Source organism: Equus caballus, unplaced genomic scaffold (genome assembly GCF_041296265.1).
Source record: "Equus caballus isolate H_3958 breed thoroughbred unplaced genomic scaffold, TB-T2T haplotype2-0001077, whole genome shotgun sequence".
NCBI lineage: Eukaryota > Metazoa > Chordata > Mammalia > Perissodactyla > Equidae > Equus > Equus caballus.
This window is the reverse complement of record NW_027222073.1, coordinates 204,421-450,055: the sequence shown is the minus strand read 5'-3', so window position 1 is coordinate 450,055 and position 245,635 is coordinate 204,421. Positions and strand designations below refer to the sequence as shown.

At 42.4% G+C, this 245,635-nt stretch overlaps 2 protein-coding genes and 1 long non-coding RNA gene across 8 annotated transcripts; 1 reads left to right on the top strand and 2 right to left on the bottom strand.

The window, feature by feature from the left end:
* Positions 1-49,403: 49,403 nt before the first annotated feature.
* LOC138922533 (uncharacterized) lies at positions 49,404-51,285 on the bottom strand. Its single transcript, XR_011435618.1, has 2 exons — positions 50,206-51,285; positions 49,404-49,785 (listed from the first exon to the last, which is right to left on the bottom strand). It is a non-coding gene; the product is annotated as an uncharacterized lncRNA (long non-coding RNA).
* Positions 51,286-87,608: 36,323 nt separating this feature from the next.
* On the bottom strand, positions 87,609-147,357 carry LOC138922532 (ATP-binding cassette sub-family D member 2-like). Of its 6 annotated transcripts, XM_070259104.1 has the most exons (12): positions 147,215-147,357; positions 144,578-144,797; positions 141,160-142,695; positions 139,443-139,623; positions 130,875-130,996; positions 127,345-127,513; positions 126,514-126,608; positions 103,782-103,924; positions 102,661-102,975; positions 94,294-94,397; positions 91,043-91,156; positions 87,609-89,358 (listed from the first exon to the last, which is right to left on the bottom strand). In XM_070259104.1, exons 3-8 carry the CDS (start codon positions 142,366-142,368, stop codon positions 103,913-103,915), a joined length of 1,788 nt encoding a protein of 595 aa, XP_070115205.1. In that variant the 5' UTR covers positions 142,369-142,695; positions 144,578-144,797; positions 147,215-147,357; the 3' UTR covers positions 87,609-89,358; positions 91,043-91,156; positions 94,294-94,397; positions 102,661-102,975; positions 103,782-103,912. The 6 variants fall into 6 exon arrangements, with proteins under 6 accessions (XP_070115205.1, XP_070115203.1, XP_070115204.1 ...); XM_070259102.1 differs by lacking the exons at positions 102,661-102,975; positions 103,782-103,924 and adding an exon at positions 93,335-93,426; XM_070259103.1 differs by lacking the exons at positions 102,661-102,975; positions 103,782-103,924.
* Positions 147,358-147,416: 59 nt separating this feature from the next.
* On the top strand, positions 147,417-220,090 carry LOC111772098 (regulator of DNA class I crossover intermediates 1-like). Its single transcript, XM_070259108.1, has 13 exons — positions 147,417-147,566; positions 164,546-164,585; positions 173,407-173,545; positions 178,356-178,488; positions 178,890-178,938; positions 180,487-180,675; positions 184,316-184,431; positions 195,723-196,252; positions 196,529-196,598; positions 197,650-197,710; positions 212,607-212,670; positions 216,207-216,289; positions 219,244-220,090. The coding sequence occupies exons 1-13, from the start codon at positions 147,544-147,546 to the stop codon at positions 219,706-219,708; spliced, it is 1,962 nt and encodes a 653-aa protein (XP_070115209.1). The 5' UTR covers positions 147,417-147,543; the 3' UTR covers positions 219,709-220,090.
* Positions 220,091-245,635: the final 25,545 nt, after the last annotated feature.

Below are 245,635 nucleotides of genomic sequence, written 5' to 3'. Positions count from 1 at the left end.
CAGTCTCGAGATTGCCTGACCATGACACACTCCTCAGAACTTATCCCCACCGTTAAGCAAAGCATGACTATACTGCCTTGGATTCTCCACGGTCCCAGACCCTGCACTGTTTAGATGACTGCACACGCAGAGGGCACCTCGTCTGAGGCAGAGAGCAGCTGGAATCACAAAAGCTCTCGACAGAGAGTCAAGGAAAGGCGTGCTCTGCTTACACGACTCTCTACTTTTCCCTGGGTCTGAACCCTTTCATAGCTAATCTGCTTTTTTTAACCGAGCAGCTTTGCCAAAAAAAAAAAAAAAAAAAGGTTACCAACAAACACTAAACAAACCAATATAAAGAATACATATTAAATAAGCCTAACCCTACTATACTACTGGCTTTTATTTCCCTGGGATAATTTGGACAGCATTAGGTGGTTTTACTAAGAGCAGCCTCGTCGAGGGAGATTATTTCTAATTCCACAGTGCTGCAGATGCGGTCAGTAGCAACTGCAAGCTGCAAAGGAAACAAAACAAAGTTGGGTGTAATCCATTCAAGTTCACACGTTTCACCAGGGACAGCCTCCAAGCCTTTCATACTTAGGTATGCATTTACCCATTTCTTTAATCAACCACTACTAACGCCTACTAAAGGCCAGACACTGCTCTAAGTACTCTACGGATATGAAATATCCTCTCACCTTTACACTCACCTATGGAGTGTGTATGATAACCATCCCCGTTTTACAGATCAGGAAACTGACACACAGAATGGCACAGTAACTTGCCCAAGTTCACACAGCCCGTAGGTGGCAGAGCCAGGACCCATTTGACAGAGTCTGGCTCCAGAGGCCACGTTCTGAATCACCACGCTTAGTCTCCAAAAACCTAGAGAAAGCGCCAGCCTCAATGGAAAAGTTTTGTCTTCCCCACCCTACAGTCCCTACGCGGCGGCCCCAGTCTCCAGGGCATTCTTTCAGCTCCTCTGACAGGCCATCCTCCTCCCTTGCCCTGTCCCAACACTCTCCCGCACAAGTCCTCCTTGTCTTTTAGGCCTCTGCTCTCAGCTTCAACATCACTGCCTAAGTCACAAAGTCTAACAGTAAAATGCCGTATTTCTCAACACTCAACACGAAAGTGCCTTTACGTATCTCCTAGGTAATTGGTTGCTGCCTGTCTGTCCTTTCCAACCAGGCTGTGAGGTCCAGTACGTCAAACACCCTGTCAGTCTTGCTCACCAAGTGTCCAGGCCACCGAACACGCACCGACCAGAGGAAAGGAAGGACTTGTCCCAAAGTCAACTCTCCAGACTTTCTGTGCAAGGAGGGAACGAACGGAGCACCCTCCAGCCTCACGCTTTCTTTGCCAGACTTTCAAGTGTGGGGCACATACCTGTGCTCACAACGCTCCCCGGACAGCCCCCACTGCACCCCTAACAGGTAGACTTCTGCACAGTCAAGGGCTTTGGAAAGCACTGGCCTCTGCACACAAATATTACGTGGCCCTCGACAGGCCACTTCCCCTGAACCGGCCTGAGCTTCAGGCCCACAACAGGCTTCGTGAAAACCCCAACGGAACGTAGCCTCGAAAAGAGGGAGACCCGCACTCCTCAGAACGCCTCGAGACCAGTGTCCTTATCGACTTCGCGTCTGTCCTTCCAAGAAGCCGAGACCACGGGTGGCGCTTCAGCGCCCGACTCCCGGGCACCGCACGCCCAGGCTGGCCCCGTGCCCGGCACACACCGCCCGTTCCACGAACGCCTCAAGCGCACGAAGAGACCCCCCTCGCTCCCCGCGCCGCACAGCTGTCCCGCGACCTGACGGGCACCTCTTGGCGCACAAGCCTATTCCTCGGGGACACGCTCGCCTCCCACCAGCCCCCAGGCCCACGCCCCCCAGGTACCTCTCTCAGATGGAATCCTCTTCGCAGGCGCCCTGGTCCTCCGTGTCCGGCGAGCAGGAAGAGCGGGAGCTGAAGGACGGCCTCCTCAGGCTAGCGGCCGTGGCTGTGGAGGGCCCGGGCTGCTGTGCCCAGCGGGGACGCGGAGCGGCGTCCACGGACGCCGGGGGAACGGACGAGCCCGGCCCGGGAGAGAGCAGCACAGCGCGGCCGGACTCCGCCGGGCTCGGCTCTGGGCAGGCAGGCGCGGCTCGCCGACGCCTCCCACGCCTCCCAGGACGGCGGCCCAGCAGCCGCGCGCTCCTCTCCTCTCCTCTCCTCGCGCGCGCGCGCCGCCGCCCAGACGCTGCCCGGCCGTTGCCCCGCCCCCCCCTCCGGCGGTGGACTGCGGACAGCGACGGGGACACCCTCCTGGGAGAACTCCTGCGGCCCCGCCCACACGCTTCGGACCTTCGCGCAGCGGGAAGGTGCGCTGACAGGGACGCAGGGTCCCCGCTACGCTCGCTCTCGGGGAACTGCAGCCTCCTCCCTCGGCTTTCACTTGAATGTCAGACCCGAAACCATGCAACGTCTACAAGCAAACATAGGCAGTGTGCTCTTTGACATCAGTCTTAGCAGCCTATTTTCAAGTACCACGTCTGACTGGGCAAGGGAAACAAAATACAAAATGAACAAACGGGACTACATCAAAGTCAAAAAACATCCTCTGCACCGCAAAGGAAACCATCCACAAAACCAAAACACAACCTAACAACTGGGAGAAGATTCTTGCAAACCGTATATCGGATAAGGGGTTAATATCCAAAACACAGAAAGAACTCATACATCTCAACAGCAAAAAAAATCAACAACCCAATTGAAAAGGCGGGCAAAAGATCTGAGCAGTGATTTCTCCAAAGAAGGTATACGGATGGCCAACAGGCATATGGAAAGGGACTCAACATCCTTAGCGATCAGAGAAATGCAAATCACAACTACAAGGAGATGTCACCTTACTCTGGTCAGAATGGCTCTAATTAACAAGACAAGAGACAAGTGTCGGAGAGGATGTGCAGAGAAGGGAACTCTCCTGCACTGCTGGTGGGAGGGCAGACTGGTGCAGCCACTATGGAAAGCAGTATGGAGTATCCTCAGAAAACTAAGAACACATCTACCATATGTAGGATCCAGCTAGCCCACTGCTGGCTATTCATCCAAAGAACTTGAAAACACCAATGCAGAAAGACACATGCACCCCTGGGTTCACTGCAGCATTATTCACAACAGCCAAAACTTGGAAGCAACCTAGGTGCCCATCAAGGGAAGAATGGATAAAGAAGATGTGGTATGTATACACAATGGAATGCCACTCGGCCCTAAGAAATGATGAGATCCGCCCATTTGTGACAACTTCGATGGACCTTGAGGGTATCATGTGAAGTGAAATAAATCAGAGGGACAAAGTCAAACACCGTGTGATCTCACTCATAAGGAGAAGATAAAAACAACGACAAACGCGCACAGAGCAAAGGAGATTGCATTGGTGGTTACCATAGGGGGAGGGGGGAGGGGAGAGAGCCAAAGGGGCGATGAGGCTCACATGTGAGGTGACGGACTATCATTAGTTTTCGGGTGGTGAACACGATGTAATCTACACACAGAATTCAAAATATATTACAACGTACATCTGAAAGCTATATCATCTTAGGATCCACTGTTACTGCAATAAAATAAAATAAAATAAAATAAAATAAAAAAGTGTAGGAGCCTCAAGAGGCTAACAGGCTTTTGAAAAGTTATTCCAGGGAATTTTATGGCTTAGCTCAGGGCGGCAGACACCAGCCTGAGACACAGCTGTGACACAGCCACTAACTTCAACTCAACTATATTCCGACTGGAGGGAAATCAAAACTACTGTCATCATAATTGATTGAAGGCTGCACTTTGTGCCAGATCCTGTGCCGACTGCTTTGCACCAACTGTCTCATTTAATCCTCACATCCAAAAGGTAGGTTACCGTTATTCTCCCCATTGTCAAGGTGAGGAGGCGGAAGCAGAAAGATGGCAATCTGCCTGGAATTCACAGAAGGATTCTCTAGGTAATGACATGACTTTTGGACAAGATTTCAAGGTTTAACACATTACAGTGCAGATGCAGATCCCAGTATCACAGAACGTGAAAAACACTGAGTCCCGCCAAATGTATTAAAACACTAACTATGGAGCCTCACAATCTCTTGGCCTGTTTTCTCAGATGAGGGAAAGCCCAGCGTGAAAAACCGTTGATGAGATGTCTGCAGAGGCGGACTACGTCTGGTCTTTAAAGCCGGGAACTATCCCAGTAGATTCTGAGTCAGTGGGTCCAGAGTAGGCCTTGAGCGTCTCTGTTCTTTTCCAAAGCCCCACAGGCTACACTTCCGTGCCCTTGGAGTTGGGAAGTACAGTCATGCCCTACATCGGGACGTTTCAGTCAACAACGGGGGTCCCATCAGATTAGTCCCACATGGCCTAGGTGTGTAGGAGGCTCTGCCATCCAGCTTTAGGAACTCCGTGGTGTCGGCACAGTCTCGAGATTGCCTGACCATGACACACTCCTCAGAACTTATCCCCACCGTTAAGCAAAGCATGACTATACTGCCTTGGATTCTCCACGGTCCCAGACCCTGCACTGTTTAGATGACTGCACACGCAGAGGGCACCTCGTCTGAGGCAGAGAGCAGCTGGAATCACAAAAGCTCTCGACAGAGAGTCAAGGAAAGGCGTGCTCTGCTTACACGACTCTCTACTTTTCCCTGGGTCTGAACCCTTTCATAGCTAATCTGCTTTTTTTAACCGAGCAGCTTTGACAAAAAAAAAAAAAAAAAAAAAAAAAAAAAGGTTACCAACAAACACTAAACAAACCAATATAAAGAATACATATTAAATAAGCCTAACCCTACTATACTACTGGCTTTTATTTCCCTGGGATAATTTGGACAGCATTAGGTGGTTTTACTAAGAGCAGCCTCGTCGAGGGAGATTATTTCTAATTCCACAGTGCTGCAGATGCGGTCAGTAGCAACGGCAAGCTGCAAAGGAAACAAAACAAAGTTGGGTGTAATCCATTCAAGTTCACACGTTTCACCAGGGACAGCCTCCAAGCCTTGAATACTTAGGTATGCATTTACCCATTTCTTTAATCAACCACTACTAACGCCTACTAAAGGCCAGACACTGCTCTAAGTACTCTACGGATATGAAATATCCTCTCACCTTTACACTCACCTATGGAGTGTGTATGATAACCATCCCCGTTTTACAGATCAGGAAACTGACACACAGAATGGCACAGTAACTTGCCCAAGTTCACACAGCCCGTAGGTGGCAGAGCCAGGACCCATTTGACAGAGTCTGGCTCCAGAGGCCACGTTCTGAATCACCACGCTTAGTCTCCAAAAACCTAGAGAAAGGGCCAGCCTCAATGGAAAAGTTTTGTCTTCCCCACCCTACAGTCCCTACGCGGCGGCCCCAGTCTCCAGGGCATTCTTTCAGCTCCTCTGACAGGCCATCCTCCTCCCTTGCCCTGTCCCAACACTCTCCCGCACAAGTCCTCCTTGTCTTTTAGGCCTCTGCTCTCAGCTTCAACATCACTGCCTAAGTCACAAAGTCTAACAGTAAAATGCCGTATTTCTCAACACTCAACACGAAAGTGCCTTTACGTATCTCCTAGGTAATTGGTTGCTGCCTGTCTGTCCTTTCCAACCAGGCTGTGAGGTCCAGTACGTCAAACACCCTGTCAGTCTTGCTCACCAAGTGTCCAGGCCACCGAACACGCACCGACCAGAGGAAAGGAAGGACTTGTCCCAAAGTCAACTCTCCAGACTTTCTGTGCAAGGAGGGAACGAACGGAGCACCCTCCAGCCTCACGCTTTCTTTGCCAGACTTTCAAGTGTGGGGCACATACCTGTGCTCACAACGCTCCCCGGACAGCCCCCACTGCACCCCTAACAGGTAGACTTCTGCACAGTCAAGGGCTTTGGAAAGCACTGGCCTCTGCACACAAATATTACGTGGCCCTCGACAGGCCACTTCCCCTGAACCGGCCTGAGCTTCAGGCCCACAACAGGCTTCGTGAAAACCCCAACGGAACGTAGCCTCGAAAAGAGGGAGACCCGCACTCCTCAGAACGCCTCGAGACCAGTGTCCTTATCGACTTCGCGTCTGTCCTTCCAAGAAGCCGAGACCACGGGTGGCGCTTCAGCGCCCGACTCCCGGGCACCGCACGCCCAGGCTGGCCCCGTGCCCGGCACACACCGCCCGTTCCACGAACGCCTCAAGCGCACGAAGAGACCCCCCTCGCTCCCCGCGCCGCACAGCTGTCCCGCGACCTGACGGGCACCTCTCGGCGCACAAGCCTATTCCTCGGGGACACGCTCGCCTCCCACCAGCCCCCAGGCCCACGCCCCCCAGGTACCTCTCTCAGATGGAATCCTCTTCGCAGGCGCCCTGGTCCTCCGTGTCCGGCGAACAGGAAGAGCGGGAGCTGAAGGACGGCCTCCTCAGGCTAGCGGCCGTGGCTGTGGAGGGCCCGGGCTGCTGTGCCCAGCGGGGACGCGGAGCGGCGTCCACGGACGCCGGGGGAACGGACGAGCCCGGCCCGGGAGAGAGCAGCACAGCGCGGCCGGACTCCGCCGGGCTCGGCTCTGGGCAGGCAGGCGCGGCTCGCCGACGCCTCCCACGCCTCCCAGGACGGCGGCCCAGCAGCCGCGCGCTCCTCTCCTCTCCTCTCCTCGCGCGCGCGCGCCGCCGCCCAGACGCTGCCCGGCCGTTGCCCCGCCCCCCCCCTCCGGCGGTGGACTGCGGACAGCGACGGGGACACCCTCCTGGGAGAACTCCTGCGGCCCCGCCCACACGCTTCGGACCTTCGCGCAGCGGGAAGGTGCGCTGACAGGGACGCAGGGTCCCCGCTACGCTCGCTCTCGGGGAACTGCAGCCTCCTCCCTCGGCTTTCACTTGAATGTCAGACCCGAAACCATGCAACGTCTACAAGCAAACATAGGCAGTGTGCTCTTTGACATCAGTCTTAGCAGCCTATTTTCAAGTACCACGTCTGACTGGGCAAGGGAAACAAAATACAAAATGAACAAACGGGACTACATCAAAGTCAAAAAACATCCTCTGCACCGCAAAGGAAACCATCCACAAAACCAAAACACAACCTAACAACTGGGAGAAGATTCTTGCAAACCGTATATCGGATAAGGGGTTAATATCCAAAACACAGAAAGAACTCATACACCTCAACAGCAAAAAAAATCAACAACCCAATTGAAAAGGCGGGCAAAAGATCTGAGCAGTGATTTCTCCAAAGAAGGTATACGGATGGCCAACAGGCATATGGAAAGGGACTCAACATCCTTAGCGATCAGAGAAATGCAAATCACAACTACAAGGAGATGTCACCTTACTCTGGTCAGAATGGCTCTAATTAACAAGACAAGAGACAAGTGTCGGAGAGGATGTGCAGAGAAGGGAACTCTCCTGCACTGCTGGTGGGAGGGCAGACTGGTGCAGCCACTATGGAAAGCAGTATGGAGTATCCTCAGAAAACTAAGAACACATCTACCATATGTAGGATCCAGCTAGCCCACTGCTGGCTATTCATCCAAAGAACTTGAAAACACCAATGCAGAAAGACACATGCACCCCTGGGTTCACTGCAGCATTATTCACAACAGCCAAAACTTGGAAGCAACCTAGGTGCCCATCAAGGGAAGAATGGATAAAGAAGATGTGGTATGTATACACAATGGAATGCCACTCGGCCCTAAGAAATGATGAGATCCGCCCATTTGTGACAACTTCGATGGACCTTGAGGGTATTATGTGAAGTGAAATAAATCAGAGGGACAAAGTCAAACACCGTGTGATCTCACTCATAAGGAGAAGATAAAAACAACGACAAACGCGCACAGAGCAAAGGAGATTGCATTGGTGGTTACCATAGGGGGAGGGGGGAGGGGAGAGAGCCAAAGGGGCGATGAGGCTCACATGTGAGGTGACGGACTATCATTAGTTTTCGGGTGGTGAACACGATGTAATCTACACACAGAATTCAAAATATATTACAACGTACATCTGAAAGCTATATCATCTTAGGATCCACTGTTACTGCAATAAAATAAAATAAAATAAAATAAAATAAAAAAGTGTAGGAGCCTCAAGAGGCTAACAGGCTTTTGAAAAGTTATTCCAGGGAATTTTATGGCTTAGCTCAGGGCGGCAGACACCAGCCTGAGACACAGCTGTGACACAGCCACTAACTTCAACTCAACTATATTCCGACTGGAGGGAAATCAAAACTACTGTCATCATAATTGATTGAAGGCTGCACTTTGTGCCAGATCCTGTGCCGACTGCTTTGCACCAACTGTCTCATTTAATCCTCACATCCAAAAGGTAGGTTACCGTTATTCTCCCCATTGGCAAGGTGAGGAGGCGGAAGCAGAAAGATGGCAATCTGCCTGGAATTCACAGAAGGATTCTCTAGGTAATGACATGACTTTTGGACAAGATTTCAAGGTTTAACACATTACAGTGCAGATGCAGATCCCAGTATCACAGAACGTGAAAAACACTGAGTCCCGCCAAATGTATTAAAACACTAACTATGGAGCCTCACAATCTCTTGGCCTGTTTTCTCAGATGAGGGAAAGCCCAGCGTGAAAAACCGTTGATGAGATGTCTGCAGAGGCGGACTACGTCTGGTCTTTAAAGCCGGGAACTATCCCAGTAGATTCTGAGTCAGTGGGTCCAGAGTAGGCCTTGAGCGTCTCTGTTCTTTTCCAAAGCCCCACAGGCTACACTTCCGTGCCCTTGGAGTTGGGAAGTACAGTCATGCCCTACATCGGGACGTTTCAGTCAACAACGGGGGTCCCATCAGATTAGTCCCACATGGCCTAGGTGTGTAGGAGGCTCTGCCATCCAGGTTTAGGAACTCCGTGGTGTCGGCACAGTCTCGAGATTGCCTGACCATGACACACTCCTCAGAACTTATCCCCACCGTTAAGCAAAGCATGACTATACTGCCTTGGATTCTCCACGGTCCCAGACCCTGCACTGTTTAGATGACTGCACACGCAGAGGGCACCTCGTCTGAGGCAGAGAGCAGCTGGAATCACAAAAGCTCTCGACAGAGAGTCAAGGAAAGGCGTGCTCTGCTTACACGACTCTCTACTTTTCCCTGGGTCTGAACCCTTTCATAGCTAATCTGCTTTTTTTAACCGAGCAGCTTTGCCAAAAAAAAAAAAAAAAAAAAAAGGTTACCAACAAACACTAAACAAACCAATATAAAGAATACATATTAAATAAGCCTAACCCTACTATACTACTGGCTTTTATTTCCCTGGGATAATTTGGACAGCATTAGGTGGTTTTACTAAGAGCAGCCTCGTCGAGGGAGATTATTTCTAATTCCACAGTGCTGCAGATGCGGTCAGTAGCAACTGCAAGCTGCAAAGGAAACAAAACAAAGTTGGGTGTAATCCATTCAAGTTCACACGTTTCACCAGGGACAGCCTCCAAGCCTTTCATACTTAGGTATGCATTTACCCATTTCTTTAATCAACCACTACTAACGCCTACTAAAGGCCAGACACTGCTCTAAGTACTCTACGGATATGAAATATCCTCTCACCTTTACACTCACCTATGGAGTGTGTATGATAACCATCCCCGTTTTACAGATCAGGAAACTGACACACAGAATGGCACAGTAACTTGCCCAAGTTCACACAGCCCGTAGGTGGCAGAGCCAGGACCCATTTGACAGAGTCTGGCTCCAGAGGCCACGTTCTGAATCACCACGCTTAGTCTCCAAAAACCTAGAGAAAGCGCCAGCCTCAATGGAAAAGTTTTGTCTTCCCCACCCTACAGTCCCTACGCGGCGGCCCCAGTCTCCAGGGCATTCTTTCAGCTCCTCTGACAGGCCATCCTCCTCCCTTGCCCTGTCCCAACACTCTCCCGCACAAGTCCTCCTTGTCTTTTAGGCCTCTGCTCTCAGCTTCAACATCACTGCCTAAGTCACAAAGTCTAACAGTAAAATGCCGTATTTCTCAACACTCAACACGAAAGTGCCTTTACGTATCTCCTAGGTAATTGGTTGCTGCCTGTCTGTCCTTTCCAACCAGGCTGTGAGGTCCAGTACGTCAAACACCCTGTCAGTCTTGCTCACCAAGTGTCCAGGCCACCGAACACGCACCGACCAGAGGAAAGGAAGGACTTGTCCCAAAGTCAACTCTCCAGACTTTCTGTGCAAGGAGGGAACGAACGGAGCACCCTCCAGCCTCACGCTTTCTTTGCCAGACTTTCAAGTGTGGGGCACATACCTGTGCTCACAACGCTCCCCGGACAGCCCCCACTGCACCCCTAACAGGTAGACTTCTGCACAGTCAAGGGCTTTGGAAAGCACTGGCCTCTGCACACAAATATTACGTGGCCCTCGACAGGCCACTTCCCCTGAACCGGCCTGAGCTTCAGGCCCACAACAGGCTTCGTGAAAACCCCAACGGAACGTAGCCTCGAAAAGAGGGAGACCCGCACTCCTCAGAACGCCTCGAGACCAGTGTCCTTATCGACTTCGCGTCTGTCCTTCCAAGAAGCCGAGACCACGGGTGGCGCTTCAGCGCCCGACTCCCGGGCACCGCACGCCCAGGCTGGCCCCGTGCCCGGCACACACCGCCCGTTCCACGAACGCCTCAAGCGCACGAAGAGACCCCCCTCGCTCCCCGCGCCGCACAGCTGTCCCGCGACCTGACGGGCACCTCTCGGCGCACAAGCCTATTCCTCGGGGACACGCTCGCCTCCCACCAGCCCCCAGGCCCACGCCCCCCAGGTACCTCTCTCAGATGGAATCCTCTTCGCAGGCGCCCTGGTCCTCCGTGTCCGGCGAACAGGAAGAGCGGGAGCTGAAGGACGGCCTCCTCAGGCTAGCGGCCGTGGCTGTGGAGGGCCCGGGCTGCTGTGCCCAGCGGGGACGCGGAGCGGCGTCCACGGACGCCGGGGGAACGGACGAGCCCGGCCCGGGAGAGAGCAGCACAGCGCGGCCGGACTCCGCCGGGCTCGGCTCTGGGCAGGCAGGCGCGGCTCGCCGACGCCTCCCACGCCTCCCAGGACGGCGGCCCAGCAGCCGCGCGCTCCTCTCCTCTCCTCTCCTCGCGCGCGCGCGCCGCCGCCCAGACGCTGCCCGGCCGTTGCCCCGCCCCCCCCCTCCGGCGGTGGACTGCGGACAGCGACGGGGACACCCTCCTGGGAGAACTCCTGCGGCCCCGCCCACACGCTTCGGACCTTCGCGCAGCGGGAAGGTGCGCTGACAGGGACGCAGGGTCCCCGCTACGCTCGCTCTCGGGGAACTGCAGCCTCCTCCCTCGGCTTTCACTTGAATGTCAGACCCGAAACCATGCAACGTCTACAAGCAAACATAGGCAGTGTGCTCTTTGACATCAGTCTTAGCAGCCTATTTTCAAGTACCACGTCTGACTGGGCAAGGGAAACAAAATACAAAATGAACAAACGGGACTACATCAAAGTCAAAAAACATCCTCTGCACCGCAAAGGAAACCATCCACAAAACCAAAACACAACCTAACAACTGGGAGAAGATTCTTGCAAACCGTATATCGGATAAGGGGTTAATATCCAAAACACAGAAAGAACTCATACACCTCAACAGCAAAAAAAATCAACAACCCAATTGAAAAGGCGGGCAAAAGATCTGAGCAGTGATTTCTCCAAAGAAGGTATACGGATGGCCAACAGGCATATGGAAAGGGACTCAACATCCTTAGCGATCAGAGAAATGCAAATCACAACTACAAGGAGATGTCACCTTACTCTGGTCAGAATGGCTCTAATTAACAAGACAAGAGACAAGTGTCGGAGAGGATGTGCAGAGAAGGGAACTCTCCTGCACTGCTGGTGGGAGGGCAGACTGGTGCAGCCACTATGGAAAGCAGTATGGAGTATCCTCAGAAAACTAAGAACACATCTACCATATGTAGGATCCAGCTAGCCCACTGCTGGCTATTCATCCAAAGAACTTGAAAACACCAATGCAGAAAGACACATGCACCCCTGGGTTCACTGCAGCATTATTCACAACAGCCAAAACTTGGAAGCAACCTAGGTGCCCATCAAGGGAAGAATGGATAAAGAAGATGTGGTATGTATACACAATGGAATGCCACTCGGCCCTAAGAAATGATGAGATCCGCCCATTTGTGACAACTTCGATGGACCTTGAGGGTATTATGTGAAGTGAAATAAATCAGAGGGACAAAGTCAAACACCGTGTGATCTCACTCATAAGGAGAAGATAAAAACAACGACAAACGCGCACAGAGCAAAGGAGATTGCATTGGTGGTTACCATAGGGGGAGGGGGGAGGGGAGAGAGCCAAAGGGGCGATGAGGCTCACATGTGAGGTGACGGACTATCATTAGTTTTCGGGTGGTGAACACGATGTAATCTACACACAGAATTCAAAATATATTACAACGTACATCTGAAAGCTATATCATCTTAGGATCCACTGTTACTGCAATAAAATAAAATAAAATAAAATAAAATAAAAAAGTGTAGGAGCCTCAAGAGGCTAACAGGCTTTTGAAAAGTTATTCCAGGGAATTTTATGGCTTAGCTCAGGGCGGCAGACACCAGCCTGAGACACAGCTGTGACACAGCCACTAACTTCAACTCAACTATATTCCGACTGGAGGGAAATCAAAACTACTGTCATCATAATTGATTGAAGGCTGCACTTTGTGCCAGATCCTGTGCCGACTGCTTTGCACCAACTGTCTCATTTAATCCTCACATCCAAAAGGTAGGTTACCGTTATTCTCCCCATTGGCAAGGTGAGGAGGCGGAAGCAGAAAGATGGCAATCTGCCTGGAATTCACAGAAGGATTCTCTAGGTAATGACATGACTTTTGGACAAGATTTCAAGGTTTAACACATTACAGTGCAGATGCAGATCCCAGTATCACAGAACGTGAAAAACACTGAGTCCCGCCAAATGTATTAAAACACTAACTATGGAGCCTCACAATCTCTTGGCCTGTTTTCTCAGATGAGGGAAAGCCCAGCGTGAAAAACCGTTGATGAGATGTCTGCAGAGGCGGACTACGTCTGGTCTTTAAAGCCGGGAACTATCCCAGTAGATTCTGAGTCAGTGGGTCCAGAGTAGGCCTTGAGCGTCTCTGTTCTTTTCCAAAGCCCCACAGGCTACACTTCCGTGCCCTTGGAGTTGGGAAGTACAGTCATGCCCTACATCGGGACGTTTCAGTCAACAACGGGGGTCCCATCAGATTAGTCCCACATGGCCTAGGTGTGTAGGAGGCTCTGCCATCCAGGTTTAGGAACTCCGTGGTGTCGGCACAGTCTCGAGATTGCCTGACCATGACACACTCCTCAGAACTTATCCCCACCGTTAAGCAAAGCATGACTATACTGCCTTGGATTCTCCACGGTCCCAGACCCTGCACTGTTTAGATGACTGCACACGCAGAGGGCACCTCGTCTGAGGCAGAGAGCAGCTGGAATCACAAAAGCTCTCGACAGAGAGTCAAGGAAAGGCGTGCTCTGCTTACACGACTCTCTACTTTTCCCTGGGTCTGAACCCTTTCATAGCTAATCTGCTTTTTTTAACCGAGCAGCTTTGCCAAAAAAAAAAAAAAAAAAAAAGGTTACCAACAAACACTAAACAAACCAATATAAAGAATACATATTAAATAAGCCTAACCCTACTATACTACTGGCTTTTATTTCCCTGGGATAATTTGGACAGCATTAGGTGGTTTTACTAAGAGCAGCCTCGTCGAGGGAGATTATTTCTAATTCCACAGTGCTGCAGATGCGGTCAGTAGCAACTGCAAGCTGCAAAGGAAACAAAACAAAGTTGGGTGTAATCCATTCAAGTTCACACGTTTCACCAGGGACAGCCTCCAAGCCTTTCATACTTAGGTATGCATTTACCCATTTCTTTAATCAACCACTACTAACGCCTACTAAAGGCCAGACACTGCTCTAAGTACTCTACGGATATGAAATATCCTCTCACCTTTACACTCACCTATGGAGTGTGTATGATAACCATCCCCGTTTTACAGATCAGGAAACTGACACACAGAATGGCACAGTAACTTGCCCAAGTTCACACAGCCCGTAGGTGGCAGAGCCAGGACCCATTTGACAGAGTCTGGCTCCAGAGGCCACGTTCTGAATCACCACGCTTAGTCTCCAAAAACCTAGAGAAAGCGCCAGCCTCAATGGAAAAGTTTTGTCTTCCCCACCCTACAGTCCCTACGCGGCGGCCCCAGTCTCCAGGGCATTCTTTCAGCTCCTCTGACAGGCCATCCTCCTCCCTTGCCCTGTCCCAACACTCTCCCGCACAAGTCCTCCTTGTCTTTTAGGCCTCTGCTCTCAGCTTCAACATCACTGCCTAAGTCACAAAGTCTAACAGTAAAATGCCGTATTTCTCAACACTCAACACGAAAGTGCCTTTACGTATCTCCTAGGTAATTGGTTGCTGCCTGTCTGTCCTTTCCAACCAGGCTGTGAGGTCCAGTACGTCAAACACCCTGTCAGTCTTGCTCACCAAGTGTCCAGGCCACCGAACACGCACCGACCAGAGGAAAGGAAGGACTTGTCCCAAAGTCAACTCTCCAGACTTTCTGTGCAAGGAGGGAACGAACGGAGCACCCTCCAGCCTCACGCTTTCTTTGCCAGACTTTCAAGTGTGGGGCACATACCTGTGCTCACAACGCTCCCCGGACAGCCCCCACTGCACCCCTAACAGGTAGACTTCTGCACAGTCAAGGGCTTTGGAAAGCACTGGCCTCTGCACACAAATATTACGTGGCCCTCGACAGGCCACTTCCCCTGAACCGGCCTGAGCTTCAGGCCCACAACAGGCTTCGTGAAAACCCCAACGGAACGTAGCCTCGAAAAGAGGGAGACCCGCACTCCTCAGAACGCCTCGAGACCAGTGTCCTTATCGACTTCGCGTCTGTCCTTCCAAGAAGCCGAGACCACGGGTGGCGCTTCAGCGCCCGACTCCCGGGCACCGCACGCCCAGGCTGGCCCCGTGCCCGGCACACACCGCCCGTTCCACGAACGCCTCAAGCGGACGAAGAGACCCCCCTCGCTCCCCGCGCCGCACAGCTGTCCCGCGACCTGACGGGCACCTCTTGGCGCACAAGCCTATTCCTCAGGGACACGCTCGCCTCCCACCAGCCCCCAGGCCCACGCCCCCCAGGTACCTCTCTCAGATGGAATCCTCTTCGCAGGCGCCCTGGTCCTCCGTGTCCGGCGAGCAGGAAGAGCGGGAGCTGAAGGACGGCCTCCTCAGGCTAGCGGCCGTGGCTGTGGAGGGCCCGGGCTGCTGTGCCCAGCGGGGACGCGGAGCGGCGTCCACGGACGCCGGGGGAACGGACGAGCCCGGCCCGGGAGAGAGCAGCACAGCGCGGCCGGACTCCGCCGGGCTCGGCTCTGGGCAGGCAGGCGCGGCTCGCCGACGCCTCCCACGCCTCCCAGGACGGCGGCCCAGCAGCCGCGCGCTCCTCTCCTCTCCTCTCCTCGTGCGCGCGCGCCGCCGCCCAGACGCTGCCCGGCCGTTGCCCCGCCCCCCCCCCTCGGGCGGTGGACTGCGGACAGCGACGGGGACACCCTCCTGGGAGAACTCCTGCGGCCCCGCCCACACGCTTCGGACCTTCGCGCAGCGGGAAGGTGCGCTGACAGGGACGCAGGGTCCCCGCTACGCTCGCTCTCGGGGAACTGCAGCCTCCTCCCTCGGCTTTCACTTGAATGTCAGACCCGAAACCATGCAACGTCTACAAGCAAACATAGGCAGTGTGCTCTTTGACATCAGTCTTAGCAGCCTATTTTCAAGTACCACGTCTGACTGGGCAAGGGAAACAAAATACAAAATGAACAAACGGGACTACATCAAAGTCAAAAAACATCCTCTGCACCGCAAAGGAAACCATCCACAAAACCAAAACACAACCTAACAACTGGGAGAAGATTCTTGCAAACCGTATATCGGATAAGGGGTTAATATCCAAAACACAGAAAGAACTCATACACCTCAACAGCAAAAAAAATCAACAACCCAATTGAAAAGGCGGGCAAAGAATCTGAGCAGTGATTTCTCCAAAGAAGGTATACGGATGGCCAACAGGCATATGGAAAGGGACTCAACATCCTTAGCGATCAGAGAAATGCAAATCACAACTACAAGGAGATGTCACCTTACTCTGGTCAGAATGGCTCTAATTAACAAGACAAGAGACAAGTGTCGGAGAGGATGTGCAGAGAAGGGAACTCTCCTGCACTGCTGGTGGGAGGGCAGACTGGTGCAGCCACTATGGAAAGCAGTATGGAGTATCCTCAGAAAACTAAGAACACATCTACCATATGTAGGATCCAGCTAGCCCACTGCTGGCTATTCATCCAAAGAACTTGAAAACACCAATGCAGAAAGACACATGCACCCCTGGGTTCACTGCAGCATTATTCACAACAGCCAAAACTTGGAAGCAACCTAGGTGCCCATCAAGGGAAGAGTGGATAAAGAAGATGTGGTATGTATACACAATGGAATGCCACTCGGCCCTAAGAAATGATGAGATCCGCCCATTTGTGACAACTTCGATGGACCTTGAGGGTATTATGTGAAGTGAAATAAATCAGAGGGACAAAGTCAAACACCGTGTGATCTCACTCATAAGGAGAAGATAAAAACAACGACAAACGCGCACAGAGCAAAGGAGATTGCATTGGTGGTTACCATAGGGGGAGGGGGGAGGGGAGAGAGCCAAAGGGGCGATGAGGCTCACATGTGAGGTGACGGACTATCATTAGTTTTCGGGTGGTGAACACGATGTAATCTACACACAGAATTCAAAATATATTACAACGTACATCTGAAAGCTATATCATCTTAGGATCCACTGTTACTGCAATAAAATAAAATAAAATAAAATAAAATAAAAAAGTGTAGGAGCCTCAAGAGGCTAACAGGCTTTTGAAAAGTTATTCCAGGGAATTTTATGGCTTAGCTCAGGGCGGCAGACACCAGCCTGAGACACAGCTGTGACACAGCCACTAACTTCAACTCAACTATATTCCGACTGGAGGGAAATCAAAACTACTGTCATCATAATTGATTGAAGGCTGCACTTTGTGCCAGATCCTGTGCCGACTGCTTTGCACCAACTGTCTCATTTAATCCTCACATCCAAAAGGTAGGTTACCGTTATTCTCCCCATTGGCAAGGTGAGGAGGCGGAAGCAGAAAGATGGCAATCTGCCTGGAATTCACAGAAGGATTCTCTAGGTAATGACATGACTTTTGGACAAGATTTCAAGGTTTAACACATTACAGTGCAGATGCAGATCCCAGTATCACAGAACCTGAAAAACACTGAGTCCCGCCAAATGTATTAAAACACTAACTATGGAGCCTCACAATTTCTTGGCCTGTTTTCTCAGATGAGGGAAAGCCCAGCGTGAAAAACCGTTGATGAGATGTCTGCAGAGGCGGACTACGTCTGGTCTTTAAAGCCGGGAACTATCCCAGTAGATTCTGAGTCAGTGGGTCCAGAGTAGGCCTTGAGCGTCTCTGTTCTTTTCCAAAGCCCCACAGGCTACACTTCCGTGCCCTTGGAGTTGGGAAGTACAGTCATGCCCTACATCGGGACGTTTCAGTCAACAACGGGGGTCCCATCAGATTAGTCCCACATGGCCTAGGTGTGTAGGAGGCTCTGCCATCCAGGTTTAGGAACTCCGTGGTGTCGGCACAGTCTCGAGATTGCCTGACCATGACACACTCCTCAGAACTTATCCCCACCGTTAAGCAAAGCATGACTATACTGCCTTGGATTCTCCACGGTCCCAGACCCTGCACTGTTTAGATGACTGCACACGCAGAGGGCACCTCGTCTGAGGCAGAGAGCAGCTGGAATCACAAAAGCTCTCGACAGAGAGTCAAGGAAAGGCGTGCTCTGCTTACGCGACTCTCTACTTTTCCCTGGGTCTGAACCCTTTCATAGCTAATCTGCTTTTTTTAACCGAGCAGCTTTGCCAAAAAAAAAAAAAAAAAAAAAAAAAAAGGTTACCAACAAACACTAAACAAACCAATATAAAGAATACATATTAAATAAGCCTAACCCTACTATACTACTGGCTTTTATTTCCCTGGGATAATTTGGACAGCATTAGGTGGTTTTACTAAGAGCAGCCTCGTCGAGGGAGATTATTTCTAATTCCACAGTGCTGCAGATGCGGTCAGTAGCAACTGCAAGCTGCAAAGGAAACAAAACAAAGTTGGGTGTAATCCATTCAAGTTCACACGTTTCACCAGGGACAGCCTCCAAGCCTTTCATACTTAGGTATGCATTTACCCATTTCTTTAATCAACCACTACTAACGCCTACTAAAGGCCAGACACTGCTCTAAGTACTCTACGGATATGAAATATCCTCTCACCTTTACACTCACCTATGGAGTGTGTATGATAACCATCCCCGTTTTACAGATCAGGAAACTGACACACAGAATGGCACAGTAACTTGCCCAAGTTCACACAGCCCGTAGGTGGCAGAGCCAGGACCCATTTGACAGAGTCTGGCTCCAGAGGCCACGTTCTGAATCACCACGCTTAGTCTCCAAAAACCTAGAGAAAGCGCCAGCCTCAATGGAAAAGTTTTGTCTTCCCCACCCTACAGTCCCTACGCGGCGGCCCCAGTCTCCAGGGCATTCTTTCAGCTCCTCTGACAGGCCATCCTCCTCCCTTGCCCTGTCCCAACACTCTCCCGCACAAGTCCTCCTTGTCTTTTAGGCCTCTGCTCTCAGCTTCAACATCACTGCCTAAGTCACAAAGTCTAACAGTAAAATGCCGTATTTCTCAACACTCAACACGAAAGTGCCTTTACGTATCTCCTAGGTAATTGGTTGCTGCCTGTCTGTCCTTTCCAACCAGGCTGTGAGGTCCAGTACGTCAAACACCCTGTCAGTCTTGCTCACCAAGTGTCCAGGCCACCGAACACGCACCGACCAGAGGAAAGGAAGGACTTGTCCCAAAGTCAACTCTCCAGACTTTCTGTGCAAGGAGGGAACGAACGGAGCACCCTCCAGCCTCACGCTTTCTTTGCCAGACTTTCAAGTGTGGGGCACATACCTGTGCTCACAACGCTCCCCGGACAGCCCCCACTGCACCCCTAACAGGTAGACTTCTGCACAGTCAAGGGCTTTGGAAAGCACTGGCCTCTGCACACAAATATTACGTGGCCCTCGACAGGCCACTTCCCCTGAACCGGCCTGAGCTTCAGGCCCACAACAGGCTTCGTGAAAACCCCAACGGAACGTAGCCTCGAAAAGAGGGAGACCCGCACTCCTCAGAACGCCTCGAGACCAGTGTCCTTATCGACTTCGCGTCTGTCCTTCCAAGAAGCCGAGACCACGGGTGGCGCTTCAGCGCCCGACTCCCGGGCACCGCACGCCCAGGCTGGCCCCGTGCCCGGCACACACCGCCCGTTCCACGAACGCCTCAAGCGCACGAAGAGACCCCCCTCGCTCCCCGCGCCGCACAGCTGTCCCGCGACCTGACGGGCACCTCTCGGCGCACAAGCCTATTCCTCGGGGACACGCTCACCTCCCACCAGCCCCCAGGCCCACGCCCCCCAGGTACCTCTCTCAGATGGAATCCTCTTCGCAGGCGCCCTGGTCCTCCGTGTCCGGCGAACAGGAAGAGCGGGAGCTGAAGGACGGCCTCCTCAGGCTAGCGGCCGTGGCTGTGGAGGGCCCGGGCTGCTGTGCCCAGCGGGGACGCGGAGCGGCGTCCACGGACGCCGGGGGAACGGACGAGCCCGGCCCGGGAGAGAGCAGCACAGCGCGGCCGGACTCCGCCGGGCTCGGCTCTGGGCAGGCAGGCGCGGCTCGCCGACGCCTCCCACGCCTCCCAGGACGGCGGCCCAGCAGCCGCGCGCTCCTCTCCTCTCCTCTCCTCGCGCGCGCGCGCCGCCGCCCAGACGCTGCCCGGCCGTTGCCCCGCCCCCCCCCCTCGGGCGGTGGACTGCGGACAGCGACGGGGACACCCTCCTGGGAGAACTCCTGCGGCCCCGCCCACACGCTTCGGACCTTCGCGCAGCGGGAAGGTGCGCTGACAGGGACGCAGGGTCCCCGCTACGCTCGCTCTCGGGGAACTGCAGCCTCCTCCCTCGGCTTTCACTTGAATGTCAGACCCGAAACCATGCAACGTCTACAAGCAAACATAGGCAGTGTGCTCTTTGACATCAGTCTTAGCAGCCTATTTTCAAGTACCACGTCTGACTGGGCAAGGGAAACAAAATACAAAATGAACAAACGGGACTACATCAAAGTCAAAAAACATCCTCTGCACCGCAAAGGAAACCATCCACAAAACCAAAACACAACCTAACAACTGGGAGAAGATTCTTGCAAACCGTATATCGGATAAGGGGTTAATATCCAAAACACAAAAAGAACTCATACATCTCAACAGCAAAAAAAATCAACAACCCAATTGAAAAGGCGGGCAAAAGATCTGAGCAGTGATTTCTCCAAAGAAGGTATACGGATGGCCAACAGGCATATGGAAAGGGACTCAACATCCTTAGCGATCAGAGAAATGCAAATCACAACTACAAGGAGATGTCACCTTACTCTGGTCAGAATGGCTCTAATTAACAAGACAAGAGACAAGTGTCGGAGAGGATGTGCAGAGAAGGGAACTCTCCTGCACTGCTGGTGGGAGGGCAGACTGGTGCAGCCACTATGGAAAGCAGTATGGAGTATCCTCAGAAAACTAAGAACACATCTACCATATGTAGGATCCAGCTAGCCCACTGCTGGCTATTCATCCAAAGAACTTGAAAACACCAATGCAGAAAGACACATGCACCCCTGGGTTCACTGCAGCATTATTCACAACAGCCAAAACTTGGAAGCAACCTAGGTGCCCATCAAGGGAAGAGTGGATAAAGAAGATGTGGTATGTATACACAATGGAATGCCACTCGGCCCTAAGAAATGATGAGATCCGCCCATTTGTGACAACTTCGATGGACCTTGAGGGTATCATGTGAAGTGAAATAAATCAGAGGGACAAAGTCAAACACCGTGTGATCTCACTCATAAGGAGAAGATAAAAACAACGACAAACGCGCACAGAGCAAAGGAGATTGCATTGGTGGTTACCATAGGGGGAGGGGGGAGGGGAGAGAGCCAAAGGGGCGATGAGGCTCACATGTGAGGTGATGGACTATCATTAGTTTTCGGGTGGTGAACACGATGTAATCTACACAGAATTCAAAATATATTACAACGTACATCTGAAAGCTATATCATCTTAGGATCCACTGTTACTGCAATAAAATAAAATAAAATAAAATAAAATAAAATAAAATAAAATAAAAAAGTGTAGGAGCCTCAAGAGGCTAACAGGCTTTTGAAAAGTTATTCCAGGGAATTTTATGGCTTAGCTCAGGGCGGCAGACACCAGCCTGAGACACAGCTGTGACACAGCCACTAACTTCAACTCAACTATATTCCGACTGGAGGGAAATCAAAACTACTGTCATCATAATTGATTGAAGGCTGCACTTTGTGCCAGATCCTGTGCCGACTGCTTTGCACCAACTGTCTCATTTAATCCTCACATCCAAAAGGTAGGTTACCGTTATTCTCCCCATTGTCAAGGTGAGGAGGCGGAAGCAGAAAGATGGCAATCTGCCTGGAATTCACAGAAGGATTCTCTAGGTAATGACATGACTTTTGGACAAGATTTCAAGGTTTAACACATTACAGTGCAGATGCAGATCCCAGTATCACAGAACGTGAAAAACACTGAGTCCCGCCAAATGTATTAAAACACTAACTATGGAGCCTCACAATCTCTTGGCCTGTTTTCTCAGATGAGGGAAAGCCCAGCGTGAAAAACCGTTGATGAGATGTCTGCAGAGGCGGACTACGTCTGGTCTTTAAAGCCGGGAACTATCCCAGTAGATTCTGAGTCAGTGGGTCCAGAGTAGGCCTTGAGCGTCTCTGTTCTTTTCCAAAGCCCCACAGGCTACACTTCCGTGCCCTTGGAGTTGGGAAGTACAGTCATGCCCTACATCGGGACGTTTCAGTCAACAACGGGGGTCCCATCAGATTAGTCCCACATGGCCTAGGTGTGTAGGAGGCTCTGCCATCCAGGTTTAGGAACTCCGTGGTGTCGGCACAGTCTCGAGATTGCCTGACCATGACACACTCCTCAGAACTTATCCCCACCGTTAAGCAAAGCATGACTATACTGCCTTGGATTCTCCACGGTCCCAGACCCTGCACTGTTTAGATGACTGCACACGCAGAGGGCACCTCGTCTGAGGCAGAGAGCAGCTGGAATCACAAAAGCTCTCGACAGAGAGTCAAGGAAAGGCGTGCTCTGCTTACGCGACTCTCTACTTTTCCCTGGGTCTGAACCCTTTCATAGCTAATCTGCTTTTTTTAACCGAGCAGCTTTGCCAAAAAAAAAAAAAAAAAAAAAGGTTACCAACAAACACTAAACAAACCAATATAAAGAATACATATTAAATAAGCCTAACCCTACTATACTACTGGCTTTTATTTCCCTGGGATAATTTGGACAGCATTAGGTGGTTTTACTAAGAGCAGCCTCGTCGAGGGAGATTATTTCTAATTCCACAGTGCTGCAGATGCGGTCAGTAGCAACTGCAAGCTGCAAAGGAAACAAAACAAAGTTGGGTGTAATCCATTCAAGTTCACACGTTTCACCAGGGACAGCCTCCAAGCCTTTCATACTTAGGTATGCATTTACCCATTTCTTTAATCAACCACTACTAACGCCTACTAAAGGCCAGACACTGCTCTAAGTACTCTACGGATATGAAATATCCTCTCACCTTTACACTCACCTATGGAGTGTGTATGATAACCATCCCCGTTTTACAGATCAGGAAACTGACACACAGAATGGCACAGTAACTTGCCCAAGTTCACACAGCCCGTAGGTGGCAGAGCCAGGACCCATTTGACAGAGTCTGGCTCCAGAGGCCACGTTCTGAATCACCACGCTTAGTCTCCAAAAACCTAGAGAAAGCGCCAGCCTCAATGGAAAAGTTTTGTCTTCCCCACCCTACAGTCCCTACGCGGCGGCCCCAGTCTCCAGGGCATTCTTTCAGCTCCTCTGACAGGCCATCCTCCTCCCTTGCCCTGTCCCAACACTCTCCCGCACAAGTCCTCCTTGTCTTTTAGGCCTCTGCTCTCAGCTTCAACATCACTGCCTAAGTCACAAAGTCTAACAGTAAAATGCCGTATTTCTCAACACTCAACACGAAAGTGCCTTTACGTATCTCCTAGGTAATTGGTTGCTGCCTGTCTGTCCTTTCCAACCAGGCTGTGAGGTCCAGTACGTCAAACACCCTGTCAGTCTTGCTCACCAAGTGTCCAGGCCACCGAACACGCACCGACCAGAGGAAAGGAAGGACTTGTCCCAAAGTCAACTCTCCAGACTTTCTGTGCAAGGAGGGAACGAACGGAGCACCCTCCAGCCTCACGCTTTCTTTGCCAGACTTTCAAGTGTGGGGCACATACCTGTGCTCACAACGCTCCCCGGACAGCCCCCACTGCACCCCTAACAGGTAGACTTCTGCACAGTCAAGGGCTTTGGAAAGCACTGGCCTCTGCACACAAATATTACGTGGCCCTCGACAGGCCACTTCCCCTGAACCGGCCTGAGCTTCAGGCCCACAACAGGCTTCGTGAAAACCCCAACGGAACGTAGCCTCGAAAAGAGGGAGACCCGCACTCCTCAGAACGCCTCGAGACCAGTGTCCTTATCGACTTCGCGTCTGTCCTTCCAAGAAGCCGAGACCACGGGTGGCGCTTCAGCGCCCGACTCCCGGGCACCGCACGCCCAGGCTGGCCCCGTGCCCGGCACACACCGCCCGTTCCACGAACGCCTCAAGCGCACGAAGAGACCCCCCTCGCTCCCCGCGCCGCACAGCTGTCCCGCGACCTGACGGGCACCTCTTGGCGCACAAGCCTATTCCTCGGGGACACGCTCGCCTCCCACCAGCCCCCAGGCCCACGCCCCCCAGGTACCTCTCTCAGATGGAATCCTCTTCGCAGGCGCCCTGGTCCTCCGTGTCCGGCGAACAGGAAGAGCGGGAGCTGAAGGACGGCCTCCTCAGGCTAGCGGCCGTGGCTGTGGAGGGCCCGGGCTGCTGTGCCCAGCGGGGACGCGGAGCGGCGTCCACGGACGCCGGGGGAACGGACGAGCCCGGCCCGGGAGAGAGCAGCACAGCGCGGCCGGACTCCGCCGGGCTCGGCTCTGGGCAGGCAGGCGCGGCTCGCCGACGCCTCCCACGCCTCCCAGGACGGCGGCCCAGCAGCCGCGCGCTCCTCTCCTCTCCTCTCCTCGCGCGCGCGCGCCGCCGCCCAGACGCAGCCCGGCCGTTGCCCCGCCCCCCCCCCTCCGGCGGTGGACTGCGGACAGCGACGGGGACACCCTCCTGGGAGAACTCCTGCGGCCCCGCCCACACGCTTCGGACCTTCGCGCAGCGGGAAGGTGCGCTGACAGGGACGCAGGGTCCCCGCTACGCTCGCTCTCGGGGAACTGCAGCCTCCTCCCTCGGCTTTCACTTGAATGTCAGACCCGAAACCATGCAACGTCTACAAGCAAACATAGGCAGTGTGCTCTTTGACGTCAGTCTTAGCAGCCTATTTTCAAGTACCGCGTCTGACTGGGCAAGGGAAACAAAATACAAAATGAACAAACGGGACTACATCAAAGTCAAAAAACATCCTCTGCACCGCAAAGGAAACCATCCACAAAACCAAAACACAACCTAACAACTGGGAGAAGATTCTTGCAAACCGTATATCGGATAAGGGGTTAATATCCAAAACACAGAAAGAACTCATACACCTCAACAGCAAAAAAAATCAACAACCCAATTGAAAAGGCGGGCAAAAGATCTGAGCAGTGATTTCTCCAAAGAAGGTATACGGATGGCCAACAGGCATATGGAAAGGGACTCAACATCCTTAGCGATCAGAGAAATGCAAATCACAACTACAAGGAGATGTCACCTTACTCTGGTCAGAATGGCTCTAATTAACAAGACAAGAGACAAGTGTCGGAGAGGATGTGCAGAGAAGGGAACTCTCCTGCACTGCTGGTGGGAGGGCAGACTGGTGCAGCCACTATGGAAAGCAGTATGGAGTATCCTCAGAAAACTAAGAACACATCTACCATATGTAGGATCCAGCTAGCCCACTGCTGGCTATTCATCCAAAGAACTTGAAAACACCAATGCAGAAAGACACATGCACCCCTGGGTTCACTGCAGCATTATTCACAACAGCCAAAACTTGGAAGCAACCTAGGTGCCCATCAAGGGAAGAGTGGATAAAGAAGATGTGGTATGTATACACAATGGAATGCCACTCGGCCCTAAGAAATGATGAGATCCGCCCATTTGTGACAACTTCGATGGACCTTGAGGGTATCATGTGAAGTGAAATAAATCAGAGGGACAAAGTCAAACACCGTGTGATCTCACTCATAAGGAGAAGATAAAAACAACGACAAACGCGCACAGAGCAAAGGAGATTGCATTGGTGGTTACCATAGGGGGAGGGGGGAGGGGAGAGAGCCAAAGGGGCGATGAGGCTCACATGTGAGGTGACGGACTATCATTAGTTTTCGGGTGGTGAACACGATGTAATCTACACAGAATTCAAAATATATTACAACGTACATCTGAAAGCTATATCATCTTAGGATCCACTGTTACTGCAATAAAATAAAATATAAAATAAAATAAAATAAAAAAGTGTAGGAGCCTCAAGAGGCTAACAGGCTTTTGAAAAGTTATTCCAGGGAATTTTATGGCTTAGCTCAGGGCGGCAGACACCAGCCTGAGACACAGCTGTGACACAGCCACTAACTTCAACTCAACTATATTCCGACTGGAGGGAAATCAAAACTACTGTCATCATAATTGATTGAAGGCTGCACTTTGTGCCAGATCCTGTGCCGACTGCTTTGCACCAACTGTCTCATTTAATCCTCACATCCAAAAGGTAGGTTACCGTTATTCTCCCCATTGTCAAGGTGAGGAGGCGGAAGCAGAAAGATGGCAATCTGCCTGGAATTCACAGAAGGATTCTCTAGGTAATGACATGACTTTTGGACAAGATTTCAAGGTTTAACACATTACAGTGCAGATGCAGATCCCAGTATCACAGAACCTGAAAAACACTGAGTCCCGCCAAATGTATTAAAACACTAACTATGGAGCCTCACAATCTCTTGGCCTGTTTTCTCAGATGAGGGAAAGCCCAGCGTGAAAAACCGTTGATGAGATGTCTGCAGAGGCGGACTACGTCTGGTCTTTAAAGCCGGGAACTATCCCAGTAGATTCTGAGTCAGTGGGTCCAGAGTAGGCCTTGAGCGTCTCTGTTCTTTTCCAAAGCCCCACAGGCTACACTTCCGTGCCCTTGGAGTTGGGAAGTACAGTCATGCCCTACATCGGGACGTTTCAGTCAACAACGGGGGTCCCATCAGATTAGTCCCACATGGCCTAGGTGTGTAGGAGGCTCTGCCATCCAGGTTTAGGAACTCCGTGGTGTCGGCACAGTCTCGAGATTGCCTGACCATGACACACTCCTCAGAACTTATCCCCACCGTTAAGCAAAGCATGACTATACTGCCTTGGATTCTCCACGGTCCCAGACCCTGCACTGTTTAGATGACTGCACACGCAGAGGGCACCTCGTCTGAGGCAGAGAGCAGCTGGAATCACAAAAGCTCTCGACAGAGAGTCAAGGAAAGGCGTGCTCTGCTTACACGACTCTCTACTTTTCCCTGGGTCTGAACCCTTTCATAGCTAATCTGCTTTTTTTAACCGAGCAGCTTTGCCAAAAAAAAAAAAAAAAAAAAAAAAAAGGTTACCAACAAACACTAAACAAACCAATATAAAGAATACATATTAAATAAGCCTAACCCTACTATACTACTGGCTTTTATTTCCCTGGGATAATTTGGACAGCATTAGGTGGTTTTACTAAGAGCAGCCTCGTCGAGGGAGATTATTTCTAATTCCACAGTGCTGCAGATGCGGTCAGTAGCAACTGCAAGCTGCAAAGGAAACAAAACAAAGTTGGGTGTAATCCATTCAAGTTCACACGTTTCACCAGGGACAGCCTCCAAGCCTTTCATACTTAGGTATGCATTTACCCATTTCTTTAATCAACCACTACTAACGCCTACTAAAGGCCAGACACTGCTCTAAGTACTCTACGGATATGAAATATCCTCTCACCTTTACACTCACCTATGGAGTGTGTATGATAACCATCCCCGTTTTACAGATCAGGAAACTGACACACAGAATGGCACAGTAACTTGCCCAAGTTCACACAGCCCGTAGGTGGCAGAGCCAGGACCCATTTGACAGAGTCTGGCTCCAGAGGCCACGTTCTGAATCACCACGCTTAGTCTCCAAAAACCTAGAGAAAGCGCCAGCCTCAATGGAAAAGTTTTGTCTTCCCCACCCTACAGTCCCTACGCGGCGGCCCCAGTCTCCAGGGCATTCTTTCAGCTCCTCTGACAGGCCATCCTCCTCCCTTGCCCTGTCCCAACACTCTCCCGCACAAGTCCTCCTTGTCTTTTAGGCCTCTGCTCTCAGCTTCAACATCACTGCCTAAGTCACAAAGTCTAACAGTAAAATGCCGTATTTCTCAACACTCAACACGAAAGTGCCTTTACGTATCTCCTAGGTAATTGGTTGCTGCCTGTCTGTCCTTTCCAACCAGGCTGTGAGGTCCAGTACGTCAAACACCCTGTCAGTCTTGCTCACCAAGTGTCCAGGCCACCGAACACGCACCGACCAGAGGAAAGGAAGGACTTGTCCCAAAGTCAACTCTCCAGACTTTCTGTGCAAGGAGGGAACGAACGGAGCACCCTCCAGCCTCACGCTTTCTTTGCCAGACTTTCAAGTGTGGGGCACATACCTGTGCTCACAACGCTCCCCGGACAGCCCCCACTGCACCCCTAACAGGTAGACTTCTGCACAGTCAAGGGCTTTGGAAAGCACTGGCCTCTGCACACAAATATTACGTGGCCCTCGACAGGCCACTTCCCCTGAACCGGCCTGAGCTTCAGGCCCACAACAGGCTTCGTGAAAACCCCAACGGAACGTAGCCTCGAAAAGAGGGAGACCCGCACTCCTCAGAACGCCTCGAGACCAGTGTCCTTATCGACTTCGCGTCTGTCCTTCCAAGAAGCCGAGACCACGGGTGGCGCTTCAGCGCCCGACTCCCGGGCACCGCACGCCCAGGCTGGCCCCGTGCCCGGCACACACCGCCCGTTCCACGAACGCCTCAAGCGCACGAAGAGACCCCCCTCGCTCCCCGCGCCGCACAGCTGTCCCGCGACCTGACGGGCACCTCTCGGCGCACAAGCCTATTCCTCGGGGACACGCTCGCCTCCCACCAGCCCCCAGGCCCACGCCCCCCAGGTACCTCTCTCAGATGGAATCCTCTTCGCAGGCGCCCTGGTCCTCCGTGTCCGGCGAGCAGGAAGAGCGGGAGCTGAAGGACGGCCTCCTCAGGCTAGCGGCCGTGGCTGTGGAGGGCCCGGGCTGCTGTGCCCAGCGGGGACGCGGAGCGGCGTCCACGGACGCCGGGGGAACGGACGAGCCCGGCCCGGGAGAGAGCAGCACAGCGCGGCCGGACTCCGCCGGGCTCGGCTCTGGGCAGGCAGGCGCGGCTCGCCGACGCCTCCCACGCCTCCCAGGACGGCGGCCCAGCAGCCGCGCGCTCCTCTCCTCTCCTCTCCTCGCGCGCGCGCGCCGCCGCCCAGACGCTGCCCGGCCGTTGCCCCGCCCCCCCCCCTGGGGCGGTGGACTGCGGACAGCGACGGGGACACCCTCCTGGGAGAACTCCTGCGGCCCCGCCCACATGCTTCGGACCTTCGCGCAGCGGGAAGGTGCGCTGACAGGGACGCAGGGTCCCCGCTACGCTCGCTCTCGGGGAACTGCAGCCTCCTCCCTCGGCTTTCACTTGAATGTCAGACCCGAAACCATGCAACGTCTACAAGCAAACATAGGCAGTGTGCTCTTTGACATCAGTCTTAGCAGCCTATTTTCAAGTACCACGTCTGACTGGGCAAGGGAAACAAAATACAAAATGAACAAACGGGACTACATCAAAGTCAAAAAACATCCTCTGCACCGCAAAGGAAACCATCCACAAAACCAAAACACAACCTAACAACTGGGAGAAGATTCTTGCAAACCGTATATCGGATAAGGGGTTAATATCCAAAACACAGAAAGAACTCATACACCTCAACAGCAAAAAAAATCAACAACCCAATTGAAAAGGCGGGCAAAAGATCTGAGCAGTGATTTCTCCAAAGAAGGTATACGGATGGCCAACAGGCATATGGAAAGGGACTCAACATCCTTAGCGATCAGAGAAATGCAAATCACAACTACAAGGAGATGTCACCTTACTCTGGTCAGAATGGCTCTAATTAACAAGACAAGAGACAAGTGTCGGAGAGGATGTGCAGAGAAGGGAACTCTCCTGCACTGCTGGTGGGAGGGCAGACTGGTGCAGCCACTATGGAAAGCAGTATGGAGTATCCTCAGAAAACTAAGAACACATCTACCATATGTAGGATCCAGCTAGCCCACTGCTGGCTATTCATCCAAAGAACTTGAAAACACCAATGCAGAAAGACACATGCACCCCTGGGTTCACTGCAGCATTATTCACAACAGCCAAAACTTGGAAGCAACCTAGGTGCCCATCAAGGGAAGAATGGATAAAGAAGATGTGGTATGTATACACAATGGAATGCCACTCGGCCCTAAGAAATGATGAGATCCGCCCATTTGTGACAACTTCGATGGACCTTGAGGGTATTATGTGAAGTGAAATAAATCAGAGGGACAAAGTCAAACACCGTGTGATCTCACTCATAAGGAGAAGATAAAAACAACGACAAACGCGCACAGAGCAAAGGAGATTGCATTGGTGGTTACCATAGGGGGAGGGGGGAGGGGAGAGAGCCAAAGGGGCGATGAGGCTCACATGTGAGGTGACGGACTATCATTAGTTTTCGGGTGGTGAACACGATGTAATCTACACACAGAATTCAAAATATATTACAACGTACATCTGAAAGCTATATCATCTTAGGATCCACTGTTACTGCAATAAAATAAAATAAAATAAAATAAAATAAAATAAAATAAAATAAAATAAAAAAGTGTAGGAGCCTCAAGAGGCTAACAGGCTTTTGAAAAGTTATTCCAGGGAATTTTATGGCTTAGCTCAGGGCGGCAGACACCAGCCTGAGACACAGCTGTGACACAGCCACTAACTTCAACTCAACTATATTCCGACTGGAGGGAAATCAAAACTACTGTCATCATAATTGATTGAAGGCTGCACTTTGTGCCAGATCCTGTGCCGACTGCTTTGCACCAACTGTCTCATTTAATCCTCACATCCAAAAGGTAGGTTACCGTTATTCTCCCCATTGGCAAGGTGAGGAGGCGGAAGCAGAAAGATGGCAATCTGCCTGGAATTCACAGAAGGATTCTCTAGGTAATGACATGACTTTTGGACAAGATTTCAAGGTTTAACACATTACAGTGCAGATGCAGATCCCAGTATCACAGAACCTGAAAAACACTGAGTCCCGCCAAATGTATTAAAACACTAACTATGGAGCCTCACAATCTCTTGGCCTGTTTTCTCAGATGAGGGAAAGCCCAGCGTGAAAAACCGTTGATGAGATGTCTGCAGAGGCGGACTACGTCTGGTCTTTAAAGCCGGGAACTATCCCAGTAGATTCTGAGTCAGTGGGTCCAGAGTAGGCCTTGAGCGTCTCTGTTCTTTTCCAAAGCCCCACAGGCTACACTTCCGTGCCCTTGGAGTTGGGAAGTACAGTCATGCCCTACATCGGGACGTTTCAGTCAACAACGGGGGTCCCATCAGATTAGTCCCACATGGCCTAGGTGTGTAGGAGGCTCTGCCATCCAGGTTTAGGAACTCCGTGGTGTCGGCACAGTCTCGAGATTGCCTGACCATGACACACTCCTCAGAACTTATCCCCACCGTTAAGCAAAGCATGACTATACTGCCTTGGATTCTCCACGGTCCCAGACCCTGCACTGTTTAGATGACTGCACACGCAGAGGGCACCTCGTCTGAGGCAGAGAGCAGCTGGAATCACAAAAGCTCTCGACAGAGAGTCAAGGAAAGGCGTGCTCTGCTTACACGACTCTCTACTTTTCCCTGGGTCTGAACCCTTTCATAGCTAATCTGCTTTTTTTAACCGAGCAGCTTTGCCAAAAAAAAAAAAAAAAAAAAAAGGTTACCAACAAACACTAAACAAACCAATATAAAGAATACATATTAAATAAGCCTAACCCTACTATACTACTGGCTTTTATTTCCCTGGGATAATTTGGACAGCATTAGGTGGTTTTACTAAGAGCAGCCTCGTCGAGGGAGATTATTTCTAATTCCACAGTGCTGCAGATGCGGTCAGTAGCAACTGCAAGCTGCAAAGGAAACAAAACAAGTTGGGTGTAATCCATTCAAGTTCACACGTTTCACCAGGGACAGCCTCCAAGCCTTGAATACTTAGGTATGCATTTACCCATTTCTTTAATCATCCACTACTAACGCCTACTAAAGGCCAGACACTGCTCTAAGTACTCTACGGATATGAAATATCCTCTCACCTTTACACTCACCTATGGAGTGTGTATGATAACCATCCCCGTTTTACAGATCAGGAAACTGACACACAGAATGGCACAGTAACTTGCCCAAGTTCACACAGCCCGTAGGTGGCAGAGCCAGGACCCATTTGACAGAGTCTGGCTCCAGAGGCCACGTTCTGAATCACCACGCTTAGTCTCCAAAAACCTAGAGAAAGGGCCAGCCTCAATGGAAAAGTTTTGTCTTCCCCACCCTACAGTCCCTACGCGGCGGCCCCAGTCTCCAGGGCATTCTTTCAGCTCCTCTGACAGGCCATCCTCCTCCCTTGCCCTGTCCCAACACTCTCCCGCACAAGTCCTCCTTGTCTTTTAGGCCTCTGCTCTCAGCTTCAACATCACTGCCTAAGTCACAAAGTCTAACAGTAAAATGCCGTATTTCTCAACACTCAACACGAAAGTGCCTTTACGTATCTCCTAGGTAATTGGTTGCTGCCTGTCTGTCCTTTCCAACCAGGCTGTGAGGTCCAGTACGTCAAACACCCTGTCAGTCTTGCTCACCAAGTGTCCAGGCCACCGAGCACGCACCGACCAGAGGAAAGGAAGGACTTGTCCCAAAGTCAACTCTCCAGACTTTCTGTGCAAGGAGGGAACGAACGGAGCACCCTCCAGCCTCACGCTTTCTTTGCCAGACTTTCAAGTGTGGGGCACATACCTGTGCTCACAACGCTCCCCGGACAGCCCCCACTGCACCCCTAACAGGTAGACTTCTGCACAGTCAAGGGCTTTGGAAAGCACTGGCCTCTGCACACAAATATTACGTGGCCCTCGACAGGCCACTTCCCCTGAACCGGCCTGAGCTTCAGGCCCACAACAGGCTTCGTGAAAACCCCAACGGAACGTAGCCTCGAAAAGAGGGAGACCCGCACTCCTCAGAACGCCTCGAGACCAGTGTCCTTATCGACTTCGCGTCTGTCCTTCCAAGAAGCCGAGACCACGGGTGGCGCTTCAGCGCCCGACTCCCGGGCACCGCACGCCCAGGCTGGCCCCGTGCCCGGCACACACCGCCCGTTCCACGAACGCCTCAAGCGCACGAAGAGACCCCCCTCGCTCCCCGCGCCGCACAGCTGTCCCGCGACCTGACGGGCACCTCTCGGCGCACAAGCCTATTCCTCGGGGACACGCTCGCCTCCCACCAGCCCCCAGGCCCACGCCCCCCAGGTACCTCTCTCAGATGGAATCCTCTTCGCAGGCGCCCTGGTCCTCCGTGTCCGGCGAGCAGGAAGAGCGGGAGCTGAAGGACGGCCTCCTCAGGCTAGCGGCCGTGGCTGTGGAGGGCCCGGGCTGCTGTGCCCAGCGGGGACGCGGAGCGGCGTCCACGGACGCCGGGGGAACGGACGAGCCCGGCCCGGGAGAGAGCAGCACAGCGCGGCCGGACTCCGCCGGGCTCGGCTCTGGGCAGGCAGGCGCGGCTCGCCGACGCCTCCCACGCCTCCCAGGACGGCGGCCCAGCAGCCGCACGCTCCTCTCCTCTCCTCTCCTCGCGCGCGCGCGCCGCCGCCCAGACGCTGCCCGGCCGTTGCCCCGCCCCCCCCCCTGGGGCGGTGGACTGCGGACAGCGACGGGGACACCCTCCTGGGAGAACTCCTGCGGCCCCGCCCACACGCTTCGGACCTTCGCGCAGCGGGAAGGTGCGCTGACAGGGACGCAGGGTCCCCGCTACGCTCGCTCTCGGGGAACTGCAGCCTCCTCCCTCGGCTTTCACTTGAATGTCAGACCCGAAACCATGCAACGTCTACAAGCAAACATAGGCAGTGTGCTCTTTGACATCAGTCTTAGCAGCCTATTTTCAAGTACCACGTCTGACTGGGCAAGGGAAACAAAATACAAAATGAACAAACGGGACTACATCAAAGTCAAAAAACATCCTCTGCACCGCAAAGGAAACCATCCACAAAACCAAAACACAACCTAACAACTGGGAGAAGATTCTTGCAAACCGTATATCGGATAAGGGGTTAATATCCAAAACACAGAAAGAACTCATACATCTCAACAGCAAAAAAAATCAACAACCCAATTGAAAAGGCGGGCAAAAGATCTGAGCAGTGATTTCTCCAAAGAAGGTATACGGATGGCCAACAGGCATATGGAAAGGGACTCAACATCCTTAGCGATCAGAGAAATGCAAATCACAACTACAAGGAGATGTCACCTTACTCTGGTCAGAATGGCTCTAATTAACAAGACAAGAGACAAGTGTCGGAGAGGATGTGCAGAGAAGGGAACTCTCCTGCACTGCTGGTGGGAGGGCAGACTGGTGCAGCCACTATGGAAAGCAGTATGGAGTATCCTCAGAAAACTAAGAACACATCTACCATATGTAGGATCCAGCTAGCCCACTGCTGGCTATTCATCCAAAGAACTTGAAAACACCAATGCAGAAAGACACATGCACCCCTGGGTTCACTGCAGCATTATTCACAACAGCCAAAACTTGGAAGCAACCTAGGTGCCCATCAAGGGAAGAATGGATAAAGAAGATGTGGTATGTATACACAATGGAATGCCACTCGGCCCTAAGAAATGATGAGATCCGCCCATTTGTGACAACTTCGATGGACCTTGAGGGTATTATGTGAAGTGAAATAAATCAGAGGGACAAAGTCAAACACCGTGTGATCTCACTCATAAGGAGAAGATAAAAACAACGACAAACGCGCACAGAGCAAAGGAGATTGCATTGGTGGTTACCATAGGGGGAGGGGGGAGGGGAGAGAGCCAAAGGGGCGATGAGGCTCACATGTGAGGTGACGGACTATCATTAGTTTTCAGGTGGTGAACACGATGTAATCTACACAGAATTCAAAATATATTACAACGTACATCTGAAAGCTATATCATCTTAGGATCCACTGTTACTGCAATAAAATAAAATAAAATAAAATAAAATAAAATAAAATAAAATAAAATAAAATAAAAAAGTGTAGGAGCCTCAAGAGGCTAACAGGCTTTTGAAAAGTTATTCCAGGGAATTTTATGGCTTAGCTCAGGGCGGCAGACACCAGCCTGAGACACAGCTGTGACACAGCCACTAACTTCAACTCAACTATATTCCGACTGGAGGGAAATCAAAACTACTGTCATCATAATTGATTGAAGGCTGCACTTTGTGCCAGATCCTGTGCCGACTGCTTTGCACCAACTGTCTCATTTAATCCTCACATCCAAAAGGTAGGTTACCGTTATTCTCCCCATTGGCAAGGTGAGGAGGCGGAAGCAGAAAGATGGCAATCTGCCTGGAATTCACAGAAGGATTCTCTAGGTAATGACATGACTTTTGGACAAGATTTCAAGGTTTAACACATTACAGTGCAGATGCAGATCCCAGTATCACAGAACGTGAAAAACACTGAGTCCCGCCAAATGTATTAAAACACTAACTATGGAGCCTCACAATCTCTTGGCCTGTTTTCTCAGATGAGGGAAAGCCCAGCGTGAAAAACCGTTGATGAGATGTCTGCAGAGGCGGACTACGTCTGGTCTTTAAAGCCGGGAACTATCCCAGTAGATTCTGAGTCAGTGGGTCCAGAGTAGGCCTTGAGCGTCTCTGTTCTTTTCCAAAGCCCCACAGGCTACACTTCCGTGCCCTTGGAGTTGGGAAGTACAGTCATGCCCTACATCGGGACGTTTCAGTCAACAACGGGGGTCCCATCAGATTAGTCCCACATGGCCTAGGTGTGTAGGAGGCTCTGCCATCCAGGTTTAGGAACTCCGTGGTGTCGGCACAGTCTCGAGATTGCCTGACCATGACACACTCCTCAGAACTTATCCCCACCGTTAAGCAAAGCATGACTATACTGCCTTGGATTCTCCACGGTCCCAGACCCTGCACTGTTTAGATGACTGCACACGCAGAGGGCACCTCGTCTGAGGCAGAGAGCAGCTGGAATCACAAAAGCTCTCGACAGAGAGTCAAGGAAAGGCGTGCTCTGCTTACACGACTCTCTACTTTTCCCTGGGTCTGAACCCTTTCATAGCTAATCTGCTTTTTTTAACCGAGCAGCTTTGACAAAAAAAAAAAAAAAAGGTTACCAACAAACACTAAACAAACCAATATAAAGAATACATATTAAATAAGCCTAACCCTACTATACTACTGGCTTTTATTTCCCTGGGATAATTTGGACAGCATTAGGTGGTTTTACTAAGAGCAGCCTCGTCGAGGGAGATTATTTCTAATTCCACAGTGCTGCAGATGCGGTCAGTAGCAACTGCAAGCTGCAAAGGAAACAAAACAAAGTTGGGTGTAATCCATTCAAGTTCACACGTTTCACCAGGGACAGCCTCCAAGCCTTGAATACTTAGGTATGCATTTACCCATTTCTTTAATCAACCACTACTAACGCCTACTAAAGGCCAGACACTGCTCTAAGTACTCTACGGATATGAAATATCCTCTCACCTTTACACTCACCTATGGAGTGTGTATGATAACCATCCCCGTTTTACAGATCAGGAAACTGACACACAGAATGGCACAGTAACTTGCCCAAGTTCACACAGCCCGTAGGTGGCAGAGCCAGGACCCATTTGACAGAGTCTGGCTCCAGAGGCCACGTTCTGAATCACCACGCTTAGTCTCCAAAAACCTAGAGAAAGCGCCAGCCTCAATGGAAAAGTTTTGTCTTCCCCACCCTACAGTCCCTACGCGGCGGCCCCAGTCTCCAGGGCATTCTTTCAGCTCCTCTGACAGGCCATCCTCCTCCCTTGCCCTGTCCCAACACTCTCCCGCACAAGTCCTCCTTGTCTTTTAGGCCTCTGCTCTCAGCTTCAACATCACTGCCTAAGTCACAAAGTCTAACAGTAAAATGCCGTATTTCTCAACACTCAACACGAAAGTGCCTTTACGTATCTCCTAGGTAATTGGTTGCTGCCTGTCTGTCCTTTCCAACCAGGCTGTGAGGTCCAGTACGTCAAACACCCTGTCAGTCTTGCTCACCAAGTGTCCAGGCCACCGAACACGCACCGACCAGAGGAAAGGAAGGACTTGTCCCAAAGTCAACTCTCCAGACTTTCTGTGCAAGGAGGGAACGAACGGAGCACCCTCCAGCCTCACGCTTTCTTTGCCAGACTTTCAAGTGTGGGGCACATACCTGTGCTCACAACGCTCCCCGGACAGCCCCCACTGCACCCCTAACAGGTAGACTTCTGCACAGTCAAGGGCTTTGGAAAGCACTGGCCTCTGCACACAAATATTACGTGGCCCTCGACAGGCCACTTCCCCTGAACCGGCCTGAGCTTCAGGCCCACAACAGGCTTCGTGAAAACCCCAACGGAACGTAGCCTCGAAAAGAGGGAGACCCGCACTCCTCAGAACGCCTCGAGACCAGTGTCCTTATCGACTTCGCGTCTGTCCTTCCAAGAAGCCGAGACCACGGGTGGCGCTTCAGCGCCCGACTCCCGGGCACCGCACGCCCAGGCTGGCCCCGTGCCCGGCACACACCGCCCGTTCCACGAACGCCTCAAGCGCACGAAGAGACCCCCCTCGCTCCCCGCGCCGCACAGCTGTCCCGCGACCTGACGGGCACCTCTCGGCGCACAAGCCTATTCCTCGGGGACACGCTCGCCTCCCACCAGCCCCCAGGCCCACGCCACCCAGGTACCTCTCTCAGATGGAATCCTCTTCGCAGGCGCCCTGGTCCTCCGTGTCCGGCGAGCAGGAAGAGCGGGAGCTGAAGGACGGCCTCCTCAGGCTAGCGGCCGTGGCTGTGGAGGGCCCGGGCTGCTGTGCCCAGCGGGGACGCGGAGCGGCGTCCACGGACGCCGGGGGAACGGACGAGCCCGGCCCGGGAGAGAGCAGCACAGCGCGGCCGGACTCCGCCGGGCTCGGCTCTGGGCAGGCAGGCGCGGCTCGCCGACGCCTCCCACGCCTCCCAGGACGGCGGCCCAGCAGCCGCGCGCTCCTCTCCTGTCCTCTCCTCGCGCGCGCGCGCCGCCGCCCAGACGCTGTCCGGCCGTTGCCCCGCCCCCCCCCCTCGGGCGGTGGACTGCGGACAGCGACGGGGACACCCTCCTGGGAGAACTCCTGCGGCCCCGCCCACACGCTTCGGACCTTCGCGCAGCGGGAAGGTGCGCTGACAGGGACGCAGGGTCCCCGCTACGCTCGCTCTCGGGGAACTGCAGCCTCCTCCCTCGGCTTTCACTTGAATGTCAGACCCGAAACCATGCAACGTCTACAAGCAAACATAGGCAGTGTGCTCTTTGACATCAGTCTTAGCAGCCTATTTTCAAGTACCACGTCTGACTGGGCAAGGGAAACAAAATACAAAATGAACAAACGGGACTACATCAAAGTCAAAAAACATCCTCTGCACCGCAAAGGAAACCATCCACAAAACCAAAACACAACCTAACAACTGGGAGAAGATTCTTGCAAACCGTATATCGGATAAGGGGTTAATATCCAAAACACAGAAAGAACTCATACACCTCAACAGCAAAAAAAATCAACAACCCAATTGAAAAGGCGGGCAAAAGATCTGAGCAGTGATTTCTCCAAAGAAGGTATACGGATGGCCAACAGGCATATGGAAAGGGACTCAACATCCTTAGCGATCAGAGAAATGCAAATCACAACTACAAGGAGATGTCACCTTACTCTGGTCAGAATGGCTCTAATTAACAAGACAAGAGACAAGTGTCGGAGAGGATGTGCAGAGAAGGGAACTCTCCTGCACTGCTGGTGGGAGGGCAGACTGGTGCAGCCACTATGGAAAGCAGTATGGAGTATCCTCAGAAAACTAAGAACACATCTACCATATGTAGGATCCAGCTAGCCCACTGCTGGCTATTCATCCAAAGAACTTGAAAACACCAATGCAGAAAGACACATGCACCCCTGGGTTCACTGCAGCATTATTCACAACAGCCAAAACTTGGAAGCAACCTAGGTGCCCATCAAGGGAAGAGTGGATAAAGAAGATGTGGTATGTATACACAATGGAATGCCACTCGGCCCTAAGAAATGATGAGATCCGCCCATTTGTGACAACTTCGATGGACCTTGAGGGTATTATGTGAAGTGAAATAAATCAGAGGGACAAAGTCAAACACCGTGTGATCTCACTCATAAGGAGAAGATAAAAACAACGACAAACGCGCACAGAGCAAAGGAGATTGCATTGGTGGTTACCATAGGGGGAGGGGGGAGGGGAGAGAGCCAAAGGGGCGATGAGGCTCACATGTGAGGTGACGGACTATCATTAGTTTTCGGGTGGTGAACACGATGTAATCTACACACAGAATTCAAAATATATTACAACGTACATCTGAAAGCTATATCATCTTAGGATCCACTGTTACTGCAATAAAATAAAATAAAATAAAATAAAATAAAAAAGTGTAGGAGCCTCAAGAGGCTAACAGGCTTTTGAAAAGTTATTCCAGGGAATTTTATGGCTTAGCTCAGGGCGGCAGACACCAGCCTGAGACACAGCTGTGACACAGCCACTAACTTCAACTCAACTATATTCCGACTGGAGGGAAATCAAAACTACTGTCATCATAATTGATTGAAGGCTGCACTTTGTGCCAGATCCTGTGCCGACTGCTTTGCACCAACTGTCTCATTTAATCCTCACATCCAAAAGGTAGGTTACCGTTATTCTCCCCATTGTCAAGGTGAGGAGGCGGAAGCAGAAAGATGGCAATCTGCCTGGAATTCACAGAAGGATTCTCTAGGTAATGACATGACTTTTGGACAAGATTTCAAGGTTTAACACATTACAGTGCAGATGCAGATCCCAGTATCACAGAACGTGAAAAACACTGAGTCCCGCCAAATGTATTAAAACACTAACTATGGAGCCTCACAATCTCTTGGCCTGTTTTCTCAGATGAGGGAAAGCCCAGCGTGAAAAACCGTTGATGAGATGTCTGCAGAGGCGGACTACGTCTGGTCTTTAAAGCCGGGAACTATCCCAGTAGATTCTGAGTCAGTGGGTCCAGAGTAGGCCTTGAGCGTCTCTGTTCTTTTCCAAAGCCCCACAGGCTACACTTCCGTGCCCTTGGAGTTGGGAAGTACAGTCATGCCCTACATCGGGACGTTTCAGTCAACAACGGGGGTCCCATCAGATTAGTCCCACATGGCCTAGGTGTGTAGGAGGCTCTGCCATCCAGGTTTAGGAACTCCGTGGTGTCGGCACAGTCTCGAGATTGCCTGACCATGACACACTCCTCAGAACTTATCCCCACCGTTAAGCAAAGCATGACTATACTGCCTTGGATTCTCCACGGTCCCAGACCCTGCACTGTTTAGATGACTGCACACGCAGAGGGCACCTCGTCTGAGGCAGAGAGCAGCTGGAATCACAAAAGCTCTCGACAGAGAGTCAAGGAAAGGCGTGCTCTGCTTACACGACTCTCTACTTTTCCCTGGGTCTGAACCCTTTCATAGCTAATCTGCTTTTTTTAACCGAGCAGCTTTGACAAAAAAAAAAAAAAAAAAAAAGTTACCAACAAACACTAAACAAACCAATATAAAGAATACATATTAAATAAGCCTAACCCTACTATACTACTGGCTTTTATTTCCCTGGGATAATTTGGACAGCATTAGGTGGTTTTACTAAGAGCAGCCTCGTCGAGGGAGATTATTTCTAATTCCACAGTGCTGCAGATGCGGTCAGTAGCAACTGCAAGCTGCAAAGGAAACAAAACAAAGTTGGGTGTAATCCATTCAAGTTCACACGTTTCACCAGGGACAGCCTCCAAGCCTTGAATACTTAGGTATGCATTTACCCATTTCTTTAATCAACCACTACTAACGCCTACTAAAGGCCAGACACTGCTCTAAGTACTCTACGGATATGAAATATCCTCTCACCTTTACACTCACCTATGGAGTGTGTATGATAACCATCCCCGTTTTACAGATCAGGAAACTGACACACAGAATGGCACAGTAACTTGCCCAAGTTCACACAGCCCGTAGGTGGCAGAGCCAGGACCCATTTGACAGAGTCTGGCTCCAGAGGCCACGTTCTGAATCACCACGCTTAGTCTCCAAAAACCTAGAGAAAGGGCCAGCCTCAATGGAAAAGTTTTGTCTTCCCCACCCTACAGTCCCTACGCGGCGGCCCCAGTCTCCAGGGCATTCTTTCAGCTCCTCTGACAGGCCATCCTCCTCCCTTGCCCTGTCCCAACACTCTCCCGCACAAGTCCTCCTTGTCTTTTAGGCCTCTGCTCTCAGCTTCAACATCACTGCCTAAGTCACAAAGTCTAACAGTAAAATGCCGTATTTCTCAACACTCAACACGAAAGTGCCTTTACGTATCTCCTAGGTAATTGGTTGCTGCCTGTCTGTCCTTTCCAACCAGGCTGTGAGGTCCAGTACGTCAAACACCCTGTCAGTCTTGCTCACCAAGTGTCCAGGCCACCGAACACGCACCGACCAGAGGAAAGGAAGGACTTGTCCCAAAGTCAACTCTCCAGACTTTCTGTGCAAGGAGGGAACGAACGGAGCACCCTCCAGCCTCACGCTTTCTTTGCCAGACTTTCAAGTGTGGGGCACATACCTGTGCTCACAACGCTCCCCGGACAGCCCCCACTGCACCCCTAACAGGTAGACTTCTGCACAGTCAAGGGCTTTGGAAAGCACTGGCCTCTGCACACAAATATTACGTGGCCCTCGACAGGCCACTTCCCCTGAACCGGCCTGAGCTTCAGGCCCACAACAGGCTTCGTGAAAACCCCAACGGAACGTAGCCTCGAAAAGAGGGAGACCCGCACTCCTCAGAACGCCTCGAGACCAGTGTCCTTATCGACTTCGCGTCTGTCCTTCCAAGAAGCCGAGACCACGGGTGGCGCTTCAGCGCCCGACTCCCGGGCACCGCACGCCCAGGCTGGCCCCGTGCCCGGCACACACCGCCCGTTCCACGAACGCCTCAAGCGCACGAAGAGACCCCCCTCGCTCCCCGCGCCGCACAGCTGTCCCGCGACCTGACGGGCACCTCTCGGCGCACAAGCCTATTCCTCGGGGACACGCTCGCCTCCCACCAGCCCCCAGGCCCACGCCCCCCAGGTACCTCTCTCAGATGGAATCCTCTTCGCAGGCGCCCTGGTCCTCCGTGTCCGGCGAGCAGGAAGAGCGGGAGCTGAAGGACGGCCTCCTCAGGCTAGCGGCCGTGGCTGTGGAGGGCCCGGGCTGCTGTGCCCAGCGGGGACGCGGAGCGGCGTCCACGGACGCCGGGGGAACGGACGAGCCCGGCCCGGGAGAGAGCAGCACAGCGCGGCCGGACTCTGCAGGGCTCGGCTCTGGGCAGGCAGGCGCGGCTCGCCGACGCCTCCCACGCCTCCCAGGACGGCGGCCCAGCAGCCGCGCGCTCCTCTCCTCGCGCACGCGCGCACTGCCGCCCAGACGCTGCCTGGCTTTTGCCCTGTCCCACCTCTGGTGGTGAAGGTGGACGCCAGCCAACCAACCAACCACAACAACAGAAACCCAGGACTACTGTCTCCCTCGTGGTGGGATCAGATATTAAAAGCTTGCTTCCTAATCATTTAGTTGTCTAACCAATGGGTGTCACTGATAAGCAATGTAGAATTGAACTTGAGAGAGGCTGATGTGGGGCAGTTTATCCAAGGGGTGAGGTTAGGAGATGAAATACACCACTTTCTTTGACTCATCCTCAGCCTAGAGGGTATTGCAAGCCACTGAACAAGCATAGTCGTTGGCATCAGCAGCATACACAGTCCACACATGTGAGTGGGTAAGAAGTGTCAACAACACACAGTAGAAGTTGTGGATCCCATCGGTCTAGATGAGGAGGCTGAGGTGGACTGGAAGAAGGTGGAGGCAGATGCACCAATACACCTCTGTTGATCGATGAGCAAAGAATTCTTGTGTTCTTTGCTGAGCCTCTGATTCAGAAAAACTGGTGATTCAGAGGACTCTGGTCAGTTTTTCATTGTGGGGCCACCCCAAAGGCTTCCCTCAGGCAGGGCCAGCTCATTCCATTTAAGCTCCTGATCAAGGGGCTGAAACTTTAGGATGTAGCAGTAGAGTCTGGAAATGGTGAGCTTAACCATCTCAAGCTGCATGATGCTTCCAAGTTTGCGACTGTACTGGGGGAGCCATGAACAATGTCCCAGCCAGAGAAGGTGGCTGCCGGCTAATCTGCCTCCTCTGACAAAGTCAAGAAAAGAGAAACTGGAGTTTCGATCCCTGTGAACACTAATATTGGGTGAAAAAGCTGGGCATGAACCATGGCCTTTCTCCCCAAGAGGCTCAAGTGGACATTTGCTGCCTTGGCTGTCCAGGATTGCTTTCTTCTCGAACAACAGCTAGAGTTTATTCTGAAGAACTAAACTCTCCTTTCAGTCCACTTGTATCACATGAGGTTCCATGCTTGGCACGGGGGGCAGAACCTTACCACGGCCTGACAATGATACCCAGAACACCCCAGTGATACTTTAGGAGTGTGTGTATGTGTGTGTTGGGGCAGGGGAGGGCGGTGACCAGGTGGGTCCCATCTGAACGAATCCAAGGAGTTGAACCAAACCAGGAGTTACTAAGTCTGGAAGAGCTCTCTTTTTGGCCAGACTTGAACCTGGGAGGATGTACCTTTCAAGCTACTGAGAGCCATCTTGCCATCTCATATAGCCTGAGAATGATGCTAATGGGAAGGCTAACGGAGTCTGGGGCACCGTATACACAATTAGTGGTGACCTGAGTTTGGAGTGTGGTAGCTGACGGGAAAATCACCAGCGCCTGTGGAAATAGTCAATTAGAAGCAGCTAAATTCAGAAAGATGAAATAAGCTGTCATTGGGTAGTTGCAACTTTACTCCTGAGCTAGGCGCCAACTATCCCTCCCTTTCCATCACCACCTGGTATACCTCAGTCAACCATTTTCTTCCTTCCCTGTGTTTCCATTTGCCTAAGTTTTGACCTGTGATTTGCTCCCAAGCCTTAAGTAGCTCTAGTCTCTTGGAAGACCAACTTTCTTCCATTGAACTGCTGTTGCTCCTTTGTCAAAAATCAGTGGGGCATATTTGTTGGGGCTATATCTGGGTTCTTTGTTCAGTTCCATTGATCTATGTGTCAATCCCTCTGCAAATATTACACAGTCTTGCTTACGGTACCTGTATAATAAGTTATGAAACTAGGTAGCTCAATTACTCCCACTTCCTCCTTGTCAGAGTTGTTTAAGCTATTTTAATTCCTTTCTCTTTCCGTATAGATTTTGGAATTACTTTGTCTCTAGCTACAAAACCAATTTACTGGATTTTGATTGCATTAAATCTGTATAACAGTTACGGAGAATTGACATCTTTACTATATTTTGTCTTCCAATTCAGGAACATGGTATCTTTCTCCACTTATTTAGCTGTTTCATTGCTATTGTCAGTGTTGTGTAGAGTTTGCCATACAAGTCCTGGACAAGTTTTGTTGGATTTACACCTAAGTCTTTTATTTTTATTAGTGATCCCAAGTGTACTGTTAATTTTGCTATCCTGTGCACATGTTCATTGCTAGTACGTAGAAATACAACTGACTTTTACATGTTTATTTTCTATCCTAGCATATTGCTGAACTATATTATCACTTCTAGGAAGAATTACTTATTAATTGAATTTTCTTTTTTGAGGAAGATTGGACCTGAGCTAACATCTGTGACCATCTTCTTCCACTTGATATGTGGCGCACCTGCCACAGTATGGCTTGATAAGCGATGCATAGGTCTGTGTCTGGGATCCGAACTGGTGAATTCTGAGCCACCGAAGTGGAGTGCACCAACTTAACCTCTATACCACCGGGCCAGAGCCAAGAATTATTTTTAATAACTTCTTGTGACATAAAGCATGAAATTAAGATTCAATATTCTGACCTGTCTTGACATCTGATAAATCAAGGGGACTTCAAATGGCCTAACTGCAATTCCCGACTCCCACAGATAAGGTCCCCTGGCCAAACACCCCTTCTCATCACAGGGAGCAGACACAGTGCCTGCTTGTTCCTGACCTCAGGCTTCAGTTCCCTAGCACAGAATCATTCCAACAAGCCCACCACACCCTCCTGTGGGAACCAGGGCTCACCTCACCCTCTTGTTACCACACAGTCCTGTTCCTACCCAAACCTCTGCTTGTTCCATCTGTTCCCAAGTGCAGTCCCCGTGTGGCCCTGCATGGTGTGTGCTGTCCTCCTCCTGGGGCTGTGAGAATATGTGATAAACTTATAAACTGCTGTCCATTCCACCTGTCCACTGTTGAGTGTACTGTGTTTAGCCACCCCCATGAGTCTAGGGTGGAAAACTCCCTCTCACCAATGGAGTGAAGTGACTAAAACAGTTGGCATCACAAGGAGGATGGCCCAACCTCACCTGAGGACACCTGGGCAGTGCTCACTAACTACTCCTTTGCTAACTATCGGGGTCGTTGGCAGCAGTTACTATCTGGGGAGTGAGGGCCCATTGCCGGCCAGCTTGGGCTTTAGCTCATGTTCTGTTCTCTCAAGTGGATGCTGCCATCTCTTCCCCACCCCAGTGTCTCATTCTTCCCCAGAAAGCGAGACCTATTCTTAGTTGACTCTATCCCAGAGTGAGGTGCCATCAGGTGTGGCCTGTGTCTGGCAGGTGGTCTCCCAGCCTCCCACCAGAGGGCAGCGACAACACAACCTCCTAACTGGTGGATGCTTGAGTTCCATTTCCTGAATCTCAGGCTGATGCTCCTTAGTCACTGTGTCTAGTCTGATGACCATCAGTGGCTGCTTGGGGCGGTCACAGAGACACTGTTTGGGAAAGTGTCCCCCCAGCACAGTCCTGGGGATGACCCCTTGTTTGGCTTGAGGAAAGGAGAAGGCCATGACCCCAGGAAGATTTCAGAATGACTTCCTGGTTCCCTCCAGAGTCGGGGCTGTTCAGGCAAAGGCAGTGAGCTCACCCATCTCCTGTGCTGCTGCTCATCATGCTGCTGTCAGGGGCTCTCCAGACCCATAAGGGTTTCGAGGTCCACGAGCATGGGAGCCCATGGCCCAGGCACAGATCAAAAAGAACAAGTGCCTATGGGGGAGCATGTGGTGTTCTACTTCTCTCCCAATGCGAAACTCTGAACCAGCACACTTGGGCTGTGCTTAGCTTTGTTCCTGACCAGCATGCCAAAGGACTAATCTGGTCATCAAGGGGCTCGAGGCCCCCACCTTGGCCATAGACAAAATGACCTCCTGGATGTGGACTTCAACACTGGGGAGATTGACTGGCATTCCTGGAGGGAAAGAACACTTGTCTTTGAGGCCCGACACCTGGTTCCTTTCCACATAACCACCCTGAAGGTCTGTCCACATGTCATCCGATGGAGAAACACAAACACTGTGACTCTCCAGGCAAAAATATCCCGAGGGAATAAGTACAGAGAGAAGGTGGGGGGAGGGAAGCAGTGCCCAGCGGGGAGAAGGTAGGGCTGCAGCAGAAGATGGCTTCCACCCCTCAACATCTGCATGGTGGGGGCCGTGGGCTCCTCCAATGCACTCTGTCACCTAAGCCTGGGTGGCACAAAACTCTGATCCTCAGGGTTATGAGGAAAACAATGCACAGCACCCCTGTGGCACAGTGAAGATGTTAATTCAAACCTGATTTAAATACAACCATTGCTGTGAGAGAGGCCCTAACCCTGATGCTCCCGACCTGAGCCTCTCTGGATGGAAAACTGACAAACAAGAGCAGAGCAGAAAGACAATCCCCCAGCCCCAAGTGCATCCTGTGACCATCAGACCAATCAAAAGATAAATAAAGGAGAGAAACCTGGATACATGCGGAGGAAGCAATCACACAAAAGAACTAATTCCAGAAAGGTTCACAATTTGGCCCAATTAGAAATTGAAAATTTACTAGACTAATTTATATGGCAAAAAGATAAAGGGTTCTAACTGGCCTTTGTGCCTCCACAACATAGTTTCTGAACTAACTTTAACATTTGCTAACATGCCCTAGTTCGTAAACCTTCATGGACTTTACACAAGGGCTGAAATTATGGTTATACCTAGTGAAATGAGTATGTTTTCTAGTTTCTGTATTTAAGGCTTTGACATCTGAGGCCTCGGCAACCTTGGAGGAACTGCCCTGCCAGGGTTAACTAGTTGCTACAGATAGTAAATGACTCCTCTGAGCAATCCTTTCATACGTAATCATCTAGAGTCAACACCCTCAACCCCCTCCTCTCTGAGGCTCTTCCACTCTGGGCCACTCTTCCCTTGCCATCGTCACCCCAGGGACGGGGACCAGACAACCAGGGACACTGCTGTGCCCTGAGCCCACTGAAATGATTCAAACCAGCCAAGCCAACACCTGCTCACCCTGCCTCACTCCTTCCTTCCCGTGGAATCCACACAAAAGGCTCTCGCCCATGTTTTCCCCTCACTCCTTCTGTCTCCTGACCGACCCTGGTGCTGCCCTCTGTGGCCCTCCATGGTGTGCCCTGCCTTCTGTTGCTCGGAATCTGTGAGGAGAGAAAACTTCTTCCTTCGTGACAGTTATTTCTGTATCTTTGTGTCTGACTGTACCTGATGGAAATAAATCCTGGTACACTTAAACCTCCTGGGCACAACTACATTTACACGTGGCTGAATATTTTGCTATTATAGATTTGGTTAATATGCTCTGTTCAGAGCCTGTTTCAACATCCTCCCAGCCACAGTTTGCCATCACCTCTGAGGGGACATGTTTTTGCCTTGTTACCCACAGGGACTAAGCCGTTCTGCTCTCACAGGCAGTCTTTGCAGACAAGACCTTCACCGGATCCCCCTTTCTCCAGGAGTACAGGCATGACATGACTTTTGTGACCTCCTTCGAGGACATTTGTTTGACACACTTGTGAAGGATGTACAATCCAATATCATGTAATCCCTTTTTGCTTCTGGAGGCAATATAGTCCTTGTCTACAAATTTTACTTGAGGCCATTTATGCTGTGACTTATAAATGAGCCCAGCTTCAGTGGGGACCCCCTCCAACAAAGGACTCTAGGAGCTGTCCAAATTAAAATCAACAGTCCCTCCCACTAGAGCCATCGGAGACTCTTGTGGGGAAGAGGCTTCGGCAACCTCCTCTCAGGCTTCCTGGAGTCTCTGGAAAACGCAGGATGTGTGTAAGTTGTCTGTGGGTTCCTGATGCAAGAAGCCCGCCTCCTTGGCCCTGCATTCTGCCATATTAGAGCAGCAATTACTGGCCACGCACTGGCCTCTTCTGGAAACAGAATCTCTCCCAGACACTGAGCCTCCATCCCCAGCTGCCTATTATCACTTTAGTCCTGGAAGTAGCATCCAACAAGTGCGGGAAGATGGGGCCGGCCCGGTGACACAGCAGTTAAGTGCACACGTTCTGCTTCAGCGGCCCGGGGTTCGCCAGTTCGGATCCACGGTGCGGACATGGCCCTGCTTGGCATGCCATGCTGTGATAGGGGTCCCACATATAAAATGGAGGAATATGGGCACGGATGTTAGCTCAGGGCCAACCTTCCTCAGCAAAAAGAGGAAGATTGGCGGCAGTTAGCTCAGGGCTAATGTTCCTCAAAGACAAAACTAAACAAAACAAAACCAAGTGTGGGAAGGTTACCAAGGCTTCCTTGCAACAGGATGGATCCAAACCTGGGCCCTGTGGCATGTGTGACCTGCCAGATGGGGTGCCCTCCCCTGTCCTCCTTCCATTGCCAAATATGATGGAGCTGCAGGATGTCACCTCTCCCACAGAACCTTTGGCTGCTTGGGAATTCTCTTGGGATCAAGCAAGTGAACATCAATGAAAGTTCATACACTCAAGGTTGTCGATGACCCCCTCTCCCTCCTGGTCTAGTGCCAACATTGTTTCCCAGGGAAGCATTTTTCCTCCTCCCTAAATGTCTCAGATATCACCAGGGTGTAAGACGATGTCAAGGCATGAGAGAGACAACTGTACTGTGAGGCCTGAGATGAAGATTCAATATGAAGTGTTGCTTTGAAACCTGGTAAACGAAGAGGGCCTCAAATGGCCTACCTGCAAGTTTCCCTCCTCCACAGCTCCCAGAGATAAGATCCCCTCGCCAAACAATCCCTTCATCACAGGGAGCAGGCATGGGTGCTCCCCAAGTAGTGGTCTCAAGTTTCCTGCTCACCTGTGAAATTATTCAAATGAGCCAGTCCCACCTTCCTGTGGGAACCAGGGAACACCGCACCTCTCCTGTGGCTACAAAGACTGTCCCCCACCGCCTTGCGTATTTACTCTCTCCCCAAGTGCACTTTCCTATGTGGCTCCATATGGTGTAGAGTGTGGTCCCATAGGCTGCCTGTGTAAATAAATAAGAAATTGCCATTGAACTCACCTGTTCAGTGTTCGGAAATCCCCATCAACCTAAGGTGCATAGGAATCCATCCCTCGCCATCTAGGTCAGGCAGAGGAAAATTAAAGACTTCCAGTGTGCACTGGATTGAAGGAGTTAACCTGCCACCATGAGGCTCCTGGGCTTGAAGTCATATGACTCAGAACCTGTTTGGGGTCTGCAGAGAGTCGCACGTGGCGGGAGGGTGGCCTGCGTGTGGGTGAGGAGCAGGGAGGAAGGCTGCAGGGGCGAGGCCTTGGAGATTCTGCTCCAGTTTGGCCTGCAGGCAGTGGAGAACCCTGGATTCCTTTCAAGCAGGGAAGCGATGGACCACACACAAACTCAGGTCCGGGTACCCGATTTCGCAGCCAAGCCAATCAGTGAGACATTAGGGTTGCAGCAAGGAAAGAAGTTTATGATCAAGAGGCGGCCAGACAAGGAGGTGGGAGTAAAACTCAAACCCACCTCCTCAAAGGGAAAACCAAACGTTGGGGCATTTATCTGGGGTTCAGGGTAGGGGTGGGACCAGGAGAGCGCTGGGGGTGAAGCTTGAAGAGTCCTCTGCTCAGGTGCGACTGTCGCTCGTATTTCTTTGTGGGTCACAAGTGCGATGTCAGTGGTGTTCGACATGTTGCACGCCGAGGATCTCTGTCCGTGACGCGGAAAGTGGGCGATCCGTCATTTCAGCTCGTCCAAGCCTCTGCATGACGTCCGGTCGGGCGGGGGCCGTGGGGCTGCCATCAAGCTGCTCTCTGATCTGCCGTCTTCCTGTTGTTCTGCAAAACAACCTCAGAAACTTTGGTTACTTTCTTGCCCACGTCCACCCCTGTGGGGGCCGGGCACCGTGGTGTCAGTAACGGCAGGGTTTTCCTCTTGGGTCACCCTCCCAAAAGTGTGGAGGATGGATTCAAGCGGGGGGGGGGCGGTGTGCCAGGAGGCCAGCCGGCAAGATCAGTAAGGAGTCTACTGGGCTGGTTGCGTGCAAGAGACAGGAAGGCATGCGGCAGAGCAGCGGGGACGGCAAAGAAGGGAAGGCGCTCGGCTCCCTTTGGGAGTCGGTAGGCTGCGAAGTGGGTGAGACAGAGAGCTCAAGCGTGGCCCTGAGGCCTCTCGCTCTCGGGTGATGAGATGGGCAGAGGTTTTCTGAGGTGATGAAAGGAAGGTAAGAGGAGGGGGAGGGTTTTGTTGGAGGATACCGGGCTCCCTTTTGGACGTGTCGGTTTTGAGAAGCCTTTGGACATCCTGAGAGGTGCGTCCAGCAGACAGTTAGAGAAAGCAGCGTGGAGTCAGGGGCAGGGTGACGTCAGTCATACGCACTCAGAAGCCCTGGGCATCCGGGGGCGAGTCGAATCGTAGGAGCACATGAGCTTGCTCTGAGACCCGAGGCGTTCCTGTTCCCTGAAGACGGTGCCTTCGAGAACAGAACCCTTTGAGAAGTGGTCAGGAGGAGAAGCCGCAGAGGAAAGTGAGACAGAAGGGTCTGAGGTTAGGAAGGGCACCTGGGGAGGGGGCCATCCCCCAGAGAAAGAGGGTGGAGAGAACTTGCAGAGACTGAAGACGTGGGCAGCATTCCTCAGACACCACAGAGAGTTTAGGAAGACGAAGGAACCGAAGGGCGTGCCCTGGCCTCTTGCTAGGACGGGACGGCGACGAGATGTGGGGAGTCTTTCGAGGAGCCACTGAGAGATGAGGTGATGACTGGATGGCTGACGAGGAGTCGAGGTCTTTTGGCAGCAGCTTAGCCGTGACAGGTAGAGAGAGAAGGCGGTGGTGGAGGAGCAGAAAGGAGAGGTGTGGATGCTGGGAGAGTTGGGTGTGCTCAGCGGCTTAAGGAAAGAGATGGGCCGAAGAGAAAGCACCTGGCAAACTGAGGGAACGAGATCTTTGGGGGAGGCTGAGCAGATGGTTCCCAGGGCACCCCACGTGGAGCCAGGACCCTGGAACTGCCAAGCTGAATCCCTCTTCCTGGAAAACCAAAGGGAAAGGGGAGGGGTGGGTGGAGAGTAGTAGAGGGACGTTCAAACGGGGGTGGGGGGGTGTGGGAAACGGAGAGTTCTTGACTAGCTGGCCTCTGATCTCTTCGGGTGCCGAACGGTATGAGGACGATCCCGCTTGAGGCAGGTGATGGAGATTTGGAGGGGCTGTTGAGGAAACGGGGCGGGGGGGGAGTTGACCACGGCCCTCTGATGGGTTTGGGGGTGGAAGCGGCTTCCATGCCCATCGCGAGGCGCCGGTTCAGTCAGTCGGTGTCCATCCGGACCACAGATCACAGACCCCTGCTTTGGAAAACAACAAGATGCAGTTCGTAAACCCTTGCAAAGATCTCTGACGTCTGGTGACTGGCTTTTCAACCAAAAGCGAGTCAGGGAATAAGATCCTCCCGTGCTTAGGAGTTTTCCTGTCTGTCCCAGAGGCCGGAGAGCACCCGAGGGCGGTTTCCCAGGCAGTGGAAAGAGGAGGAGGACCGAGCCGGGGGAAACCAAGCTTTCCTTGTGAAGTTTGGATGCCCTTTGCACGTTGGTGCCCTTCCCCTTTCTTCCTACTGTCCCGGGAGTGGGCGCCCTCTCGCGCTTTCTGATTCTGCAGCACTAAGGCAAGTTAGGTTCCCGCTCCCCGAGGGAAAGCTCAATAAACGCCCCCCTCCCCCCACCCCCACCCTTCCCACCCCCCCACCCCCCACCCACCCGCAACCCCCCCACCTCCCAGACCCACCCCCCACCCCCCACCCCACGCCCCCCAGCTCCTCGGAGACAGTGACAGCGTGACAGACTCAGAAGCGTCCTTGGCCCACAGCCTGTGATCCCACCGGTGCTGTGCCTGCTCTCCAGAGAAGTGACGTCCGCTTTAAGTTGTGTGACTACCTGCAGCAACACCCTTTTGAAAGCGTGAACCATAGCTGTTTCTTTGAAAGCTCCAGTAAAGCCGCAGAGAAACCTGTGACCTTTAGCACAAGGCCACTTTGTGCTAAGGAACCCGCAGCGAGGGACCGGCTTTCCTGAAAGCGCCGTCATCTCCTCTGCGGCTTGGGGAGCCTCTAGGGCTTGGACAGGCCTTGGAGCAGCCTGGCAGCACTCTTGGCGGGTGGCAGCAGCCAAGGTGTGCCCGTGGGCACGACGTCGGTCACGGCGTCTAAGAGAAGGTGCCCAGACCCTCCGGTTCCGGGGCCGGGTGGGCTGATGAGAGACACGGCTGGGGAGCAGGGATTCCCGTCTGATCTTCTGGGGGTGGCTGCGAGGGTGGTTCTCAGAAGAGCTGGCACGTTCTTAGCCAGTCTCTTCCTTGCGGGTGCTTCGGGACGCTTCCTGGGCTGAGCGGGGAGCTGTCGAGGTGGAGAAGCTCCCTGAGACTCAGCTTCTAGAAAATTCACAAAAAGCTCTGAGAAGGAAGTGTTGAGCTCGGATTGCTGGTTGGGTCTCCGAGGCATGTCGGGGGCACTGCGGGATCCGAGCCACCCGGTCACCCATCCGGTAAGGCCACCCTGCTCTTCCTGCAGCAACTGCTCCATTTCCTCCCTTTCCACACCCAGGGTGCTTCCCATCTGTCGGAACGCTTCCCGGCGTTCGTGTCTGGCGCTTTGCAAGGCGTCCGTGAAGAGCTTTCTCAGGAGGGCCTTGTCTGCTTTTCCTTCCAGGGTGCTCACTAAGTCGGTCCACTTCTTTTGGACGTCCTCCAGCACTTCCTGTCGGGCCTCGTCTTGTCGCTGCAGTTCTCCGATCTGTTCCTCCTGCAGGCGCGAGGCAGCTTGCGCTCTCTCCAGCCGTCCCTGCAGCGACCTCAGCTTCCCTTCCAGACCGTCTGCCTTTTGCATCCATTCGGCCAGGACCACCTTCAGGTTGGCCAGGGCTCCGGCGTGCTGCTTCTCTGCTTCCCGGGAGGCGGACAGCTGGAGGGTAGTCTCCTCTTTCTGCTCGGTGACGGCAGTCAGTTGTTCCTGCAGGGACCCGACCCGGGCAGCGGCCCGCTGGCTCGCCTTCTGCATGGCGTGGGAAGATGACAGGAGCCTCTCCTCTAGCGCTGTGACCTTCCTCCTGAGTTGAGCCGCTCTGTCTTCTGCCAGCCGCGCTGCCCGGAGATGCCAGTCTTTGCATTCTGAAGCCTGCGTCCGAGACCTCCCCAGCTCCTGGCCTAAGCGTGCTTCCTTGTCCCGCAAAAGGTGAACCTCCTCCCGCAGGGCGCAGTTTTCCACTCGTTCCTGTCTCAGCGTCAGCGCCACCTCATCTCTCTCCTGTTGAAAGAGAATGCTCTTTTCCTGCATGGAGGTCACTGCATTGAAAAGCTGGCTTAATTCCCCAGCCCGGCCCTGTTCTTTTTCTCTCAGGAGGCACTCAAAAGCCAGAGCCTTCTTCTTCACGGAGAGGCATTCGAATTCCTTCTCCCTCAGCATCATAGAGAGGCGCATGTTCGTCTCTTGTAAGGCTTGGTTTTCGGTGTCCTTCTCCCTGGACCTTTCCAGCAGCTTTGCATTTTCCTGTTTGACTTGGCACGCATCCACTTCCAGATGGACTATTCTCTCTTTCAGGTTTGTCACCGCCTGCCTCAAAAGTTCGTTTTCGCTCGCTTGGGTCGTGAGGTTTTCCCTCAGAGAGAGGAATTCCTCCCTCTGCGCCTCGATTAAGAGCTCTTTGTCCTCCAGCGTGTTCTGTAAAGCCTCTTGTTTCTCCTTGAGCCGCTGAATTTCGGAATCCGTCTGTGCGTGTCGTTCTCTCTCCAGTTCCGAGGTGGCGGCCATCGCCTCGGACAGTCTCTGAGTCTCCTCCTGGAGGCTTCTGATGGCTGCGTCTTTTTCCTCCGTGGCTCTCCTTAAGGCTTCCACCTCTGCTGGCGGCCCTTTCGAAGACTCGCCCAGCGCCTCGGACTTAATTGCCTCCTGAGAGCCGGCTGCCTCGCAAGTCCGCGACGATATGGCGGGCGGCTGTGATGACGTGAGGTCGGGTGGACCCAAAAGAACCTCCTTGGCATTGCAGAGCTGCTCTAGGCTGAGCTGCATCTGTGCCAGTCTCTTCCCCAAGAGCCGGAGTTGGGTCGCATCCCCTTGAGGACGGGGGAACGGGGCGGCAGAGTGCATCTGTCGCCGACACTTCTCCTCGCTGTCCACTAAGGCCCGTGCCTCGAGTGGTGGGAGTTCTTTCTGAAGTTGGGATGACTCCCGCTGCAGATTGTGCACCTCGGTCAGCACCAGCCGCTGCCACTCCTCCAGCACGTTGACCCGCTGCTTCAACGTGTCCCGTTCCCGGAGAAGCTCCTCCAGCTGATTCGCGTCCATGCCCCGAACCTCATGGCCAGCGTTGGACGTTTGCCAGATGGTCAGTAAAGTCTGACATTTCTGGCTCAAGGCATCGATTTCAATGTCTTTGGCTCGGACGAGGCGTGATAAGTACCAGATCGCTTCTTGAAACATGTCCTCACCGCCGCTGTCAGATCGAGGGCGCCGTGTCTGATTTTCGCCTCGCAGCTTCCCGAGCTCTGCTTCTTTGGCCACCAGCAGGTCCATCATTGTGTGATTCGCCCTTTTCAGGTGGCTGTTTTCCCTCACCTTCTCGTCGAAAACGGCCAACACTCGTTCCCTTTCCAAAGCATATGCTTGCAGTTGCTGCTGGAGACCCCCCGCGTCCTGGACGGAGGCAGCCGAAGCTAGGCGAGTGGGAAGGCCCTGGCTCTCCCAGTCTTGCGCCTGGATCGTCTGAGTTCGTGGACCGGTCTCATCTTCGTCCGGCTCATCAAGCTGCTCGGTCACAGGGATCGTCTTTTCGGTCCCAAGTTTCATCTCCCCTTCTGCCGCTTCTCTCCCTTTTCCTAAAGGTTCGGTTTCAGCTTTGGCCCCATCATGCTTTTCACTTCTGTTTGGCCGACGAAGACCCGCCTCTCTCGCTCCTTGACAAATCTCAGCAGGTTTTGTCTGCACGGGCTGGGTCTTCTCGGGCGACGGGGTTTGGATGTGTTCTGTGGTGTTCTGCGCGGTCTCGCTTTCCTCCTCCTCGGCTGAAGAGAGCTGCGCGCGTTTTCTAGGCATGGGCTCGGGCGCCTCCTTAAGATCGCCCACTTGCCGTTTCTGCTCTTGGCAAGATGGAAGGCGTTGTGCCTTCCTCTGCTTTTGCTCTTCAGTGGTCCTTGGAGGATGCTGGGTTTCCTCCTCCAGGTGACCTTCGATCCCTTTCAGTTGAGACACCTCAGATTCTAGTTGTGTCCCGGCGTCGAGGGTGTTCTGGTCAACCACAGGAGCGGCTCGAGCCCGTTGTCTCCGTGGCTCCAGTTCTTCCCTCAGGTGACTGCCTTCTTCTTGCAGGGAGGCGAGCCCCGTGTCTCCTTCCTCGAGGGTTTCCCGCAGAGTTGCGGTGTCTCTCTGAGCTGGAGTTGCCGGTCTCTCCTTCTCGGGTTGTCCGGTCGCCTGAATGGCTTCCGTCTCCTTTCTCCCCGAGTCGGGGAAGTCTGGCAGCTTTTGCGTCCCCTTCCTCAGCACACCTCTGGTGAAGTCAGAGAGGTGTGCGGGGAGGGAAGCCACACTGCCGCCCACTCGCCCCAGGGAATGGCCTAAGCCGGAGCCGAGGCCGAGGCGGCCAAACCAGGAGGCCATCGCTGCGGGTCACAGCACTGACCTGGTGCGCTCCGCGAAGAGCGTCCAGCCCAGTCGGACAGTCCCGCCAAGTGTCAGGGCCCCGGTGGCTGCGCGAGGATAAGAGTCAAATCACAGCCAGGCGTTGCTAGGCAACGGCGGGCTGGCGGCCTGGGGGCGGGGCCTGGGCGGGGCTGGGGCGGGCCGCGGGCTCCAACAGTTGGGCTCGGGCTCCGGGAGGGGAGGGGAGGGGCTGCCCGCAACCGCGAGGCCGGCCGCCTGGCCCTCACCCATGGCCACCTCCTGACCCGCGTGCCCCGCTCCTCCCCACCCACCCCCCACCGCCAGCCCCGTGGGCCTCCGCTCAGCCCCAGGGCTTCCCACCGCGGCGGTGGGCCCCCTTCTCCCTCTGATTCAGTGCCGCCCCCGGGGGCCAGGCGGCCCTCCTGCCCCCTGGGGCCGCCCGCCAGGACCGCCGCGCTGAAGGCCGCCATCCCCACACCACCGCCACCTGTGCGCGTGGCAGCGCGTGTGGGCAGAAAGGACCCAGGGCTCTGACTGCCGCCAAGCGCCTCCCATGCTCCCTCCTGTCCTGCAGCCGGGGATTTTCCCAGCCGGCTTGGAGAACCCTCGGAGGGCCAAGGTACGTGGGGACCCGCCTCCACCTGCAGAGTTCCGACGAGTGTGTTTGGACACACGTCAGCCCCCTGCGCGGAAGCACGACCCTCCTGAGCACCCTGACCATTGCCATCCCCCACACAGTCGCCGCGGTCCTTGCCCCGCCGCCTCGCCCCCCTCTTCCTGCTGCCCTGCCTGGACAAGCGGTCCCCGGGAAGAGTCTGGGGGCTCTCGGGCGCCACAGGCGGGCTGTGGCACACCGCGTGCACGCTGTGCGCCCGCTTCTGTCAGCGCGGGGCGGACTCTCGTAGGGAAGGAAGTCTTCCCCATGCATCGAGCGGGCGGTGGAGCGGGGAAAGGACCCAGAGGTGCTCGTGGAGCGCGCGGCCCCCAGCCCCGCTGAGCCCGGCGGAACGTCGTCCTCGGGGCCCGACTCGAGGCCGGCGGCCGAGGCCCGGCTGCGCGCCGCGCCCTGGGCCTGCCGTGCGCTCCTGCCCTGGCGTGAGACGCGGGGGAAGCGCGGCTGGCCCCGCAGGCCTGGGGACCCGCCGTCGCAGCGGCCAGAAAGTCCCGGTCAGCCAGCCCCGAGCTACGCGGGCCTGGGAGCCGGGCGCCGCCGCCGCCGCCTCGACTTGGCCAGGCGGGAGCAGCCGCCAGGCCGGCCCGGTGCGCGCGCCACGAGCCCCGCAGGCCAGGGGAGCCGCCGCCGCCGCCAGGTAGTGACCGTTGCACTGCGGGAGGCCGCGGGCCCACCAGAGCGTGGGCAGGTGAGGGCCCGGGTAGGCAGCCTCCCTCCGTGCACCCGTCGGGGTCTCCACCGCCCGGGCCCCGCCCCCGGGAGCAGGGACCTGCGCCTTCTCCTGTCCTGCCGGCGACCCTGGCGCCCGTGCTGGCTGCATGGGGCCACGACTCCCATTCCTGGGGCGCGTGCCGCAGCACCGGCGACGGTGGCGCTGGGGGGGGGGGGCGCGGGGCGGGGCGCGGCGGGGTGGCGGGTGCTGGGACCGGATTCTCAGCCTTGGGCTCCAGCGGGGCGGCGGGGGGCGGCGAGGAAGGAGTGGCGTGGGGTGGTCGTGCGGGCAGGGCGCGCCGCGGAGACCCTTGAGGTCCAAGTGCAGACAGAGGAAATCAGTAAAGGGGCTTCCAGCCTGTGGGATCCCCTCGGTGCGTGCGTTTCCCTTGGGCCTTCAGGGAAGCGGGAGGCGGTGCTGCCTCCAGCCCAGGGAGAGGAGGAAGTAGCGGTGCCAGTTGTTGACCCCGCGAAATTTGGAATCAGGAGCAGGATGCAGGCGCCGGGCGCCAGTGAAAGGATAAAGGGTTCTCCCGATCCTCTTCCTCAGTTAAAGGGATTGTCTTTTGAATTTGAAGTTTCATCTCCCATTCTTGCTCCTTTCTTTCTGTTTCTAATCTTTTACTTTCAGCTTTACAGAAACTATGCTTTTCACTTCCACTTGCTATGCAAGACCCTGAACTTTTGTTTTTAAAAAAATCTCAGAATGTTCTGTTTGAATGTCCTGGGGTTTTTCAGGCAATTGTGTTTTGATTTGTTCTGTGGTGTTTTGCAAGCTGTCCATTTCCTCATGTTTGGCTCAATAGACTTGTGTGTGTTTCCTATGCATTTGCTTGTGCTGGTATGTCAGATCATCCTTTTCCTGTTTCTGCTCTAGGAAAGACGGAAGTCGTTGTGTCTTCCTCTGCTTTTGCTCTTCGGTTATCTTTTGACCATGTTTTGTTTGCTCCTCCATATGACCTTTTATCACATTCGACTCAGAGACCTCAGATGGTAGTGGTGTAACAGCATCCAGCAGTTTAGGATCAACCACAGGTGAGGCTGGAGCCTGTTCTCTCAGTCGCTCCAGTTCTTCTTTCTGGTGACTGTTTTGTTCTTCCAGGGAGGGAAGCCTTGTGTCTTCTTCCTCTAGGGTTTCCTATAAAGTTTTGGTGTCTCTCAAAGCTGGAGTTTCCAGTCTCTCCTTCTCAGGTGGTACAGTTGCCTGAATGGCTTCCGTCTCCTTTCTCCCTGAGTCAGGGAATTCTTCCACCTCTTGCATCCCCTTTCTCAGCACATCTTTGGTGAAGTTAGTGATGTGTTTGGTGAGGGAAGCCACACTGCTGCCCACTTGCCCAAGGGACTGGCCTAAGCTGGAACCGAGGCCACCAAACCAGAAGGCCATCACTGTGGTTCACAGCACTGACCTGGTGCACTTCTCAAAGAGTGTCCAGCCCAGTCGGACAGTCCCACCAGGTGTCAGGTCACTGGTGACTGCATGTGGCTACGAGTCAAAGCACTATGAGGCATTCTCAGCCAATGCCAGCTTGTGGGAGGGCCCTCCAACAGGGAGGGTGTGGCTGTAAACTCTGAGGCCTTACCTGGGACCTTACTAATGCCTCATCTACAGTCACCCATCCCTCCAGGTGCCTCTGTTCTTCCAGAAGACTTCTTCCAACCACCGTGGTTGGGGCTCTTCTCCCTCTGCTTCAGTGACTTTCCCAGTGCCAGGTGCCACTCCTGCCACTTCACTGTCAGCTGCCATGATAGCTGCTCTAAAGGCTGTCATCTCCAACCTACCTCCACCTGTACATGTGTGCGCAGGTGTGCTAATAGAAAGTACCCATTGCCTCTGAGCTTTTTACTATGTGTTCCATACCGTCCACATTGTCCTTCAGCTGCTTATCTTCATGCCACAGTTTTTTTTTCAATTTTCATTAAATTGTACATAGTGATGCACATCCGCCTTAAGATTGCATCTCAGTACGCTTTGACAAATATCTATACCTGCGGATAAGCACAACCCTAGTGAAGACACTGAACATTTCCGGTGTGAAATAGGAAACCAAACAGGTCACTTATGTCTAAGGGCTTTAAAATGGAGCCAGAAACCCATTATGGAAATGGGTCTTATGCACGTCCTCATTGGGCAGAATATGATCTTTTGAACTCAGTCAAGACTCAAATATTCTGAGAATCCTGCAATAAACCTGCAACTTGTCACAGTGACAGACTTTTGCCTCTTTGTAGTCAGCCCTAGCAATTAATTATGTTTAGTCAAAATTAAGTTTCTGTCACTGACTCCAATTAACGTTCTTTGTAATGCAAATCTCCCTCTTTTGCCTTTAAAAGCCCTGGTTTCTTAGTCCCAGTGGGATGCTATTTCCAGTTGCTTCTCAAATCTGTGTACCCCTAATTGTAATTCTTTGAACCCAAAATGAACGCCTTTCTGCCTCTCAGTTTGGCTCTTTGCTTTGATGTTAACATACACGTGCCAGGAGTAGGACCTGAAGCAATCTCCCCTTTGTGGACCGGCATCCTCAGGAACCGGATATGGTACCTACACGAGCCCCTTGCGCTGACGGTTTCCAGGGACCTGTGGCTCCTGCAATTGGGAGCCCTCCCACGTTCTGACCTCCTTCCACTTGGTTGAGTTCAGTGTCTTTTTGGGGATGGTTGACTGCCTATGAGACAATTGTCTCAGTGCCAGTGTGGCTTTTTTGGCTCAAGGTCATTGCCCCAGGAAGGACTTCCCTTGCAGAGTTTTCTCCCCTCTGCTTGGTGAGCACTCTGACATAATTGATGGGTTTCCCTATTGTCATTCTTACTGTTTTGTTTGCCCCCTTTTCTTTAACATGGGACTTTTATTTCCTGAAGTTCCTTGAGAAGTTCCTCCCTCAGGATCTCCAGCTGGTTTTCTGTTGAAAACATATGGTCCCTTCTCTTGTAAATTTTAATCCCAGTGAACCAAGATTACTAAGGATGATTTGCAATTACAACTGGCAGTAGAAGGAACATCCTGATTTGATACTATCATTTGATACTATCATTTAAAAGTGCATGCAGTTAAAAGCAAAGGCTTCAAAATTCCACAATAGTTTTATTGAAAGTTTGGTTGTGTAGGTACCTGAAATTGGCCACCCCAAGATATGTCTCTTTGGCATCAGGATTATTTGAAGCTGATTGCTTTTGATAAACTGGGAGAGGGAAGAAGGCTCTGAGGAACGGAACTTGCCCTTTGTTAGGACACGTTTACATTTGTAAGGTAAATCTCCATCTGTAAAATGTGCCTCCCTCTCTGTACCAGGAAGAAGAAAGGAGATGCCCTTCTCTCTAGAAACTCTTACAATATCAAAGGCAAGGACCTAAATCTGCATTTTATTGTGCTAGTCTGGTAACCTCCTGTAACTGACTTCCCTCCCCCTCCCAATGTTGACATTTCTTTAAGGATTAAGCATCTTTCCTTAGGCTAGGAACTGATTGCTGCACTCACCTGTGACCACCCAGCTCCAGACACTAGACTTGCCTCCGGCTACACCCACCGAGATAGCAGACCCACTACCTGCTGTGTCCATCAAGTGCCGACAGGGCAATCTTGCGACTATTGTGGGAGGGACATTTCAATCATATGTGAAACACCCTGTTTGGGGGTATATAACCACTATGTGCACCCCACTTTTTCGGTGCCCTTTCTTCCTTCAGGAAGAAAGGCCCTGGGCCATGGTTCCTCATAAAGCTTTGTTTAATTTTCTCTTGCTTTTCTGTCTCATGTGAATTTAATTCGTTCTCTGGCCAGACGAACCCACATTTGGGAAGAGGAAATGTCTTCCTCCCCTACAGTTTTGGCGTAGTCGGCAGTATAAAATTTCACTGGCTGAACACTGCTTGCTCCTGGACTGCTGCGGCTGAGAGATCCCGGACCCCTGACAAGAGCCGGCAAGAGGTAAGAGTTCTTACCACGTCAGTCTCCCAGATCTCTGCCTACAGACTCCAATGGAAGCAAGAGTGGTGAGCTTTTTGCTCTTCTAAATTTAGATTAGCAGGAGAAAATGTTGGTGAGGCTAGTGACAAATAAAAATGGCAAGTAATAGGACATATTGGAATATATGAGGAAGCCATTTGGTGTAAACCTAATTAGGCCTGACCTTGTCTTTCCAAAAGGGCCTGACCTAGGCCGTTGAGCATGCATTGTATATCTACTTTAGAGATTCACTATGGCAAAAGCAAAGGCCCTTGAGATAAAGGTGCAACTTCCCTTCCCGTCCCAATGTTGGCGTCTCCTTAAGGATTAAGTATCTTTCCTTAGGCTAGAAACTGATTGCTGTGCTCACCTGTGACCGCCCAGCTTGAGACGATAGACTTGCCTCCTGCTATGCCCACCAAGATAGCAGACCCACTACCTGCTGTGTCCATCAAGTGCTGTGCCGACAGGGCAATCTTGTGACTATTGTGGGAGGGACATTTCAATCATATGTGAAACACCCTCTTTGAGGGTATATAACTGCCCTGTGTACCCCCACTTCTTTGGAGTGCTCTCTTCCTTTGTGGAAAGACTCTGCCAGGTTATAATCCTAAGATTTAAGCTCAGAATAAACTCACCCAAATTTTCACTTATAGATTGGTTATGGATTATTTTCATCAACATGAGTCACTAATAAGGGTAGGAGACCTGTGATTTATTCTGTGAACTGTCCTGCTGAGGTTGTGTGCCCAGCATAGGAACTGTTGTGTGACTCTTATCTTGATAAGCCTGTGGAAGAGGCCGTGAGGACGACGTCTGATCTCTTCTTTTCTTTGTCTGTTTTGCTCATCATCTCTTCTGTTGTCACCAAGTCGAGGTTAAGTTCAGGCTGGACCTGACCAGAACCTGGACCTTCTGTAAAATCGAAAACTTGGGTTTCTCTGTGCCTTTGTGATGCAGTTGGACAGGTAGATCAACCTAGAATGTAATTTGAGTTACAACCCAGTTTCTGGGAAATCAAGAGCAACTGTGCTTAGAAAATCCTTGCAAGACTGGAAATACTGCTCTAGAGGCAGTTTAGATTCCACCCAGTTCCTTTATCTCGAAAAGGATTATCATCTCCCCTCTCCAGGAACTACTACCTAGCCAATCATTAATTCCTAAGACTGAAGAAAAAAAAAGGGGAGGGGAAGAAAAAACAGCTTCCAAATTCTTTTTGGTAGCAATCTTGAGTTCTGCTAAGTTAAGTGATAAAAATCTGAGTATCTGGGTAATTTTTGGATTGGATAGAACAAACGTTGCTAAACATCTAAGTTTATCTGCTTTTGGTTTTTATTCCAGAGATGCTAAAAGTCTTTGGGCCTTTTACTGTAAAGTGATGTGTTCCTAGAAATTATGAAGTGTTTAGAATGCTGATATAAAAGACAATTCATAATTGCTTACCTTTTTAGTGTTTACTAGGGTCTGTTAATGGTTAAAAGTTCTAGTTAACATATATAATTAAAGCTATTGGAAATTAATAAGGAAAACAGCTCTGCATTCAAGGAAAGGAAGTTTTCAGTAAAGAAGGTATAAAGAATGGAAATATTTTTGTTTGGTTGGTTAAGAAAGATAAATTTGTCCTAATGTACTAGAAGGGAAGAAAGAAAGCTTGGGACAAATTCTGAAGGCAAAAAGAAAGTTATAGGAGGTTTGTGAAAGAAATTCTGAAAGAGTTTTGTACCTGGTCAAGTTGGTTAAGATTGAAATGAATCTGATTAAGTAAATGGGTTTTAATATGAAAAAAGGTAAACTGGTACAAAAATTAGAATTTGGCTCTCTCTTAAAAGGATAATTTTCTTAAACTCTTAGTCTGCTCTTGATAACGAGATTATAAAAGGTTTTTCCTTCTGAGTAAGTTTACAAAAGATCTATGTTTTGTTGTATCTATGTTTATGTTTCCTAGGTGCAAAAGACAGAGGTCTCTCTATTGTGGCTTTTTTTTTTTTTTTTTTTTTTTGCTGTTGATACCTAAGCATTGTTTCACAGTGAGCATTGTTTAAATAAGTGTTTTAAAAACCTTTTGATATTTTTGCCAAGCTTCTCTCTCAAAAAAAAAATTATTCAAGTCCTAAATAAAGGTTTTCCTTTGACCTGAATGAAGGAAGAGAATTTCTCTGAGGATTTTCAGAGGGCCCCTGAGACTTCTCAAAGAAATTTGCTCTCTCTTCCTATAAGGTGAAAAATACTAAACTACTTAGGCTTATTTAGTATGTTAATTTACATTGGAAGCATTATCAGATAAGCGATGATAATCTTTCTTAAGTGGTATTATGTGGGTAAATGCTATTGATATAGATGTCTTAAAATTATATAGCATTCTTGAAATTCTGATCTGTCCTGGTTATCGGTCATAACTCCAGTTATTATCTTAAAGTGTTGCACGTCACAGAAGTAGCCAAGTTTCTTTGTCAATTGCCCTTTTGAGTCTTTTGTCCACTTACAGATAGTTGCTGTTTTACTCTGATGCTTTTTGCTTTTGCAAATATGTCTTATCTTCAGAGACATTCATGGAAAAGACTCCGACACTTACTCTGGATTACAGTTTTCTGATAAACTTTCAGATTGTAAAACTGAACTGGGTAAGAAATTACAGAAATCTAAAGGAGAAACTGATGACCTGGTAAAACTGCTAATAGAAGATTAAGATCAAGAACAGATTGTACAGGACTGAATGAACTGAGGGTGATAATTTTTGTGACTCTTACTTGAAATATTGTTGATTTTTTGATGTTTTGCTTTGTTTTCTCAGATTCAAGAAAATCTTTTTCTCTTTTCTCTTATGCTAGCTATGACTTATAGCAATTTAGTGAAATTGAGTGAAGTTATACCTTTGTTAGCAAAACTGAGACATTTATCTTTTTCTCCCTACCTGATCCCTCGAGAGTTTGGAAACTCTTTGTGAGTATGGTTATTTCATGGCAATATAGTTATTTGCATACGTTCAATAAGAATCTGTTCTCCTTATAACAGGACATTGGTTATCTTGCCAAGCTTTGACTGGAATGTCATATTTGAGAAAAACATACAGACTTGGATATGGCAATACTGCGTTTGAGGAATAAGGTTGACTTTCTGGAAATAAAGCCACTTGGAAAAATGAGCCTGGTACCTTGCTTTACAGAGAGATTCCAGCAATCTTACCTGATAAGTAAGGAAGCTTGCTTATCTGGCAGGTGCAAGGAACCTCGGAATATTTGGGGGACCTCAAGAAGAGAGGAATTCACCCAAACCTAAGGTATTGCAGGCAAGGCCTGATGGCACAAATCCTTGGCTTGGCTTTCCCGGCCTCAAGAGGTCTTTACAGTTCAATCTGAGATTCCTCATAAAAATTCCAGCAAAGCAAATTTAAGAGCCTATCTGATCAATTGCTATTCTTGCTGCACTTATGTAAATAATTGGGCCAAGTTTCATGAAACTAAACTTATATTGCAAACCAATTAGTCTTCATTTGACTATCTTTGGTAAAAATGAGGGTGATTTTAGAGAGAAGAATTATGTTTCAGTGAAAAAACTATAATGCACATTTGTGGATATTAGATCCTAGTTCTGTTAATTGTCTTTGAGGCTTTTTCTACCTGTGAGCTGGACTGGATCCTGAATTCTTCTACTGAAATATCTGGTTACAAACCTCCAAACTAATGTTTTCAATTTTTCCCTCATTTTCTTCTGGAATCATTGAGAATTGAACATGCTCTTTTTCCTGAAACCTTGCAAACTGAAGCTGAACGACGTGATAGAAACTTAAGAGAGATTCCTGTCTGTTGCTGTGTAAGCTGGAAGCCACTCACAAAGATACCTGAATGCCCGATGACGTCATCAGAGACCTTTCAAGCTACAAAAAGATGCTTTGACTCTGACAGCTAGAAGGCTTCTTGACTGCCTGCCCCCTGGAGGCAGGAACTAATTTATAATTTGCTCCAACCAATAACCTTGTTACCTTGCTTCCAACATCACAAGGGAGAGAAGACCACGACTGCATTCTATTGTTTAATTTGGTTTACAAATGAGTCTTACTTCAATGATAAGTGAGGATGTTACACTGTCTAACCTCAAGAATGCCTGCTACTTTCTGTTAACTCTGCTAACCCAGTAAAAGATTTCCTTCTACAGGCTCAAGAAATTGCCACGGAACAAGAGAAACAGATATGGCAGTCAAAAGGGGGAATTATTGACACCCCCTCGCAGATGTGGTTCGGGCCCAATAAGAAACCCACTCCATGGGTCACAAGGCCACTTTCCCCTTCCCAAGGGACCCTTTGAGGTATGGCAATTGGACTTTGTCCAAATGCCACCATCTCGAGGATATAAATACATCTTGGTAATGATTTGCATGTTTTCACATTGGATTGAGGCCTTTCCCTGCAGAAGAGCAATGGCTTTAACAGTAGGTAAATTACTATTAGAGAGAATAATTCCTGTTTGGGGAATTCCTACTGAGTTACATAGTGACTAGGGAACTCAAATCTGTTTGTAATGTTTGGCCAATATTGCAGCATTTCCCCTGTGCTTACCATCCTCAATCCTCAGGATTGGTAAAAGGAACTAACGGCACAACCAAAACTTAATTGGCAAGCTTTCAGAAACATTTACTCTCTCACGGCCAAAAGCTCTTGTGCTAGCGCTCTTTAATCTTAGATCTATACTTTTTGTAAACATCGGCTGTCTCATTTTGAAATAATAGTAAAACAGCCTATGCAATTGGATGAAGAAATATATGAACCAGCTTTGCTTAAGGGATGTATTACATTGTTTTCATGGTCTTATTGTGGTGCTTAAAAGAAATGAAAGATTTGTAGCTGATTCTTTCACAGAGAAGTCCCAGAACTTAAGGATCATGGACTGTAACCGGAAGAATTTATGTATTGAAAGAGACATCAAATAAGTCTCTTTGCAGCCCTATTGGAAAGGACCATACAAGGAGGAGAAGAAGACGACATCTGTTTTAGACAGCTGTCCCAAGACTCCGGACCAGGCCTGTATTGCCAACCTTATATCTCCTTATTTAAACATTTGTTATGCTTAAACTGTATACCTATTTTATAATTTGTTTGGAATGCTATCATACTTAAAGTGATTAATTTGGAACAGACTGATCTTGAAGGCCAGGAATTTATCGAGTGACTCCTAATGGAACTCAATGGTTATGTGGAACAAATCTTTGGCCTTGGCTACTGCCTGGATGGCTAAGACACTGCACCCTGAGCTTCCTTTAAAAGCAGGGAAGGAGTCAGGCTGAGTTAAAACCTGATGTCAATCTCCCTTTCTTAAGGCCAGATGGGCTTGTTCAGTGTTACACTGGTATGGCTATATTTGCAGCTATATTTGCTTCTTCTTTGCAATTAAAAGATGTCATTATTACATTTGGAAGCTCTGACTAAATTTACTCAAGAAGCCCTTAATGATAGTCAAGCAGGAATAACCTTATTCAAATACTGAAATGTCTTTAATGAGAAGGGCTGTCCTTCCAAACAGAATGCCTTTAGATATTCTTACTGCATCCCAAGGTGGTACATAGACAATCACTCAGACTGAATGCTGTGCTTTTATACGTCATGAATCTTCCAATGTGTCATCTCTGCTAAAGTACATGAAGAAGCAGGTGGATACCTTATGCGATCCTGCACCTAGCTTGATTTGTTTCGTTGGCTCCCTTTTCAGTATCAGTTCCCTTTTTTGATCCGGATTGGAATTCCTATTTCTATTATTTATTGGAATCCTTGTACTGGTCATAATATTCAAACTAATTGTTGTTTTCTTTACTCAGGGTTGTAAGAGTAGCATACAAACTCAAGTAATGATTGCTCAACGGCTTGAGATGGTCGATCTGTCTTATAACCCTGGACAAATGTCCTTTTCTGATAGGGACTATGACTAAGAATTCATTTCAGACTAATCCTTTCAAATACGTTGAGTTATTATTGTTACTGTACTTGTTCTATAATCATATACAATGTAAATGTGAACTGTCATAGAAAAGCACATATACAGTGTTTGTGCAACAATCTAAAATTAATTGGAAATTACATGACATGAAATACTTCCTCTGTTAATATATATATAACTCTATGCTTGTCCACTATTTCCCCCCAACGTGGTCGGCTAGGCAAATAAATGAGCTCAAAGCCTAGCACCGAGGGACATGATGGACCCAGGGCAGGCAGCAACCACCCTGGCGCCGAGGAATAATATTTTGATCATAAATGCTTTCTATCGAAAGATTAGAGATGAAAAGGGGGAAATGACAAATAAAAATGGCAAGCAATAGGGTATATTGGAGTATATGAGGAAGACATTTGGTATAAACCTAATTTGGCCTGACTTTGCTTTTTCCAAAAAGGCCTGACTGTGGCTGTTGAGCACACATTGTATATCTGCTCAGACATTTCCTGTGACCAGAACAAAGGCCCTTGAGAAAAAGTTGCATCTTCACCCCCACATTAGCATTTCCTTAGGGATAAGCATTTTTCCTTAGGCTAGGCACTGATTGCTGCACTCACCTTTGACCACCCAGCTCACCTGTGACCACTCAGCTGGAGACAACAGACTGCCACCCTGCTGTGTTCACTGAGACAGAAGACCTACCTGCTGTTTCCATCAATCGCTGTGCCGACAGAGCAGTCTCGCGACTATTGTGAAAGGGACATTTCAATCCTATGTGAAACATCCTGTCTGGGGGTATATAACCAGTCTGTGCACCCCACTTCTTTGGTGCCCTTTCTTCCTTTGGGAAGAAAGGCCCCAGGTTATAATCCTCAGATTTAAGCTCAGAATAACTCACCCAAATTTTCATTTATAGATTGGTTATGGATTATTTTTCATCGACAATAGAAACTAATCTAAATGTTTGTCAAGTTAATGTGATATAAAATAATCTTTGGTAAATAAAAGCTTGTCTAAGTTTGTTGGGTTAATTAAAATAGGCATGTCCTGAGAGTTCCCAGCATAAAATAGTAAACTTGTTGTACCTAGCTTTACTAAAAATCAAACAAGTTTACATTATCTCTGCTACAAAATTTGTCAGCAGAAAAGTGATGGCTGCCTTTGTCTAATGTCTCGTGAAGTTTTTGTAGGTAATGTAAACAACATTATTAGGAACAAGTAAAGTAAATGATGTAAGTAAGATAAAAGTTTTTAGCTGAACTTTTTAATAATAGTCATGTGTTATGGTGTAAGTACTTAAAAATAACTTCAAAACCTCTTGGTAACTTGAAACCTCAGAGTTTTACTAAATTAAGCTAAATGCTAGAAATTTATTGAGTATCTTGACCATTTCTAGATAAGATAAAATATTAAAACATTAATTACTAAACATAGGTTTATCTACTTTCAGCTTCTGATTAAAAACAAAAAACCTAAAAGATGTTTGGGTCTATTAGTAAACATGTCTTGTGCCACACTGAAAAATGTATGCTAAAGGAAATGTATGTTTTCAGTAAAAGAAGGTATAAGGATTGGAGATGCTTTAAGAAAGTAAATTGGTCCTAAAGTCAAAGTGGTTATGGGAAAGAGGAAAGAACAAACTCTGAATATGAGTAAGAAAGTCACTGAAGGTTTGTGGAAAAGGAACCCCGAGAAAAGAAGTTTTCCGCCTAGTCAAGCTGGCAAAGATTGAAGGAATTTAATTAAGTCAGCGTTTCTAAGACCAAAAGTAAGCTGGTGCAAAATTAGAAACTTGGCTTTCTCACTGTTATAAGGATGAGGTTTTCTTGGGCTTCTAGTCTGCTCTTGATGAAGAGATTATGAAAGGCTTCTCTTTACATTTGATAGTCTGCCTAAAAGGCAAAAAAGGGATTTTATGTTTTCAAAATCATTTCCCGTGTTGCTTTTATCAGGTCTTTGATTGCGAGAGCTAAGGGTTTTCTTACGGCCATTTAACTTTCTCTATTTGTCTGAAAGTCTTTGTCACATGGTCGAAGGCATAACTGAGTATTAGCTCACAGTGACCTATGATCCTATTTGACCAAGGGTTTTAAAACTGATTTGAGATTTTTTGATGAACTTCTGAAAATCAAATTCTAAATGAAGTCTTTTTCGACCTCTAGTTAACTTTGGGATTTTTCAGAGGATCCCTGCAACATCTTAAGGACTCGTTCTCTCTCCTTATAAAAAGAGGGATATGATACTAATTAGGCTTATTCAATAAGTTAAATTACATGGGAGGCATTTTCAAATAAGAAATAACATTTAGGCTTCTTTATGTTGTATTTCCATAGGTATATAAATATTCTAGAAATTATGTGAAATTCCTACAAATCTGATATGTCCTGATAGAATGTTATCAGTCATAACTCTAATTATTATCTTAAAATGTTGTATGTCACAGAAATGACCAAATTCCTTTCTTAACTGCTGTATAATGAACCCTTTTTAAGTTCTTTCTCAGTTAGAGTTACTCTGACAATGGTTCATAGAAAGGAAACTCATCAGACTTAACTGGGTCTCTGTCATCAAAATTGAGGCCCCCCTGCGAGGACTGAATCTGAGCATCAGGAAAATGCCCTAGCTGACTTTCGTGCAAAGGCAGCAACATCAGAATCTGTAGAGACTGGCATGTGTGGATGAAGTCTACTCTGTCTCTGCAAAGAATAGCCCCTCATTGCCAGACTTTCATTATCCTGACGTGTTCTTGTAACACGGCAACTGTCTGGTCCTGAATCAGAGGAATTAAAGTGTGTAAATAGTGGCTGTACATAAACAAACAGTCAGGGCTATGGGAAACCCCAAACAGCTGCTTGGTTCTGGCTTCCTGGCAAACCCCACTTTTGGGTTTTTGCATTCCTTTCCCCACCATAGTGCATTAAGCAAAACTCTATCCCTAGAGGCCTCACATCTCCTCCCCCTGGCCCGTTTGAGTACTTGCAGCTGGATTTCATTCAGCTGATGCTTAATATGGGTTAGCAGCATGTTCTGGAGTGGAAAGAAATCTGGGATCTTTGCAGCTCCTTCTGATCCGATCTTCCCGGGCCTTTTATGTACTTGACATATTGTGAAGTCCTAGAATATCAAACAGGGGATGTATAGGCAAGGGAAAACCCACTTTTACTGAGAAATAAATGAATCCTAAAAGGATGTGGTCATACAGCATCATTCTTATATGTGAAGGCAGCATGTGTCTCTAACCTGGAATTCCCTTTGTGGCTGCCGTTCCCACTGTGGGCATGGCAGACCCTTCAGGGACTGGACGTTCGGGCACAGGGTCCTAGGATCAGTATGTGCACCTCACATTCCTGTCAGACTACAGATGATTTGAATACATCATTCTATTTATGTTTCTCACATATTGGTAGATGCCACAGTAATTAATCCACTGAAAATTCATTTAAAACTATTATTGCACTCTGTCTGCCTTGCGTGTTCGTGTGTGTGCATTTTCTCCAGCACAGATAGTAAAAGGACAACAGGCCCACAGTCCCTTATCTAACGTCGTTGGGGTCAGATGAGTTTCAGAATTCAGAATTTTTCAGATTATGGAAAAGTAATAATGTGTACATGTCATTTTTATATAATGTCTCCAGCTGGGTCTGGGGCAGCAGCCCTTAGCCAAACATGTTAGCATTTCTGTAGCAAAATATATGAATGTATCTCACACCGAATGGAATACATAGAGATGATAAATAGCTTCATGTCACTTCAGGTCCAGTTTCGCTGCCTAGTGACGTATAAAAAGAACTTGTCCTTTAGATTTCAAAATGCTGGATAAGGGAGATGGACCCGTCTTACTTTCAGTAATGTTCCAATAGACAGAGCCTGTGAACTTTTTAGACTTTTAGTGCTGTTTCCCATACTCCAGGAAGTTGGAAGCCACAATTACATTCTGTAAGCAGGGGTCACAGACTCAAGTGCCAGGGCAGGTAAAATTAAGAAGCCAAGTGGGCGGTTGGTTACAAGACAGTAGTGAGTGTGAGGACTGTGATGAGCTAGTGGGTCCGTGTCCATCTGCAGGAGCTGGCTGCTCTCGGCTCTAGCCACTTGTTGCCGTGGGGAATGTTCACACAGTGTAGCCACATCTTCCCATGTTCACCGATCCCCCAGAATGCTGATTTCCACGTAAAGTTTCTTGACATTTAAATGTTGTCAACTAAAAAGAAAAATCCCCTGTGGAGGCCAAAGAAAACATATCTGCAAGCTTTCTCTGGCCTTGGGCTGCCTGCTTTGACCTCTGCTCTGGAGACTAATTCTCCCGAGGTGAAAGGCTGGACGGTCGTGTTTAGGTAATGAGCTGCTTCTTGAGATGGGGATGGGACGTGTGTTTTATCGTGATTCATCGTACTTTGCATATAGGTTAGAAGTTTTTGAGTGTAAAAGACTTCACAGTAAAAAGAAAACATGAAAAAGTCGATAGACACTTTGCTTTAGAATTGCCTTATTTTCTAGCCAGTGGGAAGTTTTCTTTTTCACTTGTGAATCTGAAACTTTCAAGTTACTTATCTTGGAAAAGGGAATGAAAGCCCCAAGTTAAAAAGGAGCATCTTTGTACAAAGTTTGATTTGAGGGAGTTTAGACTATAACGTCCCTGCCTTTCCAGGGCCCTCGTGATGGGAAGTGATATTGCGTATCCACCCTTGTATTGGGACAGGGAAGTGTCCTTGGTCTCCTCTCTTTTCAGACCACACCCCTAGGTGATGTCAGCCCCATAACACCACCTCGTGGCTGATGGCTCCCAGTTTTCTGCCTCCAGTCCTGGCACTTCTTCATCCTTACATTGATCTCTGCCTTGGACGTCTCCCTTAAATGTCCTGCTATCATTGAACTCCTGAACTTCATCCTGAAATGGGCCTCCTTTCCCGGTATTCTCTGGTTTATATGTCGGCCACCTTTGGCCTGTTGCCTTTTCTATGAAAAAGGTTTATTGGTGCCCCGTCCAGCACTAAGCCGCACAATTGAGTAGTTGTCACGGGGACCGTATGGCCCGCAGAACCTATGCTATGTACTGTCAGGCCCTTTACAGAAAGAGTGGCCGACACTTGCCCTAGTGCATTGTGTGCCCCAGTGCCCACTAGTGCACTGAATGTCACCACACCTCCTGGGTCACCTGTCAGGCAAATAAATGTTCAGAACTGCACAGAAATTCTTCTAAGCACCTACCAGGTACCTGTCTACTGTCAGTGTGAACATTTGTAAATCAGCCAGCTTGGATTTCACGTGGTCATTGGATACTCGCAGATGCACGGGCTGGAGTGGCCGCTTGAACCCCTGCCCAGCTGTTCCTTGAGGAAATTCATCAAAGTGTTCTGCTCTGCTAGATCTGGTGAGGGCTAGCATAGAGGGAGCCGGGCACAGGCACGGGGTCTCTGAGATGTGCTTGGGGCTCAGGGAAGGCTTCTCTGACATGTGACACTTGGGCAATCTTGCTAACAGGCAGGTAGAGATGCGGGGCGATAGAGAATTCCAAGAGGGAAGAAAAATTCTTAGGGGACACCTAACACACTGGCAGTTTTATCCTTTAACTTAACATTTTTTGTCTATGGATTGGAAAAACACAATATCTGATTCTTAGCAGCAGAAAAACTCTACCCAGCTTTTATTTTTAAGTTAGGTAGTGAATGGCTGTGTATAGATCCACATGTTCTCAAGTCCAGAGTGACTGTGGTGTTTAACTCAGAAGCCCCTGGATGCATTTCCATCCAATAGAAGGAGTAGGTTGGTTCTTCAAAGCTTTAAAAAACTTTAAAAGCAGCACACTCAACTTGTTTTGCTTAGCGTAAACTCATGGCCATCTTTCCCCAAAATAGACAGTTTTGTTGTAGGACGTTGAAAATCTCTTGAGGCATCATTTCCCACACCGTTACTTGTAAGTTCTTTAATTTTCATTATACTTGTTCATCTTCTCTTACAATCTTTTCAAAACTCTGACTGCTTTTGCATTTTTGGACATGCTAGGATTCATAATACTCCCCAAACCACCACAAGATGGCAGGACACAAATATATGACCACCACTGACTGTGAAGACCAACTGTTGGAGACAGGCAGCATTGACTGGCTTTGTTCTCATATGGGCAAGACCATCATTCGAAAGCTTCTGTGCAAGTTTGGGGGGATCACAGCTGGAGGACCACTGCAGTAGAATTTGGGGAGCCCTTCTAGGCAGAAACCTGAGAAAACTGGTGCTTTAGGAAGACAAGTCTGGGGGAAGGTGGAGTGAGCATTGTGGAGGAAGGGAAAGAGGAGAAGGTGAAAGGAGACCAGTGAGGAAGCTAGTGCAACAGGGTAAGAGAGAGGACGACAGCCAGAGCGAAGACAATGGCATTGGAGACTCATTGGAAAAAGTATTTAACACCATATGTAGTGTTGAGGACAAAGAAGAAAGAAAGAGACCAGTCGAGGAGATTCAGGTTATGGTTGGATGTTATTTGTTGAAAAGGTAACAGTGGTTCTTCATTCTTCCATTGTTTTAAAATGCTTCTGTTTTTAAACTTATAGTTCCTATATCTACCTTTTTGCTGGCTTCCTCTTCCAATGACATGACATTGTGTGTGTGTGTGTGTGTGTGTGTGTGAGTTTCAAGACCACCCTGTGTGAGTATCTGCAGATCTGTAAAGTGGTTTAAATCTGGGAGAGCTGCTGTCCTTCAGCTTTTCTTTTTCAGTTATTCTCGCCTATTTTCACATCAAAATGAATTTAGGTATCACTTCTTTTCTAGTTCTTAGAAAAATTCGTTCATAATTTTGGTTGGTTTGGAGCTCATTCATCCAAATATTTATTGGGTTTTTGCTAGGGGCTAGGTCCTGAGGATACAAAAATAACTAAAACTCAGGCATTTATGGTTTAGTAAATCTGTGAACTAAGCCTTGGGGAGAATGGACATCTTTACAACATGACACATCTCTTTATAGACACAAAGCTTTTATGTGGTTCATAAGTTTTGTTGTTATTGTTGAGAATAGTACCTAATTAGGTTAGCTGGTGAACATGGGTGATATTAACGTTTGTATATATTTATTTACTTTACAACGTATTTAACTCATATTGATAATTTTGTTACTTCTTTGAATTTCTATGTATATTATCTATGCTACGTTTTTATTTCTTCTTTTCCTATTATTTATTTCAGTGCCTTCTTTTTCATTCCTTCTTTAATTGGTTAGACTCTCCAAACAAATGTGTAGCATATATTTGTTTGTAGCAATATTGTATAAAGGGCATGTGATTGCCCCCCTATTGGGCATTCCAGAAAAGTGATGAGGACTGTGTAAGTCCTGCTGAAATGCAAATGTCTCATCTGAATGGTTCCCTATGCAAATCTACAGGCATTTTTCCTCTTTTTTGGGCCACATCCCTTTTAGTATGTCTGAAATTTGAACCTCATCCTGTGTCAGTCATAAGATTGGCAGGTGATCTTAAAGGCAGAATACTGAATTTCTAGTCATCCAACTCTATGGAGAAAATAGTGCAGTGGACTCAGATGAGGAAGGAATTGGAAGAGAAAGTTGAGAAATGGTGAGAGGAGTTTAAATGGTGCATATGTGGCAATATGTTCAGATAACTTCTAAAGAGGTGGTCAGCAGGTCACACGGCAGTGGACTTCTTTGGAGTCTTTGAATCTTAGAGCCGTCTTTAGGAATAGAAACCTTGTTTCCCGCTGATTTAGATGGAGCTCTGACAACCCTCTCCCCAGAAACAATCATCTACACTCAGAAATTGGCATATCATTTTATGGACTTCCTAGACACCCTCAAGCCCATGGACAAGAACCCCAGGGTCAAAGAAAATCCATTTACGTGTTTGGGATCTCAAGAAGCCTACTCGTTATCGGAGATGCTTAGCTACAGTCCCTATGCTGGGAACTGGTCTCTAGAGATATGCTGTTTATGGACGTGTACGTCCCACGTCTCTGTGTGTGTTGTCCTCTAGCCTCCAAAACACACACTTGAGGTCAATATGAGAGCCTTCCCCCAAAACACAGAAAAGCAATGGACCACATATACTGTGGTGTTCCCCTAAGATTAGTACCATATAGCCTAGGTGTGTAGTAGGCTATACCATCTAGGTTTGTGTAAGTGCACTCTATGATGTTCACATAACGACGAAATAACCTAAAGGCACATTTCTCAGAATGTGTGCCTGTCATTAAGCGACGCATGACAGTATATAGTGAGATCGTAGTGAGAAGATGGATCCTATATGACCACTAAAGAGAGCACACTAAGGAGATCCCGGGTCACTTCAACCACTGTAACGTACAAATACAGAGAGCACACCACCGTGCATTTGCTCTGGAGCCTCTGATGCCGTCTGCACACAGTAGCTGACTATGCCGCAGTCAAACCAAGAGCTCAGGTGAGCCCAGCAGTGTCACCTGAGCTGTATCTCTTGGGCAGGAAGATCAGAAGGTACACGGGTCCTACAAACATTTGGGATCATATCTAAGAAATCTGAATTTAGTTGCCAGCTAGGGCCGCTGCTGGGAAATGACAGCTTCCATCACCTGGACATCTTGAGAACTCCTGATCTGGTGGGAATTAGAGTTCAGGCAAAACTCCATTTATCAGCGGTGACTGGGGCATCATCGCAGACTGACAATCTGAAGAATGTGTCCAGCCTCACTCATCAGGCTGTCCTGATTCCTTAAAGCTTTAAATGACATCTCCTTCCTCTCGGATCAAAGCCGAAGTCCCTTGCATCACACACTAGGCTTGGCAAGAGCTGGTTCCTTCTCCTTGTTCACTAGGTTCCAGCCGTACCAGCCTCCTTTCCATTTCTTGAAAACGTCAGGACCCTTCCTGCCTCCAGGCCTTTGCACACTCTGTGCCCTCTGCCAGGGGCTCAGAAGGGCTTTGGCTAACCTAACTCCTCTTCGCTCTTCAGATAGCAACTCAGATGTCATTCTTCTGGGAAATGTCTCCACACACCTAAAGGAAAATTTTTCTTTAAGAAAAGTTTTCTTGTTAGTACCTATCGCTTGTCTCCACAGCAGTGAAGTATCTTTATCGGTGTCGTCCTCTTGCCTGTTTATGATCTGCCCCCACCGCTAGCCTGTAATCTCCAAGAGGGAAGCAGCTGTCCAGGATGCTTCCTCTGCTGTGGTATCCCTAGTGTTACACACAGTCCTCGGAATATAAAAGTACTCAACAAATACTTGCAAAATGTCTGAATGAACCTTCAGAACACGCTTGCTCACGTTAAAACTAATCATCGATGAAACTGGAGCAGCTCAGTCCAACTCGACCCATCGCTGGCCCATAGCCAGGGCTCAATGAATATTTGTTGACCAACTGGCCAGTGTGGAAGGAAGTAATGGGAGATGTTGTCCAGACAGGCTTATTGCCCTTGGTATCTCCTTTCCAGTCCACCTCCTCAGCCGCAAGCATCCCATAAACATCTGCAACCTATGGTCCTCTGGGATGCTCTCCAAATTCTGCCTCCAGGACACACCAGCTTTGTTTGGCTTTCTCCATGTTGCTGATTATCTACTTTAGTTCCCCTTCCTTCTCCTTGTATGCTTGGTGGACCTGACGATTCTATTGCTGTTCCTTCGCTCTGCACTCTGCCACTGGAAACAAGTCCACCATCCTCTGGGACTCTGATATCAGTTCTTTTCTCTGTGTTCTGAAGCCCTGGACTAGTCCCGCTTTCTTGCTCGACTGGTCTTTAGAGACCACAGTCCAGACCAGAGAGTTCAAACATCACTCACAGGAGGGGAAGTCAGATGGTCATCATCTGCTGTGATTCCTATTGCTATTTTGGACATTTAACTGGTCATCAATTAACTTATAAAACCAGAAAACAGACTGGCCTACTTTATAAGTGTGCATCCAGGCAGAGCACTCAAGCCAGGCCTCTTTGTCTGGCCAGATGGGTTTTTGTGGATGGGTTACCTTGGCCAAGGGCCGCTGCAGGCATTGGCCGGTTATCATCCTCCAAGTGGCCAAGTGTGGTGTTGGCTTCATTTCCCGACAGGGACTTGTCTGTGGGAAGAATTGTGAAGTGCCGGGGAAACCAATGGCCGTGGCTTCCTGGGACCCGGGAAAGAGTTAGGGCTCCTGCCCCCATTGCCTCTCGGCACTTCCTCCTGGGCACGTGGGCTGCTGTGCAGGCACGGTGGCTTCAGGCATATGCAACCCCCAATCCCAGGCATTAGCTGCAAGCACCTCTTTGTTTTCAAAAAGCACATTCCTATTTCTCCAGTTTGGACAAAATACACAGAAGAACCTGATGTGAACTTCTAGGGCAACGGGCTTCAACCTTCACTGCATATTAGAACCGACCGAGAAGACTGAAAAATTCCGGAGCTCAGCCCCATTTAGGCCAATGAAAAGCGACTCCAGGCCTCAGTGTCTGGACGGCTCCTCAGGTGATTCCAGTGCCCACCAAGTTGGAGCCCTGCTGACCCAGGCAGCGCCTCTACCAGTCGCTTGTGCATAAGAATCCTCCACAGGATGCATTACAACACAGCTTCTGAAGCCCCAGCCCCAGAATGTGGAGTCAGTGTTTCCAGGGCTGGGCCTGAGAGGAGGCGTTGTTAACGAGCCCCAGGTGATGCTGCTGCTGCCTGTCCACGGACCACACACTGAGCAGCTCTGTTCCAGAGCTTTGCTACTCAGTGCGCAGTCCGTGGAGCAGGAGCTCGGGCATCACCCAGGAACTCATTAGAAATTAAAAATCTTGAGCTGTCCCAGACCTGTTACATCAGCATCCGTGTTTTAAAAAGGGCTCTAGGAAATCTAGTTGCACAGCAAGGATCGAAAAGCATTATCACGTAGGGTGCAGACGTGCAGACCCTGGGCCAAAGTTAGCTAGCAGATGTATACCACCTGGCTTGCACAGTACTTTTAAAATTTGGAATTAATTTACACTTTAAAATTGGGATTTCTGACTTCTCTTGAAAAACTGGAAGATCTAGCAATACTGGGCGTCTGTTCTCACGTGGTGACAACTGGAGACAGAATGGACGTGCTCCAAGCTGCTGCAGAATGACTTCGTTCACTCAGGGTGTCTGCAGGGCCTCTGCTGGCCCTGACATCTGCAGCTCCTGGTTCATGCCCTCCCCTCCCCGGTCCCTCCCCAGCCGGATGACTGCTCCCAAGCATTTTTTCTTGAGCCCACCTACTTTATCTCTTTGTACTTCACTCTACTCATCTGTAAAATGGATCGATAGCACCTATTCAGGGTTCTGATCTGGATGAAATGGAGATGGAGGTCACGCTTTAAGGTCCATACCTCTGTTTTACACACGAGTTGTTCCTATAACCAGAGTTTCCCCGAGCAAGATCCCTGGACCAGCAGCACTAACATCAGTGGGGGAACTTGTTAGAAATACAAACTTTCAGGCCCCACTCTAGACCCAAACGCTTGATGAATTACCAGGCATTTCGGGAGAGAGTGGAATTCTGCGTGGATTTCACCAGGATCAAAATCCCATCATGAGCTCCATAATTATGTGGAGAAAGTTCAACCAAGATCCATGGGTGACTGATGTTTTGCAGGTGAGAGAGACCAAGGGAAAAGGCTAGTGTGTGTGGGATGGAGCCTCCACAGCTTACTTCCTCCGGCAGCCCGACACCTCCCAGCTGCAGGCTCACCTCTGCACCCATCCTGAGCCAATGAGCTGGGCTGAGACTTGGTGTCTGGATAACCCACCCTGAGTCTGGGCGTTCACAGGCTCATAAGACAGACTGCTGCTACTTTCACCACATCAGCCCAATCCACATAAAGCGTCTTCTGCCTCAGTTTCCCTAGCAGGCATTTGAGATCTGAATAGACAGATCCACAGCCAATGCCATTGCCATCTGCCTGTGCTGACTTTGGGTACTGCCTGCTGCCTGGGCTCCCCTGATCTCACTCTCTCCATTGGATTGGGCTCCTCAGGTCATGCTATTTCCTCAGCGGAGCCTGAAACTGCCGCCCCCGTTGAATCACTGTACATTTGGGACTGGGCCAGCTCTAGAGTGAGGTCAGTTTCCTTGACCCCTGCCTCTCCCTGTCTACACTGGCTGAATTCCTGGTGTCCCAAGATGCCTATGACCATAGCCTGCCCAAGTAATAGCAGAGAACTGGGGACATATGGCCTTTGGAAGGGAAACTGTGATGTGACCACACACTATTCTTATGGTAAGAGACGTGGCTGCACAGAAAGTTCACACCAAGATCTTCTTTTTCTTGGTCAGGAGCAGAACATGCATAGAAACAGCAGTGAAAGCGAGGCTGGGAGAGAAAATGGTTTCCTAAAGGTGACGATAGGTCCGTGTTGGGCTGGATTGCAGAAGGATTCCTCAGGAACTGTTGCTCTGGCAGTTTTTAAAGAGTGAGTCAGCAAGAATGACTCTGCCTCCTGGGATTCATTAGGTTTAATACTGATGAAAACAGGGCTGGACTATGTAATTTTTCAGAATTACTTCTAAGCAGAGGAGTCAGGCAATAATGATATTAATAATAATAGCAGGATCATATTTTGAGTGACAGACACTCTTCTAGGTTGTTTCTATACATTCTCAGGGCTCAGCAAACTTCTGCCATAAAGGGCCAGAGAGTAAATATTTTAGGTTTTGTGGGCTACATGGTCTCAGTTGTAATGACTCAAGTCTGCCCTCGAGACACAAAAGCAGCCACAGATAATAAGTAAAAAGATGCAGGTGCCTGTGTTCCAATAAAACTTTATTTATAAAAACAGATTTGGCACACGAGCTGTATTTGCTAACTCCTGCATTATCTATTGACTCCATGATACTGTGAAGTAGGTACTTTTACTATTCCTCGTTTTGCAGGTAAAGGAACTGAGTCTCAGAGAGATGAGGTAACTCGCATGAGATCCCAGAGCAAAAAGTGGTTTCCAACTCAGTATTCCAACTCAAGATTTCCTACACTATCATGGCTGGGTGAACACTTTCATGCCCAGAGGAGTTTCATCATTCTGGCTCCTCATGTCCCAAGTTCAGTTCTTCAGTTATTTCACAATTATCGGGCAGCCTCGACACAACTCTCATGGTCTATCATTTCATTTAACTATCAGGATGGCTGCAGGAGGTAGTTCCCATTTTCCCATTTCGAGCCTGTGGTCCCCAGAGGATAAGGCAGGATTGTCAAGGTCCACCCTAAGAGAGCAGCTGAGCTTGGAGTCAGACTCGGGGCTGTCTGAGCCTAAGTTCAGTGATCTTCCCTCCAGACCTGTTGTCTCCAGATTTTTAAAATCTTTCACAGTTTGTGAATTATCAAGTTGTACATGCCTTTTGTACAGGAATTGGAGTGATCATAAAGTTACTGACAAAAAATCACTCATGATCCACCACCCCAAAAATAACCTTTGCTACTAATCTGACGCTTTTTCTCTATCTTGATCCATGCTCATTCTCCCACACGATGACATACTAAATGAAACATTTCATATAATTGTTACTTATCACATAAGATTGGGGGCATTTTCTTATGTTATAAAATTTTAGGAAAATCACCATTTTAATGATCACATATTTTTTCATCATTGGATATAAGAATTTTTTAACAATTTAGATACTTTCTATTTTTCTTATCATAAATGCTTTGATAACATTCTTGTACAAAAGACTATGAATCTCCAATTATTTCCCCAATTTAAATTCATAAAAGGAGAATTATTGTTCCAAAGGGTATTATGCTTTAGAAGTTCTTTATACATTATTGCAGATTGGATTGTTTAGAAATTTGTGCTCATTTAGAGTCCCATCAGTAGGTCAGATATATCTAAGCCCAAATCAACAATTTTTTTAAATTAGATAATTTTGTGGGCTAAACTATTACAGTTCTAGTTTGATTTTTATTAAGTAATGAGGCTTTGGGGTTTCTTATTGATTTGTCAGAGTTCTTTATATATTAAGGACTTGTTTTTCTGGCAAATATTACTCCCAGGTTTTTATTCGCCTTTAAAATAAAAATAAACTCATCTCTATTAACTTGTCACCTTATTCACTGCAAAGCATACTCAGATCATTAGCATTCAACACATTCAGCAGCAAGAGGAGTAGGAACAACAAAGGTTTCTTCTGTGAGTAGAATTTGCCAGGCGGCTGGGAATCGCAAGCAGAGGCTTAGCTGCAACCCCCATCTCTCTGGTACAGACCGCAGACTTGCCGGGCTGTGCTTCCACACGTGTGACTCCAGGGTAGGAATCAGCCAGGACAGGAGGCAGCTCGGAGACACAGAGAGGACCTTTGAGGCTCATTATAAGCAGTGAGCAAGGAGCTGTCTATGTTCAAAGAACAGCCGCAAGGCACTGAGCACCTCACCATTCTTTCAAATAAGGACAAGGAGGAGAAGAACAATGTCATGAAAACCTCTTTTAGAAGACTATGAAACTGAAGGCTGGCGAGAACTTCATTTTCATACTCTTGGGTGAAGGGAGAGAAAAAAATGCTTTCAGGCCTGCCGTTTTCTCCCCTCAATCCTCAAGATTATTTTGAGGAAAAATAGTCCTTCATGTCCGGTAAATCCCTTCTTTGTGAACAATAATATTTCACTTTATGTTAGACTGGGCTAGGGTGGCATTTCCAATCTTAGCACTAATGACAATTGGGGCTGGATGATTATTTGTTCCTGGAAACGAAAGAATGAATAAGTGAGTGATCTAATAGTTTGTACTTAAATATTTGAAGAATTGTGATATGAGAATTCACCTTTTGTCCCCCTTGTCGGTGCCTACAGCTGAATTAATTACAGGGAGAAAGATACTGGGATCCGTGTGAGGAGTCTCTGCCATAATGACAACTAGGCAACAACGGAATGGTCTCACTCCAGGATGAATAAGCTCGTGCTCACTGGAGGCAGTCAAGGAGAGGCTGGATTGTTCTCAGGCAACATGCTGTGCAAGACACTCACACAAAAGATCGGGAGTTCACAGTTCAAGGGCATTTTCTATCCCTGAGAATCTATAAATCTGTGTTTCCTGCCATCTTTCTTTTTTAATATTTCATATTCAGGTATTATTTCCCCTACAGGAACTTATGTCTTTTAAAACAGAAGATAAACTTTTCTAGAGTGCTCAAAAATCATCACACACACTGCAAAAACTGGCTTTTTGGGAGCTCCACAGAGAAAACATGCTTGAAGAAGTAGAGTGAGGGATTTTCTGCAAAAAGTGACTGCATTTCCCCTAGCCGAGGACGGGAAGATTTTCATGGTCCCTCTCAGATACCGTGGGGTTGACAATGGGCAATGGAGCCGGTTCACTAGGGGGAAGGGCGCAGCAAGTGTGTGGGGGGGTATACCGCCCTCCTAGACAGCGTCCACAATCAGTGCTGCAGATCTTTGTTGACATTCCAGGCCTACCCCGAACTGAGGTCTAGCTTCCTGGAGCCCTGCATCTTCTGAAGGGCTGGCTCCTTTTCCTCTTCCCTCCAGAAGCCATGGTGACCAGAGGCATGGCTTAGCAGGAGCTATGTTTCAGCAAAGGACATGAGTCAGCAGAAGATGTAAGTCAGCAGGACCCATGGATGAGCAGGAGCAAAGGGTCAGAAAGAACCGTGGATCTCTAGAAACCATGAGTCAGCACGAGCCATGAGTCAGCAGAGGCCACAGGTCAAAAGGAGACAGGTTTCAGTAGGAACTTTTGTTCATCAGGAGCCATGGGTCCATAGGAACTACTGTCAGCAGGAACCGTACATCAGCCAGAGACAGTCAGCAGTTGGTGGTGAGGTAGAGGATAATAGACACACAGGAAGAGGGCAGCACCAGACTTTGAGGTGGCTGATGCCATAAGCAAAAGCTACAGGGTACCAAGCAGCTCAGGAGAGAGCATTTAGTAACAATAGGATCGATAAAATGTAGAGAGTCAGTCAGTCACCGTTATGACGAGGTGGGGAGCAATGTGTTTCAGAGCGGGGCAGCATAGCCTACTGTCTGTAGGAGCATGGAATCCTGGATGAGCTGAGCTTAAACAACATTCTAGTCTCTGTGAGAACTGGCAGCTTGGCAATTGAGGTTCTTGTCTTTCCTAATTTCCCAGGTATCCTTAGCATAAACCCCTATTACTAAGTATGTCTTTAGGTTGGATGCTAAAAAGGGAAATTCTTGAGACAAAGTATAAAGAGTTATTTTTTTAAGGTTCTTAGTATATATTGCTAAACGACTTTTCAAGGATTTGTATAAATTTGCTTTCTCCCACCTTCTAATTAAAATACTTATAAAAATGTATTCCGAAAGGTATGAAATTTTAAGGCAGGCTGAAAGCTGTTAGTATAGTTATCTATCAGGAGAAATTTCGAGTATAAAAAGTTCAGGTAGATGCTTGACGTAGAGCGAGAGGGCAAAGGAGACTGATATTTGCCATTGTGACTGTGCCTCTCTACCATGTGAGTCAGAACTCTGGAGTTTCAAGGGAAAGAATCCAATTCAATTAAGACTGGCTTAATTCAATAAAATAATTTCTAAGGGCTTGTAGCTTGCACATCTAGACAGTAGTGGGGTAGATTTCAGGTGCAGCTGGATCCAGGAGCTTGAAGATGTCAGTCACGACAAACACATCAACTCTTTATGATCTGCCCCAGCTCTGATGGTTGAAAGCCCTGACTGGCCAGGTCAGGCCCCTGTCATGTGCCCACTCTTGGAGCCAGATAGATGTTGAGGGAATTCCTGACCCCCATGCCACTCCAAGCTACATGACTTGGAATAGATGGTTTTTAAATGGAGATCAAATAGGCGAATCAAAACAGATGACCACAGGCCCATCTTACGGACATGGGGTCTTCAGGACACCCTTCAACTGGGGAGAAGCTGCATTTGAAAATGTTCAGAATGACTTGAACCTTCCCATCAGTTATTTCCATTTCATGTACCTTCTAGAATCTAGGCTATCATTTTCAATGTTACAATGTTACAGGCTGGGGAAGGAGGGGATGTACTTGCCTGTTACATCCAAGATGTGGAGGCCACAGAGATAACAGCCTGTGCCTGGAACAGCCATAGGAACAATGCGTGGAAACTTCTTTGAAGCGTCATTTTAAATAACAGCATAATAGTCTGGTACTTTTTAAAGATTTTATTTTTCCTTTTTTCTCCCCAAAGCCCCCAGGTACACAGTCGTGTATTTTTAGTTGTGGGTCCTTCTAGTTGTGGCATGTGGGATGCCGGCTCAGCATGGTCTGATGAGCGGTGCCATGTCTGTGCCCAGGATTCAAAGTGGTGAAACCCTGGGCCACCAAAGCAGAGTGTGCGAACTTAACCTCTCGGCCACGGGGCCGGCCCCATTCCTTTTGTAACTTAATAAGAATGTTTGCCTCCTTTATGTATTCAACTACATAAGTCTAACATTTTTTTACCAAATGATTAAGCAATTATCTGCAAATTATTCTCCCCACAAACGTGAAATGCCACTTTTATCCGATTCTAAACTTCCGTATCATTATCTTTGATCTAATTCTAGACTCTCCAGTCTGTTCCATTGATCTGTGTATTCCTACGTCACCGGTTTGCTGTTGTAGAATACACAGCAGTATCTATTCAAAGCTCCTTCCCCCTCATTTTCCCCTCAAAATTCTCCTGTTTCTGGCATAACATTCGCACAGATGACAATTAGGAACTTGTCATCCGGGTCCAGAAAGTCCTATTGGGATTAAGATTGGAGAGGATGAAGACTTTCCATCCAGGATTTGGATATCTATTTTTTATTTATTCAAGTTTTTGCACACCTGTCAGGAAAATTTTATAACCTCATTAAAGAACAAAGAAAAAACTATTCTTCTGAAGTTCAGGTCATTCAACTCTGACCGCCTATTCTTTGCATATCCCTTTCATCGGATGACATTCTAGACTTTGCCTGGTTATTTATTTAATTCTTGGCACACATTTTTCCTCTCCGTCCCAGCCCCGTCGTCATCTGGGCTGGTTTCACTGGCCATGCCATGCATCTCAGACCTGGGACTCCCTCATCTCCAGTAACCTGACCCTCCACTCCAGCTCAGCCATCCACTGACCAAAGCAGCCTCCAGCTGGTCATCACGCTCACACTCTTCCACTCTAAGTTACTAATTCAAGCACACAAACTTCCTAAGCTTCCAATTCACTGCCTCAAATATTTTTATTACTATGCTCTTTCACTTCTTAGGTACCACCAGTTCAGTGTTTCCTGGAGCCCTCAGGGCCCATTCAAGAGAAAGAAATCACACAACTTATTTGAACAGAAACAATTTAATACTAAAAAGTGTTAACTGGTATTGAGAAAGGAACAGGCAAAATTCTAACCTTAAGGGAGGGTGCAACTGCAGGAAGCAGCTAGTACCACTAGAAAGGGGAAAACAAAGGGAAGAAGTTGGGCGTGTTGAATCATGGAAGCTTGGAGGAGGGCCCATGGGCCCAGGGCCCAAATCTCAGAGGAGGGGCACTGCTGGCTGCTGCGGCTGCCTTGGAGAGGGTGCCATGAAGCTGCTTCTGAGAGGCTGGAAGAGCTGCAAACTGGACTCAACTGCAGCTTCCAGAAGGAAGCGTCACTGACAACATGGTGAAGCATTGCAAGGGGGATGGTCACAGCAACAATGGGAACACGGGAATGAGCAAGGCCCTTCTCCCACCTTCAGCCTTGCAATCATCCTCTAGTGTTCTCTGTCTCTCTCTCTCCCTCTCTCTCTCTCTCTCTATTGGGACAGTCTAATAAGAAACCGGCTGGCCATGCAGAAATGTCATTTTCAGATTACCAGTCCCAGCTCCAGGTGAGTTTGAAGCTGGGGCAAGAACTTAATAATGAACCAACTCTGACTTTCTTTCCATCCATCATCCCGGCCTGCCTTCACTTGCTTGTCTGTCCAGCCTGGATTAACCGTCCAGCACTTCAGTTTACTCTCTGGCTGGTATCATAAACTCATTAGCTTCCAGAGAGCAGACTGGTATCACCGATCACCAGCCCAACACTGCCCGACATCTTACCACATTTCTCCAGGCAGCTCGTTTCCCCGCACTCTGCAGACTGCTTTAAATCTCTGCTCTTCTCAAACTTCCACCTCCCCTTTTTTCTTTTGCTAGCTTCTGCCTCAAAGATAGAAACTTCTTCTCAACTCTCTGCTAACAAGCCAATAACTGCACCCACCCCCACCCATCCTGTCTCCTCTCTCAGAAAGGTGGTGCTCTTCTGTGTGAGGCCATCACCTGCTCCTCTTTACTGCATCCCATTTGCTTCTTTCTGGGAATTTGAAGATTCACCTTTCCCCACTTGATTCTGTATCTTTGCTCTCTCCCTGTTTACCAGGTCCTTGCCTTTGGTGTTTCATAAATTTTAACTTTAGTCACTAATTTTTGAACAAATTACACTCAGCAAAATGGTAAAGCCACTTTAGAAAATAATTCGGGAGTTATTGTAAAAATAAACATACCATTATAATATAATTCAGCAACCCCACTCCTGGCTCTTTACCCCAGACAAAGGAGAACACGTACACACAGAAATCTGCGTGTGAATGTTGATTGCAGCTCTCTCTTCACAATCGTCAAAAACTGGAAATGATACAAGTGCCCTTTGGTGAATGCATAAAGAAACTGGTACGTCCATACAGGGGGGATACTGCTCAGCAATAAAAAGGAATGAATCGTTGAGACACACAACAATGTGGAGTAATCTGAAATGCATTTTGCCAAGGAAAAGAAGACAGACTCGGAAAGGGATTTACTGTGTGATTCCATTTACACGACATTTTGGAAAAGGTGACATTATAAGGACAGAAAAAAGATCAGCAATTGCTATCAGGAATTCTTTTGAAATTAGGTAGATAAGCCTTTTCCACTAAAAAAATGCTCACAAAAGGCTCTTTCGGATCTTACCCTCCCCTGCACGCTACTGCCACTGTGACTCTGACTTTCATAGCAAATTTTATCCAAACAGTTTGTCTACACCCATCTTTTCCACTCCCTCTCTTTCCATTCACTCCTCAAGCAACCTCACTCTTGCTCCAGCATTGTCAAACTCACTGAGCATTTCTCTGTACTCGTCTCTCTCATCCTTGCTCAGTAGCAGCCCCAAACAGTTGACTCTCCCCTCTTCACTCAGTTTAGGGAAGAGGCTTCCTGCCTAGACGGGGCAAAGTCAGACTCTACCCTTGAGTCGGCTCTGTCACTGCCCCAGCGTCTGCCACAGTTCATGCCACAGGCTAGGAATGAACCAGTGAACATTTCTGGAAAGGAGCTTTGGGACAAGTAACTAGAAAAGGTGGCACTATCCCAAGTTTTCAGAAAAATTCTGTTATCTCCACTGCCTTGCACTTTATGTTTCCTTGTAAAGACCTTCCTACCGTGTATCCTCAACCATGGAAGAACAAGACAAAAATGAATTGTAATTGCACAAAAACTCACAAGGGTCTCTTATATATTTATTTAAATTTTCCCCTCTAAATACATTTCCCAGAAGGATGGACTTCTTCTATTGAACCTTGAAGGAGACGCCTTTTCGTCCCTGGGACGGGTTCAGATTCTGGATTTGTTGCACGTTCTGTGTATCTTCTTTGAAACATTGGTGCTGAACCACCGAGCAGCAACATTACTCATTATCCTCAGGGTGTAAAGCAGTCGAAGAGTCATTAAGGACTCTCCATTTGGAAAGCAGCCACTGCCCAACAAAGGGCCTCTTCTTGCCTCAGCCAGGAGGAGAGGCACAGTCAGGGCCCTGGGGCCCTCTCTGACTCGAACCCGAGCATCACTGATGTCCTGGAGACTCCACTAAAGCAGGCGTACCCCTAATCTCACCCAGTGACAAAGCTGAAGCAGAAGTCTGCTGAAGTGCCAACAGTTTATTTTTATCTTTTCTTTAATAAGAACTTGGTAGGCTTTTCTTTGTTTTAGGACATGGGGCTACTATAGGGCAAGAAGGTGGAATTGGCTTAATCATGCAGCAGAGCCAATGGGATTTAAGGGACCTAAATATCCCCCCATCAGCCTATCTTCCATGCCTAAAATTCCACTGTGGAATATACATTAAGTACCTTATGACATTAAGGAGTTGTGACCTAAGAAAAACAATGAGAGGGAGGGAAAATTCATTGAACCTGACATACTAACTAGATCATACATGCAAAGTGCTCAGTACAGTGTCTGAAGGATAAAAAGGAGTCATAAATAGTAGCTGTTATTTCTATTACTAATAACTGCTGGACCGTTCACTAAGCCAATGTTTCTTGACCATCTACTTGGTGTTAGGATACCTTGCTAGATGTTGATAAATTGCCAGAATCTCTGTCTCAAAAGGCTCCTGTGATCAGGGCAAGAAACCCCTCAGATAAACAATTAGAATTCACCCTCACATGTGCTCTCTCTAATAGGACATTGAGTACCAGGTGGGAGTGCAGGAGGGAGCAGCCTGCGCTGCTTGTGCAGATGGGACACTGTGCAAGAGAGACGGGTCAGGAGGAACATTTAGGGCGCTGCCAGGTGAGAATGAGGGGAAGGGTGTACTGGGCTAAGACTGCATGCAAAAGGCAAGATGACATGAAAAAAAAGAAGGCAGGAAAACAGAGGAACAATAATGAGTTCAATGTGTTCAGAGCACAGATTTCATCAAGGGCTAGAGAAGAAAATGGGATTGGAAAAATATCCTAAAGGAGGAAGTGCTATGCCTGGTGAACGGACTTAACCCAGTAAGAAACATGGGTCCAAGTGCAGATTTTTAAGCAAGAACACAATAAAATCTACTGTTTGGAAAGACACATTCATTGATATCAAAGGACGGGGGTCAGCAAACTATGGCCTATGTGCCTAGTCCAGTCCTTTGTCATTTTATTTTCCAGCTCATGAGCTAAGGATGATTTTTGCATTTTCACACGGTCGAAAACCAATCAAAAGAATGTATTATGGCACAGGAAAATTAAATGCAATTTAAATTTCAGTGTCATCCATAAAGTTTTAGTGGAACACGGCCATGCTCATTTGTTTACACCTTGTCTATGGCCACTTTTGTGCTAAACAGCAGAGATCATTAAAAGTATTTACCATCTACCCTGCACAGAAGATGTCTGCCAGCCTCGGGTTAAAGGATATAGCTTAGAGCAGAGAGAGAAGAGAAGGCAGGGAAGCCAGCGTGAAGGGCAGAGGGAGAAGCTTCAGCCATGTTTCTCCAACCTGAGTCATGTACAAATCCCCCTCTGAAACTGCTCCAGGAGCTCTAGTGTCACTGGAATTACTTTTATTCAAACATAAATTAAATATTTACAAACAGACATCCTGGTAAAACTTCCTTATTCTTTTAGCTCTTACACAAATCTAAAACCAAAACAAACTTAAAAATCAAGTATAAACAAAACTACAAGACCAGTCCATTTCACGTTAACGTCCTTAATTTAAGGTGAGGGACGATGTCTTTCGGCTGCAACCAGATGTCTGCGTCGAGGTCCCAGGCCAGCCCCAGATTCATCTGAGTGTGAGTGCAGGTATCTGCTACCACGTCTGGGTGATGACAACGATCTCACAACCTTCTCTGGGTGCAAGCACTCCACACGCCTTCATTCACGTAGAATGGCGTTGGCAACATTTCTGTAAAGGGTCAGATAAACATTTTAGGCTTTGCAGGCCCCTGCTACAACCACTCAATTCGCCATCATAGCTCAAAAGCCCTCACAGACAGGCCATAAACGGGTGAGCACGGGTGTGCTCCAGTCAAACTTTACTGACAGAACAAGCAGTGACCAGAATTAGCTCAGAGGCTCTGGGTCAACCTTTGTTCCAGGGCAAAGTGGAAAACTGGTGGGATTTCTGTTCAGCTGTGGACACACCCTCGACAGGCCAGGAGACCGCTGTGGAAGGAGGAGTCACTGCCACAGCCACCCATCGGATGTATTCACAATGACAGGCTACACGCTGGACTGGGGCCACAAGCCTGGACAGCAGACAGCGTCACAGCACTATCACCTCTTCACTTCACATCTGTATTCAAACCAGCTCACAGCAAGAATGACTATCTTGCCACTTCCCTTGGCCCAGAATGGGGTTTCCACCCACCGGCCCTCAACCTCAGGAGGCTCAGAGATGCCTGCAGGTCCTCACCACTTGGTTCCTGCTGGGACATCCAGAAGGGCTGGGTAATTATGGACTTTGCACATTAGCCACCAGAGTCCAATGCATACTGACAGAGTCTGAGCGCCATGCCGTTATAGTGCTGAAACTCAAAACGCAGTAAGAAAGGAAACTTGGCAACAGTCTTTTTAATTTGGTACCTTTTTACCCACACTGCGAGGCATTTGGGATCAGAGTTCTGATTCTCTTTATGAAGCTCTTCTATATACAGAATCACAGCCTACCTTTAACTTGGAGCCTGACACTCTAGAGAATTTTATTATTATTATTACGCTTCAATTTTAGACAAAAAACACATTTTGAAAGAAAAAAGTGCCAAGAAATACTATAACTTGGATAAGAAACAGTTTCATTTATTAGAGTCTTTCTTGTAGGGAAGAAACCTTCCCCACACAAGTCCCCTTACATGGCTACTCTTCTCTTCCCAAGACAGTCAATTCAGGGAAAAAAGAGGAATAAAATCTAACTCTGGGGGCCAGCCTAGTGGCATAGTGGTTAAGTTTGTGCACTCTCCTTCAGCAGCCTGGGGTTCACAGGTTCAGATCCCAGGAATGGACCTCCACATTGCTCACCAAGCCATACTGTGGCAGTGTCCCACATACAAAAAATGGAGGAAGACTGCCACAGATGTTAGCTCAGCGACAGTCTTCCTCAAGCAAAAAAGAGGAAGACTGGCAACAGATGTTAGCTCAGAGCTAGTCGTCCTCACAAAAAAAAGAAAGAAAGAAAAGAAAAGGAAAAATCTGATTCTGGTGTGGGCGTATAAACTCGTCATCCTGGTGAACGGATGGATGGGTGGCTATTTACCAACCAGATGAGGAGGCTGAGTCCTCCAGTGAGGCTTCGGGTGTGTTCTCCTGGGTGTTCCTGGACAAACTGCACTCCATTGCTCACGACCATCCTTACACGGGCCAGGCTCTATGCCAGGCACTGGTTAATTAGAATGGAAGACAAGAGGGGCCTTGCCCTCAAGGAGATGGCACTGGAGTGGGCACCACCAGAGTCTTAGTTTTAGTTACATGCTTACTGTGTGCCAAGCACCATGCCAAGCGCTATACACACAATTTCTCTGGGAATACTAATGACACCCCCATTGAACAGACATGATCATCTTGTCTTTACAGATAAGAAAACTGAGACTCACAGAGGTTAAGTGACCTGATGAAGGACAGACAGCCAGTCAGCGGCAGAAGCAGGTTTCGACCCTGTTTGGCCTAATCTCGGAGCTTCTGTACTTCCTCCTGCAGAAGCTGGACACCTAAACAGACAATTCCACAACATCCATTATCCTACAGCAGGGAGAGCTGAAGCAGGGGCTCTGGGGGCAGGGGACTTGTGAGGGTGGTGGGCTATTTAGAGTACTCTAGAACAAACTGATTAGGACACATGACTCATGGTTGGGACCTGAGCAAAGCCCAGCTTCTGAACCCAGTGGAGCACTTTGCTAAACATCCCACTTTAGAGCACTCGGGACTGTCTTGGAGGGAAATAAAACCACCAACCAGGCTTTCCTTCCAGAGATCCCCGTGGCTAACTGCCTCACCTCTTTCAAATCTGCTTTCAAACATCATCTTCACAAGAAGCTACTCAACCACCTTATTTAAGCTGTACTCTGACCCCTCACCATCGCTCGGATCTCTTTCCCTGCCCTCCTATTTCTCTGTTGCACTGTTTTCACCTTCCAACCTATGGTACTATGTAACTCACTTATTCACTACGTTTACTGCTTATTCTTATTGTTTACTACTCGAATCCTTTCTTTAGAACATAATGTCAACGACAGGAGGAACTGGTGTCTGTTTTGTTCACCACCAGATCCCAAGTCCCTAGAAGAGTGCCGTGTATACAGCAGGTGCCAATAATATTTGTTAAATTAATAAACGAGTGAAGGAGTGTTGAAAAACAGACTGCGGATGTAAGACTGGGCTGAATGAGTTTGGCAGCCCTTCCCAGCCCTGGCGTTCGGCTCCCACATACAGGAAAAGCATCCTTCCATTTGGGATTCAGGGACACTGGAAGCAAGTTCTCACCCGTCTAGATACATGACTGAGGTCTCACCGGGATTGTGCTTTCGAATGTGGATGAGACCTTCATGTTCAGTAAACTCTCATCCTTGGTCTCCCGTGCTTGTCTTCATTCTAGTCTTGTGCTCTCGTGACATGGGCAGTTAAAGAAGAGAATTTAGGGGTTGCCCTTTGACTGAGTGGTTAAGTTCATGTGCTCTGCCTTGGCAGCCCAGGGCTTCACCGGTTCAGATCCTGGGTGCGAACATAGCCCTGCTCATCAAGCCATGCTGAGGTGGCGTCGCACATGCCACAACAAGGGCTCAAACTAAAACATACAACTACGTACTGGGGGGCTTTGGGGAGAAGAAGGAAATAAATAAGTAAAAGAAGAAGATGAGAATTTAGTGCACACAGCAAAATCCCCCACATCTCAATGGCAGGCAGAACAAACTCTGTGATTTGAGTATTTTTGTGAAAATTCATAGGAGTGTCTTTGTGTCTGAATTAATATAATCTTAAAATTTACAAGAATCCAGTTTCCTTTTTATAAGGTTTCTATAACACATGTGTCAAGTGTCTAGTTTTGAAAGGACCTCCTAATTATTTCACTTACAACTTCCTCTGGGTTAATTATGGGAGTCTAAGAGTTGGACGAGGGGACAAGAGTAATACAGTTCTTGACATGCCATCTGAATGCAGGCTGAATGCGGTCTGTAACAAAGCCTTCCAGTTTTCCTTTTACTTATTATGTTGTCTTGTCCCCTTATCAGGGTGAGGAACACTCCACTTCTTTACAGGTTCAAACTGAATTCCAAATTCTGTCTGGAGCACATTTGGGTTTCTACCAGGCCCACTTTCTATTTCAATCCGAGGGGTGGGAGAGATGGAGGGTACCAAAATTTATTCCTGTGTGCTCAAATGTGATCAAACCTCGAGCTCTCACTTGACAGTTAATGTCAAAGAACAACTTTAGCGTCGTCTCTTTCGGTATTCATTCCTTTTTAACGCACATCCCTCTGGTTTCCAAAGCCAGAAAAATCTGCGGTTCATTCTAGATTATTCCCCCTGCCCTAACCCCTTCCCTGGCTATCATTTTGTCCTCAAGTTCTGCCAGTTTACATCTAAATATTTCTTGAATCCGTCCATTTCTCTCCATCCTCACTATGGCTGCCTCGATTATGGCTGCCACACTGTTCTGCTGCTAAGGTCCAAAATCTTGAATGAGGCCTGTAAATAGGGTGACCAATTCATCCAGGTTTGCCTGGGACTGTCCCAGTGTTAAATCTGAAAGTCTTACACGCCAGGACCCTCCCCCTGGTCCTGGCCAAACTGACACTGTTGGCACCCTCCCTGTAAGTCTTGGCAACTCTCTGCTTCCTCTGTTCACTGCAGCCCCACTCACCTTCTTCCAGTGACTTGGACTTTCTTACCTCAAGACCTTCACACGGGCTGGTTCTCTCCCTGGATTGCTTCTGCAGTCACTCTTTGTCTGGTTAACTCATCCTCCTCTCCCAGATGCTGGCTGAAATGCCACATCTTCAGATAGCCTTTCACGACCCAGCACCCAATCCCAAGTTAATTTCTGACCTTGCTCCAGCCTCTCGCTGTATTCTTTACTTTGCCTTCACATATCACAATTAGTGGATTATATTTTGTCTGTGTAGTTACATGTTTAAAGAAGCACTTTCTTCGTTAAAATTCAGCTCCTCAAAGGCAGACAACGTGTCTGTCTATACAGCTGTTTGTCCCCAACACCTTGCCCAGGACCTGGGAAGTATCGAGCCCTCTATAAATACACTTTCAATACATTTACTTTGTACATGTTTTCCTTTTCCCCTGATTAAACTTACAAGACCTCTTTCTATCCTCCCTCCATCCCTTCTTGCCTTTCTGGTCTCTTGCTGTCTCTCCTTTCTTGCTCTTTCTTTCTTTTCAAGAAACAACTCTTGGAATTAAGTGTTAATGCTACTGTTTTTATGATTTCTTGAACCAATATTTTCTGCTTTTATCAGTATTATTTCCTTCATCTAATTTTCTTAGGTATATTCTTTATTTTACTTTTTGAGCTCTCAGGCCCATTTGCCAGCTTTCTCTTCCTCCCACCTGCTTTAGCTAGACTGAGCCTGCACTTTTCCTCAAGAGACAGAGCTGTGTCACTTCGTCACTCTTTTGTCACCCGTTGTTTTCTCTGTGGGATATGCCCTTCGTTTACTAATCTAACAAATATTTAATGGCTACCTCCCCACCTTGTCTACTGAACTAATAATTCTTTAAGATCCAGCTCAGCTGTTCCTTGACTGTAACCCTTTCCTGCCTCCACCCCCACTGAGTTCATCCGCTGCTCTGTGCCACACCCGTACCTGGAGTGGACATCCGTTATAGTACTTACGTTGCGTTGTAACACTTTATTCATACTCCATCTTTCCCACTGAGCTCTGAGCTCCAGGATGACAGTGTCCGACCTCTGTGTCTATTTTGGAGGAGGCTGAGATTCTGGAGGAAAGGGACACACATAATTAGCATGGCTCTCTCTACAGCTTCATCCTCCTAAGAACTAAACAGACCTTCTAAAAAAAATACATAGAATAAGTCAACAGGAAAATAAGCAAGGAGATGAAGAGACAGAAAAAAATACTGAGTCAGGGACCATGTACATTTTCAACTTGATTAGATAATACCAAGGGAAATTTCTTTATTGGAGGAAAGAAGAAAAACAAGAGAGGGGCAAATACAAAAATGAATTTGATGTAGATAAGAGAGATTTTGAGAAAACTCACACTGATGGACTTGGTCCCCACAAAACATGATTTTGCCGAGTTTGGCAGTGGGGATGGAATACGGACCTTGATCAGAGTGGAACAGGTTTGGAGTACTTTAAGAATATGTTGTGGTCAACCAGTGAAGGATTGAGGACATCAGAACCATCAAAGGGCCAACTAGATAAAGAGCAAATAACTCTTGTGATTTTATTCGGTGTGGCCTCACATTCTAGATATTGAAGGGGGTCATGAGTGGCATGGCTGAGGATGGGAAGGCAGGGGTCATGGAAGTTCACAGAGGCAAGGGCATCAGGGATGCTCACGAGAACCAGCAAAGTGGCTAACCTTGGGGTGAAATAAGCAAGGCCAGAGAGGTGTGAGCACGGAGATCCTGAGCTAGACAGACAATAGGTTCCAGGGGAAAACAGAGCTGAAGAGGTGGAAGGAGAAGTCACTGTGATCAGTCGTGAGGATTTCAGAATTCACACTAGGTTTAGGGTAGGTCCACATCAGGGTTTCATCCTCTCGCTGGCCAATGACATGCTTTCATGCCATTTGATGGAAATGAAATACAAACTATGAGATAGTAAAAGAAGAAAACCGGCTAAAGAGTTTTTCAGTCCCTGCAGTGTCTATCAAATCCAATGCCAAGTACTATTCAGGTCTTATAACCTCCCTTGTTCCTGTGTTCTGGCTCCAGTCAGGACACCCCTGGGCCCAGAGCTCCTGAGGTTCATCTGGTGATGGGGCAGGTGTCAGAGCGACTGTCCTAGCTTTCATGGGAGCCTTTGTTCAGGGGCAGCAGGGAGAGAGGGGCCCCTCCTCTTTAATGGTGCTATCAGAACATAGGCTTCTTTGATCTTGTCTGGAATACTGATGGATAAAACTTTCTATGCATTTTATAGGAATATAAAACACAAACAAGAATGATTTTTAAACACATGAAGCTTTAAGCTACAGATTTGCAGACACATTTTCCCCTTCCTTATTGCCTATCTCTAGCCTTTCTGGGAGGAAACACACATCTTGGTGTTGCTTTCTTTAAAACAAGAGAAAGGAGTCAAAACAGTTAATCTCACATGCTTCCCATGATAGGGAAAAGGCAGCACACGCTGCTGTAGGGGAGACCTTGGGAGCAGAGCCAAAGTAGAGGATTTTCCCAATGGGTCCCCATAATGATGCTCTTGGAGGAGGAGAGACTCAGAGTCACCCAAAGGTCCAAGGCGAGGCCAGGCCCATGAAGGATTCAAGCGGATGGAAGTCATGGTCACATCCCGTGAGGAGCCCAAGGAATCATAGCCAGAAGATAAGGGGTGGAGGTGGCCCTGAGGTTAATGACAGGAGAAGACATAAGAAGGATAAACGTACAGGGGCCTACGGTCAAGGTTGGAAACTTCAGCAACTAAGATGGTGGTGTCATAAACAGAAAAGAAAGATGCAGAGAGAAAAGCAAACCTGCACTGGAAATAAGGAATCGGCGGAACTAGTCTGCCTGAGACTATCAGGACACGGCTTCTTCAACTGCGGGTGCGAGAAGCTGGGAAAATCAGAGAGGGGATCACAACCCTGATCACCTTCAAATTCCAATTTAACAGAACCCAAGCTCCATCTTCTTCCTAAGACAGCACATCAGTGCCTCTGTATCCTTAATTGTGCATCTGGAAAATAGATTCTAAAGCAGCCATTGTGGTGGCTGACATGGAGGGCCTACAGTAATCATGTGACAGCTGTGAGAGCTTTGGTCTTGCAGACCCTCAAACACCTGCCATGTCTTTCCCCCACCTCTGCCCTTCTGTTGGGCAACATTCACAGTTGGAAAGATTTAAATCCCTTCATGTGAGTTACTGCACACATGCCAAGTAGATGCTCAGTGGTCACCTCGTTCACTCACCATCTGCCAACTTTGTAGGATGTGTGAGTTGAGTTCATGCCTCAAGAAAATGTCACAATTGTTAAATCTCAAGAGTCGCCTCCAGATAATCTAAATTTTAAGTATTGAATGTGTAAGTGACACAGGACTGGTGTTTAAAAACATTTGCATAGGAACTCAATTCGAAACCATCCTGTGGGGCTCAGGCCATTGAGTCAATGTCTCCAGAAGCTCTGGCTCTTCAAACATGAATTCCTCCTGTTTCATTAGTTTGTGCTATTGCTGTGGCTCCCAAGGGGTTACCTTTGGGACAAGAGACTTAACCATGGCATTGAGCTTTCAACTGTGTAGGAAATAAACTCAGAAACACCCATCCTTAACCAAATTTGTTTCACTTCAGGGAAAGAACAGATATGGGGTTCTTAAAAATTAACGAGCGGCATTGATATTGAATTTTAGATTAAATGATTTTACTAAAGCCTCTAAAAAATACCCCTTTTTAGCAGGTCAAAGAGCTCTGCTTCAGAAATGACAGCACAGCCTCCCGGTGAACTGCTTGTGTGCAGTGTCTCTTTTTCTTCTTCCCCTTCCACCTCCTAGAGAAGCTCTTCAGGAGCCTCAGACGGGGGGCTGCTGTGCGGCCAGTTCTAGGGGGACTATTCACATCCGAGTCCATTCACGTGAGTCTCCATCACTATTAGAGGTGCAGGGGTCAGAGAGAAAACTTGTCCTCGCTGTGTAAAAACACAGACAAACCTCTTAAAGAAAGCTTTCTCAGTGTCTTCAGTCAGGCTTCCCAGAAGCAGGGCCTGAGACAGTGATTCTGGTGAAAAGGATTTATCGGAGGAGGGCTCTCTGGAGGGGGTGCAGTGTGAGGGAAGCAGCAGACAGGAGAAGAAAACTAAGCAAAGGGGCTGTCTCAGCTGGAGACTAACTTCTCCCTCGTATCCCAGAAGGCTCTGGTCCACCTTGAGGCCAGGCTTCCGGCTTTTTGTGCCCCAGTCAATCATTGGCCACTGACTGTCCTCTGCGGCCAGGAGTAACCTACCAGGCAAGGCAGCTCCATTTGAGCAATGAATACTCACAGCAACTGAGGAAAGAGTGTGCCACCAGTGAAGGGGACCCGGGCAGGGCACCAGCAGCATCCACTAGACTTGGGGAAGGAAGGGAAGATCAGAAAAGCAGAGACGGCCTCTCCGAGCAAGCAGCATATAAGCTGAGTCCAGAAGGATAAGTAAGAGCCAGGGTAAGTAAGAGACTTGGAGGAAAAAAGCACGGAGAATGGTGAAGGGAACAGCACTCGCAATGGCCCTGGGGTAGAAAAGAGAATATGGACCTCCTTTCCTCTTCATCCAAGGTGCTCTGGCCTCTGATTCTGGGTTGGAGGGAAGTGTGTAGTGGTATTCCTGTAAGGCAAATGCAGGGCAGGCAAAGAGTTTTGTAATTTGGGCTTCTGCAAAGGACCCAACAGATTTGTGGAAGAAAACATTATGAGTAAGCACTGGGCCCTGAAGATTGCTGGTCTCACCTTTCACGTGCTCTCATCTCTGTACAAAAGTATATTTATCTGTTTTAGGGAGATAAGTGAAGATTTCTTGCCTGGAAACTTTACAAACGTCCAGGAAGGCCAAGCTCTTGGTCTGCAAGGGTGTAGCATCTCCTGTTCTCAAAAGGGTAACATGGGCCATCCCTCCCAGGTATGACATCCTATGTGCCATCTAATGATTTGTGGCACCCAAAACTCAATGAAGATAGAACATAGACAGACAGATAGATGGAAGACCAGGGTGTTCAAATACAGTTTTCTGGCATATGAATTCTGAGACATCAAAACCTCCCTAGGAAAGGAAACTCCTGAAGTGTCTAATGAAGTGGAAGGCACTGGGAAGAACCGACCCTGTGTCCCCTCAGTGTCCCAGCAGGGGGTGTTTGGATGAGCGTATTCAACTCACCAGGAACCGAGCAAGGCAAGTGGCTGCAAAGGGGCAACTGGTAGGTGAGAAGGGCCTCCATTTTGTTTGCAGATAAAAGCTTCCCAGGACATATTTCTTGGATAGTGAATAAAGAGCCCATTGAGGGCTGGCCTCTCACCAGCCACTGTAAAGACAAGCTGAGAAGAGAAGAAACAGAGAAAAAGATAGGATAACAAAGGGGGATAGATCGATTTATGGGCTTAGAGCTCCAAATTTAAACATGAGATATGAGAATTTCAACTAAAGATGGTGATTTGGAGACTAACATATACGAAGGTCCTTAAAAATGCCCCCAAAAACCATCTTGTATTTTAAAAAGAATGAATCCGTGGTAATGCTAGTAAACTGGAATGGCAGTCAGCTGGAGGACATCTTGAAGAAATCCGAGAAGACAGAAAGCAGATAGATCTGACTGATGAAAACAGATCACAGAAAGATGTAGACCAAAACGCTGGAGAAAAGAGGGACCCTTCCCACAGGGGTCCTTTGAGAGCTCCAAGCTCCTAGTCCACAAACATCAAGGACAGAGATGAGACAGGGCACAAGCATGAAGGTAACTGAAATTAATCACAGGCCAAGTCCTCCCCCAAGGTCTGTTTCCTGACTTCACATCTTTCCCCTCTCTCTCTCCTTTGCTCACCAACTCCAGCTTCATTGACCTTCTTTATGTCCTTTTAACACGTGAAGTATCTCCCCAGCTCACTGCCTGTTCACTTGCTGTTTCCTGTCTGGAACAGTCTACCTCCAGACTTTCACATGGTTGGCTTTTCCCTGTCATTCAGGTCTTGGCTCAAACTTTAGCTGCTCAAAGCATTCTTCTCTGATCACAGTATCTAAATGAGATCCCAACCCCAGCCAGTCACATCACCCTGCTTGCTTTCCTTCAGAGCATGTGTGAATCTCTGAAGTTGTCTGACTCATTTATTTCTTTGTTTCTCGTCACCTGAGGACAGAGGCCTTATCTACTTTGTTTATCAGAGTATCTACAGTAGCTGGAACATCAATACAATGCGGTGTTTGTATCAGCTCTTGCTGGGTGATAAACTACCCCAAAACTTAGTGGTCTCAAACAACAACTGCTTATTTAGTTCATGATTTAGATCAGTTAGGCAGTTCTTATCTGCGTGAACTCAGCACAACTCTCCCAGGCTCTGTATCCCAGGCATCCATGGTCAGCTGTAGATTGGCTGCTGGTTGGATAATCTAGGGAAGTCTTTGTCACATGCTATGTGTCTGGCAGGCTGTTGGTCAGAGCAACAGAAGCAAATGGGCCACATGTCTCTTGTCATCCTCTTGGGCTTCTTCACAGGAGTGTTACTTTTTTTTTTTTGAGGAAGATTAGCCCTAACTGCTGCCAATCCTCCTCTTTTTGCTGAGGAAGACTGGCCCTGAGCTAACATCCGTGCCCAGCTTCCTCTACTTTATATGTGGGACGACTACCACAGCATGGCTTGCCAAGCAGTGCCATGTCCGCACCTGGGATCCGAATCGGCGAACCCTGGGCCACCAAAGCGGAACGTACACACTTAACTGCTGAGCCACCGGGCTGGCCCCCAGGACTGTTACTTCTGATAGCTCAGAATTCATATGGAAAAAAATGTATTTTTAACTTTCCTGTCTTTTACTTATTTTGGGTTTCTTTTGAGCAAGATTATCCCTATGCTAACATCAGCCACCAATCCTCCTTTTCTTGCTGAGGAAGACTGGCCCTGAGCTAACATACATGCCCATCTTCCTCCACTTTATATATGGGATGCCTGCCATAGCATGGCTTGATAAGCAGTGCGTAGGTCCACCCCCAGGATCCAAACTGGCAAACCCAGGCCACTGATGTGGAGTGCACGAACTTAACAGCTATGCCGCCAAGCTGGCCCCTTACCTATCTTCTTTATAAGGGCAGCAAGAGACAGCAAGTCCAGTGTGCAAGCGGTTTTCAAGTCTCTCCTTCAGGTCACTGTTCTAGAATCCCAATGAACAAACTAAGCCACAGGGCCAAGCCAGATTCAAGGAGATGGAGAAACAAATGCCACCTCTTGCTAGGAGGGGCTCCAAAGTCACATTGCAGAGGGGCATGGACACAGGATAGACAGAATTTTCAGCCATTTTGGCACTCTTATCATACTGCTCAATATATGTGTGTGTATATATGTGTGTGTGTGTGTGTGTATATATATCTATATATATATGTATGTATGTATATATGATGAATATTTTTGATTTAAAAGACTGCATCTGGGAAAGCTGGGCTAGTTGGACCACATCTCTCTTCCCTGCCCTCCTCCCAAATATATACAGCAGACAGCAGAGGCTTTTGGCCCCCACATAAAAATCCAAGCTGTGCAGGCTAAAGAAAGTGACCTGCTTACATGCAGATGCCTCATCATTTGAGTGTAGGACCATGAATGGGAAGCAAAGCAGAGTTTAAGGAAACTCTGGAACATCCAGCAGGCACCTTAATGAAAAAGGAGAGGCAACACAGCTTTTCTCAAGAAGGAACACATCAAGATAATTCACTGCTCAAGTCAAGTCCTCCCTTTTTTGACTTGCTCTCCACAGCCGCTGACCCCCACAACTCTGAACTGTCATTTTCCAGTTATGACACCAGACCCACCAGTACAGGCTCATCCAGGGAGCAGTTTCTTGGCAGAGAGATCTACACAAATCCAAATGGAACTCCCACCGCTTAACAGCCTAGATCTTTATTCACAAACAAGAACTAACAGCCAAGGGTCAACAAATGTGAAGAGAAAAAATCACATACGTGACTCACATTAAGATTAACAAGTAAAATAATTGTGTTTTTAGGAAATAAAGATCATTCAGGAAACAAAACAATGTTAAAAGAGTAAGAAATGACTCTAATGAGATAGGAAAGATGGCACATACAAAAGTAAGAACAGACTGCTGCTGCAAAAAAGGAGTAATCAGAGGATGAAAACGAGTGTCTGGGAATTAAAAATATGTTTGACACTAAAACAATTCAGTGGACAGACTGACTAAGAGAATGGGGATGGTTAACAACATGTCAGTGATCTGGTGATAAAGTCAGTGGAATCTTGCAGACCAGAGCCAAAGGCAGAATGATGGCACGTAGGAGAGAAATGTGAAGCAGCATACATGTCTGCCCTTTCTTTTATCGGGGTTCTGGAGGCAGAGAACAGAGGTAATAAAAGGGAGGAAAAATTCAGTAGAAGATAATTTCCGTGAGACAAAGGCTACAGGGGTTTCTGAAGGCCCCCTCCTTTTTTTTTAAGGAAGATTAGCCCTGAGCTAACATCTGCTGCCAATCCTCCTCTTTTTGCTGAGGAAGGCTGGCCTTCAGCTAACATCCATGCCCATCTTCCTCTACTTTATATGTGTGATGCCTACCACAGCATGGCTTGCCATCGGTGCCATGTCTGCACGCAGGATCCAAATGGGTGCACCCCAGGCCACCGAAGTGGAACATGTGCCCTTAACCACTGTGCCACCAGGTCGGCCCAGAAGCCCCTTTTATACGGGCACTAATCCCATTCCTCAGGGCTCTGCCCTCATGACCTAATCACCTCCCAAAGGCCCTACCTCCTAATACCATCCCATTGGGCCTTAGGATTTAACAAAGGAATTTTGGGGAGACACAACAGTTAGGCCACAGCAACGGGGCCAAAGAAAATGGTGTCATGAACTTTGCTTTGGGCATCAGAAATACTAGAAAAAGGAGGTGCTATTTCTGTTCCACTGTGAAGGACAAATATCAATTCCCACTGAGAGGCAAGGCATTACAGGCAGAAGGAAGAGAATATGAGCAGAAGTAGAAAGGTCTGAAATTTCCTGACAGGTTTGGAGAAAGAGATCAATAGTTTAGTGTGGCAAGAGTCTGAGATCTATGGCAGGAAGTGAATACACATGAATCTGAAATGATAGGATTGTACCAGATTGTAAAGAGCTCACATGCTATTCTGAGAGGCTTTTCTACCTGACACTATACATAGTTGGGAACCCTTGGAGAATTTTATGCAGCAGAGCGACATATTCACAATCTACTTAGCTCAGAATCATGAATAGCAAGTGGGTACTTTCTGATGAGCCATTCCCCAGACTCACCTAGATGTAAAAACTCAAGAGTAGACAGAGAATTTCAATAGCACTAGGAACCAGAAATATTTCACCATTACCTGCTAGAAAACCGGAAGATCTTCCATGAGTTAAACCTTTAAAGCTTACAGTAGACTGGTGGAACCATTCATGGTAAAATATTTCAAGAAATGTCGCAAACATAGACTTTCTTTCATCAGAGCGAAGGAATTCAAATTTCCCTCAGTATGGAAACTATTTAGTAGACGATTCAGAGTCTTTAACACCCTCATCCAGCATCAGTCGTGAGCTGAAACGTGCACGTGGAAGGAAAGGAGCTGTGGGGCGGCCATGGTGAAGTTGTAGCTTTTAGCCACGAATGCAGAAACAGCCCATCCAGGAATGAGTTTTAAATACTGTACAAAGACAATAAGGTAGTGGTATCTCAATATCTCTTCTTAGACATCAGGTGATTATTTTAAAGAATGAGTGACTTTTTAAACTAGAAAGTTTCATGACACTTGGCTTAAACTAGATATCTGGCGGCCAGCCCCAGTGGCCTAGTGCTTAAAGTTTGGCACACTTTGCTTCGGTGGCCCAGGTTCGGTTCCCAGGTATGGACCTACACCACCCATCTGCCATGCTAATGGCAGCTCACATACACACCCACAAAAAACCAGTGACATCCGTCATCATGGTGGAGTGAGCTCTTCCCTTAGACTCCCTCCCAAAGACACAATGCAAAGGACATTCATAAACCAACAGAGAACATTCAGACAACACAACAGACGTCTGAGAGACCCAGGCAGCCATACATTTGAAGGTGGAGATGCTGTACCCCCAGGAGGAAGTGGAAGGAGGTAAGGGGATCTCATCTTCCTCCTTGATGGTGATCTAGGGCACAGGACTGCATGTGGCTCTGTGAGGAGAGCGGGGAGGGGAAGCTCTCCGCAGGAATACCTTTACTCTTGGAGCTGCCTACAGCTGTGGGAAAGCCCCACACAGAGGAGGCCAAGGAATTGCAGGGGCATCTTTCTCAAGCAAGCACCCCGGGGGGGAGACAGCAAGGGCAGAGCAGAATGCCCCCAGGATTCTGCATGCAAAACAAAGCACCTCTCCCTCCACCTGACACACCAGCTCAGCCAGAGGAAGGGACTCCTACCAGAGTGCATGCACATACATTTCTAAAGCAGCAGCAGTGAGTGGGCAATGGCAGACATACCCAGTCAGCATAGATTCCAAAGGACAGGCACAGATGCCAGGGATCGCAGTGGGCTCAGAATACACAGCTCTTGCCCCTCCCACTGGTAGCACGTAGAATCTGCGATCAGATACTTCCACTAAGGGGAAGCACTAATCCACCCCCTGAAATAGTACAAAAAGACACTTTAATACTCCAGACCAGAAGGAAAATGACAAGCACCCAGAAATCAATCTTGTCCTGAAGGCACAAAAATTTACAATCTAAATGAAAGACAATTCAAAATAGCTATCATTAAAAAACTCAATGAGTTACAAGAAAACTTGGGAAAGCAGTTCAATGAAATCAGGAACAAAATTTAATGAACAGACAGAATTCTTCACAAAAGAGACTGAAACTATAAATAAAAACCCATCAGAAATGTTGGAGATGAAAGACACAATGAATGAGATAAAGAAAAATCTGGAGTCCTTGAATAACAGGGCTGATTTATGGAACACAGAAGCAGCAGCTTGGAGGACAGAAATATAGAAATGCTTCAGAAGAAGGAGGTGGAACTATGATAAAAAAGAAATGAAAAAATTCTCCCAGAATTATCTGACTCAATTAGGAAATGCAACAGAAGGATTATAGGTATGCCAGAGGAAGAAGGGAGGGAGAAAGGAACAGAAAGCTTGTTCAAAGAAATAATAGCTGAGAACTTCTCAAACCTGGGGAAGAAACTGGATTTACAAGTAAAAGAAGCTAACCGAGGGGCTGGCCCCATGGCCGAGTGGTTAAGTTCGCGCGCTCCGCTGCAGGTGGCCCAGTGTTTGGTTGGTTTGAATCTTGGGCGTGGACATGGCACAGCTCATCAAAACCACGATGAGGCGGTGTCCCACATGCCACAACTAGAAGGACCCACAACTAAGAATATACAACTATGTACTAGGGGGCTTTGGGGAGAAAAAGGAAAAAAATAAAATCTTAAAAAAAAAAAAAAGCAGCTAACCGAACTCCTAATTGTATCAATGTAAAAACACCTTCTCCAAGGCATATGTTAGTGAAACTGGCAAAAGTAAATGACAAAGAAAAAATATTAAGGGTAGCAAGGCAGGAGAAAATAACCTACAAAGGAACCCCTAGCAGGCTTTCACCGAATTTCCCAGCAGAAACCTTACAGGCTACGAGAGAACAGAACAATATCCTCAAAATTCTGAAAAACAGAAACTTTCAGCCAAGAAGACTCTATCCATCGAAATTATCCTTCAGATATGATGGAGAAATAAAAACTTTCCCAGATAAACAAAAGCAGAGGGATTCATTGCCACAAGACTCCCTCATACAAGAAATGATCAAGAAGGCCCTCATATCAGAAAGAAAAAGAAAGGGTTTAAAAAGCCTTGAGCAAAGAGATAAATAGGCAGATAAAATCAGAAAACTGCAGTTCTCTATCAGGACAGGATAGCAACCAATTATAATATTGAAGATAAAGGAAAGGAACACCTCAAAAATAACTGTAATCTCATCATTTTAATCACAAACTCACATCAGAAAACGGAAGTTACAACAAAAGCAACTTAGAAGGGGATGAAGAAAGGAATGGAACCTGCTTTAGACTAAGGAAAGAAGAGGCCATCAGGAAATGGAGATTTTTTAGATAAACCTCATGGCGACCACTAAACAAACAATCAGAACAGAGACACAAAGGATACATACGGAGAAAATCATCCTAGAGAACTACCAAACTAAACTGGTAGTCTGAAATACAAAGGACAAGAAACAGGGGAAATACAGAACGACCAGAAAACAAGTGATAAAATGGCAGCAGTAAGCCCTCATAGATCAATCATCACTCTAAATGTAAATGGATTGAATTCTCCAATCAAAAGAGAGAGAGTGTAGGCCCGGGCCAGTGGCTCAGCAGTTAAATGCACATGTTCTGCTTTGGCGGTCCAGGGTTCGCCAGTTAGGATCCCAGGTGTGGACATGGCACAGCTTGGCAAGCCATGCTGTGGTAGGTGTCCCACATATAAAGCAGAGGAAGATGGGCACGGATGTTAGCTCAGGGCCAGTCTTCCTCAGCAAAAAGAGGAGGATTGGCAGCAGATGTTAGCTCAGGGTTAATCTTCCTCAAAAAAAAAAAAAGAGAGAGAGAGAGTGGTGGGATGGATTAAAAAATAAGACCCAACATTATGTTGCCTCCAGAAAACAGATCTCAGCTCTAAAGACAAACAAAGGCTCAGAGTGAACTGATGGAAGATGAGACTCCAAGCTAATGGCAAACAAAAGAAGCAGGTGTTGCCGTCCTTAGACAAAACCGACTTCAAGATTAAACAAGCAATGGAGAGACATCAGCATCATGGTGGAGTGAGCTTGCCCAGCACTCTCTCCCCTCCAAGATACAATAAAAAGGAGCAACCCTATTCCAAAAGAAAATCCCCTAAAAGCACAAAAATCCTCGGAGAGTCACGGCAGCCACACGACAGAGGGTGGAGAGTCTGGAGCCCTGCCTCAGAGGAGCTGGCACAGGGTAAGAGAGAACTCTGCTCCCTCCCCTAAAGACCGTGGTCACTGCCAGGGAGGCTCCATGACAGAAGGAGTGGGGGAGGGGTTGCACGTCTGTGGAATCACCCAGGACTCCCTAGGGCCCTTGCGGCCTAAAGGGAAGCCCTTTAACAGGGCAAAAGCTTTCACTCAGGGGTGACCTCATCAAGCCAAGACCACAGGAGACGAGATAGCAAGAGCTGATCGGGAAACCCTGGACTGCATGCAGGAAAAAGTGCCCTGCCCCTGACCCGCACTGCGCGGGGCCATCTCCGCTGAAGGTGGAGGGCTCAGAATACACGGCTCTCGACCCCCATCCATTGGCAACATGCTGTAACTGCAACAAAATACTATCACAATGGGAAAAAGACTCATCCTTCCAGCATCAGGCAATTCATCAAATCTCCAGACCAGAGAGAAAATAAGCACCCAGAATTCAGTCCTGAGGATGCAGAAATAAGTAAACTAAGCAACAATGAATTCAAAAGAGCTATTGTCAAAAAACTCAATGAGGTAAAAGAGAATACAGAGAAACAATTCAACGAGTTCAGGAGCTAGTCCACAAAACAGATTGACACTATAAAGAAGAATCAATCAGAAATATTAGAGATGAAAGACACAATGGAAGCTATAAAACAAAATACAGATTCCCTGAATGCTCGTGTGGACACCACAGAGGAGCGACATGTTGAAATGCTCCAGACAGAGGAGGAGAGAGAACTGAGACTAAAAAGAAAGGAAGAAAGTCTCTGAGAAATATCCAACTCAATGAGAAAATACAACATAAGAATTATAGGTATTGAAGAAGGTGAAGATAAGGAGAATAGAGCAGAAAGCGTGCTCACAGAAATAACAGCAGACAACTTCCCAAATCTAGACAATGAGAGGGAAACCTGTCTGGAGGAAGCCTTCAGATCTCCTAGATGTGTCCAAGTAAAAAGACCTACTGCAAGGCATATAGTAGTAAAAGTGGCAAAAATGAATGACAAAGAAAGAATACTCAGGGCAGCAAGGCAGAAGAAAATACCCTACAAAGGAACCCCTATCAGATAAGCAGACTTCTCTGCAGAAACCTCACAAGCTAGAAGAGAATGGAATGACATATCCAAAATTTTAACAGATAAAAATCTTCAGCCAAGTATACTCTAGCCAGCAAAAACATCCTTCAGATATGAGGGAGAAATTAAAACTTTCCCAGACAAACAATGCTAAGGGACTTTGTAGCCATGAGACCCATCCTCCCACACCAAGAAATCCTCAAGAAGGCCCTCATACCTGAAAAAAATGACAAAGGGGAGAGGGGGGGTCACAAAACACAGAGTAAGGAGACCAACAGATAGACAGGATCAGAACAGGATAGCAAATATTCAACTACAGCATTAGGCTAAAGGGAAGGAATACATCAAAAACAAAGACAATCTTGTCACTTGAACCACAAACTCATGACACAAGTTGGAATAAGATATGAGAATAATAACTTAGGAGGCGAGGTGGAAAGGGACTGAATCAGTTTAGACCAAGGAAATAAGAGGTCATCAGAAAAGGGACTATGTTATGCACGAGATTCTGAATACAAACTTCAGGGCAGCCACTAAACTAAAAAGCAGAACAGAGACACAAAAAAGAAATAAGGAAAAAACAAAGACATACAGCATAAAAAACGGCATAATTCAATGGGTAGACCAAAACGCACAGGATGAGAAACAAAGGAAATGCAGGAAAACTGGAAAACGAGTGATATAATGACAGCATTAAGCCGTCATACATCAATAATCACCTTCAATGTAAATGGACTGAACTCTCCAATAAAAAGACACAGAGTGGCAAGATGGATTAAAGAACAAGATCCAATAATTTGTCGCCTCCACAAAACTCATCTCGGCTCCAATGACAAGTACAGGCTCAGAGTGAAGAAGTGGAAGACGAGACTCCAAGCTAACAGCAAACAAAAGAAAGCAGATGTCGCAATACTTACATCAGGCAAAGTAGACTTCAAGACAAGGCAGGTAAAGAGTACAAAGAGGGGCAGTATACAATGATCAAAGGGACATTCCATCAAGAAGAATAATAACACTTATAAATATCTATGCACCCAACACAGGAGCAGCAAAGTCCGTAAAGCAACTGTTAACAAACCTAAAAGAAGATATTAAAAATAACACAAGGGAGGATGGAAGACTTCCTAACACATTCTACAAGGCCAGCATCACTCTGATACCAAAGCCTGAAAGGGACAGCACAAAAAAGGGGAACTACAGGCTAATATGGCTGATGAACATAGATGCAAAAATTCTCAACAAAATTTTGGCAACCTGAATTCAGCAATACGTCAAAAGGATCATACATCATGATCAAGTGGGATTCATACCAGGGACACAGGGATGGTTCAACATCCGCAAAGCAATCAATGTGATACACCACATCAACAAATTGAAGAATAAAAACCACATGATCATCTCAATAGATGCAGAGAAAGCACTTGACAAGATCCAATAGCCATTTATGATAAAAACTATGAAAAAAAATAGGGATACAAGGAAATTACCTCAACATAATAAAGGCCATATATGACAAATCCACAGCCAATATCATACTCAATGGGCAAAAGCTGAGCGCCATCCCCCTGAGAACAGGAACGAGACAAGGATGCCCACTATCATCACTCTTATTCAACATAGTACTGGAGGTTTTGGCCAGAGCAATTAGGCAAGAGAAAAGAATAAATGGAATCCAAATAGGGAGTGAAGAAGTGAAACTCTCACTGTTTGCACATGACATGAGCTTGTATATAGAAAACCCCCCAAAATCCACTGGAAAACTAATACAAATAATTAACAACTACAGTAAATTTGCAGGGTACAGAGTCAACTTACAAAATTCAGTTGCTTTTCTATATTCCAACAACAAACTTACAGAAAGGGAACTCAAAAATATAATTCCATTTGCCAGCGTACCTAAAAAAATTAAGTACCTAGGAATAAATTTAACCAAGGAAGTGAAGGACTTATACAAAGAAAACTATAAGACATGAGTGAGAGAAATTGATAGTGACTTAAAGAGATGTTAAGAGACTCCTTGCTCATGGATTGGAAGAATAAACATAGGTAAAACGTCCATACTACACAAAGCAATCTACAGATTCAATGCAATCCCTATCAGCATCCCACTGACATTCTTGACGGAAACAGAGCAAGGGATACTAAAATTCATACGGGGCAAAGACCTCGAATTGCTAAGGCAATCCTAAGAAAAAAGAACAAAGCTGGAGGTATCACAATCCCTGACTTCAAAATGTACTACAAAGCCATAGTGACCAAAATGGCATGGTACTGGTACAAAAACTGGCACACAGATCAATGGAACAGAACTGAAAGCCCAGAAATAAAACCACACATCTATGGTCAGCTAATCTTTGACAAAGGTGCCAAGAACATACAATGGAGAAAAGACAGTCTCTTCACTACTATCTCATGACTACGTACTTAAGCAAAGAACTGGAAATCAATGATTCAGAGAGACTTATGTACCCCTATGTTCCTTGCAGCATTATTCACAACAACCAAGACACGGAAGCAAACCAAGTGCCCATCAACTGACAACTGGATAAAGATGTCATATACGTGCATACACACACACACATATATATATTTATACACACACACACACACACAATGCAATACTACGCAGCCATAAAAAAAGACAAACTTGTCCCATTCACAACAACGTGGCTGGAACTTGAGGGTGTTATGTTAAGTGAAATAAGCCAGACAGAGAAAGGCAAACACCATGTGATTTCACTCATCCGTGGAAGGTAAACACACAAACAAAGAGAACGGTTTACTGGTTACCAGAGGGGAAGATGGGAGGGAGCTGGGTACAGGGGTAAAGGGGCACACTGATATGGTGACGAACAAATTATAACGGACCACTGACATTTCACAATGTTATAAACCCTTTTGACCTCAATTAGAAAAAAAGAGGAAGACTGGCGTCGGATGTTAGCTCTTCATCAGCAGAAAGAAATAAAAATAAAAAAAATAAACTAGAAATGTGGCTCAAGGCTGTGCACATCACCGAGTTCTCCAACGTCAGAGCAGGAACAAGGAAAAGATCACACAGCAACCTGATAGGAACTAAGTAGAAATTACGTCTAACTAATAGGAAAAGGCTGTCCATTTCTCGCTCCTCCATGAATACGCCGACATGGAAATCAGAACATATATCTCAGCCATATGTCTTTGTCTTATTTTTCTTCAAGACTGTACAGCATGAACATAGAAATGTTCAGCTGAAGAGTCCTTGAAAGACTTCTATTTGAGGAAACAGAACTATATTTTAGAAAGTTTCTGCTGTGTTTGTGTTCTCAGGAAAATTCAGGAAACTGTTTGCTCTATGAAGCAAGAAACGAAAACTTGTATAAGTTGAGGGACTGAGATGTAAAGGGACAGGGTGGCAAGGGAGAAATAGACAAAAAGATAAAGAGGAAGTATTTGGGAAAGAATAAAATTTCCCTTGAGATTACATGCAGCTTAGAAACAATCAAGATCAGTTTTTACATCACTGGGAATTGAATCAATGATGTTGAAGCCATTCTTGAGAAACTCTCTCAGAAAGAAGGAGATAAAGGAAAAGAGAGAAAATAAGAAGAAGATTCCAGAGATGAAAAAAGATTTTCAATAGAAGAATGATTGGCATGTCTGAGGGAGAGAGCAGAGCAGATGAGAAAAATAATCTTTAAACACATCTCAGAAAAAACTTTCTGCAACTCAAGGAGGGCCCCGATCATCAAAAGGAACACATCAGATATGAGGACAAATTCATGAGAAAAAAATATGACCATAACACATATTGAGAAAGTTTTGGAACTTCAAGAATAAATAAAATTCTCTAGGGATTTAGGAAGAAAGAGAAAAAAAGGTCACATTGGAATCAGACTGCTCATCTGCAATTCTAGGATACATGGAGCAATGAGTGTGGACAGAGATGAGGGACAAAACTGTGTGAGATAAGCATTCGATACCCAATCTCTCACCCATGAGCGAAGACAAAAACAAAAGGATTTACACTAATGTGCAAAGACTCCCAAGATACACTATTCCATCTAGCAACAATACTAGAAACACAGTTAAAAGATGAGTCAGACTCAGAAAAAATATGAGCAACACGTAAAATAGACAAATGGTTAATATCCACACTGAAGAAGGAGCTCCCAAAACCCAACTAAGAAATTGCTAAGGGGTAGGAATAAATAATTGACTGAGAAAGAAATACAGATGACCAATAGGCAGCAAGGACACAATCCATCAATTAAAAATGAAACTGGCATCGAAATACCATCGGATCAAGAAAACAACAGAAAGAACATCACGTGTGGGAAAGGCCTGTGAAAATCAATACCGGGAAGAACTCTGGGAGAGCCTTCAGGGTCTGGAAGATCAAGACAGCTCCCTGAATCCAAAACTCTCCACAGTCATACAATCGACCTCCTCCAAATCATACAGTCAACAAGGAGAACCAACGAAGCCACATAGAAGCAAGCCTGTAGTGTCACAAGATGACCAAGACGACCACAACCTTCAAATGACCTGCAAGTTCAGAAAGAAATGCCGACTTCCAGCCCAGCTCCGACCACGACTGAAAGCCTTTGGCAGAGTGGAGGATTGCAAGGTTTAAGACTCCATGGAAAGGACAAGGTCATGGAGGAATCAGATAAAACACATCAAACCACCCTCAAAAGAGGAAGTCCAACACTACCTGCTGAAATACGCAACACAGGCGAAGGACTCGGTAGTCCTGGGCACTGGTCACGAGCACGCTGCTGCAAGGGGAAAGGCTCTGGAGGTGGCAGCCTTGGAGAAGCACTGCTTCCAAGGGAGAACCAGAAATTGGCAAAAGAGGCGGTGCTCCTCCGAGACAGGGCCATAAGGAAAGAGGATGGAAGGAAAGAAAAAAGAAATAGGAAGGATTTTGCACAAAGGAAAGAGAAACAAAATATACCCCTTAATTCCCGATTGCGTTATGTTTAAAGAAACTGCGCTTCACCATCCTGACAGAAGTGGGCTCTCTCACACTAGGAACCCTGTCCATACAACATCCAGGAACAGGAAAAAAAATTTCCATACAAAGTTACTCTAAGAAGAAAAACTGAATCATAACATTTCAGTCGTTCAAAATTTCTCCTCTGCTCCTCCAAAAACATGAAGGAGAAAAAATACAGCACAACACTCCACATTCAATTATTTCAAACACGCATTGGAAGATGTTAAAAAAAGAAAAACAAACATCTAGAATTAGAAAGCCACATATTAAGGCAGAAACGGACACAGCACAGAAATACCGTGAGATCCGATCAATTTCTTTTAAAAGGCAACAACAAATAAACTAAAACTAGAAGGTGCCTTAACAATCCCGTACAAGAGGGAGAGCTGCACTCCTCAGAACCCATCGAGACCAACGTTACTCTCCTTCACGTCTGTCCTTCCAGCAAGACTTGGTTCCAAGGAGCCAAGACCATGTGTGCCGCTTCAGCGCCCGACTCCCGGGCACCGCATCCCCGGGCTGGCCCCGTGCCCGGCACACACCGCACGTTCGATGAACGTGAGCGCACGAAGAGACCCCTCGCTCCGCGCGCCCCACAGCTGTCGCGCGACCTGACGGGCACCTCTTGGCGCAGAAGCCTATTCCTCAGATACAGGCTAGGCTCGCCTCGCCTCCCACCAGCCCCCAGGCCCACGCCCCACGCCCCCAGGCACCTCTCCCAGATGGAGTCATCTTCACAGGCGCCCTGGTCGTCTGTGTCGAGCGAGGAGGAAGACCCAGAGCTGAAGGAGGGCCTCCTCAGGCTAGCGGCCGTGGCCGTGGAGGGCCCGGGCTGCTGTGCCCACCGGGGACACGGAGCGGTGTCCACGGACGCCGGCGGAACGGACGAGCCCAGCCCCGGAGAGAGTAGCGGAGCGCGACCGGACTCCGCTGGGCTCGGCTCGCAGGTGCGGCTCACGGACGCCTCCCAAGACGGCGGCCCAGCAGCAGCGTGCTCCTGGGCGCCGCGGCCCAGATGCTCCCAGGCCGTTGCCCCGCCCCCTCTGGCAGTGGACTGTGGACAGGGACACCCTCCTGGCAGAACTCCTGGGGCCCCGTCCACACGTTTCTGACCTTCGCGGAGTGGGAAGGTGCGCTGACAGGGACGCAGGGTCCCCGCTACGCTTGTTCTCAGGGAACTGCAGCCTCGGGTTCCTCCAGAGGCCGCGGAGATTCTTACGGCTGACCAAGAACTTTTAGACAGAAAAGCATGAAACAGTATGTCTGAATTACAACTGAGCTGATGACCACCAAGGCAATGCAGAGAGTGTCATGAGGACATATAACAGGGGCAAGATCTTGACTGCAGGTGTCAGAAAGGCCTCCTTGAGGGATCCATATCTGAGAGAAACCAAAAAACCATGGAGTCATCTTTGACTCCTCAGTCTCCCCCACATCCAGTCAGCACATAATATCAGCTCATTTGCTCTTCAAAATGGACCCAGAATCTGACGGACTCTCAGAACTTGCTCTGCTACCATCCTGATCCAAGCCACAACATCTCTGACTTGGAATATTCCAGTACCACTCACTCATCTCCCTTTTCTAGCCTTGTCTCCTACAGTCTATTCTCCACAGAGAAGCTGACGTGATCCTGTGAAAACTCAAGTCACGTCACCTCCTTCTCCAGTTCAAAATCCTCCAATGGTGCCTACCTCAGAGGAAAAGTTAGGGCCTTACAAGAGCCTACAGCATCTGTACCCACGGCCACCCAGATTCCATCTGCTACTCTTCTCCATCTCACTCAGGCTGGCCTTGTGGCTCCTGGAACAGGGGAGGCCAGCTCCTGCCTCAGGGCCTTTCTGCTCTCTGTTCTCTCTGCCTGGACACCATTACCCCATATATCCACAGGACTCACTCCCTCACCCTCCACAAGTCTTTCCCCAGCATTAACTTCATTGGGGCCTTCCCTGGCCATCCCATCTCCAGTCACAACTCCTTCCAACACTCCTACTGCATCTATCACCACCTGACATGCCAAATATTTTCCTTATTGTCTTTCTGGCTGTCTCCCTCCTGGAATAAATGCTGCCTAAGAGCTCCAGTTTTGTCTGTTTTGTTCACTTCTGTATCCATGCTAGAACACTGTCTCCAGAAACTGAGTAGGCACTCAAAAAAGAGTGTTGAGTGGCTGCCTCCATCTGAGAGATGACGTGGAAGCACTGCGGCAGGGAGGGTGGGAGAAAGCATTGCGGGAAGAGGGAACAGTGTGCTGACAGGCGCCAAGGGAGGCAGGAACAGGGCACATTTGAAGAACAGAAAGGATCCCTTAGGGAAGGGGGGAGTGGTGTGAAGGGAGGCTGGAGAAGTAGGACAGAGCAGGCAGGGCTGTGGAGACCACATAAGGAACTTTGGTCTTTTTACAGCAGCCACAAGAAACTAGTAAACTAGGGAGTGACAGGATAAAATATACCCTCTACAAACCTCTGGATTCACTATGAGATATGGGTTTGGAGGAGGGAAGAGTGACTCGGGTCCTCAGTCACCAGACTAGTGCCATAGCTCAGACCACAGGTGATCTTAGCTTGAACTGAGATGGCGGAAGCACAGGTGGAGAAAAGGAGGTAGGTTCCAGAAATATCGAACAAATAAAATCAACAGGTCTGGGTGACTGATCACATAAGGTGGTACACCAAAGGGCAGTTCCAAGCTGACTCCTACATTTGGTCCTTGGGAACTGAATGAACAACGGCCCCATTCACTGGGTTTTGGGGTGGGGTAACAAGGAGGAGAACACGTGAAGATGATGTGAGAGCACAGTTTTGGAAATCATGAATTGGAGATCATTCTGAGACATCCTAACGGATCTTCCCAACTGGCAGTGGGTATCCAGGTGGCATGATCAGATGATGAAAGGTGTGGTGTGTCATGCAATGTCCTGTAGGCTTTTACCTCATGGCTGATGGGGCATCAAAGGTTGTAACTGACAAAGTGATAGGATAAGATTTGTGATTCTGCTAAATCACCCTGGCCACAGCATGATCACTGGGGTGGGGGAGGGGGTTAGACCAGAAGCAGGTCCAACACCAAGGCCGTGGTGCAATAGAGCAGGTGAGAGAACAGACCTGAGCAAGGGCTGCAGCGGTGGGCAAGGGAAAGAGCACAGACCTTCCCTCTGTCACCGCCCCATCTCCCCCGCAGCTGCTGGGAGTTTCCTACAACACACCCCAGATCATGTCAGTTCTTCCACTTAAAACCCCTCACGACCTTCCATTAGCCTTGACACCTTCTACATCTCATTCTCTGACAACCTCAATGGAATTCTCTCTTGCCACCCATTCCCCCACCCGATGTCAACGTCTCCTGACACACTATTCTGCTTCAATCTGCATCCTGTTTAGCTCATGCTGTTTTCTCCTGCCTGGCAAACACCTATTTATCTTTTTAAAACTCACTTCCTCCTCTGTGAAAAGAAGAAAAGCAGTGCTGACATCCAGGAGCTGGTCCGGTACCATGAGCCAGGCTTTCCTGTTGTTAGAAGCTGGCCTCGTGCTCACACAAGCCATGCTGTTCACCTGTTGGACATAAACTTCTCACAGACACCAGCACAAGGTCACGCTGCGACAGGGATGACGTGAGACAAAACAAGACCACTTCATCATTTTGCCTAAATAGACAAACACAAGGCCGTCGTGCCATCCAGAAAATACCAAACATCCCTCTCTCCTGACTGCAGCGAGCAACTGTGGCTTCTTTATGAATTACGGCGTTTGTCTCACTCTAGTCACAACTCCTTCTAGAAAGGATTGATTGAGCTACACGATCACAGAATTGTCCCTGCCTCCTCTCAGCACCCAGTCCAGAGCAAATCCCTGCTTCCTTGAACCCTCCCCAAACTATCCAACCAAAGCCCAAATCCTGTAAGTTCTTTCTAACGCCCTCATCCTGATAGGCTCCAGAGTTCCCTATGATGTGAGGCCTCCCTCATTACAAAGAGTAATTAAACCCAACTGGTTTACCTACTGATGTGCTTCTGGTGGTCTTTGCTGGAGGACATGGCAACTCTAACAGTAGGATAGGTTGGTTAAGTTTCTTGGAGGAAGTGAATGGAGTTCCAATCTGAAGGCTTCTATTTTCTATGTTAAGCGTACTCAAAACATCACCCATATTATTTTGAGAATGAAGGGTTGGGGGGAATAAATCAGAAGTTTGTGGAAAACGTCTGAATTATATATTCTGGAGCATGGGAGAGTGACTTGACAAGAGAATCCTACTAGAATGGTCAGGCTCTGTGAGGGCATAGGTGAGGTGGGGTGATATGAACTCAAAGTAGTACCCAGCTTCCCCGCTCTGAGTCCTAGCTCCAGTACTCAAGACAAAAACGGGTAGTTTGGTTTTGGGTTTACTGGGACTGAAGGGCAAGGGAGAGGAAGGCATTGCCAAGAGAACTAATCATGGATAGACTATGATAGACTATCATGGATAGTCCAAGCTCAACTGAGAGGTAACAGCATAGAGGAAGCATCTAAAGGATAGAGTACACCATGGAGGGCCTGAGGAAAAATATGCTGAGGGCCTAGCTGAATTAAGTGACCAAGCAAGCTGGAAAGAAGAGATCAGGGCTGGAGGGTGCTGCACTGCTCATGTGTGAGGTGGTGCAGCATCAGGATGCAAATCCAGGGTATTATGGTGGGAGTGGGGACAGGTGGATGAGAAGAGGTCAGCAGTACAGATGAGGTATTGAAGAAAATGAGTACCCCGTGTGCAGGCTCAGTCCTCCGCATGCACACTGAAGTCAACTAGGATGACAGCAAGAATTGAGGCAGAGAGGAAAGCTGTGGGCCAGGAGATCAAGTCTTCAATGAAATAGGGGACTAATTAGGCAGAAAAGAGTAATGAGGAGGAGAGGATGATCCAGCTGGGGACTATGGATCTCAAAGAAATGGTGTGGGAGGACAAAGAGCAGAGAGGACATAAATCTCGTACCCCCTAATCCTGAGATCTGCAGGCACCACTTGACGGGGCTTCAAGAAAAGGATATTCCGTAGGAAGGGCCAGGGCCAAGGCAAAGAGAGGGAGGGAAGGGCTAAGAAGAGGCTGAGGAAATAGAGGAGGCTGGCGATTATGGAGTGGTAATTTCGAGGACAATGTGAGGCTTTGGGGGGTCAGTGTTAAAAAAATTAAAAGAGTGGAGAGCTGACTTAGGGTCGCAGCATGATGGGAAGATAAGGAGACGAGAGAATGGGGAGTGGGGAGAATTTAGCTATCATGGTAAGCACTCAACAGATATCTGCTGAAACAAGTGGAATTATTAGGCATAAATCTAGTGTATCCAATCTGAAGAGTCCTAACTATCAGACTGTAGGAGTGACAGCACGAGGTCATGATGATGATGACGGTGATGGTGATGGCGACGGTGATGGTTTGAGGATGATGGGGGTGGTGGTCATGACAATAACTACCAAACTTGAACACCTACTGTGTGCCAAGTACTGTTGGAAGCACTCCACATTTAATCCTCACAACCCCCATGAAACAGATGACCTCAATAGGGTCCCCAGATGGGCTCTGTACCAAAGGAGGGATAAAATGAAAACAGAAGTAACAGAAGTGTAGAAGTGGCGGATCTTGTCAAGATGGCGGTGTAAGCAGACTCTGAACTCATCTCCTCCCATGAACGCAACCAGGTTACAATTATTTTTGGAAAAATTACCCTGTATAGAAAACTGAAAACTGGATAAAAAGAACCCCCACAACAAGGGACAGTCCTGACAAAGGCAGAAGGGCCAGAAATTCCAGCTGGAGAGAAAAAAGTCACCTTTGGGAGCAGTGGAGTTTCTCAGCTGGCCAGGAGAGAGCCACCCTAGGGTATGCAGCCCTCCCGGGAGGGGTGAGGTCCAAAGCAGGGGCCAATACTACTAAAAGCATCCTTTAGACTCAGCACAACTGAGACGAGGGTCTTAGTATCTGGCTTCGCTGGCTATTAACTGCAGCAGGGAATACCCCCAGAAAAGCTATCAGATGAAAACTGAAAAGACTCGGGTCTTAAAGGGCCCATGCACAAACTCACCCGTCTCAGCAAACTAAAATCACCAGAGAGAAGGCTGACAGTCCTTTGGTGAAAACAGACTCACCTGGTGGGCTCTGTGGGCATCCCGGTGAAAGGAGAGACCTCTCCTGAGACTGAGACATTGGTGGGGGCTATTGTTCTGACATGGTCCAGGCGTGCTAACTCAGACCCCAGCAGACACCACTGAGGTTCTCCCCCTGGCCTGTTAGCCCAGGGGGCTGCCATACCCACTAGAGCACAGATTTAATCCAGTTCAGCCAGGGCAGGCAGGCAGCCCTAGGGACCTGCCCCACCCAACAGCAAACCCTCAGGCTACTTGTCAGCCTGCACTGGCTGAGTGTCTTGATCCCCTACAGGCAAAAAATCGGTTGTGTTTCTATACGCTAACACGAAGTAGCAGAAAGAGAAATTAAGAATACAATCCCATTTACAATTGCAACAAAAATAATAAAATACTTAGGAATAAACTTAACCAAAGAGGTGAAAGATCTGTACACCGAAAACTGTAAAACATTGTTGGAAGAAATCAAAGAAGACGCAAAGAAATGGAAAGATATTCTGTGCTCTTGGGTTGGAAGAATTAACATAGTTAAAATGTCCATACTTCCTAAAGCAATCTACAGATTCAACACAATCCCTATCAAAGTTACAGCAGTTTTTACAGAAATAGAACAAAGAATCCTACAATTTATATGGAACAACAAAAGACCCCGAATAGCCAAAGGATTCCTGAGAAAAAAGAACAAAGCTGGAGGTATCACACTCCCTGATTTCAACATATACTAAGAAGCTCTAGTAACCAAAACAGCATGGTACTGGCACAAAAACAGACACACAGATCAATGGAACGGAACTGAGAGTGCAGAAATAAACCCACATGTGTATGGACAGCTAATATTCGACAAAGGAGCCAAGAGCATACAATAGAGCAAGGAGAGTCTCTTCAATAAGTGGTGTTGGGAAAACCGGAGAGCCACATGCAAAAGAATGAAAGTAGACCATTAACTTACACCATGCACAAAAATCAACTGAAAATGAATTAAACAGGATCCTTGGCCCCGGCATGAAGGACAGAGAATGCAGCCTGGGGAACCAAGCGTCGCTGTTAACAGTCAGTCTGGGTTCAGTTCCATTCAACAAATGTTGACTGAGCGCTGACTCAAGGAGGGAACTGTGCTGCGGGCTTCGCACACCTGCTCGCCTTTGTTGTGAAGCAAGGAATGTGCGGAAAACTAGGGAGCGGTGAAAATGGACTAGAGCTACCGGTTACAAGCATCAGCGGCTGAATTTCAGGAACAGCATATTCGGTGAAAGAAAGAAATAGGACATTCTGGTAAAGTTCAAACCAAGCAACAAAAACGTCGTTTAGAGAAACATACATCTACGGAGGAAAAATACTATAGAGAAAAGGAAAGGAATGAGGGGGAATAAACAGCAATGAGGATCTGTCACCTTGAGGAAGTGGGGAGGGTAGGACACTGGCCGAGCGAAAAACGGGAATGGGGAAGGAGTACAGAGACACCCCAGTGATTTCTCCAGTTGGGCTCTGATCACTTGTGTTTGTTTCACAATTCTGCATACTGAAGATGTTCACAACGCATTTTGTACTGGACTTACAGTAAAATAGTTCTAAATAAATAAAAGAAGTATGCTTGTGCATTTCATTTCGCATTGGGTACCAGGGAACGCACAGACTTAGAGTTGAAGAACCTGAGATCACGCACACACGCAGGCAAAACCACCAACCAAGCAACCAACCAAGCAACCAACCACAACTTGAACGTCAGACCTGAAACCATGAAACTTCTACAAGAAAACATAGGCAGTATGCTCTGTGACATCAGTCTTAGCAGGCTATGTTCAAGTACCACGTGTGACTGGGCAATGGAAACAAAGTACAAAATGAACAAATGGGACTACATCAAAGAAAAAAAATATTCTGCACCGCAAAGGAAACCATCCACAAAACCAAAACACAACCTAACAACTGGGAGAAGATAGTTGCAAACCGTATATCGGATAAGGGGTTAATACGCAAAATACAGAAAGAACTCATACAGCTCAACAACAAAAAAAATCAACAACCCAATGAAAAAAACGGTCAAAAGAACTGAGCAGTGACTTCTCCAAAGAAGATATCAGGATTCCCAACAGGCATATGGAGAGATGCTCAAGATCATTAGCTATCAGAGAAATGCAAATCAAAACTACAAGGAGATGTCACCTTACTCTGGTCAGAATGGCTCTAATTAACAAGACAAGAGACAAGTGTTGGAGAGGATGTGGAGAGAAGGGAACTCTCCTGACTGCTGGTGGGAGTGCAGACTGGTGCAGCCACTATGGAAAGCAGTATGGAGTAGCCTCAGAAAACTAAGAATACATGTACCCTATGATCCAGCTAGGCCACTGCTCAGTATACATGCAAAGAACTTGAAAACACCAATGCAGAAAGACACAGGCACCCCTAGGTTCACTGCAGCATTATTTACAACAGCCAAAACTTGGAAGCAACCTAGGTGCCCATCAAGGATGGAATGGATAAAGAAGACGTGGTATATAGACACAATGGAATACTACCCGGCCATAAGAAATGATGAAACCCGGCCATTTGTGACAACGTGGATGGACCCTGAGGGAATTATGTGAAGTGAAATAAATCAGAAGGAGAAAGGGAAACACCGTGTGATCTCCCTCATGAGCAGAAGACAAAAACAATGACAAACACAAACAGAGCAACGGATGTTGGATTGGTGGTTACCGTAGGGGAAGGGGGGAGGGGAGAGAGCAAAAGGGGCAATGAGGCTCACATCTGAGGTGACAGACTATAATTAGTTTTCGGGTGGTGAACACGATGTAATCTACACAGAATTCGAAATATATTACAACGTACATCTGAAAGCTATATCATCTGAGAATCCACTGTTACTACAATAAAATAAAACAAAATAAAATAAAATAAAATAAATTAAAATAAATTAAACTAAAGAAGTGTAGGAGGCTCAAGAGACTGACAGGCTTTTGAAAAGTTATTCTAGGGATGTTTATGGCTTAGCTCAGGGCGGCAGACACCAGCCTGAGACACAGCTGTGACACAGCCACTAACTTCAACTCAACTACATTCCGACTGGAGGGAAATCAAAACTACTGTAATCATAATTGATTGAAGGCTTCACTTTGTGCCAGATCCTGTGCCGACTGCTTTGCACCAACTGTCTCATTTAATACTCACATCCAAAAGGTGGGTTACCGTTATTCTCCCCATTTTAAAGGTGAGCAGGCGGAAGCAGAAAGATGGCAATCTGCCTGGAATTCACATAAGGATTCTCTAGGCAATGACATGACTTTTGGACAAGATTTCAAGGTTTAACACATGACAGTGGAGACGCAGATCCCAGTATCACAGAACATGAAAAACACTGAGTCCTGCCAAATGTATCAAAACACTAATTATGGATCCTCACAATCTCTTGGCCTGTTTTCTCAGATGAGGGAAAACTCAGCGTGAAAAACCGCTGATGAGATGTCTGCAGAGGAGGAATACATCTGGTCTTTAAAGCCGGGAACTATCCCAGTAGATTCTGAGTCAGTGGGTCCAGAGTAGGCCTTGAGCGTCTCTGTTCTTTTCAAAAGCCCCACAGGCTACACTTCTGTGCCCTTGGAGTTGGGAAGTACAGTCATGCCCTACATCAGGACGTTTCAGTCAACAACGGGGGTCCCATCAGATTAGTCCCATATGGCCTAGGTGTGTAGGAGGCTCTGCCATCCAGGTTTAGGAACTCCGTGGTGTTTGCACAGTCTCGAGATTGCCTGCCCATGACACACTCCTTAGAACTTATCCCCACTGTTAAGCAAAGCATGACTATACTGCCTTGGATGCTCCACGGTCCCAGACCCTGCACTGTTTAGATGACAGCACACGCAGAGGGCACCGTGTCTGAGGCAGAGAGCAGCTGGAATCACAAAACCTCTCCACAGAGAATCAAGGAAAGGCGTGCTCTGCTTACACGACTCTCTACTTTTCTCTGGGTCTGAACCATTTCCTAGCTAATCTGCTTTTTTTAACCGAGCAGCTTTGCAAAAAAAAAAAAAAAAAAGGTTACCAAGAAACACTAAACAAACCAATATAAACAATACATATTAAATAAGCCTAACCCTACTATGCTACTGAAAAGGCTTTTATTTCCCTGGGATAATTTGGACAGCATTAGATTGTTTTACCAAGAGCAGCCAAGTCGAGGGAGATTATTTCTAATTCCACAGTGCTGCAGATGCGCTCAGTAGCAACTGCAAGCTGGACAGGAAACAAAACAAAGTTGGGTGTAATCCATTCAATTTCACACATTTCACCAGGGACAGCCTCCAAGCCTTTAATACTTAGGTATGCATTTATCCATTTCTTTAATCAACCACTACTAACGCCTACTAAAGGCCAGACACTGCTCTAAGTACTTTACGGATAGGATAGGAAATATCCTCTAACCTTTACACTCACCTATGGAGTGTGTATGATAATCAACCCCGTTTTACAGATCAGGAAACTGACACACAGAATGGTACAGCAACTTGCCCAAGTTGACACAGCCCGTAGGTGGCAGAGCCAGGACCCATGTGACAGAGTCTGGCTGGGGAGTCCACGTTCTGAATCACCGCGCTTGGTCTCCAAAAACCTATAGAAAGCGCCAGCCTCAATCGAAAAGTTTTGTTTTCCCCACCCTACAGTCCCTATGCGGAGGACCCAGTCTCCAGGGCATTCTTTCAGCTCCTCTGACAGGCCCTACTGCTGCCTTGCCCTGTCCCAATACTCTCCCGCACAAGTCCTCCTTTTCTTTTAGGCATCTGCTCTCAGCTTCAACATCACTGCCTAAGTCACAAAGTCTAACAGGAAATGCCGTCTTTCTCAACACTCAACACAAAATTGCTTTTACGTATCTTCTAGGTAATTGGTTGCTGCCTGTCTGTCCTTTCCAACCAGGCTGTGAGGGCCAGTATGTCAAACACCATGTCAGTCTTGCTCGCCAAGTGTCCAGGCCACTGAACACGCACCGACCAGAGAAAAGGAAGGACTTGTCCCAAAGTCAACTCTCCAGACTTTCTGTGGAAGGAGGGAACGAACAGGGCACCCTCCAGCCTCACGCTTTCTTTTCCAGACTTTCAAGTGTGGGGCACACACCTGTGCTCACAATGCTCCCCGGACAGCCCACACTGCACCCCTAATAGGTAGACTTCTGCACAGTCACGGGCTTTGGAAAGCACTGGCTCTGCACACAAATATTATGTGGCCCTCGACAGGCCACTTCCCCTGAACTGGCCTGAGCTTCAGGGCCACAACAGGCTTCGTGGAAACCCCAACGGAACGTAGCCTCGAAAAGAGGGAGACCTGCACTCCTCAGAACGCCTCGAGACCAGTGTCGTTACCGACTTCGCATCTGTCCTTCCAAGAAGCCAAGACCACAGGTGCCGCTTCAGCGCCCGACTCCCGGGCACCGCATCCCCAAGCTGGCCCCTGGGCAGGTGCCCGGCACACGCCGCCCGTTCCACGAACGTGTGAAGCGCACGAAGTGACCCCCTCGCTGCCCGCGCCGCACAGCAGTCCCTCGACCCGACGGGCACCTCTTGGTGCACAAGCCTATTCCTCAGGGACACGCTCGCCTCCCACCAGCCCCCAGGCCCACGCCCCTAGGTACCTCTCCCAGATGGAATCATCTTCGCAGGCGCCCTGGTCGTCCGTGTCCGGCGAGCAGGAAGAGCGGGAGCTGAAGGACGGCCTCCTCAGGCTAGCGGTCGTGGCCGTGGAGGGCCCGGGCTGCTGTGCCCAGCGGGGACACGGAGCGGCGTCCACGGACACCGGGGGAACGGACGAGCCCGGCCCGGGAGAGAGCAGCACAGCGCGGCCGGACTCAGCCGGGCTCGGCTCTGGGCAGGTAGGCGCGGCTCGCCGACGCCTCCCACGCCTCCCAGGACGGCGGCCCAGCAGCCGCGCGCTCCTTAAGCGCGCACGCTTGTGCCGCTGCCCAGACGCTGCCAGGCCGCTGCCCCGACCCCCCTCTGCTGGTGGACTGTGGACAGCGACAGGGACACCCTCCTGGCACAACTCCTGCGGCCCCGCCCACACGCTCGCTCTTGGGGAACTGCAGCCTCCTCGGGTCTGACTTGAACGTCAGACCCGAAACCATGCAACGTCTAGAAGAAAACATGGGCAGTATGCCCTTTGACATCAGTCTTAGCAGCCTATTTTCAAGTACCATGTCTGACTGGGCAATGGAAACAAAATACAAAATGAACAAACGGGACTACATCAAAGTAAAAAAAAAGCTTCTGCACGGCAAAGGAAACCATCCACAAAACCAAAACACAACCTAACAACTGGCAGAAGATACTTGCAAACCATGTATCGGATAAGGGGTTTATATCCAAAATACAGAAAGAACTCACACAGCTCAACAACAACAAAAATCAACAACCCAATTAAAAAGGCGGGCAAAAGATCTGAGCAGTGATTTCTCCAAAGAAGGTATACGGATGGCCAACAGGCATATGGAAAGGGGCTCAACATCATTAGCGATCAGAGAGATGCAAATCACAACTACAAGGAGATGTCACCTTCCTCTGTTCAGAATGGCTCTAATTAACAAGACAGGAGACAAGTGTCAGAGAGGATGTGGAGAGAAGGGAACTCTCCTACACTGCTGTTGGGAGGGCAGACTGGTGCAGCCACTATGGAAAGCAGTATGGAGTATCCTCGGAAAACTAAGAATACCTCTACCATATATATGATCCAGCTAGCCCACTGCTGGGTATTTATCCAAACAACTTGAAAACACCAATGCAGAAAGACACAGGCACCCCTAGGTTCACTGCAGCATTATTCACAACAGCCAAAACTTGGAAGCAACCTAGGTGCCCATCAAGGGAAGTATGGATAGAGAAGATGTGGTATGTATACACAATGGAATGCTACTCAGCCCTGAGAAACGCTGAGATCCGGCCATTTGTGACAACGTGGATGGACCTTGAGGGTATTATGTGAAGTGAAAGAAATCAGAGGGAGAAAGTCAAACACTGTGTGATCTCACTCATAAGTACATGAGAAAAACAATGACGACCACGCACAGAGCAACGGAGATTGGATTGGTGGTTACCATAGGGGGAGGGGGGAGGGGGAGAGAGCAAAAGGGGCGATGAGGCTCACATGTGAGGTGACGGACTATAATTAGTTTTTGGGTGGTGAACACGACGTAATCTACACAGAATTCGAAATGTATTACAACGTACATCTGAAAGCTACGTGATGTTAGAATCCACTGTTACTGCAATCAAGTAAAATAAAATAAAATAAAATAAAACAAAATAAAGAAGTGTAGGAGCCTCAAGAGGCTAACAGGCTTTTGCAAAGTTATTCTAGGGATTTTTACGGCTTAGCTCAGGGCGGCAGACACCAGCCTGAGACACAGCTGGGACACAGCCACTAACTTCAACTCAACTATATTCCGACTGGAGGGAAATCAAAACTACTGTCATCTTAATTGATTGAAGGCTTCACTTTGTGCCAGATCCTGTGCCGACTGCTTTGCACCAACTGTCTCATTTAATCCTCACATCCAAAAGGTAGGTTACCGTTATTCTCCCCATTTTAAAGGGGAGGAGGTGGAAGCAGAAAGATGGCAACCTGCCTGGAATTCACATAAGGATTCTCTAGGTAATGACATGACTTTTGGACAAGATTTCAAGGTTTAACACATGACAGTGATGACGCAGATCCCAGTATCACAGAACATGAAAAACACTGAGTCCTGCCAAATGTATTAAAACACTAATTATGGATCCTCACAATCTCTTGGCCTGTTTTTTCAGGTGAGGGAAAACCCGGTGTGGAAAACCGTTTAGGAACCTTGTATAGGCTCTCAGTGATCTGTAAGTTTAATTTTCAACCTGGCAATAAAGCAGTAGACATCAAATTTCTCTTTCTTTCTGCTTTGTGAGGAAGTAACTGCTTCTGTAATTTAGCCACTGTGCATACCTTTCTTGATTTCCCCTCCTTTCCATATGCTCCTCCAAGTATTTAACAAATGTACATGAATTCTGTGTTGTTTTGTATTAGTGTGATGGCAACAATCAGAAGATTTTTGAATATCATCTTACTTTGAAGTTTAGCCTGGAAGCCACCACTTCTCCCGTTGGTGTAATTATGGGAACATTTTCACAAATAATTCCATGATCCACATCAATAACTTTTCCTATAAGTTAAGGAACGACTTAAGTTACAAAAGCTATCACACGTTATTGTTAATTACGTAAATAACTTAAAGTATAATGCAACATAGATAAATTCGTTATAAAGATAATTCACAGTAACAAATCAGAAAACCAAGTGAAATATAGATATCTATATCTAAAGAAAAGTTCAGTGTAAATTTGGACATTTTGACACATCTACTTGGAAAATCTTTCTCAGAAACATTACTTACCAATAATCTCATGTCAACATCATAATGAGAGCAAAGCTAAACTCTATCTGATATAACCCAGCCATACTCTTTACAACTACTTGTTTCTCTAAATTAACCTTTCTTACAGAAAAAACACGGTGCCCCAAAAAGGGAATTAAGACATTTATATATAATTTTTAAAAATATGATAACCAAATAAGTTTAAAAACATAGGATGATGAAGAACAATATGACATTAGTTCTAATTCTGTTATTTGATTTTTAAAAGCAAACAATTCATTCTGCCATATGTGCAGTTTCCAAAAATAATTCTAGAAATTTTGTTCTAAATAAAGGTAACAATTTTTTTTAATGGTAATGTTAGTCACCACTCCTCAAACGGCAATACTAAGTTTAGGAATAACTATTTAAATAAATAAATGTTGGTTTCTTTTATCTGTTAAAGACTAGCTTCTAAAAAACTTTAGTTCTGTTGATAAACACTTAAATACAGGAAAAATACAAAAACATTTGAGTCTAATACCTTTGATTTCCAACATATCACTGAGGGATAATTCTATGTTAGCTCCATTCTTGCTATGGTTTTCAGACTCTTGCATGACAGCAGTTCTCTTATAAATGCCTCTTTTCACTTCATCAAAGACCCAAAACATATTGTACGCTCGAGCAGTATAGCCTGCTAATTCAGTGATCTAAAACCAACACAGAGAAATAAAATAGAGTTAATATACTCAAGACAGACTTAAAAAAATATGCAATCATATAAGCTTTTTGCTTTAATGTTAAAGATCCTATTTTATTACACATGAAAAATAAATAACATATCTGATAACTAAAACAAGTAACGGTACAAAGCTTATCAAGAGAGCAACATAGCAACGTGTCAATGTAAGTTTGATTGGGATTATAAAACACATAAAAAATTATTCATTCAAGTCAGGGTTAAAAACGAAATGTAAAGATTTCAGAATATTAGTGAGACTTAAAAATCTTTGGTCAAGGGGCTGGCCCCACGGCCAAGTGGTTAAGTTTTCACGCTCCACTTCAGCGGCCCAGGGTTTTGCTGGTTTGGATCCTGGGTGCAGACCTAGCACCGCTCATCAAGCCGTGCTGAGGTAGCATCGCACATAGCAGAACCAGAAGGACCTACAACTAGAATATACACTATGTACTGGGGGACTTTGGAGAGAAGGGGAAAAAAAGATTGGCAGATGTTCGCTCAGGTACCGATCTTAAAAAAAACAAATCTTTTGGGGCCAGCCTCGGGGCCGAGTGGTTAAGTTTGTGCGCTCTGCTTCAGCGGCCTAGGGTTCACCAGTTGGAATCCTGGGCACAGACACGGCACTGCTCATGAAGCCATGCTGAGGCAGCCTTCCACATAGCACAACTAGAAGGACCCACAACTGAAAATACACAACTATGTACGGGGGGCTTTGGGCAGAAAAAGGAAAAAATAAAATCTTCATAAATAAATAAATCTTTAGTCAAATTTCTGATTTGACTCGTTTAAATGACAGATTTCATTTCCAGAAAATTAGAAATTTTGTGAAAAGCTTAAGTTCATTCAATGAAATTATGATCCTTTATTTTGATATCTTTTTTCAATTTAAAATAGGTTTTAAATAGAAGAAAAATACATTATTTTCTTATTAGAAATGAATGTTTCTGAGTCAAATTGATTGTCAAAATTCCTAAGCTTGGCAGAGAAAATATCCCTGCTAGAGGATACCAAAATTGGGAGTGAGCTCAGTGAAAAGCTTCAACTCCTTTTCAGTCCAAATTCCACAATTCAGCTTCTTTTCAAGCCAAACATGATTTATATGCCCAAAGAAAAACATTAAATATGACTTTTTTCTAGGTGAGATTAAAGATAAGATGAGATAAATCTCTGCTTTAGTCCATAAGGCTCAATAGAGTGGTACCTTGCTCCTCTCCTGCCAGTGATCCAATTTAGGCTGAATCTCCTGCTGTTTTTCTATTAAAAGAACACCTTGTTGTCAGGGTACTGTGAAAGGTGACTCATCTCCTGTCAAGACCATCTTTCTCAGTGAAAAGGAAAGCACAAAAACCATTCCCTTACAGAAATGCTTACTAGGAAACTGGTACCAATAAGCGAGGCAGGTCACTAGTAAATGTCTCTTAAACAATAAATTGTGGAATAATACAACAATGCTGACATTTGTGTAAGATTTTTGTGTGTGCAAAACAAGCAGTAAAAGAGTGCATATTACTGTCAAAAGCTTTCTACCGTGTTTCGACTGTGTGAGAGGTCTGTAGCTGGATTAGTATCGCATTTCTATATGTTAATGTTATAGCTATTTAAAGGGTAATTTCTCAAATGTTATCCACAAAAATCTCCTGAGTTCTCAAGCAGAGGAAAACAGAGCTAAGGATTAACAAAATATGGATTCAAAAGAAACCTGGCTAAATATATTTGCATAAAAAAATAAAAAGTCCAAAACCAAATGTAGAGGTCAATTAAAGAAAAGCAGGAGGCAAGGAGTTAGTAGACCAGGATGCAGGGTGGAGTGGGCCAAGAGTGTCTGAAAAAACCTGAGAATGTGACTGTAGACAAATTACTTTGGGATATAAGACAGGGGGTTTGCCCTTGAACTCTAACTCTAAAAAGGACCCTTGCTCCCTCTGGAGCTAGCAGAGAATGCATGATGCTTTCATGTGCTGTCATAGCAGCAATAAGATTCTTTAGAAGTGAACATTCTGTGATTCAAAGCACAGTCAGCCAAAATAAAGCAAAATGCAATCAGTTTTTGTGTCGGAGACAATGTAGAAAAACTAATTGATATTCTTTCTGTGACTTAGATACCAAAGTATTTTAATGTGAGATGGCTAAAATTTTGATTTGTCATTTAATTTTAATAAGTAATTTATTAATCAAAAAACCTATCCTCAAAACTGTGTCTTCAGATTATCAAAATTACTATTTGAAAAATTTTTTTAAATTGAGTTGGTTTGGTACGTGGCCCTAAACAACTGGTTTTACTTTTATTTTTTTAACCCAATTCAAGAAATCAGTTGTTGAATGAGACTGAAAAGTTTTGTGGGTAAATCACAAACTTTGTAACTCTTTTATATGGCTTATTCGAGGCTGATTTAATAGGCAGCTAAATTTATAAAGATGCTCTGGCAATTTATATTGATACAAAAGCCACAAGAGTAATTAATAGTGAGAATGTCTGTCCATGGGAATATTATGTAACATCTGAACTGAATAAAATGATTTCCAGTCTTAACACTGTGATATCTGCAGGTCTTATTACCATTCTTTCAGCAAGTATTTATCGACCACGTACAACATTCCAAGCATTAAAATGGATATTAAGAATGTAAAGCTGAGTAAGACAGTTCCTGCTTTCCACTCAGGGCCTGGTGCAGGGGATAGTCAATTACAATGTGGTAAAGCACCAGGTGTATTGTGAACACAGAGAAGGTAGAGCCAGACTCTGCAACGAAGGCGGGAAGAAGGTGGAATCACAAGAGGGTTTTAGAGGTGGTTGCTGAGGCTTGACTTGTCATGAAGGATGAGTAAAAGTTTGCAAGGTATATAAGTAATATTATTGGCTAACATTTAGTGACTGCTTAATATGTATTGTTTTAAACATTCTACATGTATTAACTCACAACAACCCTACAAAGTCAATGCTATCATTATCCTTATTTCACAGATGATGAAACAGACACAGACAGGTTAAGGAATTTGAGTAAGTTCATATAATTTGTAAATACTGGAGCAAGAATTTAAATTTAGGCACTCTGGCTCCAGAATCCACACCTAGGGGTGTGGTTTTTTTTTTAATTAAAAACAAATATGTCATACTATAGACAGAAAAAGAGGAGTTATAATTGAAAGTGTAAAAATTAAAGGGTATTAGCAGCAATATACTTGGGAGGGCTGCCTTTTATCTTGATTATACTCTTAGCAATGTTTGGTAGAGAAAAATGTTTCCAAAATACTAAGTATATCTTGTAATTTACATTTTGCTTGATTTTCATATATCTTATTTTAATCAAATTGATGACGAGAAATGCAAGTACCTCTTTGTATGAAGACATAATCCTTTCAATAGCATCAGCTCCAGAGGCCAATAAATTTCGAGCAGTAGTAAAGGCTTCTGTCCGTTCACTAACCATAGCTTGTTTGGGGCCATCCTCTAGATCTAAAAGCAAATTACAAAACTATTGAGTTTTTTCAAGTAACTAAATGTTTTATTTTATACAGATGAAATTGTGGCCAAAACAACCACATGTAAATTTTTCATTAGTACCAGCAATTTCCTAGAAACTTAATGAATTATTGAAAATACAATATTTGTACTAGATTTTATTTAAAGCTTTCTTTTGTTTCATTATTTTTTTAGAAGGAGACTTGGAACAAAAGTAAGTCTATAGGAATTATGACTATTTTCATTTAGCATTCTTTTAACTTTTTCCAAATTCAACTCCCTGCCCTTATTACAGCTAGGCAATCAAATACTATGGATTTGGTCAATAAAATACTACTAATAGGAATACAAGCAAATATTTCTAGTGTAGTTCCTTTAATAGAAATGCAAGTTAGCTGACCCTCATAATCCAGCCTCTGTCTACCTGTTTCAACCAACCCTCACTCTACAGTCTAGCGGCAGCCCAAACATGCAATACTCTATTTATCCTCTGCTATTTGCATACATGATTTCTTCTGACTTCAATATACTTCTCTTCCTTCTTTGTCTAGCTCTTTCTTCAAGAGTTAACTCTTTAGTAAAGGTTTCCCTAGAAACTTTTGCTGGCCTTTCCAATGGACTTTAAGTTTCTTAAGGGTCAAGAATGTGTGTTCTATTCTTTATTCCTAGTACTCAGCAGAGTCTCCAGCACATAGTACTCCTTAATGTGTATTGAATGGATGCATGGATGCATGGATGGGATGGACAGATGAATGAACATCCTAAATTACTGTCAATGCAGAAATACGGTTAAGAGGAGTCAGACTAGGTTTGAATCCAGGCTTTACTACTTATTGGCAGGTAGTAAGGTAAGTAGAACTTGCCACTTATCCTCTCCATGCCTATTTTCTCATTTGTAAATGAAGGAGACAATAATACTATCTCAAACAATTCTATCTCAAAGAGTTGTTTTAAGGTGAAATACAAATGAAGTGTTAGTCTAATCTATGGCCTATAATAAGTTCTCTAAATGTTAGCTGTTATTATTTTCTCTAGTTATTATCGCATATCTATTTAATTTAGTCTCATTCTTCAAAATTATTCTCTCCAAGTCATTACTTTAATCTTTCCAACAATTTGAGTCTCTATCTGGCCCGTCTATAGATTATTTCCAAAGTTCTAAATTAAATGCTGAAAATTAATGAAGAAATTAGAGTGATATAGATAGTCATAGTCTAACTTTGATATTTATTGTTCTCTGATTTATCTCAGTGCAAAGGTTTTTTTTCTCCATATCAGTGCAAATATTTAACTTGTGCCCTATTAAGACTACCAGATAATTTCATATTTACTTGCTCACAGACAGCTCAGCTGGGTTTGAAAGAGATCCACGCATAATATAAGGTAAAATGCACTCAGCAGATATTTACTGAACACCTAGATATGCAAGAAATTAGGCAAGGTGCTATAGGACATGCAAGGATAAATGTGATTTTCAGACTCTTTCCTTAGGGAGCCTATAGTTTGGTAGGAGAGAGAAGATAAGTTCCCAAATAACTATGCAGGGCAGCCTATGAAGAGAGTTAATGGGAGGTGTTTAGAGGAGGCAGAGATCATTTCTTGCTGCAAGAGACAGGAAATGCTTCATGGAGGAGTAGACTGTGAGTGAGGCCTTGAAGACCACATATAATTTCAATAGATCATAAGTATAGTATAAGCAACAGGACAGAGAAGGGAAACTTCAAGCAATGCCAACTGAATGATAAACAGTCTGATCAAGTTACAGCATGGGTTGGTGTCAGGCACTGATTTCACCCGAGTACGAGAATCACCATGAGTTCATGGGGTCCTTTTACAATAGTCTAGGGGCCACCCGGTGGCCGAGTGGTTAAGTTCCTGAGCTCCACTTTGGCAGCCCAGGGTTTTGCTGGTTGGCATCCTGGGCGCGGACACGGCACTGCTCAGCAGGCCACGCTGAGGTGGTGTCCCACATAGCACAGCCAGAGTCACTCACAACTAGAATATACAACTATGTACTGGGGGGTTTTGCGGAGGAGAAGAAGAAGAAGGAAAAAAAGAAGATTGGCAACAGTTGTTAGCTCAGGTGCCAATCTTTAAAAAAAAAAAAGAGGACAAATAGTCCAATGTGGTTCCTCCTAGCCCTACTGTTGTCACTGCTCTAGAGGACTCCTGTTAGCCCCCTTGAAGTGAGTGAGTTTCCCTGAGGAATGAAAAAAGAAAGGCTTTGAGTGCTGGTATAAGTGAGGAGTAAAAAATGTGATTGAATAAATAGACTGGAAACAGAATGTAGATATTCTTACATTTAAATGTGTGACAAAATTTAGATAGACACAAAAAAATTACCGAAAGATTCTCAGCAAGCTACCAAAATAGTGAATTGCTGAATGAGTTAAAGCACTAAGAATAGTTTTGGCTCATAGAGAATCTGGCTGGTGATCTAAAATAATCATGGGATTTTATGAATTTGGGTTAAAAGCAGTTTAAATAGTAGCTTTTACTGACAGTCTCTGTCAAGAAGTAAAAACACTAGCACAGATGAACTGGTGTTTGACATGGCATGGTACTTTCCACGTCGCTTTAGCAGATTAATGCCTATTGGGTTTTCTTCGTGCTTTTAGCAACAAAATTACAAATAGCTCTGGACAGATTTCATTTGACTTTTATTCTACGGATTGTTCTTTGGAAAGTACTGTGAGAGCAGTGCCAGTAGTATTTTGCCATGCACACAACAGCCAACTGCATAACCTCTGTGAGAAGGGTAGATTCCTCAGTGTCAGAGATATAAATTCATGACCTAAAGCACTCACCTATTTTGTATCCCAGATCAACACATTTTATCTTCCTCACCAAATATTTTGAATACGTTGTCAAAAGTGCCTCACTTAAGGATTTAATATTTAACATTATATCTTCTCATTTTACTGCTATTTTCAGCTCTGCTAATAAAAGGATATATTGAAACACGGTCACATCTGTTGCTATTTCACTGAAAAGGTGAGAAAGGATTTAAAACTAAGGTTATGTAATACATTTGTCAAAACCCATAGAACTGTATAATACAAAGAGTGAATCCTAATGTAAACTATGGACTTCAGTTACTAATGTATAAATATTGGTTCATCAATTATAACAAAGGTATCACATTAATACAAGATGTAAATAACAGGGAAATTATGGGAGGAGGGGAAATTTGGGAACTGAACACTTTCTGCTCAATTTTTCTGTAAACCTAAAACTATTCTAAAGAAAATTGTCTATTAATTTTTTAAAAATTAAAAAAGCAGGCTACCCTTCTGTACTTTTTTCTTTGGACTTACAATCTGAGTTTATTTCTTGTCATTTATGTTTTATCTTTGCCACCTTGACAAATCTCAATCTTACCCTACCTCATACCATATATAAACATCAATTCTAACTGATGATCTTAATGTGAAATGAAAACCCAATAAATTTCTAGAAGATAAAATAGGAGAGGGCTGGCCCAGTGGTGCAGCGGTTAAGTTGGCACGTTCTGCTTCTCGATAGCCTGGGGTTCGCTGGTTCGGATCCCGGGTGCAGACATGGCACCGCTTGGCAAACGCCATGCTGTGGTAGGCGTCCCATGTATAAAGTAGAGGAAGATGGGCATGGATGTTAGCTCAGGGCTAGTCTTCCTCAGAAAAAAAAAGAGGAGGATTGGCAGTAGTTAGCTCAGGGCTAATCTTCCTCAAAAAAAAAAAAATAGGAGAATAACTCTATGACCTTGGGTTAGGCAAATATTTCTTAACCAGGACAAAAAAAGCACTAACAACAAAGAAAATGATTGATAAATTGAACTATATTAAAATTATGAACTTCTCTTAGATTAGACACTTAAGAGACTGAAAAGGCAAGAATAGAGGGGGAAAAGAGATTTGAGTGTGTGTGTGTGTGTGTGTGTGCGTATCTGACAAACTACTCATTACAGAATACACAAGAGCTTTACAAATGAACAAGCAAAAACCAGATAAGCCAGTTTAAAAATGAAGAAAAAACTTATCAGTACTTCATAAAAAAGGCTATCCAAGTAGCCAATAAACAAATGAAAAGTGCTTAACCTCCTCAGTCATCAGAGAAATGCAAATTAAGACTACAATGAAGCACGCTTACACACTCATAAGAATGCCTAAAAGGAAAAAGACTCACATCAAACATTGACAAAGATGTGGAGCAACTAAAACTCTCATACGTACTGCATGATACTATTTATATAAGGCTCAAAACCCAGCAAATACTAATGAATGATCGGTAAAATGCCTGCCTTTGCTGTGGCATGGGGGCAGGGGCAGGAGGAAGTGGGGATGGGGGTAGGAGATGAGGATAAGACTGGGAAGGGGTTTCTGGGATGGGAGCTTCTATGATGAAGGTAAGGTTCTGTTTCTTCTCAGTGGTGCTTACGTGTATGGGTTGACTTTGTGACAGTTCACTGAGTGGTACACTAATGATTGTGCCGTTGTGGGCATGTATGTTATACTTTAAAAATTATAGCTCCTGACACGAATAGCTAATTACAGCTAAAAAGTATGTCTTTGATATGTACTGATAATTACTGTGACAATAATTGGTCAACAAGAGAGTAGTCATATGTAAACTGACCCAAATACAAAATTATATTTCAACAATTTGGCATTTGAATATGAGACATACTCCTGCAGCAGGAGCTATGGAGATCATCTTGTTGGAAGTACATTTTAGGAATAAACTATCACCCATGTTATGAGGGTTATGGTAGAGTTCAATTCCATTCCTAAGAGTGCTTTCAGTTGCTACTTCTGATGTGCCACCTCACGTTAGCAGATCACCAACATGTGGACGCTACTGGCAGTGCTGGTGGCTTAGGTGCTCTCTTCACTGCCTGTCAGGTGTCTGTGATAAGGTCTGGCAGAAGGGACCTATAAGTAGCTTTCCCTGGCCTTGCCCAGAACTGCTTTTGATATGAAGAGAAGAAAAGTGGCCTATAACATTAAAAAATTGAGATACAGCTCCCAGGTAACTATTTTCTTGACATAATTTCAGTCTTTCTCTTAATACAAAGCAAAGAAAGGGGTAATGTCCTCTAAGAAAATATAATAGAAACTATATATAATTAACTATTTCAATGCCTCTATTTCAAGCATTAGCTCCCACGATTGCTTGGTCTCAAACTAAGTTAAGTCCCTTATAGACTAAGTTCCAATATAGCTAAATGGAGGTAGCGTGATGAAGGTAAGAAAAGTAACACACTAGGAATCACATAATGTCTTCTATCCTTAGTGCTTCCACTAACCATCTGTGTGCCCTGAGGCAAAGCTGGGACTCCAGACTAGATCACCTCTAAGCTCCTCATATGAGTGAAAATGGCATGATTCCACATGCAATTTTGTAATGTGAACTTGAATATAAACATAATCCTGTCCTAACCATAAGATTTCACTTGAAGTTGTAGGTGGGTGGTATAACAAATCTACTACAAAACTATTTTTCTTTTCTCCTCCAAAAAAACTATGCAGGCTCTTCCTCCTATCTGCACTTTTACCTCTGACTTCCTAATCACTTTTAAATGTCTTGCTCTCTTAACAACAATAATCGTGCCAGCAAATGTCTATTGAGCATTTTCGATGAAGCAGGCATTGTTCTAAGTTTTACACATGTACTCTTCTTTAATCCTCCTAACAACCCTGCTATGATTTCTCCCATTTCAGAAATGAGGAAATTGAAGCACAAGAAGGTTAAATGACTTGCCCATAGTCATAGCCTAGTAAGCAAAAGAGTAAGCATTTGAACCCAGGCAATCTGATGCCAGAGCCCACATGGTAAGAATAGAATAAATATTAACAATGATCCACCTAAATTCTTACTACTTGCTGAGAACTGTTTCAAAGCACATTAAATACATTACATACAATTTCATAATTCTGTAAGATATATATTACTATACCTATGGTTAAGAGAGGAAAACTGAGGCATATAAAGTTTATGCAAATTTCTCAAGGATGGACAACTACTAAATAGCTGAGTGAAGATCTGAACAGTGGCCTGCTTCTTTATTGTATTGTCTATTTTTCCTCTATCCTACTTTTTCTCCCTTTTCTCTTTGCCATTCTTCTCTCATTCACCCACTTTTTCCACCTATTTTTGCTTTAAAATATACAGTATCATGTATTTAATTCATCTCTAACATAAGGGACAACTCAGGGCATAAGTGTAAATTAAGACTGAAGATTAGATTAGAATATATGATATGTAATTCCAAGACCTAAAGCCTCAAAGATATATCATTATTTAGAAAAAATAATTTTGTATGAGTAAAACGCTAACAATATTTTCATGTGTTAAATCATTGTAGGTCAAATGTCTTTAGTAAATACGTACAAACATTATAAGCGTATATATAGTAACATTAGAAATTACAGAAGATATTGAAGCACCTTCTCATAATAATGCTGTCATATCAATTTATTTTTTTCTTCTATGAAATTCTTATACTGCTTCTCTTTGTATAAAATCCTCTTTTGAAAAGAAGCTTTAAGAATTACTTTATTTTACTTGCATCACTGTGATTATCATAATTTCAATCTGAAATTTTAATGTTGTTTCTTTAATTTAATATGATATTTTCAGGATTTATTTTTAAATATCTTATTACATCACCCATAGAAATAAGATTGTTAGATTCTTTGCATACACTGTTTACTTCTTACTGGTCTCTATGGGGTTAATTTGTCACCATTAATAGCTGCATTTTCTCTGCTCTATGTTGAATACTCTGGGGTTTTGTAATAAGACCAGTGCTTCCAAGGACTAAGAGAACTACACCATGATCTTGTCATTGGTGTTGTCTCTATACGTTATATATGAAACTTTTAAAACATCCATATACTTAGATCCACTATGAATATCTGATCATTTTGTTGTGTCTTACTAAAACTAATCTCAAGACCATAAATTTTTGTGTCATTTTTTTCTCCAATACTTTTTTGAAAAAGCAATTTATTTTATCTTATAATGAAAGGATTATGTCTAAAAATACTATTACTAACAACGCCTTATTCAATATAAACTTTTTAAATGATTTTTTTAAAAAATAAAACTTTGAAAACATAAAAATAGATAAAATTCAGTTTCCCAGGGGTCTAAACACAGTATTAGACAGTTGAGTTGTGGAGTATATTTGGTATATCTATAGTCTTATCACATGGGATTGACAAATTCCAATTTACTAAAATGAACAATTTTAGGTTAAGAAAGACTCAAATTTGACAAGTTTTTTTTGTAATAATTGGTTAAAGCATTGAAGCACTGTTTCAAAATATTAGAGTATAGGGTAATTTTTTTACTTGTTTTTATTAAATGACTTCAAACAAATAACTTAATTCTTAATTCTACATCAAAAATAGCCGTAAAATAGTGTGAATTCTGTTACCTTATTCTCAGTGTTGCCTTTTGTTTCCTGGGTAATAATTGTCACTCTGTATCAAGAACGTCAAGAGCATGCTCTGTACTTTATAAACATTATTCTGTTAAATCCTCCCAACAGTCCTCTGAAGCAGCCTTTCCAATTCTCGTTTTACAGATGAGGAAATGGAGGTTCAGAGTTTAATTAACATGACTAAGAGGATACAGGCAGGAAGAGGGAAAGCCAAGAGTTGAGCAAAGCTCTGTCTTACTACAAAGCCCATGCTTTTATTTAGTTACTTCAACACTAAGGCCAATTTTGACCAAGTGGTTTTTAAAGAGAAGGGGGAACGTTTTATTTTGGAGGAAGAGAAGAAAATGCTGCTACTTTAATTAACACCCCTTTGTCTCTGCCCATTAAGACCCAAACTCCCATCTCAAGTATTACAGAACGTTTTAATATTGTTCTTGTTGTCCCTATCTTTCTTAGTTATCCCAAAGATGAAAAATGTTGGTAAAAACCACTGGGGTGGTGATAGCTAGAATTAGACAGGGGCAGCTTGACAACCCCTACCCCCACAATGCCACCAAATCATGCTACATAGGAGGTTTATCTATGTTACCTACAAGTAGAGGAGATCTTATTCCATGGTGTGAAGCACTTCCTAAAACAATATTCCTAGTTGCCTAATGTAGTCAACCAACTCTTCAAATCACAAAACAGGGCAGATCCAGTTATAGAATATTTATAGACTAAACACATGGGATGTGCAGAACTGAAGTTTAAAACACATGGAGAGAACTTACACTGCTTTTCAAGATATTAATTTGAAATATCTCACAACTGGAAAGGACTTTTGAGCCACTTATCTCCTTTCACATTGCAGGTATTATTATTGGATGTTGCAAAGTCTGCCTTTGTTTCTGACCATTAATGACCACAGAAAAATGGCTACATATTCAGTTTCACTCACACAAAACCAGCAGTGACACCTTCAAGAGAAAAAATCCTAAACATATATTGAAGATTAAGCATAAATGTCATTACCACCATCTGCAAAGCCAGTTGCAGTGATAATAGGTACAGCCACCATAATCAGTCCACTGCTGCTCCAAACATACTTCGTCAAGCACTGCTCTATCATGATGTACCACAAACGTTTGGATAAAATGAGGTTCATCTGATCGGCTAAAGCTTTGTAACTTTTCTGGAGTTGCTTCATTTCCACCTATAGAGGGAAAAAGAGGCAAGAACCCAGCATGAGTTATAAAAGTAAATATTGTATGTCTGAAGGCTTTCTTTAAAGATAGGTACACATTATTTTGTTTTACTTAGTATAGTATGATCTATGATTCTAACAACTAAAAAATACAGATTAATATAAGAATGAGTCATTATTATTTAATTTGGTCACACCTATATTATTGAAAAAAACCCATGATACTTAGTAAATATAAAGTACATGTCAGTGATTTACAATTTTTATTTCAAAATTACATGCATGAGGTTAAAATTAAACGATATTCTATAAGACATGAGTAAACAATGTTAGAACTTTATCCTTCTTGATCACACCAAAAATATTTGAAAATAAACACGACACACATATGTGTAATTAGATTCCATTTTCGAACTAACTCAATTTGCTGGATTTTGTCTTAAATGCCGGAAGCCTACAGCATGCTATAAATCACTGAGTTCAATGATTCAAGAAGAATCACAAGTCAATATGACTAATACAACATATAAGGCCAATTTTCAAGGGGGAGTAGAAGTCCTAAATTTGCTTTAAATTTTCTTCTTCAGATTCCTACTACTGTAAACATTTGTCTTGATAACTAATGATGCTTCAAAAAGTAAAGAATTCTGCTTGGGAATTAAAATACCATTTCAACTTAAGAATACCTGAATATTTCATTTGTACTAAGTCATTTGTATTAAGATTTCAGATGCATCACCTTAAAAAATTTGGTCGTATTTAATATTCTGAGGTTACTTCAATGCTCTGGAAGTTTATGTAATTAGGCTAACTATTTTAGGGATCTGCTTAATGTCGAAAATCTTTAGTATTCAGAAATAACATTCTGAAATTCCTTTTCTCCTCCTCATTTCTTCTCTAATCTTAGCTTTTCTCTCAAAGCCAGACAAAATTTCATTTCACTGCCTCTTTTTATTTGTGTCAAACATGGTGCTGAACATTAACTAAGAGTTGGAAATGCCATTTGTGAGACACACTCTCCTGCACTTCTTAGGACTGAGGACCCTCCAATGCTGACCAGACATGCAAAATTGTTAAACTTGTCTTTCATGTAAAAGGACAGGGTTTTTTTTCCTCTTAAAAACAAAGGGCCCTCAATAATAACAACAAGAGAATACCAGCTTAAATTTTCCATCTCAATGGACATGTGTTTACTCAGTTTCCAAACACATTTTCTTCTAATGTTCTACAACCAATTAGGATTTAAGTTTTAAGAAAATGCTTCAGAGATAATTCTGAGCATGTTTGGGTAACTGAGGCTAAGTAGACTGAGTGCTGAAAATTTTATTCTCATGAAACTTTAGAAAAGTTTGCACTCTATAATTCTTTAACAACTTGTGAGTAAAAAGGGTAAGGAAGCATACATTCTAGTACAGGTTTAGATGTCATCGGAGTCTAAAACGCTAAAGAAGTGGGTCCATCAACAGTACAACAGATGGTATCTAGCACTGCAGTGGCAGCTCGAACAGTCTCACATTTCACCCATCATTTTAATTTCTATCTTACCTTATGTCCTCTGTAAAAGGCAATTTCTTCAACATTGGCTATAATTCTGGAGTGCACATACCGCAAATAGCCTTTTCTATGAGCTTCTTCAGCCACCAATTTACCAAATTTGGGAGAGCAGGCTTTCAGCACTTTAGCAGTGGCATATACCACAAGCCCTGCTAATAGGGTGGGCCCAATTGGGCTAGCTCCTCTGGATGGAGCAGTCTGGATGAGCGTATAGGAGGTCAGGATTACATCTAAAATAGGTTTGGTCAGATTAGAATACAAGTGAGCCACAGATTGGGAGAACATCATAATATCCTCAGTAAGAGACTGGTCAGGGTTTGCCAGCCTCCCATCCATATTGATCACCTTATAAGAAGTCTGATTTGTAAAACAGGTTTCATAGGCATGGCCTACTAGGCGAGTTCTGAAGGCCAAAGCCAGTTTGCACTCCAGGTACCTTATCGCACTGTTCACAGAGGCAGCAGGGATGGCAATCATAAGCCACTTGAGTAATTTGATGATGAAAGCCAGTTTGCACTCCAGGTACCTTATCGCACTGTTCACAGAGGTAGCAGGGATGGCAATCATAAGCCACTTGAGTAATTTGATGATGAAAGCCAGTTTGCACTCCAGGTACCTTATCGCACTGTTCACAGAGGTAGCAGGGATGGCAATCATAAGCCACTTGAGTAATTTGATGATGAAAGCCAGTTTGCACTCCAGGTACCTTATCGCACTGTTCACAGAGGTAGCAGGGATGGCAATCATAAGCCACTTGAGTAATTTGACGATGAAAGTCCGAGGCTTCTTTTCCACAATGCTTTTCACGATGTTTCCATCCAGACCAGCCACATAGATAGACAGAAATGTTCTCGAGATCAGAGCCACCGAGTGGAGGCAGAGCCACCCTGTTTCAGTGGTCACAAGATTTGGAAAGAGAATTTTCCGAAGTTCTAGTAGCTGTTTGAAAACATCTGCATTCACTCCAGGCGAAGAATTTTTACAAGTGGTCTCGGTGTAATGCAGTATTTCTCTGTTCTCTGCAGTCGGGTAAGCTGCTTCTTTTCTCTTCCTGTGGCCAGATTGCTTTAAACGCTTGCTAATGATGGGATAGAGGGTTTTCAGAGCATATGCCGCAGCCACCAGGCAGGCAGCCCTTTTAGCAGCGCTCGATCTGGTCCATTTCACTCGACCAGCTGCTGCATTTAGCATATGTGTCATTTTCCCAATTATCCAAACCGGCTTCAAAAAGAATTGGTTTTAAAAGATCATGATCCACCGGAATCCCCAGCAAATGTTTCAGAAAGTCCTACAGCGTTCCATAGTCCGCAGCATTTCTTCTCTTCTTTTTTTAAATTTTGCTTTTGTTTTTTTCAATTTTATTCTGCTGTGACAGATGCAGCGGAGCTCAGACTCCACCGCACCTACTGGGGATGATTCCCTCAGAAGCTCAAGCTGCACTAAGCCGCCCCAAGCTCCTCCCTCACAGGCCCCTCATTGGCTGTGAGGATGGTGGGACCTTGGAATCCTCGCCGCTTCCCTTTGAACCTTGAAAACGAGGAGAAAGCAAAGCGAATTACATCCTTAGACAGGAGTCCAAAGAGTTAAATGTCTATTTTGGGAAAGGTCGAATCAGGGCAGCTGCGAGCGACAAAACCTGCCCCAGCTACTGAGCATGCTCAGCGTCACTTAGAAACGCACAGAAGTTTCAGAATATACATCACTCCTCTAAGGTTTTAGTAGATACCACAAGGGGAAGAGCAGAAAGAAAAGGAAATTTCCAAGCGCTATAAAACGAGATGAGGGAGAAGGAGCTAGGGAGATGAGGGAGGAGGGGCAAGAGGACCAACATGAAATGAACATGAAAAGGATATGGAATGAATGTGAAAGGGTATGGACTGAATCTGAAAGGGAGAGAGAGGAAAGGGACAAGCGGGAGGGACACTGGAGAAAACAAACTATCAAGTACTTAGATCTGTTTTTCAGTCCCATTTTATTTTATTTTTTCTGTCTGTGTTTCTCATGAAGTCCCAGAATCTATCAGACAAGTCGTAATTGAGGGCATATTTTGTAAATAAATAGGAGAGAAGTCTTCTGCATTATAGAAAATAGTTCTTTGCTATATCTCCATCTCTATGTTTACTTGTCCTTACAATAAACATCTTCCAGCCCCACAACTGCTATTTTTAGCAATGGAGATCTGATGCACTGGTATTTATTTACAAGGTGACTATTGAATAAAAAAGAGCAGTGTTTCACTTCTACCACCCTCTTGTGTCCTTTAGATAGTTGTTACTTGGAGGTGTGTGACTTTATAACCTAAAGTTAACCATTTGGGAATCCAACTGGAGTTAGATGGTGGAAATAGCTTCTCTGGGACCTTACTTCATTTTTTGAGAGTTCTTTGTCTTTTGCAAACTTTTGTTTTGCTTGTTTTGTTTAGGCTTAGAGATAATCTATTGGCTACTTCCCACTTTGGTTATTTGATTCAAACAAAGAGTGTTAAAAAAATTTTCCCTACATCCCTAATGGAGGACTTAAACTGCTAAACAGTCAAGCAAAATTCTGCATACTTTTAAATATGTAAAATGTTTAGGTAAGGATGAGTGTGTTTTCGAATATGCAAAAACATTTTTGCTTCCCCACACCCACCACCCCCCACAACATACATACACATTTCTAGTCAACTGGAAGCCTGGGAAGATATGCATTAAATTAGAACAGAGGTTGGCAAATTATAACCCAACCAGTGGGCCAAATTTGGCCTGCCACCTATTTTTTTATGGCCCTTGAGATAAGAACAGTTTTTACATTTTAAAATGGTTGAAAACACATCACAAGAATAATAATATTTTGTGGTGCATGAAAATTACATGAAATTTTTATTTCAGTGTCCATAAATAAAGTTTTATTGGAACACAGCCACACCCATTTATTTATTTACTTATTTTCTATGGCTTTCAAGCCACAGAGCCAGAGCTGGATAGATGAAACAGAGCCTAAAATATTCACTATCTGGCCCTCTTCAGAAGAAGTTTGCCAACCCTTGTGCTAGAATATAAAACCTGTTTCAGTGTTGAATGATCTTCATTATTCAGTTTACTGTGAATAAAGAACTATTCTCCTTTTCATAAGTAACAATAGCCTTAAACTTTTAAAACTCCTTTCCCATGTACCTATATGAATTTCAAGAATCATCACAGGTCTCTTTTCATTTGTTTGCATTCAATTCAGCAGATTGACTAATACATGAGTGGCAAATTCATGCAAATTTCTTTTATAGCTGGCCATATTAGCAGCAAAATCTATGATTCATTCCATTGAGACTTTCTAAGTCTGTATGTAGAGATCATAGTGTTATAGTGGTTATTTTCAAAATCTTTTATTCCTAATCTCACGTTTCTCATGTGTCAAAGTAAGGATCTCTTACCCTTATAAACTTTAATTCTTTATGTCACATCTCCTGACTGTGATAAGACAGGTGGAGGGCCAGGGTAAACTTAGCTGGGGGTGATAGGAGGATGTTCAGCCAGGCAGAACACGTACACAGAGGGTTGCACCGGTCAGCAAGCAGCTGGCAGTCGAGGCAAGTGGCCTGCATCACTGGCATAGGACAGCCACATCAGGGGAGGAGCAGGGCAGTGGGAAATCTAGAAGCAAAAAAGGTTAGAGATCAAATCAGGCCTGCACTTAGTTGTAGGTAGGTCAGTTTATCAACTGATAATGAAGCTAGGGTATAGGAACAAGCTTTTATTGGCTTGAGTGAAAGACTTGTTAGAATGAGGAAAATAATCAAGATAGAAAGACAGAAATTTGGTTACCGGAATTGTGGTGCAGGGAAGGTTGGAGGCCAGTTACTAGAACTGGGGAAAAGGTTAATGTGAGATTTGACCTAATGATGAGCCACTTAAGTACAGATGTAACTATCACCATTTTAATTCCACTCCCACCCTTCACTCTACCCTACCCCCAAGAGTCAGGGTTGGTCCTAGCATCTGAAACCAAGCTCAAGACTTCAGGGAAGGCAGAGGAAGAATTCAAGATGATAGGAAAACAGATACATAATTCCAGTGGGAAATATATGCCATTTAAGTAAGAAACTAAGAGTGTCAATGTACTTCTTTCATTTTTTATATTGCCATGCAATTAAAGCAGAAAGAATGCTAATTTAGTTTGAATTTCAAACTAGGTGAGAAAAAAAGAGTGAAAAAAAGTCACTTGTTACTATAGTAAACATAATTCAGCCTAATTTCCACTCAATCTTCTCAACTTTACATGTGTTTATATCGGAAAGCATAAAAATTTTCTTAAGAGAGGAGAAATAATCTTAAAAAAGATCTTGAAAATGAATGAAAGTTAAAAAATAAGCAATAATTATCAAATCACTCTGTTCTCAAGTGTGATACTCTCAATGTCAGTGTCACAGTGGACATTACCAACAACCATGGAAGAGCAGGATTAGACTTTATATATATATTAGAGACTATATATATACACATATATTAGGAAAACTACATGCTTTATAAACAGTAAAACATCAGAAATAAATTTTTATAATAAAGAGACCTACATATATAAGTATATGAATAAAAATGTATAATGCAGATAATATGTATTATGTGTTTAGATAGTAAATCACCAGAGAGTAAATAATTTTTAGCAATAAAGATAAATTAAGGTTTAAGATTTGGGATGCATTTCCTTCTCAGCAAATGCTAAGTAGTATTTTATCTGTGCTGTATTCCTTTCTTGAACTGTTTCCTGACCCAAGAGATTACCTAATTGCCCTACTGGCCCTAAAATAGCACAGCATTTGACTCATTATCTACCAGTCATGCTAGCCTTATTCATGTGAGCCACAAACACAATGAAGATGAGATCTTAGGTCAATATTTCATCTGTTACAAATAACCACCTAATAACTGGTTCATAATGAAATGTCTTTTGCTGTGAAGGAAAACCCAGCAAATATCTTGTCTGAGGATGTATCTCATAGATTAATCTTTCCTTAGCCTAATTTACCACTTCCACTGCCTCTCTGTGACTGGAAGGAAAGCAGTGACTCTAGTCAGAGAGAAGACACGGTTCTATCCAGCTCCCACTTCTTGACTCTTCTCAACAGATTGGTCAACCTGTCCTTTATGTCTCTACCTATAGAATATATTTTAAAAGGTCAGTCAATCCTCTATAAAATTATTTTCCCCTTCTAGTTAATTTAGTTAATTTGTACCTGTTTCAAAATGTTGAAAGTAGGAAAGGCTAACGCACTGGGCCATTGCTTCTGACTCGACTGTATGGTTTAGTTACTGAAAAACGATGAGCTACTCCATGACGAAGACTAATTTGTTCTGAAATGCTATACTCACTTGGTTTAATTCAAACCAATGATAGATATACTTTGGTGAATTTTTGTGACAAAAATCAGTATTTATATGATTAAACAATGTCTACCAGGGCACATAATCCTATTTTAGGCAACTATATTTTAGGCACTATTTCCCAAAGAGTTAACAGAAAATGTAGCATATTTGAAAATGAGAGATTGCCCAGGTTAAAAATCTGGAAAACAATCATGACAATTGGGGAAAAAAACCATTTTGTGCATTTGTTTGGTACAGATTTCTAGTTTCTAACCAAAATATCATAGAACAGTGTGTAAGATAAACATTTTGTGAGGATATACAAACATAACACAGAAACGATCAGTAAAATCCAACTTTCGTTTTGAGATTTTTTTCGGTAAGGTGTTTAAAGTCTTTGGGTCTTTACAGCTAAACCCAGTTTTGATCAAGCTCTCTAAGAAACCCACAAAATGGTAAGTTACTACAGCGCAATATTTCTAATAAACAACTGTGTACTGAATATTGAAACTGCACATGAAAGATATTTAAAGGATTTGGATATGGAGTGATGTGGGAATGGAAACATCATCTTGAGGATTACGGATCCATATCTTTGTTCTTGCCTTCTTTTTCTCCCCTCAGTCTGTTCTTTGACCTAAAAAAAAAAGGCTGAGACCTACAGCAAAGTAAATAAAACTACGGTGGGGGTGGTTTGAAACACTAACCCTGCGGCCACAGCCCGACACTTCATTTCTTGAGGGTTCCTTCGCCCGACCGGTTGAAACTGCTGTGTTCTTCCTCCTTCGGACGCGCTGCTTTCGCACGGCGTCCCCTGCGGCCCTATCAGGACAGCGTCGCCGCAGAAACCGCAGAGGCTGCCGGGAGACCCGGAAGGAGCCTAACCAGGCCGCAAAGGCTGTAGGGAGGCTGGGCTCTAGGCCCGTGGGCCGGAGAGGAGCGGGCTGAAACCGAGGAAGCTGTGGCTTAGCACTGAACGGAGCCGTCTGAAGTGCAGCTGTCAGAACCCCAGTGTCTTCTCAGAAGTTTTGGGGAGATGAACTGGGTCGGGGGCTCCCGGTGAGTCGTGCTGCTGGAGCTTGAGACTGTAGCCTTGCGTCCCTGGACGTGCATTCCCGTCATGGCGCCTCTTTCCTAGGCCTCGGAGGGGAGGGCACAGCCTTGCCTGGGGGCAACTTGCTAGGAGAGGTCTTTTAATCTTCCCCAAGCCGGGGGACCCTAGCACCATGTCTCTGCTCTTAAACCGAAAGCAGCTCAGCTTTTCCCCCACTGCCTTTCCAAAAGCTTCACATGTGGGGCCCGCCGTGGGTGAGGTTCTCTGCTCTCCCTCCCCCGCCTCCCGGGTCCTCCTCCTCTAATGAGACCTCTGAGCAGCTGAGGCCTCTTCTCGCCCCTGCTTCTCCCTTTTCGAAGGGATTTCTTTGCATCAATATATCATCTTTGCACAAATTTGTAAGGCGTTATGGAAGAGGCCATTCCCTGCTGCCCTTAAATCCATTGGTGGGGGCTCGTATCCACCATAAATCCAATTTAGTTTGTTTTTGCAAGGGAGGGAAAGTGAAGCGTTTTTTTGCTTTAACTTACAAGAGAATTTACAATTTGTTTTGTATTTAGAATTAATCACATAAAGGAGGATGAGTTGACAGTTTAGCTTTAGGTAACCTGTTCATTGCTGTTGACCTTCAAGTCCACTAGGATGGAAATCATGTGGGCCTGTAATTTCGTTTGATCAAATTCCCTGACAAAAAGAATTGTTTTGATTGAAACATTAAGCCATTAAATACAATTTTTGTCACAAGTAGACCCAGGACAGTGATGATATGGTTAGAATATAACACATTTAAATTCTTAGGAATTTTATAAGAGGAAAGACAGCTTTTGTGTTCAAGTATTGTAACGATGTCTGACAATTTTAGCAATAGCATTTATCCTGTTGAAGATATGTTAGCATCGTATTTTAGAAGTTTATCTGATTTATTCCTAGCTAATGTTCTAGCATCATGCTTCCACTTTGGAGAAAAGTGAAAACTCACTTACAAACGTCACACAGTTTAGTTGATACATGATTATAATTTGATGTTTTTGAATTCTTTAAAATGTGAATATTAAATGAGATACAAAATCATCTTACAAATGCTTAAGCAGTATTAAAATATAGGTGCTATTATTATTCTGTCATATATCTTCTGGTTATTCAGGGAGTAGTATTTTGGTTGCTAGTGGGAGGATGCAAAAGCAATGTACTGCAGGAAACATGTAGTCTAGGATTGTGTTTCTCAAAATGAGGTAGTGCTGCACCTGGAGATATTAGGTACCAGGGGGTTAAGAAACCACAGAAGAAACGTGACACATCTCCCTGGAGCATCAGTTTTATTCACAGATCGGAGGAAAATATATTTTTTAATTTAAGTAAACATGGATATGTTATAGAGTAAAAGGCAAAACTTGTGTGAAGTTGTAAGAGAAAATATGGAATTTTAAATAAATTTTCTTGGGGAGGTTGGGCTCGTTAGGGTCAAACTCCAGATTGGTAATGAAAAAATGAGTGTGTCCACTTTATACTATCCCAGCAAACAAAGGTAGACAAGATTAGTTGATCATGGCGCTCTGACCATGAGGCCGTAAGGGCCTCAGAATCTGAGACAGTGCTTAGTAATCACTAGCAGTTGATTGGAGCTGCTATAGAGTAGAAGTTTTAATCCTTGTCTCAGACCATCCTTGAGTACTTGTTTATTTCCCTCTGTTGTAGGATTAGTTTTTGTTTGAAAATTTTGAGAACTGTTAGGAACTTAAAATATAGACGAGTAACTAGAGAACATTTACAAAGCTCTCTCAGAGCTGCTCCATCAGAGAATTCGGCATTAATTAATTCAACAAATACGTTTTTACTTGCCTCCCTGTTTAGGGCATTGTCAAGCTGTATAGTGGGATTCAAAAGAGAAAAAGATAAAACTTTGGACCACCAAAAGAATTTATGGTAGAATGGTGAGATTTGAATTAGGTGAATAATTTTAAGACTAGATAGTTAAATGGTACTTAATATATAACAAATGCTGTTCTAAGAACTTTTTGTACATTAGCTCATTTACTCTTAAGAAGAACCCTATGAGGTATGTACAAATGTTATCCTCATTTTACTGATAGGGAAACTGAGGCACTGTTAATGTTAAGTGGCTTGCCCAAGGTCACCCAGCTAATCAATGACAGTTATTTGAGAACCATATGCTTAATGGCTATGCTATGCTATGCAATGTAGAAATACGAGTATTGTGAAAGTGGCACATGTAAAGGGCTATGGATATTTAGAGAACAGAGAAATTACCTTAAACCTTGAAGGATAACAGTGTTGCACAGAACAAGCGCTACAGAGAAACAATGAAACACAGGTTCTTAAAAGCTGAAAAGGAAGTGAGATAAATAATTATCAAATTGGAGACCTAGTTTTTACCAAGGCTTCTTAGAAGAGATGGGTTGGGAGGGCAGTATTAAAGAACCTGAAAGGATTATTTGGCAGACAGTAGATAGGTCTGCATTAAGACAGGAAAACACTTGCAAAGAGGCTTTATACCTTTTTTCCAAGGAAATGAATGAAGCAGGCTACAGCAAGTTTGTATTTTGGTTGTAGCAACCTGATTGTATACACTAAATCAAACCAGGGTATTCTTGTTGTGTATTATAGGGACCTGATATACAGTTTAATTGCGGAATCATTTGATAGGAGCGTCTTTACAATTGCAAAGGTCTTTGCAAGTTTTCTTGGCATAAAAGAAACTTGGCATTTAACTTTTTGCTGCTCTTCTGTTTGGGGAGTCTACCAGTCACATGTAAGATTTTTTTTTGTGAGGGAAGGGACTGGTGGCTAGGGAAGAAATAAGCTTTCCTTATTTTGATTTTTAAATTACTTGGTTTGGCTTTAGTGTTATGCTTTGTGGACGTCTTTGAAGATATAACATTTCATTTCAAACAAAGTCTCATTTAGGGTAAAGAGATTTGGTCTAAGCTGAAACTAATTGACATATCTATGATAGTTCCCAGTCTACTGTCCCTGAAACTTGCTAATCAGCCATAATGTCAGATTTTTCAATTTAATGGGTTCTTTCTTTTTTTCCTAAAATTATATTCTTTTTTTGACTTAAAATGCCCCTCCCATTTTAAGTCCTTTCTTTTTTTCTCCCCCTGCTTTTTCTTCCCAAATCCCCCCAGTACATATTTTAGTTGTGGCATGTGGGACGCCACCTCAGTGTGACCTGATGAGCGGTGCCATGTCCACGCCCGGGATCTGAACCAGTGAAACGCTGGGCCACCTAAGCAGAGGACGCGAACTTAACCACTCGGCCACGGGGCTGGTCCCAAGTCCTTTCTTGACAAAATTAAAAATATGAATCATTTGTCAGTCTTACCAATTAAATAATTTTGTTTTTTTTTAGTTGTCTGGGAATCATTGACCTAGAACTCTAATCTTTGTTTTGTACTTTTACGTCAGCACTGAGACCCTGTGTTTTCCTAGTCACATTGAGGTGTAAATTTGAAAGAGGACAGGTATAAGCACTGATCTTTTTAATTTGGAAAAGATTCTCTTTTATTTTCAGTATTTGGTGATTGATGACTTGTTTCACCAAATTCATAGCCACCTCAGACATGAAGGTGGTAGGAAGAGAAGAGAGAAAGGAGAAGATAAAGATGTGACCAGTCTTTGGGCCTCGATATGCTATTCAGAATGGGATCAACTATAGATCTGAAATACAGCACTATACATGCAGTGTAAGAAGACTTTTTGTTTTAATTAGAGGAGGTTTATTTTTATAACTTAGATTGAAGAATGCAACCCGTGTCATAAGAAAGACACAGATAAAATCCTGTTTGAATTTAGGTGAAGGAGAGGTTTGCATTTGTAAATGTAGGCCTAGAATATTCACCTGTGCAAAGTATTTAGTGAGTGCTATGTACCAGGCACTGTGCCAGGTCAGAGTATAAAGTAACTGAAATTTAGTCTCTTTCTGAGAGATTTATAGCTTATTGGGGAGGGGGGAATATGACATTCCATAAAGTTTGAAAATGTTGAAAGATCAGGGGCCAAAATATATGATTTAAAAAAAAACAGTGTGAACAATAGTAGAACATAGGAAAGTTTTAGCTGAGAGTTTGGCAAATCAGAAACAAGGCTAAAGGAAAGTTTGATGGAGAAAAAGAATAAAATAAATGTTATGTAAATAGTTGGAGATAAGATTACTTATTTAAATACTTAAAAATGTGTATATGTGTCTGCGTGATGGTGAGGTTGAAAACCAGACTGAGAAGTTGAAATTTGATCTGTTGGATATTGAGGAGTCATTCAAATTCAGAAGTACCACAGTGAAAGTGGTATTCTATGACTGTTTGTTTGTGGTGCTAGTGGTGTGTAGTTTGGAATATAGTGGTGAAAGACTCCAAGACAGTGATACCAGTTAGGATTCTTCTGGGGAAAAATAATCAATACTATTTTTCCATTTTCTTGTATGACTATATATTTTCCAGATCAAATCAAAACCAGTCCTAGGGCTGGCGCGGTGGCCGAGTGGTTAAGTTCGTGCGCTCTGCTTCGGCGGCCCGGGGTTTCGCCAGTTCGAATCCTGGGCGCGGACATAGCACTGCTCATCAGACTATGCTGAGGTGGTGTCCCACATGCCACAGCTGGAAGGACCCACAACTAAAAATACACAGCGATGTACTGGGGGTCTTTGGGAGAAAAAGGAAAAATAAAATCTTTAAAAACAAAACAACCCCCAAAAAAGCAAGCAAAAAAAACCAGTCCTATGTGAATTTGGGTTAATTATTAAACCTCTCTGTATAGGAGCAGATCAGGTTGTGAGGGACCTTCATAATGGAAAAAAGAATACAAAATTGTGACTACAAAATTAGGTATAGGGCTTGGAAGGGGAATATGCAGATGAAGGGCTCTGAACTTAAGTTTAATTAGCTTTACAATAAATTCTCTTTACTGTGAATTAGCCTCTGTCCCTGCATCTCTTTCTTCATCTGTTAAATGGGGATAACACTTAAATGTACGGTGAACATCATCCCAGTTTGCCTAGGACAGTCATGGTTTATGCCTGTGATCCTAGTGGCACGCCCAGTTTAGCATTTGTTTTCGGAGTTTTTGTTTTGTAATTAAATATAAGCTACCATTAATGCTTCCGTTAAAATGAACCCAGATAGATTCAGTGAACATCCTTTTTTTTTTTTTAACCTCTGCCATGGTCTGTATTAGTGCATGAGCAACGTGTGCAGTGAAGAACGTTCTCACTTTAACATGTGGTTAAATCTGAAGACATCCAATGACAACCCAGGCCTGACACTTTCCAGATAGAAAGTAACTAACAGCTTCTTTTAAAGATAGCATGAAGGGCACTTGCTGATAAAGTGTGCTGAGACATGAGTGGCTGGGTACAACTAACTTGCTGGATGGGACGGGAGAAGTATTTAATGCTGCTGTCTGCTAGCCACTTGCACCAGCTAGTTGTAACATTGCATTCTAAGGTCTGAGAGATTTGTATAGCCGCCATGCCTGGGAGTGGGGTCAATAGGAAACATGGAAAATTTTAGATTAGGTGTAAGTGAAATATTTGCTAGGAATAGAGGCTAATCAGTCCTGTCAGAGTGCCTACAAAGAGTAGTAGGAATGTTGTTGCTACAGTGGTTTTGTCAACAACCGTTTCCTTTTTCATAGGGTTTAGTAATGCTTTTGTAACCTTTTGGCAGCAGGGAGCTCAAATAAAGGAAAATTAATGCTTAATGATAAATACTGATGTTTTGTTTTTCATTTGAGTTGATGAATCTATAACTAGTACACAAAATGTTTGCCAGCATTTAGCATCTCTCATGGTCACATGACAATCTGAATGCACAAATCTGCTGAAAAAGCATCAGGAGTTACTTTCAGATTTGGTAGTTATTTTAAGGAGATTATAGCTGCAGACAATAGTTTGACACATGTAACTGCAGAACATTAAAGATAAAATTATTTCTGCAATGATAATATAAATAGAAATTTGATGGATCATAGCATCTTGGGTAAAACAGGACTCTTACTAAATTATGTAACCTGTGTAGCCAAGATACACTTGGAATTGGTTGTAGTTCATGTATATTTCACAGTTGTAGTCAAAGAGGCTTGATATTTTACTGAACAAAGCTACAGTTGTCAAAATTTTCAATTTTTTATATGCACAGTTAATGTAACTGAATTACAGTGTTTTTGAGACAATACTGATGTTGAATCCAAAAAAGAATACTTTGGCGTGTTGTTATAAGCTTGCTTTCTTTGTTGCCTTTTATTAATTGGATTTCATAAACATTTGACTCTTTGAAGAGTTACTTGATAAATCAATCTATGTATCGTGCATTGTTATTGAACATTTTTGCAAGCAAGTCCTCTAAATTTTGATGACATTTTATTCAAAAACAGTTGAAAATATTTATTCAAAATATCCCATAAATGGAGTGAAAAACTTCAACTTTAGAAGCTTTTAGTGAATTATAATTGTTGAAATAAAGTTTTTAAGATTTAATTGTGAATAACCTGAAATACACATCTGTGTTGGGCTATCATTCACAATCTAAGATCTCTTCCATTGTATGACCCAGGAGATGGCTGTTCATGTTTATCAATACAGCCTGTAACTATGAAACAATATTTTCCATGTGAAAGTACTATAAGAATTCAATCTCTAAGAACTTATTTTAATTAGGCTCTGTATTCTGAATATTAGGTGGATTTCTGCCTTATCGATTGACACTTTTTTTCTCAATACCATACCTTTTGTAATTCATATTACTCTAAAAACTTCTTCTTGTATTGCAAGAGAAGAATTTATATGAAAGCCATAGCATTCTAATGTATATCAATACTATTCCTGACACATCAGGTGGACCTGCTTTAGTTTTCTGGAAAACCAACCTAAGTACTTTTTCTAGGCTAGTTACTGTCCTGAATCTTAATAAGTCTGCTAGCTAACAATGTTAACATTATGATGTCTTAGGTTAATATTAATTTCACTGTGACACAAGCCATAAAATAATTTTTTCAATTGTTAGTTATTGCTTTATTAATTTTATTTACATTTTTCACTTTGAATCACACTTAAGATGTTATTACAAGATTGTAACAATCTGGAAACGGTTTCTTTTGCATGGCACCTCGCCACTAAAAAGATAAACTAAGCAGCAAAATAAAAAGCAAAACAAAATAAACAAAAAAGAAAATTCAAGACTAGCTGACAGTTAAGATATGTGACACCCATAGTATTTAATCCCTAATGTAGTTTCAACATCTCCTGCGTACTCCATGTAAAATGTACGTTCGTGTTGTTCTTGATGTTTCTTTGACCACATTACTGCCTGTCTTTTTTTTTTAAAGAAAGTATTTCTTTAGCGTTTTCCTTTAAATCTTTGCTTACTAGAAAGAATGGCAAGGGGCAGAATGCCCTGTTATATTTTTGTAGTCAGTATGGTTTTATTTCTTCCTTTCTCTCTCTCTTCTTTCCTTCTCCCCTTCCCTCCCTTCTCTTCTCTTCTTTCCCTTTCTTAACCTCTTTGCACTTTTCTATTTTACTTTATTCTTTCTATCTTAATGAAGAATAAGTTAGTGTAATCTATATCCCTGCTTCCCACAATTGATAACTTGTGGAGTGTTCTATGAAGAAGTTATGGCCTTTTGATTTTATTTTCAGTATGTAGCTATAATGGCAACTAATATTGTTCACTTAAACTTTTACTGAAAGAGATGGTTGCAATATATTTCTTTAAAAATCCATTTTCTAGAATAACATAGTAATTACTGTTAAAGAGATGAGCTTCATTCCCACCTCCCCACCCCTAAATCTCTGGTAATTTAAATTTCAGGACAAAAATTAGAGAAACTCTTAAAATTGTTTTTTATAAAGTGCATATAAATTTCATGAAGAAACTGATGTTTGAATGGGGTCTTGAAGGTATTGAAAGTTTTGAGTACGAAATATGGTGGGAGGAGTCTCCATATATGGAGAAGAAAAACTATATTTTCATTTGGTTGGGTGTTGGAATACATGAAACGCAGGAATGGAAAACAAAGTTGAAACCTAAGTTGGGGCAGGCAAAGGAAGTCACGTCCCTAAGTGATAATCAGAGCTGTGTTTTATTGCTATTACCAATGTAGTAAGAAATATAGGAGAACATTTGCATAAAATCAAGGAGACTCTTTAAAGTATAATTATGGTAGCTAGCTACATACTTAATATTGCAGTAGTCAAAGTAGCAAATGACTTCTGAGGATTCACAGTTTATATATAGCAAGCTATTTTAATTATCTGCACGTTTTTCTTTTTCTCAGATATAAAATTCCATCTAGTTTACCCCATTATTTGGGGATATATTCATTTGTTCTCCCGTCTTTTCTATCTTATTTTTTTCTACCTTTATTGAGGTATAATTGACAAATAAAATTGTAAGATATTTAAAGTATATCATGTGATGGTTTGATATATGCATACATTGTGAAAGTTAATTAACACATCCATCACCTCAGATATTTCTCTTTTTTGGTGAGAACATTTAAGTTCTACTCTCTTAACAGATTTCAATTATACAATACAATGTTATTTTGTATTAACAAATGGTATGGTTACCATGTTATCCTCAGAACTTATTCATCTTATAACTTAAAGTTTGTATGCTTTTGCCAACCTCTCCCTATTTACCTGACCCCCCAGCAACCACTTGTCTGTTCTCTGTTTCTATGATTTTAACTTTTTTTTAGATTCCACATATAAGTGGTACCATGTCCTATTTGTCTCTGTCTGACTTAATTATCTAATGCCTTCCAGGTTCATCCATGTTATCACAAATGACAGGATTTCTTTCTTTTTTTTGTGAGGAAGATTGGCCCAGAGCTAACATCTGTTGCCAATCTCTCTCTTTTTGCTTGAGAAGATTGTTGCTGAGTTAATATCTGTGCCAGTCTTCTTCTACTTTATGTGGGATGCAGCCACAGCATGGCTTGACACGTGGTGCTAGGTCTGTGCCTGGGATCTGAACCTGCGAACCCCGGGCTGCCAAAGTACAGCATGCGAACTTGACCACTATGCTGCTGGGCTGGCCCAGGATTTCTTTCTTTTAAAAGGGTGAATGATATTCCATGATGTATATATATATACCAAATATTCTTGATCCATTCATCCATTGATGTACTCTTAATCTGCTTCATACCTTGGTTGTTGTGAATAAGGCTCCTATGAACATGGGAGTACAGATATCTGTTTGAGATGTTGATTTCTCTTTGGATATATACCCAGAAGTGGTACTGCTCGATCAAATGGTAGTTCTTTTAATTTCTTGAAGAACCTCCATGCTGTCTTCCATAATGGCTGCACCAATTTATATTCCCACCAATAGTGCACAAGGGTTCCCTTTTCTCCACATCCTAATATTTGTTCTCTCTTTTCTTTTTGATGCAAGTCATCCTAAAGGACATGAGGTGATAAATCATTGTGGTTTTGATTTGCATTTCCCTGAGCGTTAGTGATATTGAGCACCTTTTCCTGTACCTGTTGATCATTTGCATGTCTCTTTTGAAAAATGCCTATTTACGTCCTTTGCCCATTTTTTAACTAGGTTATTTGTTTTTTGCTGTTGAGTAGTATGAGTTCCTCATATTGTGGATATTAAACTCTTATCAGATATAAGATTTGCAAATATTTTCTCCAATTCCATAGGTTCCCTTTTCATTTTGTTGATGGTTTCCTTTGCTGTGCAGAAGCTTTGTAGTTTGATGTAGTCCCACTTTTTAATTTTTGCTTTTGGTGTCCAATCCAAAAAATCATTGCCGAAACCAATTTCAAGGAGCTTACCCCCTGTGTTTGCTTCTAGGAATTTTATGGTTTCAGGTCTTATATTCAAGTCTTTAATCCATTTAGAGTTGATTTTTGTGTACAGTGTAAGATAACGGTTACAGTTTCATTCTTTTGCATGTGACTGTCTAGTTTTCCCAACACTATTTATTGAAGAAACTGACCTTTCCCCACTGTGTATTCTTGGTTCCTTTGTGATACATTGAATGACCATATATTTCTGGCTTATTTCTGGATATTCTATTCCATTGGTCTGTCTGGCTGTTTCTATGCCAATACCATACTGTTTGATTACTGTCACTTTGTAATATAGTTTGAAATCAGGAAGTATGATGCCTCCAGCTTTCTTTCTCAATTATGCCTTGGCTATTTGGGATCTTTTGTGGTTCCATACAAATAATAGGGTTGTCTGTTTTATTTTTGTGAAAAATGCCACTAGAATTTTGATAGGGATTGCATTGAATCTGATATGTCATTTGATTTCTGGGCTTTCAATTCTGTTCCATTGATCTGTAGGTCTGTTTTTTTACCAGTACCATCCTGTTTTGATTACTATAGCTTTGTAGTATATTTTGAAATCAGGGATTGTGATGCCTCCAGCTTTATTCTTTTTTCTCAGGATTGCTTTAGCTGTTTGGGGTCTTTTGTTGCCCCATATGAATTTTAGGATTCTTTGTTCTATTTCTGTGAAGAATGTCATTGGGATTCTGATTGGGATTGTATTGAATCTGCAGATTGCTTTAGGGAGTATGGACATTTTAACTGTATTTATTCTTCCAATCCATGTGCACGGAATATCTTTCCATTTCTTTATGTCTTTATCAATTTCTTTCAATAAAGCCTTAATAGTTTTCATTGTATAGGTCTTTCACCTTCTTGGTTAAATTTATTCCTAGAAATTTTATTCTTTTTGTTGTGATTGCAAATAGTATTGTATTCTTGAGTTCTCTTTCTCTTAGTTTGTAATTAGAGTATAGAAATGCAAATGATTTTTGCAAGTTCATTTTGTATCCTGCCATTTTTCTGTTATTGTTGATTATTTCTAATAGCTTTCCAATGGATTCTTTAGGGTTTTCTATATATAAAATCATGTCGTTTGCAAACAGTGAGCATTTCACTTCTTCATTGCCTATTTGGATACCCTTTACTTCTTTTTCTTGCCTAATTGCTCTGGCTATACCTCCAGTACTATTTTGAATAAGAGTGGTGAGGGTGCGCACCCTTGTCCTGTTTCTGTTCTCAGAGGGATGGCTTTTAGTTTTTCCCCGTTGAGTATGATGTTGGCTTGGGTTTGTCATATATGGCCTGTATTATGTTGAGATACTTTCCTTCTATACCCATTTTATTGAGAGTTTTCATCATAAATGGATGTTAGATCTTGTGAAATGCTTTCTCCGCATCTGAGATGATCACGTTTTTTATTCCTCATTTTGTTAATTTGGTGTATCACATTGATGGATTTGTGGATGTTGAACCATCCCTGTGTCCATGGTATAAATCCCACTTGATCATGCTGTATGGTCCTTTTAAGATTTTGCTGTATTCGGTTTGCCAGTATTTTGTTGAGGAGTTTTGTATCTCTGTTCATCAGCAAAATTGGCCCGTAATTTTCTTTATTTGTGTTATCCTTGTCTGGCTTTGGTATCAGCTTGATGTTGGCCTTGTAGAATGACTTACGAAGTATGCAGTCTTTTTCAATTTTTTGAAATAGTTTGAGAAGGATAGGTATTAAATCTTTGAATGTTTGGTAGAATTCTTAAGAGAAGCCATCTGGTCCTGGACTTTTATTTTTTGGGAGGTTTTTGATTACTGTTTCAATCTCTTTACTTGTGATTGGTCTTTTTAATTCTCTATTTCTTCTTGATTCAGCTTTGGCAGATTGTATGAGTCTAAGAATTTATCCATTTCTTCTGGATTTTGCAATTTGTTGGCGTATAGTTTTCATAGTATTCTCTTATGATCCTTTGTATTTCTGTGGTATCGGTTAATTTCTCCTCTTTCATTTCTAATTTTATTTGAGCCTCCTCTCTTTTTTCCTTAGTGAGTCTGGCTAAGGGTTTGTCAATTTTATCTTCTCAAGGAACCAGCACTTGGTCGTTGATCCTTTCTACCATTTTTGTGGCTTCAATTTCATTTATTTTTGCTCTAATTGTTATTATTTCCCTCCTTCTGCTAACTTTGGGTTTTGTTTGTTCTTCTTTTTCTATTTCTGTTACGTGCAGTTTAAAAGTGCTTACTTGAGATTTTTCTTGTTTTTTAAGGTGAGCCTGTGTTGCTATGGTTTTCCCTCCTAGGACCACTTTTGCTGCATCCCATGAGTTGGTGTGGTATAATGTATTTTCATTTTCATTTGTCTCCAGATATCTTTTGATTTCTCCTGTAATTTCTTCAATGACCCATTGGTTGTGCAGTACTATGTTGTTTAGCCTCCACGTATCTGTCACTTTCGTAGCTTTTTTCTTGTAGTTGGTTTCTAGTTTCATAGCATTATGGTCACAAAAGATGCTTGATATGATTTCAGTCTTCTTAAATTTATTAAGGCTTGCCTTCTTTCCCAACATATGGTCTATCTTTGAGAATGTTCCATGTGCACTTGAGAAGAATGTGTATTCTGCTGTTTTTATATATGTTCTATTAAGTCCATCTGGTCTAGTTTTTCATTTAATTCCATTATTTCCTTGTTGACTTTCTGTCTAGATGATCTATCCATTGATCTAAGTGGGGTTTTAGGTCCCCTACTATTATTATGTAGTAGTTCACTTCTCCTTTTAGGTTTGTTAATAGTTACTTTATGTACTTTGGTGCTCCTATGTTGGTTGCATCCAAATATGTATTTTTATTGTAAATTACAATATCACAATGATCAATCTGTTGTTCAAAGTGGGGTTTTGAAGTCCCCTGCTATTATTTATTGCTGCCCATTTCTCCTTTTAGTTCTGTTTATATTTGCTTTATATATTTAGGTGCTCCAATGTTGGGTGCATAAATATTTACAGTTCTTGTATCCTTTTGATGAATTGACTCCTTTATCATTTTGTAATGGCCTTTGCTGTCTCTTGTTACAGTCTTTGTCTTCAAGTCTATTTTGTCTGAGAATTATGCTACCCTAGCTTTTGGTTTCCCTTTGCATGTAATATCTTTTTCCATCCCTTCACTTTCAGTCTGTTTGTGTCCGTAATCCTGAGATGAGTCTCTTGTAGGCAACATATATTTGGGTCATGTTTTTCAATCCATTCAGCCAAAAATCATTTACATTTAAAGTAATTATTTACATGGATGGACTTACCATGGCCGTTTGGTTGTTTTCTGGTTGTTTTGTAATTCTTCTATTCCTTTCTTCCTCTCTTGTTCTCTTCCTGTGTGATTTGATGATTTTCTCTATGGTATACTTTGATAACTTTCTCTTTATCTTGTATATCTCCTCTAGCCTTTTACTTTGTGGTTACCATGAGGCTCACTTAAAACATACTTGCCTGCTCACTCCATGTTGAACCCTGAGGGGATAGCTCTGGTGAGTGCTGCATTCCTGTTAAGAATGCTTATTTATTTGCCATAGTCTTGTGGGTCTTGTGGACACAAGCCCATTGGCTTTCAGAGCTAGGTGTTTTGGGAGTCTGTCTGTTTGGTGAGAGTCTTAAAATTTGGAGCACTAGATGTGGAGGTCAAACCCTTTGCTCCTCAGGGAGAAGGTGGAGTTGGGGATTTCCTTCTGACTGTATGGCATTGTGGCAGGGGTGGGGTTTATGATGAGAGTGTGTCTCAGCCTTTCCTACCTGTTTCAACCTGGGTATTTTTGCATTTGTCCCGTGTGTACGAGTCGCTAGTCTAGTTTCTGGATCTCTTTCAGAGGGAATGCTCCAAGTGTAGCTGTACATTTGGTGTGTCTGTGGGAAGAGGGGAGCTCAAGATCCTCCTATATCATCATCTTGGTCAACCCTTGGGGGAGAAAAAAAACAACTTTACAGTACAGTTTTATTTTAAGTTAGCCTAAGCAAAACTGTTAGAAGCAACTATTAGGAATATATATATATATATATATATATATATATATATATATATATTTTTTTTTTTTTTTCCACTGACATAGCCAAGTAAAAAGTCACTTGGATTGTCAACTAGTTTAATTTTAATCTACATCTCTTTAGTGGACATTTGTACTCACTGGCAGCCAAGCATCTGAGCCCCTTATCTATGCGTGGGGGTATTTCCTACCTTATGAGTTTTGGTGATAGGCACAGACCACCTGCCTATGTGGAATCTTGGGAAAAAAACCCAGACATTTGTTTCACTATGCTTTGCAGCTAGCAAATAGGCATGTGACCTAAGCTGAGACTTAGATGCACTTGTCCTGTACTTTGAATTAGAAGCTAGTAACACAAAGAAGTAGGGACTACAGAGCTTCTATTGTAGTTGGAAGCAGTTGCAAGAGCTGCAGCAGGATTGAATTTTAATGCCAGTGATGCCAGGGGGTGGTGTTCACTGTCCAGGAGTGGAACTGGTGCAGTCAGTGGTGTTTAGTGTTCACCAGTGCTGGCAGTGGTGTCCTTAGGAGACTAATTATGGCTTGATTTTGACTATGATGCCACAGCTCCCTAGACTTCCTTGTTCTTGCCAGGTGCCAAACGTGCTTCCTCAGCCTTGTTGACATGTTTGTTGGTTACCCGATTTTCTTTTAATAAATTTATTTTCTGTTTAAATTAACCAAAGGAGCTTTCAATTTCTTGTAACTTAAGAATCCTAACTGATGCAGTTTTCTTTTCTAGTGCAGGTAATTGAGAGTGACTATATTTGGTAAAACATTTAGACATATACTACTATTTCGTAGCATTGGTTGCCTTAATAATAATTTAAAATGTTCTTTTTATGAAATTGCCTTTGACTTATACGTTAGGATCTTTTTTCACTTTCACTGTGGTCTAATATTAGTAGGCTAATCTAGCAATTGGTCTTGAAATCCTAATTAATTTTTTCTTAGGCACATAGGAATAGGGATTATGGAGTACATAGAATTTGGTGAGAGCCATAAGAGTGTCCTGGATAATGGAAAATCAGCCTGGAGTAAAATCACTTGATTTATACATATATGAAGACTGTATTTAGGCTTTGGCTAGTCCCTAATTCTATTGATCTTTATAATGTGGGAACTTCTTATAGAATTGATTTTTCTTCCTACTCTCTCTGTAATCTAGATTGTTTAATACTGCTGGCTCTGTCATACTTCTTATATTTCGGAACTTTGAAAAGTCACTTTGCTTTCTCTTTTTTTGAGGAAGATTAGCTCTGAGCTAACTGCTGCCAATCCTCCTCTTTTTGTTGAGGAAGACTGGCCCTGAGCTAACATCTGTGCACATCTTCCTCTACTTTATACGTGGGACGCCTACCACGGCATGGCTTGCCAGGCGGTTCCATGTCCACCCCTGGGATCTGAACTGGCGAAACCCAGGCCGCCAAAGCGGAATATGCACACTTAACTGCTGCACCACCGGTCCAGCCCCTACTTTGCTTTCTTTGCCTTAAGTTTTAAAATGATGGAGAATAAACTAATCTCTAATGTCCTCTCTAGCCTTAGCATTTTATGGGTCAATGAAATGTGATTTATTTCCTTTTTCTTTTCTAAAGTTTGAATGCCAGCAGTGCACTTATGCTGCGTGGATCTGGACAGATCGAATTCTTTGCGCAGTGAACTCAAAATGGTCAATTAAGACATAGCTATTGGGAAGTATGTTAAAGTACAAGTTCAGTAAGTACCAAAGTCTGGGGGTATTCAGTAACTGTCATTCATGTAGTTTATGAAAATCATTTGGAAAATGAACAGCTTTGTATATTCACAGTTGAAATTCTTGGAAGACAGTATAATATCTGGTTGAAAACTTCAAAACCAGAATGCTTAGGTTTCAGTCTGGCTCTACCATTTATTAGCAGTGTGACCTTGGGCAAGTTACTTAACCTCTCTGCATCTTAGTTTCTTCCTCAGTAAAATGGGGATAAAAATAGAACCTACCTTACAGAGTTCCTGTGAAGATTAAATGAGTTTGTACATGTAAAGTATCTGAAGTGTCTAGAAAGGTGCAAGACATATGGTACTCATCATTAGCGATTATTATTTTCATGTTATTATATAATCTCATGTAGCTAAAATACATTTTGTCATTTTACTTATAATTCTTGTACAAATCTTGAATTTGAGATCATAGTTTCATGTATATCCAAAAGATTTATTGTGCATATGTGCTTATCTTGTCATGAATGTTTTATGGCATTCTACTATTATTAATAGAGCAAATAATTTATAACCATTAAATATTGCAGTATCATGGGATTCGTTGCAGTGTTTGGCACAGAGATCATAGGTGTGAAGCACATCCATAAAAGCTAGCTGTGTTTTAAAGAAGTTATGAGATTTCAAGTATGCATAGCTGATATAGTAATGTAACTGAATTGCTCTAATAATAAACTTAACATTTCTTTCAATCCTATATAGATTTTGGTCCTTTCTCTACTTCCTGTTGATAGAAGTAGAATATTGAAATACAAGGAAAATTAAAATGGCAGCATTGACCAAGAATATTGCTATCATCTGAGAATGTTTCAGTGGTACCTCCTTGCCAATGCATTGATTTCTCTTTGCTTATCTTGATTTTATAATTCAGATGTATTTTATGCTTCATTATTAATGATAGGTGTAGAGTCTTTCTTATTAGTTCTTGGATTTTCTATCTAAGAAAATTTTGTGAAACAGTATATACTATAACATTTGAGAACATTTTCATAGTTTCTTTTCATAAAATAGCATAATTATCACTATACTTTTAGATTTTAATTCCAAATCTTTAATTCAACTAAAATGACATCATTTTATTTTATTTATGTATTTATTTTGGTGAGGAAGATTGGCCCTGAGCTAATATCTGGTTCCCATCTTCCTCTTTTTGCTTGAGGAACATTGTCCCTGAGCTAACATCTGTGCCAATCTTCCTCTATTTTGTATGTGGGATACTGCCACAGCATGGCATGATGAGCAGCGTGTAGGGCCGTGCCTGGGATCTGAACCCAGGAACCCTGGGCCACCAAGGTGGAGCATGTGAACTTAACCAGTTTGCCACCAGGCTGGCTCAACAATCATTTTAGAGACCATTTCTTTAATCATTGTGTTTTTTATCCTGTTTCCTTTTTCAGGACCAGGGTTCTGATCAAGCAGGAAAGGAGAAAGCAAAAGGTAAAGAGAATATGTTTATTTGTGTTAGCTTTATGAACAAAGTGATCTTCTGAAGCATTTTTCCAAGGGTAATAACTAAGTGAAATTGGAAGACTCTCTTCCTTTAGTCTTCTCAACCTTGTAGATAGGTTGATAACCAACCATTTTGCTTAGGCGGAGACTTAAGGACCTTGTTGATTCTTGTTGTCATTCTAGTTCCAAGATGTATCCCAAGTCTGATAACTTCTCACTACCTATACTATTAGCACCCTGATTCAAATCATCATCATTTATTGCCTAGAGTAGTATAATGGCCTTATAACCTACCACCTTTTTTTGTTTTTTAATTACATTGATCATTACACAGTAAAGTTGAGCATGTATGTACATTACAGCTCAGCAGTATATATCTGAGTGAAACTCTTCCACTTGTGAACTTTGAGACATGTACAAGCTTGTTTGGACATTGTTGTTGTTAAGTAGCAAACAAAAAAAAGAGAGAGAAGGAGGAGAAAGAGAGAAAGAAGGACAGGGGAGGAGGAAGGAAAGGGGACCACCCAAATGTCCATTAGCAGAAAATGGTTAAGCAAATAGTGGCATACCCAAGTAATGATGGAGCAGTGAAAATGTTTCAACTACGTGTAATTAGTGTGGATGAATCTCAAAAACATAAAGTTGGATAAAGAAAGCAACTCACAAAAGAATACAAGCAGTAAGATTCCATGTACGAAAAGTTCCAAAACAGAAAAAATATGTTCGAAGGTAGTAAAATTTAAAGAAAAGCAAGGGAGTGATTATTATGAAAGCAGGATAGTTGTTAACTCAGTGAATTGATGCTTCATTGTAAATTTAACTTGTATTTCCTTGATTACTAATGAGACTGACTATCTTGTCATTCAGGTTTCCTCTTTTGTCAGGTACTTTTCCAAGTAGTTTTTTCATTTTTTATTTGAGTTGTTTGTCTTTTTCTTATTGTGTCTATGTATTTAGGAATTATTTGTCAGGTGTATTTGTCCTTTGGCTTTTAATTTTAGTTTTTCAATCCTGTCTTTGAAGAAAAGTTCTTAATTTTAATGTAATTGAATTTATCACTGTTTTTCTGCTTTATCTTTTACTCCTTTGTAGTCTGTGACACAGTGGTTAGTATGATCTTTTAAAGGCACAAATCAGAATTTATCATTCCCCAGCTTAAAAGCCTCAATTGCTTTTCATTGCTCTTAGAATGAAATCTGATTTTACCAAAGTCTAAAAGAACCAGAAGGATCTGCACCCTGCCTGCCTCTCTGACCTTGTTTCTTACTACTTGTCCTATTCATTTTATTTCAGCCACACTGACCTTCTTTCTGCCACTGTTCTTTGTCTGGAATAGTCTCCCTCGAGATATTTGCATGTCTGGCTTGTCAACATTTGAGTCTCAGCTAAAGTATGTCCTCTTAGATTGGCCTTCTCTGATCACTACATCTAAATAGCTCCCTGCCCTCCAAATGCTGTCTCTCCTTTACCCTCTTTAATTTGTCACTCTTTCATAATCCTATATTTTCTTAGAAATTTGTTTATTCTGTCCCCCCATTAAAATATCTTCATGAGAAGAAGGATTTTACCACGTTTGTTCATTTTCTATCTCCTGTGCCTTGAACTGTCTCTAGCAATAACATAGACACTCAATAATAAATAAACTATGAATGAAGGCTGTCCCAAGACTATTTTTAAAAAGTAATCTAACTCTATCTGGATCATTCTTTTGAATATTTATCAGAAAGGGAAAGACACATGGCTCTTCCCAAGGTGTTGATCTCTAATCGTGTCACTTTTCTCTTCTTTGAAAATTTCATACCTTCCTTTACCTCCCCAAACCTCTCTTTCCCAACACTATTCTTTATCACTTCATGCTCGTTAAATGACCTTGTATCATAGTTCAGAGGAAATAGAAGCTATCAGATGAGAATTATCTCAAATTTCTACCACCAGTTCTATAAACCACCTTCCTTCTTCATCCATCTTCTCTTTCCCTCCTCTAACTACAGAAGTAATTCCCTCTGATCAAAGGAAGGTCTCTCTGTCTGTGATCTGGATTCCATTTACTTCCGCTTTCCATTGATATTTACACATACTGAATTTTCTCTTATTAGACAAGTAAAGGTGTCTCTGGGTCCTTTCTCTTTCCTGCTATGCCCTTTCACTCTCATCTTCCATTTGTTCCTTAGTCCACTTCACTGTACAGCTCTGACTAGTGTCAAAATTGAACTTTATAAATCATACAGACAGAAAATCAATAAGGAAATATTGGTCTTAAATGACACATTAGACCAGATGGACTTACTAGATATATGCAGAGCATTCTATCCCAAAACAGCAGAATACACATCTTTTCAAGTCGGTCGGAACATTTTCCAGGATAGAGCATATGTTAGGCCACAAAACAAGTCTCAGTAAATTGAAGAAGATTGAAATCATATTAAACATCTTTTCTGACCACCATGGTATGAGACTAGAAATCAACTACAAGAAGAAAACTGGAAATAACAAAACATGGAGTCTAAACAACATGCTGCTCAACAACCAGTGTGTCATTGAAGAAATCAAAGAGCAAGTAAATGATACATGTCTACCTAAGGAAGTAAGAAAAATCTCAGATAAACAGTCTAATCTTACAACTAAAGGAACTAGAAAAGGAAGAACAAACAAAACCCAAAGTTAGTAGAAGGAAGGAAATGTAAAGATCAGAGCAGAAATAAATAGAAACTGAAAAAATACCATAGAAAAGATCAATGAAACTAAGAGCTGGTTCTTTGAAAAGGTAATTGATAAACCTTTAGCCAGACTCGTCTAGAAAAAAAGAGAGGCCCCAAATAAGTAAAATCAGAAATGAAAGAGAAGTTATGTCTGACACCTCAGAAATGCAAATATCATGATATTACTATGAGCAATTAGATGCCAGCAAATTATACAACCTAAAAGAAATAGATAAATTCCTAGAAACATACAGTCTTCTAAGACTGAATCAGGAAGAAATAGAACATCTGAACAGACTGATTACTAATAATAAATTGACTCAGTAGTCAAAAAACTCCCAAGAAACAGAAGTCTAGGACCAGATGGTTCCACAGGTGAATTCTGCCAAACATTTAAAGAATTAATACCTGTCCTTCTCAAACTATTTCAAAAAATTGAAGAGGGAGGAATGCTTCCAAACTCATTCTATGAGGCCGACATTACCCTGATACCAAAACCAGACAAAGACACTACAAAAAGAGAAAATTATAGGCCAATATCCCTGATGAATGTAGATGCAAAAATCCTCAGCAAAATATTAGCAGACTAAAATCAACAATACATTAAAAGGATCATACACCATGATTAAGTGGGATTTTTCCTAGGCATGCAAGGATGGTCAGTATGCACACATTAGTCATTGTGATATGCCACATAAACAAAGCAAAGAATAAAAATTGTATGATTATCTCAATAGATGCAGAAATAGCTTTTGACAAAATTCAACATCCATTTATGATAAAAATTCTCAACAACGTGGGTATAGAGAGAACCTACCTCAACATAGTAAAGGCTGTATGTGACAAACCCACAGCTAATATCATATTCGATGGTGTAAAGCTGAAAGCATTTCTTCTAAGATCAGAAACAAGACAAGGATGCCCACTCTCACTACTTTTATTATATTGGAAGTCCTAACACAGCAGTTAGTAGGAAAAATAAAAGCCAGCCTGATTGGAAAGGAATAAGTAAAACTGTCACTGTTTACTGATGACATGATACTTTATACTAAATATATATATATATACTTTTTATTTTATATATATTGTTTATATATATATACACACACACACTAAAACCTCCACCAAAAATTATTAGGATAAATGAATTCAGTGAAGTTTCAGGATACAAAATTAATATACAGAAATCTGTTGGGTTTCTATACACTAATAACGATCTATCAGAAAGAGAAATTAAGAAAACCCTCCCATGACAATTGCATCAAAAACAATAAAATACATAGGAATAAATTTAACCAAGGAGATGAAAGACCTATACTCTGAAAGCTATAAGACATGGATGAAAGAAACCGAAGACGAATAAATGGAAAGATGTATTGTGCTCACGAATTAATACTGTTAAAGTGTCCGTACTACCCAAAGCAATCTACAGATTCAATGCAACCCCTATGAAAATACCATTGGTATGTTTCACAAAACTAGAACAAATAATCCTAAAATTTGTATAGAACCACAAAAGACCCCAAATAGCCAAGCAATCTTGAGAGAGAAGAAAGCTGGAGGTATCACATTTCCAGATGTCAAACTGTACTACAAAGCTGTAATAATCAAAACATGATACTGGCACAAAAACAAATGCAGAGATAATGTAACAGAATAGAAAGCCCAGAAATAAACCCACAAATATATCGTCAATTAATCTACAACAAAGGAGGCAAGAATATTCAGTGGGGAAAAGACAGCTGTTTCAATAAATGGTATTCGGAAGACTGGACAGCTCTAGGCAAAAGAATGAAACTGGACTACTTTCTTTCGGTATGTGTAAAAATAAACTCAAAATGGATTAAAGACTTAAACGTAAGACCTGAAACCATAAAACTCCTAGAAGAAAACTTAGGCAGTAAAGTCTTTGACATCAGTCTTAATAATTTTTTGGATCTGTCTCCTCAGGCAAGGGCAACAAAAGCAAAAATAAACAAATGAGACTACGTCACACTAAAAAGCTTTTACACAGCAAAGGAAACCATCAGCAAAATGAAAAGGCAATTTACCAAATGGGAGAATATACTTGCAAATGATATATCTGATAAAGGGTTAATGTCCAAAATGTATAAAGAGCTCATACAACTCAATATCAAAAAAAATAATTCAATAAAAAAATGAGAGGAACTGAATAGACATTTTTCCAAAGACATTTACAGATGCCCAACAGACATGTAAAAAGATGCTCAACATCACTAATCCTAAGGGAAATGCAAATCAAAACCATCAAAAGACAATAAATGTCAAGTGTTAGTGAGGATGTGGAGAAAAGGGAGCCCTCGCGCACTTTTGGTGGGAATGTATACTGTTGCAGCTACTATGGAGAACAGTATGGAGGCTTCTAAAAGCATTAAAAACTAACATATGACCCAGCAGTTTCACTTCTGGGTATTACCTGAAGAAAACAAAAACACTAATTTGAAAAGAAATATGCACCCTTATGTTCATTGCAGCATTATTTGCAATAGCCGAGATGTGGAAGCAGCCTAAGTGTCCATGGGTGGATATATTGGTAAAGAAGATGTGGCATATATTTATTCAGTGGAATATTAGTCGTAAAAAAGAATGAAATCTTGTCATTTGTAGCAACATGGATGGATATAGAGGGTGTTATTCCAAGTGAAATATGTCAGACAGAGAAAGATAAATATCATCTGATTTCACTTATATGTGGAATCTAAAAAACAAAACAAATGAACAAACAAAAGAGAAACAGACTCATAGACACAGAGAACAGGCTGGTCATTGCCAGTGGTGAAGCTGGTGGTAGGTTGGGCAAAATAGGTGAAGGGGATTAAGAAGTACAAACTTTCAGTGATAAAGTAAACAAACCATGGGGGTGTAATATACAATGTAGGGAATATAGTCAATAATATTATAATGACTTTGGTGACAGATTGTTGGTATAATCATTGTAGTGATTATTTCGTAATGTGTGTAAATGTCAAATCACTATGTGTACACCTGAAACTAACACGATGTTCTATGTTAACTAAAATTCAATAAAAAAATTTGAACTTTATGTTATTCAATTCCAAAGATATTTTTCGTATACTTTAATGTGTCATCTGCTTTTCCATACCTTCATCTTTTTTGTTTTGGTGACACAAACTTCATTTAACACTTCATGAAGTGAACAGCCTTCTTTCAGAGAGCTGCTGCCCGTTCCCTTCATCTTGAAACAAGCTCTTCCCTTGCTTCCTTTGACACATTCTTAAGATTTTATTTGTCTCCCTGGCAGCTCCTTTTAAATGTCTATTTTCAATTTAAAATTTGATTGTCTTCTGGAAGTTTTCTATTTATCTTCTAATTATTTTTTACTTGTCTCTACCAAATGAGACTTGTTAAAAAAAGTTGAGCCTAACAACAAAAAATCAAACAACCCAGTCAAAAGATGGGCCGAGGACATGAACAGACATTTCTCCAAAGAAGATATACGGATGGCCAATAGACATGAAAAGATGCTTATCATCACTCATCATCAGGGAAATGCAAATCAAAACTACACTAAGATATCACTTTACACCTGTTAGAATGGCAAAAATAACCAAAACAAAAAGTGACAAATGTTGGAGAGGTTGTGGAGAAAAAGGAACCCTCATACACTGTTGGAGGGAATGCAAACTGGTGCAGCCACTATGGAAAACAGTACGGAGATTCTTCAAAAAATTAAAAATAGAAATACCTTATGAACCAGCCATCCCACTACTGGGTATCTATCCAAAGAGCTTGAAGTCAGCAATTCCAAAAGTCCCATGCACCCCTCTGTTCATCACAGCATTATTTACAATAGCCAAGATGTGGAAGCAACCTAAGTGCCCATCAACTGATGGGTGGATAAAGAAAATATGGTATATATATGTATACACACACACACGCGTGCGTGCGCGCGCAATGGAATACTACTCAGCCATAAAGACGGATAAAATCGTCCCATTCACAACAACATGGATGGACCTTGAGGGTATTATGTGAAGTGAAATAAGCCAGATAGAGAAAGACGAACTCTGTATGACTCCACTGATAGGTGGAAGTTAAACATATAGACAAAGAGAACTGATTGGTGGTTACCAGGGGAAAGGGGGGGTGAGGGGAGTGCACAAAGGGTGAAGTGGTGCACCTACAACATGACTAACAATAATGTGCAACTGAAATTTCACAAGGTTGTAAACTATCATAATCTTAATAAAAAGTTAAAATACCACACAAAAAATATTTAGAAATAAACTTCATATCCTATAATATGAAATATGTCACCAAAAGCCATTGGAAGTCATAACTATACATATAACATATTTTAAATATTTTAACAATCTGTCTTTTATACTCATGCTTTAGTACATTTTTTCACTAAATAAAGATTTGCTTGTCTTAGATATCCCCATAGGAATTGTATGTGGAGGTCTAACTGTCCTAACAACTTTGTTAATGTGCTAAAAAGATTGGAAATGTGTTTTGAATTTATTGTTTATTTGATATTAAATAATAAAATAGTGAAATTGTCTGCAAAAGTTAGCCCCCCCAAAAAAGTTGAGCCTAACCTTGTCAGTTAAATTAGTTACATACCTTTGTTCTCTCTAGGAAAAGAAAGATTAGAGGTTATCATGATGGATATATTATGAGGGTTCAACCTCTTCAGCCGTGTCCCCTGGAGTAAAGGCTTGCTCCCTTCATACACAGTGTTTGTACTGTTCTTCATTCCTGGAACATTATCTTCCCACACTCTGGCTAACTCTGACTCATCCATCTTAGAAGTCATTTTCTAAGAAAGCTTCCCTCTCCTCCTGCCCTCCCTCTGCCAACTCTCCCCACATCTACTTGTAGTTTACATACTCCTGATGCTCAGTTGTAATTGTGTCATTCTCTTTCTCATTATGGTCTTATCCTTCACAGAGTACAGTGCCTTAGGAAATAATATCTTAATTCCAAGACACTGTCAATTATAAGATCCAGAGTCATGTTTTTCAAAGGGGAAAAATATTTACATCCTGAAGGTTCTGTCATTTCATTGCTGACCATAGTGTGATCTTTTTAAAGAAGCCCCAATGTGGAGTTGCACATCACTCAAACAAAACACTTTTTTATCTGTGGTTAAGTTTGCATAAAAATGCAGCATTTACTTTTTTGCTTGATAGCTGGCAAGTCTCTTACAGTTCTTATGTTTTTTAGAATCTTAAAAGTCTATTATAATTAATATTCTGAAATATTAATGTGATAAAACCTTAACTTCTTGGAAAAATGATACTTCCTCTTGCATTAAATTTTTTACCATCTTGGACTTTTTTCACTTTTTATATCTCACATTTATAATCACGTTTATGCCATTGTGTTATGAGTTATATAGTGAAGAAGATGTTTTCACAATTTGTTATAGTGTCTAATACATAATAGTTGCTCAATAAACAAATTTTGAACAAATGCCTTTGAACTTCTTAAATTAAGGATGTAATCTGAGAGAAAAAGAATGAAAATAAGAATAATTCTGCTCAATCAGAAATAAATACTGAATGAAAAATGATAATTATTTACAAGTCTGGTTTAAAAGAAAATCTAGGAGTCATGGGGAGATAACAGAATTAAGTTAGCTTTGGCTGCAGATAAGTTCTCACATAGCTTCTTTTTGTTTTTCTCTTCTCATTTCAGTTGACATTTATTGGCACACAGCTATGCGTATCTTTAGGCTTTTTATATCTGTGGTATAGCATACTTTGCAGAAAAACAAGTTTTTAGCCTATCAGATTTGTTTTATCAGGTTTTTAAAAACATTCCACATTCAGATAATGTTTTTTTCATCTTTTGATACCTGGGAATGGCTTTATATAGTTCTGTTTTAAAGGCATTACGCTTAACAAAAGAAAGATTATAAGAAGCTGTAATTTAGAGTCTTTGGGCAAACTACAAGTTATCATGATTCATTTTAATTTATATGTAAACATGTAAAGGAGGTGTCACAGAAATATAAAAAATATCAAGTCAATTATTTAATAGCATTATTGCTTTTTATTATTGATGATTCTGCCTGAAACTATATGGTTGCTAGAATAACTTTTTATTTTTAATTTTTTTAGGAATATTTTGAAAAGAAAAGGTTAAAATCAAAAATGAAATTACGGGGAGTTTTATCCCCTGTCAAGAATTCTGCTGTCAGTTTAGACCTCCTTAACCTGTATATGGTGAATCAGGTATCTTGCCAGAAGAAAAGACCTGGTAAGTAAGCCTCTCCAGTAACATTTTGCTTTGAGTCTGATGTGATCATAATGTTTCATTTTCCAATAATTTTGTAATTTTAGAACTCAAAGGATGTGGAAAGTAATTTTAAAACTTGATTGCCCTCTTAAATTAGAAGCTTTGTTAGTCTCTGCTTAAAATGTTTTATTGTTTAATCCATTTATTTTTTTTTAGGTGGTGTGTTATATAAAATTAATTTTATAAGGTATGGTTAAACTTATAGCGCTGTTGTTTCAATTATTATGTTATTTTGTCTAGGCAGATAGTTACCAAAGTTTGGCTAAAGAGCAGGGAATAAATATCTTTACTGTCTTATCCTATTTGGAGAATTTGTTTGAAAGGAAGAGCTGAACAAGTTTTTGCCTCAATGATTAGTTTCCTATCTCATAACTTGAATTTCTTAGACATTCTTGGGATGTTAACTATAGTAGTCTAATACTTCAAAATAAAGTTCATTTTGGCCTGCACTTTGATTCTTCAAGTAAATAAAAAGTTTAATCAGAATATTTTTTTCTCTCTCAAGGAAACTTGTGTCTGATATTTAATTTTTAAAACAAGTGCTAAAATGAGAGCTTAAGAACTGAGTTCATAAAAAAGGGATTGAAATTGATCACAGTATTGTTAGTGTCTCCTCTTTTCCTTTCTGTGCTATTTTTGTTTCTCCACAGATGACAGTTGTCACAAGTAAATGTAGTCACACTTTAGTAGAAGTAAATACATTATTAATAAACTTTAGGAATAAAAGTTTCTGTTGTAAATATATTTGCTATATTTAGTTCTTTTTCTTCATTTGTGTAATAGTGTTATCAGCTATTGTCACCATGTCTTACATTAGATCCTCGGATCTTATTCATCATTTTGCTGAAAGTTAGTACCCTTTTCCCAACCTTTCCCTATCCCCCAGTCGCCAGATCCTGGCAACCACTTTTCTATTCTCTGTTTCTATGAGTTTGACTTTTTTTTTTTTTTAGATTCCACATGTAAGTGATACCATGCAGTATTTGTCTTTCTCAGTCTGGCTTATTTCACTTAGCATAATGCCTTCTAGCTCCGTCCATGTTGTCACACATGGCAGGATTTCATTCTTTCTCATGGCTCAGGAATATTCCATTGTATATATACACACACACACATATACACACCACACCATCTTTATCCATTCATCCATTGATGGACGCTGAGGTTGTTTCCATATTTTGGCTCTGTGAATAATGCTGCTGTGAACTTGGGAGTGCAGATATCTCTTTGAGATCTTGTTTTCATTTTATTTGGATATATACCCAGAAGTGGGATTGCTGAATCATATGATAGTTCTATTTTTAAGTTTTTGAGGAACCTCTATATTGTTCTCCATAGGGCTTGCCCCAATTTACATTCCCACCAACCATGTGCAAGGGTTCCCTTTTGTCCACATCCTTGCAAACACTTCTTACCTCTTGTCTTTTTTTTTTTTACTTTTTGTGAGGAAGATTGGCCCTCAGCTAATATCTGTTGCCAGTCTTCTTCTTTTTCTTTCTTTCTCTCCCCAAAGCCCCAGTACATAGTTGTATATCCTAGTTGCAGGTCATTCTAGTTTTTCTATGTTGGATGCTGCCACAGCATGGCTAGATGAGCAGTATATAGCTCTGTGCACAGGGTCTGGACTGGCGGACCCTGGGCCACTGAACTGGAGCACACAAACAACTATTCGGCCACGTGGTCAGCCCCCTCTCTTGTCTTTTCGATGATAGTCATTCTAACAGGTGTGAGGTGATATCTCATTGTGGTTTTGAATGCATTCCCCTGAGGATTAGTGATGTTGAACACCTTTTCATGTACCTGTTGCTCAGTTGTATGTTGTCTTTGGAAAAATGTCTGTTCAGAGGGTCCTCTGCTCATTTTTTAATCGATTGTTGTTTTTTGATATTGAGTTGTATGAGCTCTTTATGTATTTTGAATATTAATCCCTTATCAGACAATATGATTTGCAAGTATTTTCTCCCATTCTTTAGATTGCATTTTCATTTTGTTGGTGGTTTCCTTTGCTATACAGAAGCTTTTTGGTTTGATGTAGGACCAGTTGTTTATTTTTGCTTTTATTCCTTTTACTTTTGGTGTCAAATCCAGAAAATCATCATGAAGACTGATGTCACGGAGCTTATTCCTTATGTTTTCTTCTAGGAGTTTTATGGTTTCAGGTCTTGTATTTAAGTCTTTAATCCATTTTGAGTTGACTTTTGTGTATGGTGTAAGATAGGGTTCCAGTTTAATTCTTTTACATGTGGCTGTCCAGTGATGTATTTAACTTTATGTATTTCCTTTCTCCCTCACTCTGTTTTCATTCATACGTTGAACATATGTTTTTTGAGTACTTACCCTAAGTATTGTATTGGATTCTGGAAGTAGAACAGAAAATAACAGGGGCAGGACATGCTGCTGTAGGGGAGGAAGAGAATTCCTCTATCTCTTGTAGGTTCTTCTGGCTGGGCTATGAATTAAATTGACATGAGACAGAATAAAAGGAGAAAATCAAACAAAGCTTTGTAACATGTATACATGGGAAAAATCCAGGAAACCTGGTTAACTCCCAGACTGGCTAAGGTTGTCATCTTAAATACCGTCTTTGGCTAAAGACAAAGGAGCATGTTGGGGGTGGGAGGGAGTCAGTTATGGGAGATTACCAGAAAAGGACAGTAAACAAGAGAAAGGTTATTATGCGGATTTAAGTCCTTGCCTTCTGCCTTGATAGGAGTTTCTGGACATAAGGACATCCCCCCTCTTCCTGGTACAGAGAGGGAGTTACCTTTACAAATGGAGATTTCCCTTGTGTTTTACAGAGGGTAGCTTCTACTTTTCAGAGCTTCTCGCCTGTCTGCCGTTTCTTAAAAGTAATCAGCCCCAAATAATCCTCATGCCAAAGAGACACATTTTGGGGTGGCCAATTCTGATCCCCCACACTACCAAAAAATAAGGCACCTTGGCATATTGAATATTTTGAGCTGAGGAATTTGAGGAAGCAGTATGTGCAGGAAGGATTTTCATGTGAGAGGTGCCCTCGCTATGCCCCGAGAAAAGGAACGTTGTTATCTCCAACACAGAGGGAACACCGAGAGGAATCTAATGAACAGACCTTGCTGTTTCCCTCAGTTTACTACACTTAGCTGATACCCCTTTTTGTCGTGTCCCGTTTCCCCAGGACATTCTGCTCTTCGTCAAACCTAGCTTAAAAATGCTCAGGTTTAACCACTTTGGGTCTTCATTTCCTTACAAAGTTTTCCACATAAAACTTATATTAAATAAATTTGTATGCTTTTTCTCTTGTTAATCTGTCTTTTGTTACAGGCCCCCAGCTGATAATTTAGAAGGGTAGAGAGAAAAGATTTTTCCTCCTCTACCAAAGCAAGATTTTATTAGTTAGGACTCATGACTGCAAATTACAGAAACTTAAAAAATATATATTTACTTACTTAATGTTGTGGACTGAATGTTTGTGTGCCCCCAAAATTCATATGTTGATGTGATATTAGGAGGTTGGGCCTTTAGGAGGTGATTGGGTCATGAGAGTGGACCCTGATGAATGGAATTAGTGCCCTGGTAAAAGAGACCCCAGAGAGTTTTCTCACCACTACCACTGTGTGAGGACACAGGGAGAAGACAGCTGTCTGTGAACCAGGAAGCGAGCCCTCACCAGACAGCGAATCTGCCAGCACTTTGATCTTGGACTGCCCAGCCTCCAAACTGAGAAATAAATTTCTATTTTGTATAGTTCACCCAGTCTATGGTAGTCCGTTATAGCAGCCTGAACGGACTAAGACACTTAACTAAAAGGAAGGGTAGTGGTGCATCTGGGCCTCAGAGACTGCTTGAGTCAGGAAATTGAATACTACCAAGATTCTTTTTCACTTCAGATACTAGTTTTATTCTCTCAGACTGTCTTCATCAATGAAGCTTAAAATGTGACATTAAAAAACTAACATTGACAACTAGAAGCTATGTATCAGGGGGCTTTGGGGAGAAAAAGGAAAAATAAAATCCAAAAAAACCCCACTATGAACTAACATTGCTCATCTCTCCAATTTCACCACCAGGGAAATACTGAGAGCTGCTTCTCTGATTCTGAATTTTTTAATTCCGCTGGAAGGATGTTGCCTTGCTCTGCTGGTGTCAGGTCTCAGCGCTGGAACAATGACTTATAACCAGAGGGGTGTAATACCATTATTGAGTGCAGGTAGTTGCCACTAAACCAATTATTTTTTCCAGGGAAGCAGGGTTATATAAGAAGATAGAAGCTCTCCACTGCAACTCTGTAGTTTGTGCATGTGAAAAAAGCATTTCCTGGAAAAGGAGCATAATTAAAAGTACTAAGCGGTCAAAATAGTTATATCGTCTATAAGGAGAGACAAGGCTGCTGCATCTAAAGTTTAAAAATCTGGTGAGGGAGATAGAGTTAATCAAGTACAGTAAACTATGGTAGGTGCTATAATAGAGAACATATGTAGTGCTATGGGAGTGTGTAATATAGCAACTGATACAGTCTAGGGGTTAGGGAAGTTTTGAAGGAATCAAAAAATAAAGCAAAATTTGTAGGGCCCCTTTCATGAGGAGAATGTAAGATGATGAAGAAAAAGATGATTTGAATTATCTGTGATAGTTGCTAGTACTGTAATGTCTTCTATCATGTATAGAATATAGGTGGTTTTAGTAAATATCTAAGATGTACATTTACTTAATGACCATGGTATATCAACCAATGCTTTTAAAAGATTTTATTATTCATTCTTAATTTTTAATTGCAACTTTTTCATTATAGAAACTGTGAGAAAACCGATCCATGTGAATATGAATAGAGACATAAAAATGCCCCTGAGAAAACATGATTTAGAACTTCCAATGTCGCCTCATCTTGCCCCGTCTAACCTCTGCATTGATGATATGGAAAACAAGTAGGTTTTAGCTAGGTTGTATATTATTAGGTATTTGAAAGAGTCATTATCAACTCTGTTTTATTCATTGGAAAATGTATAAAGGGATTATCCTAGCTCCAGTGTTTGTTTGTTTGACTGTTAGCAGTATTATTCAACTATTAAGACCTTTGTCAATGAACTAATATCCATGCTAAGTGTTTTTTGGATGCATAGTTTGACTTTCCTTATCATAAAAATCTCTCTCTAGTAATAATATAATTTTTATAAAACACAGTAATATTATAAACCTGGAATGATTTACTTAAGAGTTCCATATGTTTTCATATTTGTATAGAACAGTATGAATTTTAAATATTTATAAAAGATAATCAATTTTATTGCCACCTATGTGTTTAACTGTTACATTTTCTTTTCATTAGTTTACACTACCAAAGACAAGACAGCAAGGAAGAACTTGGCCCAGTTAAGGTGAGAGTTAAACAAAAATTTTTTTAAGTTATTTTAACAATTGTGACATGCCACTGTTACCCAACCAGGTTCATTTTTGCCCGCCGCCCAGAAAGCCAAACACTGAGATGACGAGATAGCAGCAGAGAGAGGGTTTACTCACAAGGTAGCCATGTGAGGAAGCGAGCTCATGAGCCTGAAATTTGCTTCCCCGAAAACAGAGACTCAGGGATACATATGGGCCGGGGTCAACGTGGTCTGAAATGTGGAGAGAGGTGATTGGAGGTGAGGAGAGGTGAGGTAATGATGAGCTGCACAAGCGTAGTCAGACTTCATGCCTCTTCATAGGACCCATGTTCACAAAATGGCGACATCAGCATGATCTGAGGGGAGAGTTTTTAGCCCCTTCAAGTTAAAAGGTCGCCTGTCGGACATCTCCGTGGGCCCAGTTGATGAGTTGGTGGTCTCAACTGGCCTGAAGTGGACAAGGAGTTCTAATTCCTGAAAAACAGCTCACACACGCATTACCATGGTGATGCAGGCACCAGGAAGATGTTACCTATAGGAGCCTAGCGGGAGTCAGCATATTGCCTAAACAGCACAATTAACAATGAGTGGGTTAAGCAGCTAAAAGCTATAATCAGTAATTGCAAAAGGGAAAAAAACTTTAGTTCCTAGCTACTTAATCATCAGTGGCTCACTTTCTGCCAGTTTCACCATCAAGTGATATAAATTTTTTGAGAATCAGAGAAAATTAGTTATCCTTTAAAAAAATTTTTAGTCTTTAAAATTGTTCTTTTAGAAGTTTTTAATGTAAGAAACCTATACCTTAAGAATATTTTAACGATTGCTTATGAGAAACCCTTTGGAGTTCTGGTAATGTAGACTAGGCCTTTGTGTGCAAAGCATTTGATTCTGCCTGTCACTGAAGAGCTGCAAAGGATAATTCATTTGGGGAGTTCTCCTTTGGGTTCATGTGATCATTGAGCGATTCATGTTTTCAAACGTGGTGACCCGACTATTTTATTTTATATCAAATTGTGATTTTCAATATTCATGTTGATCCCAAGATTATTTTTCTTTCAAAGTATATTTCAAATAATTATTTTTTAGCAAATAAGACTTTAATCAATTAGAAAACACATAGATTGTGATTAAAGCTTGAAATGTGAAAGTCCAATGCCATATTATTAATTATTCTTTCCTTTGAATAGCCAAAGTTAAGCTACGTCAGAAAGATAATGGCAGTGATACTAAAATCTCTTGGAAATCTTTCACCTGAATTGTAGATAAATGAAACTTAGATTTCCTGTCATTAGGAGATGACCTACAGGAATGGAGCTTGAGGGTAGAGGGGACCATCGGTGAGAAAGGCAGATGGAAAGGAGCTCAAGTATAATCTTAGTTGATAACCTCTCTTGTCTTAGTAAGGACTGTCAGTTACTGATGACTTGCCTTTACTTGGGACTTTTTCTCTAACTCGTGACCTTTTTCACTTTTATTTGAACTTTCCTCGTCTCTAGTTTATATATTTTGGCAAATCAAATGATTGTATCTTCTTTCCTATAGTCCTCACAAGTCATGGACTCATATACAATGTTTGAACCTCAATTGAGCAGAATAGAAAACTGCAGCTTCACACCACCATCTTTGTCAGCAGAATTAGCTTCTAACAGAGATATTACAAGACAAAATTTTATTCCCAGAATAGTGCCTAGTCCTCAGAAAGTTGCATATGAAAAAAAGCAGAATGAACAGGTACCTTTCTTTTTTTTAAATAAAAGTCTTTATTGAGTTAGATAGGTTACAATCTTGTGAAATTTCATTTGTACATTATTGTTTGTCAGTTGTGTTGTAGGTGCACCCCTTCACCCTTTGTGCCCAACCCCCACCCCATCTTTCCCCTGGTAGCCACTAATCTGTTCTCTTTGTCTACATTTTTAAATTCCTCATATAAGTGGAGTCATACAGAAATTGTCCTCCTCTATCTGGCTTATTTCACTTAACATAATTCCCTCAAGGTCCATCCATGTTGTTGCAAATGGGACGATTTTGTTCTTTTCTATGGCTGAGTAGTATATCCAGTCATCTGTTGATGGGCACTTAGGTTGCTTCCATGTCTTGGCTATTGTAAATAATGCTGCAGTGGACATTGGGGTGCATGGGACTTTTGGAATTGTTGACTTCAAGCTCTTTGGATAGATACCCAGTAGTGGGATGGCTGAGTCATAAGGTGTTTCTATTTTTAATTTTTTGAGGAATATCCGTACTGTTTTCCATAGTAGCTGCACCAGTTTGCATTCCCACCAGCAGTGTATGAGGGTTCCTTTTTCTCCACAACCTCTCCAACATTTGTTACTATTTGTTTTAGTTATTTGTGTCATTCTAATGGGTGTAAGGTGATAGCTTAGTGTAGTTTTGATTTGCATTTCCCTGATGATCAGCGATGATGAACTTCTTTTCATGTGTCTATTTGGCCATCCGTATATCTTCGTTGGAGAAATGTCTGTTCATGTCTCCTGCCCATTTTTTGATCGGGTTGTTTGATTTTTTTGTTGTTGAGTTGTGTGAGTTCTTTATATATTATGGATATTAAGCCTTTGTCAGATATATGACTTGCAAATATTTTTTCCCAGTTAGTGGGTTGGTTGTTTGTGAACAGGTCCCTTTCAATCACTAGTTCTTAGCATTTTATATTTTTGTGATATGCTCTTTTTGTCTTTTTATGGATTGAAAAAATATTAGTTGTGGGTTGCTATAGATATAGCCAAATTAGGAGAGAAATTAAGTATAATAATTCTTCTTAGGTCAAAAACTTAATTCTCTGGGCTGTAGAAGATTATGAATCCCAAAACTGGAATGTTCTTTAAAAGTCTTTGAAATCATCATCTTTTTATAAAATTATTGATAGTAAAATTGACCATAGTTCAATGTGTTATGTAATACTTGATTGTAATCACAGTAAAGGAGTAGTTGGTGATGTCATGATGGCCCAGTATACATGATATGGAAAGGATCCTGTGAATAGCAGTACATAATCTCAGTGATGTCATAGTAATCTGTTAAAGTATAAGTTGTGATGGCTTGATTCTTCCTATGACTTGAAAGATAGCTGGTTATATGCACTTCCATCCAAGACTATGCACATATATGTATATAGATAGAGATATTTAGTGCTAAAATGTTCAATCGTTGTAGTCTCTATAGTTAAAATTATAAAAACATCCAAATTTTTGAAGTTTGAAATATATATGCCATAGAACATACCAAGAAATGATCTTTTACTAAGTTTACATAGAGTTAAAAAATATAAAATTATTAAAGGTTACTATACTAATATATAATGGTAGTGAGTAAAATGGTTATGTAAACACTCTATCTTGTTAACAAGGTTAACAAGAATATTTAGTTTTGAATCTCTCCCATTTTTAGCATGAGGTGGTTTTATGTCATATTTGTGTATTATTTCTAAATTAATTTATAATTAGCAAATTTATAATCATTTATAAATTATAGTTATATATTACAGTATTATAGTTATATACAATATGTAATGATATTCAATTTTATTGAAGTATATTTTCTGCTTTTCAGAGAAGGGAAAATGAAGTATTGTGCTAGGCTTATTAATTTAAGGACCCAATAATTTTTTGTTGTTGCTTTGGTGAGGAAGATTGGCCCTGAGCCAACATCTGTTGCCAGTCTTCCTCTTTTTGTTTGAGGAATATTGTTGCTGAGCTAACACCTGTGGCCCTCTTCCTCCATTTTGTATATGGGTTGCTGCCACAGCATGGTTTGTTGAGTGGTATGTAGGTCTGTGCCCAGGATCTGAACCAGTGAACCCTAGGCCGCCGAAGCATAGTGTGGGAACTTAACCACTATGCCCCTGGGCTGGCCCCCCAATAATTTTCGAGTGATGCAATGAAAAACATTCAGTTACCCGTTCCATTTGTATTTTATAAGACTAAAACTTGCATCCTACATCAGCTTTAACTCATCCTTGCTTTGTTAAATAGTTTATAGGATAGAGAATGAGACCCTGTGTAATCTATACTTGAATAATCTTCTACTTAGAGACTGCAGGTTAGTGATTATCTCCAAAGGGGTAAATAATGTTGTACTTCATATGGCAGAAGAGAGAAAAGAGAAGCTAACGTCCCTGGTAAGCTGTGGTGTCACATTGTGAAGTATTAGGGAATTTATTTATTTGGATATATATTTGGAGAGATTTCAGGAAAATTAAAATGAGACTATAAATTACATAAGAAAATGAGTTGAAAAACAGGTTAGAATAAAAAGTGGTCTGGGGCTTACTAGTCCCTGGAGAAGTAGTATTGAGCCAATATATAATATTCTCTTCTGTTTTGATTTATTTGTGTGTTTCTCCCTGCACCATTGACACTGTCTCTCTGAGGCTGAGATGAGATGTGTTATCAGACTTTATTTTCAGCTTTTCTTGATTTTAGACCTTTTTTTAAAAAAAGACTTTTAGTATCTCTTTTTGCCTGCACGTCTTTTTTTTTCTGACTCTTTCTGTCATTGCTTGTCTTTGGACGTCTCGTTTCTGTGTTTCATGGCTTATACATAAAATATACTACAGATATGAATTATTATTGCTGGATAGATTAGTGTTGGGCCATTATAATATCTTTATATGGTACCTTCCTCATTAACAAATGGGTTATCACATCTGCTTTTCACAAGAGTCTTTCCATACTTTCCCCGTTTGGCACTCAGTGGTAGCGATATTCAGAAAGATTAAAGTAGCAGAGGCTGGCCCTGTGGCCAAGTGGTTAAGTTCACGCGCTCCACTATGGCGGCCCAGGGTTGTGCTGGTTCGAATCCTGGACGTGGACATGGCACAGCTCGTCAGGCCATGCTAAGTTGGTGTCCCACATGCCACAGCTAGAAGGACCCACAACTAAAAATACACAACTATGTAACGGGAGGTTTTGGGGAGAAAGAAGAAAGATAAAATCTTTTTTTTAAAAAAAGATTAAAGTAGCAGTCTAAAATTACTTAGTAAATGGAGGAACTGAGATAAGTGCAGTTGTTTCCTTGGGAGAAATCATTATTTTCTGTCAGTGATATTTAACTTTTATTTACTCAAGATCTTGGTGTTCCGGGTCTTTTTTTTTTTAATCTTTTTTTACCTCTGAGAAAATGGTTAGCTCACCATAGATCAACCCTGTTATTTTAGCAGTCATTCAAATACTGACACTGCTTTCATTATTAGAACAGTATTTATTTTGTTTTCAATAAGGACACTTTCTTTTAGACTAAAAAATACATTTTTAAACTATAGATGTCTACTTAAATGAGGTTTTACGGTAAATTATTTAAATTGTATATATGTACATTTACCCTTTTGGCAGGTTCTTCCTTTTTTTTTTTTCAGCTCAGTAATGTTAATTATTCTAATTCCGTGATTTCCAAATTAAACAAAAATCAAGATGCTTTCAGTCCATCATATAAAACAGCACAATTTGGAACATTATTTGAAAGATTAAAAAGGTAAGCAAAGATGTTGAAGGAAATAAAGAACCTGTAGCATGCTTTCTTTGAGTTATTAATTTGATTTTACTGGACAGAAGTATTTTTAGTTAGAAACGTGAACAGACCTAAGTAAAACTTCTAAGGAAGAAAAAACACTGTAAGGAAAATGTAGCATTTAATTAAAGTAGTTATAAGTAACAATTTTCTGATGTACATATCTACCTTTCATTTATTTATTTTAAAAAATATTTTGGGCCAAGGTGCTTTGCGTCTGTTTTATAATCCCTGTTTTATGAATTACTACTTTCTTTTTCTTTATCATAAACATAATTTTTTTTTCATATTTATGGTAGTTGATCAGTGCCCCATTTTTATTTTCTAGGTGTCTGTATTTAAACTCTGGTTCGTTGTTTTAAAAGACATTAAACTTGTAAAACCAGTTTGAATCACTCTTGGTAATCATAGTGAGAAACTTTGACTCTGTAATTCTGTCTCAGTCTTCCTCATTTTAGTAAATGGCACCACTATTCACTCAGTTGCTTAAGCTAAAAAAAGTTGTACCTGATTCCTTCCTTTCCTTCAGCTCCCAATATCTGTTTCACAAAGTATTGTCAATTCTGTATTCTAATAAACTTTAAAGTTATCTACTCATTTCTCCATCTCTACAGGTTCCATTTCAGTCTAAGCCACCACTGCCTCTTGCCTAGAATTGTAATAGCCATATAACAGTTCTTTTTGTTTCCTCTTTGTCCTTAGGTCTATTTTTTTTCACACTTTATTAATGTATAATCAACATACCATAAACTGAACTTATCTAAAATGTGCACTTTGGTAAGTTGTGACATATGTCAAAAATAATGACCATTCATCATCCCCAGTAGTTTCTTTGGGCACCTTTGTAATCCCTTCCTCTGGCTACTTTACATCCCTTACTCCCATCCCAAGGCAACTGCTGATCTGCTTTCTATCACTGTTGATTAGTTTGTATTTTCTAGAATTTTATATAAATTGCATTAATACAGTATGTTTTCCTTGTTTTGGTCTAGCTTCTTTGACCTAGCATAATTTGAGATTCATCTATGTCGTTGGTTGTGTATATCAATGGTTCATTCCTTTTTATTGCTGAGTAGTATTCCATTGTATGGCCATAGCACAGTTTATTCATCTGTTGATGACCATTTGGCTTTTTTCTCCAAGTTTTTGCTCTTCCAAATAAAGCTGCTATGAAAGTTCATATAGAAGTCTTTGTTTAGACATATGCTTTCATTTCACTTGGGGAAACATCTATGAGTGGAATGGCTGGGTCATATGGTAGGTATATGATTAAATTTTTAAGAAACTGACAAACTGTTTTCTAAAGTGATTTGTACCATTTTACATCGCATCAGCAGTGTATGAGAGTTCCAGTTGCAGCATACCTTTGACAACACTTGGTAAAGTCAGTCTTTTAAAATATACGCCATTCTAGTCAATATGTAATAGTATCTTACTTTGGTTTTAATTTTGCATTTCCCTAATGACTAATGATGTTGGCATCTTTTCATGTGCTTATCAGCCATTTGTGTATCTTTGGTGAAATGCTTACCTTTTTCCTTTCCTTAGTGGTGTCTTTTTGAAGTAAAAAAGGGTTTAATTTTGATGAAATACAGTTTATTAATTTTTTCATTTAGAAATTGTTTGTGTGTTGTCATAGCTAACAAGTCTTTGACTAAGCCAGGGCCGTGAAGATTTTTTCCTATGTTTTTTTCTGTCTTGTAGTTTTAGATCTTACATTTAGGTCTATGATCTGTTTTGAGTTAACTCTTATGTATTGTGTGAGGTAAGGGTCTAAATTCACCATTTGCATTTGTGGAAAGGAAAGAATATCTTTTCCCCACTGAATTGCTTTGGCACCTTTGTTGAAAATCGATTGACCAAAAATGTAAGTTGTTTTTCTTTTCCCCCAGGAATCTCAGTTCTGTTCCATCAGTTAATTATGTCTATCTTTATGTCAGTGCCACACTGTCCTGATTACTATAGCTTTACTGTATGTTTTGAAATTGAGAACTGTATTAGTCTTCCAGTTTGTTGTTCTTTTTTGAAAATGTTTTGGCTTTTCTTAGTCCTTTGCATTTCCATATAAATTTTAGCATCAACCTGTCAGTTTCTGGAAATAAAAAAAGCCTACTTGGATTTTGATAGGGATTCTATTGAATTTGTAGATCAATTTGGGGAAAATTGCCATCTTAACAATAGTGATTTTTCCAATCCATGAACATGAAATGTTTCTCCTATTCATTTTTTTTTGAATGTCGTAACAGCTTTATTCATAGTAGTCCCAAATTTGAACTAACCTAGATGTCCATTAAGAATAGAATATTATGGGGCTGGCCTGGTGGCATAGTGGTTAAGTTTGCATGCTCCACTTCGGTCGCCTAGGGTTTGCAAGTTTGGATCCCAGGTGCAGACCTAGCACCACTTGTCAACCCGCACTGTGGTGGCATCCCACATAAAATAGAGGAAGATTGACATAGAGATTAGCTCACTGACAATCTTCCTCAAGCAAAAAGAGGAAGATAGGCAACAGATGTTAGCTCAGGGCCAGTCTCCCTCACACACACACAAAAGAATAGAATATTATATTATATTCATGCAGTGAAATAATACACAGAAATGAAAAAAAATAAACTGCTGATACATGCAGTAACAAGCATCTCCATGGAAGAATCTCAACACAAAAAGAGGACCATTGTGTAATTCCATTTATGTGGAGTTCAGACCCTGGCTGAATTAATGAATGGTGATAGCACTCAGAATGGTGGTTACTGTTGGGAGGTGTGGACTTGGAGGGGCATGAGAGAACCTTCCAGTGTGTTTGAAGAGTTTTATTTTTCCAGATTTATTGAGATATAATTGACAAATAAAAATTGTATATATTTAAGATGTTCAAGATGATGATTTGCTATACATATACATTGTGAAATGATTACCACAGTCAAGCTAATTAACACATTCATCACCTCAAATAGTTACCATTTTTGGGTATGTGATCAGACCACTTAAGATCTGCTCTATTAACAAATATGCAATTTACAAGTATACAATATAGTATTATTAACTATAGTCATCATCTTGTACATTAGATCCCCAGAACTTACGCATCTTATAACTGGAAGTTTGTACCCTTTGACTAATATCTCATTTCCCCTACTCCCCAGCATCTGGCAGCCACCATTCTATTCTCTGCTTCGAGTGTGACGTTTTAGATTCCATGTATGGGTGAAATCATATAGTATTTGTCTTTCTGTGTCTGACTTATTTCACTTAGCATAATGCTCTCCCTCTTCATCTATGTTGTCACAAATGGCAAGATTTCCTTTTTTATGGCTGAACCATATTACATTGTGTTTGATCTTCTTTAATTTCTCTGAGTAATGTATTTTTTTTTTTTAAAGATTGGTACCTGAGCTAACAACTGTTGCCAATCCTTTTTTTTTTGTCCTGCTTTTTCTCCGCAAATCCCCCCAGTACACAGCTATATATTCTAGTTGTGGGTCCTTCTACTTGTAGCATGTGGGATACTGCCTCAATGTGGCCTGATGAGTGGTGCCATGTCCGCGTCCAGGATCCGAACCGGCAAAACCTTGGGCCGCTGAAGCGGAGCGTGTGAACTTAACCACTTGGCCACTGGGCTGGCCCCTCAGTAATGTATTGTAGTTTTCAATATATAAGCAGTGTGCTGCTTTTGTTAAATTTATTTCTAAGTATCTTATTCTTTTTATGCTGTTGTGAATTGAATTATTTTCTTAATTTCATTTTTGGATTGTTCATTGCTAGTGTATAGAAATACAATTAATTTTTGTATATTGATCTTGTATCCTTCAACTTTGCTGAGATCATTATTAGTTCTAGTAGTATTTTTGTGGATTCTTTAGGAGTGTCACCATACTGGATTATGTTGTCTATAAATAAAGGTGTTTTTATCTCTCCTTTTTCAATCTGGTTGCCTTTTACTTGTTTTTCTTGCCTGAGTGACTACAGCCTCTAGTACAGTGTTGAATAGCAGTGACAAGAGTGGCCATGCTTGCATTTTTCCCACTCTTAGGGAAAAAGCATTTAGCCTTCACTATTAAGTATGATATTAGCTGTAGGTTTTTGTGTAGGTGCCCTTTATCAGGTTGAGGAAAGTCCCTTCTATTCCTAGTTCATTGAATGTTTTTATCATGGATTTTGTCAAATGCTCTTTCTGTGTCCCTTGAGATTATCATCTAGTTTTTCCCTTTATTCTATTAACATGTAATATATTACCGTATTTTGAAGTATTAAACTACCTTGCACTCCTGGGTTAAAAGCTGCTTGGTCATTATATATAAACCTCTTCATGTAATGCTGGATTTGGTTTGCTAATATTTTGTTTATGATTTTTGCATCCATATTCATTAGGAAAATTGGTCTGAATTTTTCTTTTCTTCTTATGTTTTTTGTCTGGCTTTCATATCAGAATAATACTGGCCTCATATAATAAAGTGTAAAGTGTTTGCTCTATTTAATAGAAGAATTTGTGGATTCTTTAGATGTTTTTGCATCAGGGCTATTCTTAGTGGGAAGGCTTTTTACTAATTTTTTTTACTTGTGTAAAGATCTATTCAGATTTTCTAATTTCTTCTTGAATCAGTTGTAGTAATATGTGTTTTTCTAGGAATTAATCCACTTCATCTAAGTTGTATGATTTTTAGCATAAGGTGATTTATAGTATTCCCTTGAAACCCTTTCAGTTTCTGTCAGGTTGGTGTTGATGTCCCTTTTGAGTTCTAGATCTGTGTCTTTTCTCCTGTTTTTCTTGGTTAGTGTAGCTGAAGATTTGCTAATTTTATTGGTCTTTTTAAAGAACTAAGTTTAGGGTTTTATCAATTTTCTCTATTTTTCTGTTTTTCATTCCATTGATCTCTGCCCTAATGTTTATGATTTCCTTTTTCTGCTTGCTTTTGGCTTAGTTTGCCTGTCTTTTTTTAGTTTCTTAAAGTGCAAGCTTAACTTACTGATTTGATATATTTCTTCTCTTCTAATACAGGCATTAAAAGGTATAAATTTCCCTCTAAGCAGTGCTTAGAGGCCAAACAATGATTAGTTGGAGGTTGTGTTTACGTACCTTCGGCTATCAAGGCTTCCTCCCTTGCACAAGACCTTACACTCAGCTAGGGATGAGTAGATACCTGTAGCTCTTTCTGGTCTCTCCTGAGTCTGCACTCAGCCTTACACGTGTATGCAACCTTCTAGACCACCAGGAGGGTCTGGGAGTTTATCAAAGCCTCTTGTACCTTTTTGTTTTCTGGATCTCTCTATGAAATTTCTGGATGGTTTTTGCTTGCTGCAAATATCTCAGCCTCAGGCAGCTGCAATTTTGGGCTTCTTTGATAGTTTGCCACCAAGACAATGATTATTTTTGACAAATTCCCTGGGCATGAGTCTCCCACCTTCCCGACCCTCTCCAGACAAGCTCAGCCTTGGTAGGCTACCAGCCATGGAGTTGGGGGTGGAGGGATGGTGGCAGCCTAAGGCTAAAATTCCACAGGCTCCCACTGGTTCTACAAAGGTTGAGTAGTTTTTCTTGAAGTACTGCTTCACAGTTTATTGGATGCCATTGGTCACTCCCCATATTTGAGATGATTTTTTTGGTGAGTGTTATCTGGTTCTGTTACTGCTCTTAGGGGACAAGATTTGCCAGGTTTCTCAGTCTCTCATTCCAGAAGTCTGGCCCCACAATTGATTAATTTTGAATGTTAAACCAACCTTGTATTCCTGAGATAAACCCTACTTGGTCACAATGTGCTAACCTTGTTATGCATTCATTGGATTTGATTTGCCAAAATTTTGTTAGGGATTTTTACATTAGTCTTCATGAGGGAGATTACTTTCTAGTAATATCTTAGTCTGGTTTTGATATCAGCCTAATGTTGGTGTCATAGAATGAGTTGAGAAGTATTCCCTCCTGTGTAATTTTCTGAAAGAGTTTGTGTAGGATTGGTACATTTCTTCCTGAAATGTCTGGTAGAGTTCATCAGTGAAGTCAGTTGGTATGAAGTTCTTTTTGTGGGAAGGTTTTTTTTTTTTACTATAATTTCCATTTTTTACTAGATAGGAGGCTAGTTGGATTATTATTTTTTTAGTGAGCTTTGGTAGTTTGTGTCATACAAAAAATGTATCCATTTTATCTATGTTGTAAAATTTATTGACAAAGTTATTCATAATATCTCCTTATTATGCGTATGAAATCTTTAACTTCTGTAGTGATGTCTTTTCTCCCAGTACTAATATGGGTAAATTGTTTCTTCTCCCCTTTTTCCCAGTGATTATCCTGATTACAGACTTGCCAATTTTATTTATTTTCTCACAGAATCATCTTTCAGTTTCACGTATTTCTTACTTTTGTTTTTATTTCATTGAATTCTGCTCTTATCTTTATTTCCTTTTGTCTGTTTACTTTGGATTTAATTTACTCCTTTTTTCCTGATTTCTTAAGGTGAAAGCTGAGGTCATTGACTTGAGACTATTTTTCTTTTCTAATGCACGTGTTTAGTGCTGTAAATTTTCCATAACTGCTGCTTTGCTGCATCCTACAAATTTTGATATGTTTTGTTTTATTTTCATTCAGTTAAAAAACTTTCTAATTTTCCTTTTGATTTCTTCTTCACTCCATGAGATATTAAGAAATTTGTTATTTGGTTCCTAAAATTCCCAAGACTTTTCTGTTATCTTTCTAAATTAATTCCATTGTGGACAGGGAACATCCTTTGTGTGATTTGAATCCTTTCAAATTTATTGAGACTTGTATTATGGTTATGAATATAGTTTACATTTAGTGCAACAATTGATATATGATTGGATTTGTCTGTTCTCTTGCTATTTATTTTTTATTTCTCCCATATAATCTTTGTTCCCTTTCCCTCTTTTCTGCCTTTATTTGATTTTAGTCTTTTTTATGACTTAATTTATCCTTTTGTTGGCTTGTTATCTATAACTCTGTTTTGTTTTTCAGTGGTTTCTTTAGAATTTATTGTATATATTTTAATTTATCACAGACTATATTCTAGTTATGTTATACTACTTCAAGTATTGTGTAAGAACCCTGTAATGGTATGCTTCTCTTTCTCCCCTCTGGCCTTTGTGGTGTTGTATTCATACATTCACTTATATAAATGTTATAAATCCAATAATATATTATTGTTCTTTTTGCTTTAAAGAGAGTTAAAAATTAAGAAAATATGTTTTTTATACTTAAGCACAAATTTATCATTTTTGGTGGTCTTTGTTATTTTGTGTAGATCTAGATTTCCATGTGGTGATATTTTCCTTATGTTTGAAAGACTTTTGTTAACATTTCTTATAGTGTGGGGCTGCTAGTAATTAATTCTTTCAGCTTCTGTGTATTTGTAAGTTTTTATTCTTTTCTTTTTGAAAGATATCTTTTGCATTGTTTCCTACTAGAAGTTGCTGTCATTCTTATCTTAATATCTATATATCTAATATATAATTTTTCTCTGTTGCTAAGATTTTTCTATCATAGATTCTCCATGGTGGATTTTCTATCATAGATTTCTATCCATTGATTAGGATGTTCCTTTTCTTTTTATTTCTTGTCTTTGAGCTGCATTGAGCATCTTGGATCTGTGAACTTAGTTTTTATCGAATGTGGAAAATTCAGCCATTGATTTTTTGGATGTTTTTTATTCCTCTCCTCTCTTCTTTGGGGACCTTAATAACATGTAAGTTAGTCCATTTGAAGTTGTGTCACAGTTTATTGATGCTCTGTTTATTTATTTTCATCTGTTTTTCTCTCATTGTTTCATTTTATATAGATTATATTGCTTTTTCTTCAGATTCTCTAGTTGTATCTTCTTTGGTGTCTAATCTCTATGTAAATCTATTCAGTATATTTTTTATCTCTAGAAGTTTGTTTTAACTCTTCTTTATATCTTCCATGTTTCTATTCAACATCCTCAGTCTTTCGTCTATCTTTTTGGACGAAGGGAATATAGTTCTGATAACTATTTTAATGTCCTTGTCTACGAATTCTATCATTTGTGTCATTTCTTGGTCTATTTCTAATAATTGATTTTTCTCTTCATTATGGGTTGTAACTTTCTACTTTTTTGCATTCCTGATAATTTTTTTTTAGATTGTATACATTATGAATTTCATCTTTTTGGTCTGGAAATTTTTGTATTCCTATAAATTTTCCTAAGGTTTTTCTGGGATTTTAGTTGCTTGGAAATAGTATGATCTTATTAAGGCTTGCTTTAAACTTTGTTAAACAGGACCAGATACACCTTCACTCTGTGGCTAATTTTGCCCCCTGCTAAGGCAATATCCTTCTTGTATTCTTGGAGTTCCTTTGAATTAAGAGGTTTTCCACTCTAACTGGTGGAAACACAAAATTTTCTCATTTCTGTTTGAGTTCCTGGAATTGTTCACTCTTCTCATCTTGGGTGTTGCTTTTCCCAGCCTTGGGTAATTACTTCATACGCATGTGCTGATCAGTACTTAGCTGAAGATTTGAGAACTTTCTGTAGATCTCTGGAGCCCTCTCTCTTTGAAGCACTCTCCTTCATGGTACTCTGCCCTGCATACTCTGTTCTCTGCAGTCTTCCTGACCTTCCAGTGCTGTTTCCTCAACAAAGGGAATCTGTGGGCTCCAACTGGATTTCCCTCTCTGTTCTGTGGCTTGGATACTCTCTCCAAGCAATAAGCTAGGAGCAGTCATAGAATTCACCTTACTTGTTTTCTCTCTGTCAGGGATCGTTATCCTATTCTATCCAATGGCCCAAGTCTGAAAGCCATTGTCTCATACAGTTTGTCCAGTTTTATAATTCTGTCAGTCAATTAGGCTAAATCTTGTTTCTCTAGCTTCATTTTGGCCAGATGGAAATCAGGATATTCGCATTCACCCAGCAGTCAGACTGATAGTTTTTAAGGCAAAAAGCAAGAGAGTTTTACTTTTGTACTTAGCAATTTTCAATATTTCTTATTGCTCTTTTCAAAAATAAAGCTCTACATGATCTGGGCCCTTTTGTACCTTTTAAGCCTTAGGCCGTAAGTTTTCTTTCACTGATTCTATTCTAGCTTTACTCCTCTTCTTTTTGTTTCTCACATGTGCTGCAAATCTTGTATTTGTGTTTATTCCATCCCCCTGCAGTATGCATACTCCTCTCTTTATATGTCTAATCATTCTGTATCTTTAGCTTATTTATCACTTCTTTGCTAGGAACTTTCCTGACCAGCTATCTGAAAAGGACCTCCAACACAAGTTGTTCCATCGTCTGATCTTGTAGCACCTATAAAGCTGCTGTAATTATCTTTTTTATTTGTTTATTTCTTTTATCCATTGTACTTATTAATGGTTAGTTATTTATTTGTTATTATCTTCCTTCACTAGAATATAAGCTGTATTATCTCCCTACCACATGGCAGGCATACATTAAATATCTATTTAATGCACATAAAAGGCTTATTTAGATAATGAATTTATCCATATTGTAGTCCGTAAATGAATGAACTTTTATCTATAGGAAAAAGTGTTAAAGAAGTTGGATCGATTTATCTTAGTAATGATTTTATATTTTTAGCATCATTTCTCTCTGTCAATCTTTACAAGTAGTAATCCTTCCCAACATTCAGTCCCCAACTCAAATGCCACCTACTTGATTTTTCTCAAGTAAAAGCATTTCTTTTATTTACTGTCGTAAGACTGTAGAATAGCACTTATCACTTTCTAGTTTTTCTCTCCCCTTCCAGACTATTTCCTGTGAGCAATAACTGTGCATTATACATTTCTCTGTTCTCCAGATCTCTCAGTGAGTGATTCTTCTGAGTCAGAATGCTTAAAATGCTGTTTAAAAATGATTATTTACATTTGTAGTGTGCTTTCTAATTTATGAAGTGCTTTTACATTTATTTTCTCATTTAAAGTAATACAGTTTCTCTGGTGTGAATGGCGTATATTATTGCGTGCTATAGGTTATGCCTTTGATATCACAGAATAACATTATTCTGCTCAAAACACCACTAAGACCCGTATTGAGAAACAGTGTAGGATCACGGTCTATGAACATTCCTGGACAAAATCTCTCTCTCTCTTTAATGCCAAACTGAATTCTTTTCTCTCTCTGTCCCCAATACGTGGCATAGTGCCTGGAACACGGCAGGTGGACCTGCTCATTAGATGTTTAATGAATAACTTAAAAAATAAAATTGGAAATCAATCAGTTTTAGCAGTCTGTGTTTCTTTTCTAAATTTCTTTGGTACCTCCAATCTCTGGAGGAGCCCACCCCTAAGTAAATTTGTGGATAGTCAATGGCAACAAAATCCAGAGTATCTTGATTTTTTTTTTGTTAGATTGGCACCTGAGCTAACATCTGTTGCCAATCTTTATTTATTTCTGTTTTTCTTCTTACCCCCAAACCCCCCCAGTACATAGTTGTATATTCTGGCTTTAGGTCCTTCTGCTTCTGCTATATGGGACGCCATGTCAGCATGGCTTAATGAGCAGTGTGCTAGGTCCGCACCCAGGATCTGAACTGGAGAAACCCTGGGCTTCCGAAGTGGAACGTGTGAACTTAACCTGTCTGCCACAGGGCCAGCCCCAGAATATCTTGATTTTTAATTATTTCGTATAATAGCTTTGATTCTTTTATACAAGTTGGACATAACTTAGAATTATGATTTGTACATTAGAAGGGAACTTATAAATTATCTAGGCTAACCTTTTCATCTAATTCATCTTATCTCTTGGCTTTATTACATATATATGCATTTGTATCTGTATTGCTCTCCCTTGGGAACTTCAGAGTTGTTTTTATATCCTTGTTAGGTTGAGAGATATCTGTTATAGTGTTCTGATAACTCTGATTTGATGTTTAAACACTGGGGATAATTTTTCCCTGCAGTGTGTTCAAAATATCTTTCTCTGATTAAACAGAGCAGCAGTTACATGCAGTGGTTGTCTAGGGTATTCACTAGACCTTATTACAGAAGACATGATATAGGTTGGTCATATTTTGTTAATACAACAGTGAATTGAACCACATAATACTTCATTTCAACGCATTTTTTTTGTGTTGAAAAACAAAACTAAGTGTAGATTATTTTCATACTCACTGAGGCACATTAGACAAATTTCCACCCAAAACAGTAATATTTATTCAAATGAAAAACTGAAAACATAGTCCAGGTAAATGTTAGTAGCTACTCAGTATGTTCTCTAAGTATTTAAGTTTCTAAATGAAAATTTTCTATGCTTTTCTTGTTAAATATGTTTTTATTTATCTCAAAGTCCAGGAAATCGGAATTTCCTTACTGAAAGACCTGATATAGTTACAGGTGAAGATTGTGGAACCATGGATGAGAGAAGACAGTCAGACTTCATTATTGAAAAACAGTCAGTACAACATATTTTGGAAGAAAATAGGAAAGAGGTTTCAAATTTTCTTGAAGATGCGAACCAGCCAACACCCAGCCTTCTGTCAGAGAATTGTGACTCTTTTATTAGTGAAAGTGTGATCAATTTATTAAACATAGATCAGTGGAGTATAAAGAAAACCTTTGACAAGTGTGGTTTTGACAGTATGGGAGATATTTGTGCAGTCACTAGTTCTGATAAAAACCATTCCACTGAGAGATGCATTAGAAGTATTTTTACAAATCCAGAGTTGACTTTTAGTAATTCTACTTTTAATAAAACAAGTTACCCAGAAAAGTGTCAGCCAAACAAGAACTATCAGAAAGAGTATAACGATCATGAAAGAAATAATCTTAGTACATCTTTTGAGAAGGATAGTTTCCCAGCCAGCTCTGAAAAAAAAGGTTGGTGTTATACATGAGAAGGGTAATAATCTATTGGTCTTTTTGTTTTTAGTACATATTTATATATAATATAGATGTGTGTGTGTGTGTGTGTGTGTGTGTGTGTGTGTGTATTTGGAGGAGTATAAAATTGAAAATAGAGTGACATTCTATTATGTGACATTGTGTGGACCAGTGATTTCGTTCCATATGAGTCATGCTAATAAGCTTCCAATTTAAAAAAAAGAACTAGTCTGTGCTAGAGTTTTAGTTCAATGCATACTTTTATTTTTAAAGGAAAATTTGAAAGTGATTACCAAGAGAAGGCACCACAGAAGACAATCCAGATATATCCAGTGAACCGTTTGTAAGTTTTCAGGTAAATCTGGGGAATGCAATTCAGCATCTAGTATAATGCGTATTGAAGGGTTGAATTGATGCAATGTGAGGTAGGGGTGTTGCTGTCTCAGAGTGGGCATACTGGCCTCTACAAAGGCTTGCCAGTTGTCAGAATCTTAGTAATATCACCCTAGTTGAGAGTATGGCGCTCGTATTTGCCAGCACAAAGCCGTCAACTTATCTGAATCTTAGTGTTAATTAGATTTGAGAAAACTGACTTATGTGTTCAAGAAACTTACACACTCACCAGAATGTCAATTTATTAATTTACAGTAAGAAATAGAAGGGTTACTTATATAGGAATGTTTACTGGCATGATGAGCATGTTTTCTAATTTTTGGCAGCTCTCCATGGGAAGGTGGCTTGGTTAGTATAGAATCAGAACAAGGGAGTAATAGAATTCAGATGCTAATGGCATAAGCAAACATATCAAGAGTTTATGGGACTGCAGTTATACTTAATTAAAGAAAACTTGTAGTTTCAGAATAGTCCTAACTTTCTTGGTAATCATTGTGGTTTAGTCAAATCTTGGTAATTAACAATCATGAATTAGAATAGGTTTTTATTTTAGAAGTACTTTCTTATGGAAATATTTAAAATATCTATTTGTAAAAAGAATACCTATATGCCATTTTTATGGGATTGGCACAACGAATAAAACATTCACAACTTATTTAATAAAATAAAAAAATTAGGTTCTTTGCTGTCAAACTTCCAGGTATTCAGAAACTTATGAATAAAAACTAGCATGTTAGACCTTGAATTTTAAAATGTACTTTATGAAAGTGATTTTAGAACATGGTTCTCAAAGCTGGGTGCAGAACTGAATCACTCAAGGGGGTGATTTTAAAATACAAAATACCAAGTTTGACCCACACCCTTAGGATGGAGCTTATTTATTTTTTAAAAAGCTTCCCTTATAATTCTGATCTGCAGCCAACTTTGGGAACCATAATTTAGAACAATAATTTTCAGAGAGAATAAATCAAACTTTAATACTGTCTTATTTGTGACCCTAGGGGTAATATCCCTTTGAAAGAATTGCCTTCTAAGCAGTCGTGGAACTTTGGACTTGGTGAGGTAAAGTACATTTTACATTATCTTTCCAATTAAGTCAGTTGATAATTCATGTCATATTTTAGTATTTGCAGTGCACTTTCATTTAAGGTTAGCTTTTATTGAAAAATTTCTTTTTAGGCTACTTTTCTTACTCTGGAGAAATTATAGTTTAGGTCTAGAAATAAAATTATTGCCTTTTCAGAAACTATAATGTGTTTATTTGAGAAAAACCAATCTAGATGCATTTATTTCTTTATTTCTTTAAATTTTTATTTTTTTCAGATGTACATCGTATTTCGAATTCTGTGTACATTACATCATGTTCCCCACCCGAACACTAATTATAGTGCATCCCCTCACATGTGAGCCTAATCACTCCTTTTGCCCTCCTGCCTCCCCCAGTGGTAACCACCAGTCCAATCTCCAATGCTATGTGTTTTTTTTTCTTTTTGTCGTTTTTAATCTTCTACTTATGAGTGAGATCATATGGTATTTGACTTTCTCCCTCTGACTTATTTCACTCAGCATAATACCCTCAAGGTCCATCCATGTTGTCACAAATGGCCGGATTTCGTCATTTCTTATGGCTGAGTAGTAGTCCATCGTGTATAAATACCACATCTTCTTTATCCATTCGTCCCTTGATGGGCACCTAGGTGGCTTCCAAGTCTTGGCTATTGTGTATAATGCCGCAATGAACATAGGGGTGCAAGGATCTTTATCCCTTTGTGTTTTCAAGTTCTTTGGATAAATACCTAGCAGTGGAATAGCTGGATCGTATGGTAGATCTATCCTTAATTTTCTGAGGATACTCCATCCTGCTTTCCATAGTGGCTGCACCAGCTTGCACTGCCACCAGCAGTGAACAAGGGTTCCCTTCTCTCCACACTCTTTCCAACATTTGTTGTTTCCTGTGTTCTTATTTATAGCCATTCTGACCGGAGTGAGGTGATACCTCATTGTAGTTTTGATTTGCATTTCCCTGATAGCTAATGATGTTGAGCATCTTTTCATATGCCTGTTGGCCATCTGGATATCTTTGGAGAAATCTCTGTTCAGATCTTTTGCCCATTTTCTAATTGGATTGTTGGTTTTTTTGTTGTTGATCTATATAAGTTCTTTGTATATTTTGGATATTAACCCCTTATTTGATATATGGTTTGCAAATAGCTTCTCCCAATTGTTAGGTGCTCTTTTCATTTTGTTGATGGTTTCCTTTGCTGTGCAGAAGCTTTTTAGTTTGATGTACTCCCATTTGTTCATTTTTTCTTTTGTTTCCCTTGCCCGGTCAGACATGGGACTTGAAAATATGCTGCTCAGACCAATGTCATAGAGCATACTGCCTATGTTTTCTTCTAGAAGTCTCATGGTTTCGGGTCTTACATTCAAGTCTTTAATCCATTTTGAGTTGATTTTTGTGCATGGTGTAAGGGAATGGTGTACTTTCATTCTTTTGCATGTGGCTGTCCAGTTTTCCCAACACCATTTATTGAAGAGACTCTCCTTTCTCCATCGTATGCTCTTGGCTCCCTTGTCGAATATTAGCTGTCCATAAATGTGTGGGTTTACTTCTGGGCTCTCAATTTTGTTCCATTGATTTGTGTGTCTGTTTTTGTGCCAGTACCATGCTGTTTTGGTTACTATGGCTTTGTAGTACAATTTGAAATCGGGGAGTGTGATACCTCCAGCTTTGTTCTTTTTTCTCAGGAATCCTTTGGCTATTCGGGGTCTTTTGTTGTTCCATATAACTTGTAGGATTCTTTGTTCTATTTTTGTAAAAAATGTTGTTGGAACTTTGATAGGGATTGTGTTGAATCTATAGATTGCTTTAGGAAGTATGGACATTTTAACGATGTTAATTCTTCCAATCCAAGAGCACGGAATATCTTTCCATTTCTTTGTGTCTTCTTCGATTTCTTTCAACAATGTTTTATAGTTTTCGGTGTGGAGATCTTTCACCTCTTTGGTTAAGTTTATTCATAGGTATTTTATTCTTTTTGTTGCAATTGTAAATGGGATTGTATTCTTAATTTCTCTTTTTGCTACTTCGTTGTTAGTGTATAGAAACGCAACTGAGTTTTGTACATTGATTTTGTATCCTGCAACTTGACTATATTCCTTTATTATTTCTGAAAGTTTTTTAGTGGACTCTTTAGGGGTTTCTAGATATAAAATCATGTCGTCTGCAAAGAGTGACAGTTTCACTTCTTCTTTTCCAATGTGGATCCCTTGTATTTCTTTTTCTTGCCTGATTGCTCTGGCTAGGACTTCCAATACTATGTTAAATAAGAGTGGTGACAGCGGGCATCCTTGTCTGGTTCCTGTTCTTAGAGGGATAGCTTTCAGTTTTTCTCCATTGAAAATGATATTTGCTGTGGGTTTGTCATATATGGCCTTTATTATGTTGAGGTATTCTATACGCATTTTATTTAGAGTTTTTATCATAAATGGATGCTGTATCTTGTCAAATGCTTTCTCTGCATCTGTTGAGATGATCATGTGATTTTTATTCTTCATTTTGTTAATGTGGTGTATCACGTTGTTAGATTTGCAGATGTTAAACCATCCCTGCATCCCCGGAATGAAACCCACTTAATCATATGTATGATCTTTTTAATGTTTCGTTGTATTCGATTTGCTAGTATTTTGTTGAGGATTTTTGTGTCGATGGTCATCAGTGATATTGGCCTGTAATTTTCTTTTTTTGTGTTGTCCTTGTCTGGTTTTGGTATCAGGATAATGTTTGCTTCGTAGAAGGAGTTAGGAAGCCTCTCCTCCTCTTCAATTTTTTGGAAGAGTTTGAGAAGGATAGGTATTAACTCTTCTTTGAGTGTTTGGTAGAATTCACCCGGGAAGCCATCTGGTCCTGGACTTTTATTTTTTTGGGAGGTTTTTGATTGCTGTTTCGATCTCCTTACTGGTGATCGGTCTATTCAAATTTTCTACATCTTCTTGGTCCAGTTTTGGAAGGTTGTATGTTTCTAAGAATTTATCCATTTCTTCTAGATTATCCAATTTGTTGGCGTATAGCTTTTCATAGTATTCTCTTATTATCTTTTGTATTTCTGAGGTGTCCGTTGTAATCTCTGCTCTTTCATTTCTGATTTTATTTATTTGAGCCTTCTCTCTTTTTTTCTTGGTGAGTCTAGCTAAGGGTTTGTCAATTTTGTTTATCTTTTCGAAGAACCAGCTCTTGGTTTCATTAATTTTTTCTATTGTTTTCTTTAGTCTCTATTTCATTTATTTCTGCTCTGATTTTTATTATTTCCTTCCTTCTGATTTTGGGCTTTGTTTGTTGTTCTTTTTCCAGTACCTTTAGGTATGCTTTTAGATTGTCTATTTGGGATTTTTCTTCTTTGTTGAGGTAGGCCGGAATTGCTATAAACTTCCCTTGTAGAACCGCTTTTGCTGTATCCCACAGATTTTGGCGTGTCATGTTTTCATTTTCATTTGTCGCCAGGAATTTTTTGATATCTTCTTTGATTTCTTCATTGACCCAATCATTGTTCAGTAGCGTTTTGTTCAATCTCCACATTTTTGTGGCTTTTCTGGTTTTCTTTCTGTAGTTGATTTCCAGTTTCATACCTTTGTGGTCAGAAAAGATGCACGGTATTATTTCGATCTTCTTAAATTTATTGAGACTTGTTTTGTGGCCTAATATGTGATCAATCCTGGAGAATGTTCCATGGGCATTTGAAAAGAATGTGTATTCTGTGGTTTTTGAATGGAATGTTCTGTATATATCTACTAAGTCCATCTGGTCTAATGTGTCCTTTAAGGCGAGTGTTTCCTTATTGATCTTCTGTTTGGATGATCTATCCATTGGTGTAAGTGGAGTGTTAAAGTCCCCTACTATTATTGTGTTACTGTCTATTTCTCCTCTTATGTCTGTCAATAATTGCTTTATGTATTTAGGTGCTCCTATGTTGGGTGCGTAGATATTTACAAGTGTTATATTTTCTTGTTGGATTGTTCCCTTTATCTTTATGTAGTGCCCGTCTTTGTCTCTTATTACAGTTTTTGATTTAAAGTCTATTTTGTCTGATATAAGTATTGCTACCCCTGCTTTCTTTTCTTTGCCATTTGCATGGAATATCTTTTTCCATCCTTTCACTTTCAGTTTGTGAGTGTCTGTAGGTCTGAAGTGTGTCTCTTGTATGCAGCATATACATGGATCTTGTTTTTTTATCCAGTTGGCCACCCTATGGCATTTGATTAGAGCATTTAGTCCATTGACATTTAAAGTAGTTATTGATAAATATGTATTTATTGCCATTTTGTCACTTTCTCTTTTTTTGGGTGTTTTAGTAGTTCTTCTCAGTTCCTTTCTTTTTCTCTTGCTCTCTTCCCTTGTGGTTTGATGGTTATCTTTAGTAATATGTTTGATTTCTTTTGTCTTACTTTTTGTCCTGCTTGTTATAGGTTTCTGGTTTGTGGTTACCATGAGGATCCTATTTAATATACTGTGCATGTAACAGTCTATATTGAGTAGATAGACTCTTTAGCTTGACCTCTTTCTAAAAGCTCTACTTTTTCACTCCCCTCCTCCCACATTATGTTTTGCACATCATATATATTCTTGTGTTTAGTGTGTGTCTATCTATTACCCTCTTATCATTGAAATAGGTGATTTTAGTACATTTGTCTTTTAACCTTCATATTATCTTCACAGGTAGTTGATCTGCTGCCTTTACTGTCCTTTTACCTTACTAGTGATTTTATTGCCTGTCTTTTGCTGTTGTTGTTTTGGGTTTTTTTGATAATTTTTTTTTTATATCTCTATTTGTGGTTATTGCTTTCCCGCTTAAATAAGTCCCTTCAGCATTTCTTGCAGAACTGGTTTCTTGGTGATAAACTCCTTTAATTTTTGCTTGTCTGGGAAGCTGTTTATCTCTCCTTCCATTCTGAATGACAACCTTGATGGATAGAGTATTCTTGGTTGTAGGTTTTTTCCTTTTAGCCTTTAAATATGTCGTGCTATTCTCTTCTTGCCTGTAGGGTCTCGACTGAGAAGTCCACTGATAGTCTGATGGGCTTCCCTTTATATGTCACTTGCGGCCTTTCTCTTGCTGCTGTTAGGATTCTCTCTTTGTCTTTAATTTTAGACATTTTGATTATAATATGTCTTGGTGTGGGCCTCTTTGGGCTTCTCTTGTTTGGAGCTCTCTGTGCTTCCTGAAGTTGGATGTCTGTTTCCTTCCTCAGGTTAGGAAAATTTTCCTCTATTATTTCTACAAATAAACTTTCTGTCCCTTTGTCTCTCTCTTCTCCTTCTGGGACCCCTATAATCCGAATGTTAGCATGCTTGATATTGTCCCAGAGTTCCCTTACTCTCTTCTCATTCTGTCTAATTCTTTTTTCTCTTTTCTGTTCTGCTTGGGTGATTTCCTCTAGTCTTTCATCTAGTTCGCTGATCTGTTCTTCTCCTTCCTCTACTCTGTTATTGAGTCCCTTGAGTGAATTTCTCATTTTGAGTATTGTATTCTTCATTTCTGATTGTTTTTTTTTTATATCTTCCAGTTCTTTGCTGATGTGCTCACTGTGTTCATCCATTCTTCTCCGCATATCTGTGAGCATCCTCATGATATTTTGTTTGAATTCTTTGTTGAGTAGGTCACTAGTTTCTGTTTCACTTAGTTCTAATCTACAAGAGCCGGATCCTGTAAGCTCTTCACAGCAAAAGAGACTCAAGTTCAGAAAGATTAAATAACTTGTTCACAGTTACACATTTGAGCCAGGATTCAAACTTTTGTCTTATCTGACTGTATATTTTCAACTATATTAATTGTTTTGTCTTTTTGTCTTCAGTATGTACATTGAGTACATATCATGAATTCATTTAATAGAATTTATTGTCATTCTCCTGTATGCTAGACACTGAAGATTCAGTGGTGAAGAAACAGTTTTTGTTCTTATGAAGCTTATATTGTGTTATGCACTAGACTCTGCAAGGTACAGAGATGAAGGGACATGGGACCTGTTTTAAGGAAGCTATGGTCTAGTAGCTAGACAGAAACAGAAAAAAATATAATACATTTAGATAAATTGCTCCAATTGGGGTTTGTACAAAGGTCAGTGGGAGACAAGTAAAAAAAAATTCTAAGTTTCATGGCTAGTCAGGAGGAAGATGTAATAGAGGAGAAAACTTTTGATCTGGATATCAATTAATAAGTTTACCAAATGGACAAACTGCCTTCATACTATGAAGAAGAAGCAACATAGATAGAAACTAACAAGTGAGAGAGTATAGCTTATTTTAGAAGCTGCAAAGTAACTTCATTCCAGTTGTTATTGCTGCTACTATAGTGTAAATTACAAGTGATGGTGGAATGGCAAAAGAGAATTCTAGACAATATAAAGGGCTAGATCATAAAAGACTTTACATGACATATACCAGTTTTATTTTCTGTCACCAAACAGAGCCACTGAAAAAATTTTAGTAGAGGAGTTTGTTGGCATCTGAGTATTAAAAAGTTGACTCTAGCAACAATGAGAGATTTGAGAAGTGGCATGACTCAAGGCAGGGCAAAAAATAATGAGGGCTTGAAGTTGAGCAGTGTAAGTAAGGATGGAAATGAGGGAAGAGCTATCACAAAGATTTAGAAGATCTTGATTTGATAGTTGTTGTTGATTAGTTACGGGAGAAGGAAAACATTGAAGGAGACCTGGATTTATTATTTGGGTAAATGGGTAGTTGATGGGATAGTGCCATTCACCTAGATTGAAGCGTTAATGTTTTATTGAGGATTTTTGTATGTATGTTCATCAGGGATATTGTCCTGTGATTTTCTTTTCTTGTGGTGTCCTTGACTAGTTTGGATATCGGGGTAATGCTGGCCTCATAAAAGGAGTTTGGAAGAGTTGTCTCCTCTTCTCTTTTTTGAAATAGTTTGAGAAGGATAGGTATTAATTCTTCTTTGAATGTTTGGCAGCATTCACCAGTGGAAGCCATTGGTCCTAGACTTTTGACATTGGGAAGTTTTTGATTACTGGTTTGATATCTTTACTAGTAATAAGTCTATTCATATTTTCTATTGCTTCATGAATTAGTCTTGGTAGGTCGTATGTTTCTAGAAATTTATCTTTTTCTTCTAGATTGTCCAGTTTGTTGTTGTATAATTAATCATAATGGTGTCTTATGATGCTTTTTATTTCTGTGATATCAGTTGTAACGGCTTTCCTTTCATTTCTGATTTTATTTATTTGAGTCCTCTCTCTTTTTTCTTGTTAAGTCTAGCTAATGGTTTGTCAATTTTATCTTTTCAAAAAACCAGCTCTTAGTTTCATTGATCTTTTCTAGTGTCTTTTAGTGTCTATTTCATTTATTTTCACTCTGATCTTTGTTATTTCCGTCTTTTACTAACTAGGTTCAGTTTGTTCATTTTCTTGTTCCTTGAGGTGTAAAGCTGTGTTGTTTATTTGAGATCTTTCTTGTTTCTTAATGTGGGCATTTATCACCAGGAACTTCCATCTTAGAACTGCTCTTGTTGCATCCCATAAGTTTTGGTATGTTGTATTTCCATTTTCATTTGTCTCAAGATATTTTTTAATTTCTTTTTTGATTCTTCTTTGACCCATTAGTTGTTCAGGAGCATATTATTTAATATCCACATATTTGTGAATTTTCCAGTTTTCTTCTTGTAATTGATTTTGAGTTTCACGTCATTGCAGTTAGAAAACGTGTTTAATGTGATTTCAGTCTTCTTAAATTTATTAAGATTTGTTTTGTGGCCTAACATATGGTCTATCCTGGAGAATGTTCCTTGTGTGCTTGAGAAGAATGTGTATTCTGTTGCTTGTGGATGGAATGTTCTGTGTATGTATGTTTGGTCTATCTGGTCTAAAGTGCCATGTAAGGCCAATATGTTTTTATTGATTTTCTGACTGGATGATCTATCCTTTGATGAAAGTGGGGTATTAAAGTCCCCTACTGTTGTATTGTTGTATATTTTCTCTCTTTAGGTCTGTTAATATTTGTTTTATTTATTTTGGTGTTCCTGTGTTGAGTGCATAAATATTTACAAATGTCATCTCCTTTTGTTGGATTCACCCCTTTTTTATTATGCAGTCATGCATTGCTTAATGATGGGATACATTCTGAGAAATACGTCAGTAGGCGATTTCATCATTGTGAGAACCTCATAGAGCATACTAAAGGGGAACAAAATTTGCCATCCCAAAATGTGTCTCTTTAACGTGAGGATTGTTTTAGGCTGACTATTTCTGAGAAAAAAAGACTTAGAAAGTTTGTCTTGTAACCTACCCCTTAACTGCCTAAAAGAATTCAGATTAAAAAAAGCTGTCTGAGGAAGCAAGCTATCACCTTAGCATAACATGAATTAGGTGATAGACAGGAAGGCACCTAGAAAAGCCTGATTTTTGGACTCCCTTCTGTGTTTTTCTGTTTCTGTGGCCAAACACATGTTTTCTAAGCATTTGCTCCTTTTCACTTACCTGTGAATTGCCTTCTTTCCCTTTCAAGTCCCTGACTCTCTTCATCTCCAACATCTTATTTTGTCTTTACCTGAAGATGATATTTAAGGTGAAGGCTTTGGCTAGTTACTTGGTTTTATTGTGTTTCTCACATGTGTACATGTTATTAAACTTTTGTTTTTCTCCTGTTAATTTGTCTCGTGTCAATTTAATTTTTAGATCAGCCAGAAAAACCTAGAAGAGTAGAGGAAAATTTTTTCCTCTCTTACAGTACTTACACAAACCTCAGTGGTATAGCCTGCTACACACCTAGACTATATGTTACTTTTCTTAAAGGATCACTGTTGTATACACAGTCTGTTGTTGAATGAAACGTTTTTATGTGGTGCATGACTATATAATGACCTTCTTTGTCTCTTATTACTCTCTTTGTCTCCAAGTCTCTTTGTATTAAAGTCTATTTTGTGTGATATATGTATAGCTATGCCAGGTTTTTTTTTGGTTTTCATTTGCATGGAACATCTTTTTCTGTCCCTTTACTTTCAGACTGTGTGTGTCCTTACCTCTGAAGTGAGTTTCTTATAGGCAGCATATTGATGGATCTTGTTTTTTCAGTCTGTTTAGCCACTCCATATTTTTTGAGTGGAGAATTTAGTCCATTTACATTTAAAGTAATTATTAATAGGTGTGGACTTATTGCCATTTTGTTCATTTTTTTCTGACTGTTTTGTAATTCCTTTGTTTTTTCTTTTTTTCTTTCTTTGTGATTTGATGATTTTCTGTAATGGTGTGCTTAGGATTCCTTTTTCTTTATCTTTTGTGTATCTACTGTAGGTTTTTGCTTTGTGTTACCATGAGGCTTATGTAAAACAACTTATAACATTCTAAGTTCTTAAAAACTTAAGTTTGAATGCATTCTAAAGATCTAAATTTTTACTGCCCTCCCAAGTTTTATGTTTTTGATGTCACAACTTATATCTTTTTATCTTGTGTATTTATTAACAAATCATTGTAGTTGTTATTTTTAGTACTTTTGTCTTTTAACCTTCATACTAGCTTTATAAGTGATTAACCCATCACCTACAACATTAGATTATTCTGAATTTTACTATATAGTTACCTTTACCAGTAAGATTTATAATTTTATATGTTTTCCTGTTACTGATTTAGGGCCCTCTCGGTTTAGCTTAAAGTCCCTTTAACATTTCTTGTAAGGCCAGTCTAGTGATGATAAACTCTTTTAGCTTTTGGTTGTCTGGAAATCTTTTTATCTATCCTTCTATTCTGAAGGACAGCTTTGCTGGATAGGGTATTCTTGACTAGCAGTTTTTTCTTCCAGCACTTTGAATATGTTGTGCCACTCCCTTCTGGCCTGCAAAGTTTCTGCTTAAGATCTGCTAATAGTCTTATGAGGGTTTCCTTGGATGTAACAAGTTGTTTTTATCTTGCTGTTTTTAAGATTCTTTCCTTGTCTTTAACTTTTGATAATTTAATTATAATGTGTATTGGTGAGGTCTCTTTGAGTTCATCTCATTTGGAACTCTCTGGGCTTCCTGGATCTGGATGTCTGTTTCCTTCCCCACGTTAGGGAAGTTTCAGTCATAATTTCTCTAGATAAATTTTCTGCCCCTTTCTTCTTTTGGGACCCCTATAATACAAATATTGGTCCACTTGATGTTGTCAATAAGTTCCTTGTGCTATCTTCATTCTTTTTCATTCCTTTTTCTTTTTGCTCCTCTGATTGGGTAAAGTCCACTGCCCTGTCTTTTTGTTTGCTGATCCTTTCTTTGGCTTCATCTAGTCTTCTTTTGTACCTTTCCATTGTATTTTTCAGCTCTGTGATTTATTTTTGGTATTTTTCTTATACTTTCTACGCTATGTTCTCTTTGTTGAAATTCTCACTTTCTTCGTGTATTTTTCTCCTGACCTTGGTGAGCATCTTTATGATGGCTAATTTGAACTCTTTATCAGGTAAATCACTTATTTCATTAAGGTCTTTTTCTGAGGCTTTATCTTGTTCTTTCATATGGAATTTCTTCTTCTGTTTCTTTATTTTCCTTGATTCTCTGTGTTGGTTTCCATGCATTCTGTAAAACAGCCACCTCTCTAGTCTTGAAGAAGTGGCCTCGTGCAGGAGATGAACCTTATGTTTCAACCCTGCTGTAGCTCTTGGTTGTCTCTCAAACCTTTGTGGTTGTTCAAGCAGTCTACTTTATTTTTAGTGGCTCCCAGTATTTGAGGGTGTGCAAAAACCTGCCAGTGTCCCAATAGGGAAGATCTCAGTCAACATCTAGATTCAGTCTAATTGGAAACTGGACCCTGATGCAGCAGCTTTTGAAGTATGTAAATATACCTCATTCATGGGAAGACTTTGACATGAGCATTTCTGTGTGCTCATCTGCACTGAGCCCTGGTGTGATAGCCATATAAGAACTGTTTGTTTGCTGACATCCTGTTGAATCTATGAACACAAGCCCTGCTGGCCACCAGAGCCAGGCTATCAAGGGATGTGTCTTTTGGGCAGCTGACACAGAAACCCTGGTGCTAGATATGTGCACAATCTCCTTTCTTGGAGACATTAGCAACCTAGGGTGGGACAGATGGAGAGTGTGAAGATGGTAACTATTGGGCTTCCTGGTCTCTGGAGAGGATTGCAATTAGCCCCTAGGTCTGTGCTTAGTTAGAAGCTTGTCCCTCAGGCCACAGGTATGAAGATAAGCTAATAGGCTTCTTTCACAGAAAGACGGGCATTTCAGTCTGCTGCCTCACTGCTGTGCCCTGGACTGGTAGCTGGTTAGGAACTCTTTCTTTGTTCATTATAGTCCTGTGGGACCTGTGAACGTAAACTGTAGGGGAGGAAGACAATTCCTCTACCCTCTGGGTCCTTCTGGCTGGTCTAAGAATTAAATTGACATGAGACAGAATAACAGGAGAAAATCAAAGTTTGATAGCATATGTACATGGGAGAAACCCAGGAAAATCTTGCTGGAGTGGCTGAAATTGCCACCTTAATACCATCTTCAGCTAAAGATAAAGGAGGATATTGGGGGTAGTGGTTTGGGACTTCAAAGGAGAGGAAGGCAATTTACATGACGATGGAAATGGAAATGTTTGATAAACAAGTGTTTGCTGGGCCATCTGTAGACAACGGGAACTGAAAGAGATCTTTTGATAAAATGGCCCTTGCTAGATGTCTTTCTGTCTACCACATCTAGAATTATCTATGGTGGTATCTCCTTCCTGGGACAGGCCCTTCTATCTTAAATTCTTTTAGGCAGTTAGGGGGAAGGTCAGAATTTCTTTCAAAGAGTCAAAGACTCTTTTGTCCTTAAAATAATCAAGGCAAAGAGACACATTTTGGGGTGGCAAATTCTTTTTTTTTTTTTTCTGGGAAAGATTTGCCCTGAGCTAACATCTATTGCCAATCTTCTTCTCTCTTTCATTTTTTTTCCCCTCCCCAAAGCCTCAGTGCATGGTTGTATATTCTAGTTGTAAGTCTTAGTTCTTCTATGTGGTCTGCCGCCACAGCATGGCTGCTGACAGACGAGTCATGTGGTTCCATGCCCGGGAACCAAACCCAGGCCACCAAAGTGGAACACACCGAACTTCAACCACTAGGCCATCAGGGCTGGCTCAGATGGCCAATTCTGATCCCCTTCAAAGCCTTGCTGGCTACCAGAGCCAGCTGATCAAGGGGCATCCCGTGGGTGGCAGCTGCGAAAACTGGGCCTCCAGACAATGTGCACAAGCTCTTTTCTGGGAGATACTGGTGACTTGGAGCAAGGCAGAGTTGGACTGTGAAGATGGTGCCCGCTGGGCTCTATGGTCTTTGGAGAATATTTCAGTAGGCCTGTAGATGTGTGTTAAATTAGAAGCCTGCTCCTTAGGCCAAAGATTTAAGATAAGCAAATAGGCTTCTCTCACAGAAGGATTGGGGTGCGATTCAATCTACTGTCTCTTTGCTTTGCCCTGGAGGGTAGCCAGTTAGGAACTCTTTCTCCATTTGTTACAGTCCTGTGGGACCCTCAAATGTAAGCTCCATTCTGCAAGGTACTGGTGACCATGAGCGAGGCAGCGGGAGAGTGGAAAGATGGTACCCAGCCTCCGAGTTCACTGGAGAGGATTACAGTCAGCCCTTAGATGTGAGTTTAATTAGAAGCCTGACTCTTAGTTTGCAGCTATGAGGATAAGCTAATAGGCTTGTTTCGCAGAAAGACTGGATAGTCAGTGAGCTGCCTCTGCTCTAGGCCCTGGGGTGCAGCATGGTGAGCCTGTGCGAGCCCTTTAGGAACTGTTTTTCCATTCCGTGTAGCCTTGTGGGTCTCATGGACACAAGCCCTGTTGGCTTTCAAAACTTGACGTTTTGGGGGCTTATCTCTTTGGTGAAGGTCTTAAAAGTTCAAGTACCAGATATGAGGGTCAAGCCATTCACTCCTTGGGGAGAAGCTCAGAGTTGTGGGTTCCCTCCTGGTTGTGGATCACCATGCCCAGGTGGGGTTTATGGTAAGATTGTGTCTCGGCCTCTCCTACCCATTTGACTGTGGGTTTTTTCTCATTCCCCTGATGTATAGGAGTCTCTGAGCTTGTTTTGGGGTTTCTTTCAGAGGAAGTTGTTCTGTATGTAGCTGTAGATTTGGTGTGTCTGTGGGAGGAGGTGAGTTCAGGATCCTCCTACATTGCCGTCTTGAACTGGAACTTATTTAATTTTAAAGTAGTAGAGGAATAAGATTTAAATTATGGTTGTTACCAATGGGAAGGTAATCACTAGGAAATAAAAACACATAGAAGATATTCAGAATTCAAGGGAGTGGGGATGTCACACTAGGAAACCTGATCAAGATGGGAAAGAATGAAATAACTTTTAGATAAATGGGAAAGGTAAAATGTAAGGAATGAAACCTGCTTAGCAATTAATATATGAAATATAAAGAGGTTGATTTTTCTTAACAAGATTCAAAGAATATCAAATTGAGAAGAAAAAAATAATCTTTATAGTTTTTCAAGAAACATGTAGAACATAATAATAGAGGTTAAAAATAAAAAGATGGCAAGATATATGTAAATAAAATATATATTATTGGAACAAGGAGAGTAAAAATTCAACGAAAAGCCCATTCAGAAAGGAGAAGAAGAGGTGATACAGAGTTACTGATCCATACAGATCATGAAATCCTGCTGGGCAGACATTGTGTGAAAATCTTGCTATCCTAGAGGATGGGGAAATTCCTTAAATAATTTAGTTTCTTCTCTTTGGGACCATTTTATTTGTCTGTTATCCTCTATCAACAGATCTGAAGTGGATATTGGAGTGTTTGCCTGTCTTGGGGGTCTATATAGCTTTCTCAGCTTGTGTCTTACTGGTGCAGGTTTGGGTCTTGAATATTCTAAGAGTTGAATGTACAAGGCTTTTTAAATGATTAAATAGTGAGGTTAGAAAAGAGGCTTTGCTCGACAAAGTTATTCAGGGCTCCAAGCTGGTAGGGACTCTGGTATCTTCAACTGGTAGGTTTCCAACTTGTTGATACTGGGTATAGCGGAAGGGAAAAGGAAGTGGAGGATTGTGGAGAAAATTTTTATGGGCCAGCACTGGCAGTGGTGTACACCACTTTGCCCATGACCAGAACTTAAATCACGTGTCCAAACCAACTCCAAGGGAGGGTAGGAAATGTGTTTTAGCTGTATGCTTAAAAGGAAAGGGAAACATGTTTGGTGAACAACTAGATGGTTTCTCCTTTATGCTGCCTATCTGTCTATCAAAAACTGTATATCCCACCAACAGAGAATATATGTTTTCTATAAGTCCCTACTATATTTGCAAACATAATTCATGTAGTAAGCCACAAAGAAAGTCTAAGAGATTTATCTAAGGAGAGATTCATAGCCATATTCTCTAATAAAAAATTCATTAAATTAGAACTAAAGAAGAGGAAAAGAATTGCTTAACCTCCCTTATCTTCTTGAAAATTAAGAAACACTCTGGTTTTGAAAAAGAAAAAAAGAAAAGGAAATGAAAATAAATTACAAATTACATAGAAATTGATGAAAACCAAAACCAATGATGTATTCTGTAGAAAATTGATACCTCTAAGAGCTTTTACTATTTAAAAAACCTGAAAATAAATGAACTGATATCCAACTTAACAAACTAGAAAAAGAAAAACAGAATAAATCTCCAAATTGCTTTAGTATCTTTTCCTTTTTTCAGCTGCATTTGTTATGATTACCTGAATCCTTTCTTTTTTGTCAATTCATTTCTTATCAAGTGTCTCTTCTGTTGCTTGCTGTTTCTAAATGAATTTCAATTTTGTTTTGTTTTATTGTTTGTCATAGGCAAATTTTTCTTTGTGAGTTTAAAATTATCTTTGTGGAATTAAAGTAATATGAAGGAAGAGTACTGTAAAATGATTTGGTGGGGTGAAAAGGGAGCTATAAGTGGATATTATTGTGTATACTTAGGAGTTCTTAAATTTTATTTTTCTTTTAGATTCTGATGGAAAAAGGAGGAACGTGTTCTTTAAAAGGCAGGCCAACCTCTACTATGAAAGTCCGTCAGTATAAGTGAATTTTTTTCTTTTAAAAAAACTAACATTTAAGTGGAAATTGTTTTAAGTGCTTTTTTTTTTAGGTTTTTGCCAGCAAATATGTTTCCTAGATATCTTAGAATATACTAGTGATGCAATTGTCTTCAAAACTACTTTTATCTTTTATAAAATGTGTTATACATGATGAATATATGTAACATATATGTACATTTTAGTGAATAATAGTAAAATAGATACCCTTGTACTCACTTTGTAGCTTCAGAAATAATACGTAATCAGTACATTTGAAGATCTTCTCAATTGCATTTCCTATCCTGCCCCCTAGAGGTAACTATTATCCTGAATTTGTTTTTATGGTATCACACATAGACTTTTACATTGCTTGGTTTTGAACTGTTCACAGATTGAGGCAAATGCTGTATATTTTGCTGCAACTTGCTTTTCTTTGTTCACCCACTCTGATATTTGTGACTCTAATATACTTAATTATTTATTTACTGCTATGCAACCTTCTGTTGTGTGAATGTACCTCAATTTATACATTTTCTGGCATTGGTTATTTAGATTGTTTTGAATATTTTGCTATAATAAACAATGCTACTTGGACAATTCTTGACATTTCTCCTGGCACACATGTATAAAAAATTTCTCTTGAATATGAGTCAAGGAGTAGAATTGGCTAGTTCAAATGTTATGTGCATCTTCATCTATTCTAGGTAATACAAGATTGTTTTATAAAGTAGTTGTGCCAGTTTAAACTCCCACTTGCAGGAGCTAAGACTCTTAGTTGTTATATATTCTCACTAACACTGGATCAGCTTTTTATCATTGTTGGAATCTGGTATTTCATTGTAATTTTAATTTATATTTCCCATTATTAATTAGGTTGATTTGCCACCCCTGTTTATCTGTGAAATACTTTTCATGTCTATTGGTCACATTTCTTTTAGAAAGTTTGGCTTTCCTTATAGGATATATCTTTTCCATATGTAGATATATATGTATATATCCTATATATCTTTCATATATATATACTAGATTCTAATTGCTTGTAGGCTGCGTGTAGCAAATACTTCATATTTGAGTGGTCATTTTAGTCTATACTGTCTTTTTATGAAAAATAGTTTGTGGTACTTTTTAGATATTCTGTGATGGAATGATTCTTTCGGATATCTACTTTGCTAGGATACCTAGAAATCTTTATCAACTTTTTTCTTTTGGATTTAAATTTTTGAAGTGTAAACCAGTAGTCTGGTTTCTATCCTATCTTGTCTGCCCTATTTCCTTTTGCCTCATATGAGTAACTTTTTTATTGGTTTATGGTTTATCATTTTACTATGTTTTGTTGTGTTCTGTTTTTCTTCAAAATAAAGCCTAAGAATATATAAACACACATATTCACATGAGTCTTAGTTCTCCACTTTTCTCACTTAAATGTAGTATAGGATATTTTGTATAATATAGGATATTTTATAGATGAAATAAATGGATTCATTTATTTAGTAAGTTTCTTATAGATTTCTCCATCTTAGTACTAGACATTTCTTCATCCCTTATTTATGACAATTTGGTAATCTATTATGTGGATGGGCTATAGTTTATTCAGTCATGCCCTGTTGGTGGACATTTGGCTTGTTTCCAGTATTGTGTTCTTATAAACAATGCTTGGTGAACAACTTTGTGTATATGTTTCTTAATTGTGGAGGTACATTTTCAGGATAATTTCTAGGAGTAGGATTGCTGTGTCAAAGGGGAGATACATTGTTTTTTTGTGTAGTTATTATTGCCAAAATTCAATTTTGATAGATATTACCAAATTCCCTGTTGCATCATTTGGCAATCTCACCAGAAATGTGCCTTTTTATTCCACAGCCTCACCAATAGGGATTGTGTTCAAACTTGGGAATTTTTGTGAGTTTTATAAAAATAGATAGGTAGCCAGACGGATAGATGGCAGTTTAAGTTTGCTTTTCTTTTTCTATAAGTGAAGTTGAACGTCTTTTAAAAATATTTAATGTCTGTTTTCATTTCTTTTTCTTTAAAGTCTCCATTCATGTCTTTTGACCAATTGAATTTTTGGTATTTTTTTCTTGATATTTAAGAACTCTTTATATATTAAAGAGATTTAGGTCTTTGTGATATGTCACAAATATTTCCTCCTAGTTTATTATTGGTTTTAGATTTGTTTTGACTTTGCTTATGATATCTCCTGCTTTGCCAAAGGATTAATGTATTTTTTTATGTGGTTGATTTTATTCATCTTTTCTTTTATACTTCTGGATTTAATTAGAAAGACTCTACACTCCCAGGTTAAATGAATTCACTTAATGTTTTCTTCTAGTGTTAGTATGATTTTATATTTTTACGCTTAAATCTTTAATCCCTTTAGAGTTTATTGTGATTTAAGGTGTGAGATGTGTATTGATTCAGGTTTTTAAAATGCGTCTTTTCCCTAGGCATTTGTGATACCACCTTTTTTATGTACTAACTTTTCATATGTGCTGGGCTTTCTTTACTGTTCTACTGGTCTTTCCTAATCTTTGTGTGCTAATTCTGTACTATTTTTATGGTAAGTGCTTTATAGTATGCTTAATTTCTAAAACAGTTACACCTCCCTTTGTACTTTTTAAAGAATTTTTCTGGCTAATTTTGATTATTTTTTATATAAACTTTAAAATCAACTTGTGTAGCTCCAAAGAAATATTTTAGTTTTATCAGGAAAATGCTAAGTGTATATATTGATTTAGTGTGGATTATCATACTAATGATGTTGAGTAGACCTATCTAAGAACAAGGGATGTCTTTTTGTTAATTCAGCCTAATTTTGTATCTTTAATAGTTTTTTAGAACACCTTTAAGCACTTTAAAGTTTTCCTCAAGTAGATTCTGCATGTCTCTTGTTAGATTTGGTGGTAGGTACTTTTTGTTGTTTTTGTTGCTACTTTAGTGTGAATGCACGTCCCTCTTGGTCTACAGTATTTATGCATTGTGAAGAGTCATGACCTACTTCTCAGGCCTATTTTTAAACTTAACTTGCTATCATAAGAGAACACATTAAGCACATAATGAAAGAATATCGGACTGGATGCTTTGAGTTGATTTTTTAAATACAGCTTTTATTGTACAAGGAAGCTTCGTTTATTAGATTAGCAAATATCTGGTGCTTTGGACTTAATAAACTTGCCTTATTCCTCCTTCCTGTAGGTTGACACTTTAAATTATTATTTAAATTATTTGTTCATAAAACATTGTTCATATATTAGAAAAAATCAATTGAATTTTCTCTGTTCTCCTTTCTTGCCTTATGTACCCTTATTTTACTTGTAGATGAAAAACTTTTAAGTGTAGAATAAACCCGTAATACTCTGTCAGAAATCCAAGATGCGGAGTTTCTCAAGTTTTAACTAGTTTTGGCACACTTTTAAAATGCTCTGCAGTATGTTAGCTAAACTTATGTTACCAGCTGATATCTGCTGCCTGTGTATATATTTAGTAGAGTATTAATAAATACCATTCCTCATGAGTTAAATGTTCGTTTTCAGATCTTGAGTCTTCACAGAGTAGTTCGTCTACCAGTTACTCTCCAAGGCCCACAGATAGTTGTTTCAGTTCTAGTTCAGAGATGGTAAGGTATGCTTTTCGTTTTTTTTGCTTATTAATATATGCTATACTAGTTTAGAATTCTTTGTATATCTCATAGTGTACGTTTACATTCTGAAACAAATAGTTGAGACAATAACTAGTGGAAATATAAATGTAAACAAAAAGTGAAAAATATTAAAAATGTAAGAACATAAACAGAAATATAAAATTAAAGTATAAATGAATGTGTTCATTATTATTGACAAAAGCCAATCTTATCAGGATATGTGTGTGTGTATATGATAAAGTTGTGTTTCTTTTAAAAGAGTTTTTAAAAGAACCCACTCATAAGAATTGAAACCCTAAAACAACCAAAAATACATACAAAAAGAAAACCTTAAGGCTTATATGAAGAAAACACTAAAGTGTTACTGAAGACTGTCGTCTGAATAATTGGAATGACATGCTATGTTCTGAGTGGGAATGCTGCATTTCTCAGAAATCACATTTAATGGAATTCTCCTCCATCAATTCTTCCGTATTCATTTCGTCCACCTTTTGTCTCTCACTTTCCATCTGAACTGCTCTTGCTAAGGAAGGACCCCAGTGATTTCTATTTTGTCAAATACGTTGGACACTAAAGTTTTTATTTTACAAGAACTTTTAGTAATATTAATAGAAATTATGTTCTTTTTTTTGAAACATTTTCTTCTCTTTGCTTTTATGATAACACACTCTTTTGTTTTTTTCATACCTCTTTGAGTGCTGCTTTATGCCTTTGTCTACTTCTCTTCCACTCTTCCTCCTATATAAATGTCATAGTGTTTATGGTTTGCTGCAGGATCCTTTTCTTCTCTTAACCTACATTCCAAACTCTAGATGATGTTATGTGCTCCAATGACTTATATACTGTCTAGTTGATGACAGTTCTCAACTTTACGACTTTAGCCCAGATCCTTATTTAGATGTCCAGTTTCCTAGCGGATACCTCTTCTTGGATGTTTCACAAAAATCTCCTTATTTTTATTCCTCAAACTGAATTCCCCTGATCTTCTCCCCAAGTCAGTTTTATTGATATTTCCTATATTAGTGATACCTTTTTGTCCATTCAATTGCTCGCTCTGGAAACTTAGTAATTAACTGTCATCTCTTTCTGCCTCATCTGCCTTCCTTAACCACATTCATTCCATCACTTCATTCAGTCAACTGTACTTCCAAAATACTTGGCATATTTATCTACTTCCTCAACTTCTGGTGTCAATACCCTAGTTAAGGTAGCATCATCTTGTTCTTGAACTATTGTGGTTGTTTCCTAAGAGATCTATTTTCCACTCTTGTTCCACTTTTTCTCCAGTTAGCAGTCATCGTGATCTTTTGAAAACTTAAATTGAATCATGTTATTCCTCTGAGTGGATTTCTATTTTACTTTATAGTCTGGCTACATCTTCAACTTCTGGTGTTCTCCCTCTCTCACCACACTCCGGACGTATGACATTTCACTTTCCTTACTTTATCAGTCTCTTTTCTGCTTCAGGGCATTTATTTATATATCCTGTTTCCTCTGCCTTACTGTTACTCATCCTTTAGGTCTTAGCGTAAATATGTCGCTACTTCTGAAAGCCCCTCTTTGGTTCCTCAATCTAAATTAGGCCCCTCAATTATCCTCTCAAGGTCCTTCATACTTGTTTTTCATAGTGCTTTTCTCATTCTGTCATTACATATGCACGCATGTGATTATTTGGTTAATGCCATTTCCACCAATGAGAACGTGTGCTTTAAGAGGGCAGCAACTGTGTCTGCTTCACTTGCATTGCAGATGCTAAAAAATACTTGTTTCTTGAATAAACAAATGTATTGAGCTTGTTTTCTCTAATTTGTGTGCAGCCAGTCTTAATGCTGTTTCTTGGGCTTACTTTTCCTATTTCAGTGCCAAACAACTGAGACGTATACCTCATTTTGGTTTTTAATGTTAACTCTGCCTTTTTTTTTTTTTTTTAGCTTGGCTAATCAGTACTTTTATATAAGATTTTCACTAAAAGAATATTTTGGTTAGTGCAGTAATTAAGAGATAAATTTTTTGTGAAGTTGAAAAATTCAAGCTAGTAAATTGAAATATAAACCTATTAAAAGTACTTAAAATTTGACTTTTTATGTAACAGTTGTGATATTTATTGCTGTTTAATTTTCCTTTTCTCTATTTGATTTTCTGTTAGCCGATACTCTCCTTAAGTTGTTTCTTTGATGAGACTGGGCCCATAAAAGATACAATATAGATATCTTTTGACTAAAGTCAATGAGTGAATAGTTGAACAAGTTATATGTGTCAACTGTTTCTTTCGAAGTTATTACTTCTACTCCATTCTTTTTAAGTGGTTGAAGAGTGTGGTGTATATCGTTTCCTCTGTGTGAAAGGGTAGGGGGATGATGTAGCCTGTGATTATAGAGACTGATAAGAGACAAAATTCCCCTTCTCTTTTTTAGCTCTTTTGCTTTCTTTCTTTTTTTTTGGTGAGGATGATTCTCTCTGAGCTAACATCGGTTGTTAATCTTCCTCTTTGTTTTTTTTTTTTTTTTTTTTTTTGCTGAGGAAGATTAGCCCTGAGCTAACATCTGTGCCGATCTTCCTCTATTTTGTATATGGGTTGCCAAGACAGTATGGCTTGGCAGTAGTGTAGGTCCATGGGATCTGAACCCATGAACCTGGGCTGCTGAAGTGGAGCCCGCCTGACTTAACCACTACACTACAGGGCCGACCCTTTCTTTTGAATTTGTAATACAAGGATTGTCATTATCATTATTGTTCTTGTTATTTAAAAAATCCATAACCTCCATGATTTTTAAAAATCAAAAGTCCAGGTTGACTTGCCACCTGCCAAAGTCTCTTCTGTATTTTGAAATTTTCCATGATGTGAATTTAAGAATGTCTGCTTTGAAGTCATTGAATGATTTTTTAAAATTAAAGCATCATTTACAGCAAAATTACTAAATTTCTTTTAGCTGTCTGAAGATGAAGATCAAATATTGCAGCAAATTGAAGATTCAAATAGGAGATCCATCAAAACCAAAGAAACAACTAACAGTTTTTATTTAGAAAGGATGGCAACACTTCCACATGATAGGATTGCTAAAAACAATGCCAAAATTCATAAACAAAATGAGAATTTTCACCAGTTCTCACTTAAAGATAAGACAGGTCAGTTTCCACAGTCTCACTGTGATTCAGCACACATTGTGCAAAACAAAAGCAGTAATTGCACTGTACAAGTTGCAAGATGTGATGCATGGGTACAAACTGAGAGTGAACCTGTAATGAAAGAAAAGTTAGATGATGCCATACAGTGTGATATAATTTCAAAATGTAAATGTATAAGTGATGTGTCTTCTCTTTGTAATGTTGAAAGGTGCAGTGAAAATATTAAGGCAGATACCACTGGCGGGCAGGAAATCCTTAAGAACAACTAATATGCTAAGATCTCAGCCTGAGATTTAGCATTTCACTTAATGTTCAGAATTTCATTAACATAATAAGCAATGAGAAAATGCAGCTAAGCACAAGGTGGAAGTAGTCACAAGATATATTTATGGTTTATTTTTAAACATTTTAATATTATTAATTTATGCATTTGCTTTGCATAGATATTTCTTTAGTATCTTCAAGTTTTTAGAAAATAATATATATGTAAATTTACTATCATTCTTATGGTGATTATTCATTATATTATGATATGCTGCTGTTTGTGGATTAAAAATATGTTTACTTGCTTTCTTGTCACATTTATTGTTAGATTTGGTGCATTTGCATGTTTTAGTCAAAATGTTCTCTTCCAAGATTTTAAGACACAAAATAATACTAAATATCAAATATGTTTTCTAACCTCATTATAAGATTTTCTTAGCTACTTACATTAAATATTATACCCTCAGTAAAAATTTCTGGCATTAAGTTTTAGATACAATATATTTTCTATTTTGTTTGGATAACTTTTTTTTTTTTTGATGAGGAAGATTGGCCCTGAGCTAACATGTGTTGCCACTATTCCTCTATTTTGTATGTGGGATGCTGCCATAGCATGGTGTGATGAGAGGTGTCTAGGTCCTTGCCCAGGATTTGAACCGGTGAACCCCGGGCTGCTGAAGCAGAGCTTGCAAACTTAACCACTATATCACTGGGTGGGCCCTGGATAACGCTTTTTGTAATACAAGTACCAACTTATATTAATTCAAAGGAAAGTGTTATTTTCTTCAAGATTAAAAAAATGTTTTCATGCTTTTATAAAAGAATTGTTCAACATTGGAAAAAATGATTTATGTTCACTAATTTTAACATTGTTAAGATTTGTTTCATAAATATTACATCAAGATTTCTCATTTATAAAATACAAGTTTTGTTTCCAACATAACGTTTTTTGCAGTAAGATTTTAAACGTTCATACTCAGACATTTGTATGACTGTATTACAAAGTGCGCAACAGGGGGCATTCTCCTATCTAACGGAACCAAAAATAAAATTGTTAGGGAGTTTCTGTGCCTTTAAGGAAAAGAATGATTAGATACTGCATTTTTACATGCATGGATATCACTCAATAGTTTGTATTGCAGAGGGGATTTGAAGCGTAACAATTTATAAATACTAAAAGTTAGTGTTTAAACAGTAGCAATCTTCAGGTTTTTAGCTAGTTTTAGGAAGTTGTCTTTGCTGCCTCAGAGAGAGAACAATGCGCTCCTAAGTAATTGTTTTCAAGTATAGTAATCATCTCATGAAAGGAAAATTTAACTATCTGATGTACAATTGATAGCTTTTCAAAAAGCCAGATTTTCATCCTGATATTAAAGAAAAGGTATTACATCATAGATTGATTATCCTCATTATTATTTTGCAAAATATGACATATATAGCAATGAAGACCAATACAGGCATACCTCAGAGAGATTGTGGGTTCAATTCCAGACCACTGCAGTAAAGCGAGTACTGCAGTAAAGTAAATACTCCAGTAAACCGATTCCCAGGAATTTTTTGGTTTCCCAGTGCATATAAAAGTTATGTTTACACTGTATTGTAGCCTATTAAGTGTGTAATAGCATTATGTCTAAAAAGACAGAGGGCTGGCCCTGTGGCCGAGTGGTTAAGTTCACACGCTTCTCTGGGCCGGCCCAGTGTTTTGTTGTTTTGGATCCTGGGTGCGGACATAGCACCACTCATCAGGCCATGCTGAGGCGGCATCCCACATGCCACAACTAGAAGGACCCACAACTAAAAAATATATATATACACAACTATGTACTGGGGGGCTTTGGGGAGGAAAAGGAAAAATAAAATCTTTTTTTTTTTTGAGGAAGATTAGCCCTGAGCTAACTACTGCCAATCCTCCTCTTTTTGCTGAGGAAGACTGGCCCTGAGCTAACATCCATGTCCATCTTCCTCTACTTTATATGTGGGACGACTACCACAGCATGGGGTTGGCCAAGTGGTGCCATGTCCCCACCCGGGATACAAACCGGCGAACCCCGGGCCGCCGAGATGCAGAACGTGTGCACTATTTGCTGCGCCACCGGGCCTGCCCCAAATAAAATCTTTAAAAACAGCAACAAAAAATGTACATTCCTTAATTAAAAAATACTTCATCGCTAAAAAATGCTAACCATCGTTTGAGCCTTTAGCAAGTCGTAATCTTTTTGCTGGTGGAGGGTCTCGCAAAAACGTGGTATCTACAAAGTACAAGAAAGTGAAGCACAATAAAACAAGGTATGCCTATATATGGAAAAAGAAAACTCTCACTGATGATACTAGAATAAGATTGAGCTGTGAGTCTTGGGTGGGTTTCAAATAGCAAATAAACTGACTTTTTCCCAAATACTGATGAGAGTCTAGCAGTGTTGAAGCATGTATATTACAAAAGTCCACAAGTAGTTATATCTTTATCAATATCATAATGTGGCAGTTAAGCTCAAAAAGGTGAAGAAGAATGTCAGGGCTTTTTAGTGCAGTGACCACACACAATGAGAACAGAGTAAGGCACAGTGTAGTAGAGAATTTAAACTTGCCCAAAAAGAAATCTGGCCTGAGCTCTTGGCTTTTGGGAGGTAATTGCTAAGCCCTGGAATATCATGCCTGACAGAAATGTTTTTGTTTGCGGGGGGACCTTGGGCCAAGCCAGATAGTACCAGTGTGATTTAGGATGGTACTTAGAGTCAAGCGGTATCAGCTTGACTTCTTAAGGAGCTAGAAAATGACATCAGCCATGTGGGCAATCAGCCATGGGACTGTTACGGAGCCTCAATAAACGCTTTGGACACCAAGGCTCAGATGAGCTTCCTTGTTTGGCAGTACTCTGTGGGTGTTGTCACACATTGATACCATGAAAATAACACTGTCCATAGAAGAGGCCAACTGGAAGCTCCACACTTATTCCTTTCCTAGGCTCTGTCCTATGTGTTTCTAACCTAGGCTGATTTTAATCTATATCCGTTCCCCATCATAAACTGTAACTGTGAGTACAACAGCTTTCAGTGAGTGCTTCCAGCATATTATGAAATCTGAGTGTGCACTTGAAACCACTGAAGTAAGGATAGTTTTGTGGACTGTTCCCTAACTTTGCAGTTGCTAACTCTTTAGATGCTTTAAGGAGATAAATATATTTAGGAAGGAAAGTGAGTATAGATTTACAAAATAAAAAAGACATAGAATAAATTATAACATACTTCTCAAAATACAATACTGCTTTAGGTTTTCTCTTGGTGAAACAATTTAATAAAAAAAAATAATTGAAGTAAATAAACATAGCTTGCTTTTCATATTTGCAATTTAAGGTTTATAAAACAAAGTAAATCTTAGCTAAGGTTTATCCAAATGAAACAAATGGAAAACTTAATAATAATTACGCACACATTTGTCGTGTAAACTGCCAATCACAGTGACTTCAAATAAGATACTGTGCATTCAGTAATGGCAGATGTATACGATACCGATCTGGAGTTGGTGTTTAACAGAGTTGTAAAAGTGCATTGTTTTGGTCAGCATCAACTACTCTAGGAGGTTGCCATCTGAAATAATATGAGGCTATCTTTAGTGGGAGCCTCATGTAATTTACTTTTATACCACTTATCATTGTAATTTATTTGTGTAATTTCTTGCTTAATGTGTATTTTCCCCATGACACTATACATAGCAGTGTAGCAAATGGTGTCAATGATCTGCTCACATTTCCTTGGCATTTTCCTTGTCAATACATGCCAAACTGATTTCAGCTGCCAGCACATGTGACTCATTTCCTGAGGGGTTTCTCTTGGCTGCAGACACCTGCTCTGCCAATGTTCAGTCAGGGAGGAAGTACCAGGGAATTAATGCTGTTTGAGAGCAGCCTTTTAAAACAATGACTGTTGGGAGTTGTTGGATAAATACCCCAGTTTCCTTGCCTCTTGGGCAAGATAACTCCCTCAGAAGTGTGTTCTATACTACTGCTTACTCAAAGTGTGATCCACTGACCTGTAGCATTAACATCACTACTGCCTGGGAGTTGGTTAGAAATACAAATTCTTAGAACTGTTGACCTTAAAAAACAAAAGAGCCTGTTATTTTACCAGCAAAATGAATGTATTTGGGAAGAGCGGAGGACTTGTAATTTGGGACATGCAAACTATGGCTAACCATAGGCAAGTCCAGAGAAGAGAGGAGAGGGGCTTGCTTTTACAGAGGAAAGATGAAAGCTGGGAGGGGCTGTTTTGAACAAAAGTCTTTTGGAGGAGACTGAGTTCATGGTGGTAATGACTTCTCATTGACTGAGTGTGATGGTTTCTCATTGGCCACGCTGTTGCTGGGCAAAGAGAAATTCTTCCTTCCTCCTGCTGGGGTGTGTCAAGTAAGCCTCTTCCTGTTGGGGATTGTGAGGTATGCTTTTTCCTGTTTGGGGTCTGTAAGGTATGGCAAGTGATAGTGCATGAAAGCTCCCCTTCAGGGCTCCCCAGCTCCATTTTAAATGAGGTTTCCTGTATTTATTTTCACAAAACCCACCCCAAAACTACTGAATCAGGATCTCTGGGAGTGAGGTCTAGGAATCTCTGCTTAAATAGGTGATGTTGTGCACTTTGAAGTTGGAGAAACACCATTCTTCCAGAGTTCTTCACAAGGATTAAGCTTCACTTGCTTACAGTGTTAACTTTCTTGATAATAAACCCTTTATTAACTTCCTTCCTTTCCTGTTTAACTTCTCTAATTCCAGGCCAGTGTGTCACCCCAAATAAACTACCTGCACTTGAATACTTGACTTAGGGTTTGCTCCTGGTGTAATCCATGTTGACAGGTTAGGAACCATGACAAATGGATGAATGAATTGTTTTTATAGGTATAAGTCAGATGCTAACATTGCTAATTTTTTCAGTTTTACAAGTCTCTAGTCCCAGTTTTCCATTTCTGCCACCTGCTGAAGACTCAATAAGTGGGTCTAGCAGCATATTAGACATAAATGAAGAAAGAATTAGTGAAATGAAATATACATCAGAATAAATTATCCAGAATGCAGGAGAGAAAAAGTAGTAGAAAATATGAGAGAGAGTTAATAAGGAGAATAGAGTAAGGAGCTCCAACACATATATTTAACTGAAATATCTGTGACCATACAAAGTTATTACAATATAATTGACTATATTGCCTATACATTATATGCCCATGACTTTATTTTATAAGTGAAAGTTTACACCTCTTAATCTCATTCACTTATTTCACCTACCCCCAACCCTCCTCCCTTCTGGCAGCCACCAGTTTGTTTATAAGTCTGTTCCTCTTTTGTTTTGCTGGTTTGTTTGTTTTGTTTTTTAGATTCTGCTATAAGTGAAGTTGTAAAGGAATTATCTTTGTGTGACTTATTTCACTTATCATAATACCTTCTGAGTCCATCCATGGTGTCACAAATGGTAAGATTTCATTCATTTTTATGGCTGCATAATATTTCTTTGTATATATACCACATCAACTTTATCCATTCATCTATCAATGGACATTTAGGTTGCTTTCGTATCTTGGCTATTGTAAATAATGCTGCAGTGAACATAGGGGTGCATATATCTTATCAAATTAATGTTTTTGTTTTCTAATAGATACCCAGCAGTGGAACTGCTGAATCATATAGTAGTTCTATTTTTAATTTTTTGAGGAACCTCCATATTGTTTTCCACAGTGGCTGCACCAATTTACATTTCCATTAACAGTGCATGAGGGTTTTCTTTCTCCACGTCCTTGCCAACACTTGTTATTTTTTGTCTTTTTGATGATAGCCATTGTAAAAGATGTGAGGTGATATCTCATTGTGGTTTTGATTTGCATTTCACTGAGGATTAGTGATGTTAAGCATCTTTTCATGTGCCTGTTAGCTGTCTGTGTGTCTTCTTTGGAAAAATGTTTTTTCAGGCCCTCTGCCCCTTTTTTGTTAAGTTGTTTGTGTTTTTGATATTAAGTTGTATAACTTCTTTATGTATTTTGGATATTAACCCATCAGATATATGATTTGCAAATATCTTCTCCCATTCAGTAGCTTGCCTTTTCATTTTGTTGATGGTTTCCTTCACTGTTTGAAAGCTTTTTAGTTGGATTTAGTCCTATTTGTTTATGTTTTCTTTGGTTGCCCTTGCCTGAGGAGACAGGTCTAAAAAAATATTACTAATATTACTAAGACCGATGTCAAAGAGCATACTGCCTATGTTTTCTTCTAGGAGTTTAATGGTTTCAGGTCTTACATGCAAACTTTTAATCCATTTCAAATATATTTTTGTATATGGTGTAAGATAGTGGTCCAGTTTCTTTTTGTTTTGCATGTAGCTGTCCAGTTTTCCCAGCACCATTTATTGAAAAGGCTGTCTTTTCTTCATTATATATTCTTGCCTTCTTTGTCATAGATTAAATGACCATATACTCATGGGTTTATTTCTGGGTTCTCTGTTCTGTTGACCTAGGTACCTGTTTTTGTGCCAGTATCATACTATTTTGACTACTATAGCTTTGTAGTATACTTTGAAATCAAGGAGCTTGATACTTCCAGCTGTGTTCTTCTTTCTCAAGGTTGCTTTGGCTATTCGGGCTCTTTTGTGGTTCCATACAAATTTTAGGATTGTTTGTTCTAGTTCTGTGAAAAATGCCATTGGAATTTTGATAGGATTGCATTAAATCTGTAGATTGCATTGCATAGTATGGACATTTTAACAATATTAGTCCTTCCAAACCATGAGCACGATATGTCTTTCCATTTATTTGTGTCATCTTCAATTTCTTTCATCAGTGTTTTATAGTTTTCAGAGTATACAGGTCTTTCACCTCCTTGGTTAAATTATCCTTAGTTACTATATTCTTTTTGATGCAAATGTAAATGGGATTATTTTCTTAATTTTTCTTTCTGATAATTCATTGCTAGTGTATAAAAGTACAACCAATTTTTGCATGTTGATTTTGTATTGTGCAACTTTACTGAATGTATTTATTAGCTCTAACAGTTTTTGATGGTGTCTTTAGGGTTTTCTATATGTAATATCATGTTATCTGCAAACAGAGGCAGTTTTACTTCTTTTCTGTTTGGATGCCTTCTATTTCTTTTCCTTACCTAATTGCTCTTGCTAGGACTGTCTTACTATGTTGAATAAAAGTGGCAAAAGTGGACATCCTTGTCTTCTTCCTGATCTTAGAGGAAAATCTTTCAGTTTTTCACTGTTGAATATGATGTTAGCTGTGGATTTGTCATATATGGCCTTTATTATGTGGAGGTACATTCTCTCTATACCCACTTGATTGAGAGTTTTTATCATAAGTAGATGTTAAATTTTGTTAAATGCTTTTCTGCATCTGTTGATATGATCGTATGAGTTTTATCCTATCACTTTGATTTCTGGATATTGAACCAGCCTTGCATTCTTGGCATAAATCCCACTGGATCTTGGTGTATAATCCATTTAATGTATTGTTGAATTTGGTTTTGCTAACATAATGTTTTGCATCTGTGTTCATCACAGATATTGGCCTGTAATTTTCTTTTTTTGTGATGTCTTTGTTTAGTTTTGGTATCAGGGTCATGTTGGCCTCATAAAATGAGTTTGGATGGGCCAGCCCTTTGGCTGAGTGGTTAAGTTCGTGCGCTCTGCTTCAGTGGCCTGGGGTTTCACTGGTTCGAATCCTGGGCACGGACATGGCACTGCTCAATAAGCCATGCTGATGTGGCATCCCACATACCACAACTAGAAGGACCCACAATTAAAAATACACAACTATGTACTTGGGGGCTTTGGGAATAAAAAGGAAAAATAAAATCTTTTAAAAAAATGAGTTTGGAAGCATTTCTTCCTCTTCCTCTATTTTTTGGAATAAATTGAGAAGGATAGGTATTAACTGTTCTTTAAGTCTTTGGTAGAATTCGCCTGTGAAACTGTCTGGACTTGTTTTTCTGAAAGTTTTTAAATTACTGATTGAATTTTGTTACTAGTAATTGGTCTATTCATTCATGATTCAATCTTGAAAGATGTGTGTTTGTAGGAATTTGTCCATTTCTTCTAGGTTATCCAATTTGTTGGTATATAATTGTTTATAGTAATCTCTGATGGTCTTTTGTATTTCTGTTGGTTGTAACTTCTCTTTCCTTTCTAATTTTATTGATTTGGGTCCTCTCTTGATGAGTCTGGCTAGAGATTTATCAGTCTTGTTTATCTTTTCAAAGAACCAACTCTTAGTTTCACTGATCATCTTTATTGTTTTCTTCGTCTCTTTCATTTATTTCTGCTCTGAACTTTATTTTTTCTTCCCTTCTACTAACTTTGATCATTGTTTGTTCTTCCTTTTCTAGTTCCTTTAGGTGTAAAGTTAGATTGTTTATTCAAGATTTTTCTTCTTTCTTAATAGTCCTGTATTGCTATAAACTTCCATCTTATAACTGTTTTTGCTGCATCCCATAGATTTTAGAATGTTGTTTTGCCATTTTCATTTGTCTCAAGGTATTTTTTGATTTCCTCTTTATTTCTTTGTTAACCCGTTGGTTGTATAGTATCATATTGTTTAGTCTACATGTATTTGTGTTCTTTCTAGTTTTCTTCTTATAGTTGACTTCTAGTTTTACATTATTGTAGTCAGCAAAGATACCTGATATGATTTCAGTCTTCTTAAATTTCTGGAGACTTTTTTGTGGCCTAACATGTGATCTACCCTGGAGAATGTTCCATGCGCACTTGAAATGAATGTATGTTCTGCAGTTTTTGGATGGAATGTTCTTTATGTATCTATTAAGTCTTTCTGTTCTAGTGTGTTATTTAAGGCCAATGTTTTCATGTTGATTTTCTGTCTGGATGATCTATCGTTTGATGTAAGTGAGGTATTAAAGTCTCTACTATTATTGTATTACTTCAGTTTCTCTCTTTACATATTTGCTTTATTTATTTAGGTGCTCCTATGTTGGGTGCATAAATATTTACAAATGTTATATCCTCTTGTTGGATTGATCCCTTTGTCATTAGATATTGCCATTCTTTGTCTTTTGTTACAGTCTTTGTTTTAAAGTCTATTTTGCCTGATAGTAATATTGCTACCCCAGCTTTCTTTTTTTTCCATTTGTATGGCATATCTTCTTCCATCCCTTCATTTTCATTCTGTGTGTCTTTAGATCTGAAGTGAGTCTCTTAGACATAGCATATAGATGTGTCTTGTTTTTTGATCCATTCAGCCACCTTTTGTCTTTTGATTTGAAAATTTAGTAAATTTACATTTAAAGTAATTATTGATGGATATGTACTTATTGCAGTTTTACTAATTGTTTTCTGGTTGTTTCTGTAGTTTGTCTCTGTTCCTTTCTTCCCTTGTGGTTTGTTGACTTTCTTTATTGTTACATGTGAGTTCCTTTCTGTTTATTTTTTGTATATCTATTATAGGTTTTTGGTTTGTGGATACCGTGAGGTTCATATATAACAATCTCTATGTAGAGAGGTCTATTTAAGTTGAAAGTTCATGAAGTTCGAATGCATTCTAAAAGCTCTATATTTTTAAATCCCCCAGTTTATGTTTTTGATGTCATATTTTACAAGTTTTCATCATGTATCCCTTAACTACTTACTGTAACTACAGTTGATTTTACTACTTTTTTCCTTTAATTTTCATACTAGTTTTATAAGTTGTTGATCCACTACCTTTACTATATAGTTGCCTTTACCAGTGAGGTTTTTTCTTATGTATATGTTCTTATTTCTAGTTATGGCCCTTTTTTTTTCTGCTTAAAGAAGTCCCTTCAACATTTCTTATAAGGCTAGTTTAGTGGTGCTGAACTGTTTAGTGGTAGTGTCCCTGTCTGGGAAACTCTTCTTCAATTCTGAAGGATAACCTTGCCAGGTAGAGTATTCTAGGTTGTAAGTTTTTTCCTTTCAGCACTTTGAATATATCCTGTCATTCCCTTCTGGCCTATAAGCTTTCTCCTGAAAAATCATTTGATAGTCCCTTGTGTGTGACTAGTGGTTTTTCTCTCTTTATCTTTAACTTTTGCCATTTCACTTATGATATGTTTTGGTGTAGATCTCTTTGGGTTCATCTTGTTTGGGACTCTCTGTGCTTCCTGGACCTGAATCTCTGTTTCCTTAGCCAAGTTAGGGAAGTTTTCAACCATTATTTCTTCAAATAGGTTTTCTGCCCCTTTCTCTCTTTTTTCTCCTCTGGGACCCCCATAATGCAAATGTTAGTATCCTTGACCTTGCACCAGAGGTCCCTTAAATTTTCCTCATTTTTTAAATTCTTTTTTCTTTTTCTGTTCTAATTGGGTCATTTCCACTACCCTGTCTTCCAGCTCACTGATCCATACTTCTCTGTCATCTAATCAGCTATTGATTCCATCTAGTGTATTTTTCATTTCAGTTATTGCGCTCTTCAGCTCTCACTGGTTCTTCTTATATTTTCTGTCTCTGTGTTGAATTTCTCACTCTGTTTATCCATTCTTCTCCCAAGTTCTGTGAGCATCCTTATGACCATTACTTTGAATTCTTTATCAGGTAGATTATTTATCTTTGTATCATTAAGGTCTTTTTTTGACGTTTTATCTTGTTCCTTTGTTTAGAGCATATTTCTTTGTTTTTTCATTTGCTTGGCTCTCTGTGTTTGTTTCTATGTATTAGGGAAAACTCCTACCTCTCTCAATCTTGAAAGTGTGGTCTTGTGTAGGTGATGGTCCTTCTCGTTCATCCCTACTCTAGTTTTCTCTCTAAACTTTTGTGTTTGTCTAGACTGTCTGATTTATTCTTGATGTGCCTCTGTTGTTGAGGGTGTGCCAAGACTTGTCAGTGTTCCAAGAGGACAGATCTCATTTAGCACCTAGTTTCAGGTTGAATGGAAGCCCTCTGGGGCTACAGTTGTAATCCCTACTGGCCTCCAGACTAGGAGATGTGGTTGTGTCCCCAGGGCAATAGTTGCAGATATTGGGGTTCCTGATGAGTGTGTAAGCTCCCTTCTGAGGAGTCTTGTTGAGCTGTAGTGAGGCCAAGGGGGTGTGCAAGGATAGTATCTCCTTTCTTGCATTCCCTGAGAGTGCCTCAGTAGCCTCTAGATGTGTGGGAAACCTGAAGCCTCTCCCTCAGGGTGAAGCTCCAGGCTAGGTAAATATGCCTTTTTTTATAGGAAGACGAGGTTTGTGTTTCAGCCTGCTGTTGGTGCAGTGCCCTGGGCGGGGGGGTGGTAGCCTGTTAACAACTGTCTTTCTGATTGTTACAGTTCCATGGACTTCAGGAACAACAGCTACCAGGGCCAGGCAGTCAGGGAGTGTCCCCTGTGTTGATTCCATTAGCCTCCTGGCTTTAGCCAGGAAGTTTGAGAGTGTAGGGTGCAGGGCTTGCTTTCTGGCTTCACAAGCAGGGGACGGGTTGACTTGAATGAGCATGCTCATGGGCTTTCACATTGCAGCTGGAATGTGCCCTGTCTTTGCTCTTGTGTGATGGTAGGCTCGGGGGATGTTGCTGGGAGTGAGAGGTTGTCGTGACTGATCGCTCTTGTGAGCCCCAGCCCAGGGGCAGGGGAATTCATTTCGGCTTTAGGCTGGGAGTGGGATAATGCCTCTGTCACTCATTCTTCAGTCACAGTGGCATGGGCTCTCAGACTTTAGCTAGGGTGCATGAGAATGCTGTGTCTGCTCACACCTGCATGACCTGCCAGAGAGCAGGGAATGCTGTAGCCACCTGTGTGGGCAGGTTAGGTGGGGAGCGCAGCAGTGGCCTCTGCCAGTGCCTCAGTCCCCAGTGAGTGTTTTCACCATCCCCCACCCCTCTAGCTGCTGTTTTTAGATTCACAAATGACTCTCTTTCACATATAGTTTTAGCACTTTTCAGACTGCTGTTATTTTGCTGGGTCTCTAGGTGAGTGAGACTGCATGTTTGCTCTTTAAGAGGGGCTCTGTTTCCTTTAGCACTTTGGAACCCTTGGTTGTCAGCCCCGTTGGTTTTCTAAGCCGCATATTTTGGGAACTTGTCTCTCTGGTGCAGACCCCAGGGGCTGGACTGCCTGATGTGGGGAGCCCACCCCTCACTCTCTGGGAGAAGTGCCCATCTGGTGACATTCCTCTCTATTGTGTGCCACCATGCTGGGGATGGGGGTATTTGGGGCTATTTCTCTGCCTCTCCTACCCATCTTGATGTGGTCCTTTTTCTCCTTTGTTGTGGAGCAGGTGTTCCACTAGCTTCTAGTTTCTTTTCAGGGGGAATTGATCCATATGTAGCTGTACATTTGTTGTGAAAGTGGGAGGAGGTAAGATCAGGCTCTTCTTATGCTGCCATCTTCATCCCCCATAAACATCCTTTTGTTGTTTGAGGGAGGAAGAGGTCATGTAATTGCCAGTTATACCTATGTTATATTTATCAAGTGTGTTGATAAATGACCTCTAACATCTAGCAATAGAGGGCTTCTCTATTGGCACTTTCAGGTTACCTGAGATTTCTGATTAAACCTCAAATATAAAGGTAATTTATTTACTTTGGTTCCTAAAGGTACAGCTATCTTGGAGCTCAGGGATTTCCCTGATTGTAAACACCTCTAAAAAGGCTTCAGTGTCTTCTGATCACTTGTCCAGTAGTTCCTCTTAGTAGAAAAAGTGGCTCTTCAGTCATATAAAAAGTTGTCTACCTCAGCTGGAGTTTTTCAAATTGTATTTTACAGAGTTGAGGAAGCTTATTAGGTTTCCAGTCCAGCATGTAAGGATGTTGGAAGTTGGAGTTCATCCTAACAACAAGTAAAAAGCTGAACAAACTGAAAATCAGCAACTTCCATGTGAGAAGTGAGGTCCCAGGGCACATTGCTGCCCCTGAACTTAAAGACAAGAGGACGCAGAAAATCACAACTTACCTAAGCAGAAAGTCTAGAGCAGAAACCTCCACAGGAACCAGTGCCAAGGTGAGAAACCTAAACTGTAATTGGTGGATTGCTGGGGGCTCAGTGTGGACAAGTTTGAGAGTTAAAAATTCCAGGAGGGTGCATTCGTAGTGAGGCTCCAATACATTTTTTTGAGTTTTATTTCCAAGAGCTCTGCCAGGTTCTAACAGCCAATACTGGAGAAAAATCCTCTCAGGCTTCTGGCAGGAGGAAGTAAAGGAATCATTTTGAAATAGTCCAGATCATTCTGTTCTTCTTAACAAGGCCTCAAGAGAAACTGTTACTAGAACCTGACCTGCTAGGGCTTTATCCAAGCCTGATGAAACTTGGATAAGGGAAATGTCCAACTCCAGCTCTCTCTAGCCATCCTGTCCTGCCCAAGGGGAAGAAAAAACTGAGAAGCACGTGTGAAGGGGCACAGGCTCACTAAAAACCTGAGACCTAATCCTAGGAATATAGAGCTCTTCCCTTCCTCCCACACCTTACAACTATATCACTAAAGGTCTATTTACTGGAGTTCCTTTTACCCAGTATATCATGTCTAGATTTCAACAAAAAATTACTAGGCATACTAAAATGCAAAAAGCACAGTTTGAAGAGACACAGTAAGCATCAGAACCACATTGAGGTGTGGCAAGGATGTTGAAATTATCAGACTATGCACTTAAAACAGCTATGATTAATATGCTAAGGGCTCTCATGGAAAAAGGAGACACCATGCAAGAACAGATGGGTAATGTAAGCAGAGAGATGAAAATTTGAAGAAAGAATCAAGATGAAATGCTACATGAAAAACATTGTAACAGAAATGAAGAATGCCTTTGGGTTCATTAGTAGACTGGACATGGCTCAGGAAAGAATCCATGACCTTGGGGATATGTCAATAGAAGCTTTCAAAACTGAAAAGCAAAGAGAAAAAAAGACAAAAAAATTGAACAGAATATCAAAGAACTGTGGGACAATTACAAATGATGTAGCATACATGTAATGGGATGGGAATAACAGAAGGAGAAGAAAGAGAGAAGGGAACAGATGAAATATTTGAAGCAATAATGACTAAGAATTTCCCCAAATTAAAGCCAGATAACAACCAAAGATCTAGGAAGCTCAAATAAGTGCCAAAAAACCTACACTTAGGCATGTCATTCACACTGTAGGATGAAAGATGGAAAAAATATTGAAGGAAGCCAGAGGTAAAAAACACCTTATAGAGGAAGAAAGATAAGAAATACATCTGACATCTTTTCAGAGATCAGGTGAGCAAGAAGAGAGTAGAGTGAAATATTTAGTATTGAGAGAAAAAAACCTCACCAACCTTGAATTCTGGATCCTGTGAAATTTTCCTTCAAAAGTGAAAGAGAAATAAAGACTTTCTCAGAAGAAAATTGAGGGAATTTGTTGCTTAGTAGACCTGCCTTGCAAGAAATGTTAAAAGAAATTCTTCAGGGGTAGGCCCTGTGGCTGAGTAGTTGGGTTTGCATGCTCTGCTTCGGTGGTCCAGGGTTTCACCAGTTTGGATCCTGGGCATGGATGTAACACCACTCATCAAGCCATGCTGGGGTGGCATCCCACATAGTACAGCCAGAAGCATTCATAACTAGAATATACAACTATGTACTGGGGGGCTTTGGGGAGAAGAAGAAGAAGAAGAAGAAGAAGAAGAAGAAGAAGAAAGAAGATTGGCAACCCATGTTAGCTCAGGTGCCAATCTTAAAAAAGAAAAAATTCTTCAGAGACAAAATGATATAGGTCAGAAACTTGGATCTGCATCAAGAAAAGAGCATTAGAGAAGGAACGAGTGAAGGTAAGTTAAAAACTTTTATTTTTCTTATTCTTAATTGATTGAACAGGAAACAGTTTGTTCAAAATAATAATAGCAACAATGTATTCATTTTATAGCTTATGTACAAGTGAAATGAATAGCCATGATACAGGGGACAGGAAGGAAGAATTAGGGATATGTTGTTGTTAGAAGGTACTTACATTACCTGTGAAAGGGATACAGTGTTATTTGAAAGTGGACTTGTATTAGTTATGCTTGTACGTTGCAAACTCTAGGACAACCCCTAAAAAAAATGTAAAAAGAAGTATAATTGATATGCTAAGAAAAGAGAGGAATAGAATCATACAATATGCTCAATTAAAATCACAAAAGGCAGAAAAAGTAGAAATCAAAAATAGGAACAAAGAACAAAGGCAACAAGTGGAAAATAGTAACAGATATGGTAGCTATTACATCACTTTAAATGTCAGTGGTCTAAATATATTTTCTATATTCTAAGCATAAATTGAAAAACAGATTGTTGCAGTGGACAAAAAACAAGACCCAACTATATGTTGTCTTTAAGAAATCCACTTTAAATATGAAGACACATATTGATTTAAAAGTAAAGGGATGGAGAAAGATTTTACCATGCTAACACTAATCAAAAGAAAGCTGGAGTAGCTATATTAATTTCAGACAGAGCAGACTTCAGAGCAAGGAAGCTTGTTAGGATTCTATTGGATAATTCATAAATGTAAATTTTGGCATGTTTTTGGAAATTACTGATCATTTTAGACTTTAACTAAATACCAATCCTTTCACATTTCAGTTTTATCCAGTAGTTATGTTTTAGTTCCTAAATCCATAAACACTGACTCTGAGGGAGGAAAATACTACAAAAATTTTCAGGTAGAGGCAGTTATAAAATTTTCCATGATATAAAGCTCATTGTAAAAAAGAAATAATAAAGAATAGTGGTTAAAAATGCTTTGACATACACTGACCTGGGTCTAAGTTCAGACTTTATAAGCTGTGGTACTTGATATAAGTAACTTTACTTCCTGTGACTCAATTATTTACTCATCCATAAAATAGGGGTGATAATAGTTTAAAAAAATTTTCACTGAGGTCATTATAGTTGATAACATTGTGAAATTGCACGTGTTCATTACTATGTGTAAGTCACCATATATATGTGCCCCTTTACCTCTTGGGCCCACCCTTCAACCCCCTTCCCCCTGGTAACCACTAAACTGTTCTCTTTGTCCATGTGTTTGTTTATCTTCCACATATGAGTGAAATCATTTGGTATTTATCTTTCTGTCTGGCTTATGTCGCGTAACATTATACTATCAAGGACCATCCATGTTGTTGCAAATGGGATGATTTTGTGTTTTTCTATGGCTGAGTAGTATTCCATTGTATATATACACCACATCTTCTTTATCCATTCATCAGGTGATGGGCACTTGCGTTGCTTCCATGTTTTGGCTATTGGGAATAATGCTGCAGTGAACACAGGGGTGCATAAGTTTCTTTGAATTGCTGATTTCAAGTTCTTTGGATAAATACCAAGTAGTGGGATAGCTGGGTCATATAATATTTCTATTTTTAATTTTTGAGCTATCTCCGTACTGTTTTCTATACTGGCTGGACCAGTTTGCATTCCCACTAGCAGTGCGTGAGGGTTCCCTTTTCTCCACATCCTAACATTTCTTATGTTTTGTCTTGGTAATCACAGCCATTCTAACAGGTCTAAAGTGACATCTCATTGTAGTTTTGATTTGCGTTTCCCCTGATGATTAGTGATGTTGAACATCTTTTCATGTGCCTCTTGGCTATCTGTAGCTCTTCTTTGGAAAAATGTCTCTGCCCATTTTTTGATCAGGTTTGTTTGTTTTTCTGTTGTTGAGTTGTGTGAGTTCTTTATGTATTTTGGAGATTAACCCCTTGTCAGATACATGATTTGCAAATACTTTCTCCCAGTTGGTGGGTTGTCTTTTTGTTTCATTCCTGGTTTCCTTTGCCTTGCAGAAGCTCTTTAGTCTGATGTAGTCTCATCTGTTTATTTTTTATTTTGTTTCCCTTGCCTGAGTAGACATGGTATTTGAAAAGATGCTTCTAAACTCATGTCAAAGAGTGTACTGCCTATATTTTCTTCTAGGAGTTTTATGGTTTCATGTCTTACTTTGAAGTCTTTAGCCCATTTTGAGTTAATTTTTGAATATGGCATAAGATAATAGTCTTTCATTCTTTTGCATGTGGCTGTCCAGTTTTCCCAACACCATTTGTTGAAAAGACTTTCCTTTCTCTGTTGTATGTTCTTGGCTCCTTTGTCAAAGATTAGCTGTCCGTAGATGTGCGGCTTTATTTCTGGGCTTTCAGTTCTATTCCATTGATCTGTGTGTCTGTTTTTGTACCAGTACCATGCTGATTTGATTACTGTAGCTTTGTAGGATATTTTGAAGTCGGGGATTGTGATGCCTTCAGCTTTGTTCTTTTTTCTCAAGATTGCTTTAGTTATTTGGGGTCTTTTTTTTTTTTTTTAAAGACTTCATTTTTCCTTTTTCTCCCCAAAGTCCCTGGTACATAGTTGTATATTTTTAGTTGTGGGTCCTTCTAGTTGTGGTATGTGGGATGCCACCTCAGCATAGCTTGATGAGCGGTGCCATGTCTGCGCCCAGGATCTGAACCAGTGAAACCCTGGGCCGCTGAAGCGGAACACGCAAACTTAACCACTCAACCATGGGGCTGACCCCTATTTGGGGTCTTTTGTTGCCCCATATCTTTATCCTATTTCCGTGAAGAATGTCATTGGGATTCTGATTGGGATTGCCATGAATCTGTAGATTGCTGTAAGTAATATGCACATTTTAACTATTTTTATTCTTTCAATCCATGTGCATGAAATATCTTTGCATTTCTTTATGTCATCATCGATTTCTTTCTATAATATCATTTAGTTTTCATTGTATAGGGCTTTCACCTCCTTGATTAAATTTATTCCTAGGTATTTTATTCTTTTTGTTGTGATTGTAAGTGGGATTGTATTCTTGAGTTCTCTTTCTGTTAGTTCATTATTAGAGGATAGAAATGGAACTGATTTTTCTAAGTTGATTTTGTGCCCTGCAACTTCGCCCTGGTTCTTGATTGCTCCCAATGGTTCTGATGGATTCTTTAGGGTTTTCTATATATAGATCATGTTGTCTGCCAACAGTGAGAGTTTCAGTTCATCTGTGCCAATTTGGATATATTTATTTCCTTTTCTTGCCTAATTGCTCTTGCCAAAACCTCCAGTACCAAGCTGAATAAGAGTGCCAAGAGTGGGCACTCCTGGCTTGTTCCTATTCTCAGAGGGATGGCTTTAGCTTTTCCCCATTGAGTATGATATTGGCTGTGGGTTTGTCATATAGGGCCTTTATTGTGTTGAGGTACTTTCCTTCTATACCCATTTTATTGAGAGTTTTTATCATAAGTGGATGTTGGATCTTGTCAAATGCTGTCTCTGCATCTATTGAGATGATCATGTGGTTTTTATTCCTTATTTTGTTAATGTGGTGTATTACATTGATTGATTTGTGACTGTTGAACCATCCCTGTGTCCCTGGTTAAATCCCAGTAGATCATCTTGTATGATCCTTTTAATGTATTGCTGTATTCGGTTTGCCAATATTTTGTTGAGGATTTTTGCATCTCTGTTCATCAGTGATATGGCTTGTAATTTTCTTTCTTTGTGTTGTCCTTGTCTGGCTTTGGTATCAGGGTGATGTTGGCCTGGGAGAATGAGTTAGGAAATGTTGTGTCTTCAATTTTTTCGAATAGTTTGAGAAAGATAGGTGTTAAATCTTCTTTGAATGTTTGATAGAATTCTCAAGAGAAGCCATCTGGTCTTGGACTTTTATTTTTGCGAGATTTGGATTACTATTTCCATCTCTTTACTTATGATTGGTCTATTCAGATCTCTAGTTTTTCTTGATTCGGTCTTGGCAGGTTGTATGAGACTAAGAATTTATCCATTTCTTCTAGATTGTCTGATTTGTTGGTATATAGTTTTTTATTGTCTTGTAATACTTTGTATTTCTGTGGTGTCCATTTTAATTTCTCCTCTTTCAGTTCTAATTTTACTTACTTGAGTTTTCTCTCTTTTGTTCTTAGTAAGTCTGGCTAAGGGTTTGTCAGTTTTTTTATCTGCTCAAAGAACCAGCTCTTAGTTTCATTGATCCTTTCTACTGTCTTTCTGGTTTCTGTTTCTTTTATTTCTGCTCTAATTTTTATTTACCTCCTGCTGCCTTTTGGCTTCGTTTGTTCTTCTTTTTCTAGTTCTGTTAGGTGTAGGTTAATATTACTTTTTGAGATTTTTCTCTTTTGTTAAGGTAGGTTTATGTTGCTATGAATTTCCCTTTTAGGACCACTTTTTTTTTTTTTTTTTTTTTTTAAATTTTTCTCCCCAAAGCCCCCCGGTACATAGTTGTATATTCTTCGTTGTGGGTCCTTCCAGTTGTGGTATGTGGGATGCCGCCTCAGTGTGGTTTGATGAGCAGTGCCATGTCCGCACCCAGGATTCAAACTGACGAAACAGTGGGCCGCCTGCAGCGGAGCACAGGAACTTAACCACTCGGCCACGGGACCAGCCCCCCTTTTAAGACCACTTTTGCTGCATCCCATTTGAACTTTTATGGTGTATTTTCATTTTCATTTGTCTTCAGATATTTTTTCATTTCTCCTTTATTTTCTTCATTGATCCATTGGTGGTTCAATAGCATCTTGTTTAGTCTCCACATATTTATCACTTTCCCAGCTTTTTTCTTGTAGTAGATTTCTAGTTTCATAGCAGTATGTTTGGAAAAGATGTTTGATATGATTTCAGTCTTCTTAAATTTATTGAGACTTGCCTTATTTCCAAACATATGGTCTATATTTGAGAATGTACCATGTGCACTTGAGAAGAATGTGTACTCTGTTGTTTTTGGATGGTGTGTTCTGTATATATCTGTTAAGTCCACTTGGTCTAGTTTTTCATTTAATTCCACTATTTCCTTCTTGACTTTTTGTCTGGATGGTCTATGCATTGATCTAAGTGGGGTGTTGAGGTCCCCTACTATTATTGTGTTGCTGTCAATTTCTTTCTTTAGGTCCGTTGATAGTTGCTTTATATACTTTGGTGCTCCTGTGGCAGGTGCATATATATTTACAACTGTTATGTCCTCTTTGTGAAGTGTCCTTTTTATCATTATACTGCCCCTCCTTGTCTCTCATTGCCTTTTTTATCTTGAAATCTACTTTATCTGATATAAGTATGGCAATACCGCTTTCTTTTGTTTGCCATTAGCTTGGAGTATCGTCTTCTCTCCCTTCCCTCTGAGCCCGTTTTTGTCTTTGGAGCTGAGATGTGTTTCCTGCAGGCAGCATATTGTTAGGTCTTGTTTTTTAATCCATCTAGCCACTCTGTGTCTTTTGTTGGAGAATTCAGTCCATTTATATTTAGAGTGATTATTGATATATGAGGGCTTAATACTGCCTTTTTATCACTTGTTTTCTGGTTGTTCTGTATTTCTCTTGTTTCTTGTCCTGTGTATTTCTCAGTATTTATTATTTGTGTCTCTGTCCTGACTTTTTTCTTCCTGCCTTTTCTCCCTCAACCCCCCAAGTACATAGTTGTATATTTTAGTCGTGGGTCCTGTCCTGACTTTTTATTTAGTGGTTACCATGAGGTTTGTATTAATGATCTTGTAGATGAGATACTCCATTTTCTGGTAGCCTCTTATCACCATTAGCCTAATCTGGTTCCATCTCTTTCCTCTTCCCCGTCTAAGTTATTGTTGTCACAAATTACTCCATTTTGTGTTGTGTTTGTGATTTAAATGAAGTGCTTATAATTATTTTTGATCCTTCCTTCCCTTTATCTTTAATGTTATGATTAAGTGTTTGCTAACCTGTTCTGATAGCTGTAATTTTCTGATTTTATCTGTCTCTTTGTCTTCTTGCTCAAGGCTTTGTACGCTCTTTCTTTTTTTCCCCAGGTATGAGGACCTTCTTGTTCATTTCTTGTAATGGGGGTGGGGGGTCTTGCCATGATACACTCTCTCAGCTTTTGTTTATCTGGGGAAGTTTTTATTTCTCGATCGTATCCAAAGGACATTTTCACTGGATAGAATAATCTTTGCTGAAAGTTTTTGTCTTCAGTATTTTGAATTTATCGTTCTACTCTCTCCTAGCTCGTAGGTTTCCACTAAAAATCCGCTGAAACCCTGATAGGGGTTCCTTTGTAGGTTATTTTCTTCTGCCTTGCTGCCCTTAATATTTTTTCTTTGTCATTGACTTTTGCCAGTTTTACTAATATATACCTTGGAGAAGTTCTTTTTATATTAATGTAATTAGGAGTTCTATTAGCTTCTTTTACTTGTAATTCCAGCTGCTTCCCCAGGTTTTGGATGTTCTTGGCTATTATTTCTTTGAACAAGCTCTCTGCTCCATTCTACCTCTCTTTTTCCTCTGGAATACCTATAATCCTTATGTTGCATTTCCTAATTGAGTCAGAAATTTCTCAGAGAATTTCTTCATTTCTTTTAGTCTCTCTCCACCTCTGCCTGAAGGATTTCTGTATTTCTGCCCTCTAAATTACTAGTTATTTCCTCCATAATATCAGCTCTGTGTTTTAAGGATTCCATATTTTTTTTCATCCCATTCATTGTATTCTTCATCTCCAACATTTCTGATGTTTTTTTTTTAGTTTCAATCTCTTTTGTTAAGGAATTCCCTCTGCTCATTAATTTTATTCCTAAGTTCATTGAACTGTCTGTCTGAATTTTCTTGTAACTTGTTGAGTTTCTTTATGATAACTATTTTGAGTGAATTATCTGTCATTTAGAGTGTAAATTTCTTTGGCTCAGGATTGATTTCTGGGTACTTGTCATTTTCCTTCTGGTCTGGCATATTAATAATTTTTTTCATGTTGTTTGATGGGGTGGACTTTTGCTGTCACATAGTGGTAGTATCTGGTTGTAGATTCCACCTGCCACCACTGGGGCGGGTTCAGGAGCTGTGTTTTCTGAGCCTGCCACAACCCGTCTGTTGTGCCCATCCATTGGAAGCTGTGCCAAAAGGGCTTTCTGCATTTTGCTGCCACTGCTTTACACAGGTAGGTACAGGCACTCTGGTTGGGATCCTCCGCTCTGGCCAACTGGCTAAGCTTATGAACCAGGTGATGTGGGGGCCAAGGGGCACCTTCTTTCCCACCTGTGCTCCTTGCTCTGCACTCACTGGCTGCCTGCCTTGGCTGCTCAGCTTGGTGAGGGCAGCCCTGTGGTTGCTTACCCACCTTGGTGTGGAGCATTCCTGCAGAGGGCTGCCTTTTTCTCCTTCTCCTCTCAGAGTCAGCTGTCACACGAGGGCCCATGTCCTAGATCACTGCCACTGGGGAGGGAGAGGAGATCCACTTACCTTCTTCCATTGCCTCCTGGGGTTCCAGCACCCCCACCTTTAGACATATGGCTATGTGGATCTCTCAGATGTCTGTCATGTTGTGTGAGTGTCCCCTATTGGTTTATGAATGTCCTTTTCATTACATTTTAGGGGGAGAGACTAAGGGAAGAGCTTACTCTGCCATCATGCTGATGCCATTCCTCAATAGTTTTTGTGAGGATAGAATGAAATGATATGTATAAAGTATCTGCCATATAATAAGCGTGAGTTGTTGGTTTATAAAGAAAATGTAGAAATAGAAGGATTTATTAAAAAACATGTAAATTTGGGGCTGGCCCCGTGTCTGAGTGGTTAAGTTCGCACGCTCTGCTGCAGGTGGCCCAGTGTTTCATTGGTTCGAATCCTGGGCGTGGATATGGCACTGCTCCTCAAGCAGTGAGGCAGCGTCCCATATGCCACAACTGGAAGGACCCACAACCAAGAATATACAACAATGTACTGGGGGGCTTTGGGGAGAAAAAGGAAAAAATAAAATCTTAAAAAAAAAAAATGTAAATTCCATCCTAACGTTGCTATCCTAATATTTAATGATATTTGTCATTAGATTTCCCCTCTTTTAACAAGAATCATAAGAAAACAAATTTATCATCCAAATGAGTTTATATGAATATACACATATTCATATACCAAATGGAATTTGCTATTGGATTAAAACATCTTTGCTATACAGAGGTTCATTTACAAAGCATGCTCTTTGATAATGGCCTGGTGCCATGTGGAATTTTAATCATCTTTTTCCAGTCTGTGAAAAACTTCCACTGCTCCTTTGTGGGCCACAGGAGCACCTGCAATGCATGCGTCCATTCAGTCTTTAAATATTTATTGAGAACATACTATGTGCTAGGCACTGTATGAGGTGCTGGAGAGTCAGTAGTCTATAATACAAGTTCCCTGCTGTCATGCAGTGTATATTCTAGTTGAAGAAACAGACAAGAAATGAGAAAGATAATTTTCAAATAGTGATAAATACTAGGAGGATAATAAAACAAGGTGACATGATAATATATTGGGGAGGAAGGAGGTGATTAAATTGTATAGGCAAGGCAGGCTCAGAGGAGATGATTTTGAGTTGATATCTGAATGACAAGAGGGATCTAGATACATAAAGCATAGAGTGACAAGCATACCAGGCAGAGGTAACACCACGTGCAAAGCCCCTGAGGTGGAAATGACTTAGCTTTATGAATTCCTAAGTAACTTGCATATAAATCCACTCAGTTTATTATTTGCTAGATGAGCTCACCATTTGAAAGAAAATGCTGCTGATTCCTTTTTTTTTAAAGACTGGTGCCTAACAGCTTTGCCAATATATATTTTTTTCTGCTTTTTCTCCCCAAATCCCCCCAGTTCATAGCTGCATATTTTAGTTGTGAGTCCTTCTAGTTGTAGCATGTGGGATGCTGCCTCAGCACAGCCTGACGAGTGGTGCCATGTCCACGCCCAGGATCCAAACCGGTGAAACCCTGGGCTGCCAAAGCGGAGCGTGTGAACTTAACCACTTGGCCATGGGGCCAGCCCCTGCTGATTCCTTTTTGAAATGATTTCAAAATTCTAATGCAGTAGTTCTAACACTATCATGTGTGTAAGAATAACCTGAAGAGTTTGCTAAAATGTAGATCATGATGTAAAAAAGCTGAACTTGTAAAAACAGAGAGTAGAATGGTGGTTACCAGAGGCTGGGGGTTGGGAGAATTGGAGATATGTTGTTTAAGGGTACAAACTTGGAGCTAGTAGACAAGTAAGTCCTGGAGAGCTAATGAACAGCATAGTGATTACAGACAATAGTGCATTATAAACTTCTAAGTTGCTAAGAGACTAGATCTTAATTGTTCCCACCACAAAGAAGAAATGATAATTATGTGAACTGATAGAGGTGTTAGCTAACACTATGGTGGTAGTCATATTGCAATTTATCAACATGTTGTATACCTTAAACTTATATGTTATATATCAACTATATTTCAAAGAAAAAAACCCCAGTTTCCTGGGTTACATCCTTAGAGATTCTGATTCAGTAGGTCGGGTGAGGCCCACAGATTTGCATTTGTAACAAACTCACGGGTGATGCCAGTGCTGCTAATCTGAGGACCATACTTTGAGAACTACTGCTTTAACAAATCTATTTTGTGAGTTTAGTATCCATTTGCTAAAAGTAAAGCATGCCAATATTTTCTTTCATGTAAAAAATGAACTTATTTGGCATGCTCATCATCTGAAATTAATTTTTGTAACTGTAGTGGAAAAGTGCATGAAATGTGAAAGACAAAAAAAGACCATAAATATTTCATGTTGAATTCATAGCATCTATAATTGTATGAGTTTAATTTCAATATAACCATTAGTGAAGAGTTAATAGTTTCATTTGGAGAGGATTTCAAGGATTATTTTTTAAATGCTGAAAGGAATTTAAATGATAGAGTACTTAAAGATTTTATAAAATTATTTTTGTTTCTTGACTGAGAGATCACATAAATAGAAATTTGCACATTAAATCCTGATAATCTGGAGAATATGAGAAGGTCATGCTTCCCATCAACTGTGCGATTCAGGAGGATACGCATGGAAAAGAGATGGAGAAAGGTAGAGCTCAAAGCATTCTGGTCAGCAGGGAGCCTGGCTGCTGCAGTCACACAGACTGTATGACATATGTCAAAGAAGCCCATGTGCTCCTGTCCCTAGCAGTTGTTCCCAGGAAGGGAATTTATAAGAATATTGTTTGTTCCTTGGGCATCATGACCTTAGCGGCATCAGGGATGGTATATGGATGGTGATACTAAGAACAGCCAACAGTTACCCAGCACTTTCCACATTCCATTGCTCTAAATGTTTTATGTGATTAACTGATGTAACCCCCAGAACACATCTATGGGGTAGATAGTGACAACATCTCCATTTTATAGACAAGAAAATGAGTAATTTAGGTTACCAGGCACTAAGCAGAAAAGCTCAGATTAAAACCTAGACGATTTGTGTTCAGTCTGATCTGTTAAAACATTTTACTGTATACTGCTTCATATTTGGAGAAGAATCCTGAAATCAAAGGTTTTCAGGATTTGTGTCTATACCTCAGGTTAAAATGAGGTATCTGATTCTTTTTCTGCACACCATTTAAGTTATTACACAGGAATTCCACAATGTCTTCTTTTTGTTTTTTTGGCGAGGAAGATTGATCATGAGCTAACATCTGTTGCCAAGCTTCCTCTTTTTGCTTGAGGAAGACTGTCGCTGAGCTAACATCCATGCCAGTCTTCCTCTATTTTGTATGTGGGATGCCTCCATAGCATGGCTTCATGACGGTGTGTAGGTCTGTGCCCAGGATCTGAACGTGTGAACCCTGGGCCGCCAAAGCGGAGTGTGTGAACTTAACCACTGCGCCACTGGCTGGGCCCACAATGTCTATTTTTTAATCTTTCTGCCTGGGTCTGACAGGACAACATTCCAAATGAGGACCAAGAGAGGAAGACTGTTGGAGTATTCACTGCAGAGAAAAGTTTTTTACCACTTCCTAGTGTGTGATCCTGGGCCCATCACCAAAATGTTCTGAACTTAAGTTTTAGTATCCATAAAAGGATGACAACGTTTACCCCACAGGATTAGGCAACTGAATGAGGACTTTTCTGGCCACTGATACAGACGTATATACTAGTCAGGTGTCCAGGTGGTTGTACACTTTATGATAATTTATAGGATTTTTGCCTTACCTGCTGATGAGAATCTTTGGTTAAGATGCAACTTCATTGAAAAACTTTGAATGACCGTGGATCTAGTGTCTTCAGAGGATCTCCTTG

Excerpts from the sequence above, each read along its gene's own strand:
- LOC138922532 (XM_070259102.1), bottom strand. The coding sequence starts at position 142,368 with ATGACACATATGCTAAATGCAGCAGCTGGTCGAGTGAAATGGACCAGA. Across the intron at positions 139,624-141,159 it reads CCTTTTACAGAGGACATAAG|GTGGAAATGAAGCAACTCCA; the intron begins GTAAGATAGAAA and ends TTCCCTCTATAG. Across the intron at positions 127,514-130,874 it reads TTATGTCTTCATACAAAGAG|ATCACTGAATTAGCAGGCTA; the intron begins GTACTTGCATTT and ends TGTTGGTTTTAG.
- LOC111772098 (XM_070259108.1), top strand. The coding sequence starts at position 147,544 with ATGAACTGGGTCGGGGGCTCCCG. Across the intron at positions 196,253-196,528 it reads AGCCAGCTCTGAAAAAAAAG|GAAAATTTGAAAGTGATTAC; the intron begins GTTGGTGTTATA and ends TTATTTTTAAAG. Across the intron at positions 216,290-219,243 it reads TCAGTTCTAGTTCAGAGATG|CTGTCTGAAGATGAAGATCA; the intron begins GTAAGGTATGCT and ends AATTTCTTTTAG.